We start from the raw sequence: 227,135 nt of genomic DNA, 5'->3' as shown, positions 1-227,135 counted from the left end.
TACAGTACATTTGTCAGTTAGTGTGTTTCACCTGTGAGTTGCCATCAGCATCAGTGGAGGTGGTGCCAAGATAGTTTTTTAATTTTTTCATTGAATATTAATTTCATTCATCACTCAGTGCCATTTTAACTTCACCCAGGCGGAGTGGCTGTGTACAAACATTTATTTTTCTGTGAAGTCACAGTTTTATCTTTTCAATCACTGGCACTTTTTTTGCCGATGCTGTCCAGCTACTGTAGCAGAGCGCCGACATGTTTCTTGCTTCAGAACGAGAAGCAGAGAAAGAAGGACTAACTCGTATGTTTTCATGTTTTCCATTGTGTTGGAATAGCTGCACTGATTAGTTATCGACGACTGTGAGGACTTGGCTCTTGTTGCAACATAACAGTTGCTCTCTGAGGAGTATTTTTACATGTGTTGTCGTTTTCTGCTGCTTTGCGGTTGATGGTGTGGTGCTTCACATCGGTGCTCAATAACCACAATCACCATTACAGACAACCTCAAAACACAGCCGCTCTACATAGAAATGTAACAGAGGGTTTCAGTGTCCTTATTTAGTTCCAGAAGGTGAACATACTGATCTCCTATCACTTCTACATGAATGTAGGTGACTCAGCAGCAATGTACTACAGCTATAATCAGTCTGCTACTAATGTTCTCATGTCCAGAGTCTGTACCACACGTGAATGACACCTGTTATCTGCGGTAAAGGAACGAAAAGCGAATCCCGAGGGCTTAAAAACAGTGCTGATGTGAGGACCTGTTTTCTTTTCTTTTCTACTGCTTTTGCAAAATAGGATTCCTGCTCTTACAAAGTGATTGTCGGTGCAAGTAAAACTCGCTGTCAAATATCATCAAAGCTAATGCTCATCTCAGAATACTGTACATGTTTCCAACAGCTGAACATAATCATATGTACTTAATGAGCCTTGGACGTGAACTTTTATTGTGAAAATGGATTCCGAGGAAACATTTTCAGGTTTCTGCACATGAGAAAAGACGACAGCTCGGTCAAATCCACAGTATTTCATTGAGCCTCCGTGCATGAAAGTATCTAAACGCCATTACAGTGAATGATCTGCCACTACATCCCATCGTTGATTGTATTCTTTCCATCATGAGGTCAATTTGTTTGTGAGGAAAACAACATTTTTCTACTTACTGTCTTTCTAGCTTTGCATTCAACTTGTTCTTATGTCTGAGACTGCTGAGGGAGGTCCGTTAGCAGTTTGTATGTAAAGGATTTATTTATACTTTTTTCATAGAGAAATCATGAGACAACCACTGATGTGCAGAACTTTGTAATGTTTACCACTTAACGTCTTGCATTTCAGGGCATCACAGGTCAAGGCGCCTTTCTTTGATATGTGTTTTCTTATGATCAAAAGTTGGGGGGGGGGGGGGGATCCACAAGTTCAATGTTCATGGGAACATAATTCAATATTTGTCTTCTCAGTTTGTACATAGAATGTGTTCATTGAAATTTATGTACAGTCTTTTTGTAATAAACAGCTCATTGAAACAACGGACACAACCGCTATTGTTGTTTCTTTAAAGCTGTAGTAAAATATGCAATTAACTGTCATGTATGTTAATATATTTGTCCGAAACAAAACACAAATAAAAGTTGTTATAGATTTGGAAGTAAATAACTTTATAAATGTATTATTTAGCCTCAGGCATGTTAGAACTAATACCACATGTTTGTCCAGGTTACATCCAGACTAATGAAACTTAGTGTCATTTGTATCAGAAAGACTTTCTCTCATGTCTCATTCATTCACACTCTCCCTGCCTCTTCTCATCACATGACTGTCGATTGTTTACAGTAATCCAATCAGATTTTGCCATGATCTCAAGCAGCCAATCATGTTTGTTTCCATGTTTGAATTAATGAAATCCGGGAAATTCTTTGCAGTTTTGACTTCTGTGACTAATTCCGATATCTGTTTTACAAATTAGATCAACATATTATACCTTTCTGTTTCCTTAAGATGTTTTCTTACTACACCAGAAGAAAGAAGGGAGATTTCATACTCAGAGGAGACATGACACAGCTTCTAGTGTCCTTTATGCCAAAAAATAAAATTCAGCCTGAAATTGATAATCTGGGATAGGTCACTTAGTTTGTAATCTGGGACGCTTGTGTTAGGCTTTCTGTGACATCAATCCTATGACATTATGTAATTTCAGTCACATGATGTCCATGCTACCCTGTAATAAAAGTCCTGTTGACTAGATTTCGTTAGAAAAGGAAATAGACAGACTGAAGACATTACCCAATGTCCCACATTACACGATGTCCCCCTATTTGGAAGCAGTTAGTGACTAAAAAACATAAACAAAGTGGCTCTTTCCCCTAATCCTCTGTTATAACCACTTCCTATATACAGCTTTCTCCATGACACGTCTGCTCTATAAGCTGCCACAGACACCTACAGACAATCCACATGGATGTCAGTCAGAATGTAGAAACCTTTAAATGTCCCAGTGTAGATTTTGCAGAGTGGATGCTGTCTTCACTGCAGCCTGGTGTTTCCTATACAAAACAGTTCCATACTGAACTAAGACAAAAAGGACACATCTGTTGCACTCTGTCAGTGATGGATTTGAATTGTCTGTTATTGACAATGTTATCGCTCTATGCTCTGTAGCCATGTGAGCAGAAGCTGAGCCGCAATTAAATTTAAATAACTTATTTCACTGCTGACAGTACAGACATGTGTGTTAATGACTGAGTGTGAAATCAGACCTTGGCTTTTCTGATGGAGTTGACCCACAGCAACAGTGTGTCTTCAAGGTCACAACACAGAAACTTGATGTAAGGAGACTCTTCCTGGATGCAGGGATGCTGGGTAAACTTGTACATGCAGGGGTGACGGTTATGCTACAGGGACATTGAAGTGATTTAGTCAATGCACTTGCATAAAAGTAAAAGAATCATGAGAGATTTTAAAAAGGATTAATCCAAACCACTGCAACAGATGTATTCTGCTATAGTCAACGTTTCTGACCTCATATGAAGATTCAGAAACACTGCTTCGTACATTTCCCATGATGCAACGTCTTATTTAAGTCCTAGCCCTCAAACTCCATAATAATTTTTAACAGGCTTCTTATAGAGCTCCACAGCGTGGTTACAGAAATATCAATCATTCATTTTCTAAATAAAGATCTCGATTATCAGCCATAATATTTTAACCATCCAAGGTAGACTTACCACAACCACTACAGAAACTGTGAAACAATGTTATATGCTCCTGTAGCAGCCTCATGTCAGTGTCATATCTTTATAAGGATTTTCTGAAACATCAATGGAGAAGATGAATTTTACTTTATAAAATCGGGTCATCACTGTTATGCTCTCCTGTTAGTGTATGGTCAAAATGAGATGACCCTGATGACGTAACTATGACATCATTAGGGTTATATTCACAGATTGACAGAGCTCATTCAGAGCTACTGAGCACATCAAACACATGTGTCCTAGAGCTGGGTAGTCACCCCCCCTCATAGCTAAACCAAACTTAATGTGTAAAACTGACTTCCCCTTTAAATACAGATGCTGCATCTCTGCATTTAGTTTATGTGAACACAGGAGCCAGCAGGGGGCACACTGTACCCAACTGTTACTGCGCTGTACCAAGAAGCATGGATAACACTGGTTGTACTGTAAAACCACTCACTGCAAATGTGTCACATCTTACCAATAACCTGAACCACAATCTCAGAAATGACGTTTAGCCTCATTAGGACTGAGTTTTGGACTACTGGTCTTGACAAGGTCTATATTTACACTGGAGAAGGTCAGAGAAGGGCAACAAAATAACACACACACACACACAATGTTGATGAGTTATTTTATAAGAATTTGATTTTGTCATCATAGGGAAGAAAAGTCCCTAAAACCGATTTGCGTCCCCTAGTAACCACACACACACACACACACACTTTGCTTTGACTTCCATTTATTGTGGACAGCCTTACCAGAATCTCATGCCTAACTGTAACCATGACTAATTCTGGCCCAACCTTAACCATATACCCACAATCCACATCTTACCACTAACCTTAACCAGGACCTCAGAAACGATGCTTAACAAGGTTGATGTTCATACCGGAAAAGGTCCAAAGTCAAGTTCTCACACACACACACACACACACACACACACACACACACACACACACACACACACACACACACACACACACACACACACACACACACACACACACACACACAGAGTTGTGAAGAACAGAGGACATATCTTCCCATGTTGTGGAGAAACTTTGATTCCATCAGTTGAGATCACCTTTAGCGTGAAGCAGAAGTTGGTGGTAGTTCTGTATTTCTGCCCGTAGTTGTTGGTGTAGATGTTGTCGTGACCTTTTCAAAACAAAAGGCGAGATGACTTGAAGCCTGGAACAGAGCAGAACAGCGTAACCTGATGTTATCACACTGTGACAGAGTCAAATGTGGAACATATACGTCGCTGAGAACCTGTTTGGAACAACCATAATTGCTGTCATACGCTAACACAGTAATAAGTCTCAGGTTATTCTGCACATGTGTTGTCCACATATTGGCATCACAGCTAAATCAAAACGTTTGTGCATATATGTAATGTATACGAGCCACAGCCCTCTTCCCAGTGACCCTAAAATGATAAGGGTGTAGTTTCGATAATGGAATGAATTTATGCACAAAAACATGCCTTTCAATTATCAGGCCATTTCTTTTAAAGAGAGAGGCAGCATGAATTAAATACTGCTCGTCCGTTATTTTGTCCCGAGGCTTTGTTTTTAGCACGTTGTGTAGAGAGGTTAATTTCTCTCGGCCTCCTTGTTTTGGGAGGTCTTAAACATGAAGATACTTAAAAGACATCAAGTCAAAGAAAGGCCATTTGTCTTCATTTCATTTTCAAAGAAAGTCCAATGATCAAGCTCCGTAGCAGGAAGAGGAGTTTGTTTTTCTCTCTAAAGCGTTTTTGACATTCCTTCCATTTTTTATTTTAAGCAGAGGCACATTGTGTTCACACATTCAACAGCACTCACAACCATGTTGGTGTTCACTGGAGACGACAAAGTGAAGATTCCAGGAAACAGAAGTGACCCAAGGAGGATGATTGCGGTTCACTCTCTGTTTAATTTCCCGGTTGAGGACCGCAGCTCCGTTAGTCAGATTTCTTCATGTATGGCACTAAGTTACATGTGGGTGGATGTCAGGATGCTGAAACACAAACTCAGCTAAAGATGTGTTTTTTCTGTCGGATTTTAGTCATTTCTCTTTTCCCTGCCTACTGAACTATCCTTTCCAGATCCCATGCTGCTTCATGTCCTTGGCCTCAGATGATTCCCGCAGCTCCCTCATGTTTGCGATTTGCACATCTGCCTTGCACTACTTCCCCCCCCTCCATCCATTTCTCCTGCTCGGATGATTTTTCTTTTTGAGTTTTTCTGCTCCGTCGCAACGACAGAACGACATGTTTCTCTTTAACAGAGGGGAGGCCTCAATTCACACTGTCCATCTTCATTTCTGCAGTCCTCCCCCTTGCATTAAACATCACAGGGTTTGCAAGGGAAGAATCTCATGTTGTGCCAGTTAAGTGCTGCAGAAATACAACACTAACCAGGTTTTCCACTAGATGTTGTTATAATCTGTGTGAAATCATGACACTTGTAAGCATTGTTTGATTTGAGAAATGTGCTCATTCTATTTTGGTGTGTGCTCTACTGAGTTCCATTCTAGTTACAGGATGCTTGGCCACTTCCATCCAGCTTTTGGAAAAAGGAGGATGATTCCTGATTTCTAGAGGTTGGCGCGACCGTCTGGCACAAGAAAAAAACAGTCACTCCCCAACTTCAAATAGAAATCTTATCTCTTAAGAGACAGCACATCTTCCCCTGCATGGTTCCTACATCACTCATTCTCAGAGCAGTGGGGCTCTTTGCTGATCTCGCTCTACTTGTTTTGGATGAGAGCATCATCATGTGAATGTGAACTCACCACTCAGGTCTGTGAGGCCGATGGAGAAGCTGCTCTCTCTCTCTGAGTGAATCAGGAGCCAACGAGTCGACTGGAGGAGATAAACTCTGCGGGCAAATGATCTGACAGCACATTAAAAATAACAGGAAGAAAAATCCAATGTAATGACATGTAATGTTCTAAAATACATGTCAGACTGACAGAATGCAGGTGTATATCACATGTGCTGCAACTTTAAAAAGTGATTAGCTGGTAACTCCTCAAACTCCTGCTGACAGTCAGCATGAGATCATGGAAAGAGTTAAGTGTCTACTTAAAATATCAAAGGAACAATGCAAAACACCGTCTGCAGTGGCCCTACACAGCATAATCTTGACCAAACAGTTTCAATAGAAGGGCAAAAGACCACAACAGGATAGTTTCAAAGTTTTGTTTATTATTTCATATACAACTAATGCCAAAGTCCAGCATTGCATATAGTGGAGGGGATCTAATTCTTAAAAGGTAAAAGGAACAGTAAATATCCTACTTGGAGAGGAAAGGAGATGAAGAACAGTCTGAGGTCAAAGGTCAGCTCCACTGTAGTTGGTTGCTTCTTCTTCACTGCATCTTTTGAACGTTTCTTGATGGTGATCACTGGAGCCATCGACACCAGATAGGCCGGCAGCACACTTCAGCCATTGAAGCCCAACTTTGTCTTCAGACAGCGACTTCTGGTGTGACCTCGTTTGGCACAGAGACAAACACAGGAGAACGAGAGCAGTGTTTGCTGCATGTGGCTCAAGTGGAGCAGAGGAAACACACTCAGACACACCTGCAATCACTCAACATGTGAAGCACCGCCATTGGCTCACAGCAAATGTGAGATCCCCCCCCCCCACACACACACACACACAAACCAAAGCCACTCCCAATCACTGCAACCAGTGTGAAGGTGCTGTTACAGGTCCTGTTACAACGATCATCAATATAAATTTGTTTGCAAAAAATGTATTGTATGTTTTGAAAATTCCCTAGGTATATACCACTGACTGACTACATTTAAGGAGACTGTTTAACCCTGGTAGAGGCATGCACCAATCCAGTGTGGAAATGTATATTAGATAAAGAATTCAAAATCGATTCTGGGTTGTCACGGCCCAGCTCAGGGACAAAGTAGAGAGGCCAAACTCCTCCCACCATGCTCATGCAGGGAGAGGCCCCTCCTCATAAAAGAGTGGTTCCGCCACAGACCCCAGAAATGAAACTATGTTAGTTTACTTTTAAAACAGGCATTCCACAATGAGCTATTCATTTTGTCTTCGTCTTTTTGGAGCCAAAAAGATTAAAATGTTATCCATCATCTCATCGCTGCCTGAAACTAACACAACAAGAAAACACAGGTTGTCCACCACTATGTCCACAGCTCTGGTACCAAAGGAAGCATATTTAATACTGAAGGGAGACAATCCAGATTATATAGTGGCTGTAAACAGAGGTAAAAAAAAAAAACAACGAGACAATGCATAAGACAAGTGTGTGTCAAGGCCAACTCCCTGATCACATGACACCAACAGGGAGGCAACCCCCCCCCAACCAAACAAATCTGATACAAAACTACAAATGTGACGGTGTGAATCAATGTGTACAAACAAAACCAAAAGGAAGTCTCCCCAACCTAATCTCAACTCTGGTCTTCAGGCAGCTACTGATGGGGGGTATTTATTCACTGGAAACCAGTGGATCCAGAAAGTCCCTTCTATGCAGTTACCCCCCAGAAGGCCATGAATGTGATCTGAGCAAATAGCTCTACCAGCTCTACCCACTTTCACTGCCACTTGGAGAGAATCTGCATAACTTCACTTCGAACAACAAAACCTGGATTATTATTTTTTTTACCCTAGAATGGGCCTTTGTATTTAAATACACTATATTTACATTGGGAGCGGAACCTCTCTACGGAGACTGTATTTTACAGTAACCCAAACTGGACAGACTTAACAGCTTTTGATTTTTTATAACAACTGAAGGCCACCACAGGTTCTCTTCCATGTTTGGAAGGGGAGGGTGAGGTGAGGGGTATTCAGCTGCAACATGCAACTTCACCAGTAGATGTCACTCAATTCTACACACTGAACCTTTAAAGAATTTCAATGCCATGATGGAAAAATGACTTATATCTAAACTCTTAATATCTTAATCATTAACACAAGACTCCACAGGCTCAGTCATAGTCTATAAACGAGCTGGGCACACAGCCATCCTGTAGATTAAATGATGCCTGCAGGCCATGTACTCGAAACCCTGATGAAAGCCGCTGAAAACACGTCGTCACGCTGGCGCTGCTGCTCAAATGACACCTCCAAGCTCCTGAGGTCATCAACAAAAAACACTGGTCTGTGTCTTCTGGATCCAAGACAGCGAAGCAGAGCGAACAGACCCAGTCGAGACAATAAGAAGAATTACATTAAATCCTTTTGTTTCTCGGAGGATCAGAGCTTTAATCAAATGCTTTTCTCTCCCGCTTTGGTAATAGTCTGTGGAGTGGTGTTTGTCACTGTGATGGCTTTCCAAGAGGACGCATGCCAAAGTGACATATAGAGTCTTTTTCTTCCGATATGTCTGATGTAATGTTCCCGGTTGATCCCGTTCGTAGGGCTGCGCTCGTTCAGCTTACATGGAGAGGTTTGAAACGGGCAATACTGATCTGTGCCTCAGGCCGAGTTTGCGTCAGTTTGCGATGTGTAATGTTTTGCTTTCGGAGCTGCAGTTATATGATGAGCAGCTTATGTGTGCTTTCAGTATAGCTCACAGTCTGATCCAGATGTGGTGACTTCACATTTAAGTGTCGCTTCACATATTTCTGTCTGATGCTCGGTTTCAAAACAAAGACTGCCATGGGTAACCAGATAATGTCCAGATTAGCGAGGTAAACATCAAGTGATTGGTCTGATTCGTTTCTTGTAAAGGCTCCTAACTTCAAAAGCACTGATGGGAACTTTGAGATTCTCATCTGGTCACGTTTTTAAGAAAGAATGCGTCTGATGATATTTGATATCACACTGTTGTTGTGTTTTTCACATTTACAGATTCAATTCAATGATGCATCATGGGACATGTTATCCAAATCCACGTTTAGGTGTGGCTCTAGTAAAGGCAGAGCTGGTCAGTTGGTCTGGGCCAAAGACTGTGGCTACATCTATACAGCGTTTTCAAACTGAAAAGAATCCATATCAGTTTTAATCCACATACTATACTCCATACTCACACACCTGCAAAAACATATCACTTGAACACTGCCGATATATAAATGGTCAAATAATAGCTTGTCTCCTTTACGTATGTAAGGAAACTTTAACTGCACGACAGCTGTTAGTTACAACAACAGGGGCAGTGAAACCTCAACATAGATGGAGTTCCCTTATGTTTGTCACTAGGTTCATCATCGACGAAGAATCCTAATGACTTTGGTGATCCCCTCAATTTTTGTTTGGCACCAGAAACTCAACGGTTTTGGGTTTTGCCTAAAATATTTTTTTTTTTTAAAAACATCATACATACATCATCTTCCTACTCAGGCTAAATTGCTGGATAAATTAACGTTCCTCTGACTTTTCATTGCAGGTTCCTCAGGTAAAACAATGTATTTTATCCAGTTCACATTAAACTAGAAACATTCCCATCAGCCTTAGCTGCACTGTCTTTTGTACTAATTACCAAATGTTACCATGTTAACTGGTAAATGTGCCTCCTGCTAAATGTGTTGCACGGTGGCCATGCATGTTGACATAAGCATTTAGCACACAGCACAGTTAGCATGTGTTTTGCTTTTTTTAAAGAAAGAAACAATGAGCCGACTCACATATTCTACTATTACTGACAATAACTCCTTATTTCATTTGTCATTGCAGCTCCCTTTATCTTTATCAGACATTTCCCTATGTACAAATACTTTAAACATTGATACACTTTCCATTATGTTAAAAACAGTTTCTTCTAATCAGTGTTGTAAATATTGTTTGTTTTGTTGATGTGTTCAGTTACACGCAGCATCTGTTGCACTTCTGTCCGTCCTGGGAGAGGGATCCCTCACATGTGGCTCTCTCTTTGAGGTTTCTACATTTTCCCCACTCTTGTTGAGGTTAACAACAGAGGATGTCACACCTTGTTAAGCCCCATGAGATAAATTTTGATTTGTGAATACGGGCTAGAGAGATAAAATGTGATTGATTGAAATCCAACTCACCTGAGTGAGATGATCTATTTCTCTGAGAAGTTGACTGAACATATATGTCCTCCATCTGAGAATAGTAAAACAACAGATTTAGATTTCTGCAACGGTGCAGGGAATGAAGACAATGTAAAGAGAGAAACACAGCAGGGGTATCAGGAAATAAAGTCATTAGAGAATCTTATTTCAGTTTAAATTGAGTTCAGTTTTAGTTTATACCATTTAAAGTCATTTCCTGAACACCTCATCATGCAGCAAGTGGAAATAAACTGCACTGACGGCTCGACATAACAATCAGCAGTCTCGCGGTACGGAGACACAAGCGCTCTTGGACACATGCGTGCACGCACACAACAGTGTGGATGTGTCTGTCACAGCTGTAAATAAAGCACCATATTCAAAGCTTCAGCCAAAGAACCAGAAATGTGTTCTGTGTTTTTTCAAAAAACGTTCAAAGTCACAAACACTGGAGAACAAGGTAATTTCCACGATTGTGTGACATGTTAAAATGGCTTCCACGTGGCTCTGGCTGTGAAGTCACACGAGCTGTTTTTATCGCCCTCCAGCAAACCTCATCTTCAATCAACTGATTCAAGTGGGCATCTGGGATCTGCTCTGGATTTTTGTGTCCCCATTTTTTAATCACACAGCACGTCCAGTCTACCACACAGGCACAATTGCACATGAGCTGCATTAAAAAGTGACTTACTGGTAAATCCTTGTACTTTGCTGACAGTCACCTCCCGAGATGATGGAGAGCAGAGTTAAGTCTCCTTAAAATATCATCAAACTACTCAGTATTAATGGGTTTGTGAAGAACTGGTGATGATAGGTTTTATTTTTGAATTCTGTAGTTTTATCACTGCACACGCACAAGAAAACGTACCCCAGCTAACAGTCTTTGGATTAGTAATTAATACACGATTTCAAAAAGAGACTTAAGCCCAAACAGTTTCATCGAGCGCAACTTTGCATCTGGGTTTGTCCATATGGAGGCGGCATCTCGCCAGCTTTAGGGTCAAAAATACATGGTGCATGTGGAGCAGCTTAAAAAAGCAAAGTGAAGAATGAGCGCTCGGTTTCATGCCAACTCTTTGAGTCTGCTGCGTTGTGCGGTTATCAATTACAACTCGGCACATCTACAGTGCCTTGCATAAGTATTCACCCCCCTTGGACTTTTTCCCATTATGTACTGTTACTAACTGGAATTCAAATAGACTTAAATAAACTTTTTCCCGTTTGATCAACAAAACATGCATAGTACTTTGGAGGTGCAAAATAAATTTTATTGTGACACAAACAATAATGAGAACAAAAAAGTTGACATCTGTTGGGTGCATAAGTATTCACCCCCCTGTGTCAATACTTGGTAGAACCCCCTTTCGCTGCAATTACAGCTGCAACGTCAAAAAGTGGCTAGAAAGCACCTAAAAACACAGTTTTGTATTTCGTCCAAAATATGAGAAAAAAAAAATGAAAAAAAGTCATACTTTGGTATGACGTCCAAAATAGGTTAAAAACGTCAAAAAGTGGCTAGAAAGCACCTAAAAACACAGTTTTGTATTTCGTCCAAAATAATGAGAAATAAAAATGAAAAAAAGTCATACTTTGGTATGACCTCCAAAATAGGTTAAAAACGTCAAAATGTGCCTAGAAAGCACCTAAAAACACAGTTTTGTATTTCGTCCAAAATATGAGAAAAAAAAAATGAAAAAAATTCATACTTTGGTATGACGTCCAAAATAGGTTAGAAACGTCAAAAAGTGGCTAGAAAGCACCTAAAAACACAGTTTTGTATTTCGTCCAAAATATGAGAAAAAAAAAAATGAAAAAAAGTCATACTTTGGTATGACGTCCAAAATAGGTTAAAAACGTCAAAAAGTGGCTAGAAAGCACCTAAAAACACAGTTTTGTAATTTCGTCCAAAATATGAGAAAAAAAAAATGAAAAAAAGTCATACTTTGGTATGACGTCCAAAATAGGTTAAAAACGTCAAAAAGTGGCTAGAAAGCACCTAAAAACACAGTTTTGTATTTCGTCCAAAATATGAGAAAAAAAAAAATGAAAAAAAGTCATATTTTGGTATGACGTCCAAAATAGGTTAAAAACGTCAAAAAGTGGCTAGAAAGCACCTAAAAACACAGTTTTGTATTTCGTCCAAAATATGAGAAAAAAAAAATGAAAAAAAGTCATATTTTGGTATGACGTCCAAAATAGGTTAAAAACGTCAAAAAGTGGCTAGAAAGCACCTAAAAACACAGTTTTGTATTTCGTCCAAAATATGAGAAAAAAAAATGAAAAAAAGTCATACTTTGGTATGACGTCCGAAAATAGGTTAAAAACGTCAAAAAGTGGCTAGAAAGCACCTAAAAACACAGTTTTGTATTTCGTCCAAAATATGAGAAAAAAAAATGAAAAAAAGTCATACTTTGGTATGACCTCCAAAATAGGATTAAAAACGTCAAAAAGTGCCTAGAAAGCACCTAAAAACACAGTTTTGTATTTCGTCCAAAATATGAGAAAAAAAAAATGAAAAAAAGTCATATTTTGGTATGACGTCCAAAATAGGTTAAAAACGTCAAAAAGTGGCTAGAAAGCACCTAAAAACACAGTTTTGTATTTCGTCCAAAATATGAGAAAAAAAAAAATGAAAAAAAGTCATATTTTGGTATGACGTCCAAAATAGGTTAAAAACGTCAAAAAGTGGCTAGAAAGCACCTAAAAACACAGTTTTGTATTTCGTCCAAAATATGAGAAAAAAAAAAATGAAAAAAAGTCATATTTTGGTATGACGTCCAAAATAGGTTAAAAACGTCAAAAAGTGGCTAGAAAGCACCTAAAAACACAGTTTTGTATTTCGTCCAAAATATGAGAAAAAAAAAATGAAAAAAAGTCATATTTTGGTATGACGTCCAAAATAGGTTAAAAACGTCAAAAAGTGGCTAGAAAGCACCTAAAAACACAGTTTTGTATTTCGTCCAAAATATGAGAAAAAAAAATGAAAAAAAGTCATACTTTGGTATGACCTCCAAAATAGGTTAAAAACGTCAAAAAGTGGCTAGAAAGCACCTAAAAACACAGTTTTGTATTTCGTCCAAAATATGAGAAAAAAAAAAATGAAAAAAAGTCATATTTTGGTATGACGTCCAAAATAGGTTAAAAACGTCAAAAAGTGGCTAGAAAGCACCTAAAAACACAGTTTTGTATTTCGTCCAAAATATGAGAAAAAAAAAAATGAAAAAAAGTCATATTTTGGTATGACGTCCAAAATAGGTTAAAAACGTCAAAAAGTGGCTAGAAAGCACCTAAAAACACAGTTTTGTATTTCGTCCAAAATATGAGAAAAAAAAAATGAAAAAAAGTCATATTTTGGTATGACGTCCAAAATAGGTTAAAAACGTCAAAAAGTGGCTAGAAAGCACCTAAAAACACAGTTTTGTATTTCGTCCAAAATATGAGAAAAAAAAATGAAAAAAAGTCATATTTTGGTATGACGTCCAAAATAGGTTAAAAACGTCAAAAAGTGGCTAGAAAGCACCTAAAAACACAGTTTTGTATTTCGTCCAAAATATGAGAAAAAAAAAATGAAAAAAAGTCATATTTTGGTATGACGTCCAAAATAGGTTAAAAACGTCAAAAAGTGGCTAGAAAGCACCTAAAAACACAGTTTTGTATTTCGTCCAAAATATGAGAAAAAAAAAATGAAAAAAAGTCATATTTTGGTATGACGTCCAAAATAGGTTAAAAACGTCAAAAAGTGGCTAGAAAGCACCTAAAAACACAGTTTTGTATTTCGTCCAAAATATGAGAAAAAAAAAATGAAAAAAAGTCATATTTTGGTATGACGTCCAAAATAGGTTAAAAACGTCAAAAAGTGGCTAGAAAGCACCTAAAAACACAGTTTTGTATTTCGTCCAAAATATGAGAAAAAAAAAATGAAAAAAAGTCATATTTGGTATGACGTCCAAAATAGGTTAAAAACGTCAAAAAGTGGCTAGAAAGCACCTAAAAACACAGTTTTGTATTTCGTCCAAAATATGAGAAAAAAAAATGAAAAAAAGTCATATTTTGGTATGACGTCCAAAATAGGTTAAAAACGTCAAAAAGTGGCTAGAAAGCACCTAAAAACACAGTTTTGTATTTCGTCCAAAATATGAGAAAAAAAAAATGAAAAAAAGTCATATTTTGGTATGACGTCCAAAATAGGTTAAAAACGTCAAAAAGTGGCTAGAAAGCACCTAAAAACACAGTTTTGTATTTCGTCCAAAATATGAGAAAAAAAAATGAAAAAAAGTCATATTTTGGTATGACGTCCAAAATAGGTTAAAAACGTCAAAAAGTGGCTAGAAAGCACCTAAAAACACAGTTTTGTATTTCGTCCAAAATATGAGAAAAAAAAAATGAAAAAAAGTCATATTTTGGTATGACGTCCAAAATAGGTTAAAAACGTCAAAAAGTGGCTAGAAAGCACCTAAAAACACAGTTTTGTATTTCGTCCAAAATATGAGAAAAAAAAAATGAAAAAAAGTCATATTTTGGTATGACGTCCAAAATAGGTTAAAAACGTCAAAAAGTGGCTAGAAAGCACCTAAAAACACAGTTTTGTATTTCGTCCAAAATATGAGAAAAAAAAAATGAAAAAAAGTCATATTTTGGTATGACGTCCAAAATAGGTTAAAAACGTCAAAAAGTGGCTAGAAAGCACCTAAAAACACAGTTTTGTATTTCGTCCAAAATATGAGAAAAAAAAAATGAAAAAAAGTCATATTTTGGTATGACGTCCAAAATAGGTTAAAAACGTCAAAAAGTGGCTAGAAAGCACCTAAAAACACAGTTTTGTATTTCGTCCAAAATATGAGAAAAAAAAATGAAAAAAAGTCATATTTTGGTATGACGTCCAAAATAGGTTAAAAACGTCAAAAAGTGGCTAGAAAGCACCTAAAAACACAGTTTTGTATTTCGTCCAAAATATGAGAAAAAAAAAATGAAAAAAAGTCATATTTTGGTATGACGTCCAAAATAGGTTAAAAACGTCAAAAAGTGCCTAGAAAGCACCTAAAAACACAGTTTTGTATTTCGTCCAAAATATGAGAAAAAAAAAATGAAAAAAAGTCATATTTTGGTATGACGTCCAAAATAGGTTAAAAACGTCAAAAAGTGGCTAGAAAGCACCTAAAAACACAGTTTTGTATTTCGTCCAAAATATGAGAAAAAAAAAATGAAAAAAAGTCATATTTTGGTATGACGTCCAAAATAGGTTAAAAACGTCAAAAAGTGGCTAGAAAGCACCTAAAAACACAGTTTTGTATTTCGTCCAAAATATGAGAAAAAAAAAATGAAAAAAAGTCATATTTTGGTATGACGTCCAAAATAGGTTAAAAACGTCAAAAAGTGGCTAGAAAGCACCTAAAAACACAGTTTTGTATTTCGTCCAAAATATGAGAAAAAAAAAATGAAAAAAAGTCATATTTTGGTATGACGTCCAAAATAGGTTAAAAACGTCAAAAAGTGGCTAGAAAGCACCTAAAAACACAGTTTTGTATTTCGTCCAAAATATGAGAAAAAAAAAATGAAAAAAAGTCATATTTTGGTATGACGTCCAAAATAGGTTAAAAACGTCAAAAAGTGGCTAGAAAGCACCTAAAAACACAGTTTTGTATTTCGTCCAAAATATGAGAAAAAAAAATGAAAAAAAGTCATATTTTGGTATGACGTCCAAAATAGGTTAAAAACGTCAAAAAGTGGCTAGAAAGCACCTAAAAACACAGTTTTGTATTTCGTCCAAAATATGAGAAAAAAAAAATGAAAAAAAGTCATATTTTGGTATGACGTCCAAAATAGGTTAAAAACGTCAAAAAGTGGCTAGAAAGCACCTAAAAACACAGTTTTGTATTTCGTCCAAAATATGAGAAAAAAAAAATGAAAAAAAGTCATATTTTGGTATGACGTCCAAAATAGGTTAAAAACGTCAAAAAGTGGCTAGAAAGCACCTAAAAACACAGTTTTGTATTTCGTCCAAAATATGAGAAAAAAAAAATGAAAAAAAGTCATATTTTGGTATGACGTCCAAAATAGGTTAAAAACGTCAAAAAGTGGCTAGAAAGCACCTAAAAACACAGTTTTGTATTTCGTCCAAAATATGAGAAAAAAAAAATGAAAAAAAGTCATATTTTGGTATGACGTCCAAAATAGGTTAAAAACGTCAAAAAGTGGCTAGAAAGCACCTAAAAACACAGTTTTGTATTTCGTCCAAAATATGAGAAAAAAAAAATGAAAAAAAGTCATATTTTGGTATGACGTCCAAAATAGGTTAAAAACGTCAAAAAGTGGCTAGAAAGCACCTAAAAACACAGTTTTGTATTTCGTCCAAAATATGAGAAAAAAAAAATGAAAAAAAGTCATATTTTGGTATGACGTCCAAAATAGGTTAAAAACGTCAAAAAGTGGCTAGAAAGCACCTAAAAACACAGTTTTGTATTTCGTCCAAAATATGAGAAAAAAAAAATGAAAAAAAGTCATATTTTGGTATGACGTCCAAAATAGGTTAAAAACGTCAAAAAGTGGCTAGAAAGCACCTAAAAACACAGTTTTGTATTTCGTCCAAAATATGAGAAAAAAAAAATGAAAAAAAGTCATATTTTGGTATGACGTCCAAAATAGGTTAAAAACGTCAAAAAGTGGCTAGAAAGCACCTAAAAACACAGTTTTGTATTTCGTCCAAAATATGAGAAAAAAAAAATGAAAAAAAGTCATATTTTGGTATGACGTCCAAAATAGGTTAAAAACGTCAAAAAGTGGCTAGAAAGCACCTAAAAACACAGTTTTGTATTTCGTCCAAAATATGAGAAAAAAAAAATGAAAAAAAGTCATATTTTGGTATGACGTCCAAAATAGGTTAAAAACGTCAAAAAGTGGCTAGAAAGCACCTAAAAACACAGTTTTGTATTTCGTCCAAAATATGAGAAAAAAAAAATGAAAAAAAGTCATATTTTGGTATGACGTCCAAAATAGGTTAAAAACGTCAAAAAGTGGCTAGAAAGCACCTAAAAACACAGTTTTGTATTTCGTCCAAAATATGAGAAAAAAAAAATGAAAAAAAGTCATATTTTGGTATGACGTCCAAAATAGGTTAAAAACGTCAAAAAGTGCCTAGAAAGCACCTAAAAACACAGTTTTGTATTTCGTCCAAAATATGAGAAAAAAAAATGAAAAAAAGTCATATTTTGGTATGACGTCCAAAATAGGTTAAAAACGTCAAAAAGTGCCTAGAAAGCACCTAAAAACACAGTTTTGTATTTCGTCCAAAATATGAGAAAAAAAAAATGAAAAAAAGTCATATTTTGGTATGACGTCCAAAATAGGTTAAAAACGTCAAAAAGTGGCTAGAAAGCACCTAAAAACACAGTTTTGTATTTCGTCCAAAATATGAGAAAAAAAAAATGAAAAAAAGTCATATTTTGGTATGACGTCCAAAATAGGTTAAAAACGTCAAAAAGTGGCTAGAAAGCACCTAAAAACACAGTTTTGTATTTCGTCCAAAATATGAGAAAAAAAAATGAAAAAAAGTCATATTTTGGTATGACGTCCAAAATAGGTTAAAAACGTCAAAAAGTGGCTAGAAAGCACCTAAAAACACAGTTTTGTATTTCGTCCAAAATATGAGAAAAAAAAATGAAAAAAAGTCATATTTTGGTATGACGTCCAAAATAGGTTAAAAACGTCAAAAAATTGCCTAGAAAGCACCTAAAAACACAGTTTTGTATTTCGTCCAAAATATGAGAAAAAAAAAATGAAAAAAAGTCATATTTTGGTATGACGTCCAAAATAGGTTAAAAACGTCAAAAAGTGGCTAGAAAGCACCTAAAAACACAGTTTTGTATTTCGTCCAAAATATGAGAAAAAAAAAATGAAAAAAAGTCATATTTTGGTATGACGTCCAAAATAGGTTAAAAACGTCAAAAAGTGGCTAGAAAGCACCTAAAAACACAGTTTTGTATTTCGTCCAAAATATGAGAAAAAAAAAATGAAAAAAAGTCATATTTTGGTATGACGTCCAAAATAGGTTAAAAACGTCAAAAAGTGGCTAGAAAGCACCTAAAAACACAGTTTTGTATTTCGTCCAAAATATGAGAAAAAAAAAATGAAAAAAAGTCATATTTTGGTATGACGTCCAAAATAGGTTAAAAACGTCAAAAAGTGGCTAGAAAGCACCTAAAAACACAGTTTTGTATTTCGTCCAAAATATGAGAAAAAAAAAATGAAAAAAAGTCATATTTTGGTATGACGTCCAAAATAGGTTAAAAACGTCAAAAAGTGGCTAGAAAGCACCTAAAAACACAGTTTTGTATTTCGTCCAAAATATGAGAAAAAAAAAATGAAAAAAAAGTCATATTTTGGTATGACGTCCAAAATAGGTTAAAAACGTCAAAAAGTGGCTAGAAAGCACCTAAAAACACAGTTTTGTATTTCGTCCAAAATATGAGAAAAAAAAAATGAAAAAAAGTCATATTTTGGTATGACGTCCAAAATAGGTTAAAAACGTCAAAAAGTGGCTAGAAAGCACCTAAAAACACAGTTTTGTATTTCGTCCAAAATATGAGAAAAAAAAAATGAAAAAAAGTCATATTTTGGTATGACGTCCAAAATAGGTTAAAAACGTCAAAAAGTGGCTAGAAAGCACCTAAAAACACAGTTTTGTATTTCGTCCAAAATATGAGAAAAAAAAATGAAAAAAAGTCATATTTTGGTATGACGTCCAAAATAGGTTAAAAACGTCAAAAAGTGCCTAGAAAGCACCTAAAAACACAGTTTTGTATTTCGTCCAAAATATGAGAAAAAAAAAATGAAAAAAAGTCATATTTTGGTATGACGTCCAAAATAGGTTAAAAACGTCAAAAAGTGGCTAGAAAGCACCTAAAAACACAGTTTTGTATTTCGTCCAAAATATGAGAAAAAAAAATGAAAAAAAGTCATATTTTGGTATGACGTCCAAAATAGGTTAAAAACGTCAAAAAGTGGCTAGAAAGCACCTAAAAACACAGTTTTGTATTTCGTCCAAAATATGAGAAAAAAAAAATGAAAAAAAGTCATATTTTGGTATGACGTCCAAAATAGGTTAAAAACGTCAAAAAGTGGCTAGAAAGCACCTAAAAACACAGTTTTGTATTTCGTCCAAAATATGAGAAAAAAAAAATGAAAAAAAGTCATATTTTGGTATGACGTCCAAAATAGGTTAAAAACGTCAAAAAGTGGCTAGAAAGCACCTAAAAACACAGTTTTGTATTTCGTCCAAAATATGAGAAAAAAAAATGAAAAAAAGTCATATTTTGGTATGACGTCCAAAATAGGTTAAAAACGTCAAAAAGTGGCTAGAAAGCACCTAAAAACACAGTTTTGTATTTCGTCCAAAATATGAGAAAAAAAAATGAAAAAAAGTCATATTTTGGTATGACGTCCAAAATAGGTTAAAAACGTCAAAAAGTGGCTAGAAAGCACCTAAAAACACAGTTTTGTATTTCGTCCAAAATATGAGAAAAAAAAATGAAAAAAAGTCATATTTTGGTATGACGTCCAAAATAGGTTAAAAACGTCAAAAAGTGGCTAGAAAGCACCTAAAAACACAGTTTTGTATTTCGTCCAAAATATGAGAAAAAAAAATGAAAAAAAGTCATATTTTGGTATGACGTCCAAAATAGGTTAAAAACGTCAAAAAGTGCTAGAAAGCACCTAAAAACACAGTTTTGTATTTCGTCCAAAATATGAGAAAAAAAAAATGAAAAAAAAGTCATATTTTGGTATGACGTCCAAAATAGGTTAAAAACGTCAAAAAGTGCCTAGAAAGCACCTAAAAACACAGTTTTGTATTTCGTCCAAAATATGAGAAAAAAAAATGAAAAAAAGTCATATTTTGGTATGACGTCCAAAATAGGTTAAAAACGTCAAAACGGGCCTAGAAAGCACCTAAAAACACAGTTTTGTATTTCGTCCAAAATATGAGAAAAAAAAATGAAAAAAAGTCATATTTTGGTATGACGTCCAAAATAGGTTAAAAACGTCAAAAAGTGGCTAGAAAGCACCTAAAAACACAGTTTTGTATTTCGTCCAAAATATGAGAAAAAAAAAATGAAAAAAAGTCATATTTTGGTATGACGTCCAAAATAGGTTAAAAACGTCAAAAAGTGGCTAGAAAGCACCTAAAAACACAGTTTTGTATTTCGTCCAAAATATGAGAAAAAAAAAATGAAAAAAAAGTCATATTTTGGTATGACGTCCAAAATAGGTTAAAAACGTCAAAAAGTGGCTAGAAAGCACCTAAAAACACAGTTTTGTATTTCGTCCAAAATATGAGAAAAAAAAAATGAAAAAAAGTCATATTTTGGTATGACGTCCAAAATAGGTTAAAAACGTCAAAAAGTGCCTAGAAAGCACCTAAAAACACAGTTTTGTATTTCGTCCAAAATATGAGAAAAAAAAATGAAAAAAAGTCATATTTTGGTATGACGTCCAAAATAGGTTAAAAACGTCAAAAAGTGGCTAGAAAGCACCTAAAAACACAGTTTTGTATTTCGTCCAAAATATGAGAAAAAAAAATGAAAAAAAGTCATATTTTGGTATGACCGTCCAAAATAGGTTAAAAACGTCAAAAAGTGGCTAGAAAGCACCTAAAAACACAGTTTTGTATTTCGTCCAAAATATGAGAAAAAAAAATGAAAAAAAGTCATATTTTGGTATGACGTCCAAAATAGGTTAAAAACGTCAAAAAGTGGCTAGAAAGCACCTAAAAACACAGTTTTGTATTTCGTCCAAAATATGAGAAAAAAAAAATGAAAAAAAGTCATATTTTGGTATGACGTCCAAAATAGGTTAAAAACGTCAAAAAGTGCCTAGAAAGCACCTAAAAACACAGTTTTGTATTTCGTCCAAAATATGAGAAAAAAAAAATGAAAAAAAGTCATATTTTGGTATGACGTCCAAAATAGGTTAAAAACGTCAAAAAGTGGCCTAGAAAGCACCTAAAAACACAGTTTTGTATTTCGTCCAAAATATGAGAAAAAAAAATGAAAAAAAAGTCATATTTTGGTATGACGTCCAAAATAGGTTAAAAACGTCAAAAAGTGGCTAGAAAGCACCTAAAAACACAGTTTTGTATTTCGTCCAAAATATGAGAAAAAAAAATGAAAAAAAGTCATATTTTGGTATGACGTCCAAAATAGGTTAAAAACGTCAAAAAGTGGCTAGAAAGCACCTAAAAACACAGTTTTGTATTTCGTCCAAAATATGAGAAAAAAAAATGAAAAAAAGTCATATTTTGGTATGACGTCCAAAATAGGTTAAAAACGTCAAAAAGTGCTAGAAAGCACCTAAAAACACAGTTTTGTATTTCGTCCAAAATATGAGAAAAAAAAATGAAAAAAAGTCATATTTTGGTATGACGTCCAAAATAGGTTAAAAACGTCAAAAAGTGCCTAGAAAGCACCTAAAAACACAGTTTTGTATTTCGTCCAAAATATGAGAAAAAAAAAATGAAAAAAAGTCATATTTTGGTATGACGTCCAAAATAGGTTAAAAACGTCAAAAAGTGCCTAGAAAGCACCTAAAAACACAGTTTTGTATTTCGTCCAAAATATGAGAAAAAAAAAATGAAAAAAAGTCATATTTTGGTATGACGTCCAAAATAGGTTAAAAACGTCAAAAAGTGCCTAGAAAGCACCTAAAAACACAGTTTTGTATTTCGTCCAAAATATGAGAAAAAAAAATGAAAAAAAGTCATATTTTGGTATGACGTCCAAAATAGGTTAAAAACGTCAAAATGTGCTAGAAAGCACCTAAAAACACAGTTTTGTATTTCGTCCAAAATATGAGAAAAAAAAAATGAAAAAAAGTCATATTTTGGTATGACGTCCAAAATAGGTTAAAAACGTCAAAAAGTGCCTAGAAAGCACCTAAAAACACAGTTTTGTATTTCGTCCAAAATATGAGAAAAAAAAATGAAAAAAAGTCATATTTTGGTATGACGTCCAAAATAGGTTAAAAACGTCAAAAAGTGCCTAGAAAGCACCTAAAAACACAGTTTTGTATTTCGTCCAAAATATGAGAAAAAAAAATGAAAAAAAGTCATATTTTGGTATGACGTCCAAAATAGGTTAAAAACGTCAAAAAGTGCCTAGAAAGCACCTAAAAACACAGTTTTGTATTTCGTCCAAAATATGAGAAAAAAAAATGAAAAAAAGTCATATTTTGGTATGACGTCCAAAATAGGTTAAAAACGTCAAAAAGTGCCTAGAAAGCACCTAAAAACACAGTTTTGTATTTCGTCCAAAATATGAGAAAAAAAAATGAAAAAAAGTCATATTTTGGTATGACCGTCCAAAATAGGTTAAAAACGTCAAAAAGTCGCTAGAAAGCACCTAAAAACACAGTTTTGTATTTCGTCCAAAATATGAGAAAAAAAAAATGAAAAAAAGTCATATTTTGGTATGACGTCCAAAATAGGTTAAAAACGTCAAAAAGTGCCTAGAAAGCACCTAAAAACACAGTTTTGTATTTCGTCCAAAATATGAGAAAAAAAAATGAAAAAAAGTCATATTTTGGTATGACGTCCAAAATAGGTTAAAAACGTCAAAAAGTGCCTAGAAAGCACCTAAAAACACAGTTTTGTATTTCGTCCAAAATATGAGAAAAAAAAATGAAAAAAAGTCATATTTTGGTATGACGTCCAAAATAGGTTAAAAACGTCAAAAAGTGCCTAGAAAGCACCTAAAAACACAGTTTTGTATTTCGTCCAAAATATGAGAAAAAAAAATGAAAAAAAGTCATATTTTGGTATGACGTCCAAAATAGGTTAAAAACGTCAAAAAGTGCCTAGAAAGCACCTAAAAACACAGTTTTGTATTTCGTCCAAAATATGAGAAAAAAAAATGAAAAAAAGTCATATTTTGGTATGACGTCCAAAATAGGTTAAAAACGTCAAAAAGTGCCTAGAAAGCACCTAAAAACACAGTTTTGTATTTCGTCCAAAATATGAGAAAAAAAAAATGAAAAAAAGTCATATTTTGGTATGACGTCCAAAATAGGTTAAAAACGTCAAAAAGTGCCTAGAAAGCACCTAAAAACACAGTTTTGTATTTCGTCCAAAATATGAGAAAAAAAAATGAAAAAAAGTCATATTTTGGTATGACGTCCAAAATAGGTTAAAAACGTCAAAAAGTGCCTAGAAAGCACCTAAAAACACAGTTTTGTATTTCGTCCAAAATATGAGAAAAAAAAATGAAAAAAAGTCATATTTTGGTATGACGTCCAAAATAGGTTAAAAACGTCAAAAAGTGCCTAGAAAGCACCTAAAAACACAGTTTTGTATTTCGTCCAAAATATGAGAAAAAAAAATGAAAAAAAGTCATATTTTGGTATGACGTCCAAAATAGGTTAAAAACGTCAAAAAGTGCCTAGAAAGCACCTAAAAACACAGTTTTGTATTTCGTCCAAAATATGAGAAAAAAAAATGAAAAAAAGTCATATTTTGGTATGACGTCCAAAATAGGTTAAAAACGTCAAAAAGTGCCTAGAAAGCACCTAAAAACACAGTTTTGTATTTCGTCCAAAATATGAGAAAAAAAAATGAAAAAAAGTCATATTTTGGTATGACGTCCAAAATAGGTTAAAAACGTCAAAAAGTGGCTAGAAAGCACCTAAAAACACAGTTTTGTATTTCGTCCAAAATATGAGAAAAAAAAATGAAAAAAAGTCATATTTTGGTATGACGTCCAAAATAGGTTAAAAACGTCAAAAAGTGGCCTAGAAAGCACCTAAAAACACAGTTTTGTATTTCGTCCAAAATATGAGAAAAAAAAATGAAAAAAAGTCATATTTTGGTATGACCTCCAAAATAGGTTAAAAACGTCAAAAACGTCCTAGAAAGCACCTAAAAACACAGTTTTGTATTTCGTCCAAAATATGAGAAAAAAAAATGAAAAAAAGTCATATTTTGGTATGACGTCCAAAATAGGTTAAAAACGTCAAAAAGTGCCTAGAAAGCACCTAAAAACACAGTTTTGTATTTCGTCCAAAATATGAGAAAAAAAAATGAAAAAAAGTCATATTTTGGTATGACGTCCAAAATAGGTTAAAAACGTCAAAAAGTGCCTAGAAAGCACCTAAAAACACCGTTTTGTATTTCGTCCAAAATATGATAAAAAAAAATGAAAAAAAGTCATATTTTGGTATGACGTCCAAAATAGGTTAAAAACGTCAAAAAGTTGCTAGAAAGCACCTAAAAACACAGTTTTGTATTTCGTCCAAAATATGAGAAAAAAAAATGAAAAAAAGTCATATTTTGGTATGACGTCCAAAATAGGTTAAAAACGTCAAAAAGTGCTAGAAAGCACCTAAAAACACAGTTTTGTATTTCGTCCAAAATATGAGAAAAAAAAAATGAAAAAAAGTCATATTTTGGTATGACGTCCAAAATAGGTTAAAAACGTCAAAAAGTGCCTAGAAAGCACCTAAAAACACAGTTTTGTATTTCGTCCAAAATATGAGAAAAAAAAATGAAAAAAAGTCATATTTTGGTATGACGTCCAAAATAGGTTAAAAACGTCAAAAAGTGCCTAGAAAGCACCTAAAAACACAGTTTTGTATTTCGTCCAAAATATGAGAAAAAAAAATGAAAAAAAGTCATATTTTGGTATGACGTCCAAAATAGGTTAAAAACGTCAAAAAGTGCTAGAAAGCACCTAAAAACACAGTTTTGTATTTCGTCCAAAATATGAGAAAAAAAAATGAAAAAAAGTCATATTTTGGTATGACGTCCAAAATAGGTTAAAAACGTCAAAAAGTGCCTAGAAAGCACCTAAAAACACAGTTTTGTATTTCGTCCAAAATATGAGAAAAAAAAATGAAAAAAAGTCATATTTTGGTATGACGTCCAAAATAGGTTAAAAACGTCAAAAAGTGCCTAGAAAGCACCTAAAAACACAGTTTTGTATTTCGTCCAAAATATGAGAAAAAAAAATGAAAAAAAGTCATATTTTGGTATGACGTCCAAAATAGGTTAAAAACGTCAAAAAGTGCCTAGAAAGCACCTAAAAACACAGTTTTGTATTTCGTCCAAAATATGAGAAAAAAAAATGAAAAAAAGTCATATTTTGGTATGACGTCCAAAATAGGTTAAAAACGTCAAAAAGTGCCTAGAAAGCACCTAAAAACACAGTTTTGTATTTCGTCCAAAATATGAGAAAAAAAAATGAAAAAAAGTCATATTTTGGTATGACGTCCAAAATAGGTTAAAAACGTCAAAAAGTGCCTAGAAAGCACCTAAAAACACAGTTTTGTATTTCGTCCAAAATATGAGAAAAAAAAAATGAAAAAAAGTCATATTTTGGTATGACGTCCAAAATAGGTTAAAAACGTCAAAAAGTGCCTAGAAAGCACCTAAAAACACAGTTTTGTATTTCGTCCAAAATATGAGAAAAAAAAATGAAAAAAAGTCATATTTTGGTATGACGTCCAAAATAGGTTAAAAACGTCAAAAAGTGCCTAGAAAGCACCTAAAAACACAGTTTTGTATTTCGTCCAAAATATGAGAAAAAAAAATGAAAAAAAGTCATATTTTGGTATGACGTCCAAAATAGGTTAAAAACGTCAAAAAGTGCCTAGAAAGCACCTAAAAACACAGTTTTGTATTTCGTCCAAAATATGAGAAAAAAAAATGAAAAAAAGTCATATTTTGGTATGACGTCCAAAATAGGTTAAAAACGTCAAAAAGTGCCTAGAAAGCACCTAAAAACACAGTTTTGTATTTCGTCCAAAATATGAGAAAAAAAAATGAAAAAAAGTCATATTTTGGTATGACGTCCAAAATAGGTTAAAAACGTCAAAAAGTGCCTAGAAAGCACCTAAAAACACAGTTTTGTATTTCGTCCAAAATATGAGAAAAAAAAATGAAAAAAAGTCATATTTTGGTATGACGTCCAAAATAGGTTAAAAACGTCAAAAAGTGCCTAGAAAGCACCTAAAAACACAGTTTTGTATTTCGTCCAAAATATGAGAAAAAAAAATGAAAAAAAGTCATATTTTGGTATGACGTCCAAAATAGGTTAAAAACGTCAAAAAGTGCCTAGAAAGCACCTAAAAACACAGTTTTGTATTTCGTCCAAAATATGAGAAAAAAAAATGAAAAAAAGTCATATTTTGGTATGACGTCCAAAATAGGTTAAAAACGTCAAAAAGTGCCTAGAAAGCACCTAAAAACACAGTTTTGTATTTCGTCCAAAATATGAGAAAAAAAAATGAAAAAAAGTCATATTTTGGTATGACGTCCAAAATAGGTTAAAAACGTCAAAAAGTGCCTAGAAAGCACCTAAAAACACAGTTTTGTATTTCGTCCAAAATATGAGAAAAAAAAATGAAAAAAAGTCATATTTTGGTATGACGTCCAAAATAGGTTAAAAACGTCAAAAAGTGCCTAGAAAGCACCTAAAAACACAGTTTTGTATTTCGTCCAAAATATGAGAAAAAAAAATGAAAAAAAGTCATATTTTGGTATGACGTCCAAAATAGGTTAAAAACGTCAAAAAGTGCCTAGAAAGCACCTAAAAACACAGTTTTGTATTTCGTCCAAAATATGAGAAAAAAAAATGAAAAAAAGTCATATTTTGGTATGACGTCCAAAATAGGTTAAAAACGTCAAAAAGTGCCTAGAAAGCACCTAAAAACACAGTTTTGTATTTCGTCCAAAATATGAGAAAAAAAAATGAAAAAAAGTCATATTTTGGTATGACGTCCAAAATAGGTTAAAAACGTCAAAAAGTGCCTAGAAAGCACCTAAAAACACAGTTTTGTATTTCGTCCAAAATATGAGAAAAAAAAATGAAAAAAAGTCATATTTTGGTATGACGTCCAAAATAGGTTAAAAACGTCAAAAAGTGCCTAGAAAGCACCTAAAAACACAGTTTTGTATTTCGTCCAAAATATGAGAAAAAAAAATGAAAAAAAGTCATATTTTGGTATGACGTCCAAAATAGGTTAAAAACGTCAAAAAGTGCCTAGAAAGCACCTAAAAACACAGTTTTGTATTTCGTCCAAAATATGAGAAAAAAAAATGAAAAAAAGTCATATTTTGGTATGACGTCCAAAATAGGTTAAAAACGTCAAAAAGTGCCTAGAAAGCACCTAAAAACACAGTTTTGTATTTCGTCCAAAATATGAGAAAAAAAAATGAAAAAAAGTCATATTTTGGTATGACGTCCAAAATAGGTTAAAAACGTCAAAAAGTGCCTAGAAAGCACCTAAAAACACAGTTTTGTATTTCGTCCAAAATATGAGAAAAAAAAATGAAAAAAAGTCATATTTTGGTATGACGTCCAAAATAGGTTAAAAACGTCAAAAAGTGCTAGAAAGCACCTAAAAACACAGTTTTGTATTTCGTCCAAAATATGAGAAAAAAAAATGAAAAAAAGTCATATTTTGGTATGACGTCCAAAATAGGTTAAAAACGTCAAAAAGTGCCTAGAAAGCACCTAAAAACACAGTTTTGTATTTCGTCCAAAATATGAGAAAAAAAAAATGAAAAAAAGTCATATTTTGGTATGACGTCCAAAATAGGTTAAAAACGTCAAAAAGTGCCTAGAAAGCACCTAAAAACACAGTTTTGTATTTCGTCCAAAATATGAGAAAAAAAAAATGAAAAAAAGTCATATTTTGGTATGACGTCCAAAATAGGTTAAAAACGTCAAAAAGTGCCTAGAAAGCACCTAAAAACACAGTTTTGTATTTCGTCCAAAATATGAGAAAAAAAAATGAAAAAAAGTCATATTTTGGTATGACGTCCAAAATAGGTTAAAAACGTCAAAAAGTGCCTAGAAAGCACCTAAAAACACAGTTTTGTATTTCGTCCAAAATATGAGAAAAAAAAATGAAAAAAAGTCATATTTTGGTATGACGTCCAAAATAGGTTAAAAACGTCAAAAAGTGCCTAGAAAGCACCTAAAAACACAGTTTTGTATTTCGTCCAAAATATGAGAAAAAAAAATGAAAAAAAGTCATATTTTGGTATGACGTCCAAAATAGGTTAAAAACGTCAAAAAGTGCCTAGAAAGCACCTAAAAACACAGTTTTGTATTTCGTCCAAAATATGAGAAAAAAAAATGAAAAAAAGTCATATTTTGGTATGACGTCCAAAATAGGTTAAAAACGTCAAAAAGTGCCTAGAAAGCACCTAAAAACACAGTTTTGTATTTCGTCCAAAATATGAGAAAAAAAAATGAAAAAAAGTCATATTTTGGTATGACGTCCAAAATAGGTTAAAAACGTCAAAAAGTGCCTAGAAAGCACCTAAAAACACAGTTTTGTATTTCGTCCAAAATATGAGAAAAAAAAATGAAAAAAAGTCATATTTTGGTATGACGTCCAAAATAGGTTAAAAACGTCAAAAAGTGCCTAGAAAGCACCTAAAAACACAGTTTTGTATTTCGTCCAAAATATGAGAAAAAAAAATGAAAAAAAGTCATATTTTGGTATGACGTCCAAAATAGGTTAAAAACGTCAAAAAGTGCCTAGAAAGCACCTAAAAACACAGTTTTGTATTTCGTCCAAAATATGAGAAAAAAAAATGAAAAAAAGTCATATTTTGGTATGACGTCCAAAATAGGTTAAAAACGTCAAAAAGTGCCTAGAAAGCACCTAAAAACACAGTTTTGTATTTCGTCCAAAATATGAGAAAAAAAAATGAAAAAAAGTCATATTTTGGTATGACGTCCAAAATAGGTTAAAAACGTCAAAAAGTGCCTAGAAAGCACCTAAAAACACAGTTTTGTATTTCGTCCAAAATATGAGAAAAAAAAATGAAAAAAAGTCATATTTTGGTATGACGTCCAAAATAGGTTAAAAACGTCAAAAAGTGCCTAGAAAGCACCTAAAAACACAGTTTTGTATTTCGTCCAAAATATGAGAAAAAAAAATGAAAAAAAGTCATATTTTGGTATGACCTCCAAAATAGGTTAAAAACGTCAAAAAGTGCCTAGAAAGCACCTAAAAACACAGTTTTGTATTTCGTCCAAAATATGAGAAAAAAAAATGAAAAAAAGTCATATTTTGGTATGACGTCCAAAATAGGTTAAAAACGTCAAAAAGTGCCTAGAAAGCACCTAAAAACACAGTTTTGTATTTCGTCCAAAATATGAGAAAAAAAAATGAAAAAAAGTCATATTTTGGTATGACGTCCAAAATAGGTTAAAAACGTCAAAAAGTGCCTAGAAAGCACCTAAAAACACAGTTTTGTATTTCGTCCAAAATATGAGAAAAAAAAATGAAAAAAAGTCATATTTTGGTATGACGTCCAAAATAGGTTAAAAACGTCAAAAAGTGCCTAGAAAGCACCTAAAAACACAGTTTTGTATTTCGTCCAAAATATGAGAAAAAAAAATGAAAAAAAGTCATATTTTGGTATGACGTCCAAAATAGGTTAAAAACGTCAAAAAGTGCCTAGAAAGCACCTAAAAACACAGTTTTGTATTTCGTCCAAAATATGAGAAAAAAAAATGAAAAAAAGTCATATTTTGGTATGACGTCCAAAATAGGTTAAAAACGTCAAAAAGTGCCTAGAAAGCACCTAAAAACACAGTTTTGTATTTCGTCCAAAATATGAGAAAAAAAAATGAAAAAAAGTCATATTTTGGTATGACGTCCAAAATAGGTTAAAAACGTCAAAAAGTGCCTAGAAAGCACCTAAAAACACAGTTTTGTATTTCGTCCAAAATATGAGAAAAAAAAATGAAAAAAAGTCATATTTTGGTATGACGTCCAAAATAGGTTAAAAACGTCAAAAAGTGCCTAGAAAGCACCTAAAAACACAGTTTTGTATTTCGTCCAAAATATGAGAAAAAAAAATGAAAAAAAGTCATATTTTGGTATGACGTCCAAAATAGGTTAAAAACGTCAAAAAGTGCCTAGAAAGCACCTAAAAACACAGTTTTGTATTTCGTCCAAAATATGAGAAAAAAAAATGAAAAAAAGTCATATTTTGGTATGACGTCCAAAATAGGTTAAAAACGTCAAAAAGTGCCTAGAAAGCACCTAAAAACACAGTTTTGTATTTCGTCCAAAATATGAGAAAAAAAAATGAAAAAAAGTCATATTTTGGTATGACGTCCAAAATAGGTTAAAAACGTCAAAAAGTGGCTAGAAAGCACCTAAAAACACAGTTTTGTATTTCGTCCAAAATATGAGAAAAAAAAATGAAAAAAAGTCATATTTTGGTATGACGTCCAAAATAGGTTAAAAACGTCAAAAAGTGCCTAGAAAGCACCTAAAAACACAGTTTTGTATTTCGTCCAAAATATGAGAAAAAAAAATGAAAAAAAGTCATATTTTGGTATGACCGTCCAAAATAGGTTAAAAACGTCAAAAAGTGCCTAGAAAGCACCTAAAAACACAGTTTTGTATTTCGTCCAAAATATGAGAAAAAAAAATGAAAAAAAGTCATATTTTGGTATGACGTCCAAAATAGGTTAAAAACGTCAAAAAGTGCCTAGAAAGCACCTAAAAACACAGTTTTGTATTTCGTCCAAAATATGAGAAAAAAAAATGAAAAAAAGTCATATTTTGGTATGACGTCCAAAATAGGTTAAAAACGTCAAAAAGTGCCTAGAAAGCACCTAAAAACACAGTTTTGTATTTCGTCCAAAATATGAGAAAAAAAAATGAAAAAAAGTCATATTTTGGTATGACGTCCAAAATAGGTTAAAAACGTCAAAAAGTGCCTAGAAAGCACCTAAAAACACAGTTTTGTATTTCGTCCAAAATATGAGAAAAAAAAAATGAAAAAAAGTCATATTTTGGTATGACGTCCAAAATAGGTTAAAAACGTCAAAAAGTGCCTAGAAAGCACCTAAAAACACAGTTTTGTATTTCGTCCAAAATATGAGAAAAAAAAATGAAAAAAAGTCATATTTTGGTATGACGTCCAAAATAGGTTAAAAACGTCAAAAAGTGCCTAGAAAGCACCTAAAAACACAGTTTTGTATTTCGTCCAAAATATGAGAAAAAAAAATGAAAAAAAGTCATATTTTGGTATGACGTCCAAAATAGGTTAAAAACGTCAAAAAGTGCCTAGAAAGCACCTAAAAACACAGTTTTGTATTTCGTCCAAAATATGAGAAAAAAAAATGAAAAAAAGTCATATTTTGGTATGACGTCCAAAATAGGTTAAAAACGTCAAAAAGTGCCTAGAAAGCACCTAAAAACACAGTTTTGTATTTCGTCCAAAATATGAGAAAAAAAAATGAAAAAAAGTCATATTTTGGTATGACGTCCAAAATAGGTTAAAAACGTCAAAAAGTGCTAGAAAGCACCTAAAAACACAGTTTTGTATTTCGTCCAAAATATGAGAAAAAAAAATGAAAAAAAGTCATATTTTGGTATGACGTCCAAAATAGGTTAAAAACGTCAAAAAGTGCCTAGAAAGCACCTAAAAACACAGTTTTGTATTTCGTCCAAAATATGAGAAAAAAAAATGAAAAAAAGTCATATTTTGGTATGACGTCCAAAATAGGTTAAAAACGTCAAAAAGTGCCTAGAAAGCACCTAAAAACACAGTTTTGTATTTCGTCCAAAATATGAGAAAAAAAAATGAAAAAAAGTCATATTTTGGTATGACGTCCAAAATAGGTTAAAAACGTCAAAAAGTGCCTAGAAAGCACCTAAAAACACAGTTTTGTATTTCGTCCAAAATATGAGAAAAAAAAATGAAAAAAAGTCATATTTTGGTATGACGTCCAAAATAGGTTAAAAACGTCAAAAAGTGCCTAGAAAGCACCTAAAAACACAGTTTTGTATTTCGTCCAAAATATGAGAAAAAAAAATGAAAAAAAGTCATATTTTGGTATGACGTCCAAAATAGGTTAAAAACGTCAAAAAGTGCCTAGAAAGCACCTAAAAACACAGTTTTGTATTTCGTCCAAAATATGAGAAAAAAAAATGAAAAAAAGTCATATTTTGGTATGACGTCCAAAATAGGTTAAAAACGTCAAAAAGTGCCTAGAAAGCACCTAAAAACACAGTTTTGTATTTCGTCCAAAATATGAGAAAAAAAAATGAAAAAAAGTCATATTTTGGTATGACGTCCAAAATAGGTTAAAAACGTCAAAAAGTGCCTAGAAAGCACCTAAAAACACAGTTTTGTATTTCGTCCAAAATATGAGAAAAAAAAATGAAAAAAAGTCATATTTTGGTATGACGTCCAAAATAGGTTAAAAACGTCAAAAAGTGCCTAGAAAGCACCTAAAAACACAGTTTTGTATTTCGTCCAAAATATGAGAAAAAAAAATGAAAAAAAGTCATATTTTGGTATGACGTCCAAAATAGGTTAAAAACGTCAAAAAGTGCCTAGAAAGCACCTAAAAACACAGTTTTGTATTTCGTCCAAAATATGAGAAAAAAAAATGAAAAAAAGTCATATTTTGGTATGACGTCCAAAATAGGTTAAAAACGTCAAAAAGTGCCTAGAAAGCACCTAAAAACACAGTTTTGTATTTCGTCCAAAATATGAGAAAAAAAAATGAAAAAAAGTCATATTTTGGTATGACGTCCAAAATAGGTTAAAAACGTCAAAAAGTGCCTAGAAAGCACCTAAAAACACAGTTTTGTATTTCGTCCAAAATATGAGAAAAAAAAATGAAAAAAAGTCATATTTTGGTATGACGTCCAAAATAGGTTAAAAACGTCAAAAAGTGCCTAGAAAGCACCTAAAAACACAGTTTTGTATTTCGTCCAAAATATGAGAAAAAAAAAATGAAAAAAAGTCATATTTTGGTATGACGTCCAAAATAGGTTAAAAACGTCAAAAAATGGGCTAGAAAGCACCTAAAAACACAGTTTTGTATTTCGTCCAAAATATGAGAAAAAAAAAATGAAAAAAAGTCATATTTTGGTATGACGTCCAAAATAGGTTAAAAACGTCAAAAAGTGCCTAGAAAGCACCTAAAAACACAGTTTTGTATTTCGTCCAAAATATGAGAAAAAAAAATGAAAAAAAGTCATATTTTGGTATGACCGTCCAAAATAGGTTAAAAACGTCAAAAAGTGGCTAGAAAGCACCTAAAAACACAGTTTTGTATTTCGTCCAAAATATGAGAAAAAAAAATGAAAAAAAGTCATATTTTGGTATGACGTCCAAAATAGGTTAAAAACGTCAAAAAGTGCCTAGAAAGCACCTAAAAACACAGTTTTGTATTTCGTCCAAAATATGAGAAAAAAAAATGAAAAAAAGTCATATTTTGGTATGACGTCCAAAATAGGTTAAAAACGTCAAAAAGTGCCTAGAAAGCACCTAAAAACACAGTTTTGTATTTCGTCCAAAATATGAGAAAAAAAAATGAAAAAAAGTCATATTTTGGTATGACGTCCAAAATAGGTTAAAAACGTCAAAAAGTGCCTAGAAAGCACCTAAAAACACAGTTTTGTATTTCGTCCAAAATATGAGAAAAAAAAATGAAAAAAAGTCATATTTTGGTATGACGTCCAAAATAGGTTAAAAACGTCAAAAAGTGCCTAGAAAGCACCTAAAAACACAGTTTTGTATTTCGTCCAAAATATGAGAAAAAAAAATGAAAAAAAGTCATATTTTGGTATGACGTCCAAAATAGGTTAAAAACGTCAAAAAGTGCCTAGAAAGCACCTAAAAACACAGTTTTGTATTTCGTCCAAAATATGAGAAAAAAAAATGAAAAAAAGTCATATTTTGGTATGACGTCCAAAATAGGTTAAAAACGTCAAAAAGTGCCTAGAAAGCACCTAAAAACACAGTTTTGTATTTCGTCCAAAATATGAGAAAAAAAAATGAAAAAAAGTCATATTTTGGTATGACGTCCAAAATAGGTTAAAAACGTCAAAAAGTGCCTAGAAAGCACCTAAAAACACAGTTTTGTATTTCGTCCAAAATATGAGAAAAAAAAATGAAAAAAAGTCATATTTTGGTATGACGTCCAAAATAGGTTAAAAACGTCAAAAAGTGCCTAGAAAGCACCTAAAAACACAGTTTTGTATTTCGTCCAAAATATGAGAAAAAAAAATGAAAAAAAGTCATATTTTGGTATGACGTCCAAAATAGGTTAAAAACGTCAAAAAGTGCCTAGAAAGCACCTAAAAACACAGTTTTGTATTTCGTCCAAAATATGAGAAAAAAAAATGAAAAAAAGTCATATTTTGGTATGACGTCCAAAATAGGTTAAAAACGTCAAAAAGTGCCTAGAAAGCACCTAAAAACACAGTTTTGTATTTCGTCCAAAATATGAGAAAAAAAAATGAAAAAAAGTCATATTTTGGTATGACGTCCAAAATAGGTTAAAAACGTCAAAAAGTGCCTAGAAAGCACCTAAAAACACAGTTTTGTATTTCGTCCAAAATATGAGAAAAAAAAATGAAAAAAAGTCATATTTTGGTATGACGTCCAAAATAGGTTAAAAACGTCAAAAAGTGCCTAGAAAGCACCTAAAAACACAGTTTTGTATTTCGTCCAAAATATGAGAAAAAAAAATGAAAAAAAGTCATATTTTGGTATGACGTCCAAAATAGGTTAAAAACGTCAAAAAGTGCCTAGAAAGCACCTAAAAACACAGTTTTGTATTTCGTCCAAAATATGAGAAAAAAAAATGAAAAAAAGTCATATTTTGGTATGACGTCCAAAATAGGTTAAAAACGTCAAAAAGTGCCTAGAAAGCACCTAAAAACACAGTTTTGTATTTCGTCCAAAATATGAGAAAAAAAAATGAAAAAAAGTCATATTTTGGTATGACCCCAAAATAGGTTAAAAACGTCAAAAAGTGCCTAGAAAGCACCTAAAAACACAGTTTTGTATTTCGTCCAAAATATGAGAAAAAAAAATGAAAAAAAGTCATATTTTGGTATGACGTCCAAAATAGGTTAAAAACGTCAAAAAGTGCCTAGAAAGCACCTAAAAACACAGTTTTGTATTTCGTCCAAAATATGAGAAAAAAAAATGAAAAAAAGTCATATTTTGGTATGACGTCCAAAATAGGTTAAAAACGTCAAAAAGTGCCTAGAAAGCACCTAAAAACACAGTTTTGTATTTCGTCCAAAATATGAGAAAAAAAAATGAAAAAAAGTCATATTTTGGTATGACGTCCAAAATAGGTTAAAAACGTCAAAAAGTGGCCTAGAAAGCACCTAAAAACACAGTTTTGTATTTCGTCCAAAATATGAGAAAAAAAAATGAAAAAAAGTCATATTTTGGTATGACGTCCAAAATAGGTTAAAAACGTCAAAAAGTGCCTAGAAAGCACCTAAAAACACAGTTTTGTATTTCGTCCAAAATATGAGAAAAAAAAATGAAAAAAAGTCATATTTTGGTATGACGTCCAAAATAGGTTAAAAACGTCAAAAAGTGCCTAGAAAGCACCTAAAAACACAGTTTTGTATTTCGTCCAAAATATGAGAAAAAAAAATGAAAAAAAGTCATATTTTGGTATGACGTCCAAAATAGGTTAAAAACGTCAAAAAGTGCCTAGAAAGCACCTAAAAACACAGTTTTGTATTTCGTCCAAAATATGAGAAAAAAAAAATGAAAAAAAGTCATATTTTGGTATGACGTCCAAAATAGGTTAAAAACGTCAAAAAGTGCCTAGAAAGCACCTAAAAACACAGTTTTGTATTTCGTCCAAAATATGAGAAAAAAAAATGAAAAAAAGTCATATTTTGGTATGACGTCCAAAATAGGTTAAAAACGTCAAAAAGTGCCTAGAAAGCACCTAAAAACACAGTTTTGTATTTCGTCCAAAATATGAGAAAAAAAAATGAAAAAAAGTCATATTTTGGTATGACGTCCAAAATAGGTTAAAAACGTCAAAAAGTGCCTAGAAAGCACCTAAAAACACAGTTTTGTATTTCGTCCAAAATATGAGAAAAAAAAATGAAAAAAAGTCATATTTTGGTATGACGTCCAAAATAGGTTAAAAACGTCAAAAAGTGCCTAGAAAGCACCTAAAAACACAGTTTTGTATTTCGTCCAAAATATGAGAAAAAAAAATGAAAAAAAGTCATATTTTGGTATGACGTCCAAAATAGGTTAAAAACGTCAAAAAGTGCCTAGAAAGCACCTAAAAACACAGTTTTGTATTTCGTCCAAAATATGAGAAAAAAAAATGAAAAAAAGTCATATTTTGGTATGACCGTCCAAAATAGGTTAAAAACGTCAAAAAGTGCCTAGAAAGCACCTAAAAACACAGTTTTGTATTTCGTCCAAAATATGAGAAAAAAAAAATGAAAAAAAGTCATATTTTGGTATGACGTCCAAAATAGGTTAAAAACGTCAAAAAGTGCCTAGAAAGCACCTAAAAACACAGTTTTGTATTTCGTCCAAAATATGAGAAAAAAAAATGAAAAAAAGTCATATTTTGGTATGACGTCCAAAATAGGTTAAAAACGTCAAAAAGTGCCTAGAAAGCACCTAAAAACACAGTTTTGTATTTCGTCCAAAATATGAGAAAAAAAAATGAAAAAAAGTCATATTTTGGTATGACGTCCAAAATAGGTTAAAAACGTCAAAAAGTGCTAGAAAGCACCTAAAAACACAGTTTTGTATTTCGTCCAAAATATGAGAAAAAAAAATGAAAAAAAGTCATATTTTGGTATGACGTCCAAAATAGGTTAAAAACGTCAAAAAGTGCCTAGAAAGCACCTAAAAACACAGTTTTGTATTTCGTCCAAAATATGAGAAAAAAAAATGAAAAAAAGTCATATTTTGGTATGACGTCCAAAATAGGTTAAAAACGTCAAAAAGTGCCTAGAAAGCACCTAAAAACACAGTTTTGTATTTCGTCCAAAATATGAGAAAAAAAAATGAAAAAAAGTCATATTTTGGTATGACGTCCAAAATAGGTTAAAAACGTCAAAAAGTGCCTAGAAAGCACCTAAAAACACAGTTTTGTATTTCGTCCAAAATATGAGAAAAAAAAATGAAAAAAAGTCATATTTTGGTATGACGTCCAAAATAGGTTAAAAACGTCAAAAAGTGCCTAGAAAGCACCTAAAAACACAGTTTTGTATTTCGTCCAAAATATGAGAAAAAAAAATGAAAAAAAGTCATATTTTGGTATGACGTCCAAAATAGGTTAAAAACGTCAAAAAGTGCCTAGAAAGCACCTAAAAACACAGTTTTGTATTTCGTCCAAAATATGAGAAAAAAAAATGAAAAAAAGTCATATTTTGGTATGACGTCCAAAATAGGTTAAAAACGTCAAAAAGTGCCTAGAAAGCACCTAAAAACACAGTTTTGTATTTCGTCCAAAATATGAGAAAAAAAAAATGAAAAAAAGTCATATTTTGGTATGACGTCCAAAATAGGTTAAAAACGTCAAAAAGTGCCTAGAAAGCACCTAAAAACACAGTTTTGTATTTCGTCCAAAATATGAGAAAAAAAAATGAAAAAAAGTCATATTTTGGTATGACGTCCAAAATAGGTTAAAAACGTCAAAAAGTGCCTAGAAAGCACCTAAAAACACAGTTTTGTATTTCGTCCAAAATATGAGAAAAAAAAATGAAAAAAAGTCATATTTTGGTATGACGTCCAAAATAGGTTAAAAACGTCAAAAAGTGCCTAGAAAGCACCTAAAAACACAGTTTTGTATTTCGTCCAAAATATGAGAAAAAAAAATGAAAAAAAGTCATATTTTGGTATGACGTCCAAAATAGGTTAAAAACGTCAAAAAGTGCCTAGAAAGCACCTAAAAACACAGTTTTGTATTTCGTCCAAAATATGAGAAAAAAAAATGAAAAAAAGTCATATTTTGGTATGACGTCCAAAATAGGTTAAAAACGTCAAAAAGTGCCTAGAAAGCACCTAAAAACACAGTTTTGTATTTCGTCCAAAATATGAGAAAAAAAAATGAAAAAAAGTCATATTTTGGTATGACGTCCAAAATAGGTTAAAAACGTCAAAAAGTGCCTAGAAAGCACCTAAAAACACAGTTTTGTATTTCGTCCAAAATATGAGAAAAAAAAATGAAAAAAAGTCATATTTTGGTATGACCGTCCAAAATAGGTTAAAAACGTCAAAAAGTGCCTAGAAAGCACCTAAAAACACAGTTTTGTATTTCGTCCAAAATATGAGAAAAAAAAATGAAAAAAAGTCATATTTTGGTATGACGTCCAAAATAGGTTAAAAACGTCAAAAAGTGCCTAGAAAGCACCTAAAAACACAGTTTTGTATTTCGTCCAAAATATGAGAAAAAAAAATGAAAAAAAGTCATATTTTGGTATGACGTCCAAAATAGGTTAAAAACGTCAAAAAGTGCCTAGAAAGCACCTAAAAACACAGTTTTGTATTTCGTCCAAAATATGAGAAAAAAAAATGAAAAAAAGTCATATTTTGGTATGACGTCCAAAATAGGTTAAAAACGTCAAAAAGTGCCTAGAAAGCACCTAAAAACACAGTTTTGTATTTCGTCCAAAATATGAGAAAAAAAAATGAAAAAAAGTCATATTTTGGTATGACGTCCAAAATAGGTTAAAAACGTCAAAAAGTGCCTAGAAAGCACCTAAAAACACAGTTTTGTATTTCGTCCAAAATATGAGAAAAAAAAATGAAAAAAAGTCATATTTTGGTATGACGTCCAAAATAGGTTAAAAACGTCAAAAAGTGGCCTAGAAAGCACCTAAAAACACAGTTTTGTATTTCGTCCAAAATATGAGAAAAAAAAATGAAAAAAAGTCATATTTTGGTATGACGTCCAAAATAGGTTAAAAACGTCAAAAAGTGCCTAGAAAGCACCTAAAAACACAGTTTTGTATTTCGTCCAAAATATGAGAAAAAAAAATGAAAAAAAGTCATATTTTGGTATGACGTCCAAAATAGGTTAAAAACGTCAAAAAGTGCCTAGAAAGCACCTAAAAACACAGTTTTGTATTTCGTCCAAAATATGAGAAAAAAAAATGAAAAAAAGTCATATTTTGGTATGACGTCCAAAATAGGTTAAAAACGTCAAAAAGTGCCTAGAAAGCACCTAAAAACACAGTTTTGTATTTCGTCCAAAATATGAGAAAAAAAAATGAAAAAAAGTCATATTTTGGTATGACGTCCAAAATAGGTTAAAAACGTCAAAAAGTGCCTAGAAAGCACCTAAAAACACAGTTTTGTATTTCGTCCAAAATATGAGAAAAAAAAATGAAAAAAAGTCATATTTTGGTATGACCGTCCAAAATAGGTTAAAAACGTCAAAAAGTGCCTAGAAAGCACCTAAAAACACAGTTTTGTATTTCGTCCAAAATATGAGAAAAAAAAAATGAAAAAAAGTCATATTTTGGTATGACGTCCAAAATAGGTTAAAAACGTCAAAAAGTGCTAGAAAGCACCTAAAAACACAGTTTTGTATTTCGTCCAAAATATGAGAAATAAAAATGAAAAAAAGTCATATTTGGTATGACGTCCAAAATAGGTTAAAAACGTCAAAAAGTGGCTAGAAAGCACCTAAAAACACAGTTTTGTATTTCGTCCAAAATATGAGAAAAAAAAAATGAAAAAAAGTCATATTTTGGTATGACGTCCAAAATAGGTTAAAAACGTCAAAAAGTGGCTAGAAAGCACCTAAAAACACAGTTTTGTATTTCGTCCAAAATATGAGAAAAAAAAATGAAAAAAAGTCATATTTTGGTATGACGTCCAAAATAGGTTAAAAACGTCAAAAAGTGGCTAGAAAGCACCTAAAAACACAGTTTTGTATTTCGTCCAAAATATGAGAAAAAAAATGAAAAAAAGGCAGTCTTTTGGGGTATGTCTCTACCAGCTTTGCACATCTAGAGATGGAAAGGTTTGTCCATTCTTCTTGGCAAAAAAGATGAAGCTCAGTCAGATTGGATGGAGACCGTCTGTGAACCGCAATCTTCAAGTCTTGCCATAGATTCTCTATTGGATTGAGGTCTGGGCTTTGACTGGGCCATTTTAAGACATTAACATTCTTTAATCCAAACCATTCCTTTGTAGCTCTGGCTGTATGTTTAGGGTCATTGTCCTGCTGGAAGATGAACCTCCGCCCCAGTCTCAAGTCTTTTGCAGACTGCATCAGATTTTCTTCAAGGATTTCCCTGTATTTGGCTCCATCCATCTTTCCCTCTATTCTGACCAGTTTCCCTGTACCTGCTGAAGAGAAGCATCCCCACAGCATGATGCTACCACCACCATATTTCACTGTTGGGATGGTGGGCTCAGGGTGATGGGCAGTGTTGGGTTTTCGCCACACATAGCGTTTTGCATTGAGGCCAAAAAGTTCAATTTTGGTCTCATCTGACCAGAGCACCTTCTTCCACATGTTTGCTGTGTCTCCCACATGGCTTCTGGCAAACTCCAAACGGGATTTTTTATGGATCCCTTTCAACAATGGCTTTCTTCTTGCCACTCTTCCATAAAGGCCAGATTTGTGGAGTAGACGACTAATAGTTGTCCTGTGGACAGATTCTCCCACCTCAGCTGTGGATCTCTGCAACTCCTCCAGAGTAACCATGGGCCTCCTGGTTGCTTCTCTGATTAATTTTCTCCTTGTCCGACTCTTCAGTTTGGGTGGACGGCCTCCTCTTGGTAGGTTTGCGGTTGTGCCATATTCTTTCCATTTTCTTATGATGGATTTTATGGTGCTCAGAGAGATGTTCAAAGCTCTGGATATTTTTTTATAACCTAACCCTGCTTCATATTTCTCCACAACTTTATCCCTGACCTGTTTGGTGAGCTCCTTGGTCTTCATGATGCTGTTTGTTCAGTAATGATCTCCAACAAACTCTGAGTCCGTCACAGAACAGGTGTATTTATACTGAGATTAAATTGCAGACAGGTGGACCCTATTTACTAATTATGTGACTTGCAAATGTGACTTGTGAATGCAATTGGTCGCACCAGATCTTTGTTAGGGGTTTCACAGTAAAGGGGGTGAATACATATGCACTCAACACTTTTCAGATTTTTATTTGTAAATAATTGTGAAATCCATGTAATATTTCCCCCCACTTCCAAATGATGCACTATTTTGTGTTGGTCCATTACATAAACTCACGATGAAATAAATTTTAATCTGTGGTTATACCATGACAAAATGTAGAAAAGTCCAAAGGGGGTGAATACTTATGCAAGGCACTGTATATCCAGCGTGCATGGAAACTGGGAACAGTATATCCAAACACAGGAAACAGCCAAACGAGAGGTGTTATATGAAGGTTTTTTTTCCTGTGATTTGCTACTTGTTTGACTGCATGTTAATTTATCTCTTCATATTTTTGAAGTTGAACTTTTTTTGTGGTATGAGAGGCAGTGTAGTGTTTATAAAACCACGGACATGGTGGAAAAGCCCTGGAACATGTAGAATACCTGGCGACACGCATATATGACTGTAAACACAACACACTACAAACCCACTGTGACACAATCAGCCACTGACATGTAAATCAATGTGTATATTTGCAGTTTTCTGATCTGTACACATAAACACACAAACATTTCCATGTACAATATGTTTTGTGTTTGCACTGTACGACCACCCCTAGCTAAACTGTTGATACGATGCCCCGTCACGCATGCTGTGTCTCTTTGTGCACTAACAACTTCTCGTCTCTGCTGTTGATTATTTTTCATGAAATCACATTTTGTATTGTGCTCTCTGTGATTCTTCTCTGTAGGCAATTAAGTTGTGCTATTGTTATGTTGCGAAGCTGAACGCTTTAAATATTTAACCATGTTCCACTTCACATATTTAGTCTTTATTTTGCCTTCTGCTCAGTGGATGATAGGACAAACCCTGTGACCTTAAATACAAATTAATCTCTTTGAGGCGTCAAAAACAAGATCGAAACACAACACTGATGTTTTATATGGTTTTAAAGTCCCGCTCCAGCAGCTTATTACACCCACAAAACTCAGTCAAAATTAAGTATTCAAAAGGTTTATCATGGCCTCAAAATGTAACCCTCCATTATCTGTCCTCAGTTCGTGACTGGGATCTCTGAACATGCTATTTGGCCCCACCCACAAGACACAATTGGTTTATTTAATTTGTGACATCACAAACGCTGGCTCTTTGACGGCACAGTCACACATAAGCAAATGTGAAGTGAATCTCACGGGTCAAAGTTCACCCAAGTTCAACTCCACACCAAGCCACGCTGCGTTTTGCCTCGCCACAGGAAGAAAAGTGTTTTATTTGCCTCCTCACAAATAGCAATCCTGCTTATTTATGAATAAGCAACAAAAGACTGCTGCTCTTCTCTCAACGAGAGCTGGATCACATCAGGATATAGCAAGACTTATTATCTGAGATACACTGTATAAATATCTCAGAGTCAGTGTAAATATCTGAAGAGTACAGCAAACAACCATTTGAATATATTTGTCTATAAACTGAAATATTTTATACAGTAAAGCTGCAGCTGGAGGTACAGTCACTCCTACATGGTGTTAGAAACGTTCATACAGTGTCTAGGTCTCGCTCTTCATTGCTCTGCACCACCACTTCTTCTACACCCACACTCAGCCTAATGTGAATACACACAAATGGTAAGACGTAATTTACCCAGGCCTGCCTCTGCTGTGCTGTCCAGCCTCATTCTGTGTTTATGCTGAACAGTAAACAGGGCATCCATTAAACTGTAATGAGCTAAAGGGGGAGCTGTGAAGAGGATGGTAGTGGTCGAACTATTGTTTCCACATGAAAGTGAAATTTGTGGATCCAGAACATGAACGTTACCTCTGCGGCCTCTCAGACCTTCTGCCTCCCACATGTGAAAGTCAATCCTGACTTCTGTTGCTCATATTTAAAGAAAGTCGTACACATCTATTCTCAATAGTAAATCTATTCTCAATAGTAATCACTGGAACTTGTCAGTGATACTATATCTGCCCCGAGCATGTGCTGATCAGGGCACGCATCACAAAAAACACATTTGTTTATGGATTTCCATGCTCTCATCGGGCATGTCAGAGTGGTGCTGCCGTCTCCCACTGTGGTCTCACACATCAACAGGACGAGGGACAGCGAGGAGGGGGACGTCCAGGCCGGCGGACGAGCCAGAGCCCGAGCGCATATAAAGCAATTTAATGAGACTTAAATGCATGAAAGGCACCAGAGAGCGTTGCCTGCTGACAGTAAACCAACATGTTTTTTCTTCTCTTGTGGTCGAGAGCTTCTTACTGTTTTCTAATTAGTTGCACAAGGGTCCACTGGCTGCTGCGAGAGGACATGTGTTTGTCCTAAACAAAGCTGACGTGACGGCTCAAGTATTTAACTCTTTAACGGGGCAACTGAACAGAGAAATGCATCTTTCATTTATTCAATACGCAGTTGCAGCAACTGCTCTTAAATCACCAATTTTTGTAACTTTTTTTTTTATTACCTTCTCTGTGTCCTTCACACATGGCAGCACCATGAGGCGTGTGTCAGTGCTGCAACACTCAGGGGTCAGTCTGTAACTACTGTGCCTGCACTGCCTCTGTAGAAAGTAGCTGAACGTCCTGTGAAATCAGGAACTACATCTAACTGTATCTCTTGTACACCAGAGGGAGGTTATGCTACATTCATGTGGTTCTCTGCTGCAGCCACCGTCCACAATGCACTTCACACAGCCCCGCTCCTCATGGTGCCGTCACACAGGTGTCTTCACTTATCTTCAGCACTTGTGTGCACGAACGCAACATAACTGATTTACATGAGGTTCCTACTCGTCTTCTTAGTTTAGTTGCACGTAGGCTGAGATCTGTTCATTCTCTCTGTGTCATTTTCACACTCAACTTCAAACCCTTAACTTTTAAAAAGGTCAATCAGACAGCAGCAGCTGATTGGGAGTCCTCACTGAGAACAAGAAAGTGATACACGACTCTCAGGTCTTTACATTGTTTGTCAGAATAGGATTTAAATAAACATCTCTATTGTTGTTTACCAAGCACTATATGGCAAGATACATCTCTGATCTGCTGCTACTTTATGAACAGTCCTGACCTCTGAAATCATCTGGGACACGTCTCTTCACTGATCCCAGAGTCCAAACAAAACATTGAGGAGAAGCATTTATTTTTCATGCACAGCCGGGGCCTACAGAATCTGGAAATCTTTTGTTATTAAATTTGCAGCAACGCATTCATATGTTGCACTCCACTGTAACCGCACTCATCCCCCCCTCCTGTACAATCCTGTATAATTCAATTCTATCTGATTTTTATCTTCCATTTTGTCAGATGCTTTTGTCCCAAGTGTACAAACAATCCAAGCCACAGTGGATCAGTGAGGAAAAAGTGGCTCAGAACTCAGTTCAACACTCCTGACAAGAGAGCCACAGCTTCACAAGTGGAGGAAATCAAATATAGGGTTAGACAGGGGGGTTATATATGTGTCTTTCTGTCTGTCTGAAAAAAATTATAAATAGTTAAATAATTCTGAAGTAGCTCTACTGCACTAGTCTTGTCTAATAAGTAGAGCTTTTAATTGTCGTGTTGTTGAAAGGCACACTACCCCACTACCTCAAAACACATAGTTTGCTTCAGGTAATGAAGCATATGGAGCGAGTAAGTATATAACAGAGAGTGTGGTAAAAGAATGAAGGTACAGTATAATGTGTACACTTCATGTGATAAACTTCATGGTGGCCGGGAAGAAAAGTCTCAACAACAGACAGGTGAAGTTCAAATAGTACAAAGTTAGGGTTGAAATAAATATACACATAATAGTCCTTTGTTGCAGCAGACATTTAATGGAATAGCAAAAGAAAAGCTAATTTATGATATGAAAGATGACAACATTTCATTTTGCTATTATTTGTGCTCAGTGCTTGTGTTGCCGTTAATATTCAAAATGTCTACTGTGAAAAAGTGAATGAACAAATAAGTAACAATGTTTATTACATTTTTTTAATATTCTCTGGTGGTTGCCCTAAATAACCTTCTTTAACTTTCAGTGCTTTTTTTCAGAGATGAACCAACAGCATGTAAATCAAAAGTGTTTGTGCGTGGCTGTGGTGAGGTCAACACGCTCATACACATGTTGTAGCTTTGCCCTGATGTCAGAGGGCTCGAGATGGATGTGACTGATTACCTGTCAAGACTCCAGCCACATGAGTTTACTTCAAGCACAACAGCATGTGAAGCAAAAGCAAACTCAGACTAATCTAGGACGCAGACAAAGGACGGTTGTACTGCAAACATATACGTTCACATACAGTGCTCACACACACTTACTCACAGAGAGAGAGAGAGAGAGAGAGAGAGAGAGAGAGAGAGAGAGAGAGAGAGAGAGAGAGAGAAAGAGAGAGAGAGAGAGAGAGAGAGAAATAAAAACAAACCTAAAATAAACTTTGACCTTAACCTAACCCTTTCACTATAATAAACCTAAGCTTAACTTAACACAACCTTAAGATGTACTTTAATCATTTACGTTATGGGAACTTGATTTTTGTCCCCATAACAAAGACAAGTTCCCATAATGTGACTGTGTAAACAGATTTAAGTCCCCACAACATAAGTAATACCTGGACCACACACACACACACACACACACACACACACACACACTATAAACTTATATGGACAATAATCTTCAGCCAAGTGTACAAAATGCATTCGAAAAGCAACAATAAGAATTAAGTGGGGACCGAGATCTAAGTTTGGAACAACATGAAGTTGTAAGTAAATAGAATATATAAAAATAAATCAATGAAAATATGTTTAAAAAAACATAATGAAATCAATGTGGTCGCAGGTACTGATGATAACCATCACTGTGAAAAGTTGAGATTGACATTGATGGCTCCATGAAGTCCTGACTTTAGACTTTGTGCCTCTGGACTGTTTGTCCACTTACTTTCTAAGCAGACAGTTAATAACAGTAGCTACATGCAGTATCATTGTGTGTGTGCATGTGTGTGCATGTGTGTGCACATCGCTGGTTCAGCCTTTCAACTGTTTCTTGAGCAAATCCCAAATTTGCAAATCAATATATCCACCACGTTGACTGTTTGTAAGCGTTTCTGAGTGATTTATAACAAACTACTGCCAGAGGGAGGATGATTTATGCAGCTCCTTGCATATATTTAGTGTGTGTGAGGTAGAGTTTGCCATGAGAAGAGGGGGGCAAACATTTTAAATGCTTCTAATGTGGGCTGCAGTTTTAATTAGAGCCATGTGGGATCAGAGAGGGGAAATGAGAGTGGTAATAAACTGTTAAAAAGTTTACGTTTTTACAGGGGAAGGCCGTTTTGGCTCCAATTTTCCAAATATTACAGAGTTTGTGTTTTAAGAGTCCTATACCACTGTAATTCAGAACTACTGAAGGGGCCCAAGCTTTGATGCCATTTAAAGCCGAGATTTCGATTCTGCAGGGCTTGATAAAAAGCCTCAGGGCTGATCCTGTCGCCCAAATGGATGGCAAAAGAAAATAGAGTTGGAAATAAAGCAACCTTTACCCCTTTAAACTAAATCTCTAAAATTCCATTTTATGATGTGGCGCACGTCATGAGTTTGTGTGTGACCTGTTGGAGTGTGAGAATGAAAATAACGGTAAGGGTCCAAATATCCATCATGAGCGCAATTTCAGTAGGAATGGAGTGACTCCACAGAGTGGTATGTCCGGCCTGGAAAGCTACGGGTTAATTTAAGACTAGGAGGAAAACCTGTTGCCAATTAGGAACAGTGAGCGCCATATGTGGGCTATAGACGGAGCTATCTCCAGAGGGGCAAAGGGGGCAGAAACCGCGGAGCGCGCAATGGAGACAAGCTGAACGTCTGTGCATCCACTTCTTCAGGTTCACCACAGATTCACGCGTATGGACAATTAATTTGAGGATATTATTTATCTTGAAGAGATGATCAAACAGTCTGCAGGGCTGATGCGCAACAGTGCCATCATCTACTCTGTTTACAGTTTTACCTCTCAGCATCGCATCATGGCACGTATCTCGACCATATTTGTACTCTTCGTCACAGCCATAGTCGGCCCAGGGAGTGTTGCTGAGATCTGCAGAGGGGCGCACTGTTTCTCGGGGCAGGACTGGAGCAGATCGTGCGTCGGAGCGCACTGCCAGGGGCGCGCGGAGGCTTCTGCGCCCCGACGGCAGTTCCATCACTCTGCACAATCCACACCAGGACAAGTCTACCCGAGTTACCAGCGGGACGCTCATTTCAGCCACCACCAGGCTCAGAGCGCGCCCTTAGCGCCGTACATCATCCACCCGCAGCAGGGAGGCTTTGCGCATCAGACGGGCACGGATGGCACCAGGAGGACGAACCCGAGGACCCTCACAGCCGAGGTGTTTCACCCTGGCTGCGCCGGCGGGTCCTGTCCCACCACTGTCTCTCATCGTCAAACCAACGACGACAGCGCAACGCGGGAGTGCAAAGGGATCGGATGTAAGCTGCCGCTCCGGATGCGCCAGAAACCCAAGGCTTGCGCTGGAGACGGTTGCAGTTCCTTCGGAGGAGACGACGGGAGAGGGGGCTCCTCTCCGGTCCACGTGACGGACAGAGCTGCACAGTTTCTGGATGAGCTTCCAGACCTTGGGTCGGAGCGTGGAGCGTGGATACAGCTCTCATGCGACATGAAACCAGGTCAGTTTCAGCCTGAGTCATTCCCCACAAAATACAAAGAGAGACGCTCTTCTTATTCAAACCACAGCCTTTGCTGTGAGGACATTATAATCAGTTGAAATGCTATGTAACAGTGTTCTTTCTTTGCTGAAGGAACGAACGAGGTTCCCTCAGAGGACGCTCTTGTGCTGCAGCTGCAGTTGTCGAAGAGCCAGGATAAGCTGGTTGAGGCTCTCAGGGGCCAGCAGGACGAGGTCAGGGAGCTGCAGAGGCTCATGACTGAGCAGCAGGGGGCGCTGGTCAACCAGCAGAGAGAGATACTGGATCAACAGAGGAGGATGTACGAACAGATGGAACAAGTAAGGCTGCTGTGTCTGATGACCAGAGAGATGTTCATTTTGATGTTTGTGGTTTCCTTGTTGGACGGTGGTGAGATGAACAAGTTTAATTGAGACGAATGCAAAACAATATTTTGTCAGATGAAACACACACTTCCCTGTGGAGTTTGTGAATGTTCTGTGCCACGATGAAGTTGAAATGAGAACACAAGGAGCAGAAAAATCCCTCATTGGCTAGTTTAGTTTGTATATTCCTGGGTTACGGATTATAATCGTCCATATTCAATTCTCTACATCCAGGTGAAAGCCCAGTACAACATATTGATGGACGGCATCAAACAAACGTCTTTCCAGAACCTGCAGGGGGACGTGGACAATCCCACGGAAACGTTGAATGGGCAGGCTGGAGCCCACCAAGCACAGCAGGCTCTCTCTTTTCACAAGGTGGACATGGAGGCCAGCGTGATGGAGGTGAGCTGCAAGTTGAATCAGGGGGACAAAAACAATAACAACCGAAAGAGCTAAATATGATACTTGACTTAAAAACACAGTATTAACATTCAATCTATAAACAGATATACTGAAAATGCAGATAACATTTTCTGACCTGTTTAATCACAGTTTAACAAAATCTAATCTAATTTAATGTAAACTTTGTCTCATCTTGCGTATATTGTATGGATGCCACCAGTAAATCAGATCTAAATGTAACATTTGGTTAATTTCAACCTTTATTTATATGATGTACGGACATGACTGTTGATGTTCAGTTTATCTCTGATCATCACATGGACGTGAACACATGTTTGATGCCATCAGGTCGGTCGTTCTACGTTGGGCTGTGGCCGATGCGGCCCTGAGGAGTACTGCGGGTTCAGCAGCGGTCATCCTCGCTGTGAGAAGTGCACCATCTGTCCTGCCGGCTTCTTCCTGGTCGCTCAGTGTTCAGTCCACGCAGACAGAATCTGTCAGGTTAGCACTATACTGTCTTTTTAGAGGGCCAGAAAACCAAAACAAAGAGCTGAAAGACGCTGTAGTCTCATAGACCTAACAAAGCTCTGTTTTTCAAGTGACCCCTTTCATACTCAATAAATAAATCATTTACTAATCATTACAGGACAGAGACGAATGCCTTGAAATATCCGATCTGTGTGGAGATCAACAGAAGTGTCTCAACACACCAGGTAACTGTAAAATACCAAAGCCACTCCACTTGTTGATGACTCATATGAAGAGGTAATGCTAAACATTGGAGGAAGCTTGAAACCAACATGTATGTTTTCTCTGCCGTTGTATCACCAGGTGGATTCAGGTGCCACGGCCTGACAGAGCGAGAAGCCAACTCAGGAATGTGTGGCCACAGTTACTTCTTCAACTCGGACATGGATGAATGTCAAGCCTGTAACGAGTGTGATGGAGAACCTGTAACAACACCCTGTACCTTCGTCACAGACGCAATCTGCTCCGGTCCCGCCGTCAGTGACAGCGCCCTCTCTATGTCCTGGAACGGAGAGGTGAGCCTGCAGGGGGCAAAGGGCCACATCCTGGCCCATGCCTCCCACGGTGTGCAGCTCCACATTCAAGGACGAGGTGACGCAGGTCTGGTGTCCGCCGAGGACGGGCGTCTGGTGCTCAGGCAGCACGGTCTGGTCTGGCTGGATGAGAATCTCTCTGTGAGCCACGGCTGCCGCAGCTTCATCCAGGTGTGCTTGCGTTTGAATAACACTGATGGCTCTGAAAGTAAGGACCTCAGTGGCATCAGGCTGGAGCAGCGGGACACGAGGTCACTCCAGAGCGTAAGCATCAGTGGGGTAGCAGAGGTCGCCCCAGGTCACATCATCTCCCTCTTCCTCCGGAGTGCCAGCCAGCACTGCAACGAAAGCAGAGAGGGTTTGCAGCTCTACGACTCCTCAGCAGCTCCATTCAGCCTCCTGTGGCTCTCCCACGACACCGGGGCAGTTGCCATGACAGCACAGGCAGTGGTGTCCGCACACTATCACACAAACTATCGCCCAGTCTTCCGCACCTCCTCCACGTCAGACGCCTATGTAGTGGGGCTGACACATGACGGCCGCGGGATCCGTTTTACTGAAGGTGGCACAGTGCGATTTGTCTTCCAGCAGGCTTTGTACTCCATGGGTCAGGCCTGTGTGAGCGAAGGCTTCCAGCTGTTGGCGTACCTCAGCCGTAATGGAACCGGTACAGAGCTGTGCCGTAGCTTCAAACCAGGTGTCCACTACCGGGATACATCTATATCTATGTCTGGAGCGGCCATTGTCGGTCCCGGGGACACACTGGGCTTTGAGATCCTCTCTCCTGCTCAGTGCAATGTTCGTTTCTTTGGCGACGAGACGGGCATCAGCACCCTCAGTTTGGTTTGGGTCCCTGCGGCCATTTCCTCCTCTCTGTCTGCCTCTGTGGCTCAAACCGGCCTTCCCTCAGGAGCTGTTCGAAACAAGCCGCTGTTCTTCCGTCAGACCAGTGCTCAGGTGTCCCAGATGGGGCTGCTGGGGAAGGGTTCCACAGAACAGAAACGAGATTTTGTCTTCAGGGAAAGCGGCACGGCCAGCATAGCTCTGGATCTCAAACTCATTCACTCCTGCAACTTGGTTAAAGTAACTCTGCTCAGGCGAGGTGTTCCGGAGGGGTCAGGAGGAGGCAGGGAGGCAGAGGCAGCACGGCCCGTCACTCTGGCCCAGCAGGTGGAGGGTCAGATGGCAGAGGGAAGCCAGTGGGGCGGGGTGAGCCTGCGGGCGTCCTTCCAGGTCTATAACGGCACAGCGGTGTTCTTCACTCTGGACTGTGTGCGTGGACGGGTCAACCAGATCAGTCACCAGACAGGAAGTGGAGTATCAATCCTCTGGGTGAAAGCATGATAAAAGAAAGACAAAGCCTTGCTGTGTTGTTTATTTTATATGATTTCTCAGTCTAATAGAATTATTTGTTTTCTTGCTAAGAGTAAGAGAAGATTGACACACTCCTATTTCCCTCTATTAAATACTAAGCTACAATGAACAGGCAGTTACATTACATTACATGTCATTTAGCTGATGCTTACTTTTATCCAAGGCGACTTCCAATCTTCCAGGTTAGGCTAACTGATGATTAATGATCCCCTCATTGTTCTAAGCTAAGATAAGATAAGCTACGCTAATTGTCTGCTTAAAGGACAACTTAAGTTACATATACTCATCTAACTTTGCAAAACTCTTAATAAGAGTATTCCCCAAACTTCGTACTACTCCTTTGAGCTTTATTATTTTGTAGTAGTAGACAGCAGCTAAATTTACAGTTTTTTTAAATTGGTGTTTAAAAAACTCCATTGCAGACTTTTATTTAAAAATTGTAGCATTTGGCATAATTCGTTGTATTTATATAATGTGAGCATAGTACTGTGTAATGATCTCTACAGAGGTATAAATAATGGCTTTAAGCACAAATATTATGTAGGACACAGCTTTGATTCCTCTCATGCAGCTCTCGGATATTTTTTTTCATGTTCAGGAATTCCACGTGTTGTATTGTCTGTCTTTTATTTATGTAATTCAGTTAGCCTGTTGACGCCAGAGGACCTTCAGATCCTTCTCACTGTGACTGCCGCATTTTGTGCTGTCACCAAAAGTGGTCGGCTGGTGCTGGTTTCAGTCAGGACTGTTCTTTAAGTGCATGTGTTTCATGTTAGCCGCCATTTTCTGATGTGAATATCCACTGCATGCCTTGTTTAATGACCTCTCTCTGCATATTATGGACTTAAAGAGAGTCACGTGTATCACTGAGGCCATTGCTGACATTAAACTGTCCTGCAGAGACAACAGGATATTTCAGCTATTAATACATTAGGGTATAGTTACTGTTTACTCAAACTAAACTGCAACAAAGTGTATATTTGATGTTTTAGAGTAAAGCCAATAAAAATGCATTTGTTTTACCATTTTTAATTTTTTTTTACTGTATCTGAGGACTCAGCTTGATGTGGTCAGTTAAATCCCAACTTACTTCTGGTAAGGTCTTACAAATAAATTGATCTGCTCAGTAACAAAACAAACCAATAATTATTTTACTACTATCAGGGTTTTTACCTCCTACCGCTTTCCTGGGTCTGGTTGTAGTTTATTGTGTGGTGGCTATTGTTAGTAACAGTAATAACTGTTTGAGATTGCTGTTGAAGTGACATTCCTGAGATACTTGAGTGTCTTTAATACTTTTTATGAGTCTTCGGTCAGGAAAACACATGCTTTCAACTACGGATTTGCCTGCACACACTGGCTGCCTTGAGTATCTTGTGTCCATTTGGAGCGTTCGTTGTGCACATCCTCAGAAATCAATACCATCCGAGATGTAATATGCTGAAGAACAGAGGGGGCAGTGTAGAGGCAGTATGGAGATATGACAGAGTAGACAGAGGTGTGTCAGCAGCGTTGACTGTAAATAAAGATGGACAACATGTGTCCACTCGCTCCCACTATTCAGAAATGAAGCAAAAATATTGAATATGAATCCCGCCATCTTGCGCATTTGGAGTCTGTGCACTATAGCGATTGGGTGATAGTGGTGTGCTAGCGAGGTCCTGCTGATACATGAGTTAGTCTCAGCTGTCAATCATGTCTTTTTACCCTGTTTTTATATCATCAAATAACTCCTCCTGGAGTTTCGCTATGTTTATTGTGTACATCATGCTACTCTGGAAGTTTTATATGGTTTGAGCCCCCTGGTGCGCCCTCCAGAGGTATCCTTCAGTAGTGTATACATCGGAAAATTTACATTTCCTACACCATGGGATGTCTAGGCGAGCCCGTAGTTTAAAAGCAAGTATATGTACAACCCCACGTAGCTAAGCATTTAAAATAGTTATTAGGACGAAGCTACTACTCACATGTGTGTTTTTGTAGTGGCAGCCATTAACATGTTTCAACTGAAAGTCTGAGGAAACTGGTAATCTTGTGTGCAATAATCCTTTAATGAGCTTTTCCCTACATGCTACACTCAGATGTGGATCCTCAACTGATGTTTGCTCTTGGCAGAAGCTGCCATGTGTTTCCCATTACATGGAAAAGAACAGAGGTCCTTTATCATGAATTTAAACAGTCAAAATTATATTAGCTGGGTAGTTAACCTCCTGATGGCCTTCCTACGCACTTCCACCAGAAACCCTCTCATTCTGAGTGCTGGCGCAAGATCAAAAAGCAAACTGCGAGTTTCGGCATATGTTCTATGAAAACCAGTAGACCAGCTAATGTTATTATTTCAGCCTTTGAAGTCATGACCTCCAGGTTAGTTTGTGCGATATATTATTCAACAAATCCTGACTTTTAGCAGATTAGTGCCATTAATATGCAGGTTCGTGTCTTGAAGGGGCTTGCATGGAGTGTCAGGGATCAAAAGAGTGCCGACATGACAGTTTCCCACTTCAGTCAACTAACTCCCTTAAGTTCAGACTTTTGCTATGAATAAAGAACTTGCAGCAGAATTTATGTCTTAAGCCTTAATCTTTTGTACGATCTGTATCAAAAACTAGACAGAACTAGACAGAAGACCAAAGACGAAACCCTACCTGAGTTGACAGGAGAGAACAGAGAGAAATCTTATCTTGAGACAAACTGAAACCACCTCCAGGTTGACGGCTGTGTGGCTGGCTGAGTTATGGTGGATGATAAATGCTTGAGGAAAAGGTCCAAGCCCTACAGTATAGAAAGAGGAGCTCCATCTGTCTGGCCCACCACATCTACATGTGGGTAATAGAGTACAGATGGAGGGGGAGACAAACACACTGCATGAATATGCCGAGTTGGTATGTATGGGTGTTTGTATGTTGAATATGAAGACATGTCCTTTGATGAGAGACATCATTCTGTGGCTTTCAGAATTTAATTTAGTATTCAATGTCAATTTCCACAGCCTCTAAAGTACAACAGAAGCAGGGTCCAGGGCCTGGGGCCCCCTGGCCACACGTGAAAAGAACTGAAATTGAATGCTGTAAAACTAAAAAAAACAAAATCCTGTGCCGTCTTTTAAATGAAGAATGACAATTTAATCTACAAGTCAGTGAAGTCATGTTGATTTGGGGACCCAGCAAAACTTTTCAGTGAGGGAGGAGGGTCAGAAAAGGGGAAAGGTTATAGGTAGTCTGAATTCTTTGGGAGGGCAGGGAGTGTTTTCTTTTCCAAAAGCTACAATATGTTCAGACAAATGTTTCTCAGATGTGTCTCTCACCCCTCACACGTGTGTTCAAACACTGAATGAAACCTGAACATCCACCTTTGTCTTATATAGTTCACCGATCAGCCACAACATTAAAACAGGTAGGTTAACTGGTTGTAGTGGCTGATATGTGTATATTTTAACTAGTCAAGATATGAAGCAATGGACAACTAGAATCACAGTAGAGTGCAAACCTCTGCTAAGGCCCAACAGTGGACTAGAGAAACCACATTGAAATTCACTAGATCTGGATTTGTATTTGGATGTGAACCAAATTTCACACACTTGTAATCTTTACAATAATCGAAATATATATACAATGCAGCCCCTTAAACAATTTCGGATATATTTGATTAAAATCCAAGAATTATTATTCACTGACAATCAACAGAAATTTTTTAAAACGCCCTGTTTCGTTATATTAAAGAAAGTGAAAAACAAATTCCTTGATTTGCTTCCTGCACCAGATCCACACCAAAATATCATTGGTTCTTGCCTGACCCATACCACATCCTCCACCAAGTTTCATGGTAATCCATCCAGTAGTTTTTACGTAACATAACGTCCTTGTCCGAGGTAATTGAAGCTCTAAAATAAGTTTTAAACCACACTGTGGATGGTTCGGGGTAGTATCTTTCAAAACAGGCCACAGATATACACTGATCATCCACAGCATTTTTAAAAAAGCTCATGTTGCAGTTTATAGGTGTATTAAGAGGCATGACAGAGAGGCAGACATGTTGCCAGTCTGAGTGGAGCGTGAGGTGGATGGTGAACTGGGCTACAGATGGTGCACAGACTGCATATACAGGTAGCAGGAATGTGCAGGAGGCCATTGGCCTTGTTCATGGAGCTGGGCTACCTCACAATCAGGGCTGCAGAAAGAGAGAAAGATGTAGATGGAGGATGGAGAGGAAGAAAGGAAGGAGAGTAGGAGTTAGAAGGAAAGTGAGAAAGTGTCTGCTTGAGCATCTGGAAGCAGTTCTCACTTGTTTTGAACTTTTCTTTCCCTCTATCTGTCTTCAAGTCACCCACAGGCATTGCTCGCTTTCTGTGCATGGTAGAAAGTTCAAAATGTATTGAGGCAGATTTAATATACAACTTCTGTTGAGCTTTTAGTCACAAGATAGATATATATATATATATATACACACACAATTTTACTGTACCCCAACCTTTGATTTCAGTATGACTCTGATCAAATACCGTTTTTTTTCTCCTAAAAGGCAGAAAACAATATTACAGGTTGTACAACACTGCCCCCTACAAGAAATAAAGAGAACACTAACATTTGGTGATGCTAAAATGTATTATCACTACACACATATTTGTTTGCCATTAAAACAGGTTAATAATTGATACCTTCTCATATGTCAATGCATTAATTTATTTATATGATAACACAACAGTATATCATAGTCATTTTATATTACAGCAAATGACATTAATTCAGATAGACTACATGGATACAGACAGCACGAGTACTGTGATTGTATACTTAAAGGGTTAATTCATATCTTGTTAAATCATTTTAAAAGCACAATGATCTCATAAGAGTTTACTGGTATATGACGGAAACGTATAGTGAATTTAAAGACAGGAAAAAGGCAAAAATGTAATGTGTACAAAAGGGAGAAGAAGGCAGTTTGTGAGCTGTGATTAGAAATAAGACTACAAATGGTTAAAACCCCACAAAGCCTTTGGGGATGTGACTACAAAAAACTCGACACTACATACTTAAAGCATTCAGGCTTCGGGTAACGTCATCATGTGTTATCGTCTTGTGTTTTCAGATGTCAGAGATCAAATGTGATAATTCGGCACTTGAGTGTTGAGTGTTGCAGCAGAAAGGAAATTGCATGGCTATAAAGGCATCTTTGAGGCAAACAGAAGTGAAGTGAGAATAAGGATGGCAGAGATGAGTAAAGTGACAAATATAAAGTAAGAGGCTGCAGCACCGTTCTCTTTATGTTTGGTGCTATGGACTAAGCTTCAATTGCTGGAATCAACGCTGACATACAAAGAGCGTAAAGCTGCTAAATGTGAATAAATGAAGTCGATTTTAATAAATACAATAATGTGATTTCGGCTGCACAAGTTATATAAATTACACAAACATTCATTGCACTTCTCTTGTATACTGGATTATATCAGTAAGGAATTTCACAGAGTGTGGTGGTCTTAGCAAAACTGTGTCCAACACTCTATAATACAATGATGAGTTGGTTTTGGGTCCATGCTGCAAAGACAACTGACTCTAAGAGTGAAGAGAGAGAAGAAAACAGCTGCGAGATGATAGATAGAAAGAAAGACGTCCACAAAGTGATTGAGTGAATCGAGTGGAAGAAAGAGGAGTGAGAAGAAAGTGGAAGTAGACACAGAGGTTAAACAAGGCCTGTAGGGGGTCGGTGAGAGGAGTTTAGTGCAGGATCTCAATGAGGAGGCGTTTGAAATCTCCACCACACTCTGAATCCAGGGCGTCTTTCAGGGTCTCGTCATACTTCTCCAGGTACATGTCCTTTATTGTCTCCAGGTCGATCTGTGGGTTGACAACACAACACTGCTGTCACCATAAACACCCTGTCTTCGTCCATTTATGTCTTTAGAGTGGACTTTTTATGTTATCACCATTACTTTCAGTTTCAAAGCACATATTCTTCTAAAATGAATTATATTATTGTAAAAAATAATTATTATCATAATTTTGAGTTGTACCTTGTAGATATTCAAATATTAAAAGTAGACTCATCATAATGGATTGTTCTTTTTTTATTGATTTTGACTTTAAAATTATACTTTATGTGTAGAACAGTTTATTCTAGCAATTTTCTTTGGTAAGTAGGTCCTGTTACTGTGTGTGGGATTTAGTGGCATCTAGTGGTCAAGTTGTATATTGTCACTTTTATATGCTGTAACATTAATTAATTATTTGGAAACATTATGAATACTGAACGCATCCTCAGTTCGATTAGACATTCGCCGACACAGCAGTACAACACTTGCCTCAGAACGGCCGACAATGAGGCGAATGAGTGTGTCCTCATCAGTGCCGAGTCCCTTCATGCCAGCATTAAGGCGTCGGGCAAAATACAGCTGTGGGTTCTTGGCACACCTCACTGTCAACCACACACACAGAGGCAGATTGTGTTATGACAAGAATTAATAACTGTTTTTTCTTTGGCTTGTGATTCTGTCCAAAACATACCCAATGTGATGTAGCATTCCTTGAGGGTCCCTGTGGCCTCGGCGTCAATGGTGTCCAAAATGTCTGTCCCCGAAAGCTGAAACAATTAAAATATATCATATTAAAAACATTATTAAAAAAAAGCTAAGAAAAGATTCTTGATTTCTTGTAAGAGGTCAATACTCACAGACTCATAGAACTTAAACGTGGCCTGAAGCTGAATGTAGTTCCTGTGAGTCAGGATGAAGGTAAAAGTAGACTCGTCTGTGCCAAACCTTCCTTCTCCAGCCTGTCGTGAACACAAACAGGAATATGAATGAATGCATATATATGTTCTTAATGTTAGATGTGTCACTTTAATTGAAATCTTTAATATTACCAGTTAAACCTATGATAATTTAACTTCCTCGATAAGATAAGGGGCATGAGGAATTATTCGTTAAAGGATAATTCACTCGTCTAAATTTTTGTATACATTTAGTCATTATTCCAGTAAGTAATAATACGATGCCAAAGCACATTGAGTAGTTATCACAGCAAAACTAACAAATTACACTATAAAACCTTACTGAGACAAAGTCATGTTAGCACCCCCTTGAGGCTGTAGCTACAAACAGTGTTTCTTTGAGCTAAATTGATTTACTTTATTCAGTTATCCCACACTGCACATCAAGTATAAACAACATAGATAAATTTCGAGTCTCTGGAATCGCCACTGTGAAATCGTTTCCCACAAACGGCAAGTGTGCTGTCGGACGATCTGGCCAAATCGTCCAGTGTGTGTGTTCTGAAGATTATAAGATTAAAAATCGGTTAAATCCGTCATTATGTCTGTGGTCTCCCACGTTTTTGTTAAGTGTTGAAAGTCCTCTAGTGTGCAGCAGCTATTATAAGACGGGTCCCTGCTGCCCTCGCTCCTCTCATCTCTCCAAACATGTCCACCGCAGGCGAAACACATGATGGTATATACAGAGCTCGGTTAGTGACCATTGGACACTATTTTTCATGATGCATTATGGGAAACAATGAGTGCAAAACGTAAGGTATAATAAACTTCACTAAACATTCCGTAACCACAACGAAATGGCAAACTCCCGATATAGAGTGTATAGTGATGAGAGTGACTTCGGACACGGCCTCTGTAGAATGGCTGTAGACGTTTTTCAGGGCAGCCATTTTGCCATTCAGCCAGAGGTAAACACAGGTGTTAGTGATGACAGTAATCAGGGTTCCATGTGATTAGTAACACCTGTGTTTAGTTCATGTCAAAATGGCTGCTGTGAAAAACATCTCCAGCTATTTATTAAATGTTCTGTTAAAGTTTCACAAGAGGCAGGTGGGCTGACCAGAAAAAAACACTTTTACTGCTATGACTGTTGCACTGTTGTGGCTGAAAATATTTGTTAATCATGTCAGTTTAACAGTGTGAATGATCCACTTAGAGAGAAGCACACCATGTAGTATTACCTCTGCACATATTTGTATTTTTACAATATTACTGCCCTACATTTCCACACAGTGCTTAGAGCCCTGCGCAGTAATATAAGCCACATTACCACAAGAACGAGCTTTGATTCATTCACGCCTCCACGTCACCCTGGGCTCACATGCTCTGACATTTAAATCCAGGATCGCATTACCTTGCAAACGCCGGTGTGATTTAAAAGGCAAACGGCGAACAAGGGCTTTAATTTGTCAGCACAGATTTCACCTGAGAGCTTTACCTCGATCAAAGATGTGGCGTCCTGTTCGGCTAAATCCTCGTCCACCTCATAGCCTTCATCCCGGCTCGCCTGCGCAGACAAACAGGGACATAGGAGAAGAGGGGGAGACATTGGGAGGGAGGGAGTGAGGAAGAGGATGGAAGTGCACGTAGAGAGAATGTGAGGGAAAACCTTCAGTGAGTGAAGTCAAGGTCAAAGAGATAGATTACAAAAATAATCGCAGGCATTAAATGGGATAACAATCATCTGCTCCACATTAATGGGAAGTATTTGAAGGCCGTTAAAGCGGCAGCTCTTTGGATAGACGTCGCTGTACAACATGAGTCACACGTTGTTTGTCTTTTCTTCCAGCAGGAAGGAAAAGGGAGGGGAAGCAGAGGAGGGTGGGAGCGCTGGATAGCACATGGGCCAAAGCAACGCCAAACAATGATGTGATGTGTATTGAATGTCCCAGTGGGCGAAGTACTGTAGATTTACAACTGTTCACTTGTAACAACCCATAGAAATGCTATGAGTATGTTTCTTGTTTAAATTAAAAAGGAGCAGTTTACCTGCAGCAGTGAGATCAACAGGTTCCTCACATCTCCACTGGTATCATCCTCGATGTCTGCCTCCAGGTCCCGCTCTTGCACTGTGCAGTACAACCAGAAATACGGTTAAAGTCGTTTATAATGTTTTGTACTTTGAGTCTGAAAAAGGAAAAACATTATTTGCGGCCAGAAATAGTAAACACAAACTCAAAGCTTGAATCTTAAACAATTGATAGGTCAAGCTTAACATTATATATACCATGTTCTACATTTGTTCATCAGATAGGCCGCACAGAATATACACTGAATGTATAAATATAAAATATAAAAAAAACTATTAAAATGGTCAGATTTTAGGCCAACTATCCTACTCTACAAAATGATACCAGATGAAACTTGTTTTTTTTTTATTGATTAATTCAGTAAACCGTTTTTTGCTTTGCAGTTAAAACATCTTGCCACAAGGGAGTGCTGCAGCCTTTCAGCAGTATTCCCAAAAGGGATACGCCCAAACATAAAGAAAAAAATAGTCACAGTTCCATGGGTTCAACAACCACAGTTTCCAATGTGAGAGGAACATCTTAATGGTATTCAAGCATGCGTCAGCGTGGATTAAGACTCACCCTGGGCATACGCCTCCTTGTAGCTCACAATGTCCTGTGGGGAAAAGGAAGATGAGACTCAGCTACTCACAGTAAAGTTACTTATATTTTTGATATCAGAAATGGATCACGTGACTATGTGTAGTTTGAAAGCGTTCAGCTCGTAGTAACAAATCCACAGAGAATTCTAACACCTTTTAGCTCAATGTTTGGTTTCGTTGTTTTGGTTCGGTCTCACTGATCTTATCTATTATCTTAATTTTCTGTGTTTAAACCTCTGATAATCAACTGTGACAGACAAAGCTGGTGAACATACTGAAGCAGCTCAGGAGCTAAATGCTGCTCCTCCTGTAAAGCCAGTAAAACATTCACATTAATGCAGGATTAACATCTGTTTAACATCAGGAACATGAACAAAGGTGCTATAAAAGAAGTGCGAGAGGGGAAGTCATCACACAGGAATGAAAACAGGCTCTATAATAAGGAAGTGGTGTATCTGATATTTTTAAAGCCAGTGCACACCCACACAGGTGTTTTCACGTCCCTCAGCTGATGGAGGCAACAGAAGTGAAACCACCTGAGTGGGAGGCCTGTGGGTGTTTAGGGGGCTTGGATGAGTTTATCACAGCTAAACTGATGGAAATAGCAACACATTGCACAGCCAACAGTACCACATACTGACAAACCTCATTGGTGGCCGTGCACAAGATCTCTACCAACACGGCTTCATCCGTACCCGCCCCCTTCATGGCCTTCCTCAGCTCCCTGGCGAAGTAAATGTGAGGAGGCTCCAACATGGCGATGATGGCCTTCTCAAAACTGCCTGTCAGCTCCTTCTTCAGCACCTCCTCCAGCTCCTGAGCAAACACGGAGGTGGACACTAAGACAACATGCCTAAGGCTGCCACGTGTGCAGGTAGGAGAGAGAGGTAGCTACTTACGTCATCATACTTTTCAAAGTAGGCCTGTTTGATCTCCACACGCTGAGCTGCAGAACGATAGGCCAGGATTTGGATGATGGCTTCTTCATCGGTGCCTGGAGAGGAGACACCATGAGGGTGGACATCAGAATCATTCAAAACACAATAAGAATGCTCAACTATTATATTAATATCACACTAGTACCAGACACCTAAAGAGCATTCTACAAATCCTGTGACTAAACCGACACAGGGCTTTTATTAAAATGGCTCACAGAAATAGGCAGAAATATATTAGATTACATAGAAATGTTTTTTTTAAATGTTAGCCTACATTTAGAATAAAACGTACCGGGATTCAAACCTGGGGAATGTTCTTGCTGTGAGGGGACAGTGCTAACCACCGCCCAACAATAAAACCACTTGATGGAGTATGATAGTGTTACAGGCAGTAATATGATAAAGCCTTATCCTTTCAATCTGGAGGCTAACTCAGTCTGTGAGCTGCTCCGGAGAATCAACATTTATCTTTACATATCAGTGGAAATTTTCACTCTCTGATCTAAATGTGTTCAATTCCGATGATCAATTTTGGTCGACTGCAGCACTAAGACAAATAAACATTGTTTTAGGTGAGATGCTTCTTTATTAAGAAAATATGAACGACTGCAGTAATAGTCACCACTCATTGTGATCGGGGGGCAACTGGTTGCCTTTAAGCGAATGGAAAAAGGAGGAGAAAGAGGATGTGACTGAAGAAAAAGAGCATATTTCACAATGACTGACAGAGGAATGAGTCAAACATGCACCTACCTAAACCTTTACATGCTTGTCTGATCGCCTTGATATCAGCTGTGACATCAAAGTCCTCAAAGGGGACGATGGTGGGCTGGGGGAATAAAAAGTGACAGGATCATTCATATAATGTGAGAAAATATGTATAATTCAAAGCAGCTAAATCTAAACTACTCAAAGTAATGCAGAATAAAACTGATGTAAAATGTACATATGTATAAAGCTACAAGTTTGCGACTGGGGACTGGAAGGGTTTTTGTTTATATATTCTCCTGTAGGAAAAGGGTGCAGCCCGAGTGTCTGCTGAGTCATGGGGCAGCAGCAGCAGCAGCAGCAGCAGCAGCAGCAGCAGCAGCCTCCTCTCCTCACCCACCCTTCATTTAACACAATGCGGCCTTATTGATCAGCACTTCTGGGAAATTCCTCTCTGCTGCCGCTGCTGCTGCTGCCTCATCGGCCTGACATGAGGGATCCCTCCCTCAGCTCGAGTTAACTGCGCCACTTCTGTTCCCTGTACAAACAGATCACACACTGACTCTGCAGGGTGTTTATGTATAGTGTTAGTTTACACTGTGTGTGTGTGTGGTGGATGTGGACTTTTAGTGACATTGCCCCTGTTGATTATGACATTTCTGATGTTGCATGAAAACTTACAGCCCTGTTACAGTACGTGAGAAGTGTCGCACCCACCCCACCCATGCAAAACAATTATACTCATTCAGAATTAAATGTTGTTTGACCAGTAGAAGTTGTAATGAATAAATAAACGATAAAGTTTCCTCACCTGCACGTTGCCCATGATGTTGCAGACTTCAGAGTTGTGAGGTGAGACGGATGGACGCTGAGTGTTGAGTGTTTTGATGCCGTGCCGTGCTGTGCCGTGCCTGCAGCTAATGTGTGCCTCTCGTGCTAGGACTCAGCCCTGTCCGGTGCTGCAGCGATGACGTCACTGCTCCCCATTACCCGAGCAGGATGGAGCTGGGAGCCGGAGGAGGCGGGGCTGTATAGCTGTCTTCACTCGCCGCTGTGCTACTGATGATATCATTAGTTGTTCATTTCTAATTACTTAGATTACTAATACAAAATTGCCTGGAAAACGAGCAGCTCATTAAATGTAAAGCTCTGCAGTAGAACAGTTGATTCTAAAATAAGCTTTACCTCCATGAGCTGAAAAAATAAAATCCTGCTTACAACTTGATGCATCAAAGTATGTTGGAGTACACCTTTCTACAAATACTTGTATCCTCCCACCCAAATAGAATAATCAAAAGGGAGCCTGGAGTAACAACATATTTTTTAAATGTATTAATATTTTTGTTTTAGTAAAATTACCTCAGTATTCCTCCACCAGTTGTACTGCTTGTGCCTTGGTGACACAGACAGAGACAGGATGAGCTTGAATACAAAGTACATATAGTTACAAAATTAAATGGATTAATATAAAAAGTATACGATATATCGCTCTGACCTGGTAAAGTAGACTTCTAAATAAGATTATCTAGTAAAGTACCTATAAGTTATACTTAAACACAAGTATTGGAACTACATCCCATGACTGTTAGATAAAAAGATGCCATTCAGAGTTTGAATTGTTTGGGTTTACACATTTATCCAGTTTTATAGTCGAGGAAATGTTTTTGGCAATTTATACACAGTAGTGATTCTCCTCCTCCACATGGTGGCAGTGTTGTACAAGCTGCTTTGACATCAAGTACCTGTAAGTAGGATTTACAGCATGTGAGACACATTTGAGGTTGTAAAATGAGACAATGTCTTATACCCTCTGATGGGTTGTGCTGAGTTCATATTTGTGATAGTGTATGATTTTTATGTATTTAAAATGTTGTATCTAATCAGAGTAAGTATATGCATAAGATGAGCAGTGCACCGTGTTTCCATTCAGATACACACTCGTAAGTGATCAATATATGCAAATTACTACTGTAACGCTTAACTTTACGGTCCAGAAGCAAACTGAGAGTCAAGTCAGTGTCGTTTGGATTTTATAGAAATATTTAATTCAGAGTTGAGAACAGGGTATTTACTGTATGTACATGCAGCACATTACGAATGTACAGTATAAATACTCCCATGTGGATGCTACAACAGTTTGTAACGTTTCCGAGTAACACTTTAAATACAGTATAACAAGCATGAAGTACACGAAGTGGGCAAGTTTCCTTTCAAACATCCTTAAAACCGTCTTATGGAAAAACAGCTTGTGAGAGTTTCATCGGTGGGTCATGTTTATTTATCGAGCCTTTCACATTGTGGATGCTGATCCTGAATGCCTGATGAGAGACAGCAAAACACGTCTCGGTCTAACTCGGGAAGCTCTTTCTGAAAAACACTTGATAGATACATGATGACATCTGACATCTATATTTGAAAGTATCCTGTGTGCTCCTTATGCGATGGTTCTTTTATGCCTTCTGGTGAATCTTAGTGTATCATGGCCCCATGTATTTTCACTGTCATGCACACACTATACCATAATGACACAGAGCTGATTACTGTGTGTGACTGTGTTGCATCACAGGTGTCAGTGGTGGGTGGCGGATCACAGAACAGAAAGGCTGACTCCTGTTGTTCTTGTCGTTACTTGGGTTGAAATGGTAAATTTGTAATTTTTCTGTCTTCGAGAAAGTGGCAAAAACATAATCTTTGGTCATGCATAGTCGTGGTTTTGGATACGTAAATAGATTTGGAGGAAGGTGCATTCAAGTAAATGTAAAATGGGAAACTAAGCGACAGAAAAATATGCATTATTCACATCATCCACCACTGTAGTCAGGGTTGTGTTTTGGTCCTTGAAAGACTCAATTTTCTCTGTGTGTGGATTCTACAGCCTGTAATGCAAGTTGGTGGGTTTGAGTGGGTTTTTGTTTCTTTTCCCCTTTTTAAGATGGGACATTCAGGGAAGAAATATAGAGCAGTAAACAGTAAATAAACAGAACGGAGGGCCTCATAGATATTTCAGTACTACTCAACTGTATTTGAAAGCCATTTGAGATACGCGTGTACATTATTGATAGCAATGCACATCATTTCAGAAGCATCAGAGTGAGACAAATACCATAACACCAAAAGTTCTGCTGTTGTTTCTGAGAACAAGTTAACCAATAAACATTTAGTTATTTGGATGCTTGATAGTTTGCCACATGCGATGGCTTTTGTTAGAAAAAAGACATCATTTATATTGAGAGTGTTTACCGAAACATACAGGCGTCTTCATTGAGCTGCACTGCGATCCCACGTTTCTCTAATCAAACAGATCATCGTCGTGTCATGAATTATGGATTTGGCCTAAAGGTAAGGCTTCAGATCTCTGTCTGGGGCTTTGGTCCAGCGTCTCTAAACATACAGTCTTTTTCCCCGGTCTGATGGTTTTCCTCATCAGCAGCTGATGGATGAAGCCTCCGCTAGTTTACCACGTAAGGTAGAGTATCGTCAGCGTAGTGGCAAACAAAAAGCTCATTAGGTGAAGCATTGACTTTGCTTGTGTACAAAAGATTGTCTGATCTGCTGATAAATATGATTGATTTTACATGTCACCTCCATGTAGTCAGTGTGATAAAAACATACACACAATTTAGTGACAAATGGGCAAGCAAAAGTGCAGACTAAACATTCCTTTAAAGTGACTTTGAAGTTGCATTCACTGCGATTTGACAATGTAGAGCAAACTGTTGTGTTTGGATTGCATCATTGCACAGCAGGAGGGATGTTCTTTTCCTCGCAGGATCTTTTACACTAAGGTGACTCAGAAAAAAAAACTTTCATATCAAATACAATGTTGGATCTTTATCATTCATTTTCTTTGCTTTGTCGTGTGTTGTCAGTCTGTGAGTAAAAAAAAATTACAATCGTGGCACCAGTCATCATGCCCTCTCCCCAGAGTCTTGCTCCTCAAAGTCCCACGGGCAAACATCAGCCATTTGGGCTCCGCTGATGACTTCAGGTTTGTAACTAGAGCTCTCCTTCTTCATCTCTGGTGAGGGTTTAGTTTTCTGAGCAAAGCTGGTTTGCCTGGGCTCGCTCTCCTGGGAGAAAACCTCCGCCCTCCTGACCTCCATCATCTCTGGGTCTCTGGTGGAGCTCCTTCGCCGCTCAGACGCCGGCCCGCTGCACTCAGACGACTGGCTGACCCGTCTCCTCTCTGATGGCGGCTTGCTGGAGGAGCTCCTCCTTTCTCTGCCTTTCTCCCTCCCCTTCTCTGCTTTGTGGTTGGACGAGCAGGAGCCTTTCCGCTTCTTCTTGTGCGTCGTGGGGCTGTTGCAGGTCTTCTCCTGTTTAGGGGACGGCGGGCTGTTGTAATCCCAAGGGCAGATCTCTACCATCAGGGAAGGAGGCTGTAAAAGGCTTCCTGTGGACTTGGAGTGGTCCGAGTGGAGGCCCTTGGGTTTCCCATCTGTGGGTGTGACGCTTTTCTTCCGCCTGATCCTGTCTGGGGAGATGGAATCTGAATCTCCTCCCAGCATGGGCTGGTCATCAAATTCCCAGGGGCACACATCCAGCTTGAGGGGCAGAGGTGACCTGGGTGGCCGAGCTTTCCGCATTTCCCTTCCTTCTTCTTTTTCTCCTCCTTTATCTTTGGAGCGACGTCTGTTGGAAGGCGACTGCCCTGCTTTCTGCCTCTGCTGGGACCGGCTACCTTTAGAGATTCCAGAGCTGCTGCTGCCTCTCCGGCGGGTTTCTCCGGTGGTTTCTCCGGGAGCAATAGAAACATGTTTCTGTGTTTTTCCTTCAGAGGGCGTCTCTGGTTCCTCCATTTCCCAGGGACAAACCTCGGACACGTCATAAAGGTTCTTCCCGATCTCGGAGCAAATGGACGGCTGGCTGCCGCTCACCTGTTACAAACAGGAAAAAGACAGTTATTCATCATGAAATAACCTACTCAGTCATTGTATGTGTTATTTAAACAGTAATTTTCATTATCAAATATCCTAAGAATAATCATTTAAAGCTAGGGTTCGTAATCCTGATAGCAAGAGAAGGCTACACATCGAAAAAATGCAATCAGGACATACCAGCCCCTCCCACTCGTCAAAGCTACGCCCTCAAAACATATGACTGTGCATTGCCTGAATATAATGTTCAGTGTTTCAAAAACAAATTACCAACCCCTAACTGTTCACTCTACAAAATATAATACAAATAATAAATAAAATGTCTGACATATTAAAATATCTTAAGTTGACGTGTTCAAAACTGGTTTTGGCTTTCCAACTGTTCGCAGCCCAAACAGTGTTAAGACAACAAAACTTCAAGTCCTGGTTCATTTAGCAGCTTTAATTTGACCTTTCATGGTCGTCATGTTCCTATGACATCATCAGTAGATCTGATGACTACATGCGTGTGAGTGGGTCACTTGTCATAATGAGCCCACTGATATACTGTAGTGTAGTTTGCCTACTACAGAGCTAAAAGAGACGATTGGACTGACCATACATTTTATAAACAAATGCTAACACTGCAATGCTTGAAATAAACCAACCTTTCCATTTCAACTCAAAGGGTGATAATATATAGATGTCGTGTTTACAACTTGTTTAGTGGACACAAAATCCACTATTGCAGGTTTAAAGACAGGTCAGACGTTCTAAAGCCACATAAAGGAGCCCCACTGGGATACTTGTGGTGGTTTATCCCGGTCTAGTCTGGGCAGGATTCTTATTATCCACTCCTCGTTTTCACTGGTCCAGAGAGACAAACAAAACAAACAAGCTTCACCTCCATTTATCCTCCTCCACACTAATAAGATATTCTGCTCTGTGTTAGAGGGTCTTCATCCACTGAGATGCAATCCAAAGATAAAAAAAGACAGTTTCCAACATATCCATCAATTTGTATCATATTTGTCGAAATCACCTGTTGTTTCATGATGCCCATCTTCATGGGTGTCTTGGAGTACTCCACCGACTGGCTGATGATCATTTTTGGATAATGCTCTGGCGTCTCGTCCACCTCAGAGAGCATCCTGCCTTCTTGTCCCTTCAGGCCCTTCTTACTGGCGTCCTCCACACTCTGCGTCTTGTTGGTGAGCCCCGGCATCTTGTCCTTGGCGCTGGCGATCACGCTCAGAGACTTCTGCATGATGGAGGTGCGCAGGTGGACGGGTTTCTTCTCGTGCGTCAAGTTGTGAGCACTGGCTGACTTCCAGAACAGTGGCACCGACTCGGTGGACTCGGCCGGTTCCAGTTTCGGTGGGGTCAGGGCGGGTTCCAGCTGCTTCTTGGTGTGTCTGCGGCCAATGAGGGAGCCCAGAAGGGATCCCTCCCCGCCGCTTCCGACAGGAGTCATTTTGTCTCCTGCTGTGGAGCCAGATTGGCTTCCAGTTTCTTCATCCTGGTCACAAACGTGATCATAGCTGAGAGATTTCTTCAAGCCCATGACTTTGTTCTTCAGGGAGTCATCCCGAGCTTTTCCTGAGGGAAGAATAATCACCAGACCTGTATGAAGTGGGTAGATTTACTAACATGACTCACATCTCATTTTAAAATGCATGTTTATGTAAATTAATACATGTATGTATTTAGGTGTTAGCCATTCAAGCGATGGAGCTAGTCCAAACTGAAATATCGTCCCAAACAATTATGGATGCCACTTTGTACAGACAATGATGTCCCCCAGAGGAGAAATCCTCATGATATGATCGCCTAAATTTCCTCTTAGTGCCACCAATGGTCAAATATTCACTTATGGTATAAATCTCTATATTTACATATACAAATCACATATTGGCACAAAACTTCCCTTTCATGGACAAGGTTCTCTAAGTTGGTTTCTGTTTCTTAATAACTTTGAAACTTTAATATAAAAAATGCCTTAAAGCAGCGAAATTGTGAAAATCAAAAAAAGACTTTTTAATATTTAAAGGTGATTTTTAAACACGCAGACAATTTAAAACCCCTCTTACTCATCTGAAAACTAATTCCGGTACCTAATATTAAAGGTCAAACTCAGTAATATCACCCAGCCTCAATTTAACAGGTGGAACGAGAGACGTACCGTGATGACTCGGTTCAAACGGGTTCCTCTTCAAGGTGCTACGGTTGCTGCCGTGCTCGCTGCCGTCCTCGCGGCTACACTGGCGGTGCATGTGCATGGTCTCTGGGATCTCAGTGATCCGTTTCATCAGTGAACGGCCCAGGCCTTTCTTGGAGCTGCGTTTCTTCTGGAGATGAGGGTTGTTTGCAAGCATCTTCTTGCATTTGTATACCTCCAGCTGAGCATAGAGCTTCTTCAACTCATCCTGGAAAAGGAAGGAAACTATAAATGCTGGGCAGCTACTGAGTAATTAGGTTACTACTGCAAAATTGTTTGATTCATAAATTTGATGGTCAAGTTTTGGAGGTTTTTTTATGGTAACTAATCAATTTAGAATAATTTACAAATCATGTAACAGCTTAAAAAAGAAAATCGTTGCTATCCATAAATCATTCTGCCATTATGAGGAACCAGTGGCATCAAGAATCCATTAACAAAACATTTTGTGGCTTTGTATCATTTAATCATAAAATATAAATTCAGACTAAACCACAGTTAATATCTTCTAAAAGCTACTTCACCCGTATATCCTCCGGGTCCAGACTGTGCTCGCTCCAGGCCGAGGTGATGCTGTTGTTCAGGTAAGAGCCAGATCTTCCCATGTCTAGCTCCTCCTCGTACGCCTCTGTGGCAATATCATCCCTGGCCTGCGTCCCTTTGGTCAGGAGCTGAGACGTATGGAGAGCAAGGTTAGAGGGAGGCATCACTGACACTGCATGGAGACTGATGAAAGTAGGAAGCCTCTGATTTGATTTGATTAACTGACAGAATGAATATGTCGGCCACAGGGTCCATGTAAGGTGGACTGGGGATGAACAGCATTTACCTGCAGCAATAATTTACTGAACCTTTATGGCATAAAAAAGTTACTTTGCTCTCCGCAGTCGACTCTGATAAACAAATAGTCTTTTAAATACTATGAGATTTTAACTGCAGAGCATGAACATGAACATGATAGGAGATCCATTTCATACATAATTGATTCTTGCGTTCAATAATCACCACTACATTGATTTTAACTCCAATTTCATGTAATCATTTCACTAAATTAGGATGATCTCTATCTATCCACATGACTTATTGTGATTGACAACAAGTGAATGTGCAAAACTAATAGAAATAACTCATTGAAATAAAAGTTATTCTGCTTAGTTACACTGCTAAATTTCTCTTTTTTTTTATTATGCAACATCACAAGCTGTGTATAACAAATTCTAATTTATGTTTGCAGGCACTAATCTCCTCCTCACTTGGACTCCCATGTGCAGAGAGGAAAGGTGAGATGAGGTTCAATCATTACAACAACGCAGCACATTAAGGAGAAAGGCTGATCCTTAAAGAGCAGTTTGGTTTTGACTCGATGTTCGTGGCCAAACTGTTTAGCTTTGCTGGAATAACAAACGCAGGAGCATAGAGAGCTGCAGGAACAGACGCTGTGTGAGATTTGCATCCGCCTATTATGCTTAATTATCCCAGCACACTAAACTGACTTGCACTTGTGAGGTGCCTAATTAAGAAAGAATGAAAGAACAGAGAGCACTGATGGTGTATTGCGTTGCTCACGCAGCAGGAGAATTTAATGTTTTCCATCAGACTTAGAGACTGCACATGAAGACACCCGCGGGAGTGCTCAGCTAAATTAAAATAACCACTAACGCAGTTTGAATGAGTTTAAGCTAATGGTAGCAAATGGTAGCTGTAAGTCTGTGTGTGTTCCACACTGCTAATATCAAATGAAGTTAAGATGATGAATGAACTGTTTTGCAAGCTTCTGTACAGAAGTGGCCATTATGGAAATCTGTCTGTGCTGAAAAGAACTTCTACTACAAAGGCAGGACTTTCAAATAAAAACTCTTACAGGAAAGAAAAGTAAGACTTCTACATGGATTTTGTCTCTGCTGCACTTCTGCATAAGCTGCTCTTCTATTGATTAGTTATTGTAGATACCTAAACATCATAGCTGGAGCTAAATTCTGAGCAAACAATGACACATTTGGAGCATGAAAGTAGCATTTGAGAGACTAAAATATGTTGCTCAGTGAATGTATTGACAGTTTTAACATTATATTACAAGCAATAACAACCTCTGTCAGTCCCTTTTCCTCCTTTGCCTGCTCTAAACCCCACCTCTCTGTGCTCTGACTGATAGACTCTCCCACACACTGAGCCTATGGATGATGCCAAGAATGCAAATGTGATTCTAAAATGCAAATTAATGTATTGAGCACAAAATAGATTTTTGTTTTCAAACATTAACACAACATTAATTTATGCAGAGGTCATTTATCAATTTGATGTTTTTTTAACAAGGAATTTGGTGGAGCCTTCAGCAACAGCGTGGTGCATAGTTTGAGAAAGAATACCAACATTATAATGGGAAATACTAGAAAACGTCCTGCAATAAAAATCAATAAAATTAAGCCTCGGCCAATTAAGTTTACATACATTTTTGTCCAGACTCATATGCGGCCATTGTGACATTTGACAACTAAAATCAATTAATCTTTGAGCCCAAGTGAAAACCCGTCCAAATCTGACTTAAAAAATCCTTAAAGGCAGACTTGAGAGATCATGTCCAAGAGGCGAAAAATATGTTTTTTAAGATCCGTGACCTTGACCTTTGGATCTGTGAGTCCAAGATCTGTGCCAAGTTTGAAGAAATTTCCCAGAGCATTGTTGACATATCATGCCAGAAGAAATAAACAAAAAGCTTTTGAGCCTTTCTTTGCTGCTTAGTGAACATTTTTAGAATATAAACAGTTTATAAAAATATGTGACAATTTACAAGAGAAATCTCTTTTGCTGCTCATGGACACCTGACACATGACATTAGTTTTATATAGAGCTCAAAAGTACTAAAGGCTGGAAACCACCAGTTTATGCTCATATCATTATCTTGTTCTTATCAAAAATCTTCATCTGTAAAGTAGCTGTAAGATAAATGTAATGGAGCAGAAGTAGCAGAAAATGGAAATGCTCCAATTTAAATTATGCTCTTACAAATATTCTGTAATAAAAATGTCATTTTTACAACCTCATACATTACATTTAAGCACACAGATAACTAGAGTTTGAGGCCATTCATTAATGTAGGTCTTGAGCATATGGCAGAGTCCTGAAATTTGCTTCAGTTAATAACTTACAATCCAGTAAAGTAATAACTGGCATGGTTCGTGAGCTCCAGGGACAATGTGTTACCTTTGGAATGAGCAGCAGACCCAGAGTCACAGTCACAGTCAGATGAGTGTGAGCAAAGAACAGCATGAGCATCCAGTCAGGGTGTAGTCCTGGCACCAGAGAGAACCTGCGGGAAGAACACAAACATGCAGGAGAGATTCTGTTCATTCACCAGCACTTTTTCAAAAGCATATTTGAAGTATATTTGAAAGCCAGTTGAACTGAATACTTGTCTGTGAAATATGCTCATTCTCAAGTACACACACAGACATAAAAGCAGCTTTTATTGAATCTCTGGACGAGAACAGAATGAAATGTTCCACAAACCCTGAGGTAATCTTGACTCCAGTGTAAACAGAGGCGTTAAAGCAAAACTGTGTGGAAAGTATAAAAGTAGCATTTATTCGCCTCCTTTTGAGAGGTTCTGAAAAATGTGTTTGACTACATTTGCTTTTGTGCTGTTATTTTCTGCTCAGGCATTATTCGTTTTGAATGCTTCATACTTTCTGAGAGTCTCAGACAAAACATAAGACAAAGGTTATTACACCGAACTCAAATGTTGAACAGGGTGAAAAAATTATACCTGCTAAGCATTAGCATGTTAGCAATGTCCCTGAAAAAGATCATCACCATTTCCTCAGGTTGTACAAAAATGAAGCTAACATATCCTGGATATGAGCACTGCCATGTTGCACCTTTGACACCATTTGGAGCCAGAATCCACGCAGTTGTGATTGTGGAGTCGAGCCGCGGAATCAAGGTCCTGTCGATATAGGCACTTGACCGATCATGAAAAATGAAAACTTGAAAATACATCCGCGTTATAAGAACTACCTAAAATGACATGTGATTTAATTTAGACCTGGTCCATCCACTAACATGGAGGAGGTGGGGGTTATGACCTAGATTTCACCCAGCCACCAGGGGGTGATCAAGAGGCTTCATTTTTAGGAGGCTGTCAGGTCATCCATCATCATATAAAGTCTTAGCTGTGAACGTGTTAGCATGCTGAGGTTAGCATTTAGCTTAAACCCATTGGTTTCATAATACAGCCTCAGAGAACAGCTGGCATGACGTAGACTCGTTTTCTATTATTCTCTAGTGTTTCTCTGCGTCACTGATATAAAATGTAAAAGAGTCAGGTGACCCAGCTGACGTTGAACAAGCCTCAGCTTCTGGCCTAACTCCATTCCACAGATCCACTCTTGATCCAGAGCCACCTGGAGGCTTACTCAGCAGCATCCATGTTGTTATAGTTTGTGGATGGCCCTCCTCCTCCTCCTCCTCCTCCTCAGCCTCCTCCTCCTCCTCCTCCTCCTCCTCCTCAGCCTGTGATGCAGAGTGCAGTGTCAGCCCTGCAGGGGGATTGTCCCACAAAGACTCTGCTCCCTTCCTCCAGGTAAGCACCTTGCCATGTCTATAGCAGTCATTGACAAGGTTTAAAAGCCTCCCCACACAGTCCTCCCATGGCATGGTCAGCTCCAGCATGACAGCATTCTTCACAGTCTGATAACAGAATGATGTCAAGTCTGTCAAGTCTGAGGGCGATAAGTGCTATGCTGAGCAAACTTGAGTTGCCTTCCCAGATCCACTGTCAGCTGCGGTGATAAACCATGTTGTGGCTGTAGGTGTTGCTCTTGGCTCTGGTGAAGCTGATGTTCTGCTTTAAGGGGTTTGACGTCCTGCAGCTGGTGACGGTGCTACAAATCAGCTCTGTGACGGTGTTGAGCACCTGGTTGTGCTGCCAGCGATATCAGCATTTGCCCAGAGCCTTTGAACAGCACACAGAGATAATTTCCTCAGCAGAGGATCCTTCTCTATTAAAGGTTAGGGTTGGTAAGTTGTTTCTGAAACACTTTTGTACAATTTGTTGTCTGAAAAAAAGCTATTGTGGCCATGGCAGGACTGTAATAAACAAGACCAATCATTTAATTTGGACGGAATTAAATGATTGGGTAGTGTACCTGTCTGTCACTAACCGACCTGCCTTACTGCACAAATCCTGCATTCTCACTGTTCATGACTGGAGTCTTCAGCCAGATAGGCACACACCGCCGAAGCAGAGACGATAGCCAATGGTTCGTGAGCAAGTCACGGAAAAGTCGGCTTCTAGCAGCAGTTGGGCAGTGCACGTCCATATAGCTTTGAAGAAAGGGCCAATGGTAGGGGGTGAGATCATGGGGTGCATATTTCAAAGTGTAGCTTGCTCTTGCTAGCTTTTCTAGAATTACGAACCGTGGCTTTAAATCCATCCTTTTAAAAGCAATCCACCAAGGGGCAAGCTCACCGGGCTTCAGGGAATCGGAGATGGCACTACTCTGATTGGTTTATTGCATGTTTGCCCAAAGCACAACCACGATTAAGAGACAAGGTAAAGCTCTTTTGACTGTGCCTGGTGTAGCAATGTTTTTTTCTGCCATTAAAGAAAAAGTGGATTTTCAAGACAACCTAAAGCCATGTGCTTTGGACCATGCCCTTCCATCATTAAAATAGGAGCCCTATATGTTTTCATTTTTATTGTACATCTTTTCGCAGCTGGTTGCACCATCTCAAATGATACTATAATGTATTCCTGTGTCTTCTGGCTTGATAGCTCGTCAAATGTATCCTGTTGCTAAGATTTCCCGTAACGCTTGTCTACTTCCCTAACATCTCAACAGGTGTGGCTGAGAATACAAATGTCAGGTCTCTTGGCATGCAGGTAAATGGACCGCTACCCCAGACAATGAAAGTGTAATATGGATAGAATAACCTAATAGACTCAGACTTGATTGGCAAAGAGCATCACAGACGATTCCCTATACGCCACATGCAGACTTTATGTGGAATGTAGACTGATGTAATTTTATAAATCCGCGCTGCCTTTAACTGTCTGCCCTTCCTAATGACTTTAAAATTGATTTTACAGCATCTTACTACTTTCTTTAAAGTCGCCGTGCTCAGACTTGCAGCTTATTTTTTGTGGTTATCTTAATCCCTTCAGCCTGATCACGGTTTGAGATTTTCACATCAATTAGATGTTGAGTTATTTTATAAAAGTTTATAGAACAGAGGAGGGATATTGTTTTCTGTCCCCATCAGCAAAACAGCAGCTCAAACATTTTTCGCTCAAACAAATCTTGTCCTATTTCTGTCACCACTGCCTCAATCCAGACGGGTGCAGAATCTATGTCAAAGCTCACAGCAGTGATGTTGGTTGCTTGTGGTTTGTGTTTAACATTTCAAGCCATAATTACTCTTATCGCCGGTGCATTAAAGCAGAGTTGATATTGTATTCATGAGCACCAGAGCCGCTAATTGCACCTATTATTAGTGGAACATGTAAAAAAATACACAAAAACCTAAATTGGCTCTAATGAATGGTTGTATTTCAGCACCAATTTTCCGCAGCCAGTTAAAGCCTCACATAATGACAGATGAAGCAAAAGCAAGCTATAATTATTGTGCATATTCTGTTAAATGTGTGAAAATATATCTCTGCCAGGACCAAGACTTCTTGATGAGACTGGGACGAGAGATAGCGTGAGTTTCACCTTCATTCATCAAAGATCCACCAAGGTGACTCAGAGATCGTTGGCCCTTTACTCCCAATAAGCAAATTCACATTCATAATTTATATTAGACATCTAAAAGCATAGTGTGTGTGTATGTGTGTGTGTGTGTGTGTGTGCTACACAAACACAAGTCCAGCGTTATCTTTGGACTGCAGCAGGAGACTGCTGTCAGCTCACCAAGAAAAAAAAGAAACACTCTAATGTTTTTATTCCCCAGAAAGCAAAGAACAGCTTGATTTATAACTGTTTCTCAGCACTGACAAAGGTGTACCCACTGGATTTTTCAGTTTCTTAACAGATTAAAAGAATGTGTTTTTGTTTTTTTTGTCCCACTGAGCACAATAGACTGCTGCCTAAATGAAAGAATATTCAATCAGGAGCAGTTTTATCGGAGGAAGTGTGACAAATGGAATTGCTTTGCCCGGGGCACCAGCAGGCGCTTTGTGATCACGTGACCATTCGGTCCCACTGTAACCGGACTGAGAAAATGTTCCGTGGTTTAAGAGTCATGATAAAGTGATGATAAAAAAAATGTTAAACTGTATTTTTTGTCTTTTACACAGATATTCCAAAAAGTTTAAACAGACACATTAATAACAACAGTGTTAAATACAGAGTCAGCTAAAAGGAGGCCCACAAGATTTGACTTTCAACAATGGCGGAACTTTTGAGGAGGGATTTGGTCAAAAAAACTACAGGCTACTTCACTTGGGCACAGTATTGGATGCTTGACAACCATTGCCAACGTAAAGGACTCGTGGAAGTATGTGGGCAACGACGGTTACATTGTTTGAAATGGACGTATCTCTTTTTGAACGTAAAGGCAGCATAGGTGAGCCTTTAGATGAATAATAGAATGATTCAAAAAAATGATTTAGCACATGCACAAATTAAAACAAAGAGCTGCCTGGAAACACAAAAAACATTCTTCAAACCACCTTTTACGAGTAAATGGAGTCCAATATTCAATCTATTTTTAGCTGGTCTCCATTAACTCCTGAGGGACAAATTTGGCTCTTTAGCGGGTAAATAACTCGATGAAAGCCTTTGGTTTTCCTGACTTTATTTGAGTTGTGGGTATTTTTAAGAAAATAAATGACAGTTACTAAATTTAAAAGAATGTTATGATAACCTAAAAGTTGACTAATTGAGCACAATTCCGTAACTAGAGCAGTTGAATTAAACCTCTATGCGAGACAGACAGTTGCACAGAACTGAGAGTTTATTTTGGTCTCTGGCACAGTAGATCTATGCTGTGCATCTGGGAAGACATTTTGTATTCACCTCCTTTCAACTGGCTTACCCTGCACTCAGCTGACACTGTTCGTTTCCCTGATGAAGGGGGCGGATGAAGCCTCTGCCTTTCATCTGACACGATCAACACTTGTAATGCCCAAGCTAACAGGAAAATATAATCATGATTAAACAGCAGCTTGTACTGCAAGAAGGGGTAAAGTCATCTAAGCCCCCCGCCACTATTCGTGCCACTTCCACCACTGTCAGCGACATTCATCAAGTCAAAGTGTGATATTTCATGGTTCCACAGTCTTGGCTCTGTTTCATGCCTCTTTCATGTCCCTCTCTAGAACTTCCTCTTTTCTTTTTCTCTCTCTCAGTGATCATGTAAGAAGACAGACTGCACTTCTGGCCACAAATTGCTTTCTCTCACTCACTGTTCATGCCCACTCATGCCTGTTTCCACTCGGTTTTCATTATTCACCTGATGATGTGGAAGATGGCCGATATGAGGAGCTCATTGTAGATGGCCACAGCCATGTAACGTGGTTCGTGGAAAGCCGAGGGCACGGTGCGGACAGCGTAGCAGAGGTACACGCCCCACAGCAGGAACAGGAACTCCGCTGGGAAACAAACAGAACAAACAACAATAAGATAGCCGAGATGGTTAGAGGAAATATGTGATTTATAGTTGTGATTGTCTTTGTCTTAAAGTGAGTGTTTTTCCCCACTTAAAAATTATGACGTGCATAAAATACCTCCTGTGTAGCTAGCATTTGTGTCTTGACCTTAGTATTTAAAGATTAATGGGGCATCCCCACTTTTTTCAAAAATTAAGTTTACATATCCCAGATATAGGTGCAGCCATCTTGTGCTTTGGACTTCATTTGGAGCCATAGCCTGCACATTAGTGATCGTGGTGTAGAGCTGAGGTCCCATTCACCCCAATTGTATTGCATCAAATGACAAATTAAAACCAAACTTACTGGAAAAAATAAAGACTTAGATATACATCAGATAAGAACTACCTAAAACCATCTTTGAAACAAATGTATTAACATAACGTACACTTTGACTTAGTTTGGTCCATGGAGGAGGCAGGGTTTATAACCTATACTGCAGCCAGCCACCAGGGGTTGATCAAGCTAGCCTGGCTTTCTGTAGCGTAAAAAAAAAGCCCTCTCCACCATCTACAAAGCTTTTTTCGAGTAATTGAATCATAAACGCAAATGTAAAAAACAAAAAATTGTGGTTTTAAGGGAGTTAGAGTCTATCCACCTCTCCATCCAAAAACAGTCGGTAAGCAAAGGTTTTAGTTTACTGTTGGTCTCTAGAGACGCCTAGCAACCAGACTGTAATAAAGACAGGTTCGAATTTTTACTTCTCCGAATTTTGATGGATTAAACAAATGAAAACGCAACATGTTACATTGTTAGCTTTAAAATTTTTAAACCTCTGGACACATCCAAGCTAACTGTTCTTTCTTTTTCCCATTGTCTATGCTAGGCTAGGCTAATCACCTCCTGGACAGACTTGAAAGTGGTACCAATCACCTTGTCTCACTCTTGGAAAAAAAAATCCTAGTACCGATTTACAGTCTTTTTAACTGGACAAGTCTTGTCCTGGAATTCCCTGCACATTAAACCTGCTTTGGCACAAGACGCTGACAGTGCTGACTGCAATAATGAAGTTTCAAATTTAGCAGTTCCTAACTTAGCGAGATTCCACCCGTGTTTGAAGTGTTTCCTCCAAATGAGGCATCTGCTTCCTCGACAGCTTGTTGACTCATCCCTCCTATCGTCTGATCTCACCAAGGTCACACAGCCCGACTAAAATTCACAGAGAATGCGTATTTTAAAAACGCAGGCGTCTCTACAGTTACTTATCAAGATATTTCAGAATATTCAGCACAGTGTGTGTGCACAGACAACTCATTATCACCTACAATGTCAGTGTAATGGAAGTCTACAGAACATCATTTTCTAAAATCAATAGTAATTATTTTGGATGTGATGAAGATGATTCAGTTCAGCATTTTAGAGGCAGCTAAATATGTCTTGGAGGCGTGTAATACATTTTGTACTTGCTGCTCTCTGGTGTAGAACAAATAGATGATGCTTTTACTGCTAGTGCAGTGCCCGTTATAAACATGTCTGTTTGGAATGAGCTGTCCTCTTGGCCTGTGTTAAAAGCTCTGGAGCTACTTCAGAATTATTCCTTGTCATTAGTGAGTCCTCCTCAAACAGTTTTACAATATACTGTTACTTTTTCATTGTTTGTGTGCTGGACATTGTGTGCAGAGCTTTTTATAAACAGTCGGTGCAGAGTGAAGTTGAAAACCGTGTTCATCCTACCTGGTTTATTCTCAATTACATTTTATTGTCAATGTTTTTCATAAAATGAAACTAAAGTTGCTGTATTTACTGTTCATGTGCGGTTACTATATATGTGTTTGAATTATTTACGTATAATTGTTGTTATTTTTTCAGAAATTGCATTTCACTTATTTCACAGGTCTGTTAAGCCGCCGACACAATCTTCAGACCCAAGTTCACTGCCCCCCGCCCCACTGACTGCTACAGAATACAACATTTTTATATTATATTTAGAATATATAGAATGTATTGTGTGTCCAAATCATAACAAACTCAACACTGCACTTCCCGGGCCATTAACATTACAGTCTGAAGCCGATAAGACAGGGGGTTTGCAGGATATGCGTTTCCACAGACAGACATTTGTTTGTGGAATTCGTAGGTGGATGTGCTGTGTATGAAAATGAGAACCACAAAGTCAAAGGTTTTCTCCTGGTACCATGTACACAAACTTGTTGTTTTGTTTCCAGACAGCCAACAGCACTAAGAACTGTGCCAAGAACTGCTTTGGCAGACAAGGCCATAAAGTCTTTACAGTGATTACAGACATTAATATTTATGAATAGGCCCAGTCTATAAATCATCACTAATTACATGCTACTTAGCCTCTGAATGGGAGGCACAGAGAGCTGTTTGCAAGAAGGAAAGGATAACAATCCCACTAATGAAGATGAATGGTTGATTCATATGAATTGTTCATTGCTGACATTATCAATGCTGTGTCACATCAGTTTCAGGACAAAATAGGATGATTTATTCATTTTTATATCAGACGTGTTTTCTTGTTGGTACCAAGACAAAACAAGCATAAACAGCAATTAGATTAATTATCGCAAACATGTCATGCGCCGTCTCTCTCTGGGTGCTTCCTGCCCTTCATAGACAACACCAGGGTGTCCTCAATGGCTGTCAGAGGAAACAGTGGGGCTCCCTCATCTACTATCTGGACTAGAGTGCACACACACAAATGCACGCTGACGCACACAAACACTCAGATGCAGGAAACAGACAGAGGGCCTGTTGCACGCTTCGTCTTTCATTCCATTTAAAGGCCGTGTCTCTGAAGATGTTTCTGTTCCTCTTTCCCGTCTCCAGAGTGTCCTTAGTTGTCCTTCCATCAGCAGCTCTCTTCCTCTAACGTTCCTGCTCCTCCTCGGCTGCTGGAAAACTCTCCTTGCATCACTGCCCACATCCCTACAAGCTTTGTACTTCACAGACTCCTCTCGTCTTTTCCCCTGCCACTCTCGCTCTCTGTCTGTCTATCAGTTTTCAGTGGCAGACCAAGCATTTCTCAGGGATCCATCCTTTTCCTCTTTCCAAACTGGATTAGTGTCCCCTGCTGTCAGACTGGCTTCAGTGAGGTGCCCATCACTGCCTCCTGCTTCAGGAATCTGTCATTAGGAGGTGACTCACACACACACAAGGCTGTCTGGGTCTAGAGACACTTGAAGGATACTTCCTCCAACTTCTAAAGAATCAACCCACTCTTTATACATGTTAGCGGATCAGTGCAATAAATTCTTACATTATAACGACTATGTGTGGGAATGACACACTCAGTCCAGCCAGCCGGGAATCAAACTAGTGACTCACGGCTCAGAGCATATATTCCCAAGTGGTATGTGTCCTAATCACATCAGGCCGTCTTGATAATGATGTGTTTCACCAGATTTAGAGGACAACAATCACGTCTCTCTGTCGCATCTTCAAACTGATCGTCAATTTACAAGAAGCTGCTGGAACCATAATGTCAGTCAACAAAAACAGCATCATCACCCACTTTTAGCACATTTGGAAATTGTTGATTCCACTCCTCATGTGCAATTTAGGCCATATAAATATTATTAAGGCACCTGCACATAGCAGGACACCCATATGTTTTTTTGGTACATTCTCAGCTCTCTCATAGTGAGGCTCAAATATGACCTATGGAGCGTTGTGTAAACAGATCATTTGGCCTTAGAGTTGAAAAATTGAAGTGCGCTTAAATCACTTGTAAAAAGACACCTTTACTCATGTGGATGAATTGTTTTGATGCTTGAAATGGGTTTACAAAAGTCCTACGTTCATAAAATTTATGGAAATTGTGTGATAAATTTGAAATAACTGTGAAAAATGAAATAATACTGTTTGAGTAAAAGTGTTATGTCACTCTACATCCGCTAAATGTTAGAGGGATTGAGATAAATGGGGCCTGAATAATGATGTCATTGTAACATATCAAGAGGCATGGGATGTGAGCACATGGAAAATTATCATGACAATAATTGCCTCGTCGAAATTTGCTGCTCTCTGTGGCATTTTCTCACGTTCTGTCTGTTTCCAAGGCGATGGGTATGTCTTTTGAGATTTCCTGAGTGTTGATTGGCTGGTATCACACAATAGGTAGGCAGATGTCACATGTCATATGTCATGTTGCTTTAGATGCACATAAGCAGGTTAAGCTTGAAATTGGGATTGATTTAAGATACTAGGAGATAATCTGATGCAGTTTTTTTCAAGGTCAAGGTTTCAAAGCAAATAATGAAAACAAATCACAAACAAGGTTCAGCCGCCTACCCATCCCAGTCATTTTTGTACAGTCCCTAAGAGGCTATAATTAGGCTACAGGTCAAAATTGGTAAAAAGGCTGTAGGGACAACTCAATCAAAATGAATTTCTCAGAGTCTGGTTCATTTACATTTCATGTGTGGCTTAGAACTTATTCTCAGCAGTAACTACAAGACAGATAAACAATAAAAATATTTCAGTGAAGCATTTTATTTCCCTTCAGTTCCAATAACAAATCCTATACATGTGGTGAATAGACTGTGACTATACTGTTTGCTTCCATATGTTTTATGATGTTCTGTACAACATTGCAGCATTTTATTGAGCAATAGATTATTGCCTATGGTTAATAGGTGACAGGCTCATCCTCTGGAACATCCTTGGGGCCTTCCCTGTGGTAAAGGCCTGTATAAATAAATGAGAGTTTTAAGGATACCCCCAGCCCAGGGTCCAAAAAGAGCCAGAGACACTCCATCTCTTTTATTAGAGTCTTCCTCTCTAACATGTTGTAACATTCTTTAAACTGTTTGTGCAGGAAAAATGTAATCAAACATTGGACAAATTAAAGTAGTTGCAACTGTATCCATTAAACCTCAAGTTCAGTTCAGAGCATCTAGAACACTAAATAAACATAAGCCTAAATGTCAAAATCTAAAATGAAAATAGCCTAAATAAGTTAATAACAAGTTTATAGTACCACAAGCATTTACAGCCAAAACATTCCACCACTATTCTTCGTTTTTTTCCCCCTCACCCTGACCACAAGTCAAAAAGTTTCCAAGTTAAATTTAATCTTAATCCTCACCCAGGCAGCGTAGACCCGAGCTATAAGCCCAAAAGCTCCTTACAGTTAAGTGGCACCAACATTTCCTCACTCTGGATGATTTCTTGTCCTGTAGACGTCAACAGCGGCCACGTGTAAACACAACACTCACCCACGGCCATCATGTAGTCCCATCGGTCCAGCAGACACATGCTGAACTGGAGTCCCTCAGGGGTGAGGCCTGCAGCGATCAGCGCCCGACTCAGCTCGGGGTTCTGGCACACGGCTGAGGTCCAGGCCACCAGGAACCACAGCACCACCAGAAGAATCACCGCCAGCAGCCGCACGACACGCCAGCTGGTCATGTACGGTGTCCTCTGGGCTGTGCGGGACAGGAACACCTTTAACACCCTGGGAGAAGGTGAGAGAAGACGACGACGACAGCAGCATGAACATGAGAGACCGCTGCAGGAAATCATGATGAGCAGCACAGGTTAATAAGAGATGCTCTCTCCGACACTGACACCTCATTAACATGCCCACTTGAATTAAAAGCAGCAGGGAGAGAAGATGATGATATTTGAATTCATTCGTGTTTGTCGAGTATGTTCAGTTTAATTCATGCTAATATATCTTCTCTTTTGCTGCAGGGTGAAATAGAGTAACATCAGAGCAACACAGGGCAACACATGTGTTGCTTTAACCCCTTGGTAAATTTCTCGTGGGTGTCGGTTTGTAGTTTTTTTCCCGGAGGTGTGTGGACACGGCTGATTATTGACATAAACCTTGAAGTGCACGCAGAACAGTTTATTTATAGGTTGCACAGTTGTGGTTACCACTGCACGCACAGATGACAACATGACGTAAAAGGGAATTTAAAATGCAACACTTCAGCCAGAACAGTTGCAATAGCCAGTGGCGGATCTAGGATTTTTCTAAATCAAAGGCCATAAAAGGGCCACAACTTACACAGAGGGGCCAATTAAATGTCCAAGATTAATTTAGTAAGGTTCACATTTAGTTCATTCCTTATTTACGGTTAGCTCTGTAGCTTTGAGCCACACATCATTGAAAATATTTAGATAATTGTTCCCTGTTCAAGCACATTGTGTTTTCCAAAGAATACAAATTCTTAACAAATTGTCAGATTCATTGTTAGTATTGTTATCAAGTGACTAGTTATTTTTTAAAGACCACTGACACAAGACAGGCATTTCTGGAGCCAATCAGATATCACCTTGGGCCAGTGCCCCCCTGGCCTTGCCCCTGGATCCGCCCATGGTAGTAGCTCAAGATGATCTGATGCTTGAGAAGTATAACTGTTTGGGGAGAAAGATTCACGTACTCTAGACAGAAAAGCAGTCAGATCTCTGTTTCCTCTGCTCAGCTGCCTCTACCAGACATGACTAATATCGTATCTCTCATATATTCAGTGGGACCAGGCTGTAAGAGCTTGGCCCTTGGGCACACTTCACGCCCAGCAAGCTCGAGAAAAAATATCAACTAATTCGTAATTTTGCCCAGAGAACTCTTTGGTGGGCCTTTGACCCCCTTCTCCAATCTCAGCAACACCTGCTCAGAGCTGGAAGTGTGTGTGTGTGTGTGTGTGTGTGTGTTTTTGTCTGAGAGATACTTCAGCAGGCAGACAAAGATAGACTGGACCTGATGTGAAATGCAAATGTGCTTATTGGCAAAACTGCATGCATGAGTGTGTGCACACGGGGGTTTGCGGTCTGAGAGGGAGCTGAATTATTGAGAGGAGAGGAGAGAAGAGGAGAGGAAAGGAGAGACAAGGGGAGGAAATAGGAGGAGAGAAGAAAAGGAAACAATGAAAGGAAATGAGACAGAGGATTGGAGATATAAGGAAACAAAATGAGGAGAGAAAGGAGAGAGGGAAAGGGTCGATCTTTAGTTCTCTATTTTAGAGAGAAGAAGAATTCATGTGAGGGTGTTTCCAGTACCTGTACAGTTTGAGGATGATGGTGCCGTACATGATGGCGAAACCCAGGAGGCGGACCCACCTCAGGAGGATACATCGAAACACACTGGGGTGGAAGTACAGGATCATCACCTAGAGCGAGGTACAGCAGCGTCAGTGTTCACACACACACACACACACACTCAGGGACACACTAATCATGTTATAATGTCATTATTTGTCTTGTAAGCTGTAAATCACACGCATCCCCTCCCTGTCATATTCCTTGTGGTCACACAGAAGGAATCAGAAATGAAAATGGAGTGAGTCTGCAGCGTGTGAGAACCGGAGCTGGGAGCAGGTTTGAACATGTACACATCTCCCACCTCCACCGCCCCCGCTGACATCTCTGAACCGTATGTTGTTCATATGTCAGCTACCGGCGCACTATGGATGAAAGAGTTTGAAGGGTTTGTTTCCATTAGTTTTTCCTTATTATTCTATTTGAGCCATCAACACATTTCTATGAATTTTATTTGTATTGTTTTATACATTCGACTTGTTAATGAAATTTAATTAAAAGACAGATTCTATCCCTTTTATTTCTTTCATCTCTATTAATCTCTTAACCTCTTTTTTAAATCTCTTTTATTCAGCTTGAAATTAGCTTTGAACTGTGCTCCCTGATATTGAATCAATTTCTTTTCATTTCTGTGTTATTTTTTAACAGCACCTTGAATCTGCCTCTGTGTATGAAATGTGTTTTATGAATAAAAGTGCCTTGCCGTGCCTTATGAGCATATGTATGACTTGTGTTGATTCGTGTTTTATTCATGCATGGACATAAAGTGTTTCTCTGCACATGTGGATGTATTTGTCTTTTCTGACTCTCTGCCTGATTTGTAGGGAAGTAGGGAAATTGCCCGTGATTGGTAAAATGTCAGCCTTTCATTTTCTGCTTGGTGTGAGGTTTATTTGAACGTCTTACTGGTAAATGTGTTTCATTTCATGTGTGTGTATTTCAGCAGGACGCCACCCGTCACATCTTCAGTGACCTGAGAGAAGCTCCAGACTTTGCCCATTTCCACTATAGCTGCTTCACTCAGCTTGTGGATACCCATTCTCCACACTGTTTAAAGATGTCTCCCTCCTGAGTCTTGCTGTATTACTGTCGGCTAGGGCTGGTCGATAAAACCATAAAGAGAATTATCGCGAAATAACTTTTCCTCGATAGAAATATAAGACATGGTCGATAGAACGTCAATAGAACTCATTCCATCCATGTTTTGACAGACAACACAAATAGCAAAAGATAATGAGAATGATAGAATAGAGAGAATGAGAGAATAGCGCCACATCAGGTTAGGTTGACGCACACAGCAGAGCGTAGGAGTAGCAGCTGGCAGCAGCACACGGGTAATATTTTAGCTACTGCAGCCTTGCAAACCAGTACATCAGGAGTGGAAGCGAGATTAAAGAAAAAAAAATGTTCACGAAAACTCGAGATACAGTGTTACAGAAGAGGACCGATCCCAACAGACACATCCCAAGGCTCAAAAGATGAGGGCATAGCCTGTTGAAAGCCTCATTTAAGCTACATGATTGTTGAACCCAGAGGTCACCTGATGAATAATGATGAATGTTGAGTATCACAATAGAGATAATGAATAATGCAAGAGGTCCACTTGTCATAATCAGAACTGTTATTAAAAATATACAGATAAAAAAGATGCATGTCTTTCACGAGAGGTGGTCATTTGTCTGTCACTGCCTTAACAAGTCACTGTCTGCACTATTTGATTGATTTGGCCACTTGGGGGCAGCACATCAAGCTGTAAACCATAAAATCCTGGATCTTGCACATTTGAAGCCGAAGTCTGCACAGTAGCGATCAGGGGATGGAGCTGGAGTAGCGAGGTCCCACTGATACATGCACTCGACAAATCGGAGGTCGGTCTCAGCTGTCAATCATGAGGTTTTTATAACGTCAAATTACTAAATAAAACCAAACTTATAGGAAAAATTAACAACTGCACAAACATAACAGAAAATTACACTAACCACATTTGCGAAAAATGTAATTGACCCATTTCCCATCCACTAACATGGAGGAGGCGGGATTTATGACCTATACTGCAGCCAGCCACCAGGCAGCGATCAAGGCACTTTAGCTTCACTTTCGGGAAGATGTCATCCATCTTTATATACAGTCTATGCTGTAAACACATCTTTGAATTATTATCACCTTATAAAGCGGACACGGCTCATTTACACAGATAAACAGATACACAGAGCAACACTAGCATTCGGTCAGAGATGTGTTTGAGTCAAAAAGTCCTTCAACCTCAACAGCCACACCGATTTGTCCTTTACCCTCAGAAACAGGTGAAAATCACGCAATTTATTCGCTGTATGCACAAAGAGTCAGATTTAGGAAAAAGTTGAGGTTTGGGTTAAATGGGGTCTTGGTGAAGAATATAGGACATCTCCATCATGCAATATAAAAGTTGTGATAACCTCCAAAGTTCCCATTTTGTTAAGAAAAAATATCTGAAGTGAGACTGAGGCGTCAGCGGCTTGAGTTAGACCAGTCACTTTACAAAATTAGTCTTTTTAGTATGAAATTTCCTCCCTGAGTCACTTTGATTGGACAAACTCAGACTGCTGAAATCGCATATTAACTTCAGCTGAACTTTAGAATTAATTTTGTTTCACAGAGTGATGACAGTGGATTTCTTTCTCCCCAATCATGTCCACTTAAATATGAATCTCTTTGGAGACAGGAGGAATAATTACAGCCACCATTAACTCTTTTTATATACATGTGGCCCTGTAAGTTCATTAAGTGTATTAAGAGTTTATCAGAGGGTGATGAAGTGAAGTTTGCTCAAACAAACAAAAACAAGCATCAATGGTAAAATAGAATTCACAGAAACGGTATGGAATAGTATATATTATACATTATATATTACATAGTATATAGATTTCATATTACCATCACCTGCAATCTGTACCTGAGAGTAGCTACCTGAGTATAACAGTGTGTATATACAGTATAAATATAAATAACAGTAAAGTTGTAGGATTGTTACACCTACACTATGTGTTTTCACCCTTTTCTTTTATATAGTCTCTGTATGTGTCAACCCAGTGATACACTGCTGTCCAGAGTGTAGCTAACACCTTACTTAATGTGTACTAGTACAGGATCAAATTCTCCATGACCTGTGTAGCATTAATGATTAATCAGTAAATCTCTGAAGTGTCAACTTGATTCTTATCCATACTACACTGTATATCACACTGAATAATGTCCAGCTGTGGGAGGTAGTGAGGTAGTTACAGATGTAGTAGAAGCGCCTCCCTGAGGAGCGCAGACGGTGATTTATCCCCACTCTTACGATGTCTTGGCATTCAAGAGACAGCGTAATTAATCTTACCAAACAACAGCACCTGTAACCTCTTTTCCAGCAGAAAACGAAGCTGAGCGTCAAAGTCAGCAACACAACCAGCCAGACCTGAGGCTGCAAGAGTCTGGCTGTGAGATGTGTTCAAAGAAAAGTAAAATTCAGGAATAAAAAAGAACAATTCACTCTGTGCTAAGAGAACGGTACAAAGATGGAATGATGAAATTACAGGGGGAAAAAAACTAAAACCATCTTCCACAGTGAATCAGGAAGTTACCAGTAAAATAGTTTCTAGATGCTTTGAAAAATATCACAAGAACCTAACCAGTGAACTAACCTACAACTTTTACCTGCTTTAAATCATCTTTCTTCAATGTTTGTGCTGCCAATGCAGTGCCTGTTGTAAACCTGTTAGAAAACTTTGTGTTCATCCTACCTGGTTTAACTACAATAAAGATTTTATAACCAATGCTTTTCATAAAATGAACCTGAATTTGCTTTTTTACTGTTCACATGTGTTCAAGTTTAAATGATTCATTGAATTGTATTTTTCATACACTGCATGTTGGCTATTGCAGAGGTCTGTTAAGCAACCGAAACAATCTTCAAACCCAAGTTCACAACTTTTCAAAATAAAAGCTCTGTAATTCAGCTCAATATAAAGCATTTTAGCAACAAAACAAATGTTTAGCTTTTACTTTGAAGACAATTTGCCATAGAGAAAGTGACGCTGTGAATGTTGTTGCCATGCCGGAGATCAACACCAGTGACTCTGGTGAGAGTTTCTGTCCAATTTGGTGAAAAAAAAAAGAAATCGAAGTATCTAAATGATCTGGCAGGACAGATATTATCGGTCGGAGGCTGCAAGCTGCTGACTACATCTGTGGTTTAGTGAGGATGAAGACGAAAACATGTTCAACATGGTCCAGAGACTGGCAGCACGCCACCCCACTCCCACTGAGGCCTAAAGAGCACCGCCTGTCTATTTAATCTTTATTAATAATGAATGCATTGTGTGTCCAAATCGCACCTATTATTAACAATACACATTTCAAGTGTGAAGCCAATAAGTTGAATGATTCGCAAGACGTGTTCCACACTAAGACAGACAGACAGACAGACAGACAGACAGACAGACAGACAGACAGACAGACAGACAGACAGACAGACAGACAGGCAGGCATTTGTGGAATTAGTGCACAGATAATCTAATACAGCCTCAAAGTTGACCAGACATATGTCACCCTTTCAGTCTTTCTCGACATGTCTGGGGGCAACTTTAAACCATTGTAACGTTGTTATTTTTCCAGCCTTCAGTGTGTCCGCTCTTCGTTCACCTCACCTGATTAACAACATGACACACGTTTGTCGGAGCACAGCAGCAGCATCACTTTCCCTCCATCCACAATCCCCATCAAAACCTTGCAGAGCCAAAGTCTGTCATTGGTATGCTGGTCATGAGAGAGCGGGCAGGGAGTCCATTTTATACCCAAGAACAGGAATTATAGCAGTTACTTTTTAATGCTCCACCACTGGCTCTGAGTCGCTGGTGCAGCTCAGGATCTGATAAATCAGTTGCTATATGGAAGACAGACAGGTATGCCATTTTATGGCTCCATTTTAAAAGGAATTTGCAACCAAAAGTTAATCCCTCCATATTTTCAACAGACACATTTTCAACATTACAGAAATAGTTTGGCAGACAGTATTAATATTACTCACTCCTCAAAAAATCTTCAAAAGTTGTTCGATATTTCACTGAAATAGGCACATTGCTGCTACTTTCATTTCCACTTCTCACCCCAAACACCCGTTCTTGCATTGAGTAACTTTGGTGATCAGGTACGATCTCCTGTGAGAAGAAGTGTGTACCTGACTGGTATTGTCAATTGTTAGAATCAGGCCCAGCAAGAGTATTGTCAAACTGCAGATCAGTTAAAAAGACTTTATAAACCTTTTACTTTTATCATATTCAGCGAGGAAACAATTCTAAACAGAGTTTGGTGTAGCTTCTATGTGTAGCTGCAGAGGGCGCTGTTGCTCAGTAAGAGTTACATGGTGTTGCTTTAATAACAATAACTTTACTGAAACACTGACTGTCTGTTGTATTATCATCACAATGATGCTGCAGCTTCTGAATCTTGGTTGTTGCCTTGAGACCTGTGCCAACACCTGAACTCACAGACTGTACTTGATGATCCAGACTATAACTGAAAAGTACTGGTAAAGAAAGTGAATAAGAGCATTTCCCAACATATGTCACTGCAGGAGAACAAGCTAAAAACTACAAAACAATGAAAACGAGTTGTTAAGTTGATATGAAGGAGGAGACTTGGGGTCACCTGACTAATGCAAATCCAATATTCACTTGATTTCAGATCTTCTTGTCTGCTGATGGAAAAATCCAGCTCAAAAGTTCCACTACCTGCACCAGGCTGTCGTTACCTTTGTGTGTCTTTGTGGGTTTGTTACTACAACCAGCTTCTTTAACATTAAATACTTGATGATAGGTATAGAGCTACTGATTAGTGCAGCTTTAACCTTTATATTTGTTGTTGTTGTTATGTTTGTGAGGGTGACATGGGGTCCTTCTGGATGGGTATTATCCAGGTACTCTGACTGCTAAGATTGGGGTTAGGTCAATTTGAGACTCTAAATTAACCGTAGGTGTGAATGTGAGAGTGAGTGGTGGTTTGTCTCTATATGTTGGCACTGTGATATGTGCCCCGCCTCTTTCCCAGGTCAGCTGGGATTGGCACCAGCTTCCCAAGAAGCAGTAAGGATAAGTTATGGATGGATGTTCAGTTTTTTGTTGTTCTTAACTAACTTTCAGAAAATAAAAAGAACAATGGTTGGATCCTGAGCTAACTGCAATACGATTATTCCGTTTTGAACAATTGTCTATTTTTTTGTACAATACTATACACTCTGTAGCTCAGAGTGTTAAATTAAATGAGACCGTAGATCACAGATGGAGAGAGACAAGAGAGAAACAAAGGGCCAACCAAATGTAGACAATTCACCAGACACTTGTTTTTGTCCTTTCAAACAATCCCTGTTCCAGTGTCTCTCCTCCTTTTGTCCTCTCTCCTCTCATGTCTCACTTCCATGCTATCCCGTGGTTAGGATTAGCATCCCGCCTGGCTTCTTCCTTCATCTCTTTTCCCCCTGAGCGAGCATCCAGCCTTCCAGCTCTCTGGTCTCTACATGACGGACCAAAAATAATACATCACCTCAGCAAATGTAAAGAGGTATAAGTAGGCCACGCTGTTTCTTACATCCGCAGAAATGCAAAAACCATGCACAAATGCACATGCACGCAATCGTGGGAAAATGCAGAGCTACAAATCCACTCAAGCGCACCCATAATCCATCCTCCATTTTGCCTGTGTACACACATATACAACATATATACCCAGAGACGGGGCGACACAATCAGCGTCACACCCTCTCTGCAGTGCTACCCATGTGGACTATTAAGTCACAGGGGACGGCACAATAAGAAAAGCTACATGTTTATAACGCTCAGAGTAGAAGGTAGCCCTCCTGGTTTGCATCCAACCTCCCATGCCGCCTCCATCAATTAATCAGCAGATGTATTTTTAAAACAAGTTGTGCTAGAACTTGATGGAGTGTTTAAAAATGCATTGGGCACCAGAGAAGAGCAGCTGCAGCGAGCTTGCAGTGGCTGAGGAGGGTTTCGTGGTGGCAGCAGAAAGGAAACGGCAGAAACAAACGTTAGGACTGCAGGAGAGGAGACGGACACAAAGAGAGGGTGCTAATGAGAGGACAACATGGTGGAAGGAAGGGGCAGGAGGAAGGTGGAGACAGACCGCAAAGGTGCTGAGAAATGCACTAGAAAAAAGTGCAGAGAAACAGCTCAGCAAAGGGAAAAGAGACACATGAGTGTATTCAAGTGTGTGTGTGTGAGCATAGGACAGTGGCAGGATATTTTGGGGGAGCTATTTTTGGTACTTGAGTTCTACTCAGGGTGAATGAAGGAGAGAGTGGATGGACAGATGCAACATCAAACTTATTTCGAGCATCACAGCAGAAATACACAAGGTGTGTTCACATAAAGGGAAGAATACAGCGCCTGGAGATCTATAGAGCGTAACAGTGAACACCCACTTTTAGAACAGCTAAATTTCCCATTCATTTTCTCAATTGACGTTTTCATAAATTCCTTTGAAAAAAAAAAAAAAGCGTATTAAGCCTGGAACCAGAGCAACCAGCTACAAGGTAAATCGTGACCACTAAACATTTGATTTGAAGAGAAAAAAAATAAAGTAATGGCAAACGGATGTGGGCACTTCTGGCTTTCATGTGGCCTGGACTAAATGGATATGAGCCTACAGTGGCCCACTTGTCAAATAGCAAATGTCCTAGAGCAAATGTGGGCCTTTTGTGGCAAACATGCAGTGCTCTTGGCAAGGTGTAATCTGGATGTGAACCTAAAGTGGCCCGTGTGGTAAATGGTGAATATGGCCCATATAGCACAAAACTAATTTGGGCCATCTTTGGCACCTTTGCTTGACATGCTGTATTTCTTTGGCTTAGATCTGGTAAAAGGGAGCACCTATCAATCATTCCACATGGTATGTGGGCCGGATGACAGTGTGGCAGTTATTTTAGGAGTGAGGGAACTACGCAGCCCATAAACCATTGCAAATGATTCCTTTCCAACGACTTCCAGCTTGTTGTATTGATTTTCAGCTTCTCTAACTTTCTTTTCATCATCTCTAAAAATAGCAGCATGTTAGAAAGGGAAGTCATGGCAGCTCTGTAGTAAATGTATTGTCACTCTGAACGATCCGATCGTAGCTGACATGATTTTCGTGGTTGAGGTAAAAATTTGAGTAAAATCTGGTCAAAATAAGAGCGAGCTGCACCAATTACAGCTGTCACTATTATACCCGAGGATTGTGGGTAGTGTAGTACCTCTCCTTGACATTGCGAATAAAACACGTTTTGACGTCGTATGTACTTGTGGCTTCTACAGGATCGAGCTTATAGCATTGTTTCACAGTCTCGTAGCTTTTGGTAAGTCTAACTCGGATGCTTACAATAATATGGATGATCATCAAAATCGCTATTTTTGTTTGCACTTTTGGAACCACGCTGTTGAGCTCTATTCCTGCTGCAACCAAACTACCGGGATTTTTATTCTAGTGCAAATGTCCCTCTTAAGGTAACAAGAAATCAAAAAGAAGAACAAAACCTTTGTTCTAAGAGTCAGACGAAGGCTCTGACGCTTGTTGTTTTTTTTCTGTCTCACCATGGCTAACGTCCAGCCGTCAGACTCTGTGTTGTGTGAGGGGAGCAGTGGCCCACTGTTGGCAGCCTCTGTGAGTATTTGAAGGGAGTGAATTCCCCCGGTTACATCAGATCTTCCTGCTACACGACACTCAGGTTTCTTCCATCTGTGTCCCTGCTAAAGATGGGCTCTCTGACGCCGCACTCCAGGTGCACTGTGGGCTTTGTGCACAAGTGTAAGCACACACGTATACTGTGCTGGCATCCACCCACATGGACCCACTCGCAAGTATGAGACAACACAAAGGCTGGCAGAGGCACACACACACACGCACGCACGCACGCACGCACGCACACACGCACACACACACACACACACACACACACACACACACGCACACACGCACACACACTAAAAGACAAACTTGTACTGTAAATCCGTCCAACTCTCACTTATTATCCCAAAAATTATCAGAAGTACATTATTACCACTACATCGAGGTACAACTGAGAAAGTAGTAGGCAGGGTTTGTTGTCTTATTTACATCATACATTTTTCTGTGATTAGCAAAGACAACAAACCAACCGTGTTACATTTAACATCTAAAGACTTTAAACAAGGCAGACAACATAAGATGCAAAAAAACACATAAGGTGCAAAGTTAAAATAGAAGAGGCATGTGTGTAATCTAAAGTTACTGTTCAGTTTAATTTGCATAATTTCTATTGTCATTTTCTCAATGTTTATTAGAGCTGCATTACATCACTGCAAATAAAAACCTAACATTTCTTTCTGCTGCTGCTTTACATCCACTAAACTGTGTTTACTTTTCATTTGTTACTTACTCAAAGGGGTGGTGATGTGACAGGATGGGATGCTGAAGCTCTTTGCGTTCACAGCCCTGAATATTTGCCCCTGTAAATTTCCCAGTAATTAAAAAAAGATCATGTCCATTATCATAGACCCCAGTATTCACTCTTATAACAGGGAGTGGAAAAGTCATAACGTGAGTAAAACCGTAAAGAATAAATAGATCTAACAAGCTCCAAACAAATTTTTTACTAAGTGATTTTGTGTGTTTTCTGCAGCATTTACAACTGAAATCTACAATACAGAAAGTCAGAGTGTGTCTCAAGGTATTACAGTGTCCCAAATAATGACACAGAAAATAGATTGAAGTGGTTGTGGTGAATGGACGCACATTCCTCATATCCCTTTCATCTTGTAGTGGCTTGGATGAAATTACATTCCGAATGGCAAAATAATCAAAGAAAACGCTCACTGCCAGGACAGTGGGACACTCCAATCCACGCTTTATGGACAACATACATATATAATTATATATATAACTCAACTATATAGCTGAAAAAAAACTGTCCTAATGTGTCAGACTCGTATTAACACAGCCGGGGAGAGCAAGGATCATTAATACTTCTGCTTTGACAACCCAGAAATGAGAAAATGTCAGTTAAGATTCCAAAATGTTCTCAATATTAAATGTGAATGTAAATATATCACTATAGTGTAGGTTGGGGGGTAACATTCACGGAATGAAGTCTGCAGTGACACAAGGACTGTATAGATCTGATAGTGATGGAACGCACATTCTCAGGCATTCAGGGAGTTTGGAGATAATGGCTCAGATGGAGCATGGACTAAAAGACTAAAGCAAGAAGACTGACCTCCTGCAGGAGGCCCCCAACTGGCTTTGCAACAGAGAGGCGACGCATGTTGTATGTTTGTAATCATGTCTCACTTTTTGTTACGTGCGGTGCACAACGTGTTGATGATGACCATAGAGTGGTAGGAGGGGAGCAGAGGAAAGTGAGCATGTCTCAAATACTAGAATACTTCTGGAGTGTCACAAAATATTTTGTTATGTATAACGCACATTTTTAGTACTTTTAGCCTTTATTATGGTTTAATGAAATGCATAACCTTTTAGCTTAGGTTTTACATATTTAACAGATGTGAAGCATTTGAAGAGAATGACACATTAAGATTGAATTCCACTGTTGGCACTGGTGAACACTTTCTATTGAGTTCAAAGGTGATGTCCAAGATGCAGAGTCAGTGCAATGGAAAAGACACATGAATCTTGTGTGAGGAATAGTTGTGATGCAACGATCTCTTATAGTTAATGGGAAAAATGTAAAACTTGAAGAACAAGACAGCCTGAGTGAAAGGATACGTAACATCACAAAGGAGACTTACTGGGAAGTAGAGCAGTAATGCCCCAAACAAGATGGCTTCCAGCAGGATGAGACCAGATGTGCGGATGCTCTGTCGACGAGGAAAGAGCAAGAACAAACAATCAGTGAATTAATGAACCAGTCAGTCAGTGACAGGCAGACGGTTCTTTATTCATGGGTTGTAATGCAACACATGACGCATGTTAATATATGCAAATTCATGCCTCTTTCAAAACCAAACAAACACAAAGAGGAGTTTATTATACAGTATATTTTTATAATGCTTTACCCCAAACATATAAAAGAGAGACAACAGCATATTTCTGCATTGGGTTTAATAAGCTGCATTTCCTCCAAGAAGATGGTTTTTTTTGTCTCTTATGTAGATTCAAAATGCTCCGGGGACATTTCTTGTGAACAGAGAAAATGTGGGAGATTCTGTGGCAACAGCACAAACGTATATAAATAGCACACAGGGAACGATTCAAGTCAACTTTGCCTGAGGACTGGTTGTAATTATCATACACCGCAAGGATCTCATTTTGATTTCACTTTCTCATTCTATTAGCGCGAGTGTGTGTTATGCAACAATGCTGTTATAACGTGTGACAAGGATTCAAGGAGGGTTCAGGTGTGGTAGGTGATCATTAAATATAAAACCATAGATAAAAAAGTAAATTGAATTATCTTAAGATATATAAATAAAGGTATCCTCTGTAAAATGCATGTAGTACAGAGTCTTCTTTACCTAAGTTATTATCTAAGTATATATATTTCTATTTCCTGTTGAGGCAGTGTCTACGGCCATCGATTGCCTCCATCTCTAATAATGTTTGGTTGGATTTTGGATTCTCTATAAGGACTCGTGGCAATGTGAGTTTAGAAAAGTCCTTTTCCATTCCATTCATAAGTGGGACACATTCTGTTGAGACACTGACATTTCCAGCTACTGCTAGCTGTGCAATTCAAAGATCTCTCTGGGGGGTTGCTGCTGCACTTCCATCAAAAGGGAGACTCTTGAGAGACAGGTTTAAAAAAATAAATAAAACTATAGTTAAACCTGAAGAATCAAAGTCTGAGGTTTTGTGACTTTTTACTTCTTAGGGCTCCAAAAAATACTGGATCCTACAACTCGCACAATAAGACGAGATATTGGCTCCTTATAACATGGGATATAAATATATTAGTAAAAACAAGTGGAGTTTATTTTGGGAAGGGGTGGGTTTGATGTAAAGCCCCCCAGGTTCTTTGAAATGCTCCTGTTACCAAGCTAAAGGCTCGGCATAAGCTCTGATGACATCACTACACTTGACAAGAAGCGCTTCAGAGCCACAGACAAGATTGTTCTTTCTACTCCTCCACTTCTATGTCCAACGCTCCCCCCCTGACAGTGACCCCTGACCCTCCTCACCTTGTTCCTCCTGAAGTGGTAGACCACCACCATGCTGGCCAGGTCCAGCACCATGCACAGACCCTGGAAGGAGGCCACAGCGAGCCGCAGAGCCCCGTCCTCCAGCACCAGACAGGGCGTGTCGTCCCGGCAGTAGGGGCAACCCTTGCGGCACGGTAGGCACTTGTTGGACACGTCAGAGGTCTCATCTCTGTGAGAGCCCAGCTCCTTACCTGAGGACGTGGGAGCACTTGATGAGGAGGATGATCAGATATGTAACCGATGGTCCGATGACAGAAATCCAACTGCCGACTTTGTATCTTATCACAAGTCAGAACACAGAAGTGATTTACTGTCGTGTTTTCAAGGATTTTCGCTGAAATTAATTTGTGTTTAACTGTCACACACTGACTCATTAACAACTGCTCAGTTAATCAAATTGAAGGGGTAAAAATCATCAAACCAATAAATCCCACAGCCTTGAGTGATAATTACAAAAATACAGACTTTAATTAAGCAGATGAGGGAATAATGAGGGAAAGGCGGATAAATCTGTGACACTGCTCACTTTATCACTACAGTCTGTGAAGGTTTTATATCAGCATAGGATTTATTTTCCTCCAACATCACTTTAAAGTGTTTGCATGTAGGGTGTCCGGATGTGTTTCTTCCTACAGAAGATCTAAGCAGCTAAATGGAAAGAAACAGACAATGCCAGTGTCTTCATTCTACACAGGGACAGGTACAGGGGTGGGGCCAGGGGGGCCAGGGGGGCACTTGCTGAAATCGTCTTGGCCCCTGAAGTGCCCCGTCCTGGAAACGATGACACACACAACCCTTTGCTGATTGGGTCTTTGCAGTCATGACGGAGACTTCACTGATTTGTCAGGCTCCTAACCTGCAACAACCAGCATTAACCTCGGCTATCTGTGTAGAAGGCAACAGTGTAGAAGGCAACATGGATAATCTATCTCAAGCGTCGCTGACCCTGTTGTCTTTGCTGTCAGCTGTTGTTCAGCTAAATTCTGCATTTTACAATGATACAATACATTCGTAGGAGAAGAACTGTTACTCATGCAATCTGCAACAATTACCGTGTACACTGGCACGTGTGTAGATGAGCAGTCACGTAATATGCGTTTTCAGGCGTGTTTGTATGAGCAGAGCCAAAACGCTTGTGTGGACAGAGATCGTTTTCGTTTGAAAGTGGCATTTTCAAACTAAAACGGTGGTATGCTGAATAAGGAATTGTGCATGGATCTTGGACATGTAATCGGCCCATCTGTGTAAATTGTGGCCCCTTTACGGCCCCGGATTTAGAACAATCTGAGATCCGCCACTGATTCTACAATGTGTCCAGTGTGGTTGTATTTAGAATCATTCTGGATATAACTCCTCTATTTCTAGCACACACACACACTGTGCAGCTCCTCTGGAACATGATGCTTGATAAATATCAGTAGACTTCACAGAGCATGAAAACAGTGTGTTAAAGTGCCTCAGTAGAGGATTATTGCAAGAGAATACAGGAAGTGTTGGGGTTAATGGTTAAATAAGTCAAGTATGAATAGAGTGCTACATTTACACACATGATTATGAATTTATCAAGCAACCAGGCTGATGTAAGAACTCACAGTGTTTTTATCTTTTTTCCAACAAAACAACTTGTGATTCCCCCGCTCGCTGTCTTTTGTCTTTTTGCTCTAAATCCCTGTGAATTCAGAGGAGGAATATTATACAGATCATTGTTTATCTGGTCTGTTCGTCTTCTCTACTCATGCATTCAACTCACAATCACAGGGTGAGTTCAATTGGTGTCAGGTTGTTGTGAGCTATCTGTGTGATTATAGGTCAGTCAAAAGAGGTCTGCTAGAGACAGTATCTATCTATCTATCTATCTATCTATCTATCTATCTATCTATCTATCTATATATCTATCTATCTATCTATCTATCTATCTATCTATCTATCTATCTATCTATCTATCTATCTATCTCCATATATCTATCTTTCTGTCATTGAGACATTCAAATGAAATGTCATGTTGCATAAGGATATGACTCCATATTTCCAAATAATCAATTTATTGTTGCATGTTGTATTTTTTCTTTCTCCATCTTCTCTCCCCTTTGATATCTGTCCCTTGGCCTGTTGCTAGGGAACAATAGAAACTGTCTCCAGTCTGGTCTATTTTTTAGGGGGGATGCATGAGGAATAAGAGACAGGCTCGACTGCTACTGCGACCCAATCTGAGCTGCAGTGGTTTTTAATGACGGGGTCTGCATGGGGTTTGGAAGATGAGCCTCTTCACAGACTGAGCCATTTCACTACAGGCCTCATCACGCTGCATTACAATAAAGCTCCAGCTTAGCATATCATCCCCCCGAGGTGCAGTATTGTTGGAGTCAGGGATGAAAACAAGCACAGTTGCCTGATTATCTCCCTCATCAGGGCCAAGATTTCTGCCCGAGGGCACTGCAGCGCTTTCAGTGACGGTGTCAGGATACACACATTCAAATCCAAAGCACCAGCAGGGAGGTAACGTCATGGGTACAAATTCAATTTACAAGGGTGAAAGGAAGAAAATCGGTGGAGAAAAGGTCCAAAGCGAAGTTGTGTGTACACGTGTAGATGTTAATTCAAGTTATAATTCATGAAAACTGTCTTACCTGAAGAAAAATAAGAGCTAATGGAAATATATGAGTGAGGCAGATAACATCAATCAGCTGCTCATTGAACCCGTCATCAGGCAGATCTTGTCTTTGCAAAAGTGAAAAACAAAAGTGAAGTGAATTGATTGGATGTCAACATGTGTTTTCTCTTCTCCTACATAAGCTGGAATCATTAACATTCCCCACTAACTAGTTTACTACTCTGCCAACAGTAGTTGACCCCTTGAAAACGAGATGGTACAGCTCAAGGGGTTTTATCCTCTAATTATAACAGTTCTAAGTTTGTATTTTTTTTGAAAAAGTTATAATATTATGAAAATGATGTCATAATATTACGAGACTAATGTCTTACTATGTCATATACAAGTAAAACAGTGGTAATGTAAGGCTACATGTCATGTTAGATGGGGAATATCAGAAGATTGGGTTCTCACGGTTGCTTATTCCACTTGATGTTTTTTTCTCACAATATTATGATTTCCGTTCCTAATTAAATTATAACTTTATTATCGTAAAATTACTTAATTCTTCTCAATTGCGACTTTATTCTCCGATTTATACATTTTTTTGTGGGGGGGTTGGTGTCTCAGGAGAAAGAGCGGGTCGTCCATTAATCAGAGAGTTGGTGGTCTGATCCCTGTCTCATTGGACAAGATTTCTTAACCCAAATTGCCCCTAATGGCTCTGCTGGCAGAGATGATAGCTGCACATATGTCTTGTGTGAATGAGTGAATGGCAAAACTGTACTGGTAAGAACTTTGAGTGCATCATTGAGTGGACCATTTAAAATTCAACATGGCCCTAACACTCTGTACTTTTGAATATCTAATGTGTGAATAAACCTATTCTGGTTTATTCTACCAATATGAATGTAACCCTGGCATCTCGCACAATGTCAGCTGTGCTTGACCAAAAGATAAGTGGTAGAGATAATGGATGGATGGATGGATTTAACATATCTGTGATCCAGATGCCACAGTAGATATTTCCAAACTGAGAAATCCTTTGGACGGCAGCTTTAGTTTTTCATGACCTCACAAGCCCCAGGACGCCTGCTCAAAGACATGACAAGAATTTCTAACAAAATGTGTGGCTGCACTTAAAACTGAAAAAAAAAAAAAAGAATTGTGTTTGATAGATTCAAACTTTTCATCCAAGCACTCGATGCAAGATGTATTTCTATGTCACACAGGGATTTGTAACCTACTTTTAAAACCATTGAGGGCCACTCTGCGCGGGTGGTAGAATCCTCTCCTGCACTGGCACTTGTACTTGTCCAACACGAATCCATGGCCACCGATGGGCATGCACTGGGAGACAGAAAGGCAGAGACACACAAGTGTTTGATTAGTTACCTATTTTGGTTGTAAACTACAAGAAGATCACAGTTGCGTTGAGACAATAGTGAGAAGCTGTGGAGAAAATGGCGTGAACGTTAAACAACAGCATGGAGGAGGATGATCAACCAGCTCGGTGACTCAGCCAACGCGGCTCCCTGCTTCTTCAATCCAACAGCAAGTGGGAGTGAAATTGAAAATACAGTTTTAAATATTACAGGGCACAGCGACAACAACATCAGACAGAAATAACATCAGATGGTTAGCTGTCGTTTTACACAGCAACACATTTGAAAGTATTATTTAATTCAGCCAACCAACAGCAGACCAAGTGATACTATTGTAGAAAGAATCACAGACGTACATTTAGAATGGAAATGATCATTTAATCGATTCGTTTATCAACATAAATTAATAAGCAACAACTTTGACAAGAGTTCATTCAATTAAAGAAGGATGATGAACATATTTTCCAAGTAAGGGCCGTTTTAATTATATAAATATACAGACAAAGACAAAAAATGGACTCCCCATCTTCCCCAAGTGCTTACTACTAGAGCAGTCCTCCATGCATCAAGGCTCAATTACAATCACTAACCTTCCTGACTAACATAATCATAAGAAAACGTGATCAAAAGATAATGGCAGGCACCCGTTCTGACTCTCAAACACAAGTCACAATAGAAGAAACAATGAAGTGGTCGTTGGGACAGGCGGGAGACGATTTCCCCGTTTGTGGCTCACGGCGCAATCTTGGGTCAATCAGCTGCAGGATTTGATGTAGTCGTCCAATCACCTCACCATCCAGACACAGACCAGTTTGCATGCGCACACACATCTTCATACGTCATGCCAACATTCAGGCCACTGGAGAAGGAACATTCATCCATATGCAATATAACCACAGTCATAACAAAGGGCCATACCAAATTATTGAACACCAACATATTATCTCACTGGACAGAATTTAAAGTGGAGGAGCTGCTGTGATGAAAGTCAAATGTCAGACTAGTCTGACAACTTAGTATCATCATCATTACCATACATCACGCTATCCTTTCTCGTGTGAAGGCTGGAACTGCTTCTCTTTAGCGATGCCAGGCTCATCAGTGCGAGCACGTCCCCGCAGACTGAGCGTTTCTCTCGGAGTGTGGCCCATTCCACATCCACTTCTTCTTTTCTTCAGAGTCGCTGTGATGTGTTTTAGTGATGAAACATAACAGCATGTTTCCTCATCCTGACCTTACAGCCAGAAGGGACCACACTGAAGCATATGGTAGTTTGTACTATTATGTGTGTTATTTTCTTTTATCAAAAGGGAAATATATGATGCCTGCATGTCTTTGCATTTCACAGCTTCTTTCCAGTATTTAGGAACAGTCTCACACGTGGTACACGACCCAGAGGTTCCCCACCTGGGAGGTTACTGTTAAAATAGTCCTGTTAGTTATGTTCTCATTTGGAACAGAAATAGGCTTCCAAACATATGTTAATGTAGAAATGTGAACCAAAGCCCTACAGCACTACAGAGATCCTCCCCCCTCATCCTTATAATCAATCAGGGAAGGCCAAGGTCAGGGGCGGGAGCTCACAGCTGTCAATCAACGAGTGAACAAACTCTTCTCACACCGCGGCCTGAAGCAAGTAAAAGCTTCTGTAAAATGTTGCTACGGCTGAATCACAGGTGAGCGATCTCCAGAGTCTTGCATCAGATAAACATAGCAAGGATGCAGGTGAAGAAGGGTTGTCAAAGTAACATGTAGATTATTTTTATGATTTTCTTTTGAATTTTTTTTTGTGATTCAGGTGAAGGGGTAGGTGGAAGGAGAGGATGAGGAGCTGACTGAAATATTGTGGCTTAAAGTATGTTTCTAAGCAAATGTGACAAAGTCAATGGTTCCCAGTTTTAAAGTTGAAAGATTTAGTTTTTTATTATAGTAAATCAAATATCTGACCAGTTAGGGTTGGACCAATATAAAATAATTACTTAAAATGGTGAAACAAATTGATTAAGTTTGTTCAATGCAAAGTTATATGTGATATGAGCACAATTCAAAATTTTATTTGAGAAAACTTAATTAAATTGAGTGTCACGCTTTAAAAGTTGTTTGAAGTTTCTTTTTACAGTTCAGGCTTCAATATAAGCAATTCATCATGGAAAAATTCTTTTGATTAATAAATAAAGAATACATTTTTTGGGTAGCAGTAATAAAGATAGCCAAATATATCATTCAAACATTAAACTCAATTAGAATAGTTGTCAAGTAAACACATCTGGCTCAACAATATGCTTAAGCATGCATTTTGAGTAATACCAATATTGGAGTTTCCGAATATTTGTATTTTGAAGGAACTCACTGATTCATGGCACAGTGGGAATAGTACAGCTAACCAATAGAGAACCAGTATAACATGTATAATGCAAAAGACACAGAGGCTGCACTGTGCTCTTCATCTTTTACTGAATCAAAATATTATCCACGGTCCCAGCAGTTAAAACAGAATCACAAACTGAATAAAACACAGTTCCTATGAGTTTTCCCTGCCGTCTGATGATTACGCGCCTTCTCAGTGCCACTGCAGTGTTTGGTCTCAGTTAATGAACTTGTTTCAATCATGTTATTGAGCCTCCTATACGCTGTCTACATGCTCCTCTGCAGCGTGAGGCAGCAGACGCCCCAGTTATAAACAAGCCTGGTGTCCGGGGAAATCACAGGGCTTTGCCAAGTAACAGGGAAACTAATTAATATCTAAATTAAGAATTAAGGGTTGTTTGCAGAATTTAAGTGCGTCTGAATAAATCCAGCTCGCATCAATAACTGTGGGAGCGACGTGGGCTTACAGACCATCTGGAGTGAAAACACACTGAATGACAGACGCACACAGGCGCCAGTATCGACACACTCATGTGAACAGAAAATAGACTAAAATACAGCTGTAATAAATTTGACATGAACGTGCATAAATAGTGCATTATATTGCATGCTTACAGTAAAAACATTATATATCCTCTGGGGCGGCTGCTGGGGAGAACACCGCAGCCATATTTATACTTCATGAATCAGTGAATTTTCGATTTTTTGTATAATATTATTCAGAATACAACCCATGTTTTGGAAACAAGCCCTTATTTATCGAAAGATTCTTGTTTTGCTTCCTATTAAGAGTTCAATGAGAAAAACTGATACGACTCTCGTGACTGTGTTTGGCAAAAGAGCAAGGTGATAGCTTAGCTTGGCATGAAGAGTAGCAGGGTGCCAACAGCTCGCCTGGCCCCTTCAGCAGTTCAAAATAAAGACTATATAAAGATGAATGACATTACAGCTCCCGAATAGTGAAGCCAAATAAACTTGATTGCCCCCTGGTGGCTGGCTGCAGTACAAGTCATGAACCCCCATCTCCTCCATGTTAGTGGACATGGACACATCAAAAAAGAATTATTCTCAATGATGGCTTATGTCCTTTTAGTTGTTTAGTTATGTATGTTCAAGTGTTCATGCTTCTGATAAATTAGGTTTAATTAGTTATTAGATGATACTGACTTGTGGTAAATTGAGCGCTTATATTATAGGGACCTCAATACCACAACTCCACTCCAAGAATACTACTGTGCAGACCCTGCCACCAAAGTACCTCAAAAGTGCAAGATGGCAACGACACGTATGCAGTATATTTTAGCTTTATTACTTACGCCGAGGAGGATGTATTTTCATTTTACTGGTCTTTCTGTTAGTTAGCAAGACTACGCAACATGAACAGGATGGATTCCCACAAACCATGGTGAAAGGATACAGTTTGGGTGAGGAAAGAACCCCTCCACATAAATGGGTGGATTTAGGAATTTTGTTTCACTTTCTCTACTTTGTTTCCCACAGAACTCGTTCAATCAATGGCGGTAGCGGGGGTGCACACGCACATTCACAAATGACGCTCTGACGCACAACAGATTCTAAATAACAGGTTCACTGACTACAGAGTGAAAGACAAGTTCTCGCATGAGAGAGAGAAATGCATTGCACGCCAAGTGCGGATGCACGCACGACTGCATCTAAAACAATGAGGTCTAACTGCTGGGATGGTAACAACTTTATGGATGATAGCCCGAGCAAGCACACTGCTGCAATGTAAAGGTATGTGTTGCGCTTTTTGCAAAGGAGCAGAACACCAAGTTAGAGATCCCTTGTGTTATATGAGAAGTGTAAAACATGTTTCGGGTTCATAGTAGAATATAGCAGACAGTAACAAACTAGGTAATTAATGAGAAACACTTCTTTGACATGGTGACCTATAGTCAGAGCTATATGCTCTCAGAGTGACCTCCTAGTTGTCTATTTAATTGAAGTGGAAATGTGTCATCGATCTTTATATATAGTCCATGGTTCAAGACAATCTGTTCTGCTGATCCTCTGTCAAACAAACATGTCTTGTCAATTTTACATTTCTATTTGTGGAGGGATGAAACCAGTGAAATACAGTGTTTTAATTACTAAGCTCTTTTATGTTTGTGTGCAAGGTAAACTAGAACCAGTAGGTAATTACCTTAATTTAGTCTAGCCCAGATTTTAATAGAAAATAAATGGTTTATATTACCCTTTATCCTACCACAGCTCCGCACTGATGGGCAGTGGGTGAAAATGTTGAATTGTTGGTTTTGGAAAGTCCCACAATTCTAAACTGGAATGGAGTGGAGTGTTAACGCCATTGTCAAAGTATTCCTTTAAATGTAGAATGAGATTGCTTTTTATAAATGTTTTTTTCTGCTGCAACGGAGAAAACGTTTGCAATCTCATCTTGACCACGAAATGACCCCACCTCATTGTGATTGTCTGATCTCCGCTTCTGCCATATGAAGGTTTTATTTTGCAATTCATTTGCTGCAGAGGCAGGCTTAGATATAAACTTTATTTCAGCTCATAGCAGATAATGATTGTGAACAAGAAGCGTATAAATCCAATGTACAGTAAAAGATTTCTGAGTCAGATATTTCATGGGTCCTCTCCTGTCATTTTGGATAGTTATTTTCTTTCTGTCTTAATATGTTCTTCTAAATTGGCAGAATTCAGGAAGCTACAGCTGCCGGCATAACTTCTGCACAGATAGTTGATTTTCAAAGCTGACAAACGGCCCCAAATCTCTTAACTGAGAAGCAGCAGCCGGAGGGGTGGGCTGCCGAGGGTAGAAATGTCTTCACTGAAGTGCAAATAGCTGACAGAACAAATAGATACACTAAATAATTACCTTGAGTGTTGCACCAGTGAAGACGAGCAGGACTGGGAGTTATTAAAACATGCTTCCACTTTTTGGAAAAGAGAATGTGAGCATAAGACCTTTGAGACTTCATGTCTTTTTTTCTTTTTTTGTTCTTTATGCGGTATTGATTGACTGAGGTTTGCAGGTACTACTCTGAAATGTGATCTGTGTCAGGTGGGGATCCTTAAATCTATTTTGGGTTTACCTATGAAAGAAAATGAACAACCAAAGACCAGGATCAACAATACAAGCATCAACTGAATCCAATGATAATGGCCTTTACCTGAATAAATATCACCAGCGACCTTCAGGATTTATTGTCCCTGATAAAGTTTTACATTCACTTGCAGCCATTGTGCAACACTGGACAGTCTTTTTGCAAGAAATTAATTATGTGAACCATAAAGAACCCCAGAGAAAGAGGCTTTGAGTTATTTGGTGCATTTTCATGACTGCTACAGGACCTGAAACAAACCACACTGGCCAGCAGCTACATCTGGTCAAATGTGATTCCATCATTTTTTACTTTATTCTTTTTATCCCCTGATTCCACATAAATCTTTAAAAAGGACGTTAGTCAGTAAAACAAGATTAACACCTCGTTTCCACACAGTTTTGTGCCACGTAAGTGTCATTAATTGTGTCGCAGTTTTTTCACCACCCAGTTCTACGACTACAAATCTGTGAATGTGTTTCATTAGCTGTGTCTCGATCTGTTCATACCTGTGAAAGGAAAGTCTACAAAACACAGAGGCACTGGTTTGAACTAAATCTTCCTCTTTTTTCTTTTTTACTTTTTTGTTCCTCCAAAACAAAAAGGAACTTGGGGCTTGGCCAGAATGTATCTGTCTCTACTGGAGGAGCAGGTGGCGAGCGGAGAACTCAGTTTCCCTCGGGCCTCCCGTTACAGTTAGAGTCCAACTTTGAAACTTTCAACAACCACTGAGCAGTGGAGGGATGGGATGGGAAGGGATGGGATGGGATGGATGGATGAAGGGATGGATGGATGGATGGATGGATGGATGGATGGATGGATGGATGGACGGGCAGATAATAGCACCCAAATATGGCCATTGAAAAACCACCAGACCACAACCAATCAGCTGCAGCATTTGTTATGAACTTCCTTTCTGCCTACTCTAAAAGGAGCAGAGACTCATTAAGATCAGACAAGGATAAAACATGATGCTTATTTTTTGGGCTCCGTGAATCTGAATTGTTGCCTCTATTAAAGCTGCCTTGTGTTATCACAGCACAAGCACTTACTTGGTTCCCCAGTGCATTTTAAAGCGCAGCAAATAAGTGAGTAGAATAAACACCTGAGTGTGTTGCCTGAATATTTAAGGGATAATATCGTTTTTTGGAGAGGGGAAACAAAATCTAACACCTTTAACAATTTTTCCACTGGTGTAAACACTAACAGCCACATACATCTCGCTTTTGTCTGCAATGGAAATAGAAACAATTGGCATTCACTCCCAGGTAAAATGACTCTGCAGTAGACACAGGATTTTAATTGGCTCCAATTGGCATTGATGGAAACATAGCACCCAGGTGAATGCATTCATTTCTCCTTCTTCTCTTATTCGGCAGTCTGGATGCTGCCTCTGCACCTTTGCGCATGTAACATTGTGACACGCACTGAACTTCTGGCGTTGGCTCGTAAATAGCCATTGTACGTTTTGTGTGCCTATTGTTACATCTTGGGAACAATAGGCAACAGCAACAGAAAATGTCTCCGTATCATGCAAGCTGCAACACTGGAAAGACAGCAAGGTAGGAGACCTCCTTCGTTGTCGGTGCGTTCGTGACATCGAACATGATGCACCAGGGGAAAAAACAGAAACAGGCAAACCCCCTAAAGTGCAGATGGAAAAGGAGTCAATCGCCTTTTTTTACAGGTTTACCCACGTTTTAAAAACCCACTAATACCCATTTATTTTGATATAAACAAGTATTAGATTGTATTTTTTTTTTTTACAACCTACCTACATCACCCAAGCGCACACATCTCTCTGGCCAAGGTCAAGTGCAGATTGCAGGAAACATGTATGTCACACAGGAGATTGACATGAGCCATCAAAACTGGATTAATATGTCACCCAGCACCTCTGAACTACCTCACCAGCTCTGCTCCATATGTCATCTATCACCACCGCTGCTTTTTACAACAACACTCATGAGGCATTTCCCCATGAAAGAGCTATGAAACGGCCGTTTGACTTGTCCCCGTTTGATGGATCACCTTCATCACACCGCGGACTGAAAGTGAGAAAGTATTTTATAATTGCACCTTGCTCTGAATGCCGACTGGGGACATTTAATTCCACTTGGCTAACAGGGTTCAAGGTTGCCTTGTCAATCATGGATAGACTTATCTTTAAAGAAGGGCACCCTGGGGAGGGGGTGTTTTATTACAGAGCTGAGCCCTGATCCTTGGATACATTTTAGATGGCCTGGAATATGAAACAACTCTGTCGATCATTTTGTAGTGAATAACCGTTAACAGCAGGGCTCTTATGATATTAACACAATTATAATTGTACAACTTTAATAGAAGAAAAAAAAGCAATCAGAACAATTGTAATTTTTATCCCTTTAGCCTTAAAAACATTTAGTTTTGTCTTTCCCCATAGCTGATCACTATATGTGTCGTAGTAAAGTTTGCTACCATTCTTCACAGCCTGAACAACTGCACCATTTTTCTAGCGATATTTGCAAACCTAGGTGAAAACTACATTTGCTGGATTTATGGCTGTACAAAATATAGGACTCAAGGTCGACAAACTGTGTTTCAATCTAACATTACATCAGATTTGAGTCAAACAGTGTGTATCCACTTCCTCCCACTATGAATGAAGCCAAAATATTCTGGATACGAACGCTGCCATCTTGCGCCAAGGATTTGGTGAGTCTGAGTAGTATTGGTGGATGAAGCAGCAGCATCGAGCTCCTGCCAATCACTGGTCAGTCTCAGCTGTCAACATTTTTATAGCATTAAATAAGCAACTAATAACTAAATCTAATTGCTAACTCAAACCAATCTTACCAGGAAAGTGAAGACGTATAACTGTCTCATATGACAGAAACAATATTTGAGAAAAGTATACTATATATATATATATCTTGACTTTTTAGCTTGGTCCATGTCTCATCCACTAACATAGAGGAGCTGGGCTGCGTGTGCAACAGGCGCTCAGATGTAAGTAATGCGGGGGGGAAAAATGGATTAAAGCAGATTATTGTTTGATTGAGGAGGAGAAAAGCCATTAAAAGGAGATTTGGGGTTGATGGATACTGCAACAGAGGAAACAGTATATGGTGAATACCACCATCTTTTCAGTGAGCTGTGCTTCGATGACCAGCGCTTTACCACCACAGCAATAATGGGGTGACTTTGAATTATAAAGTTCCAAGTACACCGCTAATCTCTCGTGTGTATTTGCCACTGTTGTCCGCCTTTAACTCTGACATGACTTAAGGACGTTTATCAGATATTCACACTCAGACTAACAGCAGGAGTACTACCTGGGACCAATTGATGTGTAAAATCTGTGAAGCATCCCTTTAAACTTCACAGATCCCAGAAAAACAACACAACAAGGCAATTAAACCTAAACTGTTAGTCTGCCCAGCGAGCACACAATCACAGCACAACCTCCAGCAGAAAACCAGGTAACAATATCACACAGTACTTCACATACACATGAAAACAATTTCTCCACAGAAATGCCTTCAACCTAAAATCTAATTATCTGTAACTTTCAAAAGGAGGCCCCTCATGTTTGGACTGCAGCCTGTGGTACCTGTTTTCTCACCGTGTAATTTGATAAAAAGCGGTGAACACGACACCAAGATAGGAGTTGGCAAAGAGAGAAAAAGAGGCAGAGAGAGAGAGAGAGAGAGAGAGAGAGCACTCTGCGTCCCTCAGAGATCTATAAATACACTGAAAGCATTAAACCCCTAAAAGCATTACAATCACTCTGTCTCTTGGGTGGGGAATCTGCCTGCTGCTGTTTCACAAGACAACCAGCGGCTAACAGTAGATGTCTGCGGAGTCGATACCTTGGACTTAAGCCTATTTGGAATTTCACCATCAATTTGTGAGGCAAAAACCAGAGAGATATAGCTGGTTATCGATTGGTGAATTGCCGCGGGAACAGTGACGTGACCAGAGAGGGGGTGAGCTGAGTGCTGCCGTTAGTCCCCCTGCATCTTTAAAGGACTTTAGCGGAAGGAACAGAGGTGATTAAATTGTAGAGTCAGAAATTCATCCCTGTGAGATGTTAAAAATGTTGCCATTGGGATTGGCAGTGCAGCCTCAGGAAATGTGTCAAAAGTGAAATGAAAGTCTCACTTGGCATTTTAAAACTGGAGCCCCTCAGTTTGCCCACACAGACATCTGGGTGGGTGGGCCGCAGCTCCCTACGTGGACTCACAGGAGGCCTCGCTCAATTAAGATCCAACTGCTGCTGCCGACTTGACAGGCTCTTACATTTCGCCGTGGCAGCTACTGAGCTGCAGGCAACAGATTAGAGAGTGAATGGTGTTTCTCTGTGGAGGATGAGTCCTCCCTGGCGACTGTCCCTCTCCTGTGTCACTACTCATCCCTCCCTCCCTCTCTTCCTCCCTCCCTCCCTCCCCAGCTCGTCCTCCTCTCCATCCTATACGCACCCGTGTCCTTCCACTCTCCTTCCACTCTACATGCTATCATGCATGTTTCATGAGCCTAATTACAGCTCAGAGAAATATGCTGGACTTGCCAGAATATACTGCTGAGAGGAATGCTACCTACAGTTTTCTTTACAAACAGTGCTTTTCTTGGTAATATGTGCAGTAGTATGGGAATCACAGTGTAAAGCACTTTCCAGAAAGCAGACTTTATAGGGACCCTATTCATATGAGATATTTATAGATTTTTGTTGCCATTTAGTAGTAACTCGTAACTCTAGGTCTTGCATGAGACAAGTTTAATAAAGTGGTCGAAATTGAGCCAGCAGATATTCTATGTTTTAGTTCTTGGTCTGGGTCAAGCTCCAAAACTACATTAATACGCCCCTGGTCCGGATCAACACCAAAATGTAATGGCTTCTTTCCTGACCCACATCGCGTCCTTCCACCAAGTTTCATGGTAATCCGTCGGGTAGTGTTTGTGTAATCCTGCTGACTCCTAACACAGACGAAAACATTACCTCCTTGATGGAGATAATAAATGGTGTTAACAGCCTTATCAACGAGGACAGTGGGACACAGAGGAACATAGGGACGATTTGGGGGAAGCTAAGAGTGTGTGTTCTGCACTCTGCAACATTTGGAAGTCTAAGCAGTACAGCCTTAAACTAAGGTCCATCTACAGCCACGTCAAGTCTGTCCTGTGCATCGCCTGGCCATAACGAGATCAACTTATTGAAATTACACATAAAAAACAAACAAAATAAGAACATTATCACCAAAATAGGGGAGGGGGGAAAAGAAAACCTGGAATGCCAATTACCGCAAAACTTTGCACAGATACAAATCAGTGTGCGGATACAGGATTTTTCTTTTTTATTATCATGAGATGGGGTGTTTTTTTATATTTCCCCCTGTTTTACCAGGGAATAATTAATGGACCTTAATGAAAAGAAATATCAGGCACATTTAGGGAGCTGATATCTTTGAGTTAGGGAAATTGATTGATTGAATTTTAGGAGACTGTTGGTCCTTGGTGGAGGTATGTGCTCTGCTGAGATACATTTGTATGGTGACATGACAAAACTGCTAGTCAGTTTATATTAGAACTGTATCGTACAAATAGTTATCCCTCTCCTATAGAAATACTGTTGTCACAGTCTGCACACAACAAGCACTAAGCAGATGTTATATTGGCTTAGTTAGCATGAACGGGCCCATTTGGAGATAAACCTTGGAGTTACAGCCTAGGCTTTGATGTTACGGTCAGGCTATTGGACATGCCTGTGAATTCATGTTCTGTTATCTTCCTCCCTGCAGAGAAAGGTGATTATAGAGATGAATATACAGAAAGCCTCCCAGCAAAAAAGCTTGCTTCATTTAAGTGACACTTTATTTACCTTGATTTGAACTTGGTGTGACACGTGGCTTCCAATACAAACACTAATGGTTCCTTTGATGTAAAAAAAGAAAAAACATGTACTCAAACACACATATGCATCGACAACTGGTGTGCAGATGCTCTGAGTCTTAAAGCACTTCAGCCCGGCGCTCGCTGTAGAACTTCAAATTCCCCTGAGGAGAGACAGAGAGCCTCTGGCAGAACAAAACAGAAACTGGAGAGTGAAACTGGAAAAGACAGGTTATTTTCTGTCTCCGCTGCTCCTCAAGTCACCTTTTTTACCTGCTCAAGATAAGGCAGCTATAACCAATCTAGTGAGTTTCTGCTTTCCAGACAAATTCAGTTTGACACAGAAAGTCCAGAATCCATGATATTCCTTCCGCGTCGGCTGCTAGCACTCTACATAGTGTCTTATTCAGCTGGGTATTTGACTATTTCTACCGGCTTTAGACTTTTGAAGCCTAAATCCTCTTCTTCCACCACAATGTGCCAGAGACGATAAGGAGGACAAAAGTTAATAAATATTTACATTTGTCCCTTTTCCCCCCACACAGCTATTTTTCCTGCAGCAGACCAGAGGCGGGCCATGTGTGTCCAGGTAATTAATTTTTCAGATGAGAGGGACTGTAAAATAGCAGCCAAGCTGCAGGCAGAAATAAGGACATTGCTGCCTTTCCTGAGTCAGACGGTGCTGTCCGTGTCTTCATAAAGGTGAATCTACAAATTACCTGTGTCCCCTGGAAGAAGCTGCAACGAGCACAAGCGTGGACACCAATTTGTGCAGTGAGGGATGTTGCTGCAGAAAAGAAAGCAGCTGAAGAAGGTGACAAGTTTTTCTCATTAATGACTTGGCCACTTCATGTGATGATTTAATGTGTTGGCAGAAAACAGGGAATGACATGTTGACAGATGGGGGGATCATTTCTGGATTGTCTTTCCTCTGAGGTGATAAAGGGATAGTTCACCTAAAAATAAAAAAATGCACTCATTATCTACTCATCACTATGCCGATGGAGGGGTGGGTACAGTGCATGAGTCCACAAAACACTTTTGGAATTTCAGGGCCAAATCCAATACAATTGAAGTAAATGGTGACCACCTCTTCAAATGTAAAAAACACAACTGAAAAAAAACTAAAATGCCTCCATACTGCTCCTGTTCTGTCTGTAAACCCCGACTTTCAAATTCGACTCGAAACAGCGTCATTTACACCATGTTTTTAGCCTGTTGTCCTCCTTCTAGTTACTGCTACAGTAACTGCAGCTATCACAAGCTCTCACCATACTCATGATACCTGAGTTCTGGCGAAACTCACAAGTTCTCGTGAGAACTGCAGCAGTAGACAATGAGTGAATTTTCATTTTTGGGTGAGCTATCCCTTTAATTGTCTCCCAAAAATATTACCAGAAGGTAAGGACATAAATTTGGGAGGGCGTGAATAGCCATGGTAACAGAGAGTGTGGAAAAGAGCAGGATAAAAGAGAAGAGGATGTGTGGCTGATTGAGCAGAGGGAGCGAGAGGAGAGACAGAGGGGGTAACCCTACTTGGCTGTCACAGCAGTTTACACTCATTAGCAGAGCTGTGCCTTTGAAGCCCTTTATCTCCAGCGGCACGTTTCACAGGACGGAGAAAAAACACACATGCATACATGCATATGCAAACATACCTCACATTCACATTATTGTCTACTTACATTTGAAAAGCACAAAAAAATAAATCCTACTTAGATGCATCTACTAACAAATCACCCACACTAATCACTCTCAAATCCTTGTCTAATTATATAAGCAGTGGCTCCTTATGTAAGATACTTTCCCTACGACTGACTATCCATAATGCATGAAGTCTTGTATTTGGTTCATGGTGACACATTCCGCCTTCCTCCACAGCCTTGCTGTTTCTGGGCAGAGCAGAAAAAAGAAAAAAGACGAAGAAGAAGCAGAAGAAAAGAGAGGAAGAAGAAGCTCTATCTGAGCAGAACAATGCTCAACTGTCTACAGCAAAATTCAACCCACATCTTATAAATAAAGGGCTACATGGGAGTTTTGTCCTCACTAAAACCAGCTAACTTGTCCAATTTGTTTTACAGTGCACTTGAAGGTTCTATGGTAGAATGTGAAGCACTTTATATGAAATAACTGTTTTTGTATTGCCCATGCATGTCAACAGCCTGTAGCACAAGTTCAAAATGAGACCACTCCCAACTTCCTCAGTTGCCTAAAGACTAATTTCAATTTTTGGACCAATTTTTGAAAATCCAATAATGTAGATGTTTGCTACAAGTCTTAATGCAGCAGCTGACATTTCTGAGCTCTCACTAAAATCAAGATAAACAGCGATTAATAAAACTGGGTAATTAACGCTAACAAATCGTTTAAATGAACTCACCAAGATTAGATTAGTTCAACATCACCAGCCAATATTATGCGAGCTAACAAGCTGAGAATTATGTTATGCTTTATGAATCCTATTTCAAACAAGAAGGGTGTTCAGAGAGCACATCCTCATCCTCCTATCTCACCATGTTAACAAAAGTGAAAAGATAATAATTTCTGGATCTGCCCGTTTATCAGGATTCGCTCCAAAGTAAATGGACAAAATGTTCTCAACATTATGGAACTGTTAGTGTCGGAGATGTGTCTCCCTGGAAGATTGCCTTTAGAACGCAGTGCTGGGAGGCAGGGCTAAGACACCCCCACCCCCCTGACGATCTAGTCCACAGTCATCCTGAGCCGTTTGAACCGCTGGCACAGTGCGGAAACAGCCCCGGCTAACCCGTGAGGAGCGTGCTGGTCCCCGTCTCAGCGTGCTGGTCCCCGTCTCAGTCAGCGGCCCCAATGGTGTGTGTGTGTGTGTGTGTGTGTGTGTGTGTGTGTGTGTGTGTGTGTGTGTGTGTGTGTGTGTGTGTGTGTGTGTGTGTGGGTGGGTGTGTGTGTGTGTGTGTGTGTGTGTGTGTGTGTGTGTGTGTGTGTGTGTGTGTGTGTGTGTGTGTTTCCCATGTAATGATGTAGAGAGGTCCCAAACAGTTTACCTGCATTGGCCCTGTAAGGTCCAAGACGTTTGAAAAACTGGGTGGCGATAAGATTTTACCATAATACTCAGGATCTTAATTGACTAATTTGCAATGTTGTCATTGTGCCGGCACATAATTCAGCGTTTAGAGATCAGGTTGTAATACTCCCTGCCCACTCTGCAGAACACACCATGCTCCGTCACATTACTACAGCCAGTCTTGTTATGATCTTTCTCTCTCAGACAGAGCCTCAGGGTGTGTTTGTACTCGATGGGAAAAGCAATAAGCCTTACAATGACTTTCCACAGCCCATTTACCAAAAATTGTATTTCGTGAGATTCAGAAATAAGCTATTTTTTAATGTGGATATTGGAACAAAAAAATATTCTACTTGATCTGGTTTAACAAGTTTCATATATTTCTTTTTTTAATAAAGTCTTATTTAAATGGAAAAAGATGTGTGTGGTGTATTGAAGGATCAAATATTTTTTCCTGGAAGGATTTTTAGACATTGAATTGAAAAGAAAATCTGAGGTATTGCCAGAAATAATAAAAAGGATAACGGGCTGGCTGAACACCAGCGATAAGCAACAATCTGGGAAAAGAAATTCAACGAGGGATGTGCTTTTTTAAATTTTATACAGCAATGTTATATGCTTAAAAAGAGAATATGCTTATCAATTCAGACTACTTTATAATTTTAACGCAAAGGTGCTTGCATTTCCGCATATTTGAACCTCCTTTTTAGAAGGCTAACATTTAAGCCATGCTTTAAAGCTGCTGTTTATTGATATCATTTGCTGTAGATTCACTTTCCTTTCGAAGATTACGACAACTCTTTGTCATCTAATGTGATACAGTGTGTTTCTGTCCTCTATTCGTATGACAGTGATTTTACAAATACTCAAAACACCTTCAGCGACATGCCCTTATACTGTATACTACATTTTACCTTCAATGTTTTCATGTGATTTTCATGGATGTTAGCCAGATATCAGTCTGTTGGTCCATCAGCAGATAGAGACCATCAACCATCCTCTAACAACAACTAAGCCTCGGGGGCAAATGGTTAATATTTAAAGGCTTCCAGTGTAGAAGGCAGTTGTCCACATGTTTCTCCACACATAACAGTAACAGTGGTGCTTTTTGGGGGCGGTTTAGGGCCACACAAAAGTTTTGCTAATATGCATATAAATGCATATACAATAATAAAAAAACTGATAACCAATGCATTTCGATCAAGGTGTTCAGCCTCTTTCTCTCTCCACACACACTGTTTACCTGCAGGCAACCAAAGCCTGCTCATACGTGATCGGCCAAACTACAAACTGAGAGCAGACGACTTCCAGCAACAAAATCCTGTCCCTCACCTTCGAATTCTGCATATTCAGATGCAGAATGTGTTTACAGAGATTAGTTAGTCAGTTGTTTGTTCCACCACTTTAGTTCAGAGGGAAATATCTCTAAAACGACTTGATGTATTTCTGTGAAATCTGGAACAGTCCGTTTTTTTTCTGTAGCCTCAGCTTCGCACCAATTAGCAAATGTATGCAGGCTAACACGCTAATCAAAGGTGTCAAGCTTCATACATCCCGAAAACAAGTGTCGCCGTTGTGAGCAAATCAGGTTAGCATTTCACATTTCTGTCTTGTGTAGCTTTATAAAGCATAAACTAAAACATGGCACCTCTGCATCCAAACAAGAGCATGTAACCTTGATTCTTTTGAAATACAATAAAATGTCTATGCTGCAAAATGTCTACGTTAACACTGCAGGCGGCCTCTTCCAATTGACGATGTCATTATGAATTAATCTATAGAATGACAAGATTAATGACACTGCTACAAATTCATACAGTTTCATGGTCAATTCTTGTTCCCCCTAGCAAAACATTTGTAGTGAATCTATACAAGGAATCACTGAATATCACTTGGCCAAATATGGTTCTAGTCCAAGGTAATTTACAGCATACAAACATTTTAAAAGAAACAACCTTAATATGTGTACATACACACAGATCACCCACCGAAGATAATTCAAAGCCGCCACTTATTCCATTTGCAGCTGTGAGGATAAATGAAAGATAACAGACACCATTTGCACACTCATATACTAATAAGGATCTGAACCACAGGACAGGACTGTGGCACCAGCTTATACCAGACATTCCATTTGAATAAGATGCTCATGGAAATAGGACAAAACAGAAGAAGCAACACAACAGATCAAAACCAACATGGAAACCTCCCGTGTCTCCTTCTGAAGTCCCCCCCCCCGCCATCATGACCCACCAGGAGGAGGGAGGAGGTGGGGGGGGGGGGGGGGGGGGGAGGTGGGGGGGGGGGGGGGGGGGGGTGCACACAGACAAAGAGCATAGTCAATTATTCACCACATCTTGCTGCAATCCATTATACTGCATTTATTATACATCATATGGCCAGGGACATGCCATGCAAGCCTGAGCCGCTCCTCTCATCTGCTGGAGTCAGAGACGCCTCCTGCAATATATCACATAAAACCAACGCAGTGGCACTGACATGGGCGACATGAACACACAGGCAAGCCCATACACTGATGGAGGCGCACACACACACACGCAAACACAAATGCAGAACTATCGCCTTGCTCTCTGTCTCTTCCTCTTCCTGTAAAGTGACAAGAACATGATGAGTAGCTGCTGCTGGTTCCATCACAGTGGTCGCAGAGGTAACGAGAATTATTCGCCTTGCGGGTCTATTCCTCATCTAGCCAGTCAAATTGCAGGAAATATGGTCACAAACCCCCCATTGAGTTGATGGCGAGAAAAGTGCTGAACATTATGATGTCCCAAGGAATTTCACCCTCACCCTTTTGGTATAAAATGTCACCACTTCATTATTTTGTCCCATTAATCATAATTAGCATATTAATTAAAAAGTTATGGCCAAACACATGTTTTGTGAGGTCACAGGGACCTTTGACCACTAAGATGTGATCAGTTCACCCTGGAGTCCACGTGGACATTTGTGCCAGATGTAATGAACCCCCCCCCGGCGTTCCTGAGATATTGTGTTCCTGAGAAAGGAATGAACGTCAGGTCCAAGTGAACTAGACGTCTGACCTTTGATTGAAGTGGACGTTCCACAACCTTAACCATATTTTTATTACTGTAACCATGACGACCGTCCTTACGGCACTTATTTTAACCCAAGCCACAACCTTTTAATACTGTGACCATTCCATAAACTTAACCACATGTTCATTATTCATTAACCATAAAAATGAAGGGCTGGTACAGCAGTACCCTCTGCATGTTAAAAAGAGTCAAAATGATAGCAGAGGTCCCGGGCGCCTGCTGCAGCAGGGGCATTAACCGTCTAACTGCAGCCTGGGTGCTGTGGCGTAAATGTGTATAAAAACATACTTGGACATGTCGTGTTCTTTTGTCCCGAGATATGAGAGCCGGTCTCGGTTTGGTTCAACAAGTATTTATTTAGAAGCAATGAAAAGCTACAACATAGCTATGGGCACTCAACGCACAGCCCCGGCCGTCTAATAGCACGGGGTAGTCAAGAGTCGCGCCGAACGGACGGCGGGTGCAATATTTATAATAGTAGGTAGAACTTCATTGGTCAATAACGAGGGGGAGTCACCATGGCTTAGCCCTGGCTCTCTCTTGCTAGTGCACAGGCATGGTCCCAGCCTCTTGGCACTGGAATCCGCCAATGATGAGGAGCCGCTCCCAGTTTCGCCCCTCCTCTGACCGTTGCTGGGCAAATCTTCACATTTCTGACAGTTTGGTTTGGTGTTTTAAAACAAGCCTTGAATCGGCTGACGGCTTGTGAGTCTTCAGTATGGCATGCGCCTTTCCTATCTGTCCTTCAGACCCTAGTGGCAGCTGCTTGAATTCTTTCTAAGGGTAGGTCACAGTTTCTTATGAAAACAGTGCATTCATGTATGTGTGATGTTTGAATAAAGCTAATGGAGTTTAGGCTGTAATATAGTAAGTTAGGTATGAGAACAAGTTAAAGTACAGTGTATTGTATGCCACAGATGTACAGTCTCCACAACAGGCATTATCAGACAGATGCGAGACTGAACTGTGATGTGACGCACACACACACACACACTAACCAACTTCAAGATTAAAACCAGCCAGCAACGGCTACTAAAAGTCACTATGTGAAGGCCACACATTCTCCCACATATTCAGCCCAAACTGCCCCTGCCCCCACCCCTGTCTAACATACTGCATTTGTTTAGAGTTCAGTTTCATTGCCATCTTCACAGACACACACACAAAGAAAAACATAGATTTTAGTCTTAACAGACAACATCAAATAGTTTTAGACTTATGTGGTTCTTTAGGTTCAGTGTCAATCAGCTTATGCTCTGTACCGTTTTTCTCAGGCCTCTTTCACACCAACCGTGTTTGGTCGGGACCTTCAGACTGTTCAGTTTAGTCAGAATCAAAATTACAGGTGTGAAAGGTGCCTTTGAAACATGGTCCGGACCAACGGACATAAATTTTGTCTAACCATAAGAGGTGGCCCCTGTGCGGATCAAACCAAACAATGGTTTGGAACGTGTGCAGAGTGGAAACACATTTTCTTTTATATTTCCCGACTGTCTGACCAATTAAGGGAATTTGAGACAGCATTAAACAAATAAAGAAGTAATACAAACGGGATCGGCTCTTCACCTCCGATGGTAGAAGGTTTTAAAGGTTTGAGAACAATAACTTTGCTGGTATTAATACCATAATGATATTACAGTGGCAATGAAAGTAATGAACAGAACCGATTCATTTCAAACGGAAACAGCTTTTTTTCTATGCACTCAAAACTGGCAAGATATCAACGTCAAACCACAAACCAATCAATGTCAAGTATAGATGCAATCCACGTAAGCCGTGACGACAAGACGTACGTAGGTCAAAACAAAGTCTTAAGTGTCACCAACACTAACCGGATCAACCAACATAACAAAGTCATGAACCTTGGTTTGGACTTTCAGGTGTAGAAACGTTCTTAGAGTGAGGGAGCAGCTCCAGGACACTTTAATTAAGAACATTATAGAAAACAGTGATTATATCCAACAGTTAAGCCTCTAAGCCACTACTGTTGGATATTATCACAATCTTAATTTCAGGGCTATTTGTTTGAGTGGACTTTAAAGTGGATTTATCTACTCAATAGGGACTGAAAGGTGTATTGCTGAACAAATATCTGAATGGAACAGAAACACAGAAAGAGATTCACTTCCTTTGCAATACATCCAATTGACAGAAACTTCCAATTATTACTAATTGTGAAAGACTCACTTCCATACTGGTGAGATTACAGCGGTGAGTCCCAGCAAACCAGCCACTGTTGGAGCACTGGTCAATGTCCACGTCCTGCAGGTTCACGTCCACACGAACGACACCTCTGCGCCAGGGAAAGAAGAAGGGAGGAAAGAGGGGGGAAAGAACAGAGAAAGAAGAGGAGGGAGGGACAGAGGACGGAAGAGTGGAGGGAAAAATAGAAATTATGAAGGGATTGAATGAAATTGGGGTAGATGCAGAATCAGTAGATTGTGGAAACAATAAGAAGGAAAAAAACGAAAGAAAGGAGATTAATGGGAATGTAAAGAGAGGTGAACAAGAAGAGAAAGGTGATAAGTGAGAAAATGAGGGAAAGTAATTTTGTAGGTGTGAAAAAAAGAAAGAGGGGAAAAGAAATTGCAGGGTTAAGCAAATCAGAGTGAGGTAGAGGATGAAAGAGGAGGAAGAGGCAGAGGAGTGAAAGAGAGGAAAATTAAAAAGAACAGGAAGAGTGACGCTCAGGGGAAGTGAGGTCAAGGGTGGAAGGGATGAAAAAGGAGCGTGGTGATGGACAGAAATTGATGAAATAGATTGAAAGAAATCCAGAATGATGGAGGTGAGTAATGAAGGCAGGGAGGGAGATAAGGGTGAAGAAAGGTGAGACAGAGAAGAGGTTGAAATATTCAAAAAATACTTATTTTAGAAATTATATATAGTATAGTATAGTATTTATTTGGTTTAAAAAAAGATGCAACACAATATGAAGTCACATAAAGCTTTCTGCCTTATTTTTAATAAAACTAAATTTTCCAACCCAACATAGAGTAAACAGTTTGTGTTTACATTGTATCTGCATTCTCTTCATTCTTAAAACTGTGGGCCCAGTAATTCAAATGTAATCTGAACTGATTTCTCCCGTCAGATCGGATGAAGTCTGGAAACTGGGTTCTTGGTTTGGATCTGGATCAAATCGACATCATGTTGTATGCAGACATTTTCCCCTCCGCCAAGAATGTTTTGTGTTTTTCTGCGTTTGATTGTTTTTCTGTCAGTTTGCAGGATTATGCAGAAATGACTGGACAGACTTCCACAAAAACCTGGTGGAAGGATGGGTCATGGAAGAACCCATAAAAGTTTCTTGAACATTGCGAGATTGGTTTTTTTCTGAAATTTTTTTGTTGATTTCTCAGAAAATAATTCATGGTACTTCTGTTACAAAGATAGACATGTTTAGGGACGGATATTTAAGAGTGTGTGCAATTTGGTGCAGATCCAAATAAGGGGGCGGAGATATTGTCAGAGATATGTTTGTGGGTTTCATATTGTTTGTTGTAAAGCTCTTTGTTACTTGAATTGAAAAGTGCTATACAAAATAAGTTATGATTATTATTATTAAGTTATTATTCTCTGAGTCAGTTGTGAATCTATTTTTATGTATATGTATATATGCGTATAGTTAAGTCATTCCTTGTTGACTGTTGACTTTATAGCTTTGAGCAAAGCCACACATTGACGACATTTTAAAAATAGTTCAAGCACATTTGTTCTTCAAAAAAGCGTAGAAAATGTTATTCTTAGCCAATTGTCATATTTATTGTTGGTATTGTTAGAAAGCGACTCGGTTTTCTTTTTACTTTAGGGGCCAATCAGATTTCAGCTGTGGCCAGTGCCCCCCCTGACCCTGCCCATGGATCAGCCCCTGGTTTCTAGTTTGTATTTTGTATTTTGTGTAAGTGTGACAGTAATGGAGTATATAAAGTAGATATTAGGCCACACGTTAAGTCTTTCAGTCCAGATAGAAGATCATTTTCTCAATCCGTCAATATCAATCATAAATAGTATATAAAAAACACAATCATCACGGATGAATCAGAGCCTCATTCTGGGAGAGAACAGATGACACTCTTAAGGCTCAGATGCATCCGATATGTCATCAGAGAGGGGGTGATTGCGTCTGGTATAGCGATGTCATGAAGTACGATACAGGCGAGTATTATGCTTCACACACTCGCTGTGGTTCCACTGGCGAGTCGTAAAGGCGAGCGAAGCACCTCTTCAGAACTCAATTTAAGGGCTCAATTGCACATCTTGTTTTGCAGAGAGCGGCGCTGAAGCGTGCCTGCTCAGGTTTGTTTGCTGCAGCAAAGGTCAGATGAGAGGTCTGACCGTTTCATTGTGCTGTTTTCTGTCTCTGCAAATAAACACACTTAAAGTAGCCTCATGCTGGCGATTCTGTCTTTATACAGCCAATAGCCTATATTGTGATATGTGATCCCATCTATGGCCCTGGTGAGCCTGGTAATCTTGAGAAGTGTCCAATCCAGTGTTGCTTTGAAAAACTGGCTTCTTTTAACCATGATCATGATCATTCTATTACCTTAACCATGGGTATATCACTTCTATTAGTTAAAGTTATTATTATAGGAACTTATTATAACCCAACTTGTCATATACTTATATTAGACCTTGATCCTTCCCTAAGGACCACTAACCGGGCCGTTTTCGTGACTAAACCAAGCAAGAGCTTTACTTTGTCACAACATAATTATCATTAACATTGTGAGATAGGGTTGGATCTTAATGATAAATGCGGTGAGTGTCATTCTTGTTGGATTGTCTTTTTTCATGGGATTTATAGGAATAGCGAAGATATTGATTTAATTTATTTTATGTGTATATACATATGTACAGTATATGTATATATGCTCTACTATCACAGGGATCACATTGCACCTCACCTTTTCACATATACATATATATATATAAATTCTTGTAGACCCAAACATCTCTGCAGGAAGTGGAAGTGGTGCAATTTCTCCTGTGCAGCAGTGAGGCATTACAGATCTAAGCTGGTAAATAAATCGTGTTAAATACTGCTCAGGGATGTGACTGCAATACTACATTGAAGGAAAACTGTCTGGGACTTCAACTAATATGGCTTAATTCAAAGTGCAGCTGTAACCCAGTCTACTGATCTCTGCGTTGTGATTTATTTGATGGAAAGGGCCAGGCCATGAAGGTCTTTGGAGGTGCTTTGCGTTTATTCTGACAAAAGGAGCCAGAGAACATAATCCTCCAGTAAATTGTGTACATATGTGGAGCCCCTCTCGAGAGCAACAATAGAAAGACGAGAAGTAAAGTGGGAGACAGATTCTTAGAAGTAGGTGTCTGCCAAAAGTGGATGAAAGGGCTGATTGATAGAGGCCTATACGTGTCGAGTAAAGTGTAATTATAGTTCTATTTGTATATTGCTTTATACTGAACAAGACAACCATGTTAGCTTTTCTTTCACTTTTAATATCTACACACAAAACTGTCTTGCATTAGCTTCCCCTGGTCTTGACAATATTCTTTAGCTGGTTTCTACAGTTTAATCCAACCTAGGCTGAGGCTGGTGAGGCCTCAGTCTTCAGAGTGATGGTGTCATTAGATTTTTTGTGATGTCTCAACATTATTGTGGTTCTTATTGACAGGGTATTTACAGCATCACTGGATATACACAGTGTGCCTCAAGGTTCTCACCCTCCTTAACTCATCACTCTGCGTCACATCTGCAACTATCATTCAAATTTGAAGGCCATTGCTTTTTGTATTCTCCGTTAAATCTGGCCTGGAAGGACAGCGAGAAAAGAGGGAGAAAAGACGAGGAAGAGGATGCCTTTAGGTGGAAGGAGGATAAAATGGTGGAACTGAATCCATCATCTACACTCGCTTACGTTTTTCTATCGTAAACCAACCAACTTTCTATTTTTAGAAATGTCCTCACAGGCATGAGACTGAATAACCCGCCCAAAAGTTGCAGACCACGTCTCGTATTTCAGAATGTGGAGTTGGGAGGAAAGCAGCATGCATCTGTTTGTGACGCTGCAGCCGACCTTTATAGCCAATTAGAGTGTTAATCCTTCTAAAAGGCACGCTGGTCATAAATAACCACTTTATTATGTTCCCCCTTTACTCACCCGTGGCTCCCTCTTCTGACGTCACAAACAAGAGACAAACACGGAAATTTCTATTTGATCTTAGAAATGGTAAAAAAATGAAAATAATGCCAACTCAAAGTCTTACTTTAGTTGAAAAGGTTTTCTATATCTTTTTTATCACTGTGTCAAAGGTCAAAGTACACGGTGACCTGAGTCTGGAGGAAAAAGGTGTGTAGACTGAAACTGCTCTGGTTGGTGGAGGCATACACCTGCAGGGTGGTCATTCTAGTTTAATTAATGATTCAGTCAACAAAAACATGTTTTTTCTACTGCAGCATACTGGAATTGACTTTTCATCTTCAGTATTCCTCTCTTCTTTCTTGTAATTTCAAATGTGTGAAATAACCCTTCAGTCTGTCCCTTATAAAAATGAAGTGACAGTTTACGAGTCCTTTGACACTCACTCAAAAGCCTCTTGGCTCAGTTTGACTATAGTCGACTAATTAATGACTGAATTGATTCACTGGATTCATTAAACGACACCTGCATGACACATCAGATGACTGGCAACAAAGCAGAGCTGCCAACTCTCACATCTGGTTAAACGTCTTCATCGCAGCATGTTGAGAGTTAGACAGGCTACTAGATGTTTGGAGATGAACAGAACACCACTGACAGATTGCTACAGCGATGTATAGCAGACACTTAACTCTTGAGCTGTTGCAGCAAATGGGATGGAAGCTAAAAGTGAAGATAAAGATTAGAAACTGATAATTCTGTGGTATCTCTGCAGTAATCTTTGTCATACGAACATGAAAATGCCATCAGTGTCCCTGGAGCAGGTGGTGATGCAGCATGTTGCTCAGGGACAAGTCAGTCACGTGGGTTCTTGCCAACATAGGCTCATATCGTTTGCACGACTGCTGCCTACAAACCACGGAGCAATATATGCGTCCGGCATTCAAATTCAGTTTGTCCTATTTGTGTACTAGTTGCAGTTTAGGTAGTAAATCTGATTTTCGCGGAAGAATTTTGGTTAAAAAATTGAGTGATTGTCAAGCACAAATCTCTGTTTTTCTAATGTGTCCTGAAGATTAACTAGTGGAGTTATCTTGAACTGCACATCTTGTGTGATACATCTCCACTTAGATTGATGTGAGAGTCAAGTGCGCATGAAATTCAGAGAGGCCATATATTGCGGTTGTGGATCTTTCATTGTTTATTCATGATTAAATTGATCTTTTCCAGACACTCTTGGACTGGAGCCTTGAAATACGAGATCCTTGAGTGTTTTTATGCACCTGCACCTGCACACGCACACACACACACACACACACACACACACACACACACACACACACACACACACACACACACACACACACACACACACACACACACACACACAAACACTGAACACAAAAGCCAGCTCGTGTCAATCCCTTCTCCAGCTAACCCTGTGTGAAGCCTGCAGTGTTCATTAGGCTGCAGGATACAGCAGCAGAGACGCACAGCTGTGCTTTGACAGGTGAGCATATGAATTGAAGCGTCTACCTGTGTCTGTGAAGCAGCCTTTACACCATCTGTTTCCTGCATCAAGGCCTCACTTCAGCAGGATCCATATTTACATCAAATCTCACAGTGCATTATTGTCAATCAATATGAGGTACTTCTATTTAATAGCTGTGGCTGAGAGCTGGCTGTGTTAATCACTGTAGTGGGATGAATTGAAGGATGGACTTTATCGCCCTTTGGAATGTTTTTGAGTATATAAACTCAAAAACTACTCATTCTACGTTATTTTGATGCCAATGTAATAGCATCAAAATAACAGCTAAGTAAAGATGAATTGCAACGTGTGTTATTTACTTATTTATGCATTTATGTGTGAGCTTTAATGATCTTGCAAGATTGTGTAAATTAAGCCCCTTTGAGTCGAATTTGAATGTCGGGGCTTACAGACACTTGGATGACACCACAGGAACAGTATGGAGACATGTTGTGGTTTTTTTCTGTAGTTTTGTGGACTCAAACACTCGTTATTCAGAGTATTGTTTGTTTTTTTAAGATACAGATACACATGAATGATTTTTTTTACATAGAATTAAGAGTAACATTCAAGACCATTAAGCATTTGAATAAACTGATTTTAAAAAGTTTATAATTACCTGTTGTAATAATTTTGGGGATTACACCTTTTATTTTATGGTTACAATTTTAGTTAAGGCTTAATGGTTTCACACGTAATTTAGAAAAAAGAACTGTAAAATAATACGATAAATGACTTTTTTGAATTTAATGAATTTAATGAATTTAATGACTTAAATGACTTACGATAAATGAAATGACTTTTTTACTGTGTTTTTACAGTGTGTAGAATACCCTATTAATGTAATAAATATATTATAATCTTATTTCTGCATTTTGAAAACAAAACAAGTTCTGTAGGAAAATGAATCCAACACAAACAAACATCTTTCCCCTCTTCCTTTCTCTCTGTTTCAAACCCACACTTTCTCACCTGAACTCCGGAGCAGAGTTGTTCTTCAGTCCATAGAAACCAGCAGACAGGGTCAGGAGCCAGTAGGGCACAAACGCCCCGTGTTCACACTCGAGATACGGTGCCGACCACTTGATCTGGTTCTTGTCCAGAATGTAACTTCCACTCTCTTTGACTCTTCTGTGCGAGTGCGGTCTCCTGCCGTCCCTGAACTCGTTAAACCAGTCGGACTCCTGGCTCCTGTTCCTCATGTGCCGGTGCGCAGAGCCGGACAGGTCCTGCAGCACCACCTCTTTTTCGGTCCTCGTCGCCTGCAGGAAAAAGTGGGGGCCCGGCGTCGGAGCGTCGGTGTGGAAGGTCACCACCGCCCTGTGGATTTTGGGGTCCCCCTCGAGGATGCTCTGCACCAGCGCGTGGTACCAGTGGATGTCCCTGCGCAGGGTTTGCTCCCGGGACCTGTTGGCCTGCAGGATCGCGTTCAGGAAGTTTGTGGCGTGCGCCACGGTGTCCAGGATGCTGTGCAGGGAGTAGTGCGAGGCGACGTGCAGGCCGCCCCGCAGGCTGCTCAGCTCGTACCTCCGAGAGCAATTCACCTGTCTCAGCGCCGAGGAGTCGCCTGTGTGCAGGAAAGCGGTCACCACCCGCGGCAGGTCCTCCTCGATCTTGTGCGCCACCACCGTGCGCTCGGTGGATGGCACTGGGTAGAAGGTCGGGTGGTGGGGCGGCTCCCTGTTGATGTTTTGCGTGCTGAAGACCGGTGGATTCTTGTCGTCCTTTTCGTTGTCAGACCACTCCACATAACCAAAGTTTGATCCCAGAGCAAGCCCTGTGTGCAGGAGCAGCGGGACCACCAGGAGCAGGAGGGCCACCATGGTGCGTTCTTCACGGGCAGAGAGAAGACAGCGCGGGCACTTGGAAAAGTGTTGATCATAACCAAAGCCACTCTCTGTTGTTCCGCTGGTTCACGACTTAAGACACTTAGAGACGCACACACAAGATGATGCCCTGGATTGCATACCCATCATCAGGCTAAACACGATGATTGATACCCACTTCTCGTCCAGCGCATCTTCAGAAACAACCACACTTTCTCTCTCCTCTGCTGCGTGTCACAACACCACCATCTAATCCAAACAGCTGCACGGAGATCCAGCGGTGCATTGACTCAAGAGCAGACAGCACGGACTCCTCAGCAGTCCATTCAGATGCAGTGCCGTTAGAGCCGAGTGTCTCCGTCTTGAGATCCATGTGAGAAGAGTAGGATGACGAGGAACGAAGCAAATTGCCCCCGAAGTTCCGTCCCACCCAATAAAACCGTAATAGGCCACTTGAAGTGTCGCCCACCGGCGTGTGTGGTTGTTTCTCACTGCCAGTCTGCCGGAGGTGGGCGGAGCGTGGGAAACGACTGGAGCTGTCCGGTGCTGAAAGTAGCGCCCGTAGGAAGAAGAGATGCGAGGGTGGTGTGTGGTGATGATGAAGATGAAGATGGAGGAGCGTGTTTGTCAGACTGAATCATAAGGAAAGCTGGAGGTAACTATAATCGAGACACACATTTAAACATTTGCTGCATGTCTACATGTTGTATTAACAACCTTAGTGTCTTCACTATAACAATAATAATTGTCAAAGATAATAATAATAATTATTATTATATCTCATTTGTTTAGCACTTCTCAAAGCAAAGTTGCAAAGTGCTTCATTAATAAAAAACACATGTAAAAATACATCAAACAAATAACATAAAAACCAACTAAATAAATTCAAGAATTAAAACCCTAACTGAGAATAGAATTTTAAGCATGATCACTCATTACAATAATAAAAGACTGTTGGACTGACGAAGACGTCAAGTCTAAAAATTGTTCCAGACAAGCAGAGATTATATATATATATATATATAGATAGTTACATAGTCATAATAGGCAAATATGTACAATAAAAGTACGGGGGGGGGGGGGGGGGGGGGGGGGTCATGTATTGTTGATAGTTACAAAACATTGTAAGCATTGCTTGTGTGTGCGTGCGGACATTCTGACATGTCATGACTCTGACATTCCCCACCACAGATCAGGAGTCAGCCCCAGACTGTAAATGGCCGTTGCTGTGTGCAGCTCGCCCGGGGTGACTCGCGGGCCATTGCCATGGCAGTGGAAGGTGATGACCACAGAGATCTGCCCGCTGCTCACTGCAGCCAGTGTTGCGGAAGGTATTGCCTGGCCCTGCAGCAACTAAAGCTAAAACTGTAGTATCCACATCTCCCACACCAATCAGCCCCGTGTAATGATGCAGAGGTCAGACACTCAAAGACGGATGGATAACCAGAAACAAGACAGATACCGCTGACAAGAAAGTACCAGTAAATGACATAAATGATTATCAACACTTCCCTATATTTTATACATTGAGGTAAATAACCAAGCAACCTACAGGCTCCATCAGAGAAGATGCATGGTGGAGATGTTGAATCAGGAAAAGAGTTGAAGGGGAGCATGAATGGAAATGAGACGAGACACTGTATGAAGTAACTTCTCCTGCCCCCCCCTCCCTCCATTTCATCTTCTTTTACAAGCTGCACTGCCTCCCCTGGTCTGATGAATATTTGATAGTTATTTGCTGCTTCATCTGCATGCTTTACAACTTCGGTCTGTACGACCGCAACAGTGATCGAGGCTGCTGCACCAGCCGTTCCTTCACTCACGCTCTCTGTTCTCCCCAAGGTTCCTTCAGATTACCCCAGAAAGCAGGGGGAAGGGAAAAAAAGGTCTTATGAGCTCACACACACACGCAGGAGGGACCAGGGCTCAAATAAGGTTTGACCTAAGAAAAGTTTACAATGTTGTGCTTTTAAATGTGTCTTTCGAATGAAAATCTATTGTCAAATTAACAAGTGTGTTTTTTTTTTGTCCTCAATCTTAGGAGTTAGTTGACAGGAAGATAATTGTGATTAGTTATTTGATGTCATAAAAATGGGGTGATCCCTAATGATTGACAGCTGAGACTGACAGCTTGCATCGGCAGGACCTTGACACTGCAGGTCCATCCCCAGATCACCAGTGCTCAGACTCCAAATGACGTCTTTGGCACAAGATCAGCCATCAGACATGACATGTACTCTCCTTGGTCATGCAAAACTCCGAAATAACTTAATCACAACCCTTACTGAACGCAGCTGTGAGTGTGTGTGGATATTTGTGAGAGCGCATGTATGCAGGTGAATAATTCCGTGCCTTTCTCAAGGTGAGACACGTCAACCTCACGTGAATCATACGCTCAGATGTCTGAAAGCTCCAACTGAACGCTCACGAAAACACATAGCTGGTGTTGTCTGATCGTAAAGCACTCCCACACTAACCCTGGAGAATTATGGTGAAGGATGTGTGTATTTGCACACACGAGCGCACACACATACACACTAAGCAAGCGTGAACAGACAGATATGAAATCAACTTGTCAGCAGAGAGAAGAGAGCCACCAGCAAATGAAGGGGTAAAGAAGAACTATATTCATTCTATAAAATTACACATACACATGCACATTCAAACACACACGCATGTTTGTACTTATATCTTAGTGAGGACCCTCATCGACATAATACATCCCCTAGCCCCTTACCCTAAACTTAACCATCCAAACTAAATTCCTAATGAGCACTCTGAGGGGCACTGGCGCTCGGAGTGCTTGTTAGGTATTTAGAGCTCTGCTTTTTTTAACTAAACCCTGCCAGAGCCGCTGGTATCAAGTCCATTTATATTCTTTTACACTATTAATCAGATTTTTTATAATTGCAGTCCTGGCTTAGTGTTTCATTGTTTTTATTTTTAAACATCACAGTCATTGTGTTTGAATTTATTTTATTTTCTCATAGTTTTACTTTTTTTTATTGTTTTTACTTTATTCTACCTATTTTACTACTTCTACTGCATAACCCAACCCCTTGGGAGCGGGCTTTGGTGCGCATGAAATCAGTGTTTATGCTGCACAAGGTCCTACACACGCACACACACACACTTACCCCAACCCCCCCCCCCCCCCACGCACGCACGCACGCTATTTATATATATTTAAATAGAATGATTGGTCGTTGCTGCCCTCTTGCGGTTATAACCAGGATATTTCAATGGTTCTGTTGCCTTCATGGTAAACACAGGAACAATGGACCACTGGGATTGTTACTGAGTTTGTTACTGGGTTTGTTAGTGGTCTTGTTACTGGGTTTGTTACTGGTCTTGTTACTGGTTTGTCATTGGGTTTCTAATGATCACTCTCAATCCCAAGCGGCAACAACCCGGGCTGAGCCATGAAGCCTATGCGGAAGTGCAAAAAGCTGCAGTTCACTGAGTGGCCACTTGAAGCTGGCTCCAAGAAGGAGTCAATTCCCATTGACTCCCATGTTAAAAAGCCCGAGTTTAGAGCAGAATTAAACCTGTTTACAGCCTGGTTCAGAAAACGGGTTTAGTCTCAATCACTAAGGTCCCTCTTCATGACAGCTGTATGGGCGGTGAATACTTTTCTAACTCGCTCGTTTAGATAATATAGAGGTTTGAAATGATGCATAACTATCAATTGATGGACATGTGACGTCCCCGTTAGCTCGTCACTCCAGCTGTTAGCCTGTGGTCTGCTCGGCTTCACCTGAGCTAACAGGTCACTGGGCCACAGGCTGAACATAAAAAGCACTGAACGGGACCTGAGTCTGTGGAGAGGTTTTCACTCACATATCGGATTGGATATTTACGGTTTGTTGTTCGGCTACTTGTCCTGGCGGAGGAGTCGAAGACGTCTGTGCTCAAGTTTCTGTGGTAAGTAAATTGCTGTATTTTAATTGTGTGTTAGTAGTGATGAGCAGGTATCGGTGTCTCTGTACCTGGCTTGTTAGCTTAGCCCCGCTAGCCTCCAGGCAAGATACCAGCAATAATGACGATGCTAACGGGACCGTATTAATGTCATATTAGATGATTGTTTCAGAAATAACGGTAGTGCAGCTGCTGCAGTGTGAAACTCGTTGAGCTGGACTTTGTTATTGCGGCGGTACAGTGAAGTAACGTTGAATTTAAATAGTTTAATTTGACCCCAAACACAGATTATCGTCCTGCAGAAACAGATTTGCTGTGATCGACTGAAACATGGATATTTAACGTCACATCTGCATTTTAAGAGCAGCTGTTTAAAGTAGCATTACGTCTCCCAAAGCTCTTTAGAGTATTAGTGTTGATTTGTGAAAACTAAACTTGTCGGCTACATTCAGTTTTTACATCGTTAATCTTAAACAGACTTTACTGAATCTGTCATGATCTGTCGTGTGTTAAATAAGCGAACATGCAGAATAATGTATTTGTTTGTTTGTCACATGAAAATAAATAATAGCAAGTGTGACTTTACTAGAATAGTCAGTCACAGAGTAAACCTGAGGCTGATGTCCACCACCTATTTCCTAAAGTGAAGTGAAGTGATTATGATCTGATGAACTTTGAAGTAATGCCCTTTTATTTTTACCATGTAAAAGTCTGTTAAGTAGTTAAAGTTGCAGTGTGTAGAATTAAGTGACATCTAGTGGTGAAGTGTCATGTTGCAGCTGAACATTCCTCACCTCACCATCCCCTTCCAAGCTGTGGTAGCTTCAGTTGTTATAAAAACTCAAAAGATTTAGTTTGTCCAGTTTGGACTACTGTAAAAAAAAAACATGGCTGCCTCCGTAGAGAGGACCTGCCCCTGATGTAAATATAAGTATTTAAATATGAAGTATTTAAATATATTAAATATAAAGTATGTAAATATACCGTATGTAAATATACCGTATGTAAATATACCATGACCTATACAGTGACCTGCAGGACTCAGGAGTGAAGGAGCTGTGTGGTTTTCTATAGAGTCCAACCTGTCGGCTAGAGACTCTGAGGTCAGTTCACTGACTGACTTTTGTAGATCTCATATCTATAATACAGCATTTATACCCAATTCATCTAATTTAATTCAACATAATTCCTCTTCATACATAACGTGAATCCATTCATAAATTAATTTTTCACATTTTTAAATATTCAGCTATTTGTTAAAACACATCTGTGTTTAGTTTTGGATTTGTTAAACTGATCTTCAGGACAGAGACCATGTCCAAGTAATATATTTTTCCTGAATCAGGACTCGTTTTTAGTTCAACATGCCTGATTTCGTATTTGTCTTCCATGTTATGAGTCTGTGCTAACATCCGTTTAATTTACAGTTAAGTTTTATTCTTTATTTAGGTTGTATCGCTGCAGACTGTCAGAGATCTGCTGTTCTTCTCTGGCTTCTGCTCTGAGGTCCAACCCCTCTCATCTGAGAGAACTGGATCTTAGTAACAACGACCTGCAGGACTCAGGAGTGAAGGAGCTGCTTGATCTATAGCAGAGTTCAGGCTGTTGACTGGAGACTCTGGGGTCAGTAGATGGTTGGCGTTAGTCCACGCTGCTTTCATCAGTATTTTACTAAACACAGTCAGTATCACACTAAAGATCCAGAGTCTGTACTACGAAGCAGGATTTGTGGTTATCAGATTAACTTCAGGTTTAGTTTTTTCAGTCCTACGAAGCTCGGTCACTTCTTATCGGGGTAAATCACCATGGTAACTTGTGATGAACAGCTAACCTGCTCCGGAGCAGGAAAGTTGGAGATCAACCCATATAAAAGCTCCGCCCACTGACCAAAGTGACACTACACTGTTGTGTGGTGCACACTCTCCTTAAAGGGAAGGATAAGGGAAGTTTAAATCAGTGTCTGGTTGGTTAAGTTGATCTCAGCCGCTAACTCACCCAGTACATCTCAATCGCTCTGTTTCCAGATGCTCCGACTCATCCTGTCACCAAAATACCAAATGAACTCAAGTCAGGTTCCTGAAAATAGGTCCATGTGTTTTTATTGAGTAGTGATGTCAAAGGTTTCCACCACAGTGTGTCCTCAGAGTCAGTGTGTGTCCTCAGAGTCAGTGTGTGTCCTCAGAGTCAGTGTGTGTCCTCAGAGTCAGTGCAGACAGTGTGTGTCAAACTAAAGCAACACTTGATGGTAAGTGTGTGCAGCTCTTAGCGTGTTCATTCCAACACATGAAACATGAAGCAGAGAGGAAGCTGCTCCACCTCTGAACAGGACTCAAGTCCCTGCTGCTCTTTTATACTGGATGTGCTGCATCACTGACTCACAGCTGATGAAGTGAGTCTCTGTAAACACTGATGTCTTCTTTTTCTCAACAGATTGTAGCCGCCATCTTTGTAAAGGTGAGTGTGAAGAGGACAGTGTGTGTGTGGACGGAGGCTGAGCAGTGTCCTGATGATCCACAGAGGCTGAAGCAGCAGCAGCAGCAGCAGCCTGTGTGTAGAGCAACTCTGACTGGGCCTTGTTGCTGGGAGGCAGAGTGGAGACAGAGCTGCAGAGGAATCAGAGGAGGTTAGCTGCTCTGAGATTAGCTCCCTGTGTGTTCCTGTGGATGTGACACAGCATCATCAGTGTATCTGCTCTGCTGCTGCTCTGTCCTTTGACACAGTGTCTGCAGACACTCTCACGCTCCTCCATCTCCTCCACTCTTTTATTCTGTCAGATATTCTGAACACAAACACACTCAGCAGATGAAACATGCAAACTCCACACTAATGACCCCACCTGAGCCGGGATTCAAACCAGGAACCTTCTTGCTGTTATGGGGACAGTGCCAACCACCGTGCAGCCCCAAAATCTTGCCCCTCGCGACCGATTGTGTTTATTCACATGAAGACTCTGTTAATTGAAATGACACAACACCAACCAGAATATATATACACTCTATAAAGAATCACATATAGTGTATTTAAGTCTGCCTTTATTATTTTCCACCTTTGTCCCTCAGTATATATCCATGTGTGTGTATAACCATATTCCGTGTATCTGTTTGTTTATGTGCTTAAGGTTCCTGCATTCACATCACAAATTGATTTTGTTCGACACAAAATTAAACACATTTAAATCACTTTGAGTCCGAGTTTTAAATCAGAGTTTTGTCTCTGGACTTGCATCAGGTGCAGAGCAGTGGTTGCTTTTCCACTTTTTGACCCACAGGTGGTGCTGTAGTATAACAGCAGAACATCCCAGTCAAAGCCTTTTATATACAGTTTGACTGTGGATCATTTCCACCGTGACAAACCAGATGTAACGAGAAGAAAAAGTTCTGTTGTTTCTACTTATCTCTGCATTAATACACAATAAACATCCTTCCACCAACTTTACTGGAAATCATTAGTCTTGTTTTTTTATTTAATCTTGCTAACAAACCAACAAACAGGTGAAAACATCACCTCCTTGCTGCAGGTAAATGAACAGAATCACCAATTTGACATAATGGAAACAACCAGAAGAAAAATGAATGTCATATTTACAGTATGAATAAGAGTCGATAAAGAGCAGAGTGTAAACAGTTTAATAAATATTTTATGATATGTAATAGAAAACTGACCCATGGACGTTTTATACAAACGTAGATGAAGATTATGTGTCTGTCCAGTTTGTGGATTGTTGCCTAAATAATTTCTAAAACAATGAGGTAAATCTGTGTGTGTATGTGCTCGACCACCAGCTCAGAACAACCACAAGGGAGAGACTCTAGCAGGCCTCTGGGAACAGCAGCATGCTGGGAAATAATTGATGATGGGAAGTTCCCAGCAGAGAAAAGTGACAGCTGGAGAAAGTGTCTGAGAGATGATGTCCTGAAGAAAGTGGACATTTTGGGCCTGTTGTGTTGAACAGTTTGTGTTATTTCGTGGAGACACTAGTCTCAACATGATGATTTCACTGAGATTATTTTCAAGCCCATCTCAGTTATTTCTGACTTCAGGATAAGAAATGTTGGACAGTGTCAGTTCCTGACCTTCTTTACCTGACAGGCTCAAGTTCTCACTGTATGGAGAGATCATTATTTGACTTTGTTATGATCCTCAACACACGTGTGTCAGTGTAACATGTGACGCCATGTTCATGAACAAACTGCTCTAACATCTGTCCACCAGATGTTAGAGCTCTGAGGTCCAGTCATGCTCTCCATACAATGCCAATGGAGCCTTCACTCAAACAGTCATGTGTCTGCTTACCCACACTCCTTCATTTGTTCTACTAATACCTAGTATGAAAACTTCAGTTTAATCACTGGGACTCTTTCAAAATATATACCTCTACATTTTATTTTTGTGATTCTTTGTTAATAGTATATAGGTTGTTGAGAATATATCTAGACGGGACGTTTCTGTGCTGTCGGCTGATTGTGACAATTCCGAGTGCACCTAAATGCAGCCTGACCGAAACCTCTCATGTCAGCGGAGGTAGAGTAGCCGTTAGCATTTTGCTCTGAAGCTAACAGTTTAACACCCAGTGGACCAGGAAGCTGATAGTTTAACGCCCAGTGGAACAGGTACTGTTAGACACGTTGTGGGTTCACCTCTGTGGTTTTCACTCGTTTGTCGTTGTCTGACGTACAAGTTGTTATCTAACGTTGAACTAACCCCTCCGCGTTGTGAGTCGCTAGCCGATGCTAGTCCAGCTCTGCTAACATCTGCCATTTAATGTTAGCGAGCGGCTAGCTGCTAGCTAGGTTACCCTGAGAAAGACTCTACCAAAGACGATGAGATGACACAGCTCTTCTCTCGTTTAACGTTCGTGAGTGCTAAGCTAACAGTGACTATGTTACATGACAGCCATGTTGATGCGATGGCCATGTGAGTTTAGATCAGTGGACTACAACATGTCAGCTGTTTTCATTCATCAAATCAGGTTTACATAATGATCTCCACTTTCTGTTTCGAGTTCACTGAATTAAAAGCATTACTCCTGAAACAAAACTACTTTGAATGCAAGTTACATTTATTGACTCATGCCGAGGGGCAACACTCATTATTTTTTATGTTGTATTGAGGTTTTTCAGATTTTAACACAATACGCAGCTCAAAGAGGAATAGTTTCCATAACCCTGTACACATCACAATAACAAACAGTACATTCAAAGAACTGGAATTTCTATCACCAGTCCACCCTCATATTTCATTCCCCACAATCTGACTTTATATAGGTTAACAATATATTTACTCCATTTTTCAATTGAATCGTCCCATCTTTCAATGCTCCTGAATGAAATAGTTCATATGAGGCAACTTTGCTTGATCTCAGCGAACCAGTCCAGTCTGGGCTCCCTGGTGTTTGCCACCTTCTCATCTAAATCTGTTTATTCTGTGCTTTTTCAGAGGCAGCGTCTTTAAAGGGTTTGCCACATGGATTCTCCTCTGCAATCTAAGAAGGCTCACATGAATCGAGACCCGAAGCGCAAACAGGATCAGACAAGCACCCCTCCTCAGAAAGATGCTTATGCCAGACTTCTGAGCCAGCACCGCAGCAGCAAGTTCAATTTGTATCTGGACCAATATGCAAAGGACTTGTCAATTCAAAGGGAAGGAACTTTGCCAAGCACGCTGGTCAAAGCCCAGAGTGACAGGCTGAACATACCACAGCGCAAAAGGGACCAAGTGCTTAATGATTTCTCTGATTCAAGTGACTTCTCCCCCTCATCTTTGAAAAGTAAAGGAGAGGAGAGTTCACTGGCTCTGCACATGGAGAAGCTGAGCGGTCGCACTGCGCCGCAGGACTGTGAAAGGAAGCAAGATGTCACTGACAGGCAGCGACGGGGACAGAGGAGGGACACCACCACCAGCCAAGACGGAGACATTGAGTCTGGAGAGGAGTTCAGCTCTGTCACACTTAGTGATTCCTACAAACAACAGAAGCAGCAGAAGAAAAATAAGGACTCCTTTGCCTCTAAAGAGCCCAACTTTGATGGACGTCCCCAGTCCCCAAAGAAAGCCGGCACAAGTGGACAGGAACAAGAGAAGATGAAGAAGCCGAAGAAAAAGAATCTGCCCCAGCATGCAGAAGAAGAGAAGAGCCCAGAAGTGCCTGGAGCTGTTACTCAAATGTCAAGGCCCAAGTCTCCTTATGGTAAAGACAAGAAAACGCAGCAAATCCGAGGTAAATTGGTGTTTGACACATTCGTTCTCAGCAGGTGTAGACAAATTTAATTGTGATGGATTATATCAATTTCCATTTCTTTTTAGCTTCAACTACCAATTCTCCGGCAGACAGAAGCAAAAACAAAGGAGGAAAAGGATCCAAGAAACAAGTGTTTGACTCTTACATGACAGCTGAGGACGTTTCCCATGGCCTGAAGAGAGGAGAGCTTTTTCAAGTACAGTGTAACTTCCTAAACCATAGTAAACTTACACAATTACACAGGGGGTGAAATGATGTGGACATGCTGATTTTATACGTTTAATAATGTATTTGATTATAATTTCATGAGTGCAACTTGATGAAAATTATTATTAGGATACTTTTGTATTTTTGTCCCGTTTAAGTCCCTTTTCCTTACCTTTCCTGTCATTTTAAAGGGGAAAAAAAGAATCCATGAATATGTAACATTCAAGCACAAAACTTGTAAAGACTTGAAACTCGGCTGGACTGATACAGACCCACCCTGAGTCCCTTTGTCATTTCACTCGATGTCAATGTCAAGTAAATGAGCACGAAACTAGTTGAACTACAACAGGTGTGGAGCCTCCAGAACCTGTGGCAGACGTCTGTTTTACCATCTCTGATAATTCAGACTCAAGGACACTTTCTTCAAGTTAATTGTCAAATTCTGCCTACTTCCTCTGCAGGGACAACTAAGAATCAACCCTAAGAAGTACCAGGAAGCTTTCATCCCATCTCCTGTAAGTTTCATTTAGCTTATAGAGTATTTTTGCACCACGAATGAATTCAGTAAATAATCTTTCGTGCCTCCGTAACCTGTTTAGTTCTGTATAACCGACTGGTTGCTATCCCGTAGTGAATGAGAAAGTGGGACTTTACATGTGGTTTCATTGTATTAGCCACTACCAGAACATCGATCTTTAGAAAAGTTAGAAATCTCTTGTGTGTTTGCAGGATGACATGCGGGATATATTCCTGGATGGGATTGTAGCTCGCAACAGAGCGCTGAACGGAGATGTTGTGGTGATACAAGTCCTACCTCGAGAGCAGTGGAAGGTAAAGTACACTTACCTCTCTTTCGGTACAGTGTACTTATAGTTTGAAGCTTCGTATCTCAAACTTTGTGTCTGTCCAGGTTGTGAGGTCAGATACTGACTGCGAGGGCACCAGTGAGTCAGAGACACAGAGAGAACGTCCGGTGAAAACACCCCAGAAGAAGAAAGAGCACACCCCCAGGCCTGATGCTACTGTGGGCGATCGCTGTAGGGACCAGGATGAACTCTTAATCAAGGTTCAGAATATCACCCTCAGTGACACAGGTACTGTGAAGAAGTAGTCAATGTAGCAGTCATTGCAAATCATTATTCAGGAAGTGTGTTTACCCAATCTAATGATTCTGTTTCAATTAGGTAACTGTCAGTAAACACTGTTTCACTGACTATTCACTAATCTGAAGAGCGTGTCAATCACAGATGATCTTTAATTGTAATAGTTCAATAATCTGTATCATTTTTTTCCTCACTGGACTCCTTGAAGATCCGTCAACCCCTCGGTCCAACGGGGAAATACTCCAAAAGACAGCTAAAGTGAGTTTCTACTTATCTTCAATGTGCAGAGCAAGAACAGTTTTTCACGCACTGCGGTCAAAGCTCAACATTGCAGAACTTTTACGAACAATTACGTTTCCAATAGAAACTAAGCATCTAGCTTGGTACGGAATGCACAATGGGAAAACGAACCTAGCCCAGCCTTAACCTGACAGGCATCCTAATTTCTGCCCAATGCAATTAATATAAGGTGGACTGAGTTTGTGTTAGCCTGTCCCTGACACGCATGGTTATTGCTCATTTTCTCCAATTACTGACGTGCAGTGTAAAAAATCAGCCAAGCAAACGTGACCAACCTTACACGAACCGAATATCTTTTAAAGATTTCCGTCCGTACCCGGCCTGGCTCATTTGTTATATCCTCACTCTAATGTTCATACTTCACAATAAAACAAAGTATAACTCACCCATTTGGAATGCTTTTACTGAAAAACCTGGGGATTTAGAGATGGTATTCTTATACTACAAAGGTTCTGCTTGTTGTTTCTCTTGTTCATCAGCAGTGCCTTTTCCTCATATTTCTTGTGCACATTAAACTTATTTAAGTAGTTAAAACAACAGAGATTTAGAAAAGAAACAAAAGTTACTAAAAAATATCCCACAGCATAGATGCTACTGTTCTGGAAATGAGTCCTCACTGTACTCCTCTCGCCCTTTGTGTCTGTCTGCCAGGTGGTCTACATTGTTGAGAAGAAACACTCCAGAGCAGCGACAGGCTTCATCAAGTTCCTACCAGACAAGCCCTTTGCCATGTTTGCCCCCGTGGACCACCGGGTGCCTCGCATTAACGTTCCCCTGGTTGACTGCCCTGATGACTTTAGTTCCCGCTCGGGTGACTACATTAACACGTTGTTCATCTGTCGCATCACCAACTGGTCAGCCGACAGCAACTTTGCAGAAGGGTGTGTATAGATGCACGGTGCGGTAGATGGTATATAACCTTGCAACCACTCTGATTGTCTCCTAATGTTTTCCCCTTCAGACAACTGGCTAAGACTCTGGGTCAAGCTGGAGAAATCGAACCAGAGACAGAGGGCATCCTGACAGAGTATGATGTGGATTCTTCTGAGTTCTCAGATAGCGTGTTGGACTGCCTGCCCAAGAACCTGCCCTGGACCATCCCACCTGAGGAGCTGACGAAGAGGAGAGACCTGAGGTACAACTGGGGAAATCACTACATGTCTATGTACTCTTCCCTCCCTCTTTATTAGGAAACATGCTTTTTGAATTGGAACATACGGATACAGATTTTTACTTGAGGATAACTGGAGATGCTATGGATCCCCAAAACTCATGGTTCGGATGAGATGGTTGTTTTGAGTCGAGGATTGGCTCATTTTGCAGAACAGCAATTTCTTAATGAACAGTTGAAGAACATTTCTTATAATAACATAACATTTCTCTAAGTAAGTGTTTTGCTCCACTGTTTCCTTGTAGAGCTGTCTGCTCTCCACATTCCTCAGTCTCTCCCTCTCATGCGCACGCTTTCGTCCATAAAGTTTTACCGTCGATGCAGACAGACCTTATAGTTTCAGCTGCTGTCATATGGCTTTCTCTTGGTTTTTTTCCACCACTCTTCCTCTGTCAACAGTATATTACTCCTGGAAGCCAAAAATGGTCCCACTTAAATTATGTGGCAAGCTTCTTCAAATCTTCCTCTCCTCTAATACCCATGGCTTTCACCGTCTATCATTACTTTTAAAAGTCGCAACCAGTAAAACTGTATCTTACAGTAATATGTAATCTTTGCAGTTAATCTGCACTTTAAATGCATTCCTGGGATTGATCTGTTACACCACTTACTGTATATATTATTTACAGATCACAATATAATAGGACTACTAATAATTTCAAGCTTTTTCATCCAATGAGAGCAAGCAAGTGCATCAAATCTTAATTTAGACCATGTGTCCATACAACAAGATTCTCAGAGCAATGTTTTTTCATTACGTACAGGAACGAGTGTATCTTCACAATCGACCCGGCCACTGCCAGAGATTTGGATGACGCTCTTTCCTGTAAACAACTCCCAGATGGTAAACTGCTGCCAGACTCTCGTGATGATGATGTGTTCTGATTTAAAGATGTGTGATGCTCATGTTGAAGGATTGTGTTATTTAGGAGGTTTTGGTTATATTATGTTTACACTGGATATTTTTCAACACAGGAAACTTTGAGATGGGAGTTCACATTGCTGACGTGAGCTATTTTGTGGACGAGGACAATGCTCTGGATGCCATTGCCAGCCAAAGAGCAACTAGTGTGTACCTTGTTCAGAAGGTGAGGACACCTGCTCCAACACTTTTAACAAGCTGCTTCATTCAATTTTCATATTTTGAACAAGTATTTGACCATAACCTTCTCAGCAATCCACATATTACTGATGTGACTGCCAATTTCTCTGTTGCAGCCTAACTGTTATATCTTTGTTTATATACCCTGTGTGTTCACATGTTTTGTCATCATCCAGGTGATCCCCATGTTACCTCGGTTGCTCTGTGAGGAGCTGTGCAGTCTCAACCCTCTCACCGACAGACTTACCTTCTCTGTCATTTGGAAAATTACACCCGAGGGGAAGGTATGATCATCCAAAATTGACTGAGCTGTTTATAATTGTCACAGATATAGAGGGGTGAAGGGTAGGATTGCTGATTGATTTATTTCATCTCTTTGGTTCCACTTCACTTGCCCACTCTCCAGATCCTGAGTGAGTGGTTTGGCCGCTCAGTGATCCGCTCCTGTGTGAAATTGAGTTATGACCATGCTCAGAGCATGATCGAGGCCCCTGAGAAATTGTTCTCCGCTGGGGAGCTGCCACCTGTGGACCCTGTGCACCCCATCGATGAGATCCACCAGGCTGTGCTCAACCTGCACTCTATTGCCAAGAACCTCCGAGCTCAACGCTTCTCAGGCGGAGCCCTCAGGCTAGACCAGGTCAGTCCCACATGCTGCTATTTGACTATTCTGTGCTGCCTTTTCTAAACAATGTACTACACACTGGTCCATGACAGCGATGTCAGAAAGAGACCATCATGCTTCCTAACTCAACTTATTTGAGGTTTCAGTACAGGTCCATTAAAGGGATAGTTCAAAGAAAAAGAAAAATCCACTCTATCTACTCACCACTATGCCGATGAAGGGGTGGGGGAAGTGTTTGAGTCCACAAAACACTTTTTGAGTTTTAGGGGTAAACAGTGTTGCAGCCCAATCCAATACAGTTGAAGTAACTGGGGACCATTTCTTCAAACAGATCAGGGAGCATATTCAGATCTTTAACCTTTTGGGGTTTTTTTTGACTTTTTTGTGAATTTCATACTGTCTTTATAATTCATCTTATGTTTTGTAATCCTTACAATCTCTTTCATTGTTCAGAAATAGGACTCTGCCAATGTTTTCGATATTTCTTACTTTATTTCAAAATAAGAACAATTATCAAAGATAAATTGACAATTATCCAGATTTCCCAGTTTGCCAGCTTCATAACATTATCTTGTGTACCCGCATTGTGTTCTTCGTTCTAGATGAAACTTTCTTTCACCCTGGATAGAGAGACCATGATGCCTCAGGGCTGCTATGTTTATCAGTACAGAGACAGCAACAAGTGAGTAACAAACCCTCCTCAGATGCATCTGTGTCTGTGTCCTTCTGTTTCTCCCAAATATTTGACAAGGCAGATTTATAACTTAGGTTCAAATGCATTCTTTTGATCAAACCTCCATTCTTCCCATTTCTTAAATTCCTCCTCTGTCGCTCTTTAACTCTTTTCTCTAGGTTGGTGGAAGAGTTCATGCTGCTGGCGAACATCGCCACCGCCCACCACATCTACCGCAAATTTCCTGACCTGGCCCTGCTCAGGCGCCACCCTCCACCAAAAGCCAAGATGGTGGATGAGCTGCAGGAGCTGTGTGACCAGTTGGGCATCGACCTTGACCTGTCGTCTGCAGGAGCATTGCATGTAGGTGCTCATAATGCAGATGTCACCTGATTTCGGTTCAAAATTGGGGGGAAAAGTGTTAAATTGTTCATTTGTCACTTTTCTCCTGATGTCTGTCATCTGTGTTGCATCATCACACAAGGAATAAAATCATTGAATACAAATGAAAAATAATTACGTGATGAAAAAGGCTATTTCTGTATTGCGACATTTGTTTATTTATTTGTATATTTATTTCTGCATTTATTAACTAATTTCTACATTAATACATTCCTACATTTATTTTTATTTCTGTATACCTACATGTATTTAATTATTTATTAGCTTGGCTGTCTTAACTATTAGCTAAACGAAAGCGGCTAATACTGAGCTATAGGCAAAGCTCCTGTGTACCAACCAACTCAAGACAGAAGTAGTAGATCCGATGACACACCTCTGTAACCAATCCGGCTGGAGACTTAGTTAACCCCGCCCACACAGTAAACATATGGACACAGAAATGCATAAAGTAATAATATTACATGTAGAAATACAGAAATGGCCTGTTTCATCACTATTCATTTTTTCATTTTATTTATTTATTCATACATATGTCATTTTTTGTCCTAATACAATCATTCATCTCAGTCCCCAAATGAAAAAGATGTTAAAGGAAACCTGAAAATATTAATGATTGAATTATTTTTATTGTTTCCCCCCCCCAATATGCAGAGGAGCCTCAATACTACTCTTGGTGATGATGAGTACTCCAGTTACAGAAAAGAAGTCCTCACCCACATGTGCTCCAGACCCATGCAGGTGGGAGCTCAGTAGCTACTGCAGAAAAGCATTGTCCCTATTCATAGTAGATATAAAGTATAGTACAAATATTTAGCTCTATTATCAATTTGTGTGGGATTGACTTTTGCATGTAAACTGAAGAATAGCTTAATGAGTCAATTGCGAGAAGTAAAGTTTTGAAATAGTTGTTAAATCGGTTATTAAATATAAAATAGTATTTATGGGATTGAGAAGTGAAAACAACAACTTGAACATTAGTCTGTAATATTTAATGAACCAATATTATTTATCTCCCAGATTACACACTGTTAATCTGTAGGATCTGTGTATGTATTTAATCTGGATTGTTGGTGTCTCCCAGATGGCGTTGTACTTCTCCACAGGCGTAGTGAAGGACGAGCCGCTGTTTAAGCACTACGCCCTCAACGTTCCTTTCTACACACACTTCACCTCACCCATCAGGCGCTACGCTGACATCATTGTGCACCGCCTGCTGGCTGCTTCCCTGAGTGTGTACCTTCATTACAAAACAGCCTCTCTGAGACACACACACTTAAGCAGATAACAGAAGGCCTTGTTTGTCAAGGACATTGCTTCATTGTGTTGCAGGACATTTCTGGTTGTTAATGTAGAAAAGAACAAAGCAGCCTCAGACCTGATTCTGACTTGATGTTTTTCCTGTTGCCTTTGTCGTTGTTTACGCACTTCCTACCTGTCTGCATGTATGTATGAATTATTTATTTTGTTTGGCTCATACTTATTTTGTTCACGTCTGTCCTCTCCACGTGCTCACACAGAGTGCGGGCCTCACTTAAGGCTGTCAACAGAGGAAGTGGGAAAACAGGCATCGCACTGTAATGACAAGAAGACGGTGTCAAAGCGAGTCCAGGAGCTCAGCTCGGAGCTCTTCTTTGGAGTTTTTGTAAAGGTGGGTAACAAAATAACAACACACTGTCAGCAAGTGGGACCAACTAAAACATTTCTCTTGTGTCAGGTTTGATTTTAACCAAATACTTCTATATCAAGTACATAATTTGTGACTCCCTTTGTGATTTTTCTTTTTAATCTTTAAGTCTGAGGAAACATTTTGTATTTTCTCTGATATGGGACATTTATTCTTCACCACAGTTTCATATTATTATATTTTGAGACTAGTATTTCCTGTGGCTTCCACCCTGGGCTGTGATCATAGAGTTGTAGGTTATATTGTATCCTCCTTAAATAAAAAAATGTTTGGAGCAATTCAGCTACATGATTTAAACGTGATATAGTTTATTCCAAGGTCTGTTTGTTCTCCACAGGAGTGTGGCCCCCTGGACTCTGAGGCCATGGTGATGGGGGTGTTGGATCAGTCGTTTGATGTGCTGGTTCTCCGCTACGGAGTACAGAAACGCATCTACTGCAAGGTCAGCTGCAATTCTCTCCAATAACAGGGAACGGCTTCTAAATATATTCAGTAAATTTGTGCATACTAGTACTTTTAGTTTTTCAGATGCACTCAATTTAAGGAAAACTTTTATAGTTTTTAGCTTCATATTCACATTTATGCATATGTTCTTAATCATGTAACTGTGTAGATGGACGTTCACTTTTACTTACTAAAAAAAGGATAGAAATGAGTTGGTCCAGAGATCGAAAGTGTGAGTGTCCTACAAGACGGCACCACAGCGGTAGGTCCAGTGACTATTTCATCTAAACCTGTTTGAAACCATTTGTTTTCACTTTAGTCTGTTGCGGGCCTGGCCTCATTTCACCATCGTAGGGTGGGAAAGAAATCTGAGCTGACCCTGACCTGGACACCAGAAGACTTAGAGAAACCTCCAGTGGAGCAGGTGAGGACCACAGCCACTGGAAATGATTTTGTTACAGTCTGACCTGCTCTTAGATTAAGTTATTTAATGCACATAAAAATGGAGAAAGAGATTGAAGGTTTCATATCTATCATGTACGTCTTCAATGAATGATGAAGGTGCTCTTTTCACAATAAGCATGGTTTGATAATATATGAAAGTGACAGGAGAAAACTCAGTAGATCACGGACCCTAAGGCCCAACAGTCCCCGTATAAAACCAATTGAATTCAAAAGATCCAGATGTTTATTTGGATCTTTTATCAAGATTCATTCATTATTCTCTGAGAAACCTAATTATTTCCTGAAAGCCTTATCTCCGATGTTAAAGAAAATGGGGGGAAAAAATCCTAGATCTGCCCCCTGATCTGGGATCCACCTCAAAATGTAATGGGTTCGTTCCTGACCCATATCGCACCCTTCCACCAAGTTTCATTGTAATCTGCAGAATCAGCATAACTAACAAACCAAAACATAACTCCTTAGACCGTCAGATGTTCATCATTTGTTGTTTCCTTTACAGATCATTTCACTCTTCACTCTGGTGGAGGTGCAGCTACAAGACGACAGCGCTCCGATGAAATACAGCGCAGTGCTCAAGAGGCCCGATGACGACGCACCATAAATACAGGGATGTGCCCTGGTGCTCACCAACACTTACACAGAAGTTTGGGATTGCACTTTTTCTTTTGTTGATTCATAGACTTGACATGTAGTTTAGAAGCAGTATTACTGTGTGGGGCAAGGACGTCACAGATCAGATCAGAGTCCGATTTAATTTGAAGTTCCTACTGAGTTTCTGTCTCAATGTAAACAACCAACCCAGTGCAAGTCAAGTTTTAACCCACAGATAACACACATTTATAAATATTCATTTTCAAGCTTGGCATCCATCTTTTATGTATGCAATGGTAAGTGGTTTGGAACAAATATATGTTTTAAGATAATATCAGTCCATTCAAGTCTTAGATAAAATCCTAATGGTCAAATGTTTCAGTTTTTATGTAACTCAGTAAGGATTTCAAATTGACCTTGGCCTCAGTTTTGGCTGTGAAATTAACAAAGCAGCAATGACTTTTATTTTGCTGATGATTTATTGACCTAATGAGGTCAGCATTGATGTGACATAACTGTTGCACAATGTCAATTGTGTAAAAACTGATTTTTAACTATTTTTAGTTTAATATCATTGACAGGTTTCCTAGAAAGAGAGGACACCCATGTCTGTGTTTGCAAACCATATCACTACTTATGTTTGGCTGTGGTGGGCGTAGAGGACTAAGGGCCCGCTCTCACACATGCAAATGTTTCATCGGAGTTCCACTTGGATGGACTTTGCCCCACAACATTCGCTTCACACTAGTGTATGTGTGAACGTGCCTTTAGACTACATCTGATTCAAGGAACAGGTAAAGGAACGTTTGCTTAGGAACAAAATACCTCCTGCCATGTGTCATCTATGAGTTTTTATAGAACCTGTGTGTATTTATAGTGTTTTATACAGGACGTGTTTTCTTTTGGCTGTGTCTGGGGTGTCAGTCATGGCAAGGGAACGACTTCAGGTTATTCATGTCTAAGTCATGAAGTCCAGCTTACAGGAGATGATAATTTTTTTAAATGAGGGCTTCATGCATCTAACATGTTCTCACAGAAGGTAGCAGAGGTGTGCAAGTGAGGCCAAAGTTTCATTATTTATCAACTCATTGTTTTTTTTTTTAATACAAAACATGGGAATGACTTGAATGTATGGTGACCGAGACGTCTCACACAAGCACATTGACAGAAAACACGAATGCAAAAACCACAACAGAAAGACAATCACAATGGAAGTGAGAGACAATGGATGTTGACGATGAAAAGTGCAGAGTTACTTGCAGCTATTAGCTATCAAATAGTCAAGGTTTTCACAAACAACTGCTCACTTGACAACGCAAAGTAAGTCTGCTCTTTTACTCTAAACATCTATTGTCGCTCTCATCCGTTTTGATTGTGTTGTCCCGTTTGTGTTGTCTGTTAACCCAGTTGTGTGAGGCGTCTGTATGAATGTGATTCGCTGCTGAAAACGTTTAGTTGCCTTAAGATCGTAATTAATTCTGTGTTGGCTGATGTGCTTTGGAATGATTTCCAACAGTGTTTGTTTGTTTGGTTTTTAATGATCAAATTTGTGCAGCACCAGTACTTGATAGACCTCCTAAATATCGACATCGGACTGACTTTCATTCCAGCTGCACATTTTAAAATGGCCGTGGGCTCCACCTTTGCTTTGAGTCAGTGTACGTCTTCAGTTGCCTCCTCATTCTGACTCTAATTGAACTGTGCCATGTTGTCGTACAGATTAGCTGCTACCTCTGCACAATTTTTTTCAATTCCTTTTCATTGCCATAATTTTTAGGCCTGTCAGAGTTTTCTTTTCGAATACCTCCCAGCTGATGCTTTTAATTTATTTAGTTTTACATTGACATTATGTGGCATGAGCTTTAAATGTATTTTTAAACCAGTAAGTGGTTAGTAGTCGAAAACAACTTTAGTCGTAAATGTGTTTTTGTGATTAAACTTTGAATCCAGTTAAAGCAGAATGAGATTTAACAACAACCTCTGTATGTTCTGTAAAATACACTCACCTGTATCTTACACTCTGGTTAAAATTCAATGTGCATTTGTTCTCCGCTACACCACTATACAGAGAAATAGAGCGCTGTCTTTGTGTCTAAGTAAATAAATATGTACATGACATCCACTGGGAAAATAACGACTCCAATTGTGTTTCTTTCTTACCTCTGAAAAGGAGCTTGTCTGTTTGTTTGTAAACAAGATTAAGCAAAAACGACCAAATGGATGACTAGCAAACTTAATGAAAGGATGAGGTACTGTATGGGTCAAGGAAGACCCCATTACATTTAGTTGTAGATCCAGATCGAGACTTTTTTTAACATTGCGACGTCTGTATGAGGACATATTTCTTAATTTCTAAGTGGTGGAGGAATTACTCAAACATCTGTTAAGTGAAAGTACAAATGAATAGACAAATGTACTAAAGTAAAAGTACCACAATACTGTATCTACTTGTGTAATATTAAGTAAGTACTTGCTTTTAAATATTCCAAAACTGTAAAAGTAATTGCAGAGTATATCCTATTACTACACTGCATCAGTATGGACTGGAGTCTCAGCCTCTTCTGGATTCATTTCAGGAGTTTATTCTTCACCAGTAATGCTGCTGCTGCAGGAGGCGGGCTCTAATAATGCCTGCCTGCTCTGATTGGATCAGTGGACAATTCTCCTTGTTATTGATTACTTTTTAAAATCTATGTCAACATGTAACGCAATGCATTATATAAATGTAGTGGAGTAAAAGTAAAAAGTACCTGACAATAAATTTACTTAATTAGAGATACATGAAAAATGTACTCAACTTAAGTAACTAAGTAAATATACTTTGTTACATCTCACCACTGGTGCAGATCATTTTGTATTTTGTTTGTTTTTTAATTTTCGGGGCAGCAGTTTTGTTTTAACACAACTGAAACTTGGAGGTGAGTCACTGAAGATGAGGTGGGGAACTCACATTCTGCGTGTGAGTGAGCGATCACTGCTGCAGTGAGTGATGCATTTACGACTCCACAATCTAATGAACCACACTGTGGCACTGCCCTCCTCTGTTGAGCTGATACAGTGAATACACAGATAAACTGTGTTCTTTATTACCAAGGAGGGTCTGTTGTTAATCAACCATAAAGTCAGTTCAACAGTGTGACGCAGATTGTGATTTGGACTTCCGTCACAGTTTATGATCGCCAGTTTAATGTAGTTGCTGTATACTCCACACCCGATGAATAAAACTTCCACACATTTTCTTCCCTACTTGTCCAGTTTAAAATACCGGTCAAAGTTCGCAGCTACCTGGTGAACAAATGGAGAATCCAGCTGATCGCTGAAGAGCAGGATGTTTCCTCCAGGAGTTAGAGAGCAGGGCGGAGATAAAAGGAGTGTGAATGTTGGACTAAGGTTTCTAACATGAACACAAAACAGCTAAATGCTAGAATGACACTCAGTAGTCGGCATAGCACCGCCAAGGCCCAACAGTCCCCCTATGAAAACACATACAAATTCACCAGATTAACAAAGACACTTGTTACAATTGGCTGCCATGCTGGTGCCACACATCCATTTCCTGATGTTGAGCAGGTTACAGTTATTTAGCACTAATAGCTTAGAACCACTGATGGTTAGTTTCAGCTCTGGTAGTTTACAGATCACGAGCTACTCGGAGATCGTCTGGGTACAATGAATGTCTACAACAATTTTATCCAGTAGTTGTTGACCTATTTCAACAAACCAAATTACAAACCGACTGACCAACATGGCTCTAGAAGAAAACCAGTTAAAAACATGTGAAACTAAAAGCTCTGCGCAGCAGCAGAGTGGAGCTTGACTCAGGCTTTTTTCTGTTTGGACTTTGATTTTTATGTCCAACCCAACCTGACCCGTCGTGCCCCATTAGGGTGGAGTCGAGTAGTGAAGAGAAACATATACACATACAAACCACTATAATTATAGTAGTGGGGTTTGGACTTTTAATGCCGCATTCCATTATATCTCAGAGCTCGACCTTCGGAATGACGTCACACTTGATAACCCGAGTTGATAGCGTTCCGATTGCAAATTCCAAGAACAGGAATGGAACATGGTGACCGTACGGAACAATGTTTACGTTAGCCAGCAACACCAATTCATAATAATGCATTACGTGGCATTTCACGCATACTAACACCGTAGTAACGTGTCCACAGACAGTATTTGGACAGTACTATGTGTATGACAAATATAATGACTAAATTACTAGTAAACAGTAAAACCTACAGCTTTTACTTATTGTTGACACACAGAGCAGCCATCTTGGATTTCGAAGTCGGGGGTGGTGAGTTAAATAGCCAGTTGCAACTTCCGACTCAGGGGTCGCTAATTCCAAGCTCTATATTGGAAGGTGGCATTATTTGGATCTACACCAAATTGCATTCAATCATAAATATCAGTCCCTTAAAACTGCCTGATTGTTTTTCATCAAGATCCGTGAATTATTCTCTGAGAATTCAACAAAAATTATGAAAAAAGTGAAACTAAATTCCTGGAACCACCTTCTGATCCGGATCCACACCAAGTTCTTCCCTGACCCATAAAGCATCCTTTCACCAAGTTTTGGGAAAACATGGCCAAGGTGATTAGTGCTATGCAATGTTGTTCCGTATATACCAACATTGGCCCCCATGAGATACTGGTCATCCAGGACAACTTAAAGCTACAGCAGTGAAACCTTTGGCTTTTTATCGTGTCACTTTAAATAAATAAAAATGCCTGCTCTTATCGTCTCACCAGGATAATCCCATGTCGTCATTAGGAATGAAGTCAAAGATCAGGCACGTCAACGTCCTAAGCAGATAAGCATTATGAACATTTTCACCATCCCAGCCCATTGTAGCACTGCTTTCACTTTCAGCCCCCTCGACCTAATGGCTTCAATTTTTATAGAGGCATAGATAACTCACTCGTCTGTTAGAGGAAGGTCTCCCCTGTGTTTTCTATAGAACAGCCTTTAAACTGACACAGTATAAAACTGGCAGTGAAATATGCAGTTTATAGAATTCCATTATACATCATTCACAGCATGAAAACCTGATCCACAACCAGTGAGTCCCTGTAGTATACTACACAGACTGTGGTTTAAATGATAAAGTTGACTATTTGTCTTGGGCTATAAATCTGGTCCTCCTTTAATTCAATAGATAACTCATGTCATTTTCATTACAATAATAATATGCGAGATGCTCCGCAGTGTCTCGTCTGAGCGATAAGCAGGGTCCAAAGGCTGCACATTCATTACAGCAGTCACTGTTTGACCATGGTCAATCAAGGCCAATCACATAACAGTGTTATTTCATATCAATATATGCATGTAGTGATATTCTCTAGAACCGTTTCAGAATTACATTTAAACAACCTGACTCGCATCGATTGTTCACATTGCTGCAGAAGACTGTATTGCTACTATATATATATATAAGCTATGGCAGTCATGAACGATTTTATTTGAGGATGGAAGTCCTGCAAACATCAGAATCAGAATTCAGAATCAATATTCTTTTATTGGCCAAGTATATTTTCACATACAGGAAATTAACTTGGTGTGATATCAACTGTGTCCTGAAACACAATGCCTTAATAACGGGACACATCTGCGTGAGCGATCAGTTTCTTTTCCTCTTCCTTTATATCACAGTCGGTTCAAAGTCAAAGGGCCATAAAATCTGTTGTCGGGAAATTTGGTTCCTCCTTCTTCACATTGAGAGACTCAAGAAAGCGTCAGAGACGAACACCAACTCTTCGGCAGGCTGGAAGTGTGTGGAATTGATGAAAATCGCTGTTTTAAAAGGACAAGGTACACCTCTTAATTGTTTTACCTATGTGTAATAATAAATGTCTTTATTCTGTCACCTACACGGACACTGTTCCCTGAGCACAGCAGTGATCTTTGTAATGAGCACAACACAGAGGACCTTCATTCTTGGTGGAAATTGCAGCTCATCATATGGATTTCTTTGTCTTTTTTAGGCAGTTGGAAAGCTGAACATTGGGGATGCTGAGAAAAGTAAGGCTGACGAAAAGTTACGAATATGGATTTTATTGATAAGAATATTGCATACCAGGAAGCATTCATTTGTTCCTTGACTTCACACGTCCCTCGAGTCATTCATTTAAAGGCATATTGTTAAGATATTCCCATTATTAATGATACTAAAAAAATGTTGGTGTATGTATTTATACAGTTGTGTGTGTTTTCAGGGGGAGTGGGTGTGGGTGGACTCTGACATCGGGGTCCCCATCGGAGCCAGGGTCAAAGTATCACCGTCTGGTCAGCGGCTGCTGGTGGATGATGAGGGAAAGGTAATCACCCTTTGTTACCCTCTATTAGGAAGCTGTTGTTTCACCTGACGTATTTTAAAACCATTTCCAGCCTTGGATCACACCTAAACAAGCTTAGTTGTATTTCTCACTTCAACCTCCTCCAGGAGCAGAGTCTGTCCCCGGAGCAGGAGGCCTCTCTCAGGATCATGCACCCTACGTCAGTGGAGGGTGTAGGCGACATGATAAAACTGGGGGACATGACCGAGGCCGGGCTCCTCCGAAACCTGCTGCTGCGACACAGACAAGGAATCTTCTATGTAAGGCACATCTGTAACACACACACACACACACACACACACACACACACACACACACACACACACACACACACACACACACACACACACACACACACACACACACACAGAGAAGAAGAAAATATTACACTTTAATGAGTGCTGCGATACCATGTTGCGTGTTAACATGTTAAAAATACGTCTTGTGATTACACTGACACACTAAAATCTTTCATCCTATATGTACATACATGTTGGAATCCCATCTTGGCTGGGGCGTTTCTGTTTGCATGTTCTCCCCTGTGTCTGCGTGGGTTTCCTCCGAGTTCCCACAGTTCAAAGACATGCAGATTGGGGTTGAGTTAATTGGAGACACTACTTTCTTCATAGGTGGGAATGTGGGTGTGAACGGTTGTTTGTGTCCATATGTTTACCCCGCCCCTCGCCAGGTTCAGCAAGTTAATTAGACAAACAACAACATGGTTGAAGAGCACATAAATAATTATAAATAGGTATATATAAAACAATAACTAGTTTAAAACGTAGTGTGTTAAAACACATGAGTATAAGTACTCAGTTATATTGTACATAGTAACATTGTACACATGATAATATTGTACAGCTAGGATATTATTGCACTTGGTTAACTTCTCTAATGGCGCTTGTAGACCTACACAGGTTCGGTGCTGGTTGCAGTGAACCCATACCAGGATTTTCCAATATACTCAGCTGAGCAGGTGAGACTGTACACAGATAAGTGCTTGAATTAAAATAACCATACAAATACAAGCTGAACCTTCTCATTAGAAACTGCAGTGTTGTGTTTCATGTGTGCATTCTATCTATTCTGTCCTTCAGGTGAACTTGTACCATGGACAAAAGCTCGGGGAACTCCCACCACACATCTTTGCCATCGCTGAATCCTGCTACTTCAACATGAAACGGCATCTCAGGAGCCAGTGCTGCATCATCAGGTCACTTGGTGTCGCCTCCCAACAGCCCCGAATAGAATAAACGTGGAGTAATACGTTTCCATCGCTAAATCTTTATTGTGGTAATTTTTTGTCTCAGTGGGGAGTCCGGAGCAGGGAAGACAGAGAGCACCAAGCTGGTCCTGCAGTACCTGGCAGCAGTCAGCGGGGAAATCTCTGAGCAGAGGGTTGAACAACAGATTCTGGAGTCCAACGCAATACTGGAAGGTAAAGTCGTACTTCAGACGAGTATTAAAACACACAAGAACACACCTTGCAACTAGAATGACACTCAGTAGAGTCATACTTCTACTTACAAGGCCCTACAAGTAAAAAGTGGACCTCTGAATGTAAAAAAACGTATGTCACATTAACATAGTTCGAAGACTATTTGACTTGAACTGTGAACCATGTATTGAATTAAATATTCCTAATTTGAATAAGGCCGTGTTTTTTTGCTCTGTTTCATAATCAAACTTTTTAAACGTTATCAGTGATGTTGACTGATTCTTCATCTTGTTACTTCTTGTCATGGACATACATGCTGCACCTCTTCTCTGCGGTTCTCCTTTCGTCTTTTACGCCATGTGACGTATGTTGTGCGTGATATGCACTGATTGATATACAAATCAGGACGGCAGTGATCGATGATGCAGAATTTTAAAAAAGACAGATAATTCTCATCAAATGCATTCATGCAAAATTAACAAGGTGTTTTGAAAATGTAAGGAGTAGAAAGTACAAATGTTTGTGTTCAAATGTAGCAAGTAAAGGTAAAAACTTGTGGAAATAAATACTCAAGTTAAGTACAGATACCTGAAAAATCTACTTAAGAACATGTTAAAAGAACAACCAATGAACAAACAGACACACGGGTGAAAACACAACTTCCTTGGCGGAGGTACACGAGACATATTAGATGAGAATAAACTGGCATATTTAAGAGTCCAGCCATGCCACAGAATAAGTGACTAAAAGTCCAATAGCAATCAATGCCACTCTATTCTGTTTATTTCAGCGTTTGGAAATGCTAAAACAATCCACAATGACAACTCCAGTCGTTTTGGGAAATATTTGGAGATCTTCTTCAACGAGGACGGAGTGATCAAGGGTGCCCGTGTGGAGCAGTATCTCCTGGAGAAGTCTCGTGTCTGCCATCAGGTGAGGCCAGCTCTGTCCAAACAAAGGGATCGTATCTCCCCGGAGAGAGGAGCCATGCACTGTTACAGTAAACTCATAAAATCATATCTCTATCTATTCTGGGTCTTGTTAAATAAACAACCTGTCACTGTTGACCAGAAAGACAAACCCAAATCATGTCGTTTTGGAGTTGTTGTCTGTATTGAGTCATAAAAATACACACATCATGTAAAAAAGCACAAGTTAACCTGCATAACAAAAATAACAATAAACTTCATTCTTACTCCTCGACCTCAGGCATGGGGGGAGAGAAACTACCACATATTTTATTGCATGCTGACAGGAATCACTGCAGAGGAGAAGAAAACTCTGAAGCTTGGAGATGCTAAGGAATACAACTTCCTCACTAAGGTATTTCAATACTTATCTGCAGCTCATTGTGCACGTTGTACACACACATTCAATAATCTAAACCTTCCCTCTCATGTGCCGCAGGGCGACTGTTTCACATGTGTGAGCAGAGATGAGGCAAAAGACTACAGTCGGATTCACTCTGCTATGAAAATCCTGACCTTCTCCAAAAACCAGTGTGAGGAAATCCACAAGCTGCTGGCAGCCATCTTACACCTGGGAAACGTCTGCTTTGAGGGTGAGTATACGCTTTCTGTTCACTTTAAATTCTTAGTTTTGTTCATTTACAGGTGATTTGTTTAATGTCAAGAGAGAGAGGAAAACTGTCGATTAAATAGAGGCAGGCAAGCAATGACATGATAATGAACTAGAGTGGACAAATATAACTGGTGTAAACAGCAATGGAAGAAGCATTCAGTTTAAATGTACATTTACTTTGTTAGTGTACTTTAGTGCATTTAGTAGATTTAGTTCCAGGTTCTTTTCACTTTTAATTAATTTCATATGTTGCAAAGATCTGCTCTTTCTATTTCATTACATTTTATCAAAGCTTTGCCGTTACATCTTTACATTTGTTTTATATATTTTTAAAAGTAATCATTAATAAGAGGGGGGTTGGTCCACTGATCTAATCTGAGTGGTCAGGTAACATTAGACCCCGCCCCCTCAAGCAGTAGCATCACTGGTGAAGAAGAAACACCTGAAATAAATTCACAAGAGGCCGAGACTCTTTCAGTCAAGCCGATACAAGTTACAGGCTTCATTCAATGTTCACATCAAACATCAGAAAGTTCATCAGTAACTTTGACAATGGCACTGATATCTTCACACTAGAGTTTTACTTTAACGTAAAATGTCAGCGACGGTTCTGCGAACAGAAACGTCTTTTTGATGAGGGACATCTGAGGAGAATGATCTGGATCCGCACTGCATCCTTCCACCAAGTTTCATGTTAATCAGTCTAGTAGTTTTTGTGTAAACTTGCTTACAACAAACAAACATACAAACCAAACATAACCTCCGCGCTGGAGGTAAAAATTAGCTCAGTGGCTTCCCCCTGTCACCGGATCATCAACCAATCGAAAACCTTTTGAGATGTGGTGGAACTGGAGATCGGCTGCTGAATCTGCAGTTATGATGTGATGCATTATGTCAACTGTGAAGGAAAATGGATCTTCTTGTAGAATCTATGCCACAAAGAATTGAGGCTGTTTTGAGAGCAAAGGAACTACCTAATATCTGAGTGGTGTTCCTAATGTTTCCGTGGGTGTAAAAAGTAGCATAAATGTAAATACTTAAGAAAAGTACAAGTGCCACAAAATTGGTACTTAGTATTTAGGTATATTTCTACATCCTAATATATTGAATATGCTCAGCTCACTGGAGCATCATTTGTTAGAATTTACTTTTGTACCAAAATGAATTATATGTGTTGTTGTCACAACTGGTCTTTGGTTTCCATCAGGTGCCACTCAAAATAACCTGGAAACCAGTGATGTCACCAAGTCGGAACATTTCAGCATGGCAGCTTCTCTACTGGAGGTGGGGTTCCTCATGTATGAAGAGATAATTTCTTCTTAATCATTAACATTATGACATTGATGTTTTTTTCATTTCTGCTCTCTGCAGGTCGAGGCGTCTTCTCTGGCGAAGAGTTTGACCCACCGCTCCTTTATGACCAACAGGGAGAGGGTGACCAAACCCCTCAGCTCCGAACAGGCCGCAGACTGTCGAGACGCCTTCGTCAAGGTAATGAACCCAAGCCAGTGACGCTGATAAACCCACTAAAAAGGCAATGAACTCCTTTCCCATTGCCAGTGGAGGAGTTTGCCTCACTGTTTTTCCCCCGGTTCATCATGTTCGACATCTCAAACGCACAAAAGACTGAGGCGCTCTCTCACCTAGCTGTCTTGCCAAATTAGAGAATTCAACCGGATGTCTGGTCTCCATCACTTCTGATCGGAGCGGACAAAAACCTGTCTCCTGCAGATTCATTTGACCCGGGAGTGAATGCCGATTGTACCCAATCCCATTGCAGTCAACTCCTAGATGTTTGTGGGTTTTTTGATCAGTGGAAAAAGGGGGCTTAGGTATTTATTGATGTTTTGTACAGTATAAAGTAGTATCTTAATTCGACCATGCAACCATTCAATCGTAACTTAACTTAATATTGCCAAGTATGGTTCGACCCATTGGTGGTGCTCCGAAGACTAAGTTAATTATGGTCTATTGTTTGTCTCAACTCTCAGGCTATCTACAACAAAATGTTCATATGGATTGTGGAGAAAATCAACAGTGTCACCTATAAGAAATTGACCAGCAGCGACAAGTCTTCCTACCAGTCCATTGGTCTGCTGGACATCTTTGGCTTTGAGAACTTCAAAACAAACAGGTGCAGACAGTTCGGCCACACATCTTTCATGTTAAGTGTATCACAACTCCACAGCTACTTAAACCTGAACAAATACTTAAGCTTTATAGCTACTTTGCATCTGCGGCCCATGGGCAGGAACATATAAAAGCCCATACAGTATAATACAACATTTAGCACATCACACATACCATCATAAAGAATCTGCATGCCATAGTCTCCATTTTAGAAAACGGTTCCAAAGGTCAATGATCATGTGACTGACTTAAATATCATTCTGCCATTTTACAGTTTTGAGCAGCTGTGCATTAATTTTGCCAACGAGAAGCTCCAGCAGTTCTTCGTGGGTCACATCTTCAAGCTGGAGCAGGAGGAGTATCTGAAAGAGGACATTATGTGGAACAAGATGAACTTCAGTGACAATCAGAACATCCTGGACCTTCTGGTTGGGAAACCCTGCAACCTGCTGGCTCTGATCGATGAGGAGAGCCACTTTCCAAAGGTGACGTCATGATATTGGTTGATAAGTGTTGTTTGAACATTTTACCGTAAAGTCTCCTAATTGTAGTTTGGTTTGTTGCAGGGCTCAGATTTCACTATGCTGAACAAGATGAACCAGCAACACAGGGGGAACAAGACCTACGTCGCCACAAAGAATGAATACGACACAAACTTTGGTATTCGACACTTTGCAGGCGTGGTTTACTATGAGTCCAAAGGTACACAAATAAGTTGCAATTAATCAAACTAGAAACTAGATATTCTGCTGTCAGATAATTAGTAATTTTCTTTTTTCCTTTTAGGGTTTCTGGAGAAGAACAGAGATGCCGTCAGTTTTGACCTAATCAAGACGGTTGAAATGTCCACCAATAAGCTACTTCACCAGATATTTGAGACTGAGCTTTCCACCAATGGGGTCAAGATTACAAACAACAAAAGGGTCATCATTACACCCGGGAACTCTGTGCGGGTAACTCTTTTAAGTGTAATATTGCTACACATGTAAATATGTTAAGGAGGAGGTCATTTGAGTTAAAATGAAGAAAAATCATCTATTCCCCTTTAACCCATTTTAAATATTTGTCCCTTTTTGACTCAGAAAACAAGATTGTAAGTTCAAATTCTAGATTTTGAAACTTGTTTATCTGTGGATACAGTCGACATGCATTGATAATGTCATCGGTGACAGAGTTGTCCCTTTTTTGCTGAATGGCCATGGTGAGTTTTTGTCTTCCTCCATCATCCGTACAGGCCCAGGGTGACAAACGTAAACAAGTGCCCACGCTGAGCGGCCAGTTCCGTCAGTCCCTGGACTCCCTCATGAAGGCTCTGTCGGCCTGTCAGCCTTTCTTCATCCGCTGCTTCAAACCCAACAATAGCAAGAAGTCTAAGGTGAATGACACAAGAGCAACTCGATAAGAAAAGTGAGATGAGGAGTTGAGATGAAGATAAACACAAACAAAAGTGCACCCAGGCAAATTAAGACTATTCCCCCTGAATCCTAAATGCAGTTTCCTGACGATGATGTTTCTGTGCTCATAGAACTCCTGTCTGCATCAGTTAGATGACATTGAAGTGAATTTTCTAATCAGCCTTCCACCCCCTCCACCACCTGCCCTTTTACTGGATAAAGCAAAAACCTCTTCCTGTTCGCTGCCATAAACCAATTTCCTATATAACATCACCTTGTAACACACAGCGTAAAGTACAGCATTGGTGCAATATCTTTGAAGCTTTACTCTCCCGTCAAAGTTGGCAATCTTCCTTCTGTTATTTTGCCATGATGGCAGGCTTCTATTGATGTCAGTCAGCCTTGAACTTTGGTCCGTTTTGGTTTAGAAAAATTATTGGATAAATTGCCATGAAATATAGACATCTGTGATCCCCAGAGGATGAACCCTACTTCTACTACTAATTCTTATCCCATGACCGTTCTTATAGCACCATTAGCAGATGTAATCATTGTTCCCAGATGATGAAGAGATGTTTTCCTCAGACTGAGTTGTAAGAACTTTGGTCATCCCTCAACTTTTTAGCTCGAACCACCAAGTGGTCAAAACATCTATTTGTCCATTTCATGACCAGATATCTACAAATCTAATGACAGTTATCGATAGATAGATAGATAGATAGATAGATAGATAGATAATTTAGCTGTTGCTGCGAAGAAAGACCAGAGATGCTACTCTGAGCCTCACCAACTGAATATTCACAACCACTTTACTCTGCTGTCCTCTAGGTGTTTGACAGAGAGCTGTGTATGCGTCAGCTGAGATATTCCGGCATGCTGGACACCATCCACATCCGGAATCTGGGATACCCAATCCGCCACACCTTTCAGGAATTTGTGAAGCGCTACAGGGTGCTGCTGAAGACGGCCCTCTGTGATCCCAACAATGTTAGTCATGACATGGTCCTGTTGAGGATTATTCTTGACAATGTTAACAGTTGGTTTCATTAAGTCTCTGTCATATTTGTGTAACTTAGAATATTACTGCTACAGTAAATATCGTGGCCAGATGGATGAATAAGTGATTTTGTCTTTCCCCTGGAGGAATTTGGAATGTCATTAGGCTTTCCTCAGAAACTCTTTATTGACTCTCCAGGAGACAGCTGCTGCTTGTTGTGAGGCCATCTGCGAGACAGTGATTAAAGGGGAGGACAAGTGGAAAATAGGCAAGACCAAGATTTTCCTGAAGGTACAGAAAAAATATGATTCAAACCATATTTTGTACAGAAATGATGTGGCTGCAGACTGGTGACATACTATCAGTATTATGATCCAGACCAGCATCTTCCATCTTGCCTCTGTTTTGTGATTTGTGCATTGTTCAATTGTTACTGTGCTACAGATGTCTATGATTTATTTGCTTCTTATGAGACTTGAATGACTTTATCTTAAAACATTGTGGCATCTGATTGCAAAGAATTCCTCGACAATTCAAGAAATAATAATTACTCTGTAATCATTCTATTTCAGGATGCGCATGATGCCATCCTGGAACGACTGAGGGAACAAGAACTCAGCAGGATAGCTGTGATTATCCATAGGGTCCTGCTCGGACACAAAGACAGGTGCAGTTTCTGAGAATACACATTAAACTCGAAGAACAGTACAACATACCTTCACTATTGCCCAACACTGCACCCACTCATAGATATCAGCCCTCTAAATATGCATGATTTTTTAAAACAAGATCCATTCTGGATTCGTATCTCGCAATAACAAAGAAAACTATTTATAAAAAATTCCTGGATCTGCCCCATGTTGAAATGGGTTCTTTCCCTCCACATGTCCCATCCTTCTACCAAGTTTCATGGAAATCTGTTCTCTAGTTTTTGCGTACCTCTGCTGAGAAACAAACAAACAAACAAATGGACAGGGGCAAGAACATCATGATATTGTGCAGATTATTTTTACCTCAACCTGTAATAAGAGGTATGTGCTCACTGTAGCTGCACATAATTATATTTGATTGCCATACATGTTGCAAAATCAATCAAATAAATAGGGTATATAGAACCTTTATAATTAACCTATGCTAACACAGAAAAAGGTTTTATTTTTTTTCTCTAAGACTTTCATTTTCCTATTTTCTAGAAAGTGTTTTCTGAAGAAGCGACGGGCAGCCGTGGTGTTGCAGAAGCGTTGGAGAGCTAACAGAGAAGAGAAAGTATAAAGACAGTTCTGATGCTTAATAACGTCTGATAGAAGTCACAGCATGTATCTGGTAAATGTATAAGAGACTGGAATTCAGGTACCTTTGTTTCCACTCTTGTTTTACCAGATCAAGCGCGGCTATGAACGGCTGGCATCAATGATCCGTAGTCGGAAACTCCGGTTACAGTACCAAAGACAGTGTGCAGCAGCGCTCACCATACAAACACAGGCATGTACTGTACACACAGCTGTGTAACACATAATGGGTCATTTTGGATGTCCCAGGTTACATTATGTGTGTGTGTGTGTGTGTGTGGGTCTGTGTGTGAGTGTGTGTGTGTGTGTGTGTGTGTGTGTGTGTGTGTGTGTGTGTGTGTGTGTGTGTACGTGTGTGTGTGTTTGTGTACGTGTGTGTGTACGTGTGTGTGTGTGTGTGTGTGTGTGTGTGTGTGTGTGTGTGTGTGTGTGTGTGTGTGTGTGTGTGAGTGGATGTGTGCGGGTGTGTAGGATTGTAATTTTAAGAATATGATTTTCTGTTATATACTTTAATAATTCAGTGTATTTAAATCTATTTGGATTTTAGGTATTGGTGATTAATATTGATACATTTTATAATTTTTTTATTAATCGTATGATGTTTCGTTACAATGTCGGTATAATCTGGACATTTTGAATCTTGAACAAATAGTTCATGGATATTTTCATCAATATCAATTTCATTAATATTTTATATATGGTAAATGTATCTTACACTGTTTCTGCTTATTATTATAGAGAGGCAAAACTATTGTTAATTAGCTCCATTTGCGTCATAAAATCATTCATGTTAAACTGTAGGTGCGAGGCTTCCAGATGAGGAAGAGCTGGAGGCAAAAAAGAGAGGCAGTCGTACTGCTGCAGGCTCAAACCAGAAAACTCCTGGCCCGAAGAACAGTTCAGAAAATGAGGGATGATGTAAGTGCTGAATGTCCTGAATCCAGAAATACAATGAAGTGATGAATGTCAATAAATTGGTGTGTGGTGTTGTATTCTAAATATAAAAAATTGTACCCCCTCTTTCTATATTTTTGTACGCTTATGTCTAAATCTACATCCTCTCTCCTCGCAAACCCATCACAGGCCTACTCTTCACGCCTGGAGAAAGAGCAGTTGGACCAATTAGCCATAGCCCTTCAGCAGGGACTGGAAGACCTTGCCTCTGAATCGCAGTCAGCTGACGAGGAGCTAGAGCAGGAGCTAGAGCAGGAGCTAGAGCAGGAGCTAGAGCAGGAGTCGAAGTCGGAGTCGGAGTCGGAGTCGGAGTCGGAGTCGAAGTCGGTGTCAGAGTCGGAGTCGGCACCTGACACTGAGTCAGTTACTGAACAGGGTTCAGAGGCAAACGCATATGATTTTCAGCCTGCACCTGCCGTGGAAGTGGTGCAACAAACAGCAATCGAATCAGACGAGTTTGAGGTTAGCTAGTAATTCTGTCATGTGATCTGTTAAATTTATATTTACACATCTCTTATGTATCTTACATTTTTATTATACTGAATGAAACTCTAATTACTTTGACTGTCAAGAAGTGGCAGACCATACAAGAGCCAGCAGAGGAAACCTCTATTGAAACCTCAGGGTCGGATTTGGAAATGATCGCTCCGTTACCGGCCCCCGCTACCCCACCATTGGAAGAAGAGGATGACGACTTTGATGACGAAAGCGACGAGTTTTCATTATTCAGATTCAGCATCCTTCACTTCCAGAGCAACATCTCTCACACGCACATCAACCAGAGACTCAAGCAGCCCCTTCTGCCCCATGATGATGAGGGCGATGCACTGGTAAGAGGACCGAGATCTTCTTACTTTCAATTCAAAAATATTCTTCCTCACACTCAGTTTCTCCTCTCGTTCTCCTCCAGGCCTGTCTGACTGTGTGGTGGATTATTCTTCGGTTCATGGAGGACATACCAGAGCCTAAATCTCTGGATGCAACATCTCAAGCGTCCAGCACCCTCACGGACCGTCTGCCTGCCAGGCAGGGCCGGAGGCTGAGCAGCCTGGTGGGACTTGACCAGGTAGAGTAGTCAGAACACTACATACCACGAAAAAGCATAGCACAACAATATGTTACCACACGGGATTGCAGAAAACTGTCTCCTGGGGAGTCTTTTCAGAACATTTAAATTATATAGGACTGGTATACTTGTAGTGACACTGCAGAATTCCAGTCTTTCTGGCAGTGTGCTGTTTTACTATTTTCACTAAATTAAAAATAGGGAACGTATGTAAAGATTCTCAGTCATTGAGGTCATGGTCTTCCAAATTTCAGTGATTTCACGCTTTAGTATCTAGGAAAAGTTGAATCAATGGCAACCAGACATTCAAATATCTACAAAACATGCAGTCACCCTTGATTGAACTTTTCTTAGAATAAAAAGTGTGAAAGGGATAAAATGCAGACCTATTATCTGAACTGTGTGATACTAAACCACTCAATAATGATAGCAATGAAACATGTCTATAAATGCCTAGGTAGAAACCCTTCACAGTAGCATTATAATCATTATAGTTAGCATTATAATCAATTGTTAAAAGCTTGTGGCCCACCAGCAGGTACGTTGCAACAGGGTAGGAAATGCAGGCAATTGCCTGGGGCTAGTATGCCCTTGATATTAAAAGTCTACACACCCCTGTTAAAATGCCACGTTGTTGTGATGTAAAAAATTAGACCAAAATAAATCATATCAGAAGTTTTTCCACCTTTAATGTGACCTATAACCTGTACAATTCAACTGAAAAACAAACCTTCCGATTACCTGGTTGCATAAATATGCACTCCCTTACACTAATACTTTGTTGAAGCACCATTTGCGTTTATGACAGCATTCAGTCTTTTCTGGTCAGAGTCTATCATCATGGCAGGTCAGGTCACGCAAGGTGAGGGAGAGGTGAGCAATTGTCACCCCCAAGTCTGAAGATGTCTCACACAGCATCCCAATTTATCTCCCTCTACTTGCGTCACCCATTCCAACAGCACATTAATGAAAGGTTAGAATTGCTGTTACTCTCTATCTATCTCTCTATCTATCTATCTATCTATCTATCTATCTATCTATCTATCTATCTATCTATCTATCTATCTATCTATCTATCTATCTATCTATCTATCTATCTATCTTTCTATCTTTCTATCTATCTATCTATCTTTCTATCCATCTATCCATCTATCTATCTATCTATAACAGCTTATTTTCTGCTACTGCATAATATAGAAGATCCTAAAAGTCAAACATGAGAGTCATCAGTCTTTCTTCTAATGATCTAAAATAACCTTTTCTGAGTAGAAAATACTGAGGAAGAACAAGAAGAAGCTTGGAGCTGCCAGCAGAAGAGCGTCAACCATCCTTGAGGAGGTTAGCACTAATGTCACTGTGATATGTTTGATAATATGGGGTCTATGATAAATAACACTATTTAGTATTCAGTCTGTGTGTTGCTCTTTTTGTTGATAATAAAATAAAACAAATTCTTCTTATTGTTGATATCTAAACCAGCCAGAGGACGTGACGGAAGACGGGGACATTTTGATTGGAGAAGGTCCAACATTGGATCGGCCACTGTCATCACTAGAAAAACTGCACATCATCATTGGATATGCTCTGTCCAGACGAGACATACGGTAAAGTGGAGTAAACATTTACACGGGAAAAACAAACAAAAATATGTGAATGCACATGTATAACGTTGGTTTACTTTTGTATCAGAAAAAATACATAGCAAAGAGCAAAATGCATGTGGTTAATCTTTTATTTTGATGATATCTTCAAGATATTTGGATTCTTTTATTCCAGTGTGTCTATAATTACAATTAATCATTTCTCTGTAAATACATTCAACATTGCAGTCATTGTTTAGTTCTTCTTACATGTTATCTGTGGTTCTTACTGTTTTCTTCCGTGTTTCTCTTCTGTGTAGAGACGAGATTTACTGCCAGATCTGTAAGCAGCTGGTGTACAACAACAACAAGAAGAGCCGTATGCGAGGCTGGACCCTCCTCTCCATCTGTCTCGGGATCTTCCCTCCGACAGACCTGTTCGTGAAGGTCAGTGTGCAGCAAGTCATTCAGTTGCACAACAGTTCGCCATGAAAAAACAATGTCTGTAGAGACCAGACCTGTTTTCCTGTTGGCAGCACGGTGGGAAATTGAAGAATGCAAAGGGAACCATTCTGCAAGTCATTCAAATATCAGGGGTTGCTTTTGCTTTTGCAAGATAATCATTACATGGATGATAAACTGTTACCTCACTCAGTTGGCCATGACACCCTGCTCTATTTCCGTGATCAAAGTAGTAAGATTAGATAAGTAACAGGGTTATTGTCGTAAAACTTAGATAAACATCAGATTTTATTAAGAACCTATAATTACTGTACATTATGGACAGATTCCCAAGAGTGACGCCAAAAAATTACTTTTTCTTAGAAATGGTTTCTGTAATTTTAGGTAGTTTGTATCACATTGATGTATTTGTACTGATATTTTCGCCTCATTTCTGGATAGTGGGAGGAAGTTGTGACGCCTCGTCCATCTTTATATACAGTCTATTATATATACAGGATAAAACAAAAACTATTATAGGTTAAAATGTTCTTATTTATTTAAAAGATGACCCCAAGTTTCCTTCAAACAAGGTTGTGCTTGTTTGGTAAATATACAATGTGCTTTTTTGTAATTTTATTTGTTTATGTCTCATTGTTTATCTCTCTCTCCCAAGGATTTGTAACACTGTTACCTTGTTCTTTTCTTCTTTGCTCCACAGTTTTTGGAGAAGTTTGTCTGCAGGGGGCCGGATGGATATGGAGAATATTGTACCGAGCGCCTGCGTCGTATATTAGCCAACGGAGAAAGGAAAGAGTTGCCCTGTTTGATAGAGCTACAGGTACAAAATTTTGATTTAATATTTGTTTTGTTGTCCTGACAACTGTTTTTTCTCCACAATAATTTCTTGGTCCCCAGTTTTATTGTAATTATTCAGAGATGTTCTGATCTGCATTTTTTTGGACAAATAAGCAGGATCACTTAGTTTTTTTTAGCTTTAGTCCCCAAGTTACTGGCTTGTTTTCAATCCAGTCTCATCCTCCTTCCCTCCACTGACAGGCTGCCCAGTCCAAGGAGCCCATAGATGTGTCTGTGACTCTAATGGACGGCCGCACTATCACTGTTCATATGGAATCAGCCTCCACCTCTGCTGAGATCTGTCAAGCTGTGGCTCTAGAGATGGGTCTCAAAGACACCTATGGATTCTCCTTGTACATCAGCTTCTATGAGAAGGTCAGCTTTACTCACAGAGTTTTAAAAAATCCACAACTCTTAAAAATCCGTTTGATTGGTGCTGATATATAATAGAGAACCGCATTAATTCAAACCCTGTTGGTGTCTCATCTCCAGATGTGGTCTTTGGGCAGCTGTGGGAAGCATGTGTTGGATGCGGTATCTCAGTGTGAGCAAGAGATGAAGAGGCAGGGCAAAGAGGAGAAGGACACCCCCTGGAGTCTCTCCCTCCGCAAGGAACTGTTCACACCGTGGCACGACTGCTCGATGGACGTGATCAGCACAGATCTGATTTACAGGCAGGTCATCAAGGAAATCAAGTCAGGAGAGTACGTCAGTGAGAAGGTGAGGCTCTGCAGTGAAACAACTCAGTTTACCAATAAGGATGCCAGTAATACTCATTATTACTTCATTTCCATTGACACGTGACGAAGGGGATAGTATTACAAAACCAAAAAACTGATAACACCATTTTAAGGGCATCAAAACATAGAGCATAATAAATCATTATCAGTATCTTTGTCTGTCAAGATTCTCAGTCATCCAGGTCAGGGTATCTTCAGAAGTTGTACAAGTGTACGAGGTATTTAATCTCTATGGGTGTGTACCTGTGTTGAGTCGTTTAGGGGGTTTAATGACCTGCCTGTTTAACATAACATCTCGAGACACAGGTAAAGACCCACAGAGATGAAGTACCTGAAACCTCCCATTAGTCAGTTAGAAGTGAGGGAGCCTCTTGGATGAGAGGTGAAACATCTTCCAAGAAACACAAGCAAGTCCAGTTGCCTATGTACACTTGTACAACTTCTTAATATCAGTATCGCTATATTGACAATGGGTCAAACTCAGTCTAATGTGTTGTCGTGTGCTCATATGTCATATAGTCTGTCTCTGTTCTATTTACTGGCTATGCTTGTGTTTGTTTATGTGTTTTTTACGCATGTCTACATGCTAGCTGTAAGTTTGTTATATCTGCTTGTTTGTTTATTGTTTTCTTTATAACAACAACCTGCCAGGAACTGCAGATACAAATTTGCCTGAAAGGCTAACTCTGGTACATTTGTATGAACCAGCGTGCTCATATAAATTACTGTACACTGTCCCTTTTTAAGAATACAATTTTTTTAATTAAATACCGAGATCAATTTTGATGGTGAACCCACAGAGACTCATTACCCAACACTACAGTTCCCCTCTGCTCCTCAGAGCATTTTAGCTTCTTTTAGCTCATTTTTCGGTTCAACATCCAACGACTGTCGTGTTGAGTATAACTCTCACTGTTTGGATCCACATCTAAACTCTGATAATCCCTCTGCAGTTGAGCTGCTCAGCATCAAAACAGCAGACACAAAGTTAGCATCTAGCTTGCGAACACTGACAGACAATTAGCCGCTAAACAAATTTGTCAAGAGAGATGGCAAAACTAAGGGTGAACATTTGGCAATTGATCAGAAATACAACTCCAAATCAATAATATCACAGCATATTATGCTGAGTGACAAGTTTACGGCTTGTTTCTGCTGCCCCCAAGTGGCTAAAAAACACTTTATACAGCTTTTAAAAAATTAATAAATACAAAAGCTAAAAGAAATGTATTTTTTGTGGTCCAGAGTATTTTCTTTATTCCTGACATCTCCACTGTTCTTAATATTAACATGGATTTATAAGATACCTGCATTACTCAGGTAAATCTTTTGGGGACTATATTTCCTATTGTATGTATTTAAATTGATATTAATATCTAAGACACCAGACTGTGTGAAATGCTTCCAATAAACATTTATTTTTTTCTCTCAGGAGGATGAATATGTCCAGCTGGCATCTAAGCACTATTACATCCAGTTTGGCTCTGACCACAGCAGAGAGAACGTCCACAGGGTGGTAGAGGGGTGCATCACCACACCACTGATTGAGAACAAATCTATGGGAAAATGGATCCAACTCATCAGCTCAGCACATTTACAGGTACAGTGCCATGCAGTTAAACAAAGGGGCAAAAGGAGTTTGCCTGAAATATGTCTTTGTCATTTTACTGTATTTTACTGAGCACAATAAAGCTGAGGCACCTCATGATAAATCTTATATGCTGGTCTCAATACAGGGTCCTTATGTCAATGGGAACCAGAGCAGAGAAAGTGTTAAAGGGGCGTTGGTCGACAGTGCCCGAGAGAAATGGCCGCTGCACTTCTCCAAGTTTTATGAAGTTACAATGTTGTCAGGTTAGTCAACGTACAATGCTCAATGTAATTTCCTCAATATCCAGGCAGGTCTTGATGTACTTCCATTCTTCTTTGCCCGCCTGTGACCTACAATGCTGTGGAATTATTATCTAGAAGTGGGTTATGTTTTAATGTTGTAAGAGGCTAAACAACACCAATGTACAGTAGATTCACCTTTGAACTGGGGTTTCCGGTTACAATTAGGAAATGGCAGATGATTTACAACCTTGTTCTTGAAACCTTTGTATTCATATATATGTCCACAGGACCTCCTTTGGCCAAAAGCAAGTTTGTTGTGGCTGTAAACTGGAAAGGCATCTTCTTCATGGATGAAAGAGAAAAGAGACTCGTTGAGCTTTCTTACCTGGAAGTGAAGGACGTAAACACAATGAAGTATGGGTAAACTTCACTTTCCATGAGTATACTCCCTTCGAAAGCATTGTGAATCTTACAATTAAACTCTAATATTCAACATCTGCCCTGCCAGTGCCCCATCAGTGAATTTGTCCACAATCCAAGGAGACTTTGTCCTGAGGTGTGGGGAGGCTGTGGACATGGGTGCACTTATAGAGAGTAACCTGGAGGGGCTGAGGCAGCACTCGGTGTATGCTCTGGCTCAGCAGGACATCAACGGACCAGGTAGGAGTTTACAGTTTGTACAGGGTGGAACAGTAAGCTCACACACACCTGCACATTAGACGGCGTAAATATATCAAAATGCACCTGTCTATTTATGTCTGAGCCTTCAGGAAAACAAAGCTCACCATGCACCTAAACTCGCACGACTGTGTCTCTCGTCTCCTACAGATGACCCCATGGTGCTCGACTGTAAACGTGGCGACCTCCTGCTGGTAGAAAAAGATGAGGATTATTCTCTTCAAGAAACCTGGATCAGCGCAACTAACCAGCGGACCGGCGGCAGCGTTAGAGCCCATAGGGACTCGGTGCAGTTTCTGCCAACTCTCACAAGGCCTACTGAAGAGACGCTGGTAGAGTTTCCTTTAGATCTCTTACGTTTTAGTCCAGTTTTATTTGGTAACATTTAATATAAATGAAGTAAGACAGGAAGAAAAGAGTTGCAAGGTGAATGTATTTGTAAAAAGTATACAGCAGAGCACAACACTAGAATAAAGTAAATGTGAAGAAATTTTGGTATATAAACATAAGTGTATATACATGTGTATATATATTTATATATAAATATTTACAGAAAATAACAATGTGTTTTAAATATTTGAAAATGATACGTTTTCAAAAATATATATTTGTTTCATGATAAAGTGGCAATAAGCAAATCTATTAAGATTTAAATCATGTGCCTCAAATTGATTGAATATGAGACCGATTGAATAATAATAATAATAATAATTTCACAGCACCTTTCTAGACACCCAAATACACCTTATAATCATCACATGCAAATAAATCACAAATAAACACATGTTTGGGACACACATGTAAAACCAAGGTGAAAATCAGACAGCTCAAAGTACATCAGATGATTTGTGTGAGCACTCCAGTGTGCAGCAGTGGATCCATGTGTATGATAATCCATATGAGCGTCCCCTGTGGTGTAACTGATGAACTGCCTCTGATCCCCTCAGGAACTGCTCAGTCCAGGCCAGAAGAAACGTTCAACTGCACAAAGCGCCCCGCAGAGAGATGAAAGCGTGGCTCCTGTCTCATTGAAAGAGTTTGCACTTGAGAACTTCAGGTAATAAATAATATTTAATGTTTTTTTTTTAAGTGTGTGTGAATTTGGGACTTTTGACATGTTGACTATCCAGATATTCACTTGGATGATTCAATCTTTTTTTTTTATATTACTAATAGTCTACTAATTTCTCTGATCTGTTCTCACTGTGGTCCCTGTCTGACACAGGACTGTGGGGAAAGACGTGGGTCGTCAGGGTCAATACAAAGGTTTAAGTAAAGAGAAACTGTGGGCCTGTTCCAAAGAACCTCTCAAGCAGCCGCTGATGAAGGGCCTGGTCCGCAACTCTGAACTCAGCTCCCTGGCCTGCAACGCCTCCATTTATATCCTCTGATAAATGTGCTTTCCTGTTTTAGATGGTGCAGTTTGAGTATGCAGAAATACTTAATCCCGATTAAACCATTTTTCATTCCAGGAACTAGACAATATGCTCATCATCAACATCTGAGCCTTGCGTTATATTTATTTTGTATCAATTCATCTGTAATCTTTACTTCTAAACAGTGACTGCCTGTATACAAAATGTAAAAGGTGAGTTTGTGTGAGTCCTTGACCTAAGCTGCTACCTATCCTGAAGTATATGGGTGACTACCCCGTTAAACATGCCCGCAGCTCTGTGGAGCTGACGGACCAGATCTTTGGTCCGGCGGCGCAGTATGAGGCCCTGCAGGATGAGATCTACTGCCAGATTATGAGACAGATGACCGGCAACAACAACAGGTGCGGCCTCAGTGTGCATGTTTCTACTTAAAAGAATTTAAGAAAAATCAAAAGCCAAGATTTGAAATGCCTCAATGTGTTTTTCCCCTCCCTCTTGCTCTCAGGCTGAGTCTGGAGCGTGGGTGGCAGCTGATGTGGCTGTGTTCAGGCTTGTTCCCGCCCAGTCAGAGTTTGTTGAGACACACTCAGAACTTCCTGGAGTCGCGGCCCAGAGACCCGCTGGCAGATATCTGTCTGAAGAGGGTGCAGGCGATGTGCAGGTCGAAAATCATTGATTACACAGCAATGTACTGTGAAAGGTGTTGGCTACTGGTCTGCAACGGAAACCAACTAACTAACATACTTCTTCTTTGACGATTGATAAATGAGCTGTCAGATGTAGATAATAATGACACTACTGAGCTAAATTCTAATAATATTTATATTTTAGTCCTCATATCATTTAAAGGGGTAAATTTAAGTATTGTACCTAAAGTTGAGCTACAAAATTGGTGGACTTAAGAAGTGACATAAGAAACATAATATGCTGAGGTCCTGACGTCTGGGCCCTAGTAAGGGGTCAAATACACAAGAAATGCTGGCTCCTATATGGTCTCCCTAGGCCTCAAAAGTCAAAAGTCTTCCGTCAAGTTTTAAAAATATTCAATATTATCCCTCTATTTTATGCCACAAATTCATGGCCAGGATGCATCCATTTAGTAATATTTAGGGATTATTGTTATGCACCTCTTATATATATATTTTTTTTAAAAGCACAACATTTATTCTGTGTGGTTTCAAACATTCTTAGAAAGGCTTGAATTTAACTTAGTAAAATATTCTATGCAAGTCAGACAGAATATATATGAGACAAAAGTTAGTTAAAGGGATACAAAATTTTATCAAATAATTTCCTATTTGAATCTTAGCACCAACTGAATACCTCAATGTGAAATGTAATCACTGCTGTGTAGATTATCTTTACATTTTAATTCCACTGAAGTTATAGTACTCAAATATTTTACCTAGGAAACAATTTTGGTATCAATTTCTCTCTTGAAATTTTAATTTCAATTTGTGCAGTTTTATATTCATAGAGTTTATTGTAATTTTGTGAGGCCTGATTTTATTTTTCATATGATGATGATGCTTTATAATTTAAATGACTGGTGTACCTGCCATATAAATGCATTTCTGCAGCATCACTTGCAAATGAAACCTGCTATTTTTCAGGAATGTGATTGGCTGTCCTGTAGCCACTCCCTATTTAAGATGACTTCTCATTGTCACAAAATGTTTGCCTGATGAAGGTCTAGTTTTGATCAAGTGGTGCAGTTTAAAATCTTTTATTTCAAGTATGTGTAATATTTATATACAGTATATTCATTTATCTGAGTGCTCTCTTCCCTCAGAAAGGAGCCCAGGAAGCTCCCTCCCCATCAGGTTGAAGTGGACGCCATCCTACAGAACAGCAACATGATCTTCCATAAAGTCCATTTTCCAAACGACACGGATGAAGTAAGACACAGCACTGTCCTCTCAACACTGGGAAAGGATCAATCCATCCATTAGTGTACCGACTCTGTTTTAGCTCTGGGAAAATTGATTATGACATTGATATTAATTGAATTACATCTTTCATTTCACCAGTGGAAGGGAATTGGAACCAAACACTGTTTCTCACTAGTTCTGCTCTGCTCCTTTTTTGAACATATTATTTTTCCGGGACCTTTTTAAGGATATTTTAGGATTCATTGTCTAGAAATTTAAGAGATAGTTTAACCGCTCTCATACACAGTACTTATGTCATGATGAATGTAAAATATGTGCCAGTAGCCAGCAGCAGGTTAGCTCCAGCTACATAATGACCACACATGGTACAGGAGTGGGAGTGGTACAAATCTTCTTATCTAACCTCCGACATGACAGCAAATAAGTCAATTTCCCAAAATGTCCAACTCTTGCTTTAATTTGAATATCATTAGGCATCATATTTTGATTTGCTACTGTCCTTGCTGTCATCCAGATAATCGAGGTCAAATCTACAACCTCGATCAAAGACCTGTGCTGCAGTGTTGCCTCTCACCTCAACCTGAGCTCAGCTGAAGGGTTTGGCCTCTACATGAAAACACCGAACAAGGTGCTGTTGGGTGATGTTCATGTTCTTAAGATTGCTTCTTTCAAGCCAATTGTTTCATTTAGATGTGACAGAAGAGATGAGGATTTATACAGATTCCAATGAAGGATAAGGGGACATTTTGTGGTCTGGTTCAAACTGATGAAATTACTAATTCTTAAGTTAAAACAAACAGTTAAGACGATTAAATCATAAATTTCAATCTCTACTTCCTCATTTAATTTTTGTCACGCATACTAATTATGATATCTAGGCATAGCATATCAGTGCTGTTCTCTTTTTTCTGTTTGTAGGTCGTGAGCTTGGATGAGCAGAAATATTTCTTTGATAGTTTGAGGCAGACGTCAGACCTCCCTAAGAAATCAAAGAGAGCGAAAGAAGGTAATGCATCATGCTAACACCTCCAGTTTTTACATGTCAGCTCATCTTCATATTTCAAGTTTTGTTTTTTCTAAGGTAACCAGGTCAACATTCCCTACCTGGTGATATTTAAGAGGAAGCTCTGGTTCAATGTGAATCCGGGGAAAGACGAGATTGCAGACCTCATCTTCCATTTTCCACAGGTACAGTGTCCAACTTACAATTACACGCGACCGTGAGTGATGTTTTTTCTCTTCTTTTCAACAAGCCGAATCATCATGGTGCACGTCCTCTGTTCTGCTTCCATGCAGGAGATGCCTAAGTACCTGCGGGGATACCACAGTTGCACCAAAGAGGACATGATCACCCTGGGTGGGCTGCTGTTCAGATCCAAAGTGGATTCAGACAGGTCCCAGTTTGTCATGATCCCCAGGATGCTGAAGGACCTGGTTCCTGGAGACCAGATCAAAATGATGTCTGCTGATGACTGGAAAAAGGTAAAAGAGAAATATACGGAAATGTTGATTTTCTTAATAAAAAATATATCAAAGCGTGTTTGGGAGTGGGATTGGCAGAGCTTTTACATGACAGTTTCCATTGTTCACTCACAGTTTTTCCTTTTTTCTCCTCTACATGCAGAACATCATCTCCTCCTACAACAAGCAGAGCGGGATCACGGTGCAGGAGGCCAAAATCGCCTTCCTTCAAGCCATCTCCAGTTGGCCAACTTTCGGCTGTGCCTTCTTTGAAGTGAAAGTGAGCGATCGGGGTGAAGTGAAGGCAAAGTTTGCAGACAACTATTGAGGAAATGTTTAGTCACTATATGTATGATTTCATTTGCAGCAAACGTGTGAATCTAGCTACCCACCAACAGTTTGGATTGCCATCAGCAAACAAGGCGTAAGCATAATAGACCCAAAGAACAAGGTATGTCCAGTAATTAGCCTGATATAACACATATGTATTATTATTATTATTATTATTATTTATTGTTATTATTAATTAGTGTCCTTGAACATTTAATAATGGTATATGTTATATTGTTGTCTAGTCCTTCTCTTTTCATCTCATTATTTCCTGTTGTGGTTTGTGTTTACTGGTTACACTACATCTCATCTTGATGCTGCTTAAACATAAAGTCAATGTTTCAGGAGCTGCTGGTCATGCACCCGTTCAGCCGCATCACTGAGTACCGCAGCAAAGGCAGCGTCTTCCAGATGGCCATCGGCACCCTGGTGAGGGAAAACAAGTTCGTCTGTGAAACATTACAGGTAAGAGTCAGGCGTACAAATATCACTTTAGATATTGTGGAAGTATTTTTTGCCAGTATATGTTATTCTCTAGATCAGTTTGTCCATAGGTCATAACGATCCCCTTTGAGATTGGTGATTTCGAAATGAAGGACATCACTTCCCTTCTTTTACAGGCTGCCACAATGGAGGACCTTCTCAGATCATACGTCAGCATGTATGAGCGGCAGAGACAATCCTTCCGACCGAGGAACCACATCTTTTCTTGAGGCTTCATGACTTCAGACTGAACCGTTGTGGTTTATATGCACTCTTAATTGATTTCTTTACATTCATATATTTGTTGGCTTATGCTTTAAATAGCAAGAAGGAAATCAATTCTGCTAAATAATTGACTGTCCATCTATCCATGCATCCATTATCTACTCTGTTTATCCTTCGAGGGTCGAGGGGGAGCTGGGGGAGCTGGGGGGGTAGGTGGGGTATATTCTGGACAGGTCGCCAACATACAGAGACAATTAACCATTCCTCTTTATTTGTCTTGATTACCATTCTTTTCTTGTGTCATTGTGAGAACTGTTGTATGAATAAATGATCCATAGAGATTTGTTTAAGTTTTGTGAGATTAAACTTTAACATGTCCAACCTTTAGTCTTTCGTCAGCCGTATAAATAAATAGCTGTTGTAGTCATAGAAAATCAAATGCATCATCCTACTTTATTATTTTGTTTTCTGAGCTGTGCTAGAGTAACCTCTTGTTTTTGCTTCAATTTATTAACTCTCAAATTTTTAATTCAAGGAAGCGCAATTTTAACTAAAAAATATATTTTAACAGCATGTCTGCCTAAAAATATAATCTGTGATAAATTCAGACATCATTTGTTAGACACAATAAGACAAAAATAATTTTGTGATTTTATCATTGTAAGCGACTGAGGAAAAATATATAAGTAATGCCTATTAAGGCCCTAGAGGAATTTTCTAAACAACATATGTTCATACACATTTCAGAAAACAACATAACTGTGCTATATGTGGTTTGGTTTTGTATATACAGTGTATTATCTAATAAAATACAATAATTCATTATACGTTTTGATGATTGGATTGATGTGTTGTTGGACAGTGGATGCTTTGCCATTAGATTAATGTGAGCAGTGTGAGTTGAGTCAAACTGAATGTCAATGTTTGTTATATTATCACATGTTGTTTGCAGGGTGAAGTTGTTTCCTCTCCAATAACAAATATTCAGAAAAAAGGCAGCAGCCAAAAGCAAACAAAGAAAAAACAAGTTAAGTGGAGCATTAGTCATTCTCACAACAGCCATCTGACATGTTATGCAGGAACCACAGAGGTTTTATTAATAACACGAGTGATGGCTGCATTCCATTTAGCTCTGCATGGCGCTTTTGGATTCCAGGGCAGTATGTGCTGACAAGGCTCACTCATGGACAGCTGAGTGGAATGAAGTTGTAATAAATGTGATTAGTTACAGATTAAACTGTCTGCTCTGAAGACAGGGGGTGTGAATAGTAAAAAACATAGTTTATTATAATGCTACACTCAACCTGTACCTCCAAATACTTCATTTCTTTATACTAATTATAACTGATGGGCAGGGGGTGGCTATTCTTAAACTTCATATAGCATGTATGGCATTTTGCATATGGCACATGTATATAATATTATTCCAAAGGCCTGTCAAAGATTACATCTGCAAAATATAACTGAACCAACTATCATGGATAAACACGGTCTGTTTTTGTATTGAATCTGAGGTTTTCAATCTAAGAGTATTATTTATTCTTCCAATAAACCTGTGATCACATTGTGGTGAAACATCATATCTGGACCTCTTTACTCTGACTTTATTTTCAAACCGTTATTGGTACAATTCAAGGGGCCCACACTGTTGTAGGCCACAGTTGTGTATCTTACTCACGTGTGAGGGTAGTTTTCAAGATGCCAGCCAACAGTCCCAGTTTTCCCAGAGACATTTGATACTCTGGGAATGTCCTGACTGCTGCATGAATATCAGTCACCAGTCACATGTTTGCACACCAATTCATACCCGATATGACAGGAGCAGTAGTAGTGTGATGCTTATACAACCATCCTCATTGCCTGTCAAGATTATTTCACTGTTACCATGGAAACCGTGTGACCAAAAAAAATCAGGTTACCATGGGCAGGTGCATATGAGGTGCAGTGTGACCGTCCGTGCCTCAGTCTATTTCCTGATGCAAGCTGGCTGCAAGTGGAACAGGGCTTTGACAGACAAAAGACACTTTTACACAACTGCTGTCATTTTCTTTTTATAAAAGGAAATTAATTTATAGAAGAAATAACTTTTCAAATATTAGAGGGAAATCATTGGGAAAGTTTTATTACATTTGATTACATTTAAAGTAAATTAGAAAGGATCTAAGAATAGAGGCCAAACATTCAGCTCTCGATATATATAGGTGTGTGTGTGTGTGTGTGTGTGTGTGTGTGTGTGTGTGCGTGTGCGTGTTGCCCTACAAGACGGCATTTTGATGCACTGCACCAAATTTGGAACAAAAGACCCTATAGCCCAGACCACATCACTATCCTCCCACCTGCACTCCCCTTCCTGCAACTTGTATTTCAAGACTGAAAAACAGCATACCAGGACCGTACCTAACACACACACACACACACACACACACACACATCTCTCTCAATCTCACTCTCTCTGTCTGTCCGTCTCTCTCACACACTCTCTCTCTCTTTCTCTCACTCTGTCTCTCTCTCTCTCTTTCTGTCACACACACACTCTCTCTCACTCTCACTTTCTTTATATCTCTCTCTCTCACACACACACACACACACACACACACTCTCCCTCTCTTTGTGTACACTCAGTGTATATGAGGCTTGTCTGTATATATGTCTGTATATTGTATACACATATATATATATATATATATATATAAATATATATATATATATATATTAATTATTAATTAATGTATACAATTGAATCCCTGTGTGTATGTGAATTTATGTATATTTACACATATCTTGTTGTTTTCTTATATTGTTTTGACAATGTACATATTTGTATTTTATTAGTGTGTTATATTATATAATATATTATTGTATATTATAATCTGTGATAATTTATTTTTTAGTTGTATTGTATACATGTGTAATTACATGTAAACAACATATTTTATATAAATATATACAATTGTGTGTATGTCTGAATGTGTGTAGTGCGTGCGTGTTTGTGTGTATGTGTGTGTGCGTGTGTGTGTGTGTGTGTGTGTGTGTGTGTGTGTGTGTGTGTGTGTGTGTGTGTGTGTGCGCGCGTGTGTGTGTGTGTCTTCCTGCTCGTCAAGCAGTCAGCAACTTTCGGCCATTTTTGGTTGTTTTCCTCAGCACAGCAGGCTGATCTGAGGAGGAGGAGGGCTGTGCTCCACACTGAACCTCGGGCTGCTGTGGAGGAAGATAAAATGATCCAGGATCAGCGTGTGTCGGTGTCATGCCATCCCCCCTCGCGCTGCTAGGTGCGCGCCAGCCTCGCGATAGCCTCGCCTACTGGAATCAAACCTCCGCTCGCGCACTGGATGCTGAGAGACGCGCGGTGCGTTGCGTTTCGGTGCGTGCGGTGCGGTGCGGTGCGGTCATCATGCAAAGGTTACACCGGATCCGTCTCAGCGAGCCCGTGAAGAAGAAGAAGCCGCTCCCCCGCAGGACCCGCTCGGGTCGCAGCGAACGAGACGTCTAGCGAATCGACCAGCTCTCGTTTCCGGGCCTGTTCGGCGACAGCAGGTGTCGATGGACGCAAGTTTGGGATTTCCGTGAAACGGCAGAGTGAACGCTGGCTCCTCTCGGCGGTAAAGTGGCTTCATGAGTGTCCAAAGTAACAGTGGAAGTGGTGGTGGAAGTTTGGAGGCGACGCCATCTTGGTCGCAGCTCTCCTCGTCCCCAACGATTTCTCAACAACATATAACGGCGACCGCAAAGAGCAAGGAAGGTACATACCAGCCCGCCGAGGGCACCGCCGACCCTGCTCCCCTGAAAGTGTGTTCCCTGCGGGAGAAGTGGGGGGGTCGGGGGCCGTGTCGAGCTAACGTGTAGTGGAGTAGAAATGGATGTCAAGTTCACTGATGCCGTGAATTGGAAGCCAAACGTCAGCTGTCAGTGGAGTTGATGGCCAGTCTGAGTAGCAGCGGGCTATCGTGTCTGCACAAAGGCAGCGCTAGCTTCTTGTTCAGTGTCAGCCCACAGGACTCCTGCTTAGTTGTAGCGACGCGGTGCGAATACTGTGTTTTTAATGGCAGTTTGTAACATCCAGCTCTCAACAGCAGCCTCTAGTTAGAGTGAGGGAAACAGCGTAGCAGCGGATCCATGAATGCACAGCAATGCATGTCCCCGCTGCTGTGAACTTGTGAACAGGCCCCGTTTCATACTTTGTGCTCAGTTTGGAAGCGTCTGCTTTTACAGTGTCCTCGACGATTTTACTTACTGTGGACGTGATTGTAACAATGTAATCCAAGTGGATTGGTTATAGGTCATAACACGTTTATTCACACATGTATGTCGACAGCTGTGGTGTTAACAAGTCGTCAAAAACAGTTCAAATCACTGCTCCAGGATGTTGTTTGGTTTGTTGACTTCAATGCCAACTTCGGAGTCTCAAGCGTTAATGCACTTAGACACAGAGAACCGCTGGGATACGAAGCTCTAGCATTATAGATGTAAAGGAGCCAAATCACTCTGCCTTGTCCTTAGGTAACCTCACACGGGCCTTGTAGTGAGCTCTCAGTTTCTGTGCACAAGGGTTTCATAATGTCCATACTGCCTTTTAGGGCTCGCCCCTGTGCCAGACGCGGTGTAATGATGACAGCCAGTAAATGTCCAATAAGGAAACAAACACTTACAGCAGCAGCACCCAGCTGGGAGCACGGGATCTGTGTGTGTGTCTGTGTGTATCTGTGTGTATCTGTGTGTGTGTCTTTCCCTGGAAACTGGTCGTCATGGAACAGCGCCCAGTCAGGCAGCATATATGTCAGCCTATCTGATTGGAGTGGTTTTATGTTGTGGTCCTGATTTACAGCTGTAAAGGTTTAACACGCAGACATCTGCAACTCTGAGTGTATACTGAGGAAATTAAAATGTAAAACCAGGCTTTGAAAACTAAAGGCAGTTTCCTGTTTCAGCAGCGTGATGGACACTGTTGCTCATTTGTAGCATCTTTTAGACACGACGCTGCCGCTGAAAGGCCCCAAATGTCCATTTACATTGCAGCATGTCATGGATAAATCTTCCAGGGTCTCAGATGATGCATAGTTCCAGAGGTTTTGAGATCCATTAATGTGAGAGCGTTGTGCACAGAAGCCGTTGTTGCAGTCTCTGAGAGAAATAGAAGCGCTGGTTGAAGATTGTATGTGTTGGACTCGCCGGCCTCGACTCTTCTCCATCCCGGCTCCCCAGTGGCCGAATGACCTTACTGCTCAAGTTAGAAATGCAGTGTCATCTTAAGTATCTACCATCATAGGATGGAAGTGCACCTTTTCAAGAGCTACCTTCTGCACCTACAGTTAAATCCATATTCTATTTTTATCCCAGTGATCACTCCAATTTTCTCTAATCCTCCCCCAGATACTGTCCTCCTCTCCTCGTAGCGCTCAGTACATTTTTCACATGAATATTAGTTTTTTAGATTCCTCACACTGCTACGCACTACTGTTTGTTAGTAATGGTGATAATGTAAGCGTTGTAACCTTACTCTGTTGCCCCCCCACCACCCCTACCTCATACCAGGCCCCATGGAGGAGCTGCACAGCCTGGACCCCAGGAGACAGGAGCTGTTGGAGGCCAGGTTTACAGGAGCTGTCAGTGGCAACACAGGAGGCAGCACTGGGAGCACCAGTGGAGGTGCTAAGGTAACAGATGCTCAGAAATGCTCCCGCCTCGTTTTTTCAGATGCGTCACACACACACACACACACATACACAGTTCAACCGCAGACTAAAGACTATGACTAACTTTATATGAACAACTATATTCCCGACTATTGACCTCATTCTGGATGGGACACTACTTTAATAATGGTGTTTACATAAGTTGCTAATATAATATTCCTTTCATATTCCTGTTTACATGTTACGGAGCATAGTCTGATCATGATTCATGTCATTGTGTCCACAACGGCATTACGTTGGACGTTATTCCTCCAGTTTCAAAACCCCAAACTGAAATAGTTAATTGTACGATGGTACCGTATCTCGCTACAACTCCCTTTTCATTTTTATCTTGATTACAACCACGGTGTGCGTCGACAAGCAGTTGGTAACTGCTGTATGTCAGTGTCGCAAAATGCTGAGGAAAATTCCAACAGGATGTTTTAATGCAATTACATGTCAATATAATGAAACTTAGGTCAGAATATTCCACATGTCTTAATTCCATTATTGCTTATTCCAAGTATGACCTTATTCGAGTTAAGATAATCAGAAAATGTGGTCTATATGATAGAGTCTAATTCAGACTATTGTCTTAATCAGGTTAATATCAGAATATTGGTGTCCATGTAAAAGTAGTCAATGATAATGCTAACAACAAGCAGAGCTTACTTGAAGCAGTAAAAATGTTGTACAAAAGGTGAATTAGTCTCGAAGCTTGTGATCATGAGGGACTAACTCTTTGATGATAGCTCCGAGAAGATCAGAAAGTCAGGGGAGTTTTTGGTCCATGGAAATGACAAACTAACCTTAGTTCCTGTGGTGGAAAAGCAGGTTAAAGTTCCTGTTTTCATTAAAAGGACACCATCTTCCTGGAAATATTTGTTTGATGGAAAACTTCCAAGTGACACGCCTAATAACTGAAGATCTCAATTCCTCTCAGACGTGGCACACTAGAGGCCTGCCTCTAGGCTTTGTGTCAAAGTTGTTTACATTTCATGAGGTCACAGAACTTCAAATATATCACATACTGTACCTGCGCCGACTAAACTATACTGTATATGCTCACTTATTTAATCGTCTCTGTGTGTAGGGCCTGGCCAACGAGTCCTCTAACCACAGCTATGGCAGCCTGGGCTCGTCTAGCGACAAGGAGTCAGAGGTAACACACACACAGACGCAGTGACCCTTTTTAGTGCAATTAAATGTTACACATTACATTACACAGTTAAAAGCAGATTTACTACAGTTTTTTTTGGTGCACGGCCCACTCGCCTTTCTGTCTTTCCAACTACCTCCACCTCTTCCTCTCTTCTCTCCTCTTTCTAGAACTCTGATTTGAAAAGAGGGAGCTCCCCCGCCTACTCAGTATGTACTTCTCCTTCCTGCTGCTCTCTCCTGCCGTACACCACCACTGAATCCTGCTTAGTTTGGTAAAACATCTGGGATTTATATCTCATTTGTTTCCTCCTCTATTTCCTATTGATTTACAGACCCCAGAGAAGAAGCACTCTGAATCGTCCAGAGGGAGGAAAAGGAAAGCTGACACCTACTCAGAGAGTAGTCAAGGTATGACTGACACCACTACAAGATCAGTGTAATGTATTATTTATTACTGCTACTTGCATTAAAATGTGTTCATATTTCTTTGCAGGGAAGACCTCAACACGTGGGCCCAAGATCAGCGACTACTTTGATGTGATTATGACAGCAACGAGTGTTATGCAAAGATGTCACTATTTTTATCAGCTTGCACGTGATTCTTTAGTCAATGCAATCTTTTTTTTCTGCAAAGTTCCAGGGAGGAAATGGTTCCAGTCCAGTCAGAGGCCTCCCATCAGCTCGTCGCTCTCCACAGAACTCGCACTCTGCTCCAGGCTCAATCGTGAGTTTTTGAAAGTCACACAATTACCTTACCTTTCTGATGAATTACTTGCATGTGACGTGGATGTAAGTCTCTGTTGTATGTGTAACTACAAGGTTTAACAAAACCTCTGTATCTAGATCCGGCAGAATAGCTCCTCTCCTACAAGTCTGTGTTTTGGGGAACACAATCTTAAAGCGTCCTCCAGCAAGTTTGTCCAGGTAATGTTAAGCACACAGAAAACACACTTGTATTCACAATTTCCACATTTTACAGTATTCCCGTAATACACAATCTGACTGGTACATGTATGTGTGGTCATCTTAGACGGAGTTAACAGGGATTAAACTTGCTGCTCTGGAGAGCAACAAGAGTCTGGACCTGGAAAAGAAAGAGGGGCGAATAGATGACCTGCTCAGGGTGAGTTCACTGTCTATATCCCATGTCTTGATGAGATATAGGATGCTTGGATTGGAGGATGTCACCTCATTATTCGGTCGTACTATATTTCTTACTCTCCCCATTGTCTGTCTTTAACAGGCGAACTGTGACCTGCGGAGACAGATTGATGAACAGCAAAAACTCCTGGAGAAATACAAGGAGAGGCTCAACAAGTGCATCACCATGAGCAAGAAATTGCTTATAGAAAAGGTCTGTTTTCGCATACTCACGTTTGGATATCCACCGTATGTTCGTCATCACACCACAGCATCTGAAATTTAAAGATACCAAGAGGGAGACAAATATACTAACAGCTACACAGCGTGTATGAATGTAACAGAGACACCAAATTGATAAAAAATGTCTTTTACATGTAATGTGTTCACAACATGTAGAAGATTTGAAGATTTACTTCCAAAGGTATTAATAAAGTGCAGATTTATGATGCATTCACTCCAAACGCAGAGCAAACTCTTTATGCAAGCATTTACATACAAAGTCAATGCAAAGACCAAAATAGATGCAAATAGATGCCTTTCACTACGCCTGGCAGGAATGACGCGACTCAATGGAAGACGCAAAATTCACATCATTTGCCTTTCCTGCTCGAGTGGAAATATTGTAACTAGAGCAAAAAATTAGCATGATGCAATGTCGTGAAAGCCAATCAGCATTGAGAATGAAACTTGCCAGAGACAGGTCCTGGCACCAATACGAGCTAACAGATCATCAAACCGGCCACTGGTCAGCCTCAGGCAGTCATCAGGACGCAGCTCCTGGAGAAGACGGTGAAATTCCCTGATTCCCTGAGTCTCCGGATGGTCTTGTGGACCCACACTACAACACTGGCTTCTCCAGCATTTCCACAACAAGTGCTACGTAGCAGTTCTAGTCACTTCAGAGAGTAGTCCTCCACATCGGAGGAGAATGAGCAAATATTCACAAATTATCCTGCGGCCAAACTTGCATGAGTAACGCGACACAAAAATTAGCTTGGCATTTGGTGTGAATGCAGCATTAAACTCACACTAGAAATGGTGCCAACACAGTCACACCTTTCCCATAATTAGTCCAATATTCTCTGGTGTTTTATCTTTGCTTTGGTCCACATCGAATGACGGTAAAACTCTGGTAATATGTTGCTTTATGGGGCTTTAAAATGCCTGGATATTTAGCCTCGTAATTAAAAAATAACCTTTTTTCTTCATGGGTGATCTGTCGTCATCTGTTGTGGCTTGGATTGTGGCTTGGATTGTGCCTCGTGTGTGCGCTGATTTGGACAAAAGTATCTGCCACAATAGTAAATGTCATATACATATAATGCAGAGATGAGAAACACTCTCTTTAGTTGCTACTTTAGAGACACCTTCAGCTTCACTGTCCCATCATTTCTCATTATGTGCGTGTGTGTCTGGCTGCCTGGTTCTCGTGCACAGAGCACCCAGGAGAAGCAGTCGTGTCGTGAGAAGAGCATGCAGGATCGCCTCCGCCTCGGTCACTTCACCACCGTCAGACATGGAGCATCCTACACGGAGCAGTGGACTGATGGATATGCATTCCAGAACCTGATCAAGTGAGCCACTGCATTAGAATTGGATTTGAAGGGTCCTAAATACACAGGAGAATTTAAAAGCACCTTCTTTTTTTTTTTTACAACCAGAAGAAAACTTATTTTAAGATGTTTATCTCATTCCCCTGTATCTCCCATGTGACCCGCGCCCTCTCCTTCTGTGTCCCACTCTCTACAGGCAACAGGAGGGTATAAACCAGCAGAGAGAGGACATAGAGCGACAGAGGAAGCTGCTGGCCAAGAGGAAGCCTCCAAACACGCCGTCCCCCTCCCTCTCGGTGGCCTCCACCTCTGAACCCAAGCAGCGCAAAACCAAGGTGGTCAATGGCAATGATTCGGACCCCTTCCTCAAGCCCTCGCTGCCCCAGCTGTAAGTTTATTGAAACAAATGATGGCAGTGTGAAACTGGAGGATTCTAGAACTGATGTTTATATTGTTTTGGGCTGTTTTTACATCTTTTATCTTTTCAATTTACTGAGAACTGAGCGAAAGGTGCTCATTTTGTTTCTAACTGGAGGATTAGAAACTAATTGCAAGGTGAAATAGAACTGAATTTATTAATTCCTGTAGATCATAATGAATGTTTCCAAAACAGTGTGTTTGCTCATATTGTTGTTCTCTTTATGGGTTTTGACTTGTTTATGTTTTGACAGATTGACCCTGGCTGAGTACCACGAGCAGGAAGAGATCTTTAAGCTCCGACTTGGACATCTGAAGAAGGTCAGTAAAAATATGTATATTATCATATCAAACAAAACATCAATAAGAAAGGTGTATTACCAGAAGACATTTCATTAAGTGTCATCATGAAATAGAGAAATCTAATGACTGAAAAAAAAATTGTGAAAAGCAAGACCAGGATTTTTGGTTTTGCATGGACTTGCGACAGGGACGTGGAATTTTTATTGAGAGTGAGAATTAGAAACACTTAATTTGTTATCGATGTTATTCAAGTCGGGACTGATGAGATCCAATTAGGAAGCTAATACGGGTCTCTGCATCACTCTTTCCAAACGTCTCAGTTTCTGCCCGTCCAGACTAAAACGCAAACCTCTGAGTTTTCAAACTAAAGCAGGACTAGCAGCGTTTTCCAAAGTCTCTGTTTCAGGAGTTGGGAAACTCAATGCATTTTAAATAAAGACATATTAGTGTAGATGAAGCCATCGTTTAATATAACCGGTGGAATCATCAAATGGCATCAAAACGGTCACGGCTGAGTTGGATGCAGTACTCCCACGTTCAGCTTTAAATAACCACCGGAGTCTTCATTTGTCAGCAAATTGTTTGATTGCATAAATAAGGAATAAGTAAATGTGATTCGTTTTACAAACATTTTAACACTACACGAACTGAAATGTGAAATGCTGCATCTCATCTTGGTGTTTGTAGGAGGAAGCTGAGATTCAGGCGGAGCTGGAGCGTTTGGAGCGGGTGAGGAACCTTCACATCAGAGAGCTGAAGAGGATCAACAATGAGGACAGCTCGGCGTAAGTCCACTCCACACACAGCAAGGGATGAATGTAAATCATGGTTAGATGATACTACATTTAAACTTTTGATTCAGTTATGCTTTAATCCAGAGGAGCGATACAATCGTCTTTCTTTGCAGATCGGTTGTTTTAAAGTCAACATTGCATTTGCCAGATCAGTTCCTAGTTTAAGGTGATGAGCATTTCCTCCTCATGTTCCCTCATGATATTAAACATTAATGTTCCTCGTCACACAGGTTTAAAGACCATCCTACTCTGAATGAGAGGTACCTGCTGCTGCACTTGCTGGGCAGGGGCGGCTTCAGTGAAGTCTATAAGGTAATAACTGTAGTGCGGCACAAGTAATTGTCGTTCTTTCACCCTGTGTAAAGTATGTTCAGACACAAAGGTGGGTGTATGATGTGTGTGTGTGTGTGTTCTTATCAATCACAGGCTTTTGACCTGTTTGAGCAGCGCTATGCAGCCGTTAAAATCCACCAACTCAACAAGAACTGGAGAGAGGAGAAGAAGGAGAATTATCACAAGTAGGTCTCGTCTGGAACAGTTAAATTCTGACGCACGAAGACAAAGTGTCACCGCAGTCACACACTACTGACTACTTTGACATTTATTTCCTTCCAGGCATGCATGCAGGGAGTACCGGATACACAAGCAGCTGGACCATCCCAGAATAGTGAAATTGTACGACTACTTCTCTCTGGATACTGACACGTGAGTCACCTCTGACCTCTGCCAGCTGCCGCCCTGCTGGGTCGACATATCCTCAGGTTGCTGGGTTAAAAAAATGTTGTTTGATTTGCGTTTAAGCAGCAGGTTGCACATCAGTAAGAGTCAAACCAAGATGACCCTGCACAGTGAATGTTCAAATAATGCAAAAGTTGTTTGTAATCGGCCTCGGGGCTTGACGTCAGAGCTACAAGTTAGAGCAAATAACACAGGGGTAAGAAATATGTGTGATTCAGCATCAGCATGTCCTGACACTGGTTAACGTTTAGCTGTGAAGTGTTGATTACGCTTGTGACATCTAGTCACCCAAACTCAAAAGAGTTAAAGAAACTGGTAGCCATCGTTATATACACACACAGATGTCACTGAGTACTTTTTTTAATTGTTGACTTTTATTTGTTCTCATTGAGTTGATCATTTAGATCTTTCTCTCCTGTATGTGACCGTGTGTCCGTCACCGCCCTCTGTTCTCTCAGGTTCTGTACAGTGCTGGAGTTCTGTGAAGGAAACGACCTGGACTTCTACCTTAAACAAAACAAGCTGATGTCAGAGAAGGAGGCTCGCTCCATCGTCATGCAGATTGTCAGCGCCCTGCGATACCTCAATGAGATCAAACCTCCCATCATCCACTACGACCTCAAACCTGGTGGGTCACATTTCCAGTATTAAAAACCAGTATCTACGTCAAGATGAATTATACATTTAAGTGTTAGTCAAATGGTTTAATCTTGGTAATTTAAAATTGAATACCGAGTTTGTTGCTTGCAGTGTTTGCATCTTCTTAGAAGAGGGTGCAAACTTTTATAAAATCAGTCATTTAGATCTTTTCAGTTGCTCTGAGAGCTTTACTTCTTAAACTGTGGTCAAACCCTGAACTGAGTCTCGCTGTCTGTGTGGTACACAGGTAACATCCTATTGGTGGACGGAACTGCGTGTGGAGAAATCAAAATCACAGACTTTGGCCTGTCGAAGATCATGGACGACGATAACTACGGTGTGGATGGGATGGACCTCACATCACAGGGCGCTGGTACCTACTGGTAAGACACAAACCCTGAAAGCAGACACCAATCCCCCAACCTACTTTGGCGCATTGTGTACTTACGGTTGTTTACATCTTGGAAACAAAATGCAACACTGGCAAGACAGCGAGTTGAAAGAGTGAGAGACTGTTTCTGCCATGTTTGTGACGTTGAATATGACTCACCAGAGTAAAAAACGGGGGCTATTTTCTCTACTGGCAAATGGATAGACATCAATCGCCTTTTAAACAGGTTTACCTGCATTTAAAAAAACCTGCCCATACCCGCAAAGTTTAATTTGTAATACTGTAGGATGTTGGTCGGACGCCTGAAGGGTTCAGCACACATTACCCTTATACTACTGACAGTATTATTGGCAGTGAATAGTTACCTATTACATTTCCTTTCGCTCATTTACGTTCAATTAAATAAATAAATAAAAAATATGCATGAACTCTTTTGTGACATGGTTATGATTCTGTGCTTGCATTTCCAGGTACCTCCCGCCCGAGTGTTTTGTGGTGGGGAAGGAGCCGCCTAAGATTTCCAACAAGGTGGACGTTTGGTCCGTGGGAGTGATCTTCTTCCAGTGCCTCTATGGACGCAAGGTACAGCAATACAACAAACGACACATTACACTTATGAAAGAGCACATGAATTAAATAATTTGTGAATTATGATACAATAATAACACAGATGCACGTGGGTTTTAACAATATGTTATTAATTTCCATTTCCATTCATCTTTGAGACATTGCTTTTAAATGTAGAAGATTAAGATCTGTAGACATGAGCTGTGTGCTTCATGGACTTTAATCTTCAATTCAGTGTTCATGAAACAATAGGTGATAGATGAAGCATTGGAAAAGACTTTGTATTGTGGTCATGTGAGCGTCTTGTTCTCTGCAGCCGTTTGGTCACAACCAGTCTCAACAAGACATTCTCCAGGAAAACACCATCCTCAAAGCCACAGAGGTCCAGTTTCCTGCAAAACCACAGGCCAGCACAGAGGCCAAGGTAACAGACACACTCATACACACACACACACACACACACACTCATATACATGTGTAGTCACTTAAAGGAGAGGGCCATTGTGTCCGTTTTACTTTAGGCTTGACATCTCTTGTTAACTCTACCTCTGTATCTGCTTAATCACCATCTTCTGCAAATAGCATCTTCTACTCACCTTACAGTGTTACTTTATTCATTATAAGTCAGCATTTGGTTGATGTGATTCCACATCAACCAAATGTAGGCTAAAGCCCATGAGATGTACCAAGGGCAGGGGTTCAGACTGTGGGGTGGGAATGACAGAGGCACCATCCTTCCTGTTACAAGTTCCTTTAACATCTGAATGATTTAAAGATGAAGTCTTTGCTTTGTGTTGCTTTGATTAAACACCATGAAAAACCAATGTTCTTCTTCACATTGATCCAAACTGCTGTCATTAATCAGTACTATTGTGTCATTTCAAACATTTGGCTAATTCGGCAAAATAAACCTGAGACATTGAGGTGATGGACGTTTCAGTGTAAACAGAAGAGCAGAATGTCTGATAGTTAATCATCATTTTGTCCAATATTAGAAGACATAATCATAAATGAGCTGAGACATGGTGTGTTGTAATTAGTTATGTTATTAATATGCATGTACATAGTATAAATTAAGTATGAAGGTCGTCAGAAAATTCAATCACATGCTGACACGTGCTCAACCATCTGAATCAACTCTAATGTGTAACAGTAAAAAGATCAGTTTACGGTGTAGTCTTTATCACCAAACAGACAAAACCAAACATAGACTCTCTGCTGTATTGTAGCTTTTGATAAACATGAAGAGTACTTGCACGCACGCACGCACACACACACACACACACACACACACACACACACACACACACACACACACACACACACACACACACACACACACACACACACACACACACACACACACAGACTGCATCTCACTCTCTGAAATCCTCCTGTGCTCTGCAGGCGTTCATCAGGCGCTGTCTGGCCTACCGTAAGGAGGACAGGTTCGACGTTCACCAACTGTGCTCGGACACCTACCTCCTCCCTCACATGAGACGCTCAAACTCCTCCGGCACCCTGCAGCCCTCCGTCTCCTCTCTGCCCACCTACTGATTGGCTCTCTCACGTGACTGACAGGACCCTCTAGCCAATCCCGAGGCAGGATTGTTGAAGCTGAAGGATCTTTTTCTTTTTTTTTTTTTTTTTACCTGAGCTGCCCCTAAAAATGGATAAGTTGGCAACTGAACAGAATCAAATGAAGAGATGGATAGAAGAGAGGAGGAGCAGAGGGGATACACCACCTTCGCACGTGTTGTGTCCTTGAACTCGACCGTGCGAGACAGGTCAAAGAAGAAAGACTGAGAAGTTGAAGGGAAATGGAAAGAGAGGCGCAGTGGTAGAACAGAAATGAGTGGAATAGCTCCAGATTGTTCGGAGCAGAAAAAGGAAATGATGAAGTTATTGGATTAGTTTATGGACTTTAATAATTAACCCCTCTTAGGAGACATTTCAACAGCTGTAGGAGCTGCTAGATGTCCTGTCCGTTCCCACCTCTACACACACATACACAAACATCCAATAAACCTAGCAGCAGGCGACAGAAGAGAGGTGTGTGTGGTGCAGAGGAGGTACGAGTGTGTGTGGACGACCTGTTTAACTCGGCAGTCCATTCGAACGAAGCATAAAATGGTGGTTGAACTTCCCCTCGTTGCCCCTACGCACACAACAGGGCTTGATTTAGAAGTGTAGGTTGTGACCTGGATGGGACTTGACAAGAACAAAATGGGAAAAAAAAAAGTTCCAGATTAAATTTCTGGACTCGATTTGCACTTGTGATCCAGACCGTGCTCGTCTGATCTCACAGACTTGGCATGAAGTACCGCAGCGTGGGCTCGCCCTGGACTAAATTCTCCATTCACATTTTTCTTTTGTTGTTTTTGCGAAGCAGTTCAGTTCAGGTCCACTCAAAGTGGACGTGTGAATGTGTCTTAATCCATTGTTGCTGTTCAGGTAAGGGTAGAAACGTTTCAAAAGGGCGGAGTATTACAGCACTATGTCGCCACAGATGCGTCATGAACCTGCCTGAGAGGAACTGGACTGGTCTGAGCGACCGGATCAGCCGTCTCTACGGCGCAAAGACTCGGGGACACAGAATTTCAGTGAACATTTCATGTGTAGGAGACGCACTCGCAGAAATATATAGTCCTGAGGCATATCCCTGCTTCCCAGTGTCTCACTTTGCTCCGTTTATTTGTGTTTCTGTTTGAAAGCTGTTCTCAGTTTGCTGCTATAAATGTTGCTTTTAGTTGGTAACGTGTGAATGGTTTCTCGCATATGTGCATACTTGAACTGTGTTAAGAGGAACACTCTCCGAAGCATCTTCTTTTCTGAAATGGACACCGGCTGCGCTGATCGAGGGGGACGCGACACGTTCTTCTGCCAACAACATCAAATGTCCACGTGGGTTCCTTTTTTGTTTACTTTCATGTAAAGGTCCAACAGACACTGTATGGAGCTCAGTCCCATTCTGCTGTGTAGTGAGAGTTGGTCAAAGCCAGCGGAGGTGGGCCCCCGCCCCGTGTTGCAGCATGTTTTACTGCGGCTACAAATCAAGTGGATATATCCAAATGTTGTCGTCCTCTAAATAAAACACTTAACCTGTATGTCGTCGTGACGTTTTACGCTCCTCTCAAAACACAGACAACCCCTGGACACTGGCCCACAGCGCGCCTGTGGCAATGAAGGGGGATGTCCACAGGTGAGGAATCAGATGAAGGACAAGTGAGTGGGGGGGGGGGGGTCTAATCTTCCCTCTCCGCTCTGGCCTGCTTTAACAATAAGTCTCTGCTGATTTTCCTTGTCAGCCGAAAAACCCAAACACAGTTGAAGTTTCAGTTAGCGACAGGTGAATTAAACTGCAGGAAGTACCTGGTGTCACGGCTTGCTGCTCCCAGAAGAAAGCCAGTGATGGAAGTGAAGTCTGTGTCCACTTTGATTAAGTCTCATTCCATCCACTTGAGTGCAGGAAGGCAGAAAACAAACCAATCCCCTTTTGTCTTCTTCTTTTTTTCCCCTCCTTTCCTGACAAAACAGTGGAAGTGGTGCTGGCAGTGAAGTGTATATCCCCCCCCACCCCCATGATTAATGAGAGCTGTGTGTTGACAGATGCAAGTACAGCCATTAGTAATCTACATGTCAGATCACATTAGTGGTGAGGGGGTGCAACGCAGGGCCACCATCATCCATATGCAATAAAGATCGCTTTACAAGACTTAATTCCCGCAGTGTGACCCATATTTCCTGTCGGCGGTTGCGCAACCTCGGCAGCAAGTGTTTGACACAAAAGATGGAGGCGACGGTGCCTGTGTGAAGATCCTGGCACGTTCACATTCTTTACACATGGCGCCATCTGTCACAATGTTTCGCAATATAACGCAGCGGGATTTGCTGAATAATTATACTGATGTGACTATTTACATGAGGCTTAAAGCAGATGACCAGTCCACTTCACTGGTGTTTGGTCTGTTCAGCTTCTTCTGTCGTGAAACAGTCTTTCAGGCATTTTCTCTCATTTTCAGGTGCTTTGTTCCCTCCTGTATTTTTCACTCTCATTTTACATTTTTTCTACATCTGTGCTGCATACTTTTTTTTTTTACCTCCACCAAGAGCTCTGGTTTGTTTTCGCCCCTGTCCCTTTGTCTGTTGTTTGTGAGCAAGATTACACAAAACCAACTGAGCTCATTACCACATAACTTGGTGGAAGGATGTGTTTTCTTTTATTTCTTTAACATTGCGATAGGGAATAACATTTTCACAATTCCTCTGGAGAGTGACTCGTGGATCTGGATGAAAAAGGTAAGGCACACTTAAGGGAAATATTGAAATTATTGTAATTATCATTATTGGATTATTGTTGGCAACAGTGGGTTACATGCGTCTCAAAAAAGAATCTCTCGAGGCCCTAAAGCCAAGTTTGCCAATTGTTTGCTTTTCTAAAACTGGTATAAAATGTTGGTCTTACAAATTAATAGACGTAGGCCTTACATTGAGTTTCTCTTGGCACCTCCAACTCTGACAGTTTTCCATTATCCCTGGGCCTTGTCGGAGGTTTAAGCTCCACTGAGTGAAATTCTACTTCACTATTTGTTTCTCCCAAATGTTTCTGCAGCACCTGCTTATTCCGTCTGTCCATTTTTCCTTAATTATCAATAAATCACCTTTAATTTCCAGGTGATCAGTGTAAAGCACACCAGCCTGTGGTAGTGATGGACACTTGTGGACATGACCCATCTGGTTTTCCACAGATGAGCTGTACTGTGATGTCATTCTCCTCCATTAGAAATGTTTCTCCTTGATAACGATACTGTCACAGAATTTAAAAGAACAGAAAGACAGGTTTGACTTTATGAAAGGAAACGAGAGGCATCATGTAAAATTTATTTGGCTTTATTGCTTGCACTGTGCATCCTGCAGATGTTTTCAGAAACCTGTTACAGCACCACCTTGTGCCTATACTGCATCACTGCTCACCAAATAGCTCTGACCATGCCAGGAGACGCTAGTGTCTAATTTAATATTTCTACATCCCCGTTTAGCCTAATAACAACCACAAGCTCTACTCAGTAGCTCTTGTGACTGTAAGCGTGCGTCTCTTCTGGTATGTACTTCAGACTGTAACCGTCACCGTGTGGTCGACTCAACGTGCACTGAGAGTTCAGGGTTCAAACATGGACACATACAAAAAAAGAAAGGGACATACTAATAATTTCAAAACACAAAGGTGGTGCAAAATAATGCAGATTCATTCATTGGGTGGAAACACTTAACTAAACAATTAATACATGTCAATCAAATTCATCTATTGGTCAATGGGGGGGGGGGGGGGGGGGGGGGGGGGGGGGGTCTATTAGCTAATAATAAAAGGCTACATGTTAGGGCTGGACGATAAGACAAGTAATATAAAACATGTTCATATTTACCTATTGTTTTAATACAGCAGTACTTCATTATTTCCTGTGTCCACGTCTAATATGTTTAATGGTTTACTCCTGATTGGTTGGTTGAACTTCCATTTGTAACATGATGTAGGGAAGTGATTCTCTGAATTCAAATTATCACCAGCCCCATTGAGATAAACTGTTTATATAGAAAACATACATATATAACTATGAAACGGAGGATTGCCAGATCAGAAAAGGGGAAAATCTTAAGATGGATATTTCCTCTTGATGTAACGGCAGAAGTGCGAAGCAAACTACAAACCTAAGAGTAGACCTCTTCCTCCTCATACAGTAGCTTAGGAAAGCTCCGTGACAATCAGGTAATAATAAAATGTTTGTAAGAGTCTAGATCTGTCCCCCAATCTTCATATCCATTCATCCTTCCTCACTCCACACAAGCTTCCTCACCCACAGCTGGAGCATGATGGCCTGTGTCTGATCTAGTGCAGCCGTTCTGCCTGTCCCTCTGGGCCAAATAAATAGAAAAAACACAGATAAAGACAGACGGGGGAGGAGAAAAAGAGAAACCGGATGTGTGTTTTGGTTTTAATGGCAGGTGCGATCTTCTTTCCCAGGTTATGACGACGTTTGTGTTATTTCCGTGGGAGCTGGGGATTCCGTGGCGTTCGTTGGGAGGGCTTCCGTGGACGCCGTGAAGCCGGCGGCGGGGGCGACAGCAGGCGCCGCTGTGACTGTGACAGCGGCGGTGGTGGTGGGTAAGAGAGGGGCCAGTCCCTGAGGCAGGAGAGGAGGCATCTGGGAGGGCAGCATGGTGGAAAGAGGGGGGAACGGGACCAGACCCGGCAAGTTGAGGGGTGGGAGAGAGGCCAGATGAGGGACTGTCGAAACAGAATGGAAGGATTAAAGTTATAGTCACATGATGAAGTTTTGACTCCTTTTGATGTCAGGATTCAGATTTAAACAGACCATATACACTACAGCTGGGTAATAAAATCAATTGTTATTGCAATACTTTTTTTATCAATAGCACAAAACTGATCTACCTCAGATATTTTATTCTAATAGTAATGTGACATTTTTGGTATTAATTATTGATATCAATTGATATGATAATTTATATCTATATTGCCCATCTCTACTATCTACTTTAAATGAGTATGAATATATAGTCTTAGTTTAGCCTATACAGTAGACCAGTGGTCACCAACCTTTTCGAGCCCAAGATCACTTTTTAATTCGTAAGCCGAGATCTACCACCCTGATATCTTCCAAAAAACCCACTTACGAGGGTCATATTTATAATTTTTTGCAATTTATGTTAAAGGCTGAATGTACAAGAAATAAATATACACAAAGAGAGGCAGTTGTGCAACTTTTTCTATTCAATGCACAATATTCAAATTAATATCAATTCATATTTACAATGCAAAATATGTAGCTTCTCAGTTCCACCACATGTTCTGCAGAGGAGCTGCTACTGCAGCACAATGTTGTTACATATAGGCTTTGATTTGAATATGGCCACAAATATGATTATTGCCCTGTATGAAAGAAGTCCCTTGTACTAAAATAAAAACCAGTACTACACAGTATGAAGCCGTGCATCTTCCGCTCTTGCAAATATTTCACATAAAAAAACATTTTTAAACAAGGGAATGGATTCCATTAACAGAAACGCTGGAGTGCTTTTATTTTGAAAAGGCATACAGAAATGTTGCAACCATTTGTTTGTGACATAAATTCATCAGAAAAACATTAAAACTCAGGTAAGATAATTTTCTCTGTTTATTCTGCTGTGAACCATAATGTTTATCTGTTTATGACACGAATGTATTAACATCACTTCCCGAACCCGTTTCAAAGTAAAAGCACTCCAGCGTTTCACTTTCGGGAATCCACTCATTTGTTCAAACGGGGCTTTGATTGTTATCGACAGACCGAAAGATGCGCATCTTCATACCGTAGAGTACTGACATTTAGTTTCGTACATAAACCAACTTTTTCTTGAAGGAAATGCAGGAGATAAACCAGCAGCTCAGACGCCAGTTAGCGGACACACAGCGCGTGTGAAAAACAGACAACCGACACACAGCTGATCTGCGGTGCGACTACAGCCAGTGAGTCCAGAGAGTTCGGGGATCGACAGTGAAGACTGGGAGATCGATCGGTAGATCGCGATCGACGGGTTGGCGACCACTGCAGTAGACTATGGTACGGCACGGCTTGGTATACAAGCATGGCTCATGATATGTACAGCAAACACACCAAGCAAATACTTACATACATTATAATTTGAATGTAGATGAAATACTGACTTCAGACTATAAATGTAAATTGCCGTCTGAACTCTAACAATAGAGTTCCCCATAGTACCATAGTATATTCTTGTGATCCCTTAAAACAAAGCAACGTCTGCTAGTGACCAGCTGCCGTTCTGGGAGCCATTTCTACGCAGTGTTTATTAAGAGTAAAAATCTACAACTGCATCCAAAAGAAGACTTTTATTTACCTGTTCCCAGTGGCGGTAAAGTGCTGGTGCCTGCTAGTGACAAGGCACTGAGGTCTGGGAGTGGCAGGTTGAGGTTGGGGAGGTTAGGGAGAGGAGGTAAGCCACCTGGGAGGGCCATCAGACCTACACAGACACAAAAACATTATGTAATGGGGGGTAAGCTGGGTATTAGTCATTCATCTTGAACTGCAAGTGCCTCTATATACATTTCAGAAGTTTGGTTAGTTTACTTAGTCTTAACAGAGAAGGATACACCCTGGAATGAAAAGCCCTGTATGTTAGCGTGGAGGTCTGATAGAGGTCATAGCTACAAAGGGAGAAAGACTGAACGACGACAGTATGAGCGAGGTTGGTTGTGGTGGATATGAACACACTGGTTTTGTGAGCTTCTGCTACTTCTGCTAGAAAATTTAAGCTAAACACTGTTTACCAATAATGGCAGCTCGTCCTTAAGGAAACACGCCGGGTGTACAAACTTAAACTTGACAAATGGATAAAGAAGTTGAGGCAGACCTTTCCCTTTTTATCTGGAAGGGTGTGACCACCTGTATAAATCTACAGAAAGAGAGCTGTAACGCCGCTGATACCCTTGAGCTTTTTTCAAATGTCACAGATTCACTGACTCAGCAGACTGACGGCGTGCGTGCGTGCGTGCGTGAGAAAACACCCACCTGGTAGCGTGGTGGCAGGGTTGAAGCTGGTGGCGGCACGATTCAGTGGAATGAGGGGACTGAGGGAGGGGCTGGTGGAAGAGGAGAGCAGCGGGACTGTGGGCAAACCTGGACGGGAAACAAGAATAATACATTAGGTGAGAATATGTGGAGTAAATATATCATGTTTATTACATCCACCGAGGAGGTTACATTGTCACTCCTGTCCGTTTGTTTGTCAGCAGGAATACGCAAAAACTACAGAAAAGATTTTCCCAAAACCTTTCTGACAGAACCCATTACCTTTTCTGGACAAAGGTACATTGCTCTGGGTTGATTTTGTGTTTTTTTATTTCCCAGGCATCAGCGCAGAAATCTTTATCAACAGACTTTCTAAACAAAAACATGTGTGTGATTGAATTTAACCCATTTAGACCTGGTGCAACTGGGTGTGACATTTGTGTGCTTCTTCTTTGGAGCTGAATGAGATGTGCGTGTTTTCTATGATGTCATCGTTTAAGACAGGTGACTGATGAAATACGGTCGGACGATAAGTGATAAATTTAAAGAGGAGGAAGAAGGGGGAGTTCTCAGCTAGTTTGCCAGTTTTATTGTTTTCTTTTTGAATGTTCATTAAGTGTCGGAAAACTGCAATCATTTGCAATAAAAGCCAAATGTTTAAGCTATCAAAAGTTTTTAATTCATGTCTCCATCTGCTTCAGAGGCTGAGAAATTGAAGGTAATTGGCAATTCTGTCAGCTCCCTAAGAAACGCACAGGTTTTAGGTCATTGTTTTATTCAGCGCCTTGGGTCTGAATGGGTTAAGGGGACTGGTGGGACTTGGCACAAGTATGCGCTCTACACAGTGCCATTCTACTTGAGTGTGTGACCATTCACATAATGAGCACTGGGAAATACCTGTCTGCAGCTCGCTGGGCATGGTGGGTGGGGCTGTGCTGATTGACAGGCCAGACAGTGCATCTTCTAGGCTTGTGGGGACAGCAGATGCAGCGGGAGGAGGAGACACTGCTGAAAGCTGGACCTGAAGCAGTTAAAACAGAGGGGACGGAGGTAGAGAAAAAAGATGCTGCTGTCAAACAGATAAGGTCACATTCATCCAAACGTGCAAGCAGCTCTAATGAGTAGCATTGCTCTCTGTCCCTCCGGCCTGCTCTGCTGCATACGTAACGAGAAAACTTGCATTTTGAGTGTGTGAACACTTGAAAAAGAAATGAGAGGCCACAGGACACAAAACTTAAATCTTTTCAATGTCATGCACACACTCTGCATACTGATGCCTTAAGTTTTGGCTGGTGGGATAAAAAGCACAGGAGACCAGTGTACAGGGATACACAGTGGTAAGGATTATTGGGATTTACACAATGTAATACTCAAGTATGGATGCAAATTGGGATTTTCAGATTTGCAGGCATTGCATTTATATTTTACAGATGTTTTGCTTTTAACATGTCCCCAATCTGGATTGTGTAATACTGTAATATAGGTCGACAAGGACTATAAATGTGTGCTTGGTTTCACCTCAGTGAATCCATCCTTCAGTGGACTGATGGGCTCACTGGGATTATTTCCAGGGAAACAGATCTTCTTCCCTTCTTCAAAAGGCCGAGTGGGAATCCTGTGAAGGTATCCATAACCAATCCCACATCCAAGGCTGGAAAACAAAGAAAACAGTTACATTTTTCATTCATTTTGACTTGCTTTGCCTTTTGTATTCCCTATTATTACCTCCACAAATGAGATTATCTTGTTGTCTGTCTGTTTGCAGGTATCACGCAAAAACTACAAGATGGATTATCAAGAAATTTGGTGAAAGGATGCAATAAGTTTGATTACCGACTCCTCCAGTTTGCATTCTGAAGCATGCTTTACTGAACCCTAAATTGCCCCTGATGTGTGTTCTGACAGTGTATGAATGATGTGTGATAGAAAAAGCACAGAGCATAGAAATGTTGTACGGATGTGTTTGTGAATAGGTGAATGCGAATTGTACTGTAAAGGGCTTGGAGTGGTTGATAAAACTAGAAAAGCACTATACTGTCCATTTACCATTAAACATATCACTTTATAGCAGTGAGTGTAACAGGAAGGATGAAAGTGTATATGTGTTACCTGCCCTCTCCTCCCCAGGCAGTGTTGGGTGTGATGACCACCTCTCTACAGTTGTCAGTGTCCGTGTTGTACACATAGAGCTTCAGGCCTTTCCCCTCGTGGCTCTCTATCAGAGAGAACAGGTCCTCTGACTGCAGGACGGAGTCATATTGTGGCAGAGAGGTCCGGGGGAAAAAAAGGAGGAGACAACACGGTTAATACCATGATCAGCTGGACAATGTGAAGGAGTGATAGAAGGGAGGATGTGAAGCGCTCTTAAACTACCTCATTCATTACAGTGTCGGCTCCGATGATGTAGTCAGTGTGCGGCCGCAAGCCGGCCAGGGCTGCTGGGGAGTTTGGCTCCACTTCCTGTTAAAGAAAGCAGGGGGGGATATAAATGCACAGAAAACTGTTTTGTCACATATAACAGCATACTGGTCAAAAAACCCATCAACACCAACTAACATCTGGCTTTTGTCTGCAATGGGAATGGGTACAATCAGCATTCACTCCCGGGGACAGAGGGGTTTTATCGGGGCTACCTACCAGCACATGCCAAACATTCTCATTGGCTCCTTCAAAGCTGCAGAAACGAATGGACACACCAAGCAAGCCCTGCCCTCCCCACAGGTTACTGGGTGTGACGGTGGACTCCCGCAGCTCCAGAGTCTTCGAGGAGTAAACCAGCATCTTCACTGGTTTCTCTACACTGGCTTTCAACAAGTCCTTCAGAGTGTCGTTATCCTTGTTCTGCAAAAAAAAAAGAAGAGGCAACCATGAAACACATTGGCCATTATGACTTCTTTTTGATCCTGTGCGACAGTTGCTGTCTTTCCTCACCAGTCTGGTATTATTGATGGAGACAATGAAATCAAAGAAAGGCTCCAGCCCTGCACGGTGTCCAGGGGAATTCTCCTGAACCTGCAAGAGAAGTGAGAGACAACCTGAGCTGCTGCTGGATGTGACACCCATTATTGCACTTCTATCTGACGTGCTCTGTACATACAGCCCAAACAGGTTGAACATACAAGAGAGCCCCTGCTGTGTCTGTGTTCCCTGTTGTGATGTGCCTCTCTCACCTTAACCAGCACCCACTGATAACGCCATCTCTTATCTCTGCTATGCCTGATAATAAACTAACCTGAGCCCTGAACACAACACGAGCTTGTTACCGGAAATCTCATGTGTCAATTTTTGCCAGAAAAGGTGAAAGACGCACTGTGTGCCCGTCCGATAATGGATGTATCCACAGAACCAGCTTGGCAACTGTCATTCAATGCAGCTACGTAGCTTCAGCTAACATTAGCACTGGTGTTACTACTAGTAATGTAAGCACATTTATTCAGTTACCCGGCGGACATGACAATGGAACCCGTCGGAAACCGTGTGTGACACGGACTCCAGTCTAAAAGCTCGCGGTGTTTTCTCCTGACATGTTGGTGGTGGTGTGCAGGGGGAGGCCCCGGCAGACATCCCCGGCCTGTCGTCAACACACGGAGCCGACAAAGCTGCGGGTGAGCCCGGACGCTAAGCTAACGGCTAACAGCGGGGTGTCGGAGCTGAGCACTCACCCGGAGGACGTGGTACCCCTCGGAGCCTCCGCCCGGTATCTCCACGCTCTGAGACCCTCCCATGCTGTCGCTCTTAAGGCTCCGGAGGTGTTTATATGGCCGCTAGCACCCAGCAGAGGTGAGACAGCTGAACCACACACAAACACCGGGTACACGTAGCCAAGTGACTGAGCGGTGCGCATGCGCCGTTACGTGGCAGGAAGTAGGGCCTCAGCGAAATGTGCACATTTCAGGCGGTTTCTGTCTTTACCTGTGAAAGAGGTTCAGTAACTGATGTTAAACACTTTGCTTTTACCCCCACATCCTCACACTCCTGATGTGGAGAATGCTGTGTTTGATTTTTGATTGGATTATATCGAGCTCTATCTCATTTACATTTGTAAACTGTGGAGATTATACTGGATTTTCTTGGACATCAAGCTGCACAGTCACTGAGACAGAAATCACATGTTTTAACTATGTGACCTGTTTTGATCACATGCATTATTATTTATTTGTGCGTGAGATATGTGTGCAAGACCCAATACAAATATTGTATCTCTTTTTCTCACTTAACATTTTCTCTGACCATGCTCTTTGCTGAGCTGACCTGTCCTAGCGTTAAAACTGTTTTTATTCAGAGAAATCTTTAACGGTAACCCGTCACCAAATGTTGACACTAACATCTTTCAGTATTCAAAACGTTTCTATATTTTTTACATTACTAAATATAATTATAATATTTAATAATGTAGCAATCTTTTGAGAAGTATTGTCCCATCACTTCTCACTCAGGTTAATCAATTAAAAATATTAGAAATTATATTGTAACAAATATTCTGCCACAATAAATCTTTATTTACATTTTATTTATTTATTTATATTGTATGCTTTTGCCTTTACCACTGACTGTTCTACTTTAACCTTCTTACAAAGCTCTTTATGAAGCACAAGAAAATCTTAATCAAAACTATATAACACATCCTGACCTTAATGACGATGGCAAAGCTTTTTCTTTTGTCTTAGATCCAAACCAAGTTGCAAAAGCAAATACATATTCCCTCTCAAATGTCGACATCAACATCAACTCTTTTCCAACTTCTCTCCAATGAACCAATTAAATTGATCAGATATTCTTTCAGGCCATACCACTGTATGTCATATCACCATATTATGTAAACTGCTGAAGTAATATGTTGTACCAGTTGAGGTAAATCTACTCTACACACACACACACACACACACACACACACACACACACACACACACACACACACACACACACACACACACACACACTATGCTTACACACACACACACTATGCTTACATACAGTATCAACCACAATACAAAACAGAGGTAGCTTAAATCTAAAGTAGATGAGCAAAACTAAGCATTTAAATAATATTCATTAAATGTTTAAGGTAAAGCTAAACCTAACTTTGAATTATAATCATTCTAAATCTGGCCTTGTGAAGGGTTAAGTTGAAAGAGTTTCTTATAATGATTTTTAATATTAAGTGGGTTTATTTATCTAGATTGCAGCATTTATGAAAAAGTAGGTCATCATTTGAGGCTACTTCTCTGTTGTTTTATTGATATGTAGTGTATATTATTATCTGCCCTACTTGGTGATTTTCTGGACCCTAATGTGTTTACCTGCTCCATCGTGGTGCATAGTGTGTTTTCATGCCCTGTGTTGTCTCTTACTGGTTCTGTCCAGTTCCCTTGTGTTTCTTTTTACTTTGGATTGTCTGCCTACCACCCAAAATATCTGTAAGTCACTTTATTCACATCAAAATATCTTTACTGCACAACAAGCCTTCGTTGTATCTGCATTTGAGCCTGAAATCCTTTAACCAGTATATACCGTTCATATGATATTTGAGGCACAGGGTAAACAATGAAAGCACCTAAATGCCTGATGGATAATAAACAATTACAGAACATAATGTCCTGAAAAATGCAGACAGGATTCTTACATTTGACATTGCAATTGATTGTGTCTTTGATGTGACTCTATGCTTATACTGCATTAGACATCTTTGTAACATTGTTGTTTCTTTTGTGAAAGCCTGAGTCATGGCTCTTACACAATATGTTGCTATATTGTATTATATTATATTAGAATTCGCAAAGCTATACAGCATACAGTTTTGGATGATTGTACAGACAGAGAATCACCATCAGAGGGCACCAGCACTACATTATATCTCTGTTGTCCACAAAGTAGAAGTTGAGCTTCTCTCCACAACCTCTCCTCCCTCTCATATTTTTATTCCCTCCATGTAAAGGTTATGAAACACTGCAAGCAAAGGCTCTGTTCCACTGTGAAATGGTGGCTTCGGCTTCAGCACGTACTTGTGTAGGTGAATAAATGCAAGAGGGAAGAGATGAGAGGAGAATAAGGAATGTGTGGAAGGCAAAGAGTGGATGAGTGAGGGGATAAAGTAGATGAGGGAAGAAGAATGTGAGAGGAAAGCAAAAAATACACGAGAGACTGGTGCAGATAGAAGAGGAGGGTTTCACGCTGGAGAGGAGCCAATCCGACACACAGCTGGAGGCCAAACAAAGCCTTCTCCAGGAAGATTAGGCAGAGAGGCAATAACGTGTGTGTATGTGTGTAGCCACGAAACAGGCATTTCACAGGCAAAGGAGGATATTTTAGCTCAAAAACCAAAATCTCTTCATATAAATTACATTTTGAGAAACCACTGAGCAAAATAAATACGAGAAAGACGAGTTTGACAGTTTTTCCTTTAATAGACTTTATTAAAGATCTTTTTCGCGATGGCATGATTGTGTTAAAGTGCCTACGGAAAAGCTCCTGGGAAACGTCCCCTTACAGCTGGGATTGGTTATGTACAGGAGTCACTGGCCACATACAGTACACAGGTTACCTTAAATATGATTAATGCAATTGTTCCATTTTTATATGGTCCCTAGATACCATAAACACTTTATGGACATAACTCTTATATAATACTGCCATAGTACACATCCATTTAGAATGGAAGAAAGAAAGGTGAACATTGTGCAAAGACATAAACTGGAACTCTTTTTTACATAAAATATCCCACTGAGCTCCTATAACACTGAGAATACAGGTAATATGTATAACAATAAATATACTTTATTACAGTAAATGCATTAGGATTTAGACAGATACAACAATCCTTTCTTGCCAGTCTCGAGAGGAGAGTACATTCTCACATCCTTGTGCTTCTCTCTAAAAACAAAAGACCAGCACGACTGCCAAAGGAATATATATAGACATCATTCTTAATCTCATCAGAAGGCCAGTCAGTCATCCCAAAACATTCAGTCAAAAAGACCAACAATCACAGAAAGAAACACACCATATAAATTGCATCGCAGTCGAGGGTCAAGATAACATTTTACAAACACCTATAATCTATAAGAAGTTATATATTTATATGTATTTATATATGAAGGACAATGGATTGCTCTGTTCCCGACTCTCTTTCTTTGGCTGACAGAATCACTATAAATAAACTTTACTCGAGTTCCCGTGATTACATTTATAAATGTATTACCATGTAATACGCATAAAGATACATTTACAAAAAAATACCTGAATCTGCAAACAGTGGCAATGCAATACACATTTGTACTTATATATAATAATCAAATATTAATATTTGAACAATGCTATAAACACATATGGCCATCACATGATTGCATGAAACAGAGAAAGAGCCAGCGTTGTACAGGTTTGATGTTGTCACAGACTGGGGAAAGCTGCAGATATCTTAAATCTTAAATTTCTACCAGGGAAAATATTCCAGACTGTGGATCAGTTGCTGGAGGTTAGAACCTCGCAGTTTATCATACTTGGTACCTATGGTGTGCACATTAGCTTATTTTTAACACAGTGCTAGCCTACAATACATAACAGGGTCCACTCACACACACACACGCACACACACAAGCTCACACACACTGCTTGAGGAGCTCGGACAAGTAGGTCGGTGCACAAGATTAAATATATATCCACAGTTGAAAGCACCAATGATTCAATTGTGTGTAACAAATGTATGATACAGCAGAATTATTATTATTTTAATCTGTGCTTTTCTCCCTTTAATCATTTAATCACACTCACACACACAGACATTAAAGGACAAACCTCCTTGGACGATAAAAGTAGATCACACGCGCACACAGACATGACAAGATTCCACAGCACACACACACACATACATTAGAGTATGTAATTTGTACCTGGACCTTTCAGATATTGTTTTATTTATTTTCTCTATAGAAGGAATTATATGGGACAGTTAGAGTCTCTCTCAGTGCCAGTTTCTCTTCATTTGGAGAAACATTCAAAATGCTTAAGGCAGAAGAACCGAAAACACGTCCTATCATTACTCTGCCTGCAGCACTGAGTGTTTCACCTCACTGATTACATCTTACATATTGGAAATATCACAGATAAGAGACCAGCAGGGGGCAGCAGCGATTGCTGAGGTCTACAGGTCGTGACCCAGCCTCTCAATCTCATCGGTGAGGAAGTCGATGTCAGACTGGGTGACCGCGAGGTTGGAGACGACCATACGGAAGAAGTTGACTTTATTGCCCTGGGGTTGGTAGCCCACCATGACGGTCCCTGACTCCATCATCATGGCCTTGATCTTCGGCGCCACCTGGTGGAGTAGAGAAACAACAAATCAGAACCTTGGATTTCTGAAGAGCAGCCTGCTATGAACAATACTTATTAAAAACATCCTCCATAGGTTGTGTGATTAAAAAGGAGGGATAAATGTGAATGGGCCGAAATGAGAGGTGTTGTACCATGTGGAGTTTTTCTCGCCGCTCATCACCCTCTGGCATGCCTCTCAGGCTGGGTGGTATGTACCAGAAGCAAACGTTGGTGTGCTGGGGCTGAAAAAAATAAAAATAAGGGAAAAAATGAAGAAAGATGGAGGCAGTGGGAAGAGTTCAAGAACATCACATAGAATTCAGTGTTTTTTTATGTTAGCTAAAGGTTGGTAATCCCGGTATCCTCTGGTCAAAGCTGCGTCCACTGCCTGCAAATACTAGAGGCCGACCTTTCTGTGACTCGCTTGCAAACGTCTGGCTATCATCTCTGCTACAGAGGTGTATATCTCTACAGCTGGAGACTCTAGTCGTATGCAGTGAGCATGGGCATAATGACAGACAGGCCCGAAAGAAATGAAATGACACTTGTTTTTTCTTTTTTTCTTGATGGCTAACGGGACATGAAGAAACAAATTACCAACCATACTGTACCTTTGATTACCTATAAATATTTCTGTCATGCCACTATTGCTCATGAACCAAAAGAAGTAGAGTAGAACATTAGAAAAGCTCACCTCTCCATCAAACACCATCTCATATCCCTCCCTGTTCTTGATCTTGTTGTACAGGTACTGAGACAGGTCCAGACACCTGTCAATGTGCTGCTCAAACCCGATGGTGCCCTGCAGGGGGAATCAGGCGATGATCACAACAAAACACGTTGTTAATGAAGTTACAGCATCTGTTTCATGATTAACACTGCGACCATTCCTTTTGACCTGAAGACATTTTTAGATGTTGATTAAAGGATGTTATTTCAGATTAAGCCGATCTACGTGTGTGTATCCCCTCCACTCCATCTCACCTTGGCCTTCCACATGAGCCAGAACTTGAAGATGTCGACGTGTCGGCCGCACTGGATGGCCTTGTCCCCTGTGTCGTATGTGACGTCGTACTGTTTGTCTGGTTGGAACAGGTAGCCGGCGCACATGGAGTTACATCCTGCCAGGATCCCCTGCACATGAACACAAAGCACACATCACTTATTAACCCCTCTGTTCTACCCGCTCACCTGCTCACAACATGTCAGCACCAGTGTGTGTTTGCCGTACCTTCTCTCTGACCAGGATGGCAGAGCACTGCAGAGGCACGCCCATCATCTTGTGAGGGTTCCATGTGACAGAGTTGGCCCTGCAACGTTTCATCAACGTGTTAATGTACTGATGTAGATTCACTGAAAGTTTAAAACCCATTTATTAACGTGTACTAACCTCTCAACTCCACTGAGCTTATGACGATGCTTCCTGGACATCAGCAGTCCACCACCCCACGCTCCCTGAGGAGACAAGACACTTACTGTTACCCACAGACCAGGAAAATGGTGTTACTATTATAAAGCACTATATTGCTAAGGGTCAAAATACATTTCTGACCAGCATTTGTTTTTTATCCTCCAAAAAAGTGGAAAAAACTCCCAGAAAACTGCAGGTACACTTCAACTCTTAGTTCTTTGAAACCAATGCAGTGCCGGTTCTAAACCTGCCTGTTTGGAATGAGCTGTTCTCTTTTCCTGTGTTAAAGCTCCAGACCTACTTCAGAATGATTCCTTGTCATTAGTGACTTCTCCTCAAACTGTTCTACAATAAACTGTCCCTTTGTATTGTTTGTGTGCAGGACGTTGTGTGCAGAGCTTTTTACAAACAGTCTATGGAGCAGAGTGAAGTTAGAGAACTTTGTGTTCATCCTACCTGGTTTATCTGCAGTGAAGATTTTATAGTGAATTTTTTTCATAAAATGAAACTGAATCAGCTTTATCACTGTTTACGTATGTGGTTTACGTATAAGTTTGAATTATTGACTTAAGTGGTGTTATTTTTTCATACATTGCATGTTGACTATTGACACAAACTTCAGACCCAATTACACAATTCTTCAAAATAAAAGCTTTGAAATTCAGTTTGATATTAAGCATTGCAGCAACAAATGAAGACAAATTGCCAAAGAAGAAGTGATTCCTTATTGTTGCTGCCATAAGGAGATAAGCACCTGTGACACCCATGAATATTTGTGTCAGGCGACGTTATGTTGAAATAAAAATAATAAGGTTACCATATTGATCTGGTGGGGCAGATATTATTGGCCGCAGGCTGCTAGTTGCAGAGCACTGTTGTAGTTAACCTGAAGATGACATGTTCAACCCAGACTAAAGGCCAACTGTTACTTTTACTCTTTTAATTATTATTTCATTCATCTATTTTGATCTATGTAACTCCTTTTAAACTCTTTTTTAAAGCTTCTTTTTTGTATTGTCTTATGTTGCTTTGACAATTTGTGTTTTAAAAAATTGTTTTTATATAGAGCACTTTGAATTGCCTTGTTGCTGAAATGTCCTGTACAAACAAACTTGCCTCGCCTTGCTGCTACAATCAAACATTACAGCTACTTACATCCACGTGCAGCCACAAGTTGTACTTCTCACAGATGTCAGCGATCTCATTTATGGGGTCAAATGCACCGTACACGGTAGAACCAGCTGTGGCGTTCACAAACAGTGGCACGCAACCCTGCAGAATCACCACAGGTACAGATTAGAAGGAGAAAATCTTGGTAGGTGAGTAAAAAACAACGAGAGATTGATTAACAATAAATAACAGCAGACAAAAATGTAGGGAAGACCCTGACCTTCTGTTTGGCATCAAGGATCTTGGCCTCCAGATCTGCAGGAATCACTCTCCCCCTGAAAGAGCGCAGAGCCGTGCATCTCTATCATGACTCTATACTTAGCATACACATATTTCACACAATTTCTATACAGATTGTGGCTTTAAATTCCTACAGTAAATCCCGTACCTCTCATCTGTGCTCAGCAGGATCACATTCTCCGTGCCAAAGCCCAGAGCAGCGCCAGCCTTCTTTATGGAGTAGTGGCTCTGTAGGGGGACGCACATTAGGACAATAACTCACCGCTCCTTGAAATAACAGCTCGACTCACGGAGAGCAGAGATTTTGTGAGCTAATTGCTACACGAGCTTTGTCTTACTGGCTGCCATGTTGTCAACTGTGCAATTCTTTACGGACAGAAGTAGATGTGATAAAAGCAAAAACGAATCCATTAAAATAGCCATTGGCTTGATTCAAATAGACCTACTGATTACTACAGGACTTCTTCAATGGCCTCAATGTGCAGTCAATGAAGCATGGCACCTACTTTATTACGATACTTAAAATTGTGTGTGTGTGTGCGTGTGCGTGTGCGTGTGCTTGTGTGTGTGTGTGTCTGTTCATGGTCACGTACATGCTCGGATGTGAAGAGGACGAGGCGGGGAGCAGCAGACATGCCCTTGGTCTTGACCTCTGGGAAATACTTGTAACGTGCCATCATCACGCTGTACATGTTGGAGATAGCGCCCCCTGTTGAGTAACGACACATCACATTATGCACCATGGACAGCAGAAGGTGCACAATTATAATATTATCATTAAAGTGATGTAACTTCATTGTCTTGTTTTGAAAAGTAATTATATTATAATTACTTTGGATATGGGTGCAGTTATAATGACTAACCTGGTGAAAAGAGGCCGTCCCCCTCTCCGCTGGGCCAACCAATCATCTCTCTCATCTTCTTCAGAGTCAGCTGCTCCATCAACACAAACACTGGAGCAATCTCATAGGTGAACCTGTCAATCACATCATTCATGAAGCAACGCGTCAGTCAACATCACCACAAAGCTTAACATGTACTTTATTTCCCTTATTTTACCTAATTATAGTTTTTATTATTGGAAAAAGTGGTCGTGCATGAATTTCTCCGACACATTTAGGGTTTTAATTATTTAATTATTTTATGATTGTGCTTTTATGTTGTTTGTGTGTTTTTTATTTGTGAAGAATTTGTACCACCGTTTTGAGAAGTGCTTTACCCATAAATATATTATTATTATTATTCATAATATTATTATTATTATTATTATTATTAACAACTGCTTGAATAAAAGAAGGATAAAAGAAGATTATTACGCACACACTGGCAGATTAGAGAGGCCAAATAAATACACACACACACACACAAACACACACATTGGTTTTTCATTAGCTCTGCGATAATTCCATCCACAGAGCACAAACTGGAGCTGGTGCTGACTGGGCTAATTAAAAAGTGTCTGATAGGAGTAGGCAGCAAACATTCATATTCAAATGCCTCCTAAAAATCACTCAGTAGTTTAATTAAAGCACACAAAGCTATGATGACTATCTGTCAGCCCTGCCAATCTCACTGGTGAGCCTGAATGGGGCTGATTTGATGGTTGAGAGGACGTGTGTGTGTGTGTGTGTGTGTGTGTGTGTGTGTGTGTGTGTGTGTGTGTGTGTGTGTGTGTGTGAGTGTGTGTGTGTGTGTGTGTGTGTGTGTGTGTGAGTGAGTGTGTGTGAGTGAGAGAGAGAGAGAGAGAGAGAGAGAGAGAGAGAGAGAGAGAGAGAGAGAGAGAGAGAGAGAGACCGAGTGTTTTAAGGAGATAACAGCCTCTGTTGGCCCCAAAAAACAGGAATTGAGGAAAAGACTGATTATCAATGTTACTCTGTAGAGACAAGAGGAAATGCTTAAAAGACAATAACTAATGTGTCAGAGAACAAACAATAAAATAACTGGTCCATAAACGACACAAGAAAGTAGGTTAAATGTGTCACATAATGCCTGAGTCTTGGCTTTGGCTAACTGACAGGGCATCTCACCGCACACACACACACACTCTCAGGACTGATCCCTGTTTACCCTGCGTCTAATGAGGCCAGTTACACAACACTCCCCAACTGCCATCAGCCACCACCGCCATCCCCATCTAAAACAACAATAACGTTATCTGCTCTCCCCTTTGATTCCTCTCCATGTCTTTAACAAGGAGTGAAGGAGTTTGTAGTTTGGGTGACGAGGAGGATGGATAAAAAGCTGTTAGATGCAGAAGCGTAAAGAAACCACGGAGGACGACTTAAGAAGAGGAGGGGGGATGTGGAAGCAGAGCGAGGAAAGGGCACAAAGAAGACACAGGACAACAAGAAGAAAAGAAAAGACAAGAAAGGAAGATGACAGCAATGATTCAGGAAAAAAAGATGGGAGGTAAAACATAGAGATGAATAAAAATAGAAAAAGGAGATATTTCTTCTCTAATTATGCCTGGTGAGGATTTGACTATAATAGTAGCTTTTGTTAATATATCTGACTATGACTACTGATGATGGACTGTGAGGATAAAATCACAAAGTAAAAATGTGTCATTCTGCAGCCCCCCCACTGCACCAATTTCAGAATCATGATGATTGAAATATATATATTTTTTAAATTAGAATTATGCTTCATATAAGGATCACAATAATATTTAATATCCTGCTCGTCTCCCTTATTAAAATTCATGCCGACCACATCAGACAACCTCTTTAAAATTCTCCTTCTGTCTGTGACTCATTTCACGCCATAATGACAATAATGGTGATCATTATCACAATCAGAGCCAATCACTGGTCTTTTCAGGGTGAAAATTACCCCTCAGTCACCTGCCTGTCTCCAGGGACGGCCCCTAAATACCCTTATTATCATCATCAAGGGCACTCGATGTGTGTGAGTCTGTGTTTGAGTGTGTGCGTGTCTATGTGACTAACCCTCTGACCCCAACCACGCTCTCCTCTCAGCCCCTCAAAGGACCACTGGGTCACTCTGTATCCATGGGGACAATGGAGCCAGAATGACTCTCCGCGGGGAGCTGCGGCAGCCAGTTTCCTCCGTGCGACAGGGTTTTCTGTGCAGCCGGAGGACATTGTGTATCAGTGTGGGGCCCAGCTGGCCTATCTGCTAAGACCAGCTCTCAATGAGCCTGCAGTCAATGGACTGGAAACCCTAGATGCTGTATCTGGGACAGCCAGAGCTGCTGTGTGTGTGTGTGTGTGTGTGTGTGTGTGTGTGTGTGTGTGTGTGTGTGTGTGTGTGTGTGTGTGTGTGTGTGTGTGTGTGTGTAAAAGTCATTAAGAGAGTGTGCGCGTGTGTTTGCCAGTGTGTGAATTCAGTGTCCCTTTCTCTTGGGGCAGTCTCCCAACCAGGAGATGAGATGGGAAAGTTTCCACTAAGAGGAGGGTGGGTTCCTAAGCTAATGTTTTGAGAAATGGGATAAATTAAGTGTCTCAATTCTCCTTCAGCATTTGGTTTATTATCCTCAGGAGAAAACGGCAGCCAGAGTCGCTGAATGCTCAATTTGTGTATAAAGTCTATGGTCTCCTGCCTGCTGTCTTTGCAGCTCCATGTCAAGTTGTACCATGAAACTCCAGGATGTTACATGAAGGTTTGAAACCGTAACATTTTCGTTTTACTCATCCATTGACTGATTCTGCTTTGTTTGTTTTAATGCTGTTATGTCGCTTCTCTGTCCTTTAATGCGCAGCTCAGACCTTGTGATTGTAATGAGCTCTGTTGATTTTGCTGTCATGCTCTGATTTCTCTCTCAAACATTAGCGATCTGAAACAATGACTCAATTGATTTACATGCAAAAATACCAACGATTCCCTGGTTCCAGCTCCTACGTTGTGAGGATTTGCTACATTTTCTGTCTCTTGTGCAGTAATTATATTATATTTTCATGTTTTACATTGTTGGTCAGACAAAACAAAACATGTGAGGATATTAAGCATTTTATAGACTGAAATAGTCAAGTAAAATAAACAAGGAAATAGTTGGGAGATTAATTGATAATTGAATCATTAGTTGCAGCTTTTTAGAGTGAGGAAGTTAAAATGACGATTGAGAATGCAGAGAATGAGGTTAGGGTTACGATTTTGGTGAATTAAGGTTAAGGTTAAGGTAAGTTTTTGGTTTAGGTAAGTAGAAACTATGGTTAAGGTTACAGTCAGTGTCCAGGAAATCAATGTAAGCCAATGTTAAGTCCTCTGAAGTCAGGGAGACACGTCTGTGTGTGTGTGTGTGTGAGTTTGTTCTGTACTGATATTGAATAGTAGTGTTATTATGATGTCCCTCAATCTATTCTAGTCATTACCGAGTTATGGCTTATTTGCAGCACATGCATGTGTGTGGGTGTGTGTGTGCTGAGAGTGTGTGTGATGTTGATGTGGTCCATGCCCTCTATCAGACCGGGCCACCATGTAACTGTGACCTGAGATCAATATGCAATCTAACAACCCCTGGGGCTGGGCGGCTTCCGATATACAGTACACACAGTGGCAGCCCACCTTCTGTCAACACACGCTCTCTACAGGACAAGACAAACACTTTATATAACTGCCCTGGAAGGCTGTTGGGACCAATGGTGGAGAGAGCTGAGGGGAACACCATGAGCGACTTCCACAATAAGTGTATAGGATGATGACTGCAGGCTGTTTCCAGTGGCCTACAAAGAGGCTGATTTCCTCTCATGACATGTGGAGGTGTTCCCCCTGTATAGATGACTGTGTTATGCACAGGCACACAACAAATGGAGCAGCGTACTGTACGACTTACATGTTGGTGTTGGCGGTGGAGGTGAGCCACTCTCCAGCCAGACCGATGATGTCCAGACCAGAGGACAACTGGTTGAAAAAGCGCGGGTGACCTAAACACAAAATAGCATGTGGTCATAAATATCATGACTGTTATAAAGAGAAAGCAATCAGGAGGACATGGAGAAGTCATATAATGACTGTAAACTCCTACAAAGCTGACCCCTTCCTTCTGATTGTGAAAATAACCTTATAAAATAAACATAATACGAATGTGTGCTTTCATTTTTTATTCCCTTGGCCAAACCTGAAACCTGAGGGATGTGACACAGCGAGCTCAGTGTACCATAATTACACCGGTAACAAGGCTGCATGACAGCCATTTACACTCAAAGGTGCTTGCACACACAGGCCTGGAGCCTAAATGCAGTCATGGATATATAAGCACCTTGTTGGGGTATAGTGCTGTGTGGCTCACATTATAAATGTGTGCGTTGTACGAAGTTGCTTTAAATATCCTATATATTTTAAATAGGAAAAGAACATCTTATACCGTGACAAACTGGGGGCAAATATAGTTTCAGCACCAAGGACAGCTCTTCCTTCGCCCACAATTAAATATAAGAATAAGAATAAAAATAAGTATAAGAAAATACGACGTCTCAATGTGGGAAGTGACTTGTAAGTGTGATGTATAAAACCCATGGGACAGTTTGAGCGCTGTCGTCTCTAACGAAACAGGCCGTGTTAGGATCCCCTCAGGCGACACGTGCTTTAATAAGTGGAGGGGGGGGGGGAGAACAGGAGGATGTCAAGTGAATCACCAGGGGGGCGATGAATTATCCAGACATCGTAATAAACTGTATACACTGTCTGGAAAACAGCTCCGTCCCTCAGGGTTTGTGATGAACTCACCTGTGTACGGTTAAAATCAATTCACATCAAAAGAGACACAATTGATGTTTTTTGGGGGAATTTAAATAGGCCACTGTCAATTATCATATTACTGGAGAGGTAAATATCACAGAATTACTGTGAACCATCTATTTTTGTTATGTTTTATACAGTAATGTGCATGACTGTATCATGGTCAAAATAAGGCCAGAGCTAAAGTCGTCTCTCTAATTCACATTCCCAGCTCATTATCCGCTGTTGGTGCCCTGACCCACCTGTCCGGACGCCATACTTGAGCGTGTCCCTGCAGTCCACCAGGATCTGCTCCAGGGACTCGGGCTGGTCGGACAGTTCCAGGTTGAAGCCCTCCATGCCCTCCAGCAGCTGGTGAGGGTGGTGGAAGTCCAGCACCTTGGTGGAACGGTCGAAGGTCTTCTTGACGTAGTTGGTGAGGATGTCGACCACCTCCAATAGAAACTGTATGGTGGGCTCCTCTCCATTCTTGGCCGGCAGCAGGTCTGAGGATTGAAGGCAGAATTTAAAAATACTGGGCCGATTATGGAGGCCTCCTTTATGAGTCAGCCTGTTTAATGGTGTAGCTTTTAGAAAGCTGTGCCATTTAGTCAATGTCTCAAGATTCCAAGATTCCAAGATCTTTATTGTCATTATACTCTTGTACAATGACATTGTAAGAGGCTTAAGAAGTTTAGTCATTTTTAAAGATGGTGGCCTACGTTCAATAGGCCAAGAATTTAACAACATAAAATGTATCACATGGGATAAGAATAGTCTATAAATAACAGCCCCACATATGGTCACAAATTTCTTTAGACGGTAATAATCATTGACTTTACAACTTTTTAACAATTACCTATAATACCTATAATACTACCTCCCCTAAGACTAATAATATTTTACAAATATAAAAAACTAAATAAGGTTTACAAATAAAAGAGTGCAGATATGGTGGCACTTTTTAAATTCTTTGGGCAACATTTAACAGCTTTAAGTTGAAAAAAAAAGCACCAACACTCAACCCGTATTATTATTAATAGTATTATTTGTATTATTATTATAATATTATTATTCATAATATTAATAATTTCACTATTGTCATTAATTTGAAGTATTTGACCATGTGAGATACAGCTCTAAAAAAAGCACTCACGTTTTGTAGCTATAGGTTATTACGTAGGATTAGGTTTTTTGCGTGGTTATAGGATTGGCAGCTATAGCTTTTTACTTAGCTACAGGTTTTTATGTAGCTATGGCTTTGGGAAAGGTTTTTAAGTAGTTATAGGTTTGTACGCAGCTATAGGTTTTGACATAACTGTCGGTTTTTACATGGTTATAGGTTTGTTCATAGCAATGGTTTTTATGTCGCTAAAGGTCTTTGCGTAGCTATAGATTTGATAGCTATAGGTTTTAACGTAGCAATAGGATTTTTTTACGTAGCAGTAGGTTTTTAGTTTTTTTTACGTAATGTGTAGTTTTTTAAGTAGATATAGGTTTGTTTGTACGTGTCTCTTACCTCGTGCGAACAGGTTGGAGAAGTCGGTCTCGGTGTGGTGGAAGCCTGGCTCCCGGTCACTGTTGTCACAGGACAGTAGATTCTTCTGGCCTGTGAGCCTTCCCTTCTCCTCCATGCTGTTGTTCTTCTGCAGGAACCCTAGGGTGTTACACGGTGGAGGGCAGCAGTTATCACCAAACACCTCCATCCCACACACGTAAAAACTTTAATTATGAGACCAAAAAGATAAAAATAAATTATATTATAGCAAAATAATAAATGTCCAAATATTCTGTATTATTTATATAAAATGTAAAGGTGGTGGGGCAGCTATTAAAATGATATCTGTGTTATCTAAAGTCAGCTTCTGCTGCACTTATCCATTCAACAGAAATGCTTTTCCAGAGGAGGCCAAACTTATATAGAGGCCACATGTACACACCCACACACAGACACGCACACACACACACACACCCACGAACACACTCAAGCAATAGGCACCACGTGTTAGGGGTGGCCGCCCCACCCTGTGTGACATCACGACCACTCCCCGGGTCAGGAAGCACCCACCCATCCACCCAGCATCCTCCTCTGTCCTCAGACTGAGCGGCTCAGTGCGCAGGACAGCCCGCGGAGATGATCCATGCAGCCAATAAACACACAGCCCATAAAGAGGGGTTAATGAAGGATGTACAGAGCCCCGGAGCAGTCTGAGGCCTGTCTGCGAGCCGCTTGCGTTCGCAACTCCGTGATCGATCCATTTTCTGCATATACAGGCCCCTCAGTATATCTGCGGCATAATGACCGGGCCTAATTGTGCGCAAAAACGTGGCAAAGCCCTACGCTGTTATCTGTAGAACACTTTGTCTCCTGTTTCCTCCACTGGAAACTCTATGATAATCTTGCTCGTTAAATTCTAAATGACACCCTCAAAGATCAATAGACAGATATGAGACCCTCATAGAAACATATAGAAATATTTCCATTTCATGTCCCTGCAGAACCAATCAAAATCTAATGATCAGTTTCCCAATCTCAGAAATATCAAACACATCCGATCCACAGGCCAATAAGATATAAAGATTGATCACATCTATGGCATTCATCTTCAATGTGTAAGAAACCTAGAGAAGATCTAGCGTTTCCCTAAATCAGGGGCCATAAAAGGGCCACAATTTACACAGAGGGGCCAATTATATGTCCAACGTCCATGTACAACTCCGGATTCAGTAAAGTGCATATTTAAGTCAATCCTTGTTTTCTGTTAGCTCTATTGCTTTAACTCAAAGCATCATTGGATTTATTTTAAAAAAATGTTCCTTGATCCAAACATTTAAAAAAGCTTAGAAATAAAAATTCTTAACAAATGGCCGTATTTAACTGTAGTATTGTTATTAGTAAGTAAGTATTTAAAAGCACTGCTCCTGCTAAAAAGAAACTAATTGCTTCAGATGATGGATCTGCTGCTCTCCACTGTAAACTGTCATTTGAGGATATGTCGCCAAAGAGAAGAACCCTCCTTTATTTACTATCTAATTTAATAGATGCTCTGGACCGCATAACCCATATTTCCAGGCTTGTCTCCTGAATTTTTTTCTCCCACTGATGAAAATGAAAAAGACATGTGGGGTTCAGAGGGGGTCGGGGGGTCTTATTACCATCAGACCTACAGGCTAATGTCCACTGACCTTTATAGGATGGAAACGCAAAGTGACGTAGATCAAGTCGTAGATGAACCTGCTCTAAACAGCCGTTATCTTGGGCTATAATTCAGAAGGCCTCAAAATATAACAACTAATGAGAAATAAACCCACAACTGTCCACTTTCTAATCCCTGAAACTCACCGCCTCAGAACTGCTTTCATGATGTTGGCTTGTTATCTATAATGTGTCTTTCATTCTCTTTCATCTCTCTCAAGTCTTTGTTTGGTCTCTTTGATATTCCTTTTAAAGGCTTTATACAAATAACGTTTATTATTGTAATAAACACAAAATAATAACCATGAAGAAGAATGTAAAATGACTACACGTGCCAATAAAAATCTGATTCTTCCCAGACACTTTTTTCTTTTCAGGGATGTCAAAAACAGTAAAATACAGCATAAACATGAAGTTGCGTGAAGCGGCTTTTGCAGGGCCCCTGCGCAAAAAAACTTACCACAGATCTTCATCCCCAGTTTCCGTGTGCATCCGTGCATCCACGCATATTCGTTAGCTAAAACAGAATGAACCTTTTAAGTTTCATCAAGTGCAGGCCGCGGGGATTACACGTATAGACACCATGATGGATAAAGCCATATAAAGCAGCACATGTGGAGGCGTGATGCGCACGGCTCTTGGCCAGGTGTGTGACGCAAGAACACTGAGGTCGTTTGCCCAGATTTTTTTATTTTTTTTATCCATACACCTTTTTTTTTTATTTACCACTGAGCATAAGGGGATGAGTCTGATAACATTTCCGATTTAGGTTCAATCAATAGGGACCGGCAGTGGCTCACACACCCAGCCAAGGGGCGGAGTGGAATTAACACCCGTGAAATGAGCTCACGGAGGAGGGCAGGAATTAATTGAGTGAAACACGGTGTGTGACTGGAGCGAGCTGGCAATGTCTGTGGCCGGGGAAGTATATAGCAGGCTAGGTGCAGAAACTTACTGTATGGTGGTCACACACACACGCACACACCACACAGAGCCGAGCGTGGACATGAGTGAGATGGAGCAGAAGAAGCCACAGCGAATAAAATGCAGAGCGCGCGGCGGCGGCGGCGGCGGAAACAGAGTGCACCTGATGGAAAACTTTCAAAACAAAACCAAGGAGCCTATTTGAATTTGCTGAAGCAATTTCATCCTGAGAGAGAGAGAGAGAGGGGGAGAAAAAGCAGCTCGAAGTGCTGAGGCCAATGCATACACGCAGACAGACACGCACACGCACGCACAGACACAGACACAGGAAGCCGCGCCGGGCATGAGATGGAGCGTGGCGGAGAGATAATGGCAACATCCAGCAGCAGCAGCAGCAGCAGCAGCATATGAGCAAGTCAGACAAAAACAAACATCTTTTTCTTTTAATGGGCTTTCTTCACATTTCAAATCACTCTGATACTTTAGCGACATGTATTAGCACCCAAGGGCCACAAATAAATACAGGCTTAAAAATATATATATAAACTAAATTTAACGAGGGGAAATTCATGAAATTAAAAGTGAACTCTGGCCCCTCAGGCAATACAGCTCATTTCCTTTCTAACGTTTGGCTGAAGACAAAAAAAAAAAAAAAGCCTGTAATTGTTTCGGTGCGTTGCACTGCAGATGGCTGCTCAAGTGCACCATAATGGAGACGATTTTGCGAATGCGACAAAGGCTTAAAATGATGAATTAACCCATGGGTTAATGTTCCTATAAATAGATTCAGGCACGTTTTAAAAAAAAAGAAATGAGCTGCATAGGATTTCTACAACGCTAATCAATACAATCCGAGGCTCTGGAGGCCTAAAACATTCAGAGATAAGGAGAATAATGACAAACATAAATCATCATAGAATAAAACCGGCAGGATTTTATGGAATTTGACGAAATCATTCGAAAGAAATCACCAGCCGAAAAGCGCCAGGGCAAGATATTCACTTATCAAGAAATGTGTTTCCGTGAAATGCATTTCTTCTGTAACATTATCACCATCACGCCCCTGGATCATTATAAATATCGTTGCCTTCAGTGCGCGTAAATTCCGCGCCGGGTCCACAGCCTGGTGCGCACCGCTGATCCTCCAGACAGCGACAGGCAGCTGTGATGGCTCTGTTTTTAACCGCAATGATTAACGACAGAGCCCGCACAGCAAATGGCCCGGGAGAGAGTCGCTTTTATCAGACAGAGAAGGAGGGGAGAGGGAGACAGAGAGGCAGCCACAGGCGGAGAGGTGTGTGGGTGGATGTGTGTGTGTGTGTGTGTGTGTGTGTGTGTGTGTGTGTGTGTGTGTGTGTGTGTGTGTGTGTGTGTGTGTGTGTGTGGGAGGGGTGAGGGTGAAGCCTCCTTGTTGGCAATGGCACTGCAGGAGTGTCTCTGAGCAAGGCACCGACTCTCTGTCCGCTCCAGTGACCCGTTTACGCACAGCCATGAGTGTAACGAGAATCTACACCCCCGGGGATGGAAGCCGGACCATCAACAGAGGGAGGAGAGGGCCCCTTACTTGTGGACGGAGGTCTTAAATTGGCGGTGTTGGGGTCCTGGTCCCCGCCGGTGGCTCTCGGTTCAGACGTAGCCATCAGTCCTCTGTTATCTGATCTCCAGCTGGGGGATAATTCAACTGCAAATAAAACGGTCCAAGGTTAGGTAGGGAAGACCAGGTCGCCTTATCCAATTAATAAATATGTATAGCCTATATATATTTGAGTTATGACAATGAGTTTAGTTGTTAGAGGAGGGTGAATGATCAGAAAATGATGAGTGTGTCCACAGGAACGATTTATTCCTGAGGGATGGCTGGGTGGGCTGTGAATCAAAGAGCGCAATGTGGAGAGGATTGCGCACGACGCACAAGCAGAACGCCCTGGATAAATACTTATGGTGAAAACATAATGCCTATATGGGGGCTTTCCTTTTAGGAACAGCAATCCATATTGACAAATCCCGCTTGACAAAAACAAAGGAAATGAAGAAGTTACCAGGGAGCTGAATATGGAAAAAATAGAGGCGGTATTTTCTACAGTAAGTTGCTCATTGGAGAAAAATATATTTTAATATATTTATCAGACAAATCTGAGTTTATCTGTCATAAACACACACACACACACACAGATAGCAGCTGGTATTTATATATTATATAGATTAAAACAGACTGACTCCTCTCAGCCTGTTTTGGATGAGATGTTAGTCGAAAATAAATTTTAATAATATAGGTCAGAGAAGCCTAATCACTCCCATTGTAAATAAGATTGGTTAATTAAACAAATATTGACGATATTTAACCATAATGTCCACATAAATAACCACATGCCATTCACCTATATTGACTCAGCAATCGACATTTCAATTAAGTTGCGCTTTGAACAAGCGTCTCCCACACTGTCATCACTCAATGTCACCGCGCAATGAGAGACACTCATCTGGGACTATTTTCTCTCCAAGGACCCAGTTTTATTTTCCTAATAACATCATATAATTTCACCTCTGACGTTATGATCAACACTATTCTGTCTTTATATCGAAACATGTGTGATAAAGGCGCAGCTGGAATAGAGGCATCTTACCGGCTCTCGGGCGCACAGGTTGTCGAGTCCAGAGAAACTAGAAGTGGAGATGTTAGAATCGCCACCCAAAGGCGCGACAGAGGAACAGTCCAGTGGCGGAGACGGTGAGTATATAGCAGCGGAGCGCACTAATAAAATCCCATCCAGCGGCGCGCAACTGACCCTTTCTCCCTTAAGAATATATTTTTTTCTTTATTCGTTATTTATATATCTCAGGCTCCGGCTGCCCATTGGTCTCTTCACGCAGGCGTGAGTCACAGCCTTTCCTCCCACTGACGACTAATGAAGCCTCCCTGAGTGCCGCTGACAGCCACAATCCACTTTAAGGAGCCTAAAAAGCCAAAAGGAAAAACACCAGTGACGTATGCGCACCCCATTGCGCGTGTGTGTGTGTGTCTCCAGGTGTGGGTGGTGTGTCACAGGATGGAGGATGGAGACTTGCATGTGAAATGTGCACATAGAGATTGACCTTGGGATGTCAAACACACTTGGTTTATGGTGATTCAGTAACAACAGATACAGATATTAATGTCACACCTTTACATCTCTTTATTCCTGTGATTGATCGAGTTGAAATGGACCTGTGGAAGCTCTGCGAGGTGTTTCATGACATCTATTTAACCAGGTGATTCAACCCAGATTAAAGACATTTCTTATAAAAGGCAGCGAGGGATGGAGAGAGCAGCGTCCGTGATTCACCCGCCTCTCCATCCATCCATCCACACGAGCACCGACTGTTGTATTCACCTTCATGACAACACTGCATGCATCATCATTTTTGACCTGCACCCTTTTTTTTTTTTATAACCTTGACATGGACAATAACACCGGGGACATCAAAGTGAGTGTAGCCTGGCGGGCGTTGACTTAGTGTCCTCACTGTCCTCCCCGTGCCTGCATGTGTACCAGTCCACTGAATGGACCATGAAGGGACCAGCCATTATGCTCATTCAGCCACTGCAAATTATTATACAGCCCGTATGTGATGGGGCCCAAACTGTCTCTGCTCCCGAGTCATGCGTGTAGAGACGACTCATGAAGAGAAGCAGTGCCATGTGACGATAACTCAAAATATCATACTGGGCGATAGGATTCAAAAATGTCCTGCGCTGATAGTACCCATACTTAACAAGTAGATTTGTTCATAGAAGACACATCAAGACAACAACACATTATTTCCTCTTTGAAAATGTTGTTCAAATCAAAAACTTTGTGCAGATTGAAAAGTTTGATGCCCACACACAATCCCACATGGACTCGCCTCATTGAGACATGGACTCATTTTCCACCTCAGGTGCCACTGAACCCCATTAAAGAGGAAGAAATAAGATGGGAGCACCGCAGTCAAATCTCAAACATTACTGGGAAACCAAAAGAAGCCATGGTGGAGATACGGTTTGTGGTCATGTATGTGAGGAACATTGCAATCTACTTATCGCTGCACACGTATCTGATGTTTTTGTCCACTGGTTTTTGTCTTCCACGGACATTTAATAAGCCACATACTTTTATTTTCATCTTTTTCAATTGTCGCATTTAGTTTATCTTTGTCCACCTCAACCAAGCAGAGCAATACGTCCACTTTTCTTTGCACAAATGGAAAAGAGTCCCAGACACATGTGTATAGAAATTCACAGTAAAGCTCATGGAGAAAGTACATGTGTCTTTTAAACCTTGAATTTTCAGTGTTCACAGGTGTTTACTGTTTGACTGGGCTGAGAACTGAGCTCAGGCTAAAACCAGTATTTTCACAAAACAATGTTTCTCAATCTCATTTTGTCTGTTAAAACGAATGATGTTCATGTTAACTAACGACTCAAAGTGGATTTGAAGTGATATCCTTTAAAAAGAGATCAAAATGGAAGTGAGCAGTAGCTGCAGCTCCAATTTCACATCCATTTTACCCAGTTTATTTACATCAGTTGTGATTTGTATGCTGACTCCATCAAAGCTTTAATACATTTTTCTTGACTTTTTCTTAGTTATTTATTATTATCATTTGGTTATTCACATTTACCATGTGCAGACAAGTTAATGTATTGTGTGCGCAATATAGAGCAAATATCTGTGAAATAAGTGAAACCCTTTCTCTGAATCTTTAAACCTTTCTCTTCAGGTTCACAGATGATTAGATTTATATCAGCAGAGGTTTAATAACTTTCTTCCCCAGAGTGCATCAGCTTTGTCCACAGTATATATTTATATACAGGTCAATAATGAAAAATAGATCAAATCTACAAAATGATCAAAGACTTATACTGACCAAAGTTACTCTGTATTAAAATGTAGAATAGGTTTTTTCAAAAGATGCTTATAGAAAAGTAGAAGAGAGATTAGTCCAAAAGATTTAATGGGAGGTGATGTGTGTCTGTTCACTTATGTGTCTTCTTCATTGTCGTCATCATCATCATCATCATCAGATGAGGAAGAAGAGCTGGTGCTCTGAGAAGACTCTTCATCATCATCGCTAACGTCATCTTCTTCCTCTTCTTCCTCATCTTCCTCGTTGCTCTCCTCTTCCTCTTGCTCTAAGGGGAAGAGACATGACAAAACGTGATGGTGTGTTTTGGAAAAAATGCAGCCTCTGTGTTTGTGTTTATATGAAGGGGGAGGAAACTCACCCTCCAGCAGCTTCTGCTGGATCAGCGAGAGAAACTCAGAGGCCTCAGGATGGTCTGGTTCATAGATGAGAACTGGAATGAGGAGAGAAGAGTCATCATCACTGGCTGACCTCACCGGTGGCTGATGTATTGACTGTACAGCTGCATGGATACATACTGAACTGACACAGCTTATGGGCGAGCTGCAACTCTCTGTCCACCACAGCTCTGAGGAACTGAAACCAAAAGACCCTCATCCGAATTTAAGTTTAATCTCACATTCAAATGGACAACAAGTACACCTGAAACCAAGCGCTTAAGTTCGAGCCAACCTCTCAACACAGTGTGTAATCACTGATCAACACTGTCTTTACCTTTAATTTCAGGTCCAAGGGAGCTGCAAGATCTTCATCCTGAGCGTCCTCTTCCTGTCTCTGTCCTTCCTCCTCCTTCACCTCATGTGTATGGAGAGGTTCAACAAGCGGAGGAGTATGAGTCCTCCCTCCTGGCAACCATTAATTATCACTGTCACCATTGTTTTCTGGCTACATTTCTTTCTTTGCAATTCTACAACAACCGACCTGTTTCTCCTGGACCTGATGACTGCGTGTTCCTCCAGTCTTTCATTTCCAGCTCTTCTTCTTCAGGCGCTGATGCGGCTCGTTCTTCAACCCTGAAATCATGTTGAAGGTTTAAAACTGGACATGGGGTGTATGTTTCATTGGTCTCATTAACCTCTGTGTGTGAGAGGTGAGTACAAACCTTGGTGTTATGTTCACAGATTCCTTCCAAACACAATCTACAAGAGAGAAGAGAGAGAACCACAGACACACTATATTTTTCTATTTGGCACAACAGATATAAATATTTAATATTTATCACATTGGAGGAGAGAAAGCTGAAACTGTCTGGATGCTATCAACAAAACATTAAACTTACTGATAAAGGAAAATAACACAGATAGCAAAGAACATCTCGGGATAATAAAACAAAAGTAATGTAGGCCCAGAACAAATTAAATAGAATGGTGACGTGATTAAAGGTCAAAATTAGCTCTAAGTTCATTTCTTTGTTGTCTGTCTCTATGCCTTTGAATGACTTTGTCTATGACTTACTACATTTCCCAGAATTACCTCTGACAAATTTGGCGGGAACAAATGTGCATATTTATTCATGTGCATGGTAAAGACTGAGAAACATCGACTGCAATGACAATGAAAGTGATCTTTTTTTTCATTCAAGATAAAGAACGTGTCCCACTCGTTAGTATTTCCAATGGTTGCGTTGCGTTCTGGTGTTTTGAGGCTGCTTTTGGTGGAGGAAATGATCATCTCTGTCTGTCCAGAAATAGATTTCTCCCTCTAAAATTGTTGAACATTATGCAAATTAGTACTGATTAGATTCATTGTTCGTTGCTCTTAGAGCGTCCATCTCATACCTCCTCTGTGCAGCACATCCTCACTTGGGGATCCAGTCTTTTCAGTCTCCTGGCAGGAATGAAAAAAATTTAGAGAATCGTAGTGAAGGAAAATGTGTTTCTGTCAATTCCCTAATGGTGAAATCTATCTCAGAGTACCCACCTGTCCTGAATGAGGCCGGGTGCAGGCAGGAGGACTCCTGAAGGAAGCCGAAAAAACATCGAGATGAGCATTGTAGGTTTTGACGGAAATGTATATTTCTTAACATGGTATTTTTCCTACTTCCTTACTAAGGTTTATCAGTGACTGTCCTTTTCCTCATTGTCTCTAAAACGTAAAATTAAGATTAGGAGCTTTTCATGAAAGGCTAATGATCATCAGAAGCACAACATGGAATTCAACTGGAATCATCATTCATCCGCCAAGCAGGTTATGTTTTCCCCCTGTCTTTTTGTTGATTGGTTTGTTTGCAAGCGCAATTATGCAAAAATCATCACGAAACTTGGTGGAAGGATGCGTTATGGGTCATGGAGGAACACATTTATGCATTTATGTGTGAGCTTCACTAATGTTGCAAGATCAGGTTCCTTTTAAATATTCAAATATAGCAGGGTAGAACAATTACATCAAACATCTAAAAAAATTTGAATAATCTGGATGATTTTTTTCTTTTCATTTTTTAAAAACTTAGTGATTGTGTTTTTTTTTGACATTTTCACAGATTTCCCAGTGATTACATGGATCAGGCACATTAAGGGGACTGATGTCCATGAGTGTGTGAAAAGTGGTGCAGCTTAATTGAATTGAAGGGGACTTTTGGGCCTTGGTGGAGGTATGTGATCTACTCCATTAAAATGGACATGAATCTGGGTGTGATGTTCAGTGCATGGATTTGCATTTGAGTGAATTTCTTCTTATCTCAGTGTGAGCAGAGCCAACTTCTACTGATGACTACATCAAGGTGGCGACTTTCAATCAAATAAATAATCAAAATAAACAGCTTAAAATATTCAGTGAGCAGTGAGTTTGTGCAACAACTGCAAATCTCAACAGTGACTATGAACAATATAATTCAGAAGTAGAACCAGCACAGTGTTGAAAGTGTCACTAATTCTATACAGTCTCTACCTGTTTCTGTGAACTGGTGGAGGATTTTCCCAAACACTCAAAACCTGGCAACAGAATTCCAGCAGAGAAAAACACTAAACACATTGCATCTGAGTATTATCTTAGAACCCCTGGTATTTTTTATAGTGATTATATTGCTTGTCAGTTTGTCTGTGATACTGTGAATATTCTGATGTTATTATCCCATATTGTCCAAAAAGCGAGGTGATACAGCCATTCAAGTATTATAGCGATAAAGTCCTTTTTCATATTAACTTTGGGTTCATCTGAAAATATTGAATCTGCAGTAATGCCTAGTGCCTGGTGTTCACAGCACTGGGCAGCTCCTTCAGCAACAGACTGATCCACCCTAAGTGTCTGAAGGAGAGGTATCGCAGGTCGTTCCTTCCTGCAGCAGTAAGACTGTACCACCAGCTCTGCTCCCAGTAAAACTCCATGCACCACCACTATGGTCACTTTAACACTTCTCAACTGTGCAATATTCACTGTGCTATACTCATTTGTAAAAAAAAATTCTGTCTAATATAAACCGGTATGTGCAATCCATTCACTGTACATATTCTGACACATCATATATTTTTTACAGTGTATATACCGGTTTAATCACATCTATATTTTTTCTATATATTGTTGTATATTTC

General features: G+C 40.0%; 9 protein-coding genes and 1 long non-coding RNA gene across 20 annotated transcripts in view; 5 read left to right on the top strand and 5 right to left on the bottom strand.

The window, feature by feature from the left end:
• Window positions 1-46,689: 46,689 nt before the first annotated feature.
• On the top strand, window positions 46,690-52,017 carry si:ch211-252f13.5. Its single transcript, XM_034614344.1, has 6 exons — window positions 46,690-47,769; window positions 47,902-48,107; window positions 48,387-48,557; window positions 48,906-49,058; window positions 49,204-49,270; window positions 49,389-52,017. The coding sequence occupies exons 1-6, from the start codon at window positions 47,028-47,030 to the stop codon at window positions 50,960-50,962; spliced, it is 2,913 nt and encodes a 970-aa protein (XP_034470235.1). The 5' UTR covers window positions 46,690-47,027; the 3' UTR covers window positions 50,963-52,017.
• A 4,282-nt stretch (window positions 52,018-56,299) lies between these two features.
• anxa13l (annexin A13, like) lies at window positions 56,300-63,007 on the bottom strand. 2 transcript variants are annotated; one of them, XM_034613981.1, is made up of 11 exons: window positions 62,823-63,007; window positions 62,057-62,132; window positions 61,265-61,359; window positions 61,011-61,181; window positions 60,346-60,379; window positions 59,744-59,823; window positions 59,193-59,261; window positions 57,656-57,757; window positions 57,490-57,565; window positions 57,288-57,400; window positions 56,300-56,823 (listed from the first exon to the last, which is right to left on the bottom strand). In XM_034613981.1, the coding sequence occupies exons 1-11, from the start codon at window positions 62,835-62,837 to the stop codon at window positions 56,704-56,706; spliced, it is 951 nt and encodes a 316-aa protein (XP_034469872.1). In that variant the 5' UTR covers window positions 62,838-63,007; the 3' UTR covers window positions 56,300-56,703. The 2 variants fall into 2 exon arrangements, with proteins under 2 accessions (XP_034469872.1, XP_034469873.1); XM_034613982.1 differs by having other exon boundaries at window positions 61,011-61,178; window positions 62,823-62,992.
• Window positions 63,008-64,923: 1,916 nt separating this feature from the next.
• gpr158b (G protein-coupled receptor 158b) lies at window positions 64,924-128,216 on the bottom strand. 2 transcript variants are annotated; one of them, XM_034614369.1, is made up of 13 exons: window positions 126,979-128,216; window positions 120,556-120,661; window positions 100,787-100,889; window positions 96,929-97,140; window positions 95,540-95,608; window positions 84,705-84,814; window positions 82,916-83,154; window positions 77,540-77,678; window positions 72,287-72,392; window positions 69,610-69,756; window positions 69,050-69,293; window positions 67,910-68,490; window positions 64,924-66,888 (listed from the first exon to the last, which is right to left on the bottom strand). In XM_034614369.1, the coding sequence occupies exons 1-13, from the start codon at window positions 127,827-127,829 to the stop codon at window positions 65,920-65,922; spliced, it is 3,876 nt and encodes a 1,291-aa protein (XP_034470260.1). In that variant the 5' UTR covers window positions 127,830-128,216; the 3' UTR covers window positions 64,924-65,919. The 2 variants fall into 2 exon arrangements, with proteins under 2 accessions (XP_034470260.1, XP_034470261.1); XM_034614370.1 differs by having other exon boundaries at window positions 65,920-66,888; window positions 67,910-68,466.
• Window positions 128,217-128,364: 148 nt separating this feature from the next.
• LOC117778655 lies at window positions 128,365-134,308 on the top strand. Its single transcript, XR_004616829.1, has 3 exons — window positions 128,365-128,487; window positions 129,024-129,163; window positions 134,181-134,308. It is a non-coding gene; the product is annotated as an uncharacterized LOC117778655 (long non-coding RNA).
• A 1,849-nt stretch (window positions 134,309-136,157) lies between these two features.
• Window positions 136,158-148,883, top strand: LOC117778651 (DIS3-like exonuclease 2). Of its 2 annotated transcripts, none has more exons than XM_034614371.1 (21): window positions 136,158-136,360; window positions 137,187-137,964; window positions 138,051-138,181; window positions 138,654-138,707; window positions 138,922-139,023; window positions 139,103-139,286; window positions 139,504-139,553; window positions 140,247-140,476; window positions 140,557-140,730; window positions 141,531-141,610; window positions 141,742-141,854; window positions 142,045-142,152; window positions 142,275-142,508; window positions 143,096-143,175; window positions 143,346-143,529; window positions 144,220-144,306; window positions 144,650-144,797; window positions 145,086-145,216; window positions 145,590-145,694; window positions 146,016-146,120; window positions 146,661-148,883. In XM_034614371.1, exons 2-21 carry the CDS (start codon window positions 137,214-137,216, stop codon window positions 146,760-146,762), a joined length of 3,153 nt encoding a protein of 1,050 aa, XP_034470262.1. In that variant the 5' UTR covers window positions 136,158-136,360; window positions 137,187-137,213; the 3' UTR covers window positions 146,763-148,883. The 2 variants fall into 2 exon arrangements, with proteins under 2 accessions (XP_034470262.1, XP_034470263.1); XM_034614372.1 differs by having other exon boundaries at window positions 136,254-136,325; window positions 137,183-137,964; window positions 146,661-148,879.
• A 2,460-nt stretch (window positions 148,884-151,343) lies between these two features.
• LOC117778332 (unconventional myosin-VIIa-like) lies at window positions 151,344-176,278 on the top strand. The gene is made up of 50 exons (XM_034613833.1): window positions 151,344-151,352; window positions 152,744-152,796; window positions 152,959-153,076; window positions 153,202-153,354; window positions 154,002-154,070; window positions 154,192-154,307; window positions 154,405-154,532; window positions 155,323-155,465; window positions 155,742-155,855; window positions 155,940-156,093; window positions 157,321-157,397; window positions 157,485-157,604; window positions 158,105-158,247; window positions 158,518-158,728; window positions 158,810-158,945; window positions 159,030-159,196; window positions 159,478-159,618; window positions 160,466-160,624; window positions 160,833-160,925; window positions 161,207-161,301; window positions 161,828-161,900; window positions 162,015-162,116; window positions 162,725-162,841; window positions 163,007-163,339; window positions 163,450-163,707; window positions 163,788-163,943; window positions 165,213-165,281; window positions 165,423-165,547; window positions 165,844-165,970; window positions 166,686-166,805; window positions 167,024-167,197; window positions 167,315-167,542; window positions 168,995-169,162; window positions 169,299-169,416; window positions 169,683-169,809; window positions 169,904-170,055; window positions 170,224-170,405; window positions 171,021-171,130; window positions 171,299-171,453; window positions 171,697-171,850; window positions 171,955-172,110; window positions 173,242-173,347; window positions 173,856-173,969; window positions 174,260-174,347; window positions 174,423-174,529; window positions 174,638-174,823; window positions 174,966-175,082; window positions 175,170-175,253; window positions 175,478-175,597; window positions 175,753-176,278. The coding sequence occupies exons 1-50, from the start codon at window positions 151,344-151,346 to the stop codon at window positions 175,843-175,845; spliced, it is 6,618 nt and encodes a 2,205-aa protein (XP_034469724.1). The 3' UTR covers window positions 175,846-176,278.
• A 2,652-nt stretch (window positions 176,279-178,930) lies between these two features.
• Window positions 178,931-192,930, top strand: LOC117778652 (serine/threonine-protein kinase tousled-like 1-B). Of its 4 annotated transcripts, none has more exons than XM_034614375.1 (22): window positions 178,931-179,579; window positions 181,370-181,491; window positions 182,603-182,671; window positions 182,839-182,877; window positions 183,003-183,078; window positions 183,164-183,207; window positions 183,311-183,394; window positions 183,514-183,594; window positions 183,701-183,793; window positions 183,914-184,024; window positions 185,251-185,387; window positions 185,563-185,754; window positions 186,038-186,104; window positions 186,774-186,871; window positions 187,111-187,192; window positions 187,307-187,398; window positions 187,496-187,585; window positions 188,077-188,246; window positions 188,505-188,640; window positions 189,119-189,230; window positions 189,532-189,639; window positions 190,623-192,930. In XM_034614375.1, exons 1-22 carry the CDS (start codon window positions 179,453-179,455, stop codon window positions 190,770-190,772), a joined length of 2,280 nt encoding a protein of 759 aa, XP_034470266.1. In that variant the 5' UTR covers window positions 178,931-179,452; the 3' UTR covers window positions 190,773-192,930. The 4 variants fall into 4 exon arrangements, with proteins under 4 accessions (XP_034470266.1, XP_034470264.1, XP_034470268.1 ...); XM_034614373.1 differs by having other exon boundaries at window positions 183,305-183,394; XM_034614377.1 differs by lacking the exon at window positions 182,839-182,877.
• A 1,159-nt stretch (window positions 192,931-194,089) lies between these two features.
• Window positions 194,090-201,646, bottom strand: LOC117778654 (Golgi reassembly-stacking protein 2-like). 3 transcript variants are annotated; one of them, XM_034614381.1, is made up of 10 exons: window positions 201,463-201,646; window positions 200,732-200,812; window positions 200,438-200,641; window positions 200,174-200,260; window positions 199,910-200,073; window positions 199,319-199,451; window positions 198,698-198,821; window positions 197,801-197,908; window positions 197,131-197,252; window positions 194,090-195,502 (listed from the first exon to the last, which is right to left on the bottom strand). In XM_034614381.1, the coding sequence occupies exons 1-10, from the start codon at window positions 201,523-201,525 to the stop codon at window positions 195,236-195,238; spliced, it is 1,353 nt and encodes a 450-aa protein (XP_034470272.1). In that variant the 5' UTR covers window positions 201,526-201,646; the 3' UTR covers window positions 194,090-195,235. The 3 variants fall into 3 exon arrangements, with proteins under 3 accessions (XP_034470272.1, XP_034470273.1, XP_034470274.1); XM_034614382.1 differs by having other exon boundaries at window positions 199,910-200,055; XM_034614383.1 differs by having other exon boundaries at window positions 199,910-200,040.
• Window positions 201,647-204,188: 2,542 nt separating this feature from the next.
• On the bottom strand, window positions 204,189-221,663 carry gad1b (glutamate decarboxylase 1b). 3 transcript variants are annotated; one of them, XM_034614378.1, is made up of 18 exons: window positions 221,349-221,663; window positions 220,289-220,405; window positions 218,261-218,317; window positions 216,124-216,261; window positions 214,868-215,110; window positions 213,721-213,811; window positions 209,792-209,904; window positions 209,522-209,637; window positions 209,077-209,156; window positions 208,909-208,963; window positions 208,674-208,790; window positions 207,498-207,562; window positions 207,339-207,417; window positions 207,092-207,241; window positions 206,802-206,909; window positions 206,260-206,349; window positions 205,815-206,111; window positions 204,189-205,770 (listed from the first exon to the last, which is right to left on the bottom strand). In XM_034614378.1, the coding sequence occupies exons 2-17, from the start codon at window positions 220,362-220,364 to the stop codon at window positions 205,938-205,940; spliced, it is 1,752 nt and encodes a 583-aa protein (XP_034470269.1). In that variant the 5' UTR covers window positions 220,365-220,405; window positions 221,349-221,663; the 3' UTR covers window positions 204,189-205,770; window positions 205,815-205,937. The 3 variants fall into 3 exon arrangements, with proteins under 3 accessions (XP_034470269.1, XP_034470270.1, XP_034470271.1); XM_034614379.1 differs by having other exon boundaries at window positions 205,815-206,114; window positions 206,263-206,349; XM_034614380.1 differs by lacking the exon at window positions 218,261-218,317.
• A 1,663-nt stretch (window positions 221,664-223,326) lies between these two features.
• erich2 (glutamate-rich 2) overlaps window positions 223,327-227,135 on the bottom strand; it is a 10,326-nt gene continuing 6,517 nt past the window's right edge. The window contains exons 2-9 of the mRNA XM_034614029.1: window positions 225,529-225,565; window positions 225,387-225,435; window positions 224,711-224,747; window positions 224,530-224,621; window positions 224,323-224,453; window positions 224,127-224,184; window positions 223,970-224,041; window positions 223,327-223,876 (exon numbers count right to left, since the gene is read on the bottom strand). Coding sequence (XP_034469920.1) covers window positions 223,725-223,876; window positions 223,970-224,041; window positions 224,127-224,184; window positions 224,323-224,453; window positions 224,530-224,621; window positions 224,711-224,747; window positions 225,387-225,435; window positions 225,529-225,565 — 628 coding nt within the window. The 3' untranslated portion in view covers window positions 223,327-223,724. The remainder of the gene's footprint in view (window positions 223,877-223,969; window positions 224,042-224,126; window positions 224,185-224,322; window positions 224,454-224,529; window positions 224,622-224,710; window positions 224,748-225,386; window positions 225,436-225,528; window positions 225,566-227,135) is intronic.

The sequence above is a fragment of the Hippoglossus hippoglossus genome, chromosome 17 (assembly GCF_009819705.1).
Source record: "Hippoglossus hippoglossus isolate fHipHip1 chromosome 17, fHipHip1.pri, whole genome shotgun sequence".
Taxonomy (NCBI): domain Eukaryota; kingdom Metazoa; phylum Chordata; class Actinopteri; order Pleuronectiformes; family Pleuronectidae; genus Hippoglossus; species Hippoglossus hippoglossus.
Note: the sequence above shows the minus strand (reverse complement) of the source record. Positions and strands in the feature narration are given on the sequence as shown.

Bases quoted from the DNA above. Each gene is read 5' to 3' on its own strand.
- LOC117778651 (XM_034614371.1), top strand. From the start codon at position 137,214: ATGGATTCTCCTCTGCAATCTAAGAAGGCTCACATGAATCGAGACCCG. The intron at 141,611-141,741 runs GTAAACTGCTGC...TTTTCAACACAG, and splicing joins CTGTAAACAACTCCCAGATG to GAAACTTTGAGATGGGAGTT. The intron at 145,217-145,589 runs GTGGGTAACAAA...TGTTCTCCACAG, and splicing joins TCTTTGGAGTTTTTGTAAAG to GAGTGTGGCCCCCTGGACTC.
- gad1b (XM_034614378.1), bottom strand. From the start codon at position 220,364: ATGGCTACGTCTGAACCGAGAGCCACCGGCGGGGACCAGGACCCCAAC. The intron at 208,964-209,076 runs GTACGGGATTTA...GCGCTCTTTCAG, and splicing joins CTGCTGAGCACAGATGAGAG to GGGGAGAGTGATTCCTGCAG. The intron at 208,791-208,908 runs GTCAGGGTCTTC...GTGATTCTGCAG, and splicing joins TCCTTGATGCCAAACAGAAG to GGTTGCGTGCCACTGTTTGT.
- gpr158b (XM_034614369.1), bottom strand. From the start codon at position 127,829: ATGGTGGCCCTCCTGCTCCTGGTGGTCCCGCTGCTCCTGCACACAGGG. The intron at 97,141-100,786 runs GTAGGTTACAAA...CCACGTCCTCAG, and splicing joins GGCCCTCAATGGTTTTAAAA to GTAAGGAGCTGGGCTCTCAC. The intron at 66,889-67,909 runs GTGATTTCGACA...TGTTTGTAACAG, and splicing joins TGGGCATCATGAAACAACAG to GTGAGCGGCAGCCAGCCGTC.
- LOC117778332 (XM_034613833.1), top strand. The intron at 161,901-162,014 runs GTATAAAGACAG...TTGTTTTACCAG, and splicing joins GAGCTAACAGAGAAGAGAAA to ATCAAGCGCGGCTATGAACG. The intron at 170,406-171,020 runs GTAGAGTTTCCT...TGATCCCCTCAG, and splicing joins GGCCTACTGAAGAGACGCTG to GAACTGCTCAGTCCAGGCCA.
- LOC117778654 (XM_034614381.1), bottom strand. From the start codon at position 201,525: ATGGGAGGGTCTCAGAGCGTGGAGATACCGGGCGGAGGCTCCGAGGGG. The intron at 200,074-200,173 runs GTAGTTTAAGAG...TTTTTCCCCCGG, and splicing joins CCGACACTGTAATGAATGAG to ACCTCTCTGCCACAATATGA. The intron at 197,253-197,800 runs GTGGGTGTTTTC...GTGTCTGTGTAG, and splicing joins CCCTGCCACCACGCTACCAG to GTCTGATGGCCCTCCCAGGT.
- anxa13l (XM_034613981.1), bottom strand. The intron at 61,360-62,056 runs GTAGGTGCATGT...TCTCCTCTCCAG, and splicing joins ACAAGCATGTAAAGGTTTAG to GCACCGATGAAGAAGCCATC. The intron at 57,401-57,489 runs GTATGTTTTGGA...TGTGGTTGACAG, and splicing joins GGAATGCTACATCACATTGG to TGAGGTGTGCCAAGAACCCA.
- LOC117778652 (XM_034614373.1), top strand. From the start codon at position 179,453: ATGAGTGTCCAAAGTAACAGTGGAAGTGGTGGTGGAAGTTTGGAGGCG. The intron at 187,399-187,495 runs GTAGGTCTCGTC...ATTTCCTTCCAG, and splicing joins AAGAAGGAGAATTATCACAA to GCATGCATGCAGGGAGTACC. The intron at 188,247-188,504 runs GTGGGTCACATT...TGTGGTACACAG, and splicing joins CCACTACGACCTCAAACCTG to GTAACATCCTATTGGTGGAC.
- si:ch211-252f13.5 (XM_034614344.1), top strand. From the start codon at position 47,028: ATGATCAAACAGTCTGCAGGGCTGATGCGCAACAGTGCCATCATCTAC. The intron at 47,770-47,901 runs GTCAGTTTCAGC...TCTTTGCTGAAG, and splicing joins CTCATGCGACATGAAACCAG to GAACGAACGAGGTTCCCTCA. The intron at 48,558-48,905 runs GTGAGCTGCAAG...TGATGCCATCAG, and splicing joins TGGAGGCCAGCGTGATGGAG to GTCGGTCGTTCTACGTTGGG.